At 48.5% G+C, this 256,784-nt stretch overlaps 4 protein-coding genes, 2 non-coding genes and 2 pseudogenes across 34 annotated transcripts in view; 6 read left to right on the top strand and 2 right to left on the bottom strand.

Moving 5' to 3' along the window:
* Nucleotides 1-22,910: 22,910 nt before the first annotated feature.
* Nucleotides 22,911-23,093, top strand: LOC116879886 (annotated as a pseudogene).
* A 4,793-nt stretch (nt 23,094-27,886) lies between these two features.
* MDM4 (MDM4 regulator of p53) lies at nt 27,887-67,918 on the bottom strand. 9 transcript variants are annotated; one of them, XM_032878388.1, is made up of 11 exons: nt 67,779-67,918; nt 49,792-49,904; nt 48,194-48,268; nt 44,622-44,755; nt 43,489-43,544; nt 38,749-38,816; nt 37,915-38,014; nt 35,374-35,534; nt 33,568-33,717; nt 31,647-31,727; nt 27,887-29,678 (listed from the first exon to the last, which is right to left on the bottom strand). In XM_032878388.1, exons 2-11 carry the CDS (start codon nt 49,867-49,869, stop codon nt 29,103-29,105), a joined length of 1,479 nt encoding a protein of 492 aa, XP_032734279.1. In that variant the 5' UTR covers nt 49,870-49,904; nt 67,779-67,918; the 3' UTR covers nt 27,887-29,102. The 9 variants fall into 9 exon arrangements, with proteins under 9 accessions (XP_032734279.1, XP_032734278.1, XP_032734280.1 ...); XM_032878387.1 differs by lacking the exon at nt 67,779-67,918 and adding an exon at nt 65,386-65,887; XM_032878389.1 differs by lacking the exon at nt 67,779-67,918 and adding an exon at nt 60,437-60,625.
* A 5,237-nt stretch (nt 67,919-73,155) lies between these two features.
* On the top strand, nt 73,156-74,099 carry LOC116879700 (annotated as a pseudogene).
* A 2,499-nt stretch (nt 74,100-76,598) lies between these two features.
* Nucleotides 76,599-76,671, top strand: TRNAK-UUU. Its single transcript has one exon. It is a non-coding gene; the product is annotated as a tRNA-Lys (tRNA).
* A 278-nt stretch (nt 76,672-76,949) lies between these two features.
* On the bottom strand, nt 76,950-77,022 carry TRNAK-UUU. Its single transcript has one exon. It is a non-coding gene; the product is annotated as a tRNA-Lys (tRNA).
* A 7,850-nt stretch (nt 77,023-84,872) lies between these two features.
* On the top strand, nt 84,873-148,737 carry PIK3C2B (phosphatidylinositol-4-phosphate 3-kinase catalytic subunit type 2 beta). Of its 9 annotated transcripts, XM_032878380.1 has the most exons (35): nt 84,875-85,323; nt 90,184-90,246; nt 95,109-95,235; nt 107,744-108,773; nt 112,129-112,229; nt 112,842-112,996; nt 113,335-113,455; nt 116,202-116,313; nt 116,485-116,564; nt 116,899-116,962; nt 118,445-118,591; nt 119,226-119,259; nt 120,322-120,517; nt 121,541-121,663; nt 125,069-125,236; nt 125,771-125,882; nt 127,108-127,250; nt 128,578-128,766; nt 129,972-130,065; nt 130,223-130,317; nt 130,783-130,963; nt 132,355-132,462; nt 133,072-133,164; nt 133,980-134,109; nt 135,694-135,830; nt 139,378-139,547; nt 140,044-140,200; nt 140,541-140,650; nt 141,564-141,765; nt 142,188-142,312; nt 143,314-143,431; nt 145,031-145,112; nt 145,509-145,615; nt 147,035-147,163; nt 147,676-148,737. In XM_032878380.1, exons 4-35 carry the CDS (start codon nt 107,832-107,834, stop codon nt 147,862-147,864), a joined length of 4,914 nt encoding a protein of 1,637 aa, XP_032734271.1. In that variant the 5' UTR covers nt 84,875-85,323; nt 90,184-90,246; nt 95,109-95,235; nt 107,744-107,831; the 3' UTR covers nt 147,865-148,737. The 9 variants fall into 9 exon arrangements, 8 of the variants coding, with proteins under 8 accessions (XP_032734276.1, XP_032734271.1, XP_032734274.1 ...); XM_032878383.1 differs by lacking the exon at nt 90,184-90,246; XM_032878382.1 differs by lacking the exon at nt 95,109-95,235.
* Nucleotides 148,738-158,089: 9,352 nt separating this feature from the next.
* PPP1R15B (protein phosphatase 1 regulatory subunit 15B) lies at nt 158,090-164,065 on the top strand. 2 transcript variants are annotated; one of them, XM_032878378.1, is made up of 2 exons: nt 158,090-159,696; nt 163,691-163,803. In XM_032878378.1, exons 1-2 carry the CDS (start codon nt 158,340-158,342, stop codon nt 163,702-163,704), a joined length of 1,371 nt encoding a protein of 456 aa, XP_032734269.1. In that variant the 5' UTR covers nt 158,090-158,339; the 3' UTR covers nt 163,705-163,803. The 2 variants fall into 2 exon arrangements, with proteins under 2 accessions (XP_032734269.1, XP_032734268.1); XM_032878377.1 differs by having other exon boundaries at nt 158,098-160,454; nt 163,691-164,065.
* Nucleotides 164,066-187,147: 23,082 nt separating this feature from the next.
* Nucleotides 187,148-256,784, top strand: part of PLEKHA6 (pleckstrin homology domain containing A6) — a 135,556-nt gene continuing 65,919 nt past the window's right edge. For 5 of the 12 annotated variants that reach the window (XM_032878359.1, XM_032878358.1, XM_032878361.1 and 2 more), the window contains exons 1-3: nt 187,148-187,259; nt 192,703-192,779; nt 198,848-198,905. In XM_032878359.1, coding sequence (XP_032734250.1) covers nt 187,177-187,259; nt 192,703-192,779; nt 198,848-198,905 — 218 coding nt within the window. In that variant the 5' untranslated portion in view covers nt 187,148-187,176. Of the gene's footprint in view, nt 187,260-192,702; nt 192,780-198,847; nt 198,906-206,250; nt 206,412-246,632; nt 246,827-249,004; nt 249,125-256,784 lie in introns of those variants that run through there. The other 7 variants (XM_032878373.1, XM_032878372.1, XM_032878367.1 and 4 more) reach the window with 3 other exon arrangements.

Below are 256,784 nucleotides of genomic sequence, written 5' to 3'. Positions count from 1 at the left end.
GGAAGGGAAGGGAAGGGAAGGGAAGGGAAGGGAAGGGAAGGGAAGGGAAGGGAAGGAAGGGAAGAGAAAGGAATGGAAGGGAAGGGAAGGGAAGGGAAGGGAAGGGAAGGGAAGGGAAGGGAAGGGAAGGGAAAGGGAAAGGGAAAGGGAAGGGAAGGGAAGGGAAGGGAAGGGAAGGAAAGGAAAGGAAAGGAAAGGAAGAAAAAGGAAAGGAAGGGAAGGGAAGGGAAGGGAAGGGAAGGGAAGGGAAGGGAAAGGAAGGAAAGGAAAGGAAAGGAAAGGAAAGGAAAGGAAAGGAAACCAAGGCAGCATCAGTGGAGAGGAAGAGGGAGACAAGTCACATCCGTGAGGATGAACTGAGGTGAAGGGCAGAGGAAGGTTCGGGAGGGATCCCAGGCGGTTGGGTGAGGGACCCCATGGAGGGTGTGCTGGAGGAGAAGCTGGTCTGCCTGTGGGATGGGACTTGGGTCTTAGCCACACTGGCTTTGTGAGACAGTTGGGGTGGGGGTGGGGGCTGCAGTGGGCATCTAGGTTTATGGCTCTGAAGTTCAGAGACAAGGTGTAGTTCTGGAAGGCACCGGCATGTTTCAGCTGCCGGTTTAAGCCAGAAGATGGAGAAAGTGCCCAGGACAACACGGAGAGACAGACAAGTAGGCCCAGTCTCTGCAAGGGTTGTGCGTGGCCCCCCAGCACCCCCTCCTCTTCCCTCTGAACCCCAAAGTTGGGCCTTCTTACAATCCCCATCAAACATCAAAATCAGACAGCTGGGGTTCCCCCGCTTGGGAAAAGGAATGCTGGCCAGAGATTTCAGGGCCCCAATTCAGGTGGGGATGGGTTTGCTAGACTGAGAGGAAGGATGGGGAGCTCTGGACGCAGCTGGTGGGGAGGGGAGGACATGCAGGAGAGGAAAGAGGTGCAGGGGAAAGGGAGAGAAGGGGTAAGATGAGAAGGAAGGAGAGGGAGGCCTGGGGGAGCCAACCCAGCAGGAATACTGCTGACCTTTTTTTTTTCCCTTAAACTTCTGGAAGCTAGCATTTACCCACAGTGGGAAGGTTGCTTCTTACCAGATAGGTGAATACAGGTCAGTGTTTTAGGCTCTAGTTCATTAGGGTTGATTAAAAAAGAAAAGATATTGAAACTTGGAGAGCAGTGACTCATTCAAGGTCACAGCATGACAAGGGCAGGAACAGCGTCCGTGACATGGAAAGGCTTTCAGGATAGGATGGAGCGAGCTCGTCTTGACTATGTGTTTGGGAAGAAGGCCTCCCTCCCACCACTTCCTGGGGGTCCAAGGCGTCTGCAGGTGGAGAGGTGTCTGCGGGATCTGGGGCTCAGGGGCAGGGGCTGCGGCTGCGCATGCACCAACCTGCTCCTGCCTTGGAGGCCAAAGCTGCATTTGTAGCTCAGCGTGCGTGCTGCGGGGATGGCCCAGGGCTCCTCTGCTCAGCGGCTGCACACTCCAAAGCCAGCTTTATGAAGGAGGACCAGCCATTATGTCCCACACAGAACCTCTCTATGGACTTGCAAAAACTAGGCTCCCAAGTTGGCTCGCTCTGTGGGACCTGCTTGAGTAAGCAGGTAAGTCACAGTAAGCATCAGTCACAGAGAAACGGGCCCCTCCGTCCCAAAGATGCCCTGCACCAAAGCCTGTAAGTCCAGGCTGGGCTGGGAGGGGAACACCTGCTGAGACACATGGTCCCTGGCCTCTCGGGCAGTGATGCACATGCACACTTGAGGAACCGCCGCCAGGTACCTGGACACGTAGGAGGCGCCCAGAGGCCCAGCTGCCCCGCAGCCCCTTCCCTAGAAACTGCACATCCGTGTGATCACAGCAGGAGTCCCCGTGCTTTCTGCTGCCGCTACAGCCACGCGGCAGGACCAGCCGTGGAAGACCACCTGAGCTGAGCCAATCGGAGTTCTTCCTTGAGGATTTGGAAGCAAGAGATGCCAGGGAGATCTGGCTTTCTCCTAAACAAGTGAGACGTACACTTCAGAAGTGTTAGTGGTGACCGTTTTCCGCTCTGCAGGTAAAAATACAGAAGCAGCTGGTCTAGACAGCAAGAAAATGAGTCAGACCTGACAAGAGAAGACCCAGTTGCATTTATGCCCTACGATTCCTCTAACGAAGTCCCAACTTTTGCTTAGAGTTGGTTTCTGTTACTTCCAACCAATAAATAGTTAATGGAGTGGAACTCAATCATTCTCGACCCCGGGGTGACATTATTCCCCAGCGGATGTAGTATCTGAAGACATTTTTGGTTCTCCGAACAAGGGGGCGAGAGTGGGTAGAGCTTGTGGGCGCAGGCTCCCCTCTGAGCAAGGAGCCCGATGTGGGACTCGATCCCAGGACCCTGCGAATATTTAGTGGTGAGAAGTCTCTTCTGTTGATAGTGGGAGGAAAGTCAATTAGCGCAACCCCAGTGAAGAATCATTTAACCGTACGAGGGGCCTTAAAATGTTCACTCTTAGATCCAATAATTGACTTTTTAGAATTTATTCTTCGTAGAAAAATCTTAATTCAGAGATAATATACAAAGATTTATGCAGGAGGATGTTCATTGCAGCTTTATTTATAATGATGAAAAACTGAACCAACTTCAATATCCAACCACTGCATATTGGTTCCATAAATTGTGATACATTTATATCACAAAATAGTATATGTAGCACTTAAAACTATGTTTAGAGAGATAATTTAATAACACAGGGAAATGCTCATTTGGTCAACTGAAAAAACAGAATAAAAAAAAATTTGAAATATATATAAGTGCAGAAAAAAAGCCTGCAAGGAAATGTATCAAAACGTCAGCCGTGGCCATCTTGAGGGAGCAGGCTCACGGCCAGCTTTGGTTTCCCAGTCTTTGAAATTATTTTCTAATTCTTCTATAATGAACACGGATTACTTTTATAATCAGGAAAAATTAATATTAAAAAGGAATCCTGGAGTCCAAATTGAAGATAGCACAGATTTATTCATTCACCCAAAAATAAATACAGTAACCCCCCCCACACACCTTATCCATGGGAAATACGTTCCAAGACCCTCAGGGGACACCTGAAACCACAGAGAGTACCAAACCCTATGTATCCTATGTTTTTTCCTACGAATACATACCTTGATGAAGTTTAATTTATAAATTAGGCACAGTAAGAGATTAACAACAGTAATTAGCAACACAATAGAACAATTCTAACGAAGTATTGTAATAAAAGTTATGTGAATGTGGTCTCTCTCAAAATCTCTTATTGTGCTGTATTCACCCTTCTCATGATGATGTGGGACGATAAAATGCCTTCATGATGAGAGAAGTGAGGGGAACGATGTAGACACGGTCACCGAACATTAGGCTACTGTTGACCTTCTGTTGGTAAGTCAGAAGGAGTATCACCTGCTTCCAGACCACAGATGACCACAGGTAGCCAAACCATGGAAAGTGAAACCACAGGTGATGGGGGGACTACTACATGTACATGAAGGTTCTACCAAGTTCCAGACATCGTGGACAGAAGATAACAACCCTGACCTCATGGGGTTTCCAGTTGAGAAGGGAAAGCACTTCGGAATTTCCAACCACTTTCAAATTCATGATCATAGACTCCCTTTGAAAAGCCTTTGCTATGACTAATTGCTACTATTTGTTGAAAGCTTACTGTGCATGTACTAGATGCCTTATAATTTGGATCTCATAATCTCTGCACAACACCTCAAAGAAATATGGTCAAGTCTCGGTCAAGGTCCCACGGCTGTGGGCAGTGGCCAAGATCCAAATCAGATTATCCTAACAACCAATTACCCATTTACTCGGTAGCTAAGGATCTGTGAGCACAAGAAGCAGTTAGACATAGGATTCATTCCAGAACCATGTGAGGTGACAAACGGGGGTCACCAGGGAAGATTTTAGGGTTGGCAGAGCCAGACAGTAGAAAGGGACAAGCAGGGGGCCCAGTAGACCACAGATGGGGCATCTAACTGGAGTTATTTGTAGTTACAAGGAAGGTTGTGGGGTCAGGGGCCAAGGGCACTGTCACAGTGGTGCTCGGAGCAACTTCTCAGAAGGAAGAACAAGAGAAGGAAAAGCAAAAACCATTTTAGAATCCGGGATTTGAAAGAAGAGGGCTGTGATGGAGGCTGGAACAGCGGCAGCTGTGGCCAAGAACATTCCCTCCCCAGAAGTAAGTCCATTAGAGAAGTTTCAGAAGAGGCAGAGGCAAGACAGAGGGACTGTGTTCATACCACAGAGCACAGCCCCGGGAACTTTGGGGATGGAAGGAGATCAGGGGACTTCACAGATCAGGCAGGGCTGCTGAGTTTGTATCTTGCCAGAGGAAACCAAGGGAAAGGCCCCTGCTTCCATGGTGACCAAGAACCCCAGGACAGTTGGGCATGGAGGGGATGGGGAGCCTCGGAAGGGAAACTGAAGACTATTAGGAACTCGGGATCACTGGATTCACTTTGCAAATTGGAATTTGGAATTTGGAATCACTTTGGAATTAAGCAAGCAGATTGGGAGTGGGCAGCATGCACTCAGGAGGGAGGGGATGGCTTCCGTGCTGCACCAGCCGACCGACCCAAAGCCCAGGTCGCTGCTGTGGGCAGTGACTGCCCGCCCCTCCAGTGGCAAAGGCAGAAGCTGACGGCTGGAGAAACACCCGGGCAGCCTGAGCTGATTTCCACCCACAATCTGGCTGTTTGCTCTAGTTCAGTGGGAGTTGAAGAAACTTCCAGGGGAGGGTGCAGGGCTGGGAGTCTAGAGGCCCGAGTTCGGGTCCCAAATCTCCCATACCTCACAACACCAGACACCTGCCCCATAACCTGCCCCTCCAGCTTCCATGTTCTCCAATGCTGAGGGAGCATGACAGTGCCCCCTCCACCCCTACCGGAGAAGTCCCTTCCCCCAGGGCCTCAGGGTCCTCCTCCCCACGCAGGAGGCGATCACAGCACCTGCTCTCATGATGGTGGCAGGAGCAGAAGCGGTTAACACCCGTGGCTGATCTGAGACCATAGACCCCAGAGTGACTGAAAAAATACAAAGAACCTTAGTTTCAAATAAAAGGTGTTATTTCCTTCTTCCATCTTTGAAGACCTGGGTCTTCAAAGCTCCCTTTTCCCGCACCAGGCTGCCATCCCAAACTACTACCTGTGTACAGGCCCCCAAAACAGGCTCCCCCACCACCCAGGCTCCTGGTTGGCTCCGTCCTGCCCTGCTTCCTCCGCCCAACAGGGCTGGGGTGCTCCCTCTGGCCCTCACCAGCATCTGGGCTGGCCCTTAGCTGCACATCCTGCAGTTGTCTGTGTTTCCAGTTCTTGTTTTGTTCTCTTTCTTAGCCTCTTGCCTTTGCGAAGCCCTCCCCACCCACCCCCCACCATGAGCTCCCTGTGCAGACCGGGTGGGTCTCTTATCTGTCTTCGAACCCTGGATTCTAGTGAGGTCTAGGTGCATTAATGGAGGCCCGGGAGGCGCATGTGATTTGAATGAATGGGCAAATAAGATAATGCACCTGAAATCACTTTTGACAGTCTTCAGAGTGACCACGGCTAAGAGTTCATTCCACAAATATTCATTGATCACCTAGAGCTCTTTGCAAGGGCCTCTGCGAGCTGCCCTGCACAATGCATAATGAAGTCCCTGTCCCCAGGGAGTGCGGAGGGTAATGAGGACAAGCCCTGGTATTACTTTCTCTTCTACAAACTACAAGAACACAAACAGAGTAACACAAGGATATGCTGTCAAAGAGGCCCCTGGCGAGGCTGTGCGAGTGCCGTCAGGACCTGCTCCCCTGGGGGCTTCGAGAAGGCTTCCTAGAGGAGGCGCTGGCTTCAGAGCTGCCTTGTCCAGGGGCCTTGGCGAAGCCTGGGGCTGCTCACAGCACCCCCGCCCCCCAGGGAGCCCTGGCTCTGAGGCTTCCGCAGCGCCCCCTCTGGCTAGGGCCGCAAGGCCAGCAGAGGCAGAGGGCACCGAAGCTGCCGGGCACAGGGCTTTGGTTGGAGGCCTGGCGCTGCCACTTCCTGGCCATGTGACCCGCCATGTTTCTTTTTCCAAGTCTCAGTGTCCTGGGAGATAAAATGAGGACAACGGCAGTGACTGACACAGGGGGGACACTTTAATGAAATTACATGCACAGAGAACGAGGAACATAAAGGAAGAAACCTCTCCATGAATGCCAAGTCTCTGTACCTCTGGGACGCATCAGAGAGCAGGGCCTCTCCCACAGGGCGGGTAGGACCCCCAGCCTCCCCACGGCCGCACTCAGCCAGCCCCTCCCTGCGGTCTTCCGGTCCTGCCTGCGTTCCCAGAAAATGCAGGTCTGCCCTTCCTCATTGTGGCATGAAGCCGTTGTCCTTGAGATCTCCAAGACCCCTTCTCCCCGATTCTCAGGGGCTCCCAGGCATTTGGTTAAGGCCAAATCTCAAGCCAGGGCCTCCTTGTCTTTCACGGGACCCAGGCCCCACAGATATCCCACTGATAGCACTGCTCCCTGCCCGGCCTCCTCCCTCTGTCTCCTACTTCCCGAGCAGATCTGCCCCCTGTCCATCTGCCCCTTGGGGTCAGAGTAGCGGCCGGCTGGGGAGAAGGAAGAGGCCGTATTCACAGCAGCTTTGCCCATACCTACCCAGTGTGCTGGCCCAGAGCCTCCCCCCTACCCAACTTGCTCTGACACGTATCCTCTCTAGTCTCCTCTCTCCTCCCTGCACCCATGCCCTAACCTCACAGATGCCAAGGTCAACAGCCAGAGCTACTCGTAGCTGGACTCTTTGCTGGGGGAACGAGAGCCCTCTGACCCAAGCATCTCCGGGGGAGGCGAGCTGGACCTCTGCTCACTGGGTCTCCTCTCCATTCTGTCTGTCCTGTGGCAGCTCCCTGGGTGCAAGGTCAGGAGGGACAGTCACAGAACACCTTGCCTCACACGTTAGAGCTGCAGAAGCCCAGGAAGGTTCAATGGCTTGCTCAAGTTCCCATGCAGGAGCAAGGGGAGAAAGCCACTCACTGTCTGATAGATGCTTGGTCAGGCCACCAGTCCGCCTCATCCCCCGACCCCCATAGCTACATCCAATATGGTGGTGGGACGGATGGAAACGCAGGAGAGGGGCGCTGTCTTCTAAGCCAGTTCACTGTGGAGATTCAGAGGAAACTCGAACTATAAAACTGGCAGGAGTGGAAGCACAAAGGGTAAAAGACCAACCGAAGACCACACCCCTAAAGAAAAGAGGCTTTGATCCACGGACCTGCTTACTTGGCCCTCTGCAGCCCCCAGGGCCTGGCACAGCACCCCTTTTATGAATCTTTGGGGTTTTTTAAAAACATAATCTCTATGTCCAATGTGGGGCTCAGGACCCCAAGATTAAGAGTCTCGAGCTCTAACAACTGAGCCCGCCAGGTACCCCTGAATCTTTTTTTTTTTTTAAAGATTTTATTTATTTATCAGAGAGAGAGAGGGAGAGAGAGCGAGCACAGGCAGACAGAATGGCAGGCAGAGGCAGAGGGAGAAGCAGGCTCCCTGCAGAGCAAGGAGCCCGATGCGGGACTCGATCCCAGGATGCTGGGATCATGACCTGAGCCGAAGGCAGCTGCTTAACCAACTGAGCCACCCAGGCGTCCCGGTACCCCTGAATCTTTAGTTAAAAGAACAGGACGCACATGGGGATAGGTGTCAGCTACATGCTCAGTCTCTCCCCGAAACTGCCCTTCCCGGAGAGCTGAAACAGGTCATAGCTCCCCTCCCTGGAACACTGGCTCTCCAGGGGAGCTGGGAGCAGAACGAGGTCTGGAAAACCATAGGAAATAGGGAAGGAAAGAGGAGAGTCGGGAGTAGGAGAGTGGATGGGGAGCACAGGCCAAGGAGAGCACAGGTTCCAGGCCATGCTTGGTGTCTCTCCTCAGCCCTGGCCTCGGGGACAAGATGACCAGTGTCCTCAGTTCCAGGTCGTGGCAGCAAGGCCATGTGTGCTCCTGATTGAACTGAAGGTCCCAGCTGGGACTTCTCTATCTCCGCTCCCTGTAGCTTACAACCCTCACCGACCACCAGCAGCTGCTCTCTCCGCTGGCCTGTCCTCGGCCGGTGTTTCTGTCACTTGCCTTCAAAGCAGTCTAACAGAAGAGAACGTTCATCTAGGAGGGCAGAGTAGATAGTTGTTAAGTGTATGGGCTCTGGAGACAAACTGCCCTGATTCAAATATATGTCACCATATGCTGTGTGACACCCGGCAAGTCATTTTTCTCTGTGCCTCAGTTTATCCACTTGTCACATTGGGTCACAACAGTGGTCACAGGGTTGTTGTTAATGAGCTAATATCCGTAAATACGTGATTAGAAGAGCACAGTATGCAAGCACAGGCCTTTATCGCTGCCATGACCGCATCCCCCTGGACCAGCGGGCCAGGGCTCCTTTCCAAAGCAAGGGTATGCACTCTCGTTCAGCCAGGCGGCCATGCCCGGTTCCCCAACCTGGGAGCACTCCCTTACGCGTGGTCCTCCAGGCCACATCTGAGAGTGGAGGCATGGGACCCACGATGCAGGGGCGGAGTGGGGGAGGGCAGTTTCCTGGGAGAGGAGTATGGAGGAGCAGGTGGAGAAAGTCAGGGAAGGAGGGAGTAAGCACGTGGGGACTCTCAGATGTCCTTGTCCTCAGTGCAATACCAGGAAAGGGAAGCCTGCAGACTCCACATCAGGCAGGGCTGAGCTCTGGTCCCAGGGCTCCTTGCAGAAAAAGACCTCTCACTCTCTGAATGTGGGCTTCCCACCCTCACCGCCCCTGGCTTCCTGCTGGAAAGTCCTAAGTCAAATATCCTTGCCACCAGAAGCTTAGTTTCTTTCCAAAGCTCCCATTTGGCCTATAGGAGGAATTCACAGATTTTTCTCTCAAGAATTCAGAATCCTGGCCTTATTTTGAAAATAGAGCATTTGTCCCCCATCCTTTACCTGACAAAGCTTCCTGGACTTGAGAAAGAACATTTTTGATCTGTCCTGTCCAGGAAGGGAGGGAGGCAAGAGGGGGAAGGGGCAGGACAGGGTCGAGGACCTACATTCTGCTACAGCGTGGAAGAGTGAACGGCACACAGCGTTCTGAATGTGTGAGCCAGCACAAACTGTCCCTCTCTCCCGGCCAGGACCCAGTCAATATTTGCCGAATGAGGGACTGTTACCAGCCTGGGATTCTGTCTTTCCTGCTCCGGTAAGTTATAAGGACCGTGCATCAGCATTTAACCTAGCTTACCGGCAGTCTTCGTTTTAGGCTCCCAGGCCAAGTGAAAACAGTTTGCCAAGAAGTGAAACTGTCTGTTTGGGACCATTCGCTTTCTCACTTTGGTAGGGGAGGGTCTTCTTGGCCTGGTGCTGGGACTGGAGGGTGGGCTCCCCTTCTTCTCCCTCTCCAGTTCTCTGGTTCCCGGACAAATCGGGGTTAGGCTGCTTTCCTATGCGGAACTGCCCTGGGACCCCATAGGCAGCCCCAATGAATGACCGCTCTGCGGGTCATTCTTTCTTGCTGAGCCCAAAACTGGGCAGGAAAAATGGGGCCATGCCTGCAGGATAGATTCTGGCCTCGGGTGGGCCCTGCTTTACTCGATGCCGATATGCAAGTCTCTCCCTAGTGTGGTGATTGGTCCGTCTGTCCTCGGTCTCAAATTCTGCAGGGGAATCACATGCAGACCTGGTCACCACCTGTACAGCAAGCATCCTGAGAGATTCTAGGGGCGATAATTTCTGAGTAAATTACCTGAGTGCAGAAGGGTCCACCACGGGAGCTGGGGGAGCAGAGAGCAGGGACAGGAGGTGGGAATAAGTGACTTGTGCATTAATCACAAAGCAATCAGTGGATGACAAGGGGCCCTGGAGCCCCTGGGTCGGTCCAGGTGGACTCAGCAGAGGGAAAGGTCGCCCTGGCTGAGGAACTCCCATCCATCACCAAGACACCCACTTACCTGACTTCCGTGTGCCCAAGCCTCCTGTAACCCAGCTTGGCCAAGCTGCTGTACTGGCCTGATTCATTGTCCTTGATCCATGGCACCGAGGGCCATCCCAGCATCCTCATGCCCTGCCACAGCTGGCCGGAGCTGCCCAGTCTCCCTGGCCGGGCACACTGCAAGAGGAGGATCTTCGGCTGCTGACCTTCAGGAAAGCATTTACTGGGTTTGGCCAGCTCCTGAGGGCTGCCTACTTCTCTTCTATGCCCTGTATCTTCCTATGCCCTGTATCTTCCACTATGACTAAGCGCTCGCCGCTCTCCCACCAACCTACTTGTCTGACCCTCCCTGGCTTCTTCCTTCTCCTGTCAAACCTACCCCCCTCCACCGCCCGCTTCCATCCCCACTGAACACAGAGGCCCTCGCCAGTCAGAGCTCCCAGCTCACCAGCCCCTGCCCTTCTCTGGCTGGGCCCTAACCCTTGGATCCATTTGTTTCTGACATTACTTTCCTTGCAAGAGTGCTATGCCTTCCAAGTCATTTCCATTTTAACGGGAGCACTGTCTTGACCCCACGTGTAGCACTTAGCAGTGGATTTCAACGTTGGTGATGGGTTTGGGGCGGGAAAAGCATCTTGACCGGATGGACTTAGCTCTGGATTCAGACCCTAGATTTAAATCCTGTCACGACCTTGGGCAGGTCATTTAACCTCTCCTAGCTCTTCGTCTAGAGCAGGAATAAACACATCCACCTCACAGAGGTGAAGAGAGGATTTAATACATACATATGTTAAGATCCTGGTTACAAGGTTGAAACGACCCTCCTTAGCACCGTAAGGCTGGTGCTTCTAACACGGTAAACAGGATGAGGGGAGGAGAATCAAACTGTCCTCAGCAGCCCAACCCCCACAGGGCAGGTGATTTTAAAGCCACCCACAGCACCTCTGTACCCATCCCTCTCGGTAAAGGATTATTTTCTTGACATTTCTTTGCCATTACAGCCATTCCTTCGGGTAAAGCATGATTTTCTCCCCCACCCAGGTCCTCTTTGGACATGTGAAAATCCTTGGGAAGTCAAGGTTACTAATACTGTCATGTGAAAAGTTTATTTTTTTTAAAAGATTTTATTTATTTATTTGACAAGTTTATTTATTTTTTAAGATTTTATTGATCTATTTGAGAGAGAAAGAGAGCATGCTTGTGAACACGAGCAGTGGGGAGGGGCCGAGGGAGAAGGAGAAGCAGACTCCCTCCTGAGCAAGGATCCCAACATGGGACTGGATCCCAGGGGTCCAGGATCATGAACTGAGCCCACGGCAGATGTCCAGCCAGCTGAGCCCTCCAGGCGCCCTGTAATGTGAATAGTTTAAGCAAAAGATTTTGTTTATTTTGTTTTTTGAAAATGCAGGTGCCCTGGGGCTCGGAAACCGGGAGGAAGCACGGATTGTCCCAGCCCAGGAAGGCAAGGTGTAGGCTTACCCATGACCTCATTGCACCCTTGCAACTGCAGAGCTTAGTGGCAACCCACAACTGTTTTAAAGGTCCAATCAAGCCCCTCGGGCAAATGTGAAAGTAACACATGTCAATGATTTCATCCCGCTGGGCAATTAATGAGGGACCTAGTAAGATGTCACAAGTGCTCAGAGAAGCCAGACAGACGCATACACAAGCCATCAGGAAGGCTGCACTTAATTCACTGAACAGAGGCACACTGCTCCCTGTCCTCGGGCAATCATCAGTTGCATTTCCGCTGGATACAATTTGTATCTCCATGGGCAAAATCATTTGCACTCTTCTCAGTTTTCTACAGTTTTGCTCAACGATGAAGGAAGATAATCCAGAGGGAGACAGGACAGGACAGCCCATAATAATCTTTGCCACCTGTTTCAAAGTCTCTCCCAACTTTCCCTAACATGACGATTATCTTCCTCTCATGACAAAGCAGAAAAGACGGAGATGGGCCCAGCACGCAGTAAGGGGAATTCTCTCCAGGGCCAGTCCCTTGTGAGGGCGGAGGAAGTCCAGACAATGACGTCACATCCAGGATGATGTCAGAAAGATAAGAATGAGGTTAACTCTCCCCACGAAATTCTAGGATGTCCTTCAAAAGACTCCATTATTGGAGATTATATCCTTCGAATATTTATGGCATTCAAACGTCCCTTCCTTTCTGAAAACATGGTGGTCATATGTAGTATTACCACTAGTGGTTGTTGGTTTTTTTTTAAGATTTTATTTATTTGGGGTGCCTGGGTGGCTCAGTGAGTTAAGCCTTTGCCTTAGGCTCGGGTCATGGTCTCAGGGTCCTGGGATGGAGCCCCACATCAGGCTATCTGCTCAGCAGGGAGCCTGCCTCCCCCTCTCTTTCTGCCTGCCTCTCGGCCTACTTGTGATCTCTCTCTGCCAAATAAATAAATAAAATCTTTTTTAAAATAATTTATTTATTTGACAGAGAGAGAGCACAAGCAGGGGGAGCTATAAGCAGAGGGAGAAGCAGGTTCCCCGCTGAGCAAGGAGCCCGATGCGGGACTCCATCCCAGCACCCTAAGATCGTGACCTGAGGCAGAGGCAGACACTCAACTAACAGAGCCACCCAGGCATCCCCACTAGTTGTTTTTAATTTTTTATTATTTTTTAAAAGATTTTATTTATTTATTTGACAGAAAGAGAGAGAGCACAAGCAGGGGAGCATCAGGCAGAGGGAGAGAGAGAAGCAGGCTCCCAGCAGAGCAAGGAGCCCGACGCAGGACTCGACCCCAGGATCCTGGGATCATAACCCGAGCTGAAGGCAGCTGCCTAACCAACTGAGCCACCCAGGCGTCCCCACTAGTTGTTTTTATTTTTATTTTTATTTTTTTTTAAGATTTTATTTATTTATTTGACAGAGATTACAAGTAGGCAGAGAGGCAGGCAGAGAGAGGAGGAAGCAGGCTCCCTGCTGAGCAGAGAGCCTGATGCGGGGCTCGATCCCAGGACCCTGAGATCATGACCAGAGCCGAAGGCAGAGGCTTTAACCCACTGAGCCACCCAGGCGCCCCCCACTAGTTGTTTTTAAAACATACTTGTTGTTTGAGGAGATAAAGTTTAGCAGCCCTATGTTCAGTCCCCATCTTATATAAACGTAGATATAGTTTTTGTTCTTCTGTGTTTTTTTATTTTTTATTTCATTCATCTGTGATAGCCAAAATCTAGAAACACCCATCCTGTTCACACTTCTGAAATCTTGTTCCAGGTAAAGTGGCTGAAGGGTAAGTCGTGTGCACCAGCGCCCACATCCCCTGGCCAGTCCGAGCTCTGCTGGTCCTGGTGGAGGCCGGGCAGCCAGCCTGGACAGGGCTTCCAGATGCTACGCTGAAGCGAGAAGGGAGAAGGAACTGAGACTTACGGACTGAATTCTCGGGAAGCCAGAGGGAGGCTGAGACGGTGGAGCCGGAAAATCACCCTCCCTGGGGCAGGCTCCAAATTCTTTCTGTATAATCTGTGGCTTGTCAACAGCCTTTACCTACACCATCCTCCCTGCCCATAGCACAGAAGATTCTGAGGCCCATTAAAACCTGGTCTAGGGGCGCCTGGGTGGCTCAGTGGGTTAAAGCCTCTGCCTTCGGCTCAGGTCATGATCCCAGGGTCCTGGGATCGAGCCCCGCATCGGGCTCTCTGCTCAGCAGTGGGCCTGCTTCCCCCCCCCCCACCCCCGCATTCCTCTCTGCCTACTTGTGATCTCTGTCAAGTAAATAAATAAAATCTTTAAAAAACAAACCAAAAAAACCCTGGTCTATGCTGGCATGTGGGCCAGACGGATAAGCAACAGGACCTGGGACCATCTCCCTTCCGGAGAGCCTGCCCCAGTCCCCAGATATAGGCGCGTGAGCAAAGCCCAGGAGAGCAGTTACAGACTCGAGACTGAAGAGCTCTGGAGAACTGGAACAGTCGCTTCCTAGCATGTTCAATATTCACATTTGCAGCCTGGCTTTTCAACTCCTCCGTGCCCTGAGGCCTCCCCCACGTCCGACTATCCCACTGCTGCGAAGCCAGAAGGCACAGTGCTGCCCGGGGCCTGACAGCAAGACCCCTCCCCAGACAGCAGGGAGAGCACGGGCGGCGCTGGTATTCCGGTGTTTCATTCCAACGAGATGGACGGCGCATCGTGGCCCTAAAGGGGAAGGGGGATGGGTGCGACGGAGGAGCTCTGGGCACCTTCATTCTGGATGTCAGGGACTGCGATCCTGAGTACCTCCTTCCTGCTGGATTCATGGGAAAGAAAAGGAGCAGAGGGAAGGTGACAGCTCCCGATGGCTTTTCAAGAAGAGCGTGTTTAAACTTATACTCAGTGGAGTAGAACAGCTGGCTTGGAAAATTGGTTGTTTAGCTTTGCCGTTGGTGTCAGGGACCCACTGGGAGAGAGGGATTAAGAGCAGCTGGAATTTGTAAAGGACAGGTACTGGGGACCAAGACAAAGGGTCTCTAGGGAGCAGGGACTCCAGCGACTTCTCTCCCTACCCCATCCCCTCAACCCCGCTCCTACACGTCAGGGGAACGACAGGACCCAGCTAAGAAACCACCGCCAGGGCCTGAGCTGGTCAGGACCTGCCTATAGGCATTGGTCAGGCTCTAGAGTTTTCGTGTTCCCAGCTCTGCCTTCAAGGAGACCACCCACGAATCCCAGAATCGCAGATCCAGAGGGAGCAAAGATTGCACTGGACTCCCCCACTGCAGCTCGCCTGTGCCCCAGGGACTGACTGCTCGCCAGTCCTCCGTCCAGCCTGGCCTGCTGTCTGCGGCTAGAATTGGGAGGGGTGGGGTGCCTCCTGGTGGCCACTGACAGCTGCGTCTCTTCCAGCGCGGTGGGTGCACACCGTGGCACTTTAGATGGGAACGGCCTCTCGGAGGTGACCTGACCCACAGGTCGTGGACTAACCCCAATGAACCTGCAGGAATTTTTTTTCCCCCACTTGGCCTCATTCACGTTAAAAGTACTTTTTAAATCCAATATCTACACTAGGGAAATTTCCTACAGCAATCGGGTGTGGTGGATTCTCTGGAAATATCAGGAAGGCTGGCCACAAGGACCCCACCTGACCGGTCTCTACAGGTGGGAGTTCGTGAGGCCAGACCGAGCCCGCTCCAGGTGTCCGCAGTGATGGTAAATGAAGATGTCCTTGGTCTAGGGCTCATCCCCTTCCTTTATGATCCAGCCTCTTCCCTTACAGAATTACGCTCACCTCCAGGGATTTCCTTCGTCTTGCCCTGTTCTCTTCTCCTAGTGACCTTCATTAATATAAAAATAACCAGAGCAGCAGAGCGATTTTGTCTAATCCTCCTTTTCCTGCAGCCACGCCTTTCAGCGGTGGTTCCAACCAGCGGCAGGACCACCTCTCCCGTACCTTCTGGGGTTTCTGGAAAGTATAATTAGTACCTTAATGACTGGGGCACTTAGTGCTTGGGGGCCAGAGATGCTAAAGACCCTGCTGGGCAAGGGATAGCCCATAAAAGGGAAGATAACAAAATCTGTCTTTGCGAAATGCTTCAAACACTGATTAAAATGGAACACTGGCTAATTTTTTCCCATCTCTCACTCGGCTTCTCTAAGCTTCTGTAAAACGGGGACAGTCTACGTCATTCACAGGACACTTGTCACACAGGATTGTTGTGGAGATTACATAACATAAGGCCAGACACACACCTGACACGTACAACGCATGCAGTAAATGTCAGCGATGACAACTGATTGAGAAAAGGGGACAGTGAGGCAGGAACTAGCGTGTCTGCCCACAGAGCTAAGGGCTAGTCCTTCGAGAACAGCGACTCTTCCAGTAACCAACTAGGTGACCCTGGTCCTGCTGTTTCTCCTCTCCCAACAAGGGGGTAGGGTCGTGCTAGCTTCTCGGGAGTCCTCTCCACCTACCCCAAATTGTTTATGGTTCTGTATGCCGAAAATGGTGCATGACATACCCTTTTGATTTTCTTTCAGGCTTTTCTGGTCTGGGCCAGCATTCCCAGGTCCACAGTGGGACGCTGACCCGAGGCTGTATTGCCTCCCTCACCTAATTAAAGAACAAAGTTGACAGGTAGAGAGTACACCGGATATCACTGCTCCCCCCAAATCCGTGACGTTTTGAGGGAGGCTCCAGTGACTGGTGGCCTCAGCTCTCCCTAGCTGTACCCTTCCTCAGATGGAGAAAGAGCTTTTTTTCCGCAGCACACAGCCTCTGGTGATGGGTACCTGCCCATCACCAGACTCGCACCCCAAAGGGATCCAGGGAAAGAGCTGAGACTCAGCGGTAAGGCAGAGGCTTAGAAATAGATCCCATCCCCCATCCCCCACTGCTGGAAGGAGGCCTGGCCATGATGGGGGGATCCGAGGGGAGGCTGCACATCAAAGGGGAAAACAGCAGTTCGGTTCATTGGAATAAACCAGGCAGCAAGGAACTCCAGTAGCTTGTTACTGAGAGAATCATCTGTAACTAGGTTACACAGTCTGAAGAGACAGCACGGATGGTGGAAATGGACAAGATTTAAAAAAAAAAAAAAACAAACAAAAAAAAACGGAAATATCATTCTCTTGACGGCTGATGCGGAGTAAGAGCTCCATTTACGTTAAACTTCTTACTGCAGATTTCCCTCTTGGATTTTAGAGGAATATTACAAATGATTCCTTCAAGCACCAGGAGGAAGACTATTTAAATAAAGACGTGAACCTGAGGGAGTTATCCTCAGGACGAATCAAGGGTTTTAAGGGCAGAGGACCCGTCCTCTCAGATTTACAGGTTACTGGCGCCCTCTGGTGGACGATATAGGTTACAGCTGCAGGTGAGAGGCTGAGGTGCGATTGGGAGCATGGGATTAGGAAGCCGCTGCCCCAGCTCCCATGCAAGCAAGAGGAAGAGGGGGTATCAGGGGCTGTGCACCTCACATGCGGTAGCCCATGTGTCCATCACGCTGTTTTCCAGATCCGTGTGAGCTGAGGCTTAGAGAAATTAAGTGACTGCCTGAGGTCACCCAGCAAGTAGCCAATGGGCAGCTCTGATTCAGGGCCACGGATTCCAGAACTCCTGATGCTTCCAAGTCTCTCTCTCTCTCTCATACACACACACACACAGAAAGAAGAAAGCATCTTCAGTGACACATTTCCAAAATGCGTCCCTTATTTAGGTAGCAACTTTACCCAGTTTTGAGCCGTTATAAGGCTGGAGTTTTTGAGTTAAAATTTCCCAATTCAGGGCATTAGAAGTTTCACACTTCTTTAACTCGACTCAAATGTGCGGTTGTATTTCCACTAATGACTCTTCTAAAGGTTAACGATGAAGGGGAAAGAGTTCCAGAATGTGAGGAGGCAAGATGGGGTTCCCCACACCACATGCGTTCGTCAGGCTCTGCTTGATGCCAGTTCACTCAGCATGTTAAAGAAAATGATCTCCAAAGACATGTTAACCTAAAAGGAGATTTTTTTGCACACCTGGCCCTAAGCCTGAAATGAGTCCTTGCTCCTTTCTCCCTTCTTTTCCCTACCCGAGAGTCTTTGCGTGGTGGCAGAAACGTTCGAGTACCTGCTTGAGATCCAGAATTCCAGGAGAACAAAAAACCATCCCTCACAATTCCCCACTCTGCCTCTCCCTCCCCAAAATCTCAATCACAGTTTTAGACTATAGCAGTAATTCTCAGAACGTGCTTCCCGAACCAGCAACATCAGCATCCCTTGGGCACCTGACAGAAGTGTGGGTCTACTGAAGGAACCTGTGGCCCAGCAACCTGTGGGCGAACCCTTCCAGGTGGGTCTGTGCTTGCTGAGGTCTGAGAGCTACTGTTCTAGAACACGGTTCTTAACCTAGGGTCTGGAGGAAGTTTTAAGAGGTCTAAAACTTCCTTGGGTTTGCATATAAAATTTTACATATATATCCTTTGTCTGCGGAGGGGGTCTGGAGCAGACACTGCTCGATCCTGAACAAGTTATGAACTACTACTCTAGGAATTGCTACATGGTAGATATCCCCCTGCCTGCACCCACAAACTCTTCACTTTCCTGTTTCTTTACCTTAAGACACCTGGCTTTCCCCCAGAGAATCTTGTGGTCAGGGGCGCCTGGGTGGCTCAGTCGGTTAAGCATCTGCCTTCAGCTCAGGTCATGATCCCGGGGTCCTGGGATCGAATCCCACAATGGGCTCCCTGCTCAGTGGGGAGTCTGCTTCTTCCTCTCCCTCTGCCACTCCCCCTGCTTGTGCACTTGCTCTGTCACATAAATAAAAATAAAATCTTTTGCAAAGAAATCCTGTGGTCATTTTCCCATACTCCATGTATCTTCAGTACAGGAGATGGGCCTCCCTGCACTGTCCGCAGACCATTATCCCTCTGCACAGAAAGAAATCTCTACTCTTTTGAGACTCTGGCCCCTCCTTTTTGTGTCATCTGCTTACCTTCCGATATTTCTCTCATTCACTGTAGACTTTGGGTTCCTACAATCCTGCCATGATCCTGGGTGGGATCAATGTCATATGAATGCCCCCTTCAACACCCCAGCCTCACAGGAACCTCCCACATTGAGCACCTCAACATGAAGAAATTCCCCGTCCTCTACACCTGAACCACCCACTCTGTGCCATGTGGGACTTACCCTCACCGCCTTCACCGTCAGCTCAAACTAAGTCAGTGCAGTAACACACCCCCAAATCTCAGCGGACTCCTATAAAATGTTTGCTTCTCTGCCCACGGCAGGACAGCCACAGCTCTGCTCCCTGTGCTCATCAATCCTGGAGCCAGACTGAAGGAGTGGCCCCCATTCTGGGGTGCGATGGCCCCACGCAAGGGGGAAGGAGCACCCACTGAACCCCACAATGGTCCCTAAACCTCAGAAGTAGTACAGTCTGGGCGTCTGGGTGGCTCAGTTGCTTAAGTGTCTGACTCTTACTTCAGCTCAAGTCATGATCTCAGGGTTGTGAGATGGAGCCCCACGTTGGGCTTCTTCTCTCTCCTTCTCCCTCTGCCCTGCCTCCCCTCTCAAAAAAATAAAAATAGGGGTGCCTGGGTGGCTCAGTGGGTTAAGCCTCTGCCTTCGGCTCAGGTCATGATCCCAGGGTCCTGGGATCGAGCCCCGCATCGGGCTCTCTGCTCAGCAGGGAGCCTGCTTCCTCCTCCTCTCTCTCTTTCTCTCTCTCTCTCTCTGTGATCTCTGTCTGTCAAATAAATTTTAAAAATCTTTAAAAATAAAAAAGTAGTGCACTTCATTCCCACTCACATTTCATTGACAAGCCTGGTGTCACTGGGGCAGGGAGCGTAATCCTCTCCAAAGGGTGGCAGAGAGAAGTGGCACGTTTTGACAATTCAATCTCCCCCAGGCTTTGAAGTCTTTATTAGAGCATCAATCCATCTCAGAACACAGCAGCCTGTCCTTTCTGCTCTCAGTCCCTCCTTACCATACCATTCTTCCCATTCCCTATCAGCCCCTCCCACAAATAACAATGATAGAAAAGCTTTATTGAACACTTCGTAGGTGCTGATTTGACCTCTATCAGCCCAGGACAGATTTGCGCCTTAGAGAAGCTAAATAACCTGTCCTCACTTCCTTCTTCCTGTCCTCTAGGTTAGAACCATCACTTCAACTATCAGGGGAACAACAGGAGAACCAGGTAGAATCGAGAGCCCCGGCTGAGGACGTGAATGCGTGGTAACAGCATCTGAGCGCGGTGTGAGTTACGTCCCGAGACACTTGGCGGCTGGGCCTATCGGGTCTCAACCAGAGGGGAGTCTCTCCTAAGTGCGGAGCTCAATCCCAAGACCCTGGGATCATGACCTGAGCCGAAGGCAGAAGCTGAATGACTGAGCCACTCAGGCGCCCCAAATCCATGCACCTCTTTTGGGCTTTTGTCTCAGACACAATAGTTTTAGTTAGTGACTGAATCTGTGACTCTTAATTCCCTTGGACATGTTATTTAGCTCCTCTAAGCCTTAAATACCCCCATGGGATAATAAATGCCAGGTCAGCACCTACTAAGTGTTTAGTCAATGTTATCTACTATTATTTTTCCAGGCCCACTGCCATCGCCTCAGGAATATCATTGTTTCTAGCCCAGATTGCTGCCACAACCTGTTATCCTTGCTTCTAGTCTGGCCAGCACTCTAGTCTAGTCTAACAACGCATGTGGCCAGAATCTTCCAAAAATGCAAATGAGATCAAGCCCCCCACCTGCTTAAAATCCTCTGATGGCTCTCCAGGGCCTTCAGGATAAGGCTCGAACTCCCTGGCTTGGCACAGCACACCTTCATCCTCCAGCCCCTCGGACAGTCCAGTGCCTTCTCGTCCCTTCTCGGGCCACACCCCTTGCTCCAGTCGCACAGAACAACGGAACCATCACAAACAAGCCCGGCTCTCACAGGTAGTTCTCTCACTGCTGTTTCCTCGGTCCGTGTGGAAACCGCCAGATGTCCCCAAGTCCACTGTTAAGACTATATATAGGCAACTTGAGGGAGCTTCCTAATTCACTGTGCTGGTCCCGGTACCGAGCAGGATCTGGCCCACAAGAACACTAAATAAGTAATAAGCCATACTGAAAGGAACTCCCATACTTTATTTTGAAGAGGAAAGAAAGCAAATGAGTTTCGGGTTGGGAAGGTTATGTCGTGAGATGATCCCCATATCCCGAATTCTGTAATGACCTGAAATCTTCCTAATAGCACTAATTTTTAAATTACGTTTTAGAGAACGGATTTGTGCACATTCTGGCAAACAATCACCAACTAGGCATTTGTTTGCTGATGACAATTTAAATCAGTCGCTACATTCAGCTCGCCTTCCTCTGGCCTCAAGACTACATTCAACAACGGGGCGCCTGGGTGGCTCAGGGGGTTAAAGCCTCCGCCTTCGGCTCAGGTCATGATCCCAGGGTCCTCGGATAAAACCCCGCATCGGGCTCTCTGCTCAGCGGGGAGCCTGCTTCCTCCTCTCCCTCTGCCTGTCTCTCTGCCCACTTGTGATCTCTGTCAAATAAATAAATAAAATCTTAAAAAAAAAAAAAAAGACTACATTCAACAATGATGAAGCTACAGGACCAGGACTCAAGGTGAGTAGGGCACAAAACCCAGAAAACCAAACATGTGATGCGGCTGGAATCATTACAAAGTACCTTAAAGAGGTCACAAAACGTTCAAGGGTTGTGTGGACACAGAAACTGGCTTCACCTTTGGCTCTAATGCTCCTCTTGCTTTGTTTTCATTTTAAAATGCTATCCCTGGTATTTCCATGTCACACACCACCACCCCTGCCGCCCCAGGAGCTCCTCATTCGGGTGTATACAACACACCTCTGGATCAGACAGCCAATGCAGCGTGCCCCCAAAAGTCGCGCAGTGTGGCCCAGTCTGCACCCGCCCTGCAGGGACCGCGAGCTAAATTGTTTCACTCACCTGAATGGTCTTAGCTGTAAGGACTGACCTTTTGAAAATGTGGGCTAGCAAGCTCTTTGTGGCCAAGGTTTCTTCAGTATCCCTCCAAGGAACAGAACCTGAGGGCCACAGACCAGCGGCTGCCATGAGGCTCGTCAGAGCGAATGTACAATGTTGTGCTTTTGTAGATTTGGTAAGCTCATGAGCTTTTCAGGGAGAGCTGTCATCCTCCTCCCAATTTAAGAATAACCACTGCTAGAGGCCTCAGCAGATGTGAGGCAGGTAAATGATTAACATGTACTTTGTGACAAACCCTCAGTACCCCCGGAACTAGACCCAATTTAAAACACAAACTAGAACCCTGCACCTAGCAGCTCTGTGTCAGCTCAAAAGAGGCCAATCTGTCATCTCGCCCTTTGAAATCTGTCCACCAACAAAGGTGAAAAAAATGATAGCCCCATGGGCTCAAAAGAGTTCAGTACAGACTTGTGCCTAGAGAGAAGGCTTGCCTTAAATCACTCTAGACATGCACGTATGATAGTCTCTAATTCTCAAGTGCTCTTGTTGGGGAAATTCCACTTGGCCTACCTAGCTAGCTCATGGTTAAAAAACATGCTGCGAAATCCTGAGGTTCCCTTCAAGGACTGGGAACCTAGAAATGAAATACAATACTCTAACAGGTGACTGGAGGAAATTATCAAAAGTCGCTGCTGATTTTAAGTATGTAACTTCTTTTGCAAAATCTATTCTCTGTCCCCAAACCAGACTACAGATTATACATAAAAACAGAAAGTGAGATTTTGCGATATACAAATTTCCCCAATCATGACACAAGATGGCAAAATGAAAAATATTTAATACACAAGAAAGCACAACAGAATCAAAAGGTATTAATAGCATTACATAGTGCAAAACCCAGAAAGATACAGAGCCATTAATTTATTGGTGCTTAAAAGGACTAGGCAAAAAAACACATGAAAATGTCTCCTTTCCTCCTTTATTGAGCTGGGCCACTATTCAAAAGGTTACCTGACATAGCTTTTTTCTATCCACTTTATGAAACCACATTTGCTACATGCTGATTACGCTTACCTGACCAGATATGTAATTTGGAAAATCGCATGTTTTCTGTGTATTGGCAGGGCATTTTAAGCCACCTACTCAAGTGCAAGTAGAACATTTTTGTCCATCCAGACCACAGAGCAGCTGCATCTACTCTCCAAATCTACACACACTTCTCTCAGAACCTAGAGACAGAACTCTTTCCCAGTCAGGAGCTTTGGACCAAGGAAAGGCTGGATGAGTCAGAGGCGTACATAGGAGGCCACGTAGGCCCTGCTAGGCAGGCACTAAGGGGAGCTTGTGCTCAGCTTCCAGGACATGAGATATTCTGAATATACACCCCAGAGAGTGGTCTAACCATTTCCAACACATCATTCAAGGCAATATATCTAGGTTGAGCTGCTCTAGCATCCTTAATCTCCATAACAAACGATGAGGTAGAAAGGGTAGTATGTATGTTAACAGATGAAAAAAATGAGGCTTAAGAAGGGGACAATTGGGACTGCAGTTGGTGAAGGATCTTACTCCTTATCTCCATCCCAAAAGCACTTCCCAGTGCTTGCCTGTAGACTAAGGACAAGCTTTGCGCAGTGGCAGTATCGTAGCCAATGAGGTTTATCCGAGGCGCGATTATTGCTAATTGTAGACTAAGGACAGAGCCCTACCCAGAGGCTGCTCACAACTGCTACCTTGCCAAGTACTGAGGAGGCCAGAAACATTTCATTCCCCTTTCAAAACGTTTTCTGTTATTTCTTAAAGGAGGAAAGAAAAAAAAAACAAAGGAGACGTTTTGATTATTTTGAAAGGAAGGGAAAAAAACGAGGCAAAGCATAGGGGGAAGGCTGGCCTCCGTTTCTTAGTGCTGAGACAACGGGAGAGCTCATTCCCCTGCTGCCCAATCATGGACACAAAGGAAGTCACAATTGTAGGTCTCGACTACAAGTTTTTTGTTTTGTTTTAGTTTTTTTTTTTTTAAGATTTTATTTTTATTTATTTGACAGAGATCACAAGTAGGCAGAGAGGCAGGCAGAGAGAGAAGGGGGGGGAAGCAGGCTCCCTGTTGAGCAGATAACACGATAAGGGGCTCGATCCTAGGTCCCTGGGATCATGACCTGAGCCGAAGGCAGAAGCTTATTAACCCACTGAACCACCCAGGCGCCCCAACTACAAGTTTTTTATTAGACAGTAGCTCTGATTTCACAGCTTCCCTTCCTTACTGCTAGAATCCACCACCTACCCCTGGCGAAGAAATATTCCCCAGAACTGACGGGAAAAGAGGAACCTTATCTAAATATACAGTCGTTCCAACCATCTGGGGGGTGATACAGAAAGCCTTTGGTATAAAAGCAATATCCCAAAGTAGACCACTTTGAACTCTGAGGAAAAAAGAGCAACAGTAAGGGAAGAAGGAAGGAGAAAGGTATGACATCAAAGTAGTTACTGTTAAAAAAAAAAATGCCTTGAGATAAGATATCAGGTGCTCTAATAAATTGTCAGGATCGTAGTGATAATGTCCATTTTCAAAAGAGCGTGTGCCAAATCATAGCAAGAACTCTGAGAAAAGAATTGCTCTGACAGTACTATTTGACCCTTTTTAAAATTCTTGACCCATTCTCACCCAAGAAATGAGGACTCTCGCTCACTGTCCTATGCTCCCAGAAGACACGAGAAAGGATCCTGGGTAGAGGAAAACCACGTGCAGCAGCAGCAGCGGCAGCCTGGACCTCAGATAAGCAACCACGGATCAGCTACCACTGTCTGCAGATACACAAACCTGCCACATTTTCAGTCATCCGAAAGCCTCTTGACAGAGGGACCGTAAACCCAGCGGTTTTCCTTTGACAATGCTACATCCGCCAATAATGGCGCTACTTGGGATTGCACGCTCCTACGGAAAGATCTCAGGATGCTTGGGGGACACTCTCCCACAGAAGAGAAGAGATCGGTGGCTCCTATAAAGGAAGCATGTAGCCATGGCGACCGAGGAAAGCGCATTCCACGGACAGGATGTCGCAAAGCAATCTGGAAAAACTGTCCCCAGACTGGCTCAGGGAGTCACCTCAACCACTACCTCAGACACTCACTTCCAGTTTAGCTTTAGGTCCTCAGTCTCTCTCCTCAGATGCTAACCTACGACTCCCCTCATCACCCTCTGGGAGACGCTCAGCATAGCCTATGGCAGTGCAAAATTCCAGACATTTGTAAACATTGTACATTTCGCTTTTGGCACAGGGGAGAGCTTATAAGTTCTTTATCTCTGAAGTGAAGATTCGAAACACAGCGAGTTCCTATTCTGTATCCACTTTCAGCAAAGGCATTGGCAGTCTTAATACTCTATGTATATACATAATATACCCATGAATGAAGAGAACCATCAAACTAAATTCTTGAGGACATCCATCAACAATTTAAGTAGATACTTGGCTAAATGGAAAACAATGGCTTCACAGTATCTAAAGGCATACTTTCAGGTCATAGGACTCTGTGTGGGGGGAAAAAACCAAATATCTGGTTAACAAATGTCCTCCTCTCTGAAGAGAACCAAGAGATAACACTCCAATAGCTCTGTAGAACCCAAGATTTAACATTCACTGATTTCTAACATTCTAACCAATTTCTAACACTCTAAGCAATTTCCCATCAAAGACTGTTCAAAGGAGTCAACGACGCACTGAATTGACATTTTTTTAAAAAGGCCAGATTATCCTGACCTTTAAAAATAAAATTTTTACAAACAAATGACCCACAAAGCATTATATACACCTAGATATACATAAATTATTATTAAAACACAATCATGTATTTCAAGTGCTTGGCAGTGATCCCACCTTGTATTAGCAAAGTTCATGACAGTTTGTAGGCTGGCCCAGCGGACGCTGATCCATTGTTCAAGCGTAGGATTGATTGGACTCCGGGGAAAGATCATCTGAAGGCTTGGTCTTAAGATTTTTATAAAGTCTGATTTAAGTATCTGATACAAAAGCATAGCAAATATACTAAGTATGGTGCAAGAATAGTGAGTTAATGAGACAGGAGACATTCTGATCTGTAACCTAGAAATTCACGGTTTCTGAGGATATGTTCATTGTTTTCGCAGTGAACTTTTTGTCCAGGATAACATGATCATAAATATTAAAGGATAATTAAAATAAGAAATTGCGCACTGGGGCACCTGGCTGGCTCAGTCAGTATAGAGTGTATGACTCCTGATCTCAAACCCCTCGTTGATCATTGAGATTACTTTAAAAGAAAGAAAGAAAGAAAGAGAAGTAAAGAATCTAGCACTAATGTGGGATGATCTCCTTAATCCTAAGTCTACAGCATGATACAGCAGAAGCAGTCAACTCTTCGGGTACCTATTTGAACGGAGCCTTTCCTCACAATCAAGATTTCAATTCAAGCAGCTGAGAATGAAAGAGAAAAGGAGACAGATCAGACGGGCCGCTGGAGAAGAGGGGCAAACTAGCACCGTCTCCAGAAACCAGAGCCCTGGTTCACTCTGACTACGACTAAAAGGTAACGGTAGTGTGGAGAAAGCAAGAGTTTATCATGAAGACTTCACATACAAATCACAGGTTACTTTCATGGCAGTGAGTAAAATACATCTGTACCGCAGTGGCCTTGAAAAAGAACAAAATCAAAGAGGAATCAAGATGATGTAAAGTCTCTTGCGGGTTAAGAATTGCTCTGATAGCACTATTTGGCTCTTTGTAGGATCCTCGACCCATTCTACCCCAAGAAATGCAGAATCCTCCTTGCTGTCCTACACTCCCAGGAGACACGAAGAAAGGATTCTGGGTGAAGGAAAACAATGTGCTCCGGCAGCGGCAGCCTGGCCTGGGCCTCAGATAAGCAAAGGACTATCAGCTCTTTCTCTGTAACAGCTGTAGTCACTCGCAGGGCTCTTGCTAGCGGGACAGTAAACCCAAGTATTGGTTTATTCTAAATGCGCAGCTCAAACACGCAGCTTGGGATCTCCTAAGAATTTAGTGGTGACAGGAACAGTAAAAAACTCGGGTGAGCAAGGGGGAGAAGAAGGAAAGCTGAGTAGCAGAAGAGGGTCCTGTGACAGGCGAAGATGTGCCAAAATGAGCATCAAGTATCTACAGAGGCAAATAAAATTTTTAAAATTTTTTCATAAGTTTTCTAAAAAAAAAAGAAAAACCTGCAGCTTTATGTAAGAAGAATCAGAGGGCGCAAGTGCACACCCCCTACTCCCCGTCCCTCTTTTAGGTCATTACCTGCAAAAGCTCCTAACTGGCAAAAATCAGACAAAATTGAGGGCCATCACACTGATCTGAAGAGAGGAGCACTAGGGAGAACATAGGGAAGACAGACATTTAACTTGTTCATTCACTATGGCCTAACAAAACAATGCGGTCCAAGGACCCATTCTGCTTCCAGGGGAAAACCCTTGTCCCTGATACTTAGAGAGAGCAAGAGACCTAGGCTTCCTTCCCTGAAAAGGAACAATACTGGAGAAAGGGGTTCAGGTTCCTCTGCACCTTCATCTGTCCTCTCCCTATGGGAGGAGTAACTTATCTGAATATATAAGAAAGACTGACATTTCCTGGGGCAAATAATACAGTATATGTTAATTTAAAAAAAGAAAGAAAGAAAGGTTGGTATTTAATTGGCCTTTTCTCTTTGGGAAGAAAGTGTTAATAAGGAAGTCTTACTTTGACTGCAAGTCATATTCTGCAAGATTTCAATGATTAGCACCCTGAATCCGAATTCCACAAGCATCACCCTTCAAATATCTTAACAAATAATGAGAAGAAAGTGAGCATGGTTTTGGGACTTAACTACAAGTGACTTGGGTTCTAGTAACAGAGGCATCACTAGCTTGGACTCTCGGCTGTCGTTTAACCTTTTAGCCTCAAGTGCAAAATAAAAGGGGCTGGGTTTAAGAGTGCATTCTAGTTTTAAACTTCTAACAAAACTCCCCCTCAAGAAATCAAGTAAGATGCTAAAAGCGATCTTTGTTGTACTTCTTGTAACTGGGAAAACCCTTTTCTAGGGCAGGGCTTCCCAAAGTGTGGTCTGTGGACCACTTAACCAGCTTCCAGAACACACGCTCTAATGGAAAGAAACCCCTTCGTGGAGGGGAAACGGCGCTACTGTTTGAATTCAGTTTTTTTCTTTTTCTTTTTTTTTTTTTTTTTGACTTGGGTTTTTCTTAACAAGCAACCCAGGTGATTTTTATGATCCATAAATTTGTTAATTCCAGTAGGCTATGGTCTTCAAAATCTCATATGCAAACCCCTGAGCATACATCGAGATTTTTTCAATAGGGAAGGCAGACAGGAATATATATAAGAACATCAGCTTAAAGATCTTCAATTTCCATATGCATTGCCCCAAGATTTATGTGCTTATATAATGCTCCTTCAGACCTAACATTTTTAATTATTTTCATTTTCACAACTGCCATACTCTGTATTTCCAAAAGAAAGGCTGACTCACACCCACTTAGAATCTTACTACTGGGCATTACCTCAGACTGTAAAAAACCTAGAGGCATCAAACAAAAGAACAACAATAAGAAAAAAAAAAAAAAAAAAAGCCAGAGAATTTTTAAGGGACAATGAGGACAGAGTAAAGCAAAGAGAGCTTAGATTAAAAACTCTGTACCTCATCTATCTTAGAACTGTAATTGAGAAGGTTGTGCCAGAAGTGTGTTAATGCTTTTATTTGAATTAAAGTCAAACATTTTCTGACTGAAAATGGAATCTGATTTGGCTGGTGGGTTTTAAAATGAGAGCAGGCTTTGCTACTTTATATAACAGGACTTTTCCTATAAATTCAATCAGCTAAATCTACAACTCCAAGACTTTGAGAAAAATATTTTAAGGCACATATACAATATACTGGATAGGGTATCCTTTGTTAAGTACTTAAATTTATTTTTAAAATTTAGATGTCACATTAAACATGTGCAAAAGGAAAACTACCCTAGAATGAGAGCCATGAAATGGAGGAGAAACTGGTTGGTAAGGGTTACAAGGGACAGAAACCGTCCCCTTGGAGTAGCTTGTTTTAGGTTGGGTACTCAGGTGTCTACAACTCACCAGAGGGGAACACTCTATTTGCTAATCATATCCTAAGGTGTAAAATGTGCAAAAGGTTACATATAGCTTTTCAAAATTCTGTCAGGGATATGTTAGCAAAAATGCTCAGTGTTCTAGGCATACATGGGATAAATCTCTTGCTTTTCAAGACTTTTCTTTGGGCTTATCCAAACTGCGTGGACTGATCGCAACCATAAAGCGATTTACAGCATTTCACAACCGGACCAATCAAATTACTTGTTTGGATTTTTTTTTTTTTTTTCACTGTTAGCTCTAATACTTTTCTAACAGCCACCTTGGATCTGGGTGCCTAAAACCATTCCCTAAGAGAAAAAAAAGGCTAGGGAATAAAATTAACTGAAGGAAGAGTAAATCTTCAAGTAACTCAGTAAGTGAATGAATTAAAGTACTTTTGTTTGTACTGGCAGTTGCTTCTCCCATATCTTCATCTTTAGAGAGAGAATGAAGTGGTTAACGTATCTTTTCATGTTATTGGGAGCCCATCCCCCAAATTGATAATCTAGTTCTAAAGAACTCACTGTCAAATTCGCTCTACGTGTAGAAGCAAAAATGTGACCCAGAGATGTTTACATAAATAAATAAACAGCTACAGAGGGTTATGCTGAGCAGAGATGCTCAATACTGGCATTTTGATACACACCTGGCCCTGTTAATATTTCTCTCCAATTCACTGAGTCAGCTACGCTATGAAAACCTTAATAACCAACTGAATCTCTTTCTTGCATATAGGGCAGGAAGCCCCAGCCTTCTTTAATCTTCTGGCACAGTGAAAACAAGTGACAAGATGCCCTGTCCTCCCATGAATAATGTTCCCGTCTCGTGGTCTCTTCTCACACAGACTACATGGCTTCAAGAGATTCCGGCAATCCTCCATGTTTTCTGTATCTGTTCTCTGTTCAAAAAGGTTATCGGATTGCTCTCCCATGCTTGATATTGTTTCTTGGCTTTCAGAACTGTGGGCCAAATCCAAGAATTCCACCGAGTTGCAAGGATCAAAAAGTCTGGGGTTTTTTTCTTCCTTTGTACATACATCTTTAGGTCTCACAACCGGAGCTGATATGGTTCTCCGGCAATCAGGGACATCAATTCCTTCATTTTCCTTCTTTTCAGGTATGGCAGTGATATCAGACGTGGAGAGAGAATGGGTTAACTTAGAACAATCCGAATACCAATCCTTCCTCAACGCCCAGCAACGAAAACAGTACCTCTTGCTTGGAGAATTAAATTTCTTGCACTCAGTACACTGCCACTCATCCTACAACGACAAGTACAGCCAATTAATACTCACGCAGCAGCAAACATGCAGCTCAGAGAAAGGGAGAGTGGGCCACATCTCATCATCTCACCAAGCCAGGGAGACATTCCACGTGAGCGGTCTAGCCTCACATCTGAACACATTCCACATCCACACGTAAGAAAGTCTACAGAAGTTTTGCGATGATGGTGACGCAATTGGCATTTCAAGTCAGAATTTGATATAGCTATCTTTAAGAAAGCCAATTCATTATTTTGGCATTCTATCTAGTCTGGGTGGAATTTACATTGCTTGGTTTTCCCTGCTGCCTTCTTTTAAGTTCACTTCTCATTGTACAACTTACTCTTTTATTGAGCAAGAGGCTAAGAATGAAGAAAAAATAACACTTGTATTCCTTCCCACCAATTAAGAAATGTTATAAAACCTGGCAAAAGGGAAGCTTAAATTAAAATGAGGTTTGAAAATTACTATATTACTCATGCTCTCTCCCTGGTCTCAGGATTAGAGGTCGTCTACCGTATGCCTGAACCCTACCCTCTGAAAAATGAATGTTCTCATCCTTAAATGCCGGTAACTTTTTTCCTACTTCTCCATATTCAAATTAGAAGATACTAGAGTTCAATGAATTTTAAATGCCTTGCTTAATGCAAAGGTAGCTACTTGGAACAAGTCAAGAGTATTTAATGTGGATAATTGCCTGGCTTTGACAGGATCAATGATTTGACATAGGCAATCCTGATTACTTTCAGAATGAAGGCCGCACGCTTCACTTTTAGAAGGCATAATTCAACTGCCTAAGCCAAGAGGCAGGGACATGACCATTTGTTAAACTGGGTGGTCGGAGGGCGTCAAAACATTCTTGCCAGTTTAAGATCCTCAGATCTCATCTACAATGCTATACAAAATCTCAGAGGGACTTCACAAACACTTAGAATTCATAACTGATGGTGCGTCATAATCTAATTGGTATCACTCTTTCTTTAGTAGTACATAAAATAATAGGGCTTATTAAATTAAATGGTGTCTTTGATTTGATGAAATACAGTCTATTTGCTTAATAGGTTTTCTGGGCCCAAGTAGCCACAGAAGTCTGATTAAGATGGAACATTTATCTCTGCTATTTGTATTATGGTCAAGAACACTTAATGGACCAATATATTCCACTTTATTACTCAGCTACGCACAGATAATTTGCAATGCATTATCATAATGGTCAACAGTGGCAGGCTGGGAGTTGCGGGAACCTCAATACCAGAGACAACCTCCAACTATTCTATCCCCAAGCAGCAAACTATAAAATCCCCTCCCCTCTCCTTCCCCCATCACCCTTCTTCCAAGCAGGTGAGCTGAGTGTAGCACTGGAAGAAAAATGGGGAACTAGCATGAAAAGAGAAAAGCACAACTATGTCTGAGTCTACACCTCGGCTGTCACATTTGGTGACAAATCCACACCTAATACCTAACAGCTTAATACTCTTATCTGCGTTTACTAGCCCTTGTTAATGTAAACCTAGGTGGAAACGGCCATTTCCCATTGGTTTGTTTTTAAGAAAGCAGTGAAAATGCGATCTTTATTCTTGACAAGGAATTTGAGGTAGCTTACAGGTCTAGCTTTAGGATTATGGAGGGCTGTTTAGTGGGTAAAGTAGTGTAGGAGTATTTTAAATAACTCCTGTGTATCCACTGCATCGTATCCAAAGAATTTTATTAGCAGGAAGAAAGGCACACAGACGGGCATTTAAATCACCCCTTTCAAGGTGGGGAGAGGATTAGGTCAACTCATCCTCCTCGTCTCCAAATTGCAGTAAAAACCTCTAACAAGATATAAAGAAGCCAACATGTCTTAACACCAAGGAAAGCAAGACAGAAACGGGGGAAATGGCCTTCTTCAACACAAGGGCACTGCTGAACGTTCACAGTGGAAGCCTCAGGTGGCGGGAAACAGCTTTTTTACTAGCTTACTCATACCTCAGAGGTAACTTCTACATCAGTATCGTCGCTTAGGGACTTAGAGTCCTCAAGGTCATCATTTTTTCCTGCTTCAATCACCTGCGAGGGCAAAGACATCTCATTAGTAAGGTTTACCTAGTTTAGATGAGGTTATAATCTGAGAACAAGAGAGACAGAAGAGCTTAGATTTAAAGCTCACATTCTGCCTCCATCACTACCACTTGAAAAGAAAACGGCTTACTACGACTCTGTGCATGCCCAGCAGGCAGCTCAGTAGAAGAAATTACTGGAAAGTGCCCAGAAGGGCCACCAAATACAAGAGGGCACCCAAATGTATGACCTTAATGAAAATAAATAGGATCAGAGCAGAAAAGCTGCAAATCATTAAACATGGAAATTTTAAGCTTGGAAATTTAGGCAGAGAAAATGAAGTGAAAAGCACTACATAAAATAAGGAACTGAGATGTGAAGAATGAAAAAGTAGTTTATGAAAAGTAAATTTCGTATTCAAAAGTAAAACTAGTTATGTGCACTCTGATTGTCCTATAAAAACATGCCCGTTGGGGCAGCTGCATGGCTCAGTCAGTTAAACCTCTGCCTTTGGCTCAGGTCATGATCCCAGAGTCCTGGGATCGAGCTCTGCATCGGGCTCCCTGCTCCGTGGGGAGCCTGCTTCTCCCTCTGCCCCTCACCCTGCTGTGCTCTCTCTTGCTCTAATTAATAAATAAAAAATCTTAAAAAAAAAAAAAATGCCCACAGACCAGGAAAAAGAAAGTCAAGAAATGCGGGAAGTGTCCTCTAAATTTTCAAATTCAGAACTGAAAATTCTAAAAATTGGGGCACCTGGGTGGCTCAGTCATTAAGTGTCTGCCTTCAGCTCAGGTCATGATCCCAGAGTCCTGGGTTTGAGCTCCGCATCAGGCTCCTTGCTCAACAGGAAGCCTGCTTCTCCCTCTCCCACTCCCCCTGCTTATGTTCCCTTCTCTTGTTGTCTGTCAAATAAATAAAATCTTTTAAAAAATAAAATAAAATTTTGAAAATTAAAACCCTATTTTATGATCTAGTAAATGGAATAAAATCAATTATGATATAATTAGGAACCTCCTTATGGCAACTTTCTCACACAAGTTCAAGTATTTTAAGTTCCATGTCTCTCAATGGAAGTTTCCAAATGTCACCTTTGTCTTCATTCCAGCCACTTACAGTCCCTTCTGATGCTACACATACAACTAGTCTAGCAGGACCCAAGCATCGATCTGCCTATAAACATACCAGGATATCCTTCAGGAATCCAAATTATTATGAAAGTCCCTCAAATTAAAAAGATGACTCTATTTAGATCTGTGTTTTGTTATATTTACTCAATAGATGTTTACTGAGAATCTTGTCAGTGTCAGGCATTGGATCTGCAGTCCAATCTCCTTTGAGACTCGAACACATGCTTTTATGACTCTTGGGGTGCTCACACTGTGTGTACTCAGAGTTCTAACTCTCTCTCTTCCCTCTTATTTAAACTCCAACTATGTAAGAAGAGCCCACCTGCCTACTTCCATTTAGATATGAATGACTGTGGAAGACATTGAGACATCCAAAAAGTAAGAATTTTTTCCCTGCAGGCTTCCATGGCCACTTAGAACTTTGCCTTGTTAGCAAAGCAAGGTCTCCAAAAGCAAAAAATCCACAGTGAGAGATTAGACAAGGAGAAAAGGGCAGCTTCTTGCTTCTAAGGAAGGAGTTTTACCCATGCAGTCCTATCCTATTTTTAAGAGAGTGTTGGTTAATGTAATATGAACCTGAAAACCGGATAGAGGAAAACATTAGAAAATAAAAAGGGGGGATTATGGGACTCATCTGTGGTACCAAGGGACAGGACACCAGATCTGAACATATTATACTATGTGCACATAAATACAACCAACGAGAAATTTTCCAAACATACCCTTTTGTCTCTCACTTTCCCTACTTCTTCACTTGTTTCTTCAGTGTCGGCAGCTTCAACTTTCATTCCCACACCAAACTGCTCTGATACAGACTCATTCAAAAACCACAAGTCATCTGTGGTGTCTGAAACAATGGCAGTACCTATATCCTAGTAGAAAAAAACAAAATGTGAGTTTTTGTAGTCGGAGGCTTATCGGTGACATTGAACCAACAGAAATGAACCCAAAACTCTATCTTCACACACCTCCAAAGAACAGCTAGCCTTTCTTCAGTGGATACCTATTCGTTCAACAGATGTCTACTACCTACTGCATATGAACTAATGAGTGGATATAGGGAGCCTGGCAAGAAATTTTCTATTTTAACAGTAAATCAGGTATAACACCTAAGAAACAGTACCGAAAGCTTAAAAGCTAAAGACTCATAGTTGCTTAACTAAACAGAATCCATTCCCTAAAATTTCCTTTCCAAAGGTGGCACTCTGAGAACCTAGAAAACAATTCTATTAACTATAACATATTACTTCTTTTATGGTCAAATAACGTTTACTGAGGGATACCTGGGTGGCTCAGTCAGTTAAGCATCCAACTCTGGATTTTGGCTCAGCGCATGATCTCAAGATCATGAGACTGAGCCCCACGTCTGGTTCTGCACTCAGAACAGAGTCTGCTTGAGATTGCTCTCTCCCTCTCCCTCCGCTCACTTGCTCTCTCTAAATAAATAAATAAAATCTTTAAAAATAATAATGTTTATTGAAATATAAGAAATACTGATGGTAACTAAAATCTCCTGTCCTGACTCTTTCTGAATTCTTAAATGACTTTAAATATGACTTTCTTTTGCATTCGTCTATGGATATTTTATGACCTGCTTTTCTACACTATTCCTAAGAGAAAACTTACTGTTTTGCCACTATTTTATATCCATTCATTTACTGAGTAAAATACTCCCTGAACTCCTATTACGTGTCAAGATACTGTTCTAGGTACTAGGTAATAGAGTGATGAATAATGAGAAAGCCCCGGACTTACATTTCAGTAGGGGTAAAAAGGCAAGAGACACATAAACAAAATAGAACAACAGGTTTTCAAAGTGAGAAGTGAAAAAGAGACGGTAAGTAAGATAAAGGAACAGAACACTTATGCTTTGAATTAGGGTATCACACCGGAAGTAATAAAAGTCGTTAAAAGTCTGGATATGTTTTGGATAAAGAGCTGAAAACCCGAATGTGGCATATGACAGAAAAAGAAATTGATACCATCCCTTTGGATTTGGCTGGAAGGACTGGATAGAAGAGAGATTCATAGAAAAGGAAAGGCTGTACAGGAATGTTTAGAAAAAATTAAAAATAAAACCCAGAGCTCTGGTCTGAACACGTTCAATGTCCAATCATCTAAGTGGAGGTGGTGAGTAGGCAGCTGAGCACAGAAGCTGAGCATTTAGGGAAGAGGTCAGGGCTGTGGATACAGATTTGAGCAGCAGACGCACACAGATGGCGCTGAATGAGAATTCTTATAGAATGCAATGTGTGGTGAAGAGTAACCAAAAATGTTACTCTTTCAAAAACAAAACGGGGGCACCTGGGTGACTCAGTTGTTGGGCATCTGCCTTCAGCTCGGGTCATGATCCCAGGGTCCTGGGATGGGAGTTCCGCATCAGGCTCCCTGCTCAGCAGGAAGCTTCCTCCTCCCTCTCCCACTCTCCCTAGTTGTGTTCCCTCTCTCTCTCTCTGTCAAATAAATAAATAAAATCTTAAAAAGAAAAAAAAAAACCCAGAAAGTTACTCTTCCAATGTGACATTTACCTGATTTGTCTGTAAATCAGTCGAGCCATTACTTCTAGGTGTATAGTTGCTCCTCAGGTTTCCTAAAAACCACCAAGGCAGCCCAGCTACATCCCACTCCTCAAACCCAAGGTCCAGCTTAGATGTCTCATCTTGGGTTAAGTTTTTTATGAAGTCTTCATCTACAGCAGTCAAACGGAAAGGAGAGTAACTACGTACACAACACTAAGAATCAAAACTCGCTTTGTAACACTTATAATCTCTTTACAAGACAGGTCAAAAGAAATTTCTACAGCCAATATATTGAAAGAAACAGAAATCAAATATTGCAGTCACAGAGCCCGGACCTCCTCTCAAATTCGGGTGTCGTTCATTAATAAGTAATGACACTAGAAGCAGATGATCATTTATCAAGAAATCTAAACTCTGGGGCACCTGGGTGGCTCAGTGGGTTAAGCCTCTGCCTTCGGCTCAGGTCGTGATCTCAGGGTCCTGGAATCGAGTCCCGCATTGGGCTCTCTGCTTGGCAGGGAGCCTGCTTCCTCCTCTATCTCTGCCTCCCTCTCTGCCTACTTGTGATTTCTCTCTGTCAAATCAATAAATAAAATCTTTAAAAAAAAAAAAAAAAGAAATCTCAACTCTGAAAACACCCAAACAATGACACTGTTCTAGGAGGATTTCAAAATGGTTATTTAGCGCCATGTTAAACATTCAGAGAACGGCAATGACCAAAGCGAGATGTGCTCTAGTACATGATGCCTGACGGTGGCTTGATCCATGGACTGCAACAGTGGTAGCAGAGCGGCCGAGCCCGAAGACAGAAGCAAGGCAGTCCAGACCAAATGGGCACTCACAAGGTTGTCAAGGCCGTCTCACTGCTGCATATTTAGGGATGTTTCTCACGAGTTCATGTTCGGATGGCTAACAACCATTATAAAACACTAATGTCCTTTCTGGATCAATGGGCTCTTTTGGGTTTATCTAAGATCTAGAAATATTGCAAAACCCAAACCTAAGAAGGGGCCACATATTCCAAATAAAAGATCTCGTGTTGTACATCCAAGTGACATTCGAGGTGGTTACTAACATAAATTTGTTGCTACCACAACATCCCATCATCCAATCTTTATTTGTTGTGCTCTCCTCTGTTCCTACTTTCTCACTCTCCTCTACCTCTTTCCAGTGCACCAGCCATTTCCATAGCAACCATGGGTGTTAAAATGTGTTGAGGTGCCCGTGCTTGAAAACTTGCAATAAATTGGTCCCTGTCAGAACAAAGGATTACCTTATCTACTTACAAATTATGTTGAACCCTGCCCATTAAGTTCAGGGAGAAACTTAGCTTTTTACTTACTCATTACTAGATAATCAAAACCCAAATTCCTGAGATGATGCCATATTAAAGTTATCTTCGTCTCTTCAAGCTCTCAAACATCCCGTAAGGGCAAGAGAAATATCCTTTCCATATACACAAAGTCTGACCTTTCTACCTACACACTTTTCTGAAAATACTAAGCTCATTATTCTCAAAATTTACAGCACAAACTACACACAGTCTCTTAAATCGGCTATTCTTACATTTCAAATAGCCTTTTGAGTAGCAAATAACCAAAGACCTACATTTAAAGAAAAAAATTACACACTTAATACCATACAGACAGGAATAAGCTCCCAGGTGACTAGGTAGCTCAAAATTCAGTTGTATGATAAATGGATTCAATTTTTAACATTTAAAACAATTAGAGCAGCATCACGTTCTGGGATGTTGCTAGAGGTCTAACCTGCCATTGCTCCAAGTATGAGCCAGTACCTAAACTAGAAACTATCATGTCATAAAAGGCTTGAATAATTTATGATTTTATACACCTGTATAGAAAAAATTTTAGGGGATACTTTATTAAGCAGAGCTTGGGGAAAACTTGCAAAATATCAATTAACTCATTTAACCTGACCATAGCATATCCAGTACAGATGGCAAAGATCTGAGGACTATCATCCAAGGGCAAACGAAGGACCTACTAGGCTCCTGAGGGCTCATTCTTGGCTCTGACAGACTACATATACATCATCTTTGCAAACTTCAAAACTCTACAAAAATTAGCCTTCACCTGAAGCAGATAAATCAAAATAAGAAGCCTAACTGGACTGAATATATACAAGTATGTCAAGATTTAAAAGGCCAAGGCAGCTGACTAGGTGGCAAATTGATTTATCTGTAGTGATCTTCTATTAGTATGTAGTCAAAGGACAGGTCTCACCCCACCAGTCCACCCCAGTAAACACAGGTTGCTAAAAGAGCACTACCATCTTCAAAGTTAACAACGGTCACTAGGGTAAAGAAAAAGTTTTTGGAAAAGAATGAGAAGTAAGGATGACATATGCCCCTCCTACTTCATATACAAAGGAAGTGCATTATTATTTTTTGAGTTGTCTATAGAATGGTCTCAATTACAGCCAATGCTAAATGTTGAATAAATCCCATTTCTAGAAGTCATCAACAAAAGGAAAAAAAAAATAAAAAGAAAGAAAAAGTAAAAAGTATAGCCTTAACCCAAAACTTACCTTCTCTAGAACTTCTGCATTTATGATGTGAGGTAGGCAGTGCAGGAATATTGCCTTCTTCCGTTCTTTTCCTGGAACTGGAACTTTCTTCTGCACTTTGCTGGAAAAAAAAAAAGGGAAAGATGTCTGTCAGTGCCGTAAAAATGACTGAGACCCGGGGATGTAGCAGTTCCGTCCTGGCTCACCAGTCAGCGTGCGGCACAATGGGTTACGCACAAGAAAGAGATCTCTGGAGTTCACAATAGTCATCAAATAAAGGCAACACCTCTCCTTAACTCACTGTGAGCAGGCTAAGAGAATCCCAAACCTAGGGGGATAAAAAATCTCTGCACAAAAGACCAAAATCTACTGTTAAAAACAGGCTATCAATGAAAAGCCTCTAGACTACAAAATTAGGCATAATTCAGAAAACATGAGAAACCCTCAGCATATACCAAGAAGATCATAAAGTTTTCCCAGGTCTGAAGAAGCTTTAAGAATGGCCTGACATGAACTTAACTGCAAAAAGCCTGCTAAAATCTAATAAAAGCAGTTTTCTCAAACACCTATATATGGACACCATCACACACACAGGCATACACAAACCCCAAAGAAAATGCAACTGGAGGAACTGAAGATCAGAAGTGCTACATCCCAAAGAAAAATTCAGAGACTGGAACTCTGTTATGGGCAGAACAGAGAAGTTTCACTCTGTCCCTGGTCTGTGAACTCCCAAGAACCTTTCTTATTAAATTCTTACCACATTCAGAGAAAGGTCTTGGGAGTCCAAGATCCATAGGTACAGAGAAGGGGCCACTCTGTACAACAAAAGAAGTCACCGTGTGGTGATTTTACCTTCAGTTGGTCTTGACTTGGAATATCCATACTGTGATCCTGTGCGAGAGCGAGAGTCTGAGCAGCATCTGGATAGCAAGTAAAACAAAAGGAAAACCTTCCCTGGTAATAACCATTCTTTCCACATAAAAAGGACCTCAGCAAACAACCCTGGAGCCAGGTTTGCTCCCTAAAGATGTACTTCTCCATGTTGGCTGGGCAAAGCTCTCATCCAAAAGGGAAAAATCAAAACTGATAAAAACGGCAAAGACCAAGCCAGGCTTTGTTCAAAATGTATTACCAAAATGTAATCTGGGAGAAATGAAAAATAACTAAAAAATGTTCATGGCAAACTTGCACATTTTTCTATGAAAGTGATTCAACCAAGAAATAATGGAGAGTATTTTTTATTATCTCTTCCCACATCTGCCTAACTTGTAAACAACAGCAAAAAATTTGGTCTTTAATGTTTACTTTCAACTGTTAAAGTTATACAGGGTTATGAAATCTGAAAATCTGGAATTTTCCTCACTTGCTTCATAACACAACAGCACCTCGTGCAAACTTACATTCTAAAGCATCAGTGATGATTTCCTGGTTTAAATTCCCAATACATGAATATGCAGTAGTTTTTTTAATTAACATGTTTTACTTAAAAAAAAAGTTTTATTTTTCCCAGTTACTATAAACATTTCCTAAGAAAGAAGGGAGAGCAGATAAAGTTTTTCTCAAAGCCAGTGAAAAGCAAAGAAAACAATAACCTGAGAGAAATTCTCAGAGAGTCTGAGAGAAATGTATTTTGAGGACTTGGAAATTTTTCAAGCAGAACAGAAGATGAAAACTCAGCTACAGGAAAACGACAAACTGCAGAGAATTTAGTAACCGAGATTGCTCATTATATGAGGTTATACGTAACTGGAATGTTCCCAAATAAATATACCAAGGGTTGGGTTCATTAGCTACTATCAGGTCCAGAGATAAGACATTTATGGAGAACTTCATCGTCACAAAGCTGCCAGGGAAAGAATACGGATGCTCCAAGTGGTCTGATAATTCAGTTAGTTTGCACAAAGCAAATAATTTCAGAACTGTAATCCTAAAGAGCGTGATTTCTACAAGCATTTTTATAGGTCAACGAATACTGAGAAGTTCAAGAGACAGCATTTTCTGACCCCAGTGGTCTTCAAAGATCAAATCATGAAACAATGCAGATAAAGCATTTCTTTACTAAACTTGATATTGTCATTTATAGTTCTAACGCCTTCCTATATCTTCCTCAGGTTAAAACATTTAGAAGCAGGGTGCCTGCGTGGCTCAGTCCGTTGGGCATCTACCTTCGACTAAGGTCATGATGATGATGACAAGGTCCTGGCACTGAGCCCTAAGTCAGGCTCCCTGCTCAGTAGAAAATCGGCTTCTCCCTCTTCTCCTGCCCCTCCCCCCAACTAGTGAGTGAGCTCTCGCTCTCTCTCAAATGCCCTCTTTCAAATAAGTAAGATCTTTAAAAAAAAAATGAAAATTTATAAGCAAAAAGAAATTATCTGGGAAAACTATAACGTACAAAGGAATTTTAAAATAAATAAAGCCCGTCATTTATTTGTCATTTTGTTGGCATACATGTGGAGATTTGGACAAATGCCTCATAAAAGAACCACCTTTACTTTAAACAATGACATTTTCTCAACCATCAAAATAAAAGGTTTAACCCACTTACAAAGGTGTACAACAGGTGATATAAAAAACATTTTTCTCATTTGTCCTTTTAAATAAAACACAAGCAACCCAATTCATTCAGATCAACAGCGATAACCAACCACAAGCACCAAAGCAAGGGCAAGTCAAGAGCAGACAATCAAAAGTACTTTGGGGCAATATTCTGGTTTTGAACATCGTACTATGGTTATACAAGATGTTAGTTCATTTGGGGAATCTGGGTAAAGAATATTTGGAACCCTTTATTATACTTTTATTACTTTTTTCTAACTAAAATCATTTCAAAGTGACAAGCACAAACAAAATCTTTTAAACATTTCATGTTCAGAGAGAAATGTGTTAAGAAAAATTAATTGGGGCAAACTCTGTTATGACATCAATGTGTGGCACAATGAAAAGCCCAAGAACCAGTCAGTCAGAAATATCCGTTCTACCAATTATCAGTGGCACCTAATCTTGGACAAATCATTTATTCTATTAAGAGCAAAAATCAAAGGGGTGCCTGGGTGGCTCAATCGTTAAGCGTCTGCCTTCAGCTCAGGTCATAATTCCAAGGTCCTGGAATCAAGCCTCGCATAGGGCTCCCTGCTCGGCGGAAAGCCTGCTCCTCCCTCTCCCACTTCCCCTGCCTATGTTATCCCCTCTCGCTGTGTCTCTCTCTGTCAAATAAATAAATAAAATTGGGACGCCTGGAAGGCTCAGTTGTTAAGCATCTGCCTTCCGCTCGGTTCATGATCCCAGGGTCCTGGGATTGAGTCCCACATCGGGCTCCTTGCTCAGTGGGAAGCCTGCTTTTCCCTCTCTCACTCCCCCTGCTTGTGTTCTCTCTCTCACTGTGTCTCCTCTTTCCGGCAAATAAATAAAATCTTTAAAAAATAAATAAATAAAATAAAATCTTAAAAAAAAAAAAAATCAAAAACACAAACAAAATAAAAAACCCCTCCATTTCATCATCTCCAGACCTTCCTCACAGGGTTGTTGTTAGGATCAACTGAAATATTACTGAAATGTTCATTTTAATAGATGGCATGTTAAATGCTGTAAGTGCAAGAGAAAGAGAGAGGAAAAGTGAGAATTAGACCCACTCGAGTTATCCAGAGAACAATCAGAAAACAAATTCTACTGAAAGGGTAGATCAGCAAATATAAAATCCTCCGTGCAGTTCAAGCCTGCAGTGAACATCCCAGGAAAGCCCTACTATTTCACAAGTGACTGAATTTCAATAAAGCGCTATATTATTTGCAAGGCCTTCCCTCTCAACAGAAATTTACAGCTGGGTGAAGTGGGCAAATGGCTCAATGAAGACAACAGGCTCCAAAATTCAATGTAAGTTCAAAGACACATTTCACTACAAAAGCAGTCTCTCTGCTCTCACGTTAAATCATAAATCTTTATTAGGAATGGATTCTTTTCAATTATTTGTTTCACTAAACTACTGTAAGATAACTTATCTAAAAGAATCACAAACTTGGCTTTCTTTAAAGATAAGGTTACCTAAAATCTAATTTGAAACTCACAAAAGGGCTTCACAGAGAAATGGCGGGGGGAAGGTTTCATTATTTGGAAAGGAGTAACAGATAGGGTTACATTTCAGTTATATCCAGTCTTCACTGATCTCTAACACACTACACTTCAGACCCCAGAGCAGTCCGCTTCCTGCACATACGGAATAAATTAAACCCAGAGGACAGTATTTAAAAGATATGGAGGGGTTGGGGCACCTGGGTGGCTCAGTGGGCTAAAGCCTCTGCCTTCAGCTTAGGTCCTGATCCCAGGGTGCTGGGATCGAGCCCCACATCGGGCTCTCTGCTCAGCAGGGAGCCTGTTTCCTACTTTCTCTCTGCCTGCCTCTGCCTACTTGTGATCTCTATCTGTCAAATAAATAAATAAAATCTTAAAAAAAAAAAAAAAAAGATATGGAGGGGCACCTGGGTGGCTCAGTGGGTTGGGGCCTCTGACTTCGGCTCAGGTCATGATCCCAGGGTCCTGGGATCAAGCCCCACATCAGGTTCTCTGCAAGGCAGGGAGCCTGCTTCCCTTCCTCTCTTTCTGCCTGTCTCTTTGCCTACTTGTGATTTCTCTGTCAAATAAATAAAGAAAATCTTTAAAAGATATGGAATCAAGCAAAGGGTGTCAGACAAACTGGCATTCATATAACAGAAAGCTAAAACCATTAGGTGAAAGGTTCCTGGGGGACCCTGATAATAGATGGGTCAGAGTAACAGCACATGTGCCCACAGAATCAACATCACTGAAAGAGGGACAAGTCGACCTTTGGTGTGATGCAAAAGATGTACAAAGCACCACCTATGAATTCTCAGCAAAAAATTTAAATTTGAAACTATTCAAGCCTTACTAGTTTAAGGAAAATAAAACAAACAGACAAACACGTTAAAGGACATCACAAGGATACAATCTTGCAACCTCTAGAATGTGGGAAATTCTATAGGACAAATGATCCATTTCTTCAACAAATAAATAACATAAAAATAAAAGGAGGATTGTTTTATAAAGATACTTACAGGCATATTAACCAAACGCAATGTGTGGACTTGGTCTGGATCTTGATTTCAACAAGCCAAATGTAAAAGGCCTTTCTGGGATAACTGGGGGTAAACTATACACATACTGGCTATTGGATAATATTATGGAGTTATTATTTACATTATTAATAATTTTCTTTGGTGTAAGAATGACACTGCAGTTCTGTTTAAAGGAAAATGGTCCTTATCTGTTCGAGATTTTAAAAGTATATCCAGATGGAAAAAATAATAAAAAATTAAGAAAAAAAATGTCCATATGAAGCAAACGTGGCAAAATGTTAACAATTACTAAGTCTAAGAGATGGGCATCACACTAATCTATTTAGTATATTTGAAATTTTCCACAATGAAGTTAACATCCTAGTAACATTCTGTATGACAGGTGTCCCTCCCAATCATGCCAACACAGCATTTCATTTCCATCTTAATCCTCCTTGTTTTCCCATCATTTGCTCCCTTAAGCTCAAAGCTATGACACAGGTTGAAGAAAGAGGATGTGACGTACCTGTAGTAGCAGAGGCTAAAGTGATAAGATTCTTTCTTAGCATATCATAGAGAGGGCTGTCAGAGACAAAAAACAAAACAAAACAAAAAAAAAAAAACACAAAAACAAAAACTTAATAACCTCATGGTTTTCCATTAAAATGTTACATGTCTATTTGGTACATGATCTTTCAACTTTCTCTGTAACACATGGAGAAGCAGAATGTTTTCCCCAGAATAGATTTGTTTGTAATTATTTAAATGTCAAGATACTCATGTCCAAGTGCTTCTGTTACTTTGCCCCCATTAAGACACTAATTAATTTACATTTTATTTAATTAGCTAACAGTAACACAAGATTTCCTTTGGAGACCATTCCTTCCCACGAGGAATTAATTTTTACAATTTTAATTGGGGAAGGGTTGGAAGGGAGTCTAACCACAATAAGACAAAATGAGCGCAGAAGAAACAGTCATCACAAAGCTATAGAAAGAAAACAATGGCTTCTTAATTACTAATCAGCTTTTCACTCTGTAACAACCATATACACCCCCATGAGGCTGGAGAAAGTTGCACAACAGGTCAAAGAAGTTCCACTGTGATTCTTATGAAGCCCATCTTCGACCTCAAACCGGCCAGCGATGCTACATTTCGCTCATCAGCTCAGTCTTCCTCTCTGTAATAGCTGCTTCACAAAATTCTAACCTAGCCACACCAAGCTCCTCCTACCCAGGCCTTTGCACATAATGCTCAATCTGCCAGTTCTCCAACCCTCTCCCAGAGCACTCCCACTTCTCACTCATCCTGCAGCTCTCTGCTCAAACAGCACTTCCTCAAGGAACCATACGTACCCCAACCAGTAAGACCCTAAATCCCACCCCAACGCAGCTTCATGTACCTCTTGTCTCTAACACTCACAGTGTAATTTACTACGTGCGGTGTGATAACCTGATAGAAGACGGGGAAGAGCATCGACTGTCTAACCACTCCTTAAACTCCGCAGAATCTGAGATCGCTGTTCACGAATACGTTCTCAGGGTCTCACAGGAGACCCTAAATATTGATTGACTAAAGGAATACATAACCACTGATATCCTATGGAGACTGAGTTGTTAGAAGCACCCAAAAAGACAAACAAATCTTCAATCTTCTTACCTTGGATCTTTCACGGAGAAGCTCTGACGTCCTAGCAGTTCTCCTAAAAGATCTCCGCCACAATACACCATATGCTGCTCCCGCTGATCATAAAGCTTCTTCACCATTATGTACTGGCCGAGATAATGCATGACCTGCAGGGCAATAAAACCGCAGGAAGAGGTCTGTCCAGCTGCTCCAAACACAAGTTAATTATGAGAAGGGAAGGTACGTTAGTTTGTTAGAAAAAGAGAAACCATGTGTGAGCATGACTGTTGGTGCTTGTGTAAGGAGTCCTATGACAAGACGGTTGTCCCCAACTACTAGGTTCAGCCACTTATTATCATGCTGGATATAAAGAGACTTATTTTTTAAAATAGAAACGCAGCGGTCTGACAGTGAGAAAGAGTGTTGAATTTACCTAGTACCCCCGTAAAAATTTTCCCACAAGTCCAAATAAAGAGGCCTATTCTATGACTAGAATAAACTTTGTATGTGCCTGGGGCATAAAAATATATTCCAAGTCCAGGGACACATAACTATAAGACGCTTTTGATGCATATTCATTTAATTCTTTTTTGGCAAATTAAGTACAATGGTTAACAAGCCATCAGCCCCATAAGTGCATAAAACACAGAATCTAGTGTCTATCAAATAAAAATTTAGTCTATCTGGCTTTTTTCACAGAGTTCACAAAAATGGAAGGAACTCAGACAAGATCATGATTCAAAAGTTTTAAGTGATCTATTTTTTCCTAATGTTTTCTCCATGCAGATTTTTTTAAACTACTTAATAATTAAGTTCAGTTAATGACAGTAAGAACTTTGCTGTCAGAGACCACATGCAAACCAAAGCGGCCATCTGTATCTTCAGGCCCCAACCTCTCAGGAATTATTAGATACCTGTATAGAGGATGTTTCCAACACTGTCCCCATTATACTGGTATAATAATGCTCCTAAGCTCCCTTCTATACCAAGCAACATTTCGCCCCAGATAATCAAATACCTAGAAGGAAGTAAGATGGGGAAGAACAACCACTGAAAGAAAAAGGAGGAAGTTTTATATTTTATCTGTCCAACTTCCGGAAGAAATAAATCCAAAATAAGCTCTTCTAAGACAATATAGATCATCTACCCTATTAATGTGTACATAATTGTCTGCAGCCACTGCCACACCATCACCACCTCTAACTCCCAGAGCTCCAGCTGAAGGAGAAGGGGGAGAAGGTAAGCCCTCCACACTATGGCTTGCACAAAGCAGACCACTCGAATATCAACTGCTGGTAAAGCTCTGAAGAAGTGACTGACTACAAGAGTGTGCCCTCTTCTGGAGGGGTGAAGAAACTTCACTGGCACAGTCCTGGTACTGCTGCACCTGTGAAATCGGACACTATCACAAGTCCACTGAACTGATCTGCAAGCTTCCATTCCAGCATCTGGTGCGAAAAAGTGCTCAGGGGCACCTGGCGGGCTCAGTCAGTAAAGCATGCAACCCCTGATCTCAGGGCTGTGGGCTCAAGCCCCACATTAGGTGTAGAGATCACTTAAAAATAAAATCTTAAAAAATAATAAAATAAATGCATTAAGCTAAAAAACGTAAATAAAACATTAATAATGTATACAAAATTACTAGTCTCATTATACCATACTGCCTCAATGCACGTACTGAGAACCAATATTTAAAAATAAAAAATTAGGGGTGCCTTGGTGGCTCAGTTGATTGAGTCGCTGCCTTCAGCTCAGGTCATGATCCCAGGGTCCTGGGATCGAATCCTGTATCAGGCTCCTTGTCCCGCAGGGAGCCTGCTTTTCTCTCTGCCTCTATCTGCCACTCTGCCTGCTTGTGCTCTCTCTCTCTGACAAATAAATAAAATATTTTTTAAATAATAATAATAAAATCTTTAAAAAAATTTAAAAATAAAATATTAGGAAATTCTTCTTTATGCACCAGATAAGGTCAAAATTCATAATAAAGAGCTTCATATAAACTGACTCTTTGCAATTTCTTCCCCAGTAAAATATTCTTTCTGACCAATATGTACTTAATTTCTTCTTAACCCAGGAAACGTCTACCACATGACTAAAGGAGATAGCATAATTCATTTTAACAACTTTACTGATATAAAATTCCATACATCAGGGCACCTGGGTGGCTCAGTCAGTTAAGTCAGTTAAGCACTGACTTGTGGTTTTTGGCTCAGGTCACAATCTTATGGGGGTCATGAGATCATTGAGCCCCACACCAAGTCCCACACTTAGTACAGAGGCTGCTTGAAAATTCTCTCTGTCCCTCCCCCAATGCATATGCCCCTGCACTCTTTCTCTCAAATAAATTTTTTTTTTTTTTAATTCATACTTTGGGATGCCTGGGTGGCTCAGTCGGTTGGGTGTCTGCCTTTGGCTGAGGTCATGATCCCAGGGTTCCGGGTTTGAGTCCCACATGGGGCTCCTTGCTCTGCGGGGAGCCTGCTTCTCCCTCTGCCTGCTGCTCCCCCTGCTTGTGCTCTCTCTCTCTCTTTCTCTGACAAATAAGTAAATAAATAAAATCTTTAATAAAAAAAGATAAAAAATAAAAATCCATACTTCAATAATAGTTTCAGAATTCTAAAGATACAGTCCAAAATGATGTACTTAATTTAAAATGATAAAGTAAATATGAATATTCTAGAAAATCTAAAATGCTCCCAATTTGTTTCCTTGAGAGATATAATGGCTCGGAAGTGCAGTGTTCCTTAAGTTTTTCAGAAAAGTTAAAAAAAAAAAAAAAAAAAAGCTTGATAATTTTGTTTCTTCCCATTAGAAAAGGTTAGATTTTTATCCTACTAAATGCAACCAGGTCAGAGAGATTAACATTTTAATACTGAGTCTTTTCCACTTAAGGAATTCAATTTGGTTTTGTTAAAAAACAAAACAAAACAAAAAACCTTTAGATGCTAAATAAGTTATTTAAATGCATAAGTGTTTAAAATAACTCACAGTGCTCAGAAGAGTATCTGACACATTTATAATGAAAAACTACTGCATTTAATTCCTGCCTGGCTGTACATCCTATAAATCATTGACAGTGTCATTTTTTAATCTTGTACATGCTTTGCATTTTAACTCGGAGATCAATGAATTCACGGTTAATTTTATGTTTGGCTGACAACATACTTCAAAAGGAAATTTAAAGGAAATATGAAGTTCAGTTTAGCTCAGGAGTCTTTAAAACAAGCAAGAGTTGCCTTTCTAGTACTTCAGGAAGAGAATTTCCTTTCTTGGGCCTGATGTCAGAACTATATATTCATCAGCTACTACTTTTTTTCTTTTCATCAGCATTTACTTCTCAGCTGTTCTTATAACTGAGAATTCTCGGGGCGCCTGGGTGGCTCAGTGGGTTAAAGCCTCTGCCTCCAGCTCAAGTCATGACCCCAGGGTCCTGCGATCAAGCCCTGCATCAGGCTCTCTGCTCAGCGGGGAGCCTGCTTCCTCCTCTCTCTCTCTCTCTCTCTCTCTCTGCCTGCCTCTCTGCCTACTTGTGATCTGTCTGTCAAATAAATAAATAAAATCTTAAAAAAAAAAACAAAAACTGAGAGTTCTCTTTGATGGCTTACCTCTTTAACAGTGAACATTTCTCCTTGTGCACCTGCTGCTTGCAAAATCTTCAAAAGTGGCTGTTTTGGTCGTACCTGATAGAAACATTAAAAAAACCTGTTATTTATATTCCAACTAGCTTGGTTTCTCAAATCCTAGGGAACAAGAAAAGGTCCTTAAATATATATATTTTTTAACAAACCCTGGTAGATACTTACCATCTAATAACATACAATCTTCCAATACCTACAATAATAGCAGATAATCGGACTACTACCTGTTACCTCTCTGAAAAATCCCATTTTCAAAAGACAACACATTCACACCTACTAAGACGGCCAAAATAAAAAGAAAAAAGGAGACAAAAATAAACATTGGCAAGGGTGTGGAGAAACTGGAACCCCTGTGCACTGCTGGTGGGAAGATTTTTATTGGTTCAGCTGGTGTGGAAAATAGTTTGGCAGTTTCTCAGAAAGTTAAACACAAAATTATCATATGACCCAGCAGTTCCCCTCCTAGGTAGTATATACCCCAAAGAAATGAAAGTAGAACTCAAACAAATATTTGTACACCAGTGTTCCCAGGAACATGATTCACAATAGCCAAAAGATGGAACAACCCAAACAGCGCCAACAGGTGGGCAGATAAACCAGATGTGGTGTAAACATACAAGGGATAGTGACTTTGACATCTCTTGACTCTGCCTGTGGAGTCTGTCTTTAACCACACAGTTTTATCTTTAAAATTTTTATGGTCAAATTTGTCTCTCTCTTCCTCTTACAGCCTCTTTGGTTTTGTCTTACTTAAGGCCCCTCTCATCCTGAAGTTTCCCAACCATTTCCTAAATTTTCCTCTAACATTATTTCACTTTTCACATTTAAATCTTCATCTATCTGGAATTTGTTTTTGTACAAAGTTTGAGGCCTTCATTTGTTTTCTTCCAGAGATGGACAATTATATCAAAACCATCTATTATATAAGCCACATTTTCCCCCAACAAATCCAAATTCTACCTTCATCATACACTAAGGTAAACAATACTATATATATTGTGCAATGTTTATGAAGACAAGTGACAAAATTATGTATTTTTATATGTTAGAGGAAAAGACTGAAACAAGACACACCTAATTAATAATAGTGTTGTCTTAGGGGGAGAGGATTTTGGGCAAAGAAGGGAGGAGACAGTCAAGGAGTCTCTAAAGATAAATACTTTATAAGTAAACACATTATAAAACTGAATTTTATAAGAATACATTTGCCATATTTACAATTTAAAATTAATTTTAAAGAAAACAAGTTTGTTAAAATGAAGCAAGAGAGACGGAAAACAAACATGTAACTTGGCCCCAAATTCTCCTCAAGCCACCCATACCCTAAAACATACATTTTCAAAATGTACTGTATTTTAAGCAATGTGTAACCTCCACATCTTTATTTAACCAATAATCAATTCAAATTTTGAGCAGTGAAACTATTTATTAGTTTCCCTAATACGGCATTTAAAAAATAATCCTTTCTGCTCTACATAAAATCCTAGTCAGTAAACTTACTTACATGCTCCAACTCAATTTTTTAAAAGCTTACAGAAAACTAGGAATGCCTAAAAATGATTTACCTGATTAGTCCGTTCTGGAGAGATCCTGCAAGCACTGTCAGAAGTTGAACACTGGGCAGAGGTGGAAAGTGATGTCATTTTGGCAGTGAAGAAATTGCCGTCTGCTGATAAATCTACAAGGAAAAAAAAACCATTATGAAATGTCTTCTAAAGCAGAAAATTTTCACTTTAAGATTTACAAAACAGCAGCCAGCAGAAGGTTAAAAAAAAAAAAAAGACACATGTATCAGAGGACCCGACACAAATGGTTCTCGATACTCTTCTGAGCCCTTTCTAATTCAGATCCTCCAAAAAACTGGAGAGCTTAATTAAGAGTCAGAGCCGTCCATGCTTCCCTCAGGTGAAGTCTGAAACAGAAACAGGTTTAGGCATGCTCCAACCTCCACAGTGATGATAATGAGTAAACTGTTTTAGCCGAAGTAAAATTCACAATCATTACCTCCCCAATGGGCATCAGGGTTTCAGTAACTCCTCCCCTCTTAACAGTGCTCAAGAGCACCCCCTGGAAGACAACAGATCATAGAGCTGGGGAACTTGCCAAGATTAAGTAAGAGATTTATGATTCCAAGGGCACATCAAGAAACATGCAACATGTTGAAACATGTCTTGGCCAAGCAAGGGCAAGAAAGTGAGAGTCAAATTACTCAGTATCAGTTAAGGCAGTTAGTTTTTAATACCTGCCAAACCCAGAGAGTATAGCAACTAAATGCCTATAAAATGGGTTAAGCCAAAGTGGGCACATAACGTGTGCCAAACCTGAAGAGTATAGCGGTAAGCCAAAGTGGACATTTATCATCAAGGAAAGCTGTAACACGAAATGAAATAGAGTAAGGTTCAGTGAAAATTTTTCAACTTCTACCATCTCTCCTTTAAAAAAAATTTTTTTTTTAAAGGAAAGTAAGTTTTTAAATAAACTTGTTAAAGTTTACCATCAGGTTTTTTCTAGTAAAAAGGTGATAAGTGATCAGTGAAATTTAGGACAACAAGCCACATCAGGGAAAAGGTGAAAGGGGCCTGGAAAAACTGACAAATAGTCTGTTAGTCTAAAACTAACAAGATTCCTCAATCTTCTGAGAATACTTACTGACTCTAACACAATTCAAATTCCTCCCTCCCCCATCGGCTTCCCTTGCTACAAAATGGGAAGTCAAATAGGATACAAGCATAATTTACAATTTTAAAGCAGCTAGCTTTTAATTAGCATTTCAAACCTTATACCTAAAACACTAGTACAGATCTCCCCAAACCTGCCAGTCCTGCAAGTCTTTCCCACCTCAGCAATCAACAACTCCATCCTTCCAGCTTCTCAGGTCATCGACCTTGAAGCCATCCCTGATTCCATTTTCTTTCACATTCCACACCCGGTTCATGAATAAACTCGAAAGCTGTTATCTTCAAAATATATCCAAACTCTAGCCATTTCTCACCACTTCCACTATTACTGCATTAATCCAAACCACCTACCTCTCAACTACACTACCCTCCTAAGGTTTTCTTGCTCCCACCCTTGCCCCTCGAGCTCCTAACCTCCTCCTTTTGTCTACTCAAACATCAGTTTACCGAGGAAGCCTTCCATGACTACCCATTTTTAAAACTGCAGCTCCCAACCCCCAGTATTCCCTATCTCCTTCCCCACCTTATTTTTCTCTATCATCCTTATTACCAACCAACATACTATACATTCTAATTCCTTATCACGTAAAACAGAAGCAGCAAGTGGGCAGAGATCTGTATTAATTCATTAATCAGTCCCTGGTGCCGAAACTGACAATTACGTACATGTTACTGTAGAGTAACAGGATGGACACAAGTATCAGTAACAGCGTGGATGCTGGGTGCCTGGCTGGCTTAGTGGGCGGAGCATGCGACTTTTGATCTCAGGACTGTAGCCCCCCCGTTCAGTCTGCACTTAACCAAAAATAAAATCTTAAAAATAAAGAAATAACAGTGTGGATGGTTTCCAAAAATGGTCCTCAATGAACGCATCTCCCAAGTAGCTCTGTGACATTTATCAACAGAATACGGCGGAAGTGGTAATGTGCCAATTCCAAGCCTGGTGGCTTCATTTTTTGGCTATTGGAGACCTATAAAATCTGGACTGCTTTACTAGAGACCACATAAAAGGGCCATGTGGGGAGGATTAGTTGTCCAGCTCATCACAGCCTTGTAGCCACTCCCTCCAAAGCACCACATATAACAGGACATTCCAAAAGTAGCTATTGCTTGACCAGAGCTGCATGACAGACAAGAACCATCCAACTAAGCCCACAAAATCATAAGAATAAATCAAATGGCTGTTGTTTTAACTAAGTTGTTGGGTGGTTTATGACACAGCACTAGATAATCAAAACAAAAGGCGGAGACTCAGTACCAGACACACATATTAACCCATTTAATACTTAAATAATCCTATGATGTAGGTAATAGAATTATTACTATTATTTATAGTCTAATAATTACTTATAGTATAATAATTATTAGTAGAATATAATAAACACTATTCTTTGTTTTACATCTAAGGCAAGAGAAGCATAGAGATGTTATTTGCCCAAGATAATACAATTCAGTGAATTGCTGGAGTCAATTTCAAACTCAAGAGTTCTAAAGACCTCACTTAGTAATCTATTTTTGCCCCTTAGACCTCAATATACAGAATTAATCATAATCCTTTTCTTCAACAGATTCTCATTGTTTATCAGCACGTGGCCCACTTTTCCTTGATTCCTGATGCAATAAACATCCACAAAGCAGTACTCTTGACAACCACCTACATTTAACGATAATATCCTTCCCTAGCCCATTCCCCTGCCTCTCCCCAACAATCATCCTTATCCTGTTTTGATTTTCTTTCCTTCCTTTTTATGCATTTTAGTGCATCAAAATGGAATGCTACAAGTAAGTATTTTTAGGTTAGCTGCTTTTAACTTAAAAGAAGCAGGTATAGTAATTTTTGAGATTTTTGTTTCACTAACAATTCCTACTGTTGTGTAACTTTACTTTTTTTTTTATTAACATATAATGTATTATTGGGGCACCTGGGTGGCTCAGTGGGTTAAAGCCTCTGCCTTCAGCTCACGTCATGGTCCCAGGGTCCTGGGATCGAGCCCCGCATCGGGCTCGCTGCTCAGCAGGGAGCCTGCTTCCTCCTCTCTCTGCCTGCCTCTCTAACTACTTGTGATCTCTGTCAAGTAAATAAATAAAATCTTTTAAAAAATATATAATACCTAGTGTTCATTACATCATGTGCCCTCCTTAATGTCCATCACCTAGCTACCCCACACCCCACCCCTCCAGCAATCTTGTTTCCTGTAATTAAGAGTCCTTAGTTCTTTTTTTAAAAAATTTTATTGTAAACTAAATATAACATAAAATTTACCATTTTTAAGTGTACAATTTAGCAACATTAAGTATGTTCACAATACTGTACACCATCAACACTATCCATTTCCAGAACTTTTTAATCACCCACACTGAAACTCTGCACCCATTAAACAATGAACTCTCCAATGACCTCCTCCCCCCAGGACCTTGTGATCACAGTCCTACTTTCTGTCTCTATGAATATGCCTAGATAACTAGATAACTCATATAAGTAAAATCACAGTATTTGTCCTTTGGTATCTGGCTTATTTCACTTAGCATAATGTTTTCAAGATACATCCACGTCTTAGCATACCTTATTTTTCATTCATTTTGACTGCTGTATAATATTCCACCGTCTGATGACCATTTGGGTTGTTTCTAGGTTTTCACTATTATGAAAAGTGCTACTAGTAGTATTCATGTAGATGTGCAAAAAAGGTATCTCTTGGGCATATCTACAAAAGAAATTGCTCGCTCATAGCATACATGAATACTCAACTTTAGGAACTGATACCAAAGTGTTTTCAAAGTGTTTGCACCAATCCACAATCCCAACAAGAATCTGTAAGATATCCTGTGAATCCATCCCCTCTCCATTATTTGATGTCATAAAACTTTTTAACTTTTGCCAATAGGGTATGGGCTTTTTCTCTGTTCACTAATGATAATGATACTAAATCTCTTCATATGCTTAGCAGCCTTGTTCCTTTTCTATGAAACATTAGCTCATGTCTTCTGGACATTTTCCTGATTTTGTTATACTTAATTTATAATAGTTCTTTATAAATTTTTAATATTAGCCCTATGTCAATTGGGTGTCCTGCAAATAACTTATACCATCTTTTCCATTTCCTAGAAGGTACTTGTATGATTAATTTTAATAAAATCAAATTTATATTTATCAATCTTCTCTTTTTTAGTCAATGGCCCCTCTGATTTAAGCACTCTTTTATTCCCCAAGGTCTCATATTCACCTATACTTTCTACTAAACATTTGCGAGTGTGTGTGGTGAAAGGATGACATTTTATGACCTTTAAATTCTTAATCTGGAATTGATTTCTTTTTAGAGATCAATTTTACTCTTCTTCCCTATAAATAGCCACTTTTCCAGCTTGGTTTATTGAACATGCATTCTTTCCTGCCAGCCACTACTTTTGTATACCGAATTTTCCTTACATACATGGGTGTTTGAGTTCTCTATTCTGTTCCACGGATTGATCAATCTTTCTACATTTACTCAATTTAACACTGACTTAATTCCTATCTTATAATAAGTATTCCTATCCAGTAAATCAAGTCTTTTCCTCCATGTTCTTTTTAGAAGTGACCAGCTATTCTTGGCCCCCCAACTTCTTAAAATTTTTAATTTTTTAAGTTTTCAATTTTAATTCCAATATAGTTAACATTAGTTTCAGGTGTGCAATGTAATGATTCAACAATTCTTTTCTTTCTTTTTTTTTTTTTGGTCAGAGTGAGTGAGCACAGGCAGGCAGAGTGGCAGGCAGAGGCAGGAGAAGCAGGCTCCCCACCAAGCAAGGAGCCCAATGCGGGACTCAATCTCAGGACGCCAGGATGATGACCGGAGCTGAAGGCAGCTGCCCAACCAACTGAGCCACCCAGGCATCCCTGATTCAACAATTCCATACATTTCTCAGTGCTCACTGTAAGTGTACTTTTTAATCTCCATCACCTATTTCACCCAACCCCCACCCACTTTCCCTCTCTTCTGGTAACCATCAGTTTGTTCTCTGTGAGAGTTTGTTTTCTTAGTTTGTCTCCTTTTTTTCCCCTTTGCTCTTCGTATTGTTTCTTAAATACCTCATGAGTGAAATCATATTTGGTTTTCCTCTTATTTCACTTTGCATTACACTCTCTAGCTCATACATGTTGCAAATGACAAGATTTCTCTTCTTATAGCTGGATAATATTCCAACATAATGAGCATATACACCAAGCTTCTTTACCCATTTATCAATAGACACTTTGGCTGCTTCCATAATTTGGCTATTGTACATAATGCCACAATGAACATAAGGATGCATGTATCCCTTTAAGCTAGTGCTTTGTATTTTGAGGGTAAATACTCAGTAGCGCAACTACCGGATCATAGGGTACTTCTATTTATGCTTTTTGAGGAACCTCCATACTATCTCCCACAGTGGCTGCACCAGTTTGCCTTCCCGGTCCTTATCTCTTCCACATAAATGTTAGCATTATCTTTACCAAGTTCCATAAAAATCCCTGTTGGGATTTTGAATGAAATTATACTTTATATACAGATCCAACTGTTTTCTCATCATCAACATCATATATTTCTCTATTTATTAAAGACTTATTTAAGTAAAATTTTCCCTTTGGAGATTTAACACATCTGTTAAAATAATTTCTAAAGTTGATATTCTAATACTACTGTGATGCCTTCTCTTTCATTATGATTTTTAGTTTTTGCATATATACAGAAATACAAATGACTTTCAATAATCTTCTGTCCAGTCACCTAGATGTACGTAACTATTTCTAATAATCTGTGAATGTTTTTTTCTATGTAAATAATTATGCCACCGGCAGATAATAAAATCTTACCACCTTCTTTCCAATTCTTATGCTCCTGATTTCTTTCTTTACTGCTTAGGACTATCAGCACAATGTCAAATACACACGATCCTGGGATCTTTGTTTCTGACTTTAAAGAAAGTGCTTCTAATGTTTCCCTACATTTTTTTTAACTGTTTGTTGTTAACAGTTACTCTATCAGTTTAGAAGGGTTTCTCTTCATCCTCATTAGCTAAAAACATATCATGGAAAGTAGTTTTTATAAAATATTCTTTCTGAATCTATTGAAATGATCATGATTTTTTTCTATTAACCTATTGATGTGGTGTTTCTGAATTTCATTTCTGGATTTTCTAAAATTAAATCCTTACACACCTGAGATAAACCAAACTTGGTTTGGGAGTATCATCCTTTTTTGTACACTGCTGGTTCTGATTCGCTACTTGGTTTAGGTTGTCAAGTCTGTATTAGGGAATGAAATCGGTCTACAATTTTCTACCGTTAAGTTTTTGTCTACTTTGGATGTCAGGGCTAGCAGGCTTAACGAACTCAATTGTTGAATAGTGCCTATTTTTCTATTGCCAGGGGAAAAAAATTCTACAAAATAAAGATGTTCCAGTCCTTGAAAGATTGGTAGAATTAACGTTTGAAACATAAAACTCAGGGTGCCTGGGTGGCTCAGTCGCTGGGTGTTTGCCTTTGGCTCGGTTCATGATCCCAGGGCCCCAGGATCAAGCCCTGCATAGAGTACTCTGCCAGGCCGGGAGGCCTACTTCTCCCTCTCCCACTCCCCCTGCTTGTGTTCCCTTTCTCACTGTGTCTCTGTCAAGTGAATAAATAAAACCTTTAAAAAAAAAAAAAAAAAAGAAAGAAACATAAATCTCGGTGTTTTCTTTCTGGGAAGGTTTTTAATCGCTATTTTAATTAAATAAATATTAGATTATTCAAGCTTTTTATTTCTTCTTCCATTTGTCTAAGTTTTCAAAATTACGGGCATATAGTTGATATATTCTCTTTTAATCTCTGTACAGACGCATCTTCCTTTCCATTCATGGTATTACATTTTTTATTACCTCTTCTACTCTTAAAGAATTTGTTGATCATTTCCCAGTTTCTTAAGTTGGACATTTAGCTTACTCCTTCACTTATAATTTGAATATTTAAGGCTACAAATTCCTTCCCCCTCCCACCCCAGCAATATTTTTTAAGTTAGCCCACAGATTTTGCTATATAGTTTTCATTATCATTCAGCTGTGTTTTTCAATTTCCATAATTTTTTAAATCCCTGAGCTTGATAGCTATGCCTATGCATACTATATTTTCTAAATTTACGTTTTTGTGATTAACTCCTAATTTAACAGCACTGTGGGGAGATATCATCCTCTCTGTAAAACCTATTCTTTGAAATTAAGGCTTTCACCTGGTCTGGTTGGCGATCAATTCTGTAATGTATGCTTGCAAAACTCTGTTACGTTAAGCTTGCTAGCTTTTTATAATCTTACATATCTACTAATTTGTTAGTCTGACCTACAAATAATTAAGAGAGATATAATGAAATCTCCCACTACAAAGGTGGACTTGTCCATTTATCCCAGCGTAGTTCCACCAATTCTATAACATCTATTTTAGGGACTTTTTTTTAATATATTTTATTTATTTATTTGTCAGAGAGAGAGGGAGAGCGAGCGAGCACAGGCAGACAGAATGGCAGGCAGAGGCAGAGGGAGAAGCAGGCTCCCTGCCGAGCAAGGAGCCCGATGTGGGACTCGATCCCAGGATCCTGGGATCATGACCTGAGCTGAAGGCAGCCATTTACCAACTGAGCCACCCAGGCGTCCCTATTTTAATCAGAGGCAAACGTGCTTTAAATTGCTGTATCTTCTTGCTGAATTGACATATTACTATCATTATATGGTCATTATATAGTGATTGTCATTACATAGGGATTCTTTCCATCCCAATTAAGACATTCTGTCCTAAAGCGCATTTTATCTAGTATTAGTGAGGTCATGCCAGCTTTACTAATTCCAGGTATGTATTTTCCCCATCTTTTACTTTCTATTTTTACATGCCCTTAAGCTTCTGGTGTGTCCCTTGTAAAAAAAAAAAAAAAAAATATGTATCTGAACTTTGGATTTTTCAACCCAGTTTGCCAGTTTTTACCTTTAACTAGTAAATTCAGTCCATTCACTTTAATTAGTATGTATGGATGTTTCTACCAACCTGACTTAGCATTCCAGTTTGTTCTACTCTTCCTATGCTTAATGTTACTTTCTTAAAAATTCTATCTCTGGGGCACCTGGGTGGCTCAGTCATTAAGAGACTGCCTTTGGCTCAGGTCACGATCCTAGCATCTTGGGATTGAGCCCTGCATTGGCATCCGGCTGCCTGCTCAGTGGGCAGCCTGCTTCTCCCTCTCCCTCTCCCCCTGCTTGTGTTCCCTCTCTCACAGTCTGTCAAATAAATAAATAAAATTTTTAAAAAATAATAATTCTGGGGGGTGGGGGGTTGAGTGAGCCCGGTGCTGGGTATTAAGGAGGGCACATATTGCATGGAGCACTGAGTGTGGTGCATAAACAATGAATCGTGGATCACTGAAAAAAAAATTGAATTAAAAAAATTCTATCTGTCTCCCTGCTAAAAAGATAAGAACTTTATTTTTTTTTTAAAGATTTTATTTATTTATTTGACAGAGAGAGATCCCAAGTAGGCAGGCAGGCAGGCGGGGGCCGGGGGGGGCGGGGATGGAAGCAGGCTCCTCACGGAACAGATAGCCGGATGTGGGGCTCCAATCCCAGGACCCTGAGATCATGACCTGAGCTGAAGGCAGAAGCTTAATCCACTGAGCCACACAGGTGCCCCAAAGATAAGAACTTTAATATGATATCATCTGGACTTTAAATTCTGACAGACTTTTTTTTGGGGGGGTGGGGGGGGGCTTAGCCTTTACAATTAATATCAATTATAATAATCACCTTTACTTCACAGATCTAACACTTCCTGGATTTGAATCACTTAGTATTTCATCCAGAACTGGGCTCAATATGGGTCTTTGTATGGCAAGGCTTCCAAGACTTCATACACCTGAGAATATTTTTATTTAAATGAATGTGGCTGGGTATAAAATTCTAAGTTTCTCCTCAAAACTCTGCAAACACTCTTCTTTTCCTGCATTTAGTGATGCTGTTCAAGTCTGATGTCAGTTTAATTTTTGTTCCTTGTAGTAATCTGTTCTCTCTCTCTCTGAGGCTTCTTTTGCTTTATTATTCTTAAATTTCACTATAATGTTCCTGGAAGCAAATTTTTCCTGATCACTCATCTTCAGCATTCTAAGAAAACTTTCCCTTTGAGGACATTCTTTTTTTTTTTTTTTAAGATTTATTTTAAGGAAAGCACAAGAGCGTGTGGGGGATGGGCAGAGGGAAGGAGAGAAAATCTCAGACTCCCCATCCAGCCCAGGGCTCAATCTCACAAGCCTGATATCACGACCTGAGCCAAAATCAAGACTCAGATATTTAACCAACCAAGCCACCCAGGCACCCCCCCACCTTTTTTTTTTTTTTAAGATTTTATTTATTTATTTTACAGAGAGAGATCACAAGTAGACAGAGCGGCAGGCAGAGAGTGAGAGGGAAGCAGGCTCCCCGCTGAGCAGAGAGCCCGATGTGGGACTCAATCCCAGGACCCTGAGATCATGACCTGCGCCGAAGGCAGCAGCTTAACCCACTGAGCTACCCAGGCACCCCCCTTTTTTTAATCTAAAAGAGAACTATTTTTCCCATTATTTCAAGCATATCCTTTTTTTTTTTTTCCCCTAAATGCGGGCTCCACGCCCAATAATGGGGCTTGATCTCATGATCAGGAGATGAAGAGTCGCATGTTCCACCAACTGAGCCAGTAAGGCACCCCCACCTTTTCATTTTTATTTAAGATTCCTGGGGCGCCTGGGTGGCTCAGTCTTTAGATGCCTCCCTGAAAGGGTCCTGGGATCTAGCCCCATTTCAGGCTCCCTGCTCGGCGGGAGGCCTGCTCCTCCCTCTCCCACTCCCCCTGCTTGTGTTCCCCCTCTTGCTGTGTCCCTCTCTGTCAAATCAATAAATAAAATCTTTAAAAAATAAAATAAGATTAGTATTATTTATGGGTGCCTGGCTGGCTCGTTGGTAGAGCATGCAATTTCTCATCTCAGGGTTGTGAGTTCAAGCCCCACATAGAATGTAGATTACTTAAAAACAAAATCTTTAAAAAATGAATTAGAAAGATTCCTATTATTTAGACTTGAGTACCTCTACATCTATTATCCTTACCTTTCAGTTTTTCTTTTTAGATTTTCTTTTTATCCTTTTTTTTTTTTTTAGTTCTGGGAGATTTTCTCAATCTGGAGTTCTAATTCATTCAATTGTATCCATTCTGTTATTTCAACCATTGCATTTTTCAACCCTAGTATTTTGGACTGGTTCTCTCAGCCTCTGCTTATTCTTATTTCAAGTTCTTAAGATGTTCCCCATTCCTTTTAAGATAATTACCATTCTAGGGGTGCCTGGGTGACTCAGTGGGTTAAAGCCTCTGCCTTCGGCTCAGGTCATGATCCCAGGGTCCTAGGATCGAGTTCCATATCAGGCTCTCTGCTCAGCAAGGAGCCTGCTTCCCTTCCTTCTCTCTCTGCCTGCCTCTCTGCCTGCTTGTGATCTGTCAAATAAATACAAATCTTTAAAAAAAAAAGATAATTACCATTCTAACTTTAAACTCTATGTCCATCTGTTCTATTATTTCTGTTCCAATGAAACTTATACATTATTCTTCTCCTGAAATACCTGTGCTCTTCAACTGTCTTTGTTATTCTTCCCTAGAGGGCAGGAGATACTCTGAAAGGCAAAGAATATGGGGCAAGACCAGATTCCAGCCCTTATTAGCTGCAGCAAACTGTAGTAAGGTAGAAAATAAGTAGCAGGTTAGTAGGGTTCAGCCAGAAGAGAGTGAGACTCTTGACCTCAGGGTTAAATTCAGGCCCCATAGGAGGTGTGGAAATTAGTCAAAAATTAAAAAATAAAGTTTAAAAAAAAAACAAGAAATACGAAGTACAAAAGTAGAAAGACCCAAGCACCAGAAAACCATACTCACTCTTTACCCCGTTCACTCACTACCCAGATCAAACACTCATCCTTTGTTCCCCAAGGAGAAGCACCACTAGGATAGGATTTGAGGAGACCTAAGGACTTAGAAGGTAAAAGAGAAGTGCTGTCTAAGGTCAGTCTTCACCTATTTTTCATCAGCTGCTCACAAGTATATGCTTCTGTAATGCCCTGATTCACTGAGGAGAGCTGGACTAGGGCTCTGGGTCGCAAGCATAGAAAAAGGTAATTCCAAGGTATTGAGGCAAGGAAGAAACTAGAGCAGTATTCCAACAGTCCCTCCCTCATGGTTTTATTCTCCTGTCCCAGACCAAAGCCACCTCCCCATACACACACACACACACACACACAGTTCAAAACAGCCCACATCACCAGTCTGTTTCTCACAGCATTTTCCTATTACCATTCCTATAGGGATGATTCTGGAAGCCAGCAGTCATGCTAATTCAGCCTCTCAGTAGGAACAGAAATTGACTACTGGGCAGGTCTGAAGAATTTAAACATCAACAAGGTTTTCCTACTTTGCTTTAACACCTGGTAGAAAATTGTGCCATTAAAAAACAAAACAAAACAAAAAAATCCACTGCTTTAAAAGCAATGGAAGTTAAGAGCAGGACAAATTAGATTGCAAAGCAGAGGAGGAATGAGAGGGAATGGAAACAAAATGGAAGGATTTTAAAATGAGAGAATAATGGAAAGAATGGGAGGGGAAGACATGAGCAAAGGCACTGTTCAAGACGTATGTGAGAAATGAAGTCAGCTGACAAGCTCTGAATCCAAAGCAAGATCTTGTCCCTTTCCCACTTGGGAGTCTCTTTTGATTACAGGTTTAAGTATTATTACTTGCTCCTTAAAAGAGGAAACGGAGCCTAAAAGAAGTCAGGTAACTTGCCTGAGTCTAAAGCTATTCTTTCCCACTATGCTACCAGTGAGCAGTTACATTCAGTTGCTCAAACCAGAAAGTAGGGGGCACCTGGGTGGCTCAGTCGGTTAAACATCTCTTAATTTCAGCTCAGGTCATATCTCAGGGTTGGGAGATCGAGCTCCATATCAGGCTCCACACTGGGCAGGGAGCCTGCTTGGGATTCTCTCTCCCTCTACCTCCACGTCACCCCCTCAACCCCATGTGTGTGCTCTCTCTAGACAGATAAATAGGTTTTATTTATTTGTCAGAGAGAGAGAGAGCACGCATGCATGCCTGGGAAGCAGCAGGCAGAGGGAGAAACAGGCTTCCCGCCAAGCAGGGAGCCTAATGTGGGACTTGATCGGCGGATCCTAGGATCATGACCCAAGCCAAAGGCAGACGCTTAACCAACTGGGCCATGCAGGTGTCCCAAAAATAAACAAATTAATAAAACCAGAAAGAGTCCTCTTATCTCTCTCTTCCCATTATCACATCATCGAACCTGATCAATTTTAACTTTTATTTTCTTAAAGATTTTATTTATTTGACAGAGATCACAAGTAGGCAGAGAGGCAGGCTCCCTGCTGAGCAGACAGTCCAATGCGGGGTTCGATCCCAGGACCCTAACTGAGATCATGACCTGAGCCAAAGGCAGACGCTTAACCCACTGAGCCACCCAGGCGCCCCTCAATTTTAACTTCTGAATCTTTCAAAACCACCCCTTCTTTTCATCTCCATGACTATTTCCCCCAACCAAAAGTGTTATTCCCTCTGTGCATCACTGAAATAGACACTTCACTGATCTAACTCCCTCCAAACCAAATTCCACACTACAGCTAGAAGGATTAAAAAAAAAAACAAAATAAAAAAACAAACCCAAAGCTACAGTGCCAGGCCCTGCTTGAAAGCTTGCTACTGCTCTAAAGATAAACACACAATCCAGCCCCAGTCTTGCCAAACTTCCCTCTTGCACCTCATGTTCTCCACGCTCCCTGCACCTCCTCCCCACACTGATCTTTTAGTTTCTCACAGCACTTACTTCCTGCTTCAAGGGCCTTTGCACACATTGTTCCTTCATTTGTAGCACTGCTGAGTTCTACGAAAACTGATTCATCCTAGACCTTCTAGTCTTAGGTTAAATATTACCTCAACAATCACTAACAGCTGATAAACCATTTAAATAAAAAGCTTGGGGAGAGGGAACTTTAAAACACAGGGAGAAGGCCAAGAATACTTGACCACTGACAAACCTCTCTAAAAGACGGTCATTTGCATCATGTACTTCTTGATGGAAGGCAAGAGGAAGCACCCAGAACCTCCTACCTACCTCCTATGAAGTATTCTCGACAAAATACAACTAATCAAGCTTCTACATCTACTAACTACCTGCTAATAGGAACAACGAAGGATAAAGGAATAAATATCAAAAGCAAATAATTAGCCAAACCCAGAATGTAGTAAATGCTACAAGATCTCAGATGGTGGGGCGGGGAGGGTGGGGGGATATGGTTAAGTGGGGAGACCATTATTTAGGCTTAAAAAAACGTAAACTTAATACAGCATGCAGACCTTGTTCATTCAAGTCCTGACTCAAAGAAACTATCTGCAAATGCCACTTTTCCCTAAACAATCATAAAATGTTGAATTATGTACTAGGTAGTAGATATTAAGAAACTGTTAATTGTAGTAAAAAGGCACTGTGGCCATTTTTTTAAAAATCCTGACCTGATAAGAAATACATTCTAACATATTTAAAGGTAAACTGACACTGTGTGATATGCTTTAAAATATTTCACTAAGAAATTGAGAAAAATAGGGGCGCCTGAGTAGCTTAGTGGGTTAAGCCTCTGCCTTCGGCTCAGGTCGTGATCTCGGGGTCCTGCGATCAAGCCCCGCACAGGGCTCTCTGCTCAGCAGGGAGCCTGTTTCCCCCTCTGCCTCTCTGCCTACTTGGGATTTCTCTCTCTGCCAAATAAATAAATAAAATCTTAAAAAAAAAAAAAATCACAAAAACTCCATTATCTATTACATCTTGAAAAACGAGTACTCAGAAAATACTCAGTTACAAAAAAGAATCTACATTATTAACTGGTGCTGCTTTGGCTCTCTGGAAACGTTTCCTTCCAGCTAATAATAAACCTTAGAAATAAGTATAAAAAACTGAAAAGAGGGGCGCCTGGGTGGCAGAGTCCTTGAGAGTCTGCCTTTGGTTTGGGTCATGATCCCAGGGTCCTAAAATCAAGTCCCACATAGAGCAGGGGCCTGCTTCTCCCTCTCCCACTCCCCTTGCTTGTGTTCCCGCCCTTGCTGTGTCTCTGTCAAATAAATAAATAAATACATAGATAGATAGCTAGCTAGCTGAAAAGAAGAACACGTGGGTGGCTCAGTCAGTTAAGCGTAGGCCTGCGGCTCGGGTCACGATCTGCAGGGTCTTGGGATCAAGCCCATCTGGCTCCCTGGAGTCTGCTGCTCCCTCAGCCCCTTCTCCCCACCACCTGTGCTCTCTCTTGCTCTGCTCTCTCTCAAATAAATTTAAAAATCTTTTTAAAAAGCTGGCAAGAGGGGCACCTGGGTGGCTCAGTGGGTTAAAGCCTCTGCCTTCAGCTCAGGTCATGATCCCAGGGTCCTGGGATTGAGCCCCAAATCGGGCTCTCTGCTCAGCAGGGAGCCTGCGTCTCCCTCTCTCTGTGCCTGCCTCTCTGCCTACTTGTGATCTCTGTCAAATAAATAAATAAAATCTTCTAAAAAAAAAAAAGGGTGAAAAGAATTTGCCTACTTTTAAATGAATGAGGGAAGAAAGTTCTTTGTGCAGTTTTCTTGCTTTCAAAAAAAAAAAAACCTCTCCCTGGAACAAACGGATGGTTGCCAGAGAGGAGGTGGTGGAGGGACAGGCAAAAATGGGTGAAGGGGAGTGGGAATACAGGTTATGGAATGAGTAAGTCACAAAGATAAAAAGGTACAATACAGGAAATCTAGTCAGTGGTATTGTACTAGCGCTGTGCAGTGACAGGAGCTGCACTTGTCTAAGCACAGCATAATGGACAGAGCTGTCAAATCACTACAGGTACACCTAAAACGAACGTGACATCATGTGTTAACTGTATTCAACTTAAAAAAATAATAAATAAAATAACCCAAAGGACTCTTCCTCAAGAGAGATGGGTTTATTGACAGGGAAGCCATGGGGCACCTGGGTGGCTCAGTCAGTTAAGCACCTGCCTTCAACTCAGGTCATGATCCCTGGGTTCTGGGATCAAGCCCCACTTCTGGCTCCCTGCTCAGTGCAGAGTCTGCTTCTCCCTCTTCCTCTTCCCTTCCCTCTTGCACACTCTCTCTCAAATAAATAAAATCTTTAAAAAAATCTAAAAAAATCTAAAAAAATCTAAATCTAAATCTAAAAAAATAAAAAAAAATCTAAAAAAAAAAAAAAAGTAAAGAAAGAGAAGCCAATTCCACCACTTCATTCCACAGTACAGCAGAAGTAAGGATATCCCAGGGCAGGCCAAGCTACCCTCTTTTTCAGTGCATTTGAAGAGTGAAGGACTATGACACATGGGCCTGTAGAACTGACTCAGGATGCACGTCCATTTCCAGACTCTCCTCCCCTCACTGGGTATGTGTGCATGAGCTGGTCTCCAACTTACTGTCTCCAATCCTGCGTGGTACTCTTCTGCAAGTTTCCACTTCCACCATTCAATCCCCACCATGACGAATGATGAACTCAGTTTCTTCAACGGGTCAAGTCCTTTTAACACTTACCTCCTAGGTGTTTTTAGTACTGAGTTTTTCAAACTACAAGTTGTACCCAGTGAGTCTTAACTGCTCCCTCCATTAATGAAATAGAAGAGAATAGAAAATAAAAGTAAATAACAAAGGAAGTTTTGTTCTTGTGGAGCCTGTTTCTGTTATTGAAAACAGCCAACACAAAATGGTTAAGCACCTTTGTATGAGGCACTCTTTAAAGCAGTAACTTTTTTTTAATTTTGGCAACAACTCATTCAATCCTTACAGAGATCCTATCAGGTAGATATACTATTGTCCTCATTTTCAAAGGAGAAACTGAGGCAGAGAGGAAGATAACTTGCCAAAAATGGTCTTAGAGTCCAATCACTCTGGCTGCAGAGCCAGAGTTCTTAACCATTCCCCCTCCTATATGTACTGGGTCACAATATAAAACTTATTTTTAAGCTTTGGTTTAAAAAACCAAACCATGGTTTAAAAAAGTTTGAAATCCACTGCCTTTGGATTTCAGATAGCATCAGGCACCTGTCCTTTTTCCACTTCTGTGATATATTTTCTACTGAAATTCTTATTCTTCTACCTAGGTCAAAAGTCACTTCCTCGGCCGAGGCTTTCTGATACTCCAAGGGAAGCTGATGACACCAGAGCCCCTCTATTACCACTTACCACATTTTTTATTTGTATCCTCTACTAGGCTGAAATCAGAGAGCAGTTCACTCATCTCTCAGTGATGCTGGAAGAGTGGTTTTTACCCTACACTTAGTCCAGCAGACTCCACCTCATCTTCAAATCTCTACCTCTGAAGACAACTGTGATTTTAAGACTAATTCAATTAAAAACTTGTCAGAATTTAGCAGGATTAATCATCATAACTCTTTAAAGCCCTAAGGACCTCTACTAAACACTACTGTCTGATTCTCTTTCAGCTACATATTTGAGAGAAATAAAAACTTAAAAAAAAAAAAACTACTGTACTATTCAGATGTTTAGTTCTTACCAAATCTATGACACACCTACGCAGGTAAAGTGTGTAGCAAGAGTATACTCCAGCACAGTTTGCAAAACAATGTGCCAGGAACAACTTAAAACTCATCTGTGGGGAACTGGCTAACGAAACTGTTGCACAACCCTCTAAAACAACACTATGCACATGTTTAAAAGAAAAGTATGACCTCTCTATTTGATGGAAAGCTGTCCCTGGTGTTATCTTAAAAACTTAAGGTGCATAACAATGCATACAAAATGACCCCACTGTTGTTTAAAAATGCGAGTACTGTAGCAAAAAGTCAGGAAGGACGGGATCAAGCAGTTAATAGCTAGCCTGAGGAGAGAACCGGTTAGGGTGAATGAACAGTTAAACTTTACACACTTCTGTATTCTGTGCTTTTGTTTTTTGTTTTTTTTTTTTAAACTTCAGACACACTTATTTTTTTTTTAAATAAACTACAAAAATTTGTGATCCTGACGAGTAGTGTGTGAAACAAAATATTCTGAAATAAATACTTTTAAACTGAATTATCTTTTGGGTGTCAGGAAGGTATGAGGAGGGAGGAGACAAAACTTAAACTGAGATGTAGGAATACTTAACACTTAACAAGGTACCTTTGACAGGTGACCTGTTCGGGGTGGAGGGGCTGCCTAACCAACACAGCGCTTCCCCGATGACAGGGAAAAGCAACAGCATGTTCTGCAGGTGTCGCTTTAAGAGTGGTTTATCGAAATCCGGGGGGGATCCACTGGACCGTCGGCCGTTTATAAAGTACGTATTTTCCCCAGCCCCAACTCCGGATGTTCTGCTTGGGCGGGCCTGGGTGTGGTCCCGAAATGAGCCCTCTTCAAACTGGCACTCGAGCGCCTCGGACACAGATGGTGCGCAGCCCTGAAAGTGACTACCTTCAAATCTTGAGACACATCAATGTCCCTCTTCCCCCCAGCCCCCTGTGGCCACTATTTCCTCCAAAGGGCCTCAGTAGGTTTCCAAAGTTGCGTCCAGTTAAACATCGTCCACCGACCACTTCGAGTCGAGGTTTGTAACTTGGTGGCCGAACGGTCGCAAGCACGTCACCGCACCTCCATTTTTACCTTCCGCGGGGCCTCAGCGCAGAACCCTTCCCCCACCAGCCCTTCTTCCGCCCGGCACGACCGTCCCAACGCCGCCACCCATGCCTCAAGCTCCACCCGCCCGCCGCCCCAGCTCCGAGGTCCGCCGAACTGGCCGCGCCACCGCCCGCTCCCCGCTCTCCACCTCCGGCCCCCAGCCGCTGGGGACCCGGCAGCCGAAACCCAAGAGCCACACCTTAAGCCCGCTCCATGAGTCGCTCCCCCGCCGAGCCCGGGTGGGGGGAGGGGGCGTCAGTCACAGGCCCGAAGGCCTCAGCAGCATTTTGAAACGGCGAGTAGAGAGAGCGCAATTTCCGGCCTCCTGAACCCGTCTCGTACAAGGGCTTCCGGTGAGGCCTCCGGAAACCATAGAGGTTCCCCTGGAGGGCTAGAGAGGTAGAAAGGCTGAGCTCTCCCTGCCATAGAGTAGAGCCCAGTCCAGAGAGAGAGAGTCGCAGGTCTTGGAAGACTGAGTTGTGAGAAAACGTTTCAGGAACTCGCAGAGTCTGACGGTGTTCACAGACGTGTCCTAGGAAATCAAAAATCAAGGAAGGGAGAAACCTAATAGCATAGTCAGAGACAGCCTTTCGCTCTTCCAATAACCACCATTTTCCTTACAGTTGACTTGAATATTCACTCTTAACTCCCCAGAAGTGGTGGCTGAAGAGGGCAAAGAACATGTTAGCGTTGTCGCTAATTGGGGGAGATAGGACTAGAATATACACGACTAACTCAAGACACGTGGTAAATGCTGAAAAAAGTGCAAAAAACCGGGAGGTGGGGCTTCTTTGGATCATACAACCTGATGACTTCTCAGGTTGGCCAACTTCCACCTCTGCCGGTGCCAAATGGTATTATCCCACTCAAATAACTTCATTTATTTAGGGATGATTCTAAATGTTAGAGGATTTTCTGAGCTGAAGTATGCTACTTTGCAATTTCTCTTGGTTTCAGTTATATACTTGGGAGAACAGAGTAAGGAGTCATTCTTCATAAAATGACTACTAATCAGTCATTTGAAGGCAGTTCTCATGTTCCATCCCTAACCCTATCACTTGTTTTTCGGCAAGCTAAAAATCCCCTCACAGCCTTCAGCTATTTCTTACTCGACATGGCTTCAAGCTACCTTGGTCACCATGTTCTGAACAAGTACCTGTTTGTACTGTTAAAATGTGGCTCCCCAAACTGGGTACAGACCCATGTTAGAAAAAATGGGGCAATGTCCTCCCTTATTTGGCACATTGCACCTTGCTCTATTTCTGGCATAAACTTCCGTATTGCTGGGAGATCCAGATTTCTGTAAATGAGCTGAAGAATTAATTCCTTTTTCACGGTTGCTCTGAAAGAGTTTGAAGTCAGCAACCACCTCTCAAAAAATAGGGGAGGGGCTTTTTTAGATGAACCACTCTCAACTGCTTCTCTCTTTTTTCTGCAATTCATTTTAGTATTTTTTTTAAATTCCCAAGCAGTACTTTGTATCTTTTAAATAATATCTGGTTAGTTTAGGTCTCTTCCTTCTGTCTCCTGGACTCTTGGAATTATGATCTTGTCTGGCAATTCATTTTGTTTAAGATCAACAAACATTTGTTGAACACCTACTGTGTGCCAAGCACCAACCTAGAAGATTCCAAAGCAAGTAACTCCTGTGATCTGTCTAGTGGAGGATTCAGACAGTCCAGATAATGTGGTAAGTGCGGTTAACCTTGCCTGGAAGGTCAAGAGAGATTAGCTCTATTACTTTGGCATTTTGCAAAATTTTGATCAACGTATTTAATTCATCTTTATTGAAAGTCTTGATAGATATGTTGAATAGGACATGGTTAAGAATAGAGCTTTTCCCCTCATGGTTGATGTTGATCCATGATTAATCATTCATCTTCAAATGTTGTTCTTAAACCACTAATGATCCTACCTAATGGTCGTCAATATCTGGAAATATTTCGCTATCCTTTCCCAAGAGCTTCATAAAACTTCATCGAATGAATTGCTGTAGTGAAAATAAACTGTAACTAGAGCATTTCTTCTCGTCAAGTGAACTTACCAAAAAAGAAAATGAAATTAGCTTAACACGCTCATAATTGACTCAGTGATCACCACTTCCTTCTCTAAGAACTAGACTCAAAAAACCGTTTATTTAATAACGAGACAGGAAATCTGGGTTTAGTCTAGCTATTTCTAGAAACCAGAAAGTTACGCCGTTGTTCAGGTTCCCAGTCGGTAAATAAAATGGCTAAATCAGATGATTTTTCTAGAGCCCCTAGGAGTTCTAGAGGAACCAGAAGTCAATGTTATTAATCTATAGCCTTTCCTAAAAAATTACAGTGAACTACCTCACACATAGAAAAAGGTATAAAGAAGAATATAATCTCCTTCCCCCCCACTCTTCCTTTGTAAGTAAATATTTCCTATTTACCTATTTCCTTTGTATTTTACCTATTACAAAAAAAGTTTCCCATAGTCCATTCTCCTATGGCATCTCCCTCCTTCAACTCCAAAGAGAACTATTCTGAATTTTAATATTCTATTCTGAATTCTGAGAACTATTCTAAATTCTGAACTATTTACTCCTGCCATCAACCTCTTTAGAGGTATATATTCCTTAAAAATATTTCATGCTTTTAAAATGTTTATAAATGGCATCAAACTGTATGTATTCTAGAGCAACTAACATTTTTGCTGATCATTGTGAAGTTCCACAATGTTAAGTCATGTGTAGTTAATTTTCAATATTGTTTAGTAATGTTGTATAGTAATATATTGAATTGTGTAATTCATTGTTATATAGTAATTGTGATTTTTCTAGGGCTGCCATCACAAAATGCCACAGACTGGGTGACTCAAACAATAGAAATTTGTTTTCTCACAGTTCTGGGTGCTAGAAGTAAAAGATCAAGGTGTTGGCAAATTTGGTTACTTTAGATACTTCTCCTTGGCTTGCACGTGGCTGCCTTCTTGTTTTGTCCTCCCCCCTTGGTCTGTAAGTTGTCTGCATCCTAATGTCTTCTTATAAGGACACCAGCCAATAGGACCCACCCGTATGACTTCATTCTACCTTAATCACCCCTGTAAAAGACCTGTCTCCAAATAGGGTTACACTATGAGGTGCTCAGGGGTTAAGACTTCAACATAGTAATCTGGAGATGGGGGGACGCAATTCAGCGCATAACAGTAATGAATGCACCACATTTTTTTATTCATCTCCTCCTTCAATAGATACTTAGGTTTTTCCAATAGTTTGCTGTTACAGTGCTTCCGTCAACATTCTTGTACTTGTACACTCTAGGGAGTAGAACTCTCGGGTCACAAACACATTATCAGTGCTATCAGATCATAAAACAGTGGTCTCCAAAGTGGTTGTAGCAGTATACGCTCCTGATGGGTGTGTATAAGATTTATTACTCACATTATCAACAATAGTGAGACTATGGAAAGAGCCCACGTGTCAATCGGCTGACGAACAGATAAAGAAGATGCGATACACATACACACACACACACACACACACACACACGGAATATTATTCAGCCACCAAAAAAAAAAAAAAAAGAAAAGAAAAGAAATCTTGCCATTTACAATGAGGTGGATGAAGCTAGAGTATATTATGCCAAGGGAAATCAGTCAGAGAAAGACAAATACCATATGATCTCACTCATATGTGGAATTTAAGAAAGAAAACAGATGAACATATGGGAAGGAGGGAAAGAGAAAAAGGAGAGACGGAAACAAGCCATAAGAGACTCTTCTTTTTAAATTATTTTTTTTATTTTTTTATAAACATATAATGTATTATTAGTCCCAGGGGTACAGGTCTGTGAATCGCCAGTTTACACACTTCACAGCACTCACCATAGCACATACCCTCCCCAGTGTCCATAACTCCACCATCCTCTCCCTATCCCTCACCCCCCCCCCCCCGCCGCCACCCTCAGTTTGTTTTGTGAGATTAAGAGTCTCCTACCGTTTGTCTCCCTCCCAATCCCATCTTGTTTCATTTATTCTTTTCCTACCCCCCCAAACCCCCAACGTTGCATCTCCACTTCCTCATATCAGGGAGATCATATGATAGTTGTCTTTCTCCGATTGACTTATTTCGCTAAGAAGCCATAAGAGACTCTTAACGATAGAGAACAAACTGAGGGTTGTTGGAGGGAGGTGGGTGGGGGGAGGACTAGACGGTGAGGGGTTAAAGAGGGCACTTGTGATGAGTACTGGGTGTCGTATGTAATGATGGACCACTGAATTCTACTCCTGACACCAATATTACAATGTATGTTAACTAACAAAATTTAAATTAAAAAAATAAGCTAGAAGTGCAGCAATTTAAAAAAAGGATTCTGTTGATCCACATCTTTGCCAATCCTTGGTATTGTCAGATTATTAAAAAAAATGTGATAGATGTGAGAATTTCTCATGGTGGTTTGATTTATATGAAAATATGGAAAAAAATGCATTTTTGCATATCTATTGACCATGGTTGCTCGCCTGTGAATTGCCTGTCCATATCTTTTGCCCATTTTTCTATTGGTTTGTCTTTTCCTTACTGATTTGTAGGAGTTCTCTATGCAATCTGGATAGTAATCCTTCTTGATTCTATGTACCACAAATAAATCTTCAAATCTATAACATGTTTTCAACTTTTTAAATGTCTTTTGATGAACAGGAGTTTTTTTGTTTTGTTTTGTTTTTGAAGATTTTATTTATTTATTTATTTGACAGAGAGAGAGAAAGCACAAGCAGGGGGAGCAGCAGAGGGAGAGGAGGAAGCAGGCTCCTGCTGAGCGGGGAGCCCAATGTGGGGCTCGATCCCAGGACCCTGGGATCATGACCTGAGCCAGAGGCAGATGCTTAATCAACTGAGCCACCCAGGCGCCCTTGAACAGGAGTTTTTTTAAATGAAGTCAGATTTATTATTATTTTATGTTTCATTTCCTTTTTTTTTTTAAATTTAAGAGATTCTTCCCTGTTTTGAGGTCATAAAGATACTATTGTATACTCTGTCCTAAAAGTTCTAAAGATTCACTTTTAACATTTAGGCCTTAAACTCATTCACAGTTGATTTTTGTGCATGTTATAATGTGGAGATCCAATTTTTTTTTTCAATTTGAAAAATAAATGTGTGACTCTATTACTGAATCTGTAAACTGCCTGTCTCTAATCCAAGAGCCTCTCTTGGATTACTCTTTCCTTCCTATTTAACACAATCATTGAAGGCTTTGTAAAAGAGGAATCATTTGAGTGGGATCTTAAAAAATGAATAGGATTTCAAGTGGCAGAATCGGGAGAAGTCGTTTGAAGAAACATGGCACAAATAATGAGGAGAGAAAATGGATGATGAATTTAGAAGAGAGCCAGTCTCAAAACTGAAAAGAATCTACTTTGATCGAAGGGCTGGTTACTGAGTAAAAGACTGGCCACGGGATTGAATCCCACTGTCCAATATAATATCCACCAGCCACACAGGGCTTGAAATGTGACTAGTCCAAATTAAAATGTGCTCTAAGTATAAAATACTCATCAGATTTCAAAGACTAACTTAGTAGGACTTCTTTCCAGTTACTGCAGCTGGAGGAACCATGAGCCGCAGAGTCTCCAGAGACACTCTGTACGAGGCGGTGCAGGAAGTCCTGCATGGGAACCAGGGCAAGTGCCCAAGTTTTTGGAGACGGTGGAGCTGTAGATCAGCCTGAGGAACGGTGACCCTTACAAAGACAAATGCTTTCCAGGCACCATCAGACTTAAGACCACTCCCCGACCCAAGTTCTCCATATGTGTTTTTTTTTTTTTAAAGATTTTATTTATTATTTTATTTGACAGACAGAGATCACAAGCAGGCAGAGAGACAGGCAGAGAGAGAGGAGGAAGCAGGCTCCCTGCTTAGCAGAGAGCCCGATGCGGGGCTTGATCCCAGGACCCTGAGATCATGACCTGAGCTGAAGGCAGAGGCTTTAACCCACTGAGCCACCCAGGCGCCCCTCCATATGTCTTTTGAGGAACCAGTAGCCCTGTGATGAGTCCAAGGCTGTGGATATTCCCCACATGGACACTGAGGCACTGAAGAAACTCAACAAGAATAAAAAATTAGTCAAGAAGCTGCCAAGAAGCATGATGCCTTTTTGGCTTCAGACTCTCTGATTGAGCAGATCCCATGAATCCTGGGCCCGGGCCTGAAGAAGCCTGGCAAGTTCCCTTCCTTGCTGACCAACAGTGAGAACATGGCGGCCAAAGTGGATGAAGTGAAATCAATCATCAAATTCCAGATGAAGAATGTGCTGTGTCCGGCAGTGACCGTTGGCCACGGGAAGATGACAGATGATGAGCTCATGTACAACATTCACTTAGCTGTCAATTTCCTGGCATCATTGCTCAAGAATTAGCAGAACATCCAGGCTTTATACATCAAGAGCACCATGGGCGAACCCCAGTGCCTGTACTTAGGCATAGTTTAATAAATCCTAGTGTGCTACCATTAAAAAAAAAGAAAAAAGACTTAGGAAAAAATACTGTAAATTATCCCATTAATAATGCTTTATATTGAAGGGTGCCTGGATGGCTCAGGCATTAAGCATCTGCCTTCAGCTCAGGTCATGATCCCAGGGTGCTGGGATGGAGCCCTGCATCAGGCTCCTTGCTCAGTGGGAAGCCAGCTTCTCCCTCTCCCACTCCCCCTGCTTGTGTTCCCTCTCTCTCTATCAAATAAGTAAAATCTTTTTAAACAAATAATGTTTTATATTGATTACATATCAAAATGATGATATTTTGGATATATTGGGTTGAATCAAATATATAATTAAAATTGATTTCATCTGTTTCTTTTTACTTTTTTTAATGTGGCTACCAGAAAATTTTAAATAACAATTGTGGTTTGCATTATATTTATATTGAGACTGGTGTGGAATGCCAGCAAAGTAAGCTGGGGCCAGATTGTGGAGGATTTTGAATGCTGCTCTAAAAAGTTCCATGTGTTACTCAGTAAAGTAATGGGGAGAATCAAAGAGTTTTGAGCCAAGGAAATGCCATCTAATATTCCTAACTTAATGACTAAGCATTCTGTCTGCACACAGCCAATTTTAGAAACTATTTTACCATTAGCTCTGGGCAGATGGTTAATCGTGGCAATGTGATTCTTCCAGAGAATATTTGATGTGGTAGTCCTTGTCATTTTTATTGTAGCACAAATGAAATCTAATGTGTGCTCCTTTGAGGGGGAAATTGGAACGTAAATGAGCCAAACTTTTAATAATTCCCCTTTACTTAGGGGATAAAGTGATTCTTTTTGTCTGAAATTAACTCAATATAGTCAGCTTTCAAAATTCTCTACAGCTCCCCCTAATCCAGTCAAATATGTTAAAGGGTCACTATAGCTAATAATGCTGTAGTGCATATTTGAAAGTTGCTAAAAGAGGAGATCTTGAAAGTTCTCATCATAAGAAAAGAAAACTCGTTACTGTGTGTGATGACATGTTCATTAGACTTACTGTGGTGATCATTTTGCAATGATTACAAATACAGAATTGTTATGTTGTGCACCTGAAACTAATTCGATAAGAAAATAGTTGTTAAAAATATGTTGGGTTGAAGTGTAGATAGTGGTAGAATGCTAGAAAGAGCAGAATCTGTAGTCTGTTCTTGTTACGTCTTTGCCACGGTCTTTATGTGACTTCATGATTGTTCATTTCTTGTCAGACACCATTCGAAACAATTTATATAAACTATCTTAGGAATTCTCACAGTTATTCTATTGTCCGGAGACACAGAGAAGTAGCTTGCTCAAGAACACATGGTGTAAGTTTTGTTTGTTTGTTGGTTGGTTTGTGGGTTTTTTTGTGTGTGTGTGTTGTTGTGGTTTTTTTTTTTTTTTTTTGGAAGTAAGATTTCAGAAAGGGGCACTTAAATTCAGAACCCAGGCTTTATGTAGAAATATAGTGATCCTTTCAGTTTTTCAATGGACATATATGCATGAATTTTTTGAAATACATGAATTACTTTGAAATACTTCCTAACTTAACAATATTTTGCAACTTTCCCAGGTTGTATTCTCCTATAGCATGACTATTAATAGCTACATAATATTCCATGCATGAAGGCTGTATCACACTTTGTATAGCCATTATGTGATTTGCAATATTTTCCAATTAATATGCCATGACGATCTTTCCTGTAATCAAGTCTTTGTATACAAACCTGATGATTTCTTTAGGAGAGATGCCTACAAGTGAAATTTCTGGGCCAGAACAAACTGGAATTAATCTGGAATTAAACAGATGCAAAGAACAGAAAGCAACATCAGCTAACAGAAACTCTTTTATGTTCCACCCTCAGCCCCATGGCGGGTGACTCTCAAGGCCAGCCCTGTAGCAGAAGGCAGCGCTCAGATTGCCAATGGCCGTGGAAGAGGAGAGCCTCCGTGCTAGGATCCATAAAATCTCTCTGCTTTCCTGTCTCTCTGGCTTGCAGGGCTTCGGCCCCCAGGGTCTCGGCTGGGGACCTCCTCCCGGGTTTGCGTCACTTAAAAAATTACTTGGACGCCTTTAAGGGATTTACAGGACAACCACACTATCCCTCTGCAGGGTCCTTTCTCCCACTCCAAACGCCGCAGTTCAACCCAGCGGCTTCTGAGCCGTGTATTTATATTCTCTCCTAGACTCTCTTATTTACATTTCTCTTGTCAGGTCGGTTTTAGAACTGATATCCACCCTATTATCAATAGTAAAATAGATCTGATGCCACTACAACCCTTCGAAAGTGATACACCTCTCGTTCTCTTAAACCTGGAGAGAGGTTACAAATCAAAGAAGCCTACGTCATAATGGTTATTGAGCGCAGAAACACCTCGCAATTCTGAAGTAGCTGCTAATGCTGGTGAAAAGTGCCTGATTGAGGTCTTCTGTTTCTCTTGTAGGAATCCGGAGCTTTCTTGGGTTTAAAACAGTTTCACAAAACGCAGGTTGAGAAATCAATTACACAAGGTTCTTTATTCTTATGTAAGGCATTGTAGTGGGAGCCATTTCTCGTGAGAGCCCGGATAGCTCAGTCGGTAGAGCATCAGACTTTTAATCTGAGGGTCCAGGGTTCAAGTCCCTGTTCGGGCGCTTGTCTTTAACTTTTGCATTTTTTTTTCCTTCAATTTTTAACAATTTGAGAAACACAAATTCCGTCTCAATGAGAAACCACTGTACAAAAACCTCCATATTCGCTAAAAAATTAAGTAATTTTACATAGTCAGTTTTTTCTTCCCTGAGAACACATTTATCTTGCATATTCTAAAAGCAATGATAAAATGAATTCATTTTGAAGTAGAAGTACGTCTTACCTCAAGAATTTCGTATGGTAATATTCGGTAATGTAAATGAGGGGCAAAAGCCACAAACGCCCGAACAGGGACTTGAACCCTGGACCCTCAGATTAAAAGTCTGATGCTCTACCGACTGAGCTATCCGGGCGCTCTTGGGAAGAATTGTTCTTCTATTTACTTGATATAATTCTAATAAGTTATTTCTCTGGTGAAATACCTTTAAAATAATTCTTTCAGCACAGTAAGGGAAAACATTCACTTTCCTATCTTTTTCTCAATTTACTTAAGACATGTGTTCTTCGAGTTCTCTCATCTTTCATGTTTGCTCAATTGCCGATATCTACAAAACTGAAAGGAAACAGTAGTAACTTAAAAGACAAGGCAACCAACTTTAAATTTTCAGACATAGAGTTGCAACCTTTTTATTACAATTCTTCTGTCTTCCATCTATCACATCGCTGATAGGACCTCTTAATTTTAGTGACCCTACAGAACCAGAATAATGTATCTTTCCCCTTAATGAAAAATACATTTCCATTCACTAGGTGATGTCGCTATTAGATTAGCATTCCTCAGCACAAAAGAAGGAAAGATGCATTTGATTCATGAATAGAGGAGCTGATAGAAGAAAATAAAAGTAACAGTGGGAAGGGAGGGGGGTCCAAATTTAGATTGAGAGAAGAAGAGCTCAGACTCTTCATTTAGGTTTTGATCGGAGTTTTGCCTTCCTGACAAGTTGCAGTTTTCAAGTCAGGCTCACAAGACGAGCCCTCCTAAAACAGTGTTAGTGTGTACCAGCGGTAGCAACATGGAGTATTAAGAACAAATATCTCCAGATCAGCCTAGTCTTTCCCAAAATCAGTTTCATCAACCCTGACGCATAGGGTGTGGAACACAAGATTATGAAATTTTGAAAACCGATAAGGGAATTCATTCTTTATTTCTGGGAACTTGAGATTTCTGAACACAATGAACAACAAAACAGCTCAGTCTCAGCTGGAGGGATTTCTTTCCTACAATTGTCTGATTCTTTTAGAACGAAGACCAACAAATTATGTGACCCTGAGCAGGCCTGGGTTTCCGCATCTATAAAATGAGGGAATTGATTGGTTGACATGTAAGATACCTTCTAAATCGGAAGTTTTACCACGCTATTGCCTTTCCCACTATGAATAAGATTAGAAGGAACAGACTCAAAATGCAACACAAAGGAATGATTAAACTCAACAAATGTCTATTGATCTATTGATGTATGGTACCTACTATTTCTACAGCAGTAAACTAGGCACAGTGGGAAGGAAAACAGTAATCGTGGAAGGAAAGTGGGGAGTGTAAATTGGGTCTGAAGGATGGTGAACAGGCTCGTAGGGCTGGAACGGAAGGAAGTAGAAAGAGGAGGTGCCAGATTGGAGACATCTGACACTGACAGGTTTATTTCAGGCCAAGGAGGAAAAATTTTATCATATAGGCAATGCAAAGTTTGAAAGTTGAATAGAAGGTCTGGCTTGTTAACATTGCAGTGTCCCACCCGAGGTAGCAGGAGCTAAATCGGCTTTTCCCTACGTTGCATTACACACACCGGAAGGAGTGCAATCTTGGACCTAATTTAGCGCTAACCCCGGAGTGTTTCTTCAAGCTTCTCACTTTCCATAGACTGTCTAACTTAATTCTCCCGCTAGAGGGCAGTCTAAACTCACAGATTCTATATTGGGAACCCCGCCCCACATTTCTTAAGCATCATTCCCCCACTAATCTATCCCTTTTAAATTAAGTTTTTGTTTCAATTTAGTATAACATATGGTATAATATTAGCCTCCGATGTTCCCCCACTAATTTGTAAAGGGATACTTTTTGCCCACCCTCTCCCACCCTGCCCTGCCCTGCCCTGGCCCCCGCCCCCCCAATCACCAAACTCATCTGTCTTTGAAAATCACCATTGACTCTGTGTCAGAGCTGGGAAAAGTTGTGGAGCAGGAAAGGTAATGCCCTTCTCCCATCTCCTTCCCCTCTCAGTGACTCACTCCATCTGTTACCTGGACCCAGTCTTCTTAACAGTCAGCAACCATTAGCTTAAGCAGTCACACCTTGAAGTGGAAACTGTTTTCACAGGGACTTGAGGGCACCGACATGCATGGTGAGGTCTTGTCTTCCTCATCCTGAGGGTCCCACAGCATGCATGGCAGAGAAAGCACATGGTAGTTGTGAATTGGATCCAATTGTACTGAGAGCCAGATAGCACATCTCTAATAGTGAAATTCAATCTAGGCCTTGCAGGAGAAGTTTAATTTGGGGAGGCTTTTCCGGGACTTCCCAAACCAATGCCAAGTGTAGCGGCCTACTCAAGGACCCAGTCTTCCATCATCACTGTATAGGTGAGACCATTTGGAGTTGAGACCATTACAAGGCACTGGGGAGATGCCTGGTACAGAGGAGTTTGGAGACATCTCTTCTGGTGATTTGGCCCAATAACTTCAAACTGAGAGCAACCTGAGTTTCTGGTGGGTGCTCCCACCCCTCACCTCTCTGAGAATACGGGGAAGCTAGCAGCCCCACAGACTTGGACAGCAGCAAGAGCTCAAACATTGGGGTAAATATTTCCTGAACCAAGCAGCCCTCAAGCGTCCTGGGTCATTGGAAAGGTGTAAGAGAGAAGCAGGACTGTTGTCAAAGCCAATGGGATTCAGTGAGATTGAAGAAGTCAATCAACCACTAAATATTTCCAGGGCTCACCTACCCCATCTCCAACATCTATTCTCCTTTCAAAAAAATATTTAGATCTTTTTGTGGAGAGTCTACCGAAGGGTTTTTAAAGGAAAAAGGCACAAACATTGCCTTTTGCAATTTCCTTTTTTGCAATTAAATTCCTTTTTCAATTGCCTTTTGCAATTAAAGTTGTTTTGCAGATAAACCCTACCTAGCCCAGGGGCACTTGGGTGGCTCAGTCGGTTAAGCCCCGGGTCAGTTTCCTGTAGGGAGTCTGCTGTTCCCCCTCTGCTGCTCCTCCTCTGCCGCTCTCCCTGCTTGTGTTCTCCCTCTGTCAAATAAATAAAATCTTAACAAAAACAAAAAACCCTAACCCAGAGCAGAGCCCCAAGAGAACACAGCACAGATTTACTCACCTTCTCCTCTCATTCATTTCAACTACCTGCTCCCTAATAACCATGTCCCCATTCATTCACTCATCACCAATATTTACTGAATACCAGCTTTGGATCAGGCAATGAATTAATTTTAGAAATTCAAGGGTAAACCCGACAGAGATTGCCTTGTCCTTAAGGAGCTTATAGTCTAGGGGCACCTGGGTGGCTCAGTGGGTTAAAGCCTCTGCCTTCAGCTCAGGCCCTGATCCCAGGGTCCTGGGATCGAGCCCCATATTGGGATCTCTGCTCAGCGGGGAGCCTGTTTCCTCCTCTCTCTCTGCCTGCCTCTCTGCCTACTTGTGATCTCTGTCTGTCAAATAAATAAATAAAATCTTAAAAAAAAAAAAAAAAGGAGCTTATAGTCTAATCATTCTTCCGTCCCCTCTCCAATTCAGGAAGAAGTCAGACAAGTAATTTCGACAATGTGGGATTAGTGTGACAATCCAGGCATCTCTCGGGTGTATTTCGACATTTTCGGCAGGTGCTCTAGGGAAGCTTCCTGGAAAGCTAATTGTAGGGTGTATTAGTCTGCTATAGCTGCTATAACAAATAACCACACATTTAGTAGATTAAAAGTTTATTATCGTACAGTTCTGTAGATCAGAAGCCTAACATGGGTCCCACTGAGCGGAAATCTAAGTGTCAACAGGGTCGTGTCGTCCTTTCTGAAGGCTCTGGGGGAGAATCGGTTTCCTTGCTTTTCCAGTTTCTAGAAGCTGTTCATGTGGACTTCAACCCTCTGACTTAAGAGCCAGTAGTGTTGTATCTTACCATTCTTCCAGCACCACAGCGCCCTCTGATTTCAGCTGGGGAACAAGCTCCACTTTTGTGGACCAGTGTGATTAGCTTGGGCTCCCGTGGGTAATCCAGGCTAATCTCCCAATCTCACAGTCTTTAACTAAATCTCATCTGCACAATCCTTTTGCCATGTAAGATAACATATTTACACCTTCCAGGAATTGGGGAGCAGACATTTCCTCCTTTGGTGGGGGCATGATTCTGCCTACCATGTAGAAAGACAGCCACATAAAGGGAGGGGCAGCAGAGGTAAGGTTGTTGGGGGGGGGGGCTAGGAGGCCCTTTTCAACCAGTAGGAAGAGCTTGTAGAATGACTCCTAGGCAGGAATCACATGTATTCCAGAAACAATGCGGAGTTTGCATTGGAATGAGGGAGGGAGTTATTCATTCACCGCACATTTCTTAAAGCCCCGTACATGGTAGGTGCTGTTTTGAGGATACAAGGATAAACAGGACAAAGTCTCTGTCCTCTGAAAAGCAAGAGCCAGATTATGAGAAGCCTTGTTGACTTTCTTAAGGAGTTTGGGCTTCATCCAAGAGCTCTATGGAGTCACCCTTTCATCCACTGGACAAATTTTATTGAGCATGTGCTATGTGCCAGGAATGTTCCAGGCTCTGGGAATACAGAAGTCTAAAACTAAAGGGGAAAAAAAAAAAAAAAAACAGACCCAAAGAATCCCTGCCCTCGTGGATCTTCCATGCTAGCTGATGTTAATTAAGCAAGGGAAGCAGATGTCTGCTTTAGAAAGATGGTTCTGGCTGGGGTATTGGGGAAGAGACTGGAGCAGAGCAAGACTAGAGGTAGCCAGGCCCCCTTCCTCAAGATTCACAGCCTTTCTCCAGCTTCGTGTCCCTCCTTGGACCCATCCTCTTTTATCAGGGACCGTCTTCCCCTTTATCCTCCCACTGTACCTATTCTGCAACACCCCACCTGCAGCTCTGGTTCAACATCCTACACCTGGGTTTCCCGGCGCTGCCGAAGAAAATGAGGAAAGTGTTAATATCCCCTCCATTCCATATCAGAATATCTGATTCCAGCCACATCCTTGACCCTGCTGACAATTCCATTTCTCTCTCTGAGAAGCTACCATTCTCGTTCCTTTCGGTGTCTATTTTAATTTTATCCACTTACTTTAAGTCCCCAAGCCCAGCTTGACTTCTCTTTCAGGAGATTGCTTACAGACTGTCAGCTAGCAACCAGTTAGCTCCTAACCTCTAGGCTTACCAGTCTACCCAAGTGTCTGCTCTGCTCCTTGCCCTTTCTCAACGATGTACCAGGCAACCCCATCCCCTTCCCTCTGGTGTGTCCAGATCCCATTTCCTCTGGGACAGTTTTCATTAAGCCTCTCTCTCCTTGGTCTTCCCCCTCAACAACTGCATTGCACTTCCTTCCCATCTGAAAAAGGAAAGCCATAACAAAAACCTTCACCATCTTCAACCCCTATCCACTGACATTGTTCTTTCTGAATTGCCAGGCTTCTAGAAAGAAGCTCCAGTGGATTCCTGCCAATCCAAAGGGCACTTCCCAGGCCTGCCCTCCTGGTTGTCCCTGCCACACTCGTGTTCCGGTCACTTTCCTGACACTTCCTCCCACCCTCCATCCCGATACTCTTTGGTCTCGGTTTTTCCCTACCAACTTGGTTGTTTCTTCTCAACTTCTTTGGCAGGGTTCTTCCTCTGCACGCCCACTTGGGAGATCTCATGCATGCCCACAGTTTCACTGACTATCCATAATCTGAGGAGTCCAAAATTGCCCTCACTTGTCCACACCTCTGCTTTGACTTTAGTTTTTAGACATCCTTACCTAAACATTCCACACCTAACCCAAACCCAACATGCCCAAAATGAAATTCATGTTTGCTCCCCCAATACCTGGGCCCTGTCTTACCATAGTCCCCCAGCTGGTACATGGCATGACCTGCCACTAATTCTTAAGGCATCAAGCGGACAGTGATTCTAGATCCTTCTCCTCACTCCCTACACTCAATATATTATCAATTATTGATTTGACTTTTTTTTTAAGATTTTACTTATTTATTTGACACACACAGAGAGAGAGAGAGAGATCACAAGTAGGTAGAGAGGCAGGCAGAGAGAGGAGAAGAAGAAGGCTCCCCGCTGAGCAGAGCAGAGAGCCTGATGTGATTCGGGGCTCGATCCAAGGACCCTGAGCCTGAGATCATGACCTGAGCTAAAGGCAGAGGCTTAACGCACTGAGCCATCCAGGTGCCCCTTGATTTGACTTTCTAATCATTACCTGTATCTGTCCTTTCCTTTTTATCCTCACTGCCACAGCCCTGGCCCGGTCTTGAGATTCTCTGGTTTTGCACTCTGAATGAAGTCGTGGCCTCCATGAACTCTTGGCCCATACTCCTAACGTGGCAGGAAACAAATGGCACACTCCAGTTTGAAGAGACAATTTACAAAGGGTCAGCAGGGTGAAGGAAAGCCACAGGAATAGTGCGCTGCACACTGGGGCCGGCAGGAAAGCGAATTTCCACTCCCAGATCTGAGAAGCCAATTGAGATAATCTGCATCAAGAAAGCCCGGGGAAGGAGAGGGAACCACCCAGAGGGAATGGTTCACGGACATTCTCTCATTGGCTCTTCACAAGAGCCCTGAGTGGTAAGTGAAACTGATTATTATTACCGATGCTTGGAGCGCGACTACCCAAGGCCACATGGCAGAGAGTAGAGAGAAGAAACACAAGCTTGGGTCTCCCCCGTCATGGGCTTCTCCTCCTATGGTCTCACTCAGCATAGCCTGCAATTAGGGGTCCCTCGCATTCACTCAGATTTCGTCTTATATAAGAACAAAACAAAATCCCAAGAAATCCTTCTGCATCGGGAACTCGCTTTTTACATTGCTTTCTCCCGGTAGGACTTCTTCTGCTTAGTCAAATTCCCTACTTAATAAATATCCTCTTAACGGAGCTTTGGAGTCTCTTCAAGTTCTCTAACTTTATGAATCTAGGAATTGTGTTGGCTTTTTGCAGTTTTGTATTAATGAGGAAATTTTAGAGGTCCCATATCTTATTAAAAAGGCCTTTCCAACTTTTTTTTTTTTTTAACTCTAGTAAACCCTAAACAGGACTGAAATAGTAGCATTTTAACAAATATTTCCTTGAGACCAGGAAAGGGGTAGGTTGGCAGACGTTTCCATGGGAACCCTGGCTGGGGAGTTCCAGGATTCTGAGTGAGGCTGGGAGCCTGGAGACCCCATATCTGAAGGGGAAGGCCGGGGAGGGAGGCTGGGAACCAGGTGTTGATCCTTGCAGACCGGCCAGAGATGAAGGAGAGCCCCGGGAGAGAACAAATTCAAGTTTTGAGGATATTGTACTTTGAGATCGGAAATCTTAGTTACCATGCAAAGTAAATGCAAATGAGGAGCTGGCCAATTTTTGGTTGTTCTTTTTTTTTTTTTTTTTTTTGGGTGGAGTCTTTAGGAAAATTCTTCTAGAGACCACTGCTCAAAAAAAGCACTTCGAGTCAACATTTTAAACATAACCTACTACCTACCACAGCTGGGCTGGAGGACCCTCTATCACCCCTCCCCCTCAGGACTGCTATCCTCTGGGGTTCAGGTCGCACGAGGCACTCGGGCGGACAGAAACACCACCACGGCTGAGTGCTCAGCGCGGAGACAGCTTCCCCCCTACCCCCACCTCCTCCCTCAAGGTAGGGGCTTTTGCAGGCGTCGCCATCCTAATAACGCAGGGGGGGAAAGTCCTCGAACTGCCCGCGGTTCCTTTTCAGCAGAGCGAGCTGGCATTCATCTGACCCTGAGCAAAGGGGTCCCCGCGGGGAAAAGTAAAGACCCAGCTGCAGAGACCTCACCCGAGTGGGACGCGGCAGCGCTGGCTTCGGGCTCCAGAGCACAATCGGACGCCCGCGCGCTGCTCGCCCCCGCGCGCCTCCGCGCCCCCGCGCCCCCGCGCCCCCGCGGGGAGCGAGAGAGGGAGGGAGGGAGGCATCGAGCGGCGGCGGAGGGAGGGAGGGAGGCGGGAGGCGGGCGGGAGAGGTGGAGGGCGGTCAGGGTTCCGGGGACCGCCCCGCCCTCACGCTCGCCGCCGACTCGGCGCTGCGGGCTGGAGCGGGCGGCGGGGCGCCTGCCTGTCCAGGCCGGGGCTGGCCGCGCATCGCGTCGCGGTGCAGTGCGCCGGGTCTCCGGGAGATGGCTTCTCCGCTCCCGCCCGCTGCTCCCGCTATTGTCTCACCCGGGGTGGCTTGACTCTGCGGGCTCGCGCACGCTCGTGGCCCGGAGGGTTTCCCCCGCGCCCCCCCTCCGGAGCCGGTCCCGCGCCCTTTCCTGCCTTCCCCGCCGCCCCGGGGTGGGGGCCCCAGGGCCGGCGCGCGCGGCGCGCAGCGCGGAGAGGGGAGCGGCCCGGGAGCGGGCGGTGCGCGGCCGGCGCGCCCCGGTGCTGGGGACGCCCGGAGCTGCGGAGTCGGCAGCCCTTGTCGCCGAGCACACGCCACGTCGGTTCCTCGCGGGGAAGCCCGCAGCGAGCGCAGGTAGGACGCGCGGCGAGCCGGGAGCGCCGGCCCCGGCTCTGCAGGCGGCCCGCCGAGCGGAGGGAGCGGAGGTCAGGGGGCTCTGGCTCCAACATGGCATCAGCCAAAGGGCAACAATGGAAGGAGCCCCGGGCTCCCGGGGGCCGGCCGAGTCGCGGACGCGGTAGCCGCGAGAGCTCCGGCCCGCGGCGCCCTGCAGGTGGCCGACCCCCGCCGCCACCCGGTCCCTGCAGTTTCGGGGCGTCTCGGGCCCCGGGGCACCGCCTTCCCACTCCTTTCCCTCTCAGCACACTTCCTGGCTCCCAGCTGCAAGGCGATCTGAGCCAGCCAGTGGTTGAGGGGGTTGGTTTGTTTAAGATAAGAAATAAAAAGCAAGACCTGCCCCGGAGTGGGGGTAGCGGGGGGTGGCGCTTTCCCTTGCAGTGGGTGAAAAGTCAGCATCTAGCTTGGGGAATATATACATTTTTTAGCCAGACGGAGGGCGTACTTGGCTTCTGCCTTATAAGGGTACTGCAGCACCGGGAGAAGCTGGAGGGGGAAGAGAGGGACCCTCAGGCCCGAGTTTCCGGGCCCTCCGGGGAGGCGCTGCTCTCCTGGCTGGTACTTGTCTCCGTTTTTGGCTCCCGACAGTGGCGGCTTTGATGTTGGGGAGCAGTCGCAGCAGCAGGAAGCCCAGGGGACGCTGCCAAGCTGGGGTGGGGTGAGGTGGGGAGCCAAGGGCTTTGGCAAGCTCCTGGGTTGTGAGCAGAGATTACCAAATGTATGAGGTTAGTGTACACACCCTGGTTGGCTGAGGGGCGCGCGCGCGCGCGCGTGTATGTGTGTGAGTGTGTGTGTGTGTGTGTGTGTGAGAGAGAGAGAGAGAGAGAGAGAGAAGAATCTTCCATTGCTTCTGCTCCTTCAGACCAACCTTCTCTCCCCGTCCGTCCCCACCCCCTTTCGAGGTCTTTGTGGCTTCCCTGTCCCAATCCCACCAGCCACGCCTGGGATGGAATCTCTATTGTCTCCTGGTGCCCTGATGGCTTCCCCCACTCTCCAATTCTGTTGGGGAATTTTGTACTCTGGGTTGACTGGTCCCAGCATGGCACCAGATTCCTGAGCACACAGCTACCCGGGCTTCCAGAAGTGGGCCAACACTGCCCCTCCTTCTCTCTCTCAACTACCTGGCTGTCTGGGATGTGGCCAAGCAGATGTAAGCAATTTGCACTGAATTCCAACCCTGTATCAGTTGCTGAATGAAAACTTACACCACCACCACGCTAGGCCTTGGGAAGATATTGGGAAAGAAGTGTTCCAGGGGGTGGCAAACCCGATCCCCAAGTATTCCTCCTTCCCCAAGTCCAGCTGTGCATCGTACAGCTGAGAGGTCATGGGGCTTCAGGACTTCATCTCCTCCAGAGCCTGGCAGTCCCATCTGGGGTTGTGTCCATGGAAAAATTAAGCAGAGGCCCATTTCCTAGCACTGCCTGGCATCTAGCGCCTGAGGAGACCTGTGGCTGTGAGCCGGAGCCCTGGGCTGAAGCTGTGGCTGCTTCTCCTTTGGCCTTTGGGTGAGCTCAAGGTTTGATTTCCATGACTCCGAGTTTACTGCTGAGTGTGCATGGGTGTGTGTGTTTCTGAATTGGATCAAGCTCGCAGCCCTGGCCGGGGAGGGAACTTGGTGCATTTTCCTCTAGCTGGAAGCATCCGGGAGGGAGGCCCCATGGATCTGGGGCCTCAGGATTTTCTCTGAGTGGCTCCTTTGGGATTGCCCAGTGACCTGGAATGCTTTTGGTCTTTGCCATGACGCAGTGGCCCTCTAGCAGACACCCCACAGCCCTGTGGGCCTTTGGTCCCCTCTCTGGTTTCCTCACTGCACTTGGCCTAGGTGCTTCACAGGTGCCTCATGGGATTGGTCTTTCAGCTTGGACAGCCCTGCCACAGCCAGCACCGAGGAAAATGAGAGAACTGTGTTCCCTTTGAGGGGTTCATGGCTGGCCGTAAATTTCAGGCTCCTCGTGTTCCTAGGATGTGAACTTAGACTTGATAAAACAGAGTAGTAGAGAATATAGTGGGTGGAATTGGGGTCAGGAGGCTTGGGTTAGAGTCCTGGTGTGAGTATGAGCATGGACAACTTATGAACCCGAGACTTAGTTTGTATAATCTGTAAAATGGGGGAAACATACCCTTGGCTCACAAGATTGCTTTAAAGATGAAATACACTGCTTACCACGAACTGAATAAAATCAAGTGTGCAAAAGCACTCCGGAAACTGCAGAGTACTAGACCAGTGTGGGTTATACACCCTGAGTTTAGCCTTGGTTACAACAAGGGAGGGATAGCTGGTGGGTTTTGCGAAAGGAGCAGGAAAAAGGGATAGAATAGAGAATGTGCTGGAATCTAGGACGAGGGAAGAGTGATGGGCAGATGACAAGGTAGCTATTTCTTGGGTTACTTCTCTTTTTTTGGGGGGGTTACTTCTCTTTAAAAAGTGCTGGCAGGATGGGAGCTAGGAGAGAGGGAAAGGCTGCTTACTAATATCTGTAGGGAAGTAGGGAAACAAAGACCCACCAAAGGTGGGCTACTGTCCATAGACGGGGTAGTGCTGAGCTGGCAAATAATATAATAGCTAACATTTACTGATGTCAGTCAGCTGGTAAATGACAGAGGACGGATTGGAAGCAGGCTGTTTCATTCCAGACCCTGTGCTCATAACCTCAATGCCACTGTGAGGATGATACCAGGTCTCGGGAGGACAGAAAGGGCAATGAAATTCATTCAGACCAGATTCCCTGACTTGAACACCCTTGACATGTCACCAGACTGGGACAGTACCTTAGATAATAAACTTCCCAGGGGCAGGGGCCCAGCACGGCACCTCCTTAATTCCCAGGTGTTTGGGGGTCAAGGGACATGTATGAGAATTCCTTGGGATCCTGCCTTACCTTTTTCTGCTTTCTCATTCATATCCCTACCTCAGTGTAAGGAGAAGACGGGGTAATCAAATCGAGGAATTTTGCTACCTTCTGGGCAACATTAATAAGAGGTTTGGGACTTGGGGTACTCCGGAAATTCAAGGCAAATCTTTTGTTTTAGTATTTCTGTGTCTGCTTTATTTCATGCCTGTTTTACAAAATGAAACATAGGAGGCTGTTACTCTTGCGTATCCTGTGACTGCATACAGCTTTAGAACTGGCAAGGACGGGGCGCCTGGGTGGCTCAGTGGGTTAAAGCCTCTGCCTTCGGCTCAGGTCATGATCCCAGGGTCCTGGGATCGAGCCCCGCATTGGGCTCTCTGCTCAGTGGGGAGCCTTCTTCCCCCCACCCCTCTGCCTACCTCTCTGCCTACTTGTGATCTCTCTCTCTCTGTCAAATAAATAAAATCTTAAAAAAAAAAAAAAAGAACTGGCAAGGACTTTGGAGGTCATTTCTCTGAGAAGAAGTGACTCTTCCAAGGTCACACAGTTACTAGCAGTGTTAGAACTTTACCCTTGCCCCCTGGATCACAATGTGACTGACGACAGGACCTACCTTTCGGCACTTCACAATCGTATGCAGACCTTGTCAGTGATTTCATTGTTGGGGAATTCTCTCAGAGCACTAATGATGGAATTCACTCACCCCAAATTCCTGAGTTGGTTAAAGACATTAAGGACACAGAAGACACCGTTCGTGCTGTGGGGCAGAGGTCCTCAAGGTCAGGAGAAGGAAGAGGATAGAAGTTCTCAGTATTCCTGAAGCAGAACACAGAACCTGGGGCCGGAGGATCTAGCCATTCACTCCTTCCTCTTTTGAAATACTTCCCATAGGAAATCTCACCCTGCAGAGGCTCTGTAGTATATCCAAGAGGAACCAGAGATCATTTGCCTCTTCAGAAAATGTTTTCCTTTCACCAATGCTTTATCATTCCTGCCTCTATTCCTTCCTGAAAACTCTCTTCCATTCCCTTCTTCCTGCAGCTTTCTCTCTCTCCCGCCAGCCAACCCTAGTCATGGTAAGATTAATCTCCTGGGTGGCAGTGCTTTCTTTTCTTCTTGGCAGTTCTTCCTACAACACTTTGTGTGTCCTAAGTCTCTGCTCCTGAGGGTCCTGTCCTGGAGACTCGATTCTACCTTGTCTCCTCTCCCTGCATCCTCCACAAATGGAGGTGGGTGTCAGGAATGAGAGCTGCTCTGCTCAACATGGCTTTGTTGTCCATGCCTGGCTAAGCCCAGGCCCACCAGGAGTAAGCTTGCGTGGAGGCATCCTCTCTAGCTAAGTTCTTCTGTCTATCTTTGTGTAGTTGGTACCCTTGGCAGCAAACCAGGAGACTAGGGTGAGGGGGAAAGAGGAAAGAACCAAGAAGATTCCATTTTGAGGAAATGCTACAGTGTGCCTTGCTAGGGAGAAGAAATAGATAATAGATACGAGCCTTTCTTGTCTTAGGTCTTAGACGAATCCAGAACACAGGAGAGTGTCCTGATGGGGCTTTTCCACTGCTGAAACATCTCTTGAGAGTCGCTCTTTTCCAGAAGCAGAGCGTCTGCCGTGTTCCTCCTGATTCGCCCTGTGGTTAGGTCTTCCTGAGGATAAGTAAAGGAAGTTAAACTGATAAGGAGCACCATTAAAGTGTGTTTAATTCTGACCCAAAAAGGAGAGATTGTTTGCAAATTGGGTATTAGGGGAAGCTGGGAGAAAACGTCTCTATTATTTCCTCCCAAAATATAATGGCCAGGATTTCATGTTTCCACTCTAGACTTCAAGAAGGCAGGGTTTTGTTTTGTTTTTTTTAATTAAGGGAAAAGATAGATTCAAAGTCCCTGACAAGTGACTTTGAAAGATAGAGTGGTTCCAGAGGGTTGGCAAATTCTCTCAAGTGCAATTTTCATGACACTGTTGCAGATGGTTCTGGAACACAAGGGGAGAAGGAGCCACCGGAGCAAAAAAGTTCAAGTACCAAGAAGGGTAAGAGTGTGTGACGAAGAATAGCCAGGAGCTCTGAGTGTCCATCCTCTGGTAGCTTTTTTTTCTTTCTTTTCTTCTTCTTCTCCTTCTTCTTCTTCTTCCAGCTTTTGCTTTTTTTTTTTTTTTCCTAAATTTTAATTTTAATTCCAGTTAGTTAACATTTAGTTTCAGGTGTTGTCCCCTCATAACTTTTCTTTTCTTTTTTTTAAAAGATTTTATTTATTTATTCGACAGACAGAGATCACAAATAGGCAGAGAGGCAAGCAGGAGGTTGGGGACCAGGCTCTCTGCTGAGCAGGGAGCCTGATGTGGGGCTTGATCCCAGGACCCTGAGATCATGACCTGAGCCGAAGGCAGAGGCCTAACCCACTGAGCCATCCAGGCGCCCCCACTTTGTAATTTTTCAGACATTATCTTTACTTTCCCCATCCCCTAACTTCGGAGGAAACCATGATGATGAAAATGTGTCGTTACCCCCCCCCCCCTTAGCAATGGGACAGCTGCAATTCAGATTAGGTTTGCTTCAAAAGAAGATTAAGAAACATGCCAAAGATAATTAGAGAAGAACCACAGTTTGAATCCAGGTCAGGATACCTCCGGCACCTGTGTTTCTTCCTCCCGGACTCCCCTGTAAGGGATCTCTGAGAGAAAAGTGTTGATGAGGCCCAAGTTCTGAATGAGATGGGGTTTCCCCAAGAGTCAGTTAACAACAGAAAGGGTTGTTCTCAAAGTCGTTTGTGGAAGAAGCTATGGCCTCAAAGGCAGAGAAGTCTCTCAGAAGAGAATGGTTAGAAAGAACTCATTCATTCATTCAACGATGTTTTTGAGGGCTTACTAATGACTGTCAGTACTTTCAGTGGTGAGGACAGAGAGCCTTCCAGAACTTACAGTTGAGTGGGGAATACAGACAAGTAAATAGGCTGTGGGGTGAGTGGGTGGGTGGGGGAGAATGGGATGCTTTGGAAACTCATAAGGGGGGCATTTGGGGTAGTCAGACTTCCTGGAAGAAATTCAATGTTAGCCAAGATCAGAACAATGTGTAGAAATTGGGCTGGGGGACAAAGTGAAAGGCAAAGCAGGTGAGGTGAAGGTACTTTAATCTGGCCAAACCCATTGAAGGAGTGTGTATCTTACAGTTTATTCACGATGTACCTGACAGTCTCCTCAGGGCACAGGAGTGAAGAGGACATTCCCTGCCCTTCTGGATTTTGTGTTCTGGGAGAACTCAGCTCACTAAGAATAAATTTCATGAAGCTTCTTTATTTTGCTGACAGGGATTTTATACTGGTAGATCAGGAAATTCCTCATAGACAAGCTCTGTCTGAACTTAGGGAGAGTTTGAGAAAGACTCAGGATAGTCCTATGGGTAATGTAGGGTAGAGACAAAAAGTGGGTTAATTAATGGTTGGTTAATTCTTCTCCGACAAAAACATCTTCAGTGCCTCTGCTCCTTCATTCTTATAGTCACTGATTCATCAACTGAAGGGCACTATAAATTTAGTATATAAGTAAGAGTATGGCTTTAGAGTCAATTCCGTGGGTTCAAAGCCTGGCCCTCCCACATACCAGTTGTTTGATCTTGGGAAAGTTACTTCATTTCTCTGTGCTTCTGTTTCCTCATTGTAAGATGGGGAACATAATAGTACCAAGGGGAAAAAAAGGCTGTGGTAGAAATGAAATGAGTTCATTAGTGAACTAACTATCTAGAACAGTGCCCGATACTTAGGAAGGGCTTAATAAATGGTGGTGGTTACAATTATGTTATTAGGGATACAGACTTAAATTCAGCATGGTCCATGACCTTGAGGTAACCACATTGGACTCCAAAAACTGCAGGTGAATGGATGAACTGCTTTATGGCGGGGTCATTCCTATAAGCTCACTACAAGGCACCTGTCATGCGGCCACTCCGAGAGCTGGTGTAATCTGAGGCAGCATTTCAGAGAAGCGTAGAAGCTAGGACCATGGTGCTTCATATTTGGGGGGCCTCTAAACCCTGTAAGTCTAATAAGTGCTATGGGGTATCAACCTGGAAAAATAAACTGCAGTTTTGCCTTTCTCATTCAGAATCTCTAATCCTACAGCAGGAAGGTGTTAAATGTTCTCGTCTGGGTTGGTCTGATCACCTTCCAAACACAGTATTTAACAGCTCTGTCCCTGGTGTGAAACACTGGGCTGAGCATTGTGGGAAAGGCAAAGGGAAATAAGAGATAAATTTTATTCTTAGATTAATGGGCTTCTGTTACAAAAGTGCTTTGTAACTGTGAATCACGTACACGGATAAAGATGATTCTAATCACTAGTAGGTATAATGCCAAACAGTATAAATGCTGTGTTTAGAGTTGTCCAAAAGAGAACAGAAGTCACTTTCAGGCCTAGGAGATGAGAACAGGCCCAAATATAAGAGCAGGCCCTTGTAGAGGGCAAGGCAGAGAATATTCCAGAAGGCACGAGCGTGACTGAAGAGTTGTGGAAAAACTTGCCCTGAGGAATGGTTAATAACCATCAGCGTTTGGGGGCCATGCATGGACCTGGGCTTGGACTCAGTGTGGGGACTCTTGAAGGTCTGATAATGAAGGGGAGAGACAGAAACTTTTTCCTCAGAAGGATGACAGGAACAGAACCATTGCGGCAAGGTTATCTTGGAAGTGGAGCACAGATGCTTTAGGGTTCAGTGGGGAGACAGACCTCCTTAAAAGGCTGTTTCACTTGTTCAGGTAAAAGAATAGTAAATTTTGGTGCCTGATAGGTGCTTCTAGTAGGTAATTTCAGTTAAGGAAAGTAATCCAAAGCTTGGAAAGGTGTGGACCAGTTTGAGAGAGATTGGAACAGGAAGGCTGGGGGATTTCCTTCCCTGGAGGTAGACTGGTTGTGACTCAATCTGGAAGGAGCACTGAAGTGGGAGTCTGGGACCTCTGGGTTCTAGCCACACTTCTGCCACTGACTATCTATGTGACTTCGGACAAGTCATTTCTCCCCTCTGGTCATTGGTTCTTTGTGTAAAATAGGGATTCAGTTTTTCTCTGTGTTACGCTGTGCTCACCCCAAGGGTAGCTGCCAACTGCCACCCACCACTGTCACCCACCACTGTCACCCACCACGCTACTATAGTACCACTGACTAGATTCTCTGTGCCCTTTACTCCCATGACTTACCATTCCATAACTGAAAGCCTGTATCCTCCTCTCCTCTTCACCCATTTACACAGTTGGTCATTGGTCCCCTTATTTGCAAAACAGTGGGTTGTCTTTTGGTTTTTCCTTGTTTATTATTTGCTTGCTCTTGAGTGGCTTGGGAGGTGAAGAAGTGTTTTGGGGTTTGAGGGGTACTGCAGAGCCATATTGGGATGATCACTAAGGGCAGCTTGCACTTTCGGTAAACAGGGATGTGCCTGGGGCCCATTCTATGAGATGGGAAAAACACGAAGAGTTTTGGCCTCAAACAAGTTTCGACTGAATTCTTGATTCCACCGTCTATGGGTTGTACGACCTTGGGTAAATTTTGCAGTCCTCTTCCTGTTTTCTACTTCCCTCATCCGCTAAGTAAGGATATTAATATCCACATGGGAGGATTGTTGTCAGGATTAGAGAAGACAATACCTGGCACAAACTTGCGGAGGGGAAAAACAGGTCTCCTTCTTTCCTTCTGTTTCGTGCTGCTCATATTTGCTTAGCCTCTCCCCAGCCCTGCCCCGCCTTCTCCTCTCTCCCTTTCACCCAGACAAAGTATGACACCTCCACTCCGTCACGACAGCGGGCCTGTCCCTGGGGGAACTAACTTGACAGACTCTGTAATGCTGTTTACATACTTTGGAGTGGTATTTCCGCAAGGTGCTTCTGGAACGTCGGTCCTGATAGGCCTGCGCACATACGGCCACTCCCTGGTACACTAACCCAGCTGCAAGCAATGTCAGCTAATCCCTCTTGAGAATGGCCTCTGACAGTTGCTACCCTGGTTGACCCCAAGTGAGGGTCCCAGGGGCCTCCCTGGGCTGAAGGTGGGACTGATGGGATGAGGGTGTGCTACCCTGTGCCGGGCGGGCAGCTGGTCTACCCCTCTGCCCTTGTAGACTAGGGCTTTGTCTCATAGATGACACCTCTGTCACCCTTGGGGCCTTCCTGCGCGGAGTGGGGCATAAGAGATAGGAGCAAGACATCAGAGCATATCCAGAGCGACACCAAAAGGAATTGCCATGAGTCCTTGCCTTACTCCCCCATGCCCTAGGTCACTCCCTGCTTAGAAAAAAAACAAGTGGTCTTGAGCCCTCTGCACAGATGAAAGTTGTTTTAATGCCATCTAGGGCAAATGTGCTGTCCTTGTGCCCCAGACACCAGGGCCACTGTTTCAGTCTGTTGTGTCGCACACCACCTCAGCGTGTTAAGGAGAACGAGGAGCAGAAGTAAGGAAAAATTGGAGGAATTGACCAGGGAAGGCGTCTGAGGCTCTTGAGTCAGAGTAGGGAGAAGAGAGACAGAAAGCAGGGAGGAGGAGGGAGCCTCCAGTTGCACCCGGGACTTTGGAGGCCCTGAGAGGCAACTGGGTGGGGAAACAGGGCATGGGGAGTCTTTACTAGGTTCTCAGGGTAGATGGGTCGGGGGTGAGGGCACTGGACCTACCATCAGGACAGAGGTGACCAGACTGATACGGGGAGTCCCGGCTGGGATCTGGTACCATAGGACACTGCCTGCTGCCTCCTCCCTAGGTCCCCATCTGTGCTTCCCTTTCCCTGTGGTCTGGGGATTCCGAACACTGAGAGGCCATCTTGGGGAAGGTCTCAATCTGAGTTCCCTCCTAGGGCCCTGCATTCCGAGTGGGGTTTCTCCTTTGACCTGGCTAAAATGGAATCCTTGGTCTCTCTCTAGGTTCAGTGTCCTCGGCTGACCCTGAGCAGGATATCCTGCCTGTTACCAGGAAAAGTGGAGTGGAACCTCGCAGCTACCGAGGAAGGCCAGTAGCCACCTCGGTCAGTCTCGGCTGACAGTAGCCAAGGTCAGGGATTGGAGGGGGCAGCTGCCTGCTGGGCCTCACTGAGGGGCACAGGTGTTCTGGGCTGGGGTTCAGAGCTGCCTAGGCCTCAGGCGCTGAGAACAGGGAAGCTCTGAAGAGGCACGGACAGCACCAGAGACCCACCCTGTCTACCTTTTAATTAATGGATCATTCCTCCCAAGCCACTAGAAATTTCCCTTACCACTTCCAGAAAGGGTTGGGTTGGGCACTCCTCTCCTCAGACTCTGCTTTTCAAATGCAAATGTCTAGTGTCCCTGGGCGGGACTAACACCTTGGCCTCTAACACCCCTGTGTGAATTAGTATCAGATGTTTGGTGGTGTTTTCTCTCTCTCTCTGTGTGTGTGTGTGTGTGTGTGTGTGTTTTCTGGGCTGTAAGATGGGGGCTACCTGAGAGGGGCACCCCTTTCCTTTCCTACCCTGGTCTGACCCCAGGGCCTCTCCAGTGTGCCTTGACTTAGGAAGTAACCCACCAACACTGAGGCCTGCCAGAAGTGAGGTGGCCTTTGGGCGAAGGCCCTCCTGGGTTCATCTGCCTGGCATCCCCTTCCCTGGCATTCTGGCTCCCTGGTGCCCTGCGGGCCTGCCTCCAGTGTATTGGAATGTGGACAGGGAAGGCCTAGAGCTGCTCTCTGGAGCTGAAAGGTCCTGTTTTCTCTTTTTTTTTCCGGGTTCAACCTTCTGTCTGCTTTTCTCAGACTTCTTTGCCTGTGACAGTAAGATTGTGACTTCATGGTGTCTAACCCAGCTTCCTCTCCTCTCCTTCCTTCTCCTTTCAGGGAGCTGATGAGGGAGTGAGCAAGGTGTGGGGGATGTGTATGTGTGGTGGGGGGAAGGTATGGGGGCTGCGCGGGGGCGCTGTGAATGTGTAGGGTGTGGGGGTTGTGGAAGGTGTGCGGGGCATGGGGTATGCATGGAGAGTGTGGGATGCATGTGGGCATCTGGGGGAAGGTATGGGTGTGTGTAGGGGGGGAGGGAGGGGGTGGAAGAGGTAGTCTCGGTATGTGGAAGGTGCCCAGGGAAGGGAGTGAGTGGTGTGGGGTATGTGGGGGAAGGTGTGGGTGTATGTGCCGTTTGATTACCGAGGCTTTAGGTCCCCGACAATGACTGTTGTCTCTCAGAGATATTCTTGATCTGAGGAATTAGCACTCACTGAAGACACTTTATTATCAGATCACAAGTCTAGGTTGCTGGTTTAGGGACTTTGGTGGCAGACGGACAGTGGGCAGGGCTCATGGAGGGGGAAGAGCCCTCCTCCTAGGAGGAGGCAGGGAGCTTGTCCTGGGCATGGCGTGGGGGGGCCTGGTCTTCGGCTCCCCACGTTCCCGTGGAAGACTAGCTCAGCCTTTTTCTGCTTGACTTGCTTCTGCTCTCCCGGCAGCCAAGCAGGTGGCTCTCAGCTGCTGGCAGCCCACCGCCCACACAGCCTGTCCCTGCCCACTGGCCCTCATGCAGGCCTGGGGGCAGTCGCCCCAGGTTTCCCACAGTCAGCACCACCACCTGGAGGCTGCGGGCCTCACTTTCTGCACTCCTACGTGTTGGATTGTTCTGGGTCCTTGTTACCCTGATCCTGGGGCTCTGGCACGTCTGGGCCAATTGTGTACTTGTTGGGGGACAGCCCAGGGCTGGGCTCAGGATAGTCCCTGAGTCCCAGCACCACGTAGCTTCCCCACATCGAGGCTATGGACCCTTCCCCACTCTGCCGCAGCTCCAGCATGAGGCCCAGGGCAAAGTCCCTGAACTTTACCGGGCCTTGGTCTGCTCATCTCTAGTAGACAGGAGACCCGGTCGTGGAGAAGAGAGAGAGCCTCTCAGGTGTCTAAGAAGTTGCTACCAGAAAACAACCAAAGCATTGTTAGCATTGAATTCATTGCAAATGCTCCCTTAAAAATCCAAGCTCTGATCCCCAGCAAAGATGTCCTTCAGGACAAGGTCCCACTGGCCTTATTCAGTGCACTCTCATTAGTCCATTGCCCCTGCAATTTCCCCAGGATACACCCCCTCTCCTTGCCACGGGCTCGGGCCATAATTTGAGGCGCTGCTTGGTCCTTGTAGACGCTCGTGGGCTGGGCCCGCCCAGCCCGTGGGCACTTGAGGGCCTGAGCTTGGGAGCAGTGAGGTGGTTCCCCACTGCCTCTCATCTCTTCCCTGGTGACCCCTCCAGGCAGAGCAGAAACTTCTTGGTGTGTTCCGTTCTCCCTTTGGTGCCATGGCTGCATGGGAACATCTGTGACCCGCTTTCTAGAACCTGTTTAATGGGCTGGCCGCCTCCAGGGAGTTTCCCCAGCCCACACAGGAATCCCGGAGAACTGGATTCCAGAGGACACAAGCTGGGGAAGTTGGCCTGGAGATTGCACTGGAGGTGACAGGGGACAGTGCAGGCCTTGCGGGAGGCCTCAGTCTTCGAGAAGCAAATGGTGCTGTGGAGCAGAGCTGAGGAGGGGAGGCAAAGGCCTTGAGGCGTAGTGTGTGCCCATCCCCCACGCCACCTGCTTTCTTACACCCTCCTCCCAGAGGGGTTTCCTTTATACTTCCTGGGGTCTCCACTATCCTCCGAGAGGTTATGGTTTCTTAGATGTTGGTCTTTGGAAATGTTGGGGTGGTTTTTCTGACATGGGATGGGCTGGTGTGAATCTTGTCCCTAAAGAGCTTTCCTTAGGCATCCCCTCAGCAGGACACCAGGATTGGCTAGGGAAGGTCCTGCCGGAGAGCTCCTTCCCCCAACCCCCATCCTGTCCCACTGCCTTTCTCTCCTTGCAGGGCACCCAGCGGATCAGGACTAGAAGGGCTGGTTCTATGGGCTGTGATGGCCCAGTGCAGGTGGGGGCAGGGAGGGGGGAGCAGGAAGGGCAGACCAGATGGAGAGGAGATGTGGCTGCTCTGGCTCCCGGGATGGTTCCTGGATTAGAGAGCCACACACTGCCAAGACCTTTCTTCCCTCTTTGCCAGGGGTTCCATTCAGCTGACTGCCAGCTCCCCGTGTCTGATCTCCATCGCCAGCTCTAGGAAGGAAAGTTTGAAAGGGGCCACAAGCCGCCTGAACTCTTCATCCCTGACTTTCTTTACTCGAGTCCTGAATCTGCAGGGTTTGTGGTAGGATCTGTGATTTTTCAGGGCTCCTGTGTGTGTGTGTGTGTGTGTGTGTGTGTGTGTGTGTACACTGAACGAATTGCATACCTGATTTCTGAGCTGGGGTTGAGGACTTTCAGGCTCTGAATGGGAACACAGCTGTATCTAGCCATGTCACACAGGCTCCTAGCGTCTGTCTCTGTGCTCCTAAGACCCAGAGAGCCCTCTGCTAACTCTGGTATCAACTTTGGCTGCAGATGAGTGGAATGTCCAGAGTAGGCCCAGGGAACCCAGGGATGGAGAGTAAAGTTCCAATAGCGAAGACTGAACCATGTAGGGCTGCTTTAATTTGGCCAAGGGGATGCTAGAGAGGGGCTAGGTGAGGGAGAAGAAAGCACAGACAGTTGTTTTCTGTCTTCCCACACTCAGAACTAAGCAATAGCCACAGAGGAGGAACATAGATATGTTGGTTCATGATTCATGATGGGCCTGACATTAGAGAAAGCTGTGCAGAAGCCAGGATCAGGTGGTTGTCTGATTGAGACAGGGAGCTGACCTTTCAGATACACCTTCCTCTTGGATTCATGATGCAGGGCATGCTAACCTTCCCGGCTCCAGCTGAGCCTCTGGCAGTGGGGGCGCGGGGGTGGGTTGGTAGGGCAGTAGGTGTATGGAGCAGAGTGGTGGATGGGACCCTGGCTGCAAAGCCAGTGGGATTTTGAGTATGGGTAAGTGCGGGTGTTGGAGGGTGTAGAGGGGCAGGGATCCTCTGAAGACAAAACTCTGGAAGCCAAAGGGTTTAAGTCCGAATGGCTTCTTACTCCTTGACCTATTTCATTCTGAGAGGCGGTGCTGAAGGTTCCTTCCTCGTTAGTCCTAGAACTGAGTCTTCTTCCCTTACTAAAAACTATAAAAGGCGGGATGCCCGAAGCTGGGGCCTTGAGACCCTTCATATTATTTTTTACCGTCTTGATTCACGGCTCTTCATGTCCCTGCCCCGTGAAGATGGGCCAAGACATGCGGTGCTTCCCTGCCTTGTGCCCCAAAGGGGTGGGAGGATCGAATTCGTTGCAGGTAGGCCGGTCACCTTTGCTGGACGGTAAGCTCCCTGGAACTGTGCTGCGGTCACCTGAATGCTTCAGGGACGAGCATGGCGCCTGCCACATAGCTGGTCCTCGGTGGCCATCGGGATTCAATTCTGTGGGTCTGGGTGGGAGGAGATGACCCAGACCCATCCGGCTGAGCAGATCAGAGTCGTTCCCAAAAGGCGCCCTCCTGCCAGGTAGCGGGAAACCCTCTCCGCCTACCGCTGGGATCACTGCTGGCCCCTAGGACCCAAACCTCTCTGGCACAGGGGCTGAGCAGAGCCCACTGGCTGGCTGGAGTGTCCCCTCCTTTCTCTCTACCCTTTGACTCCAGACCATTGTGTGGCTCTGCCCTGACCCCGTTCCCTCCCCTGCCGTCCCCCAGCCATCCTTTGGCAGCCCTGTGGACTCTTTGGTGCCGTTCAGACCCTGGCACCGAGCTGCTTGCCCATAAGCATGCACTCTTCCTTCACCAGCTGATTGCCCGGGGCTGGGTGGGCTCCCTTTCCCCCACTTGCCTCTTGCCTTTCTGGCACTTCCAAAACTGTGGTCTGTAGAGTCAGACCTGGTGGCGTATCTGAATTCCTGGGGAGGCTTGGCAATGGTCAAAGTCCAGGGACTCACCCTACTAAGTCAGACCCTCCAGAAGAGGGGCCCGGAATCCGTATGTTGGAAAAACTTCCCACATGACAATCGCTGCGAGCATTCAGATGTGGGCTCTGTATTAGATACTATTGTGTCAACAGTGTGCTAATAGCATCGTGTTTATGTAGGAAAATGACCCAGTTCTTTGAGATTCAGGCTGAAGGATTTAGAGGTCAAGTGCTTCCATCTTCCTTGCAAGTGGTTACGCAGAGAAAGAGCGCGTGCCGATGTGGGGAGGTGTAGACAGTGCGTGCTTGCGGGTGGTGAAGGGAACGTGGCTGGAACTGGTCTCCGGGACAATTTGCACCTGCTCTTGGAAAGATGGACCTGAGAAGACAACACACCCTACGCCACCAAGGCATGCAGCCCCAGTGGGCGCCATTCTCATGGTTCTCTTTGTTGTGGTCAGAGGGTGGCACTCATGTAGACCCCAGTGTGTGGCTGCCCCCTGGAGTTGTGCGACACTGTAGTACTCAGCTCTCTCTTCCCGGATGGACTGCAGAGAGCCCGGTCCTTATCACCCCACCTCTTTCCTGGGACCTACATGCATTTTTCCCCAGAATCCATGGGAGCCATTGAGGACTAAGGGGAACAGAGCACTTTCTAATGTGTCAACCCAGCAGAGGCTGGCAGAGAGGGAGCTGAATTGGGGAAGGGGAGGGGGAGGCTGGAAGCATGAGACTCTCTTTCCTAAAATACTTTATGTGTTCCCACCCATCCCAGAAACTGAACTTTGGGGCTTGAGTTCTTCGAGGAAGCCAGCTCGCTCTACCTCCAGGTCGTTGGCCATGTTGCTCCTGACTTCTGTCTTTTCCTCTGCGCCTGGCTGCTGCTCTCTACCTTCCCTCCACCTTCAGGGGTGGCTCTCCTGGTCCTGCGGGGGCTGCTGCTTGTCTGCCTCCTCACCTCGGATCCCTCGCACGCTGACCGTCCGGCGGAGTCCTGGCCAGGCACCAGGGGATGTGGTTAGAGGCCGCTCGGCTTTCCTTATCTGAATTCCAGTTCTGGAAGAACCTCGGGAGCCAGGCCCAGGGAGCACCCATGGGCCTTATCTTCTCTTTCCTCCCAGGGCTGAGGCTGCCCCTTAGCTCCGGGATGTGACTTGGGTGTCCTCTGAGAAATTTGACTCAAGGAAACCACTGGGTTAGCATTCAGAGGCCCAGAGCGGGAAGGCACTTTGTGGGGTGGTCCTGTCTGTCCGCCCATCTGCCTTTACAGATGCCAAACCCAGCCCGGTGAGGTGATACCCAGTCCCGTGTTTGTAGAACCCCAAGGAAGGACACCAGCTGCTCCCTGATCGCTGGTCTTCTGCCTAGAAACTTTTTTTTTTAAATTTTTTTTTTTAAAGATTTTATTTATTTGACAGAGATACAGCGAGAGAGGGAACACAAGCAGGGAGAGTGGGAGAGGGAGAAGCAGGCTTCCTGCCGAGCAGGAATCCTGATGCGGGCTTGATCCCAGGACTCTGGGATCATGACCTGAGCCGAAGGCAGAAGCCTACCGGACTGAGCCACCCAGGTTCCCCCGTCTAGAAACTCTTGTCACTGGAAAGCGCTGACCTTATGTCCCAGTTCAAGTATGTTTCTCAGTGGAAATGAGGTGAATTTGGAACTTAAGGAACTTAATGGTGGTGTGGTGGGGCGACAAGTCTATACCTATTTAATTTTGAATGTACTATTTTAAGACTATATTTGAGGTATGTAAAGGGTGCTCTTGGGATCATAAAGAAGTGGCCCGATGGCTCAGTTGATTAAGCAACTGCATTTGGCTCAGGTCATGATCATGGAGTCCCAGGGTCAAGTCCACATTGAGGGCTCTCTGCTCAGCTGGGAGTCTGCTCTCCTTCTGACCTCTCCCCTCTCATGTTCTCTCTCTCTCTGCTTCTCTCTCTCAAATAAATAAATAAATAAACAAACACATAAAGTGGCCCTTAGTCCAATCCAGGGTTTCAGAGAATGCGATGTCTGAGCAGAGCTTGAGGGGTGAGTTAGAGTCCCACAGGCAGAAAGCAAGAGGGATCTGGGAAGGACTTGCCCATGGGAAGGAAGATGTTGAACAAAATCTGAACAAAATCGGAGAGGTATTGTGTTTTCGCCAATGAATGGAAGCCCGTGAAAGTTAGATGGGGCTGGTGATAAAGGATTTGTAAAGGAAGCAAATAGAGAGCCTTTGAAGGGGTGGAAGCAGAGAGTGGGACGATCCCGTTTATCCTTTAGAAAAAGCCCTCTAGCTGTTCTGGGGAGAATGCCTTAAGGAGGGGCAGCTTAGGAGGTAGAACTGTTAGGAGCCCATGATAATAGCTCAGATGGGAGAAGATAAGGGCCCTTGGGACAGAGGGAGGGACTAGCTTCAGGAATGCTAATGAGGAAAAGTTGCTTCCTTTTTTTTTTTTTTTTTAAGATTTATTTATTTATTTATTTATTTAACAGTGGAGGGGAGAGAGAGAGAGAGAATGAGATCACAAGTAGGCTGAGAGGCAGGCAGAGGGGGAGGGGAAGCAGGCTCCCTGCAGAGCAGAGAGCCAGATGTGGGGCTCAATCCCAGGACCCTGAGATCATGACCTGAGCCGAAGGCAGAGGCTTAACCCACTGAGCCACCCAGGCGCCCCGAAAAGTTGCTTCTTGACGGAGTCTTTGGTGACTGGCTGTGGGGGGCCAGGTGAAGGATGAATCTTAGGTGGCTGTCGGGTGCCCTTTGCCAAGGTGGGGGACCAGGAGGGAGGAGAGGTTGTAGGAAGGGAAAAGACAAGGTGGTAGTTCAGTTTTGGACATATGGGTGGGCATATCAACTTGAAGGGCGAGATGCCCCTTTGGATATGCTCCAACACAAGAATGGAACAAATAGGAGATGAGAGGCAAGGTTGCCCGAGCAGAGGGTGTTAACAGTGGCTGAGTCCTGAGTCAACACCAACATTTCACGGGTGGCCAAAGGAAGAGCAGGCCCAAGAAGGACAGGGAGAACCAGAAAAAAGTGTCATGGAAGCCAAGGGAAGAGTCTGGGGAATGAAATGCAGCAGTCATGTCCGGACATACAGAAATGCCCGTGGAGGGGTACCTGGGTGGCTCAGTCGGTTTTTAAGCAGCTTCCTTCAGCTCTGGTCATGATCCTGGGGTGCTGGGATCGAGTCCCACATCGGGCTCCCTGCTTAGCCGGGAGTCTGCTTCTCCCTGTGCTCCCTTCTTTGTCCCCGCTGCTTGTGCTCGCTCTCTCAAATAAATAAACAAAATCTTCAAAAAAAAAAAAAAAAAAGAAAGAAAGTCAGTCAGTCCTGTGGGACTGGACGGCCTGGACATCATTGCTGCTGGTGGTTTTTGTAGAAGGATGGGGACAGAAGCCAGATCACAGTGAACTGAAGGGTAAAGGGGAATTGGGAAAGTTCATGTGTCTTGTGCTCTCGAGGAGCTTGGCTGGGAAGGAAGAACAGAGAAGGTATTGGCTAGAGGACGAAAAGGCAAGAGAAGGTGCTTAGGGTGTAGGGGTTTTTGTTTTTGTTTTTTATTCTTCCTTTTTAAGGCTAGAAACAGCCTGGACACGTTTATGTGCTAAGAGAGAGACCCCGGTAAGGAGAAGAGGCAAAGGTACAGCAGAGGGGAGGGACTTCCGGGGGCTTCCTCCTGGAGGGGAGGCAGCGGATGGGGCAAGAACCCAAGGAGGCTGTGCCTCAGCAGGAGGCGGGAACCCACTTCCCCTGAGACCCAAAGGAAGAAAGGGAGACTGTGTGCAAGTGTGGATAAACTTGTGCGTGAGAGAGGCAGGAAGTTAGATTATTTCCAATGGCTTCAGTTTTCCTCTTTATTATAATGGTGCCTGGTGAAGGCAAATTTTTCTTTCTTTCTTTTTTTTTTTTTAATGAGAGAGAGAGAGAGAGAAAGGAGGCACTCATGGGAATAGGGGTTGTGGTGGGCAGAGGAAGAGAATCTCAAGCAGGCTCCACACCCAGTGCAGAGCCTGCCATGGGACTCAGTCTCACAACCCTGAGATCATGACCTGAGCCCAAATCAGGAGTTGGCAACTTAACTAAGCCACCCAGACGTCTTTTTTTTTTTTTTTTGTCAGATCTTTGTGTATTGCAGAGAAAATGCACAGAAAAATTTAGGGTTAAAAGCATGGATGGGGGAAAAAATGAAAGAGAAATGCCTTCTATTTGAAGTTGAATAGGGAGGGGAGTCTGTAATCTTGTTTCTAAAATCATTTGATTTATTATTATTACAGTCATGAGTTTTGTACCATAGGTCTGGTCCTGCAGGTAAAAAAATCCTGAGGTGGTGCCCAGTATAATTCAAGAAGAAGCTGCTCCTGTGAACTTCAGAGCCATCTCAGGGATGGAGTTACCAACCCCAGACAGAGCCTCCAGGAAGGAAAGATTTGGGATCAGACAGGACTCAGGGGAGGACACAGCTCTGCTCCCTGTGCCTTGTGTTCAGCATGTTCAGGACAGAGCGATTGTTCCTTCAGGCACCCGTGACTAGAAGAAGGAATTTCTATTACCCAAGGCCGCCGAGACCCAGAAGTTTTCTGTCAGGGGGTCCCACATGTGAGTGGAGAAGAGGTGGTGATAAGAGGGACTCTCCCTGAGGTCACAGGCCCAGTGGCCCTGGGTTAGGACAGAAGACTCACCAGAGGTCCAGCCTCTTTGGAGGTGGGTGACAGCCCAGCCCTGAGAGCACAGGGAGGGTGTGTGTCATGCCCCCATGGGCCTTGAGCTCCAGGGCAGCAGCACTGAGCCTGAGGTCCCAGAATCAATCTACTGATTAGCCTCAGGCACCAGCTGAAGCCCAGAGAGGGTCCCAGGCTGAGCCGCCCATGGGGACAGAGACACCCCCTAGGGTTCCTGAGCATTAGCCTCATCCCAGGACTACAGGTGTTCAGGACACGTCCCAGCTGTGCTGGTGACAGGACCCCAGTCACACTCGATGTCCCTGGTGTTTACTGCTGATGGGGATTCTGCCTCTTGGACATTGTGACACCAAGGACAGCGGGGTGAGCACAAGTTGACCTGACTTCCAGAGGGACAGAGAAGCCCAGAAATGGTGGAGAGTCCAGGAAACTGTATAACCAGAGAGGAGATGGCTGGGTGTGTGTGTGTGTGTGTGTGTGTGTGCGCGCGCGCGCGCAAGTGCGCATGCGTGACACCAAAAATGAGGTCAAGTGTAGACACCCCTAAGTCTTAACACTGTCTGGAATAAAAGTCTTGGTCCAGCTTGGAGCGTTTATCTGGTGTCTCCTGTCTAAATACCAGGACCTTTTCCTGGGACCAGTTTCGCAACTCCCAGCAGCTGTGTTCTGGGTATCTCCGTCTGCTCATCTAATTCCTTTGGATTTCAAATAGTAAGACTCCCTCTTACTCTCTGGGGGTAAAAAGTGATCAATAAGAAGTTGTTGAAGGGTGGACAGGCTTGGCAGAGAGTCACTTCGTTTGTCCCCAGGCTGGGCTTGGGCTGCTCAATCTTTAGGGAGCTACTTACTGAAATTCACCAAATCAGCCACGGCCCTCCAGGCCAGGGTTCTGTGGCTGGGCCTGATGGAGACACCAGGGTCCTGGGCAGGTACCTCAGGTCAAGGGATACCCTTGTCCTAACTCATCTGGGACCTGATGAAATTTGCCACCCAAGTATCTACCTGAACCTTTTTCCTTTTGATGTTTTCAACTTTTGAGTCATAAGGAACAACATGCTTTGTGTTGATTACCTGCTGGGTAAAGGCATACAACAGAATGAATCATTTGTGATAATTGTGTGAAATCGTGAACTTGGCTGCTGGCGCCAAGAGCCAGAAATGGCCACTTCACACCCTCCTCGCCTAATCTGAACCACATACACACAGAAGTCTGTGGTTCTCAGCTTCGGCCGTAGACCAGAATCTCCTGGGGTTTTAAAAAATACCACTGCTCTACCACAGACCAGTGAAATTAGAATCTCATAAGCACACCCAGCCATCAGTACTTTTTAAAAAGTGCCCCCAGTGTTTTTGATGGGTAACCAGGGTTGAGAACCACTGGGCTAGGCGAGCCTTATCCTGACAGCCATTCGTTCAGTGCCTGTCTTCCTGTCATGGGCTCTAAAGAAAAGGATACCAGCACTGGAGTGCATGAAGGGGACTGCTTGTAGCCGGGACCAGCTGGCCTGGGAGCCTTGCCTTCCTGCCTGGCTTCCTGAGGCCCGAGGGGAATCCGTATGGCACACCTGTTATTCCTCAGGTACCCCGGTCTCACCTTCAGCCAGGCTTTGTTTTTTTATGGCTCATGTTGGTCTGTTTGGGAAGGACCTTAGTGCAGGCTGAGTGGACACGAGGTCTGTTTCATTGGACTGTTTCACTTTATAGCTTTTTTTTATTTTTAAAGATTTTATTTATTTAACAGAGAGAGAGAGAGATCACAAGTAGGCAGAGAGGCAGGCAGAGAGAGAGGGGGAAGCAGGCTCCCTGCCGAGCAGAGAGCCCAATGCAGGACTTGATCCCAGGACCCTGAGATCATGACCCGAGCCGAAGGCTGAGGCTTAACCAACTGAGCCACCTAGGCGCCCCAACTTTATATCTTTATTGAGGTATAATGGACATATAATAAACTGTACCTATTTAAAGCATACAATCCCATAAGTTGTGACATATATAAATAGCCATGAAACCCTTGCCACAATCTAATGAACATATTTGTCACCCCCAAAAGTCTCCTTTAAGCTTGTCATCCATCTCTCTTTTCCCCCTTCCCAGATAACCACTGATCTGCCTTCTGTCACTGTTGGTTTTCTTTCCCAGGATTTTATATAAATGGAACCCTACGTATTGGTACTTTTTTGTCTGGCTTCTTTTACTCAGTTATAGTTATTTTGAGATGCATCCATTTAGCGCGTGTGTCCATAATTCATTCCTTTTTGTGGCTGAGTTAGTGTCATTTTGTGGACCTAAGCGCATTTTTTAATCCGTTCCCCTGTTGGTGGACAGACCTGGGTTTCTTGTTTGGGGCTGTGGCAGATAAGGCGGCATGAATATGTGTATATGAGTCTGTGCAGATGCGTGCTTTTGTTTGTCTTGGGTAAGTGACTGGGAGTGGGATAGTTGAGTCATGTGCTAGGTAGATGTTGGCCTTTTCAAGAGGCTGCCCGTTTCCCGAAGTGGTTGCCCTATTTTGCGTTGCCCACCAGCAGAGTATGAGAATGGTCCTCTTTTTTTTTTTTTTAACTTTTTTAGATATTTTATTTATTCATTTGAGAGAGAGAGAGAGAGACAGCACAAGCAGAGGGAGAGGCAGAGGGAGAAGCAGACTCTTTGCTGAGCAGGGAGCCTGATGCAGGACTCAATCCCAGGACCCTGGTATGGCCTGAGCGGAAGGCAGATGCTTAACCGTCTGAGCTACCCAGCCGTCCTGTGAATGGTCCTCTTTAAATGGATCGAAGAGCCCCTATTGCCATCTCCTTTTGGATGCAGAGTGCCTCCTTCTTTCCTCGGGGTGCACAGGAGAGAGAGGAGGATGGGAGTGTGGGACTAGACATCGATAGATGAATGGAAAGGTGGGTGGATGGATTCGGTAATAGAGCTGTCTTGGTATCTCTCTTTGTCTCCATCCTTTTGTTTCTTTCCATCTGTCGTAGGCACTTAAGAAGCAGGCAGTGGCTCCAGGTTATGTCACCCAAATCACATCACTCATTCAAGTCTTTTCGTGGTTGAATGACTGATGTTTTTTACCTCATGCCTGCAGGTGCCCAGACACCATGCCAGAATCCTGTACACTTGACACTGGGAGGAAGTAGAAGACTTCCTTGTCTCCTCCACCGCCCATCCTCACCATGTCTTCGACTCAGGGCAATGGGGAGCACTGGAAGTCCTTGGAATCGGTGGGCATCAGCCGCAAAGAGCTGGCCATGGCCGAAGCCCTGCAGATGGAGTATGATGCGCTGTCCCGGCTCCGGCACGACAAGGAGGAGAGCAGAGCCAAGCAGAACACGGACCCCTCGCTCATCAGCTGGGACGAGCCCGTCCTAGACTTCTACAGCAAGCCGGCAGGAAGGCAGAAGGACCTCAGGCTCTTACGCGGTCTTTCTGGCTCCGATCCTACCCTCAATTACAACTCACTCTCCCCGCAGGAAGGGTTATCCAACCACTCTACCTCCCAGGGCTCCCAGCCTGGCCCGGATCCCTGGCCCAAAGGCTCTCTGGCTCGAGACTATCTCTACATCTTTGATGGTTCAGATGAGGGGCTCTCTTTGTCCCCTGGGGACCTAGGACCGGGGGACATAGATGGCTCTTCCAAGAAACTGTCCCCACCTCCTCTGCCTCCCCGTGCCTCTATCTGGGACACTCCTCCGCTGCCTCCCAGAAAGGGGTCTCCCTCCTCCTCCAAGATCTCCCAGCCCAATGACGTCAACACATTCTCTCCGGTGGAGCAACCTGCAGGAAAACTGCTAGGGCGCCGCATCCTAGAGGAAGAGGGGCTGGGGAGTGGGGGTCCGGGGCGCCTCTTGGGGCCTGTGGACTATGACGGTATCAACGACGCGATCACACGGCTCAACCTAAAATCCACCTACGATGAGGAGATGTTGCGTGACACCACGAAGGGTTGGAAGGAGGGCCGCGGGCCCCTGGACTTCGGTGGCAAGGACACTCCTGGGAAGCCGGTGGCCCGGAGCAAGACCATGCCCCCTCAGGTGCCGCCGCGCACCTATGCCTCCCGCTACGCCAATGGGAAAAATACGACCCCGGGCAAGAACCGCCGGATTTCCGCCGCTCCGGTGAGGACCTCCTTATGTTCCTTCTGCCTTTCCAAGCGCCATTTGGAAACAAAAGGGTAGTCCTCTCTTCTCTGTGGTTCCAAATCCAGATCTGCTCCCCACTCACCCCTCTGCCCCTGTCTTCTGCTCCCTGGGCCCTGGCTGGGGAGAGGAGGAGGGACACCAATGGAGACATGGCTCCTTCTCAGGGCTGAGTTTTGTACCCAAACAGTCCTTGCGGGGGGCAGGTGTCTCGGTTCTTAGCGTGTGCTCGCTTCATGAGGTGAGGATGGGCTGAGGGGACTCATGGTGGCTCGTGGCCGAGTGGCCTTGTGGACTGGAGCGGGTTGCTTCTGTTGCTTTCTGACCTGCTTTGCCCAAAGCGCTGTGTGAGGAGGAGGCTTAGTCACGGTGTTTAGTGCTCAGTGGTCACCAGACCCCGGTCCAGACCCCTCAGCAACCCTCCTGACAGTCCAAGGCACACAGCTCTGATCTTTCTTGTTCTGGAGCTTGCTGGTTTCTGCTTTCTCTTTCCCTCTGTTTCTTGTCTTTCTGTCTCTCCATCTCTCCCCTCCTCTGTCTCTGCCTTTCTCTCTCTCTCTGCTTCTTCTTCTTTTTTTTTTTTTTTTAAGATTTTACTTATTTATTAGACGCACAGAGAGAGATCACAAGTAGGCAGAGAAGCAGGCAGAGGGGGGGTGGGGAAGCAGGCCCCTTGCTGAGCAGAGAGCCTGATGCGGGGCTCGATCCCAGGACCCTGAGATCATGACCTGAGCCGAAGGCAGAGGCTCAACCCACCGAGCCACCCAGGCGCCCCTCTGTCCTTCTGCTTCTATTTCTGTCTCTCCCTCTGTGTCTCTGCCTGTCTCTCTCTCCTCTCTCTGTTACGCGGGTAACTGTACAGAACAAGACTTACCGTCTCGGCCAATCTGACGTGTACAGTTCGGTGACTTTAGCGACATTCACGTTGTGCTGCCATCCCCACAGGCCACATGCTTTCACAGTGAAAATATTTAGAAAACATATTTGTACACAGTACAAAATAGCAAAGTGTCCACCCAGAAGGATGGGGGAGGTCCCAGGATAGCTTTGATCTTTTTTTTTCTGGTTTAAAAGAGTGTTCGCAGCATCTCCATGGTGGGGGGACCTGAGGCCCCTTGGAGTTTCACCGTTGGGTCTGGAAGCCCCGACCCCAGAGGGAGTCAAGAGGTACTCTCACGGCCGGTGCCTTCCGTAGGAACAGCATTCCACTTCATTCCATCCCTGTTTCCTCCTTATCCATTGTCTAAGGGACACGGGGACTTTCCCGCCCTGTGTCCCAGCAATTGGGATCCTTCACAAATCTGGGAAGGCCACGTGGTCCTTCCTTCCTGTGCTTCTGCTAAGAGAGTCCCCCAGAGCAGAGTCAGCTTCTGGGAGAAGTCACGACTCTGGAGCTCAGGGCTTTTTAAAGGCCCTGTTCGGAGAGGTGGGGCTGCTCCCGCTATTTATAGGGACAGGGAGATTCCTGTTCCCAGCTCCCAGTTCCTCACCCGGAGCCGGGCCTGCTCGGAGTCAGGCCACCCGGGTAGGTGGTCACGTCTGTTGCTCCCTATCTCTCTCGCCTCCTTCCACCACCTCACCCTTCCCCCTACCCCTGTGTGTCACCAGGGTTCTGAGAGGGAGCGTGGTCCAGAGTGTCCTGGGCAGAGCAAAAAGCTCCTGCCAGTTCTTAGGGGGGCAATGCGGCCTTGGTCGTCCCCCGCTCAGCTCGGGGCAGGGGCTCATCCTACCAGGCGGGGGGACCTCTTGGGCTCTCGGCCCATCCCGCCACCCCGCCTCCACCGGGCTTCCAGCCAGAGGGACCCTCCTTATCCCAGGCCTGCGGAGCCAGCTCTGGAAACAGTTGGCTCCGAATGCCAGCCTGGTACCCCCGCTGCCAGCCTCCGCCCGGCAGACGCCCCCAGCCAGCATCGGGCGATGGCACCAGGGCCTGCCAGCAGGGCAAACGTAAGTGGCTTTTGTTTTCTTATGGAGCCAGGGAGTGGTACTGAAGGGCATGAAAATGGCCTTCAGTAGCTACTCTGTTCTCTATCCCCCTCGCCTTCCCCTCCTCTCTGTCTCTCTGTCTCTGTCTCTGTCAGTCTCTCACCCTCACTTCTGTGGGTTAATTGCTGACAGTGGTACTATTGTGAGAGGGACACAGGCTGGAACTTGGCAGAGCAAGGGCCTCACATGCCAACCGCCCCCGCTGCCGCCCTCCCCTCTGCACCCCTCCACACTTACCCTGGGAGCAAGGCTAATGAGAGGGGTCACTCTGAGGAAACAATTTGGATATTCAAATGAGGAGCTCAGTTGTTGCCATCTGCCCCTAGGGGCGGGGAGGACATGAGAACACGAGAAGAGCCGTGGGAGGGCGAGAGGTGAGACATTGCTCTGTGCACAGGCCTGAGCTCCCCGGAAGCAGCTGCTGGCAGAGGCCGCCTCGCCCGGATGCAGGCTGGGGCTCCTCTGAGCTGCGGCTTCATTCCCATGGGGCAGCCTGTTGGGCAGAGACCTGCCAGGCCCCAGCTCCCCCCACCACTTCCTCCTCCTGGAGGGCTGCTTCGCGGTGACTGTAAGCAGCTCTGTGTGGGGAGCCAGGTCGCCGTGAGAATCTGCACCACCTCAACACAGGTTCTCGGCAAGGAAGTGGGGCCCAGGCAGTCTCCCCGACATTCCAGCCCATCAGACCTGAAAGGCTCTTGGGAGCCAGGAGGAGCTAAGCCTCCTCCAGGTTCTCTCCTGCCCAGAAAGTCACTCTGATACTTTCTTCCTCAAATAGCATTGACCGAGAACACGCACGTGTGTCTGAGTCACTGCCTCCGTCTGGGGCTCTCAGTCTCTCTCTGCTTTGGGTCCCTGGGGCCTGCTGTGGATGCTGAGGCCTTCGCCCCGGGGCCAGCCTCCCTGGGCACTGGCCCTGGCCTTCCACACTGGGATGGGGATGCCTGCAGAGCTCTCCGCCATGGCCCTGGGAGCACCCCGAGGGAGCCAGCCCCAGGGACCAGCAAAGCTATGTGCTGCCTAACCTGGGTTGAGCTTAGGAGTTGCTGCCCCCCCACCCCCGCACTCTGCGCCATCCTGGAAGACGAGGTTTGGCCACTTTCTCATCCATCCCACCCAGACTTCGAACCTCAGCCAAGGCTTCAAGTTCTCTCTTTCCACTTGGCTCCCAGGCTCCTAGGACCGCAGATCAAGATATTCCTGGATTTCCCACATTTTTCCTGCACCCCTGAATATTCAATGCGTAAAAAGCCTTTACACCCAGATTTTCAGGGTTTAGATCTGGGAGCAACCTGTGGGAACGGGGTGCCGTGAGAGAAAACGAGCTGAGTCAGTGGCTCTTTTCTTAAAGGTGGACTCGAGGCGCCATGCTGTTGCCAATGGCCATGAATTGTTCGAGGTCTCAGAGGAAAGAGATGAGGAGGTTGCTGCATTTTGCCACATGCTGGATGTGTAAGAGTTAAAGAATGGGGTGTCGGGGAGGGCTCTGGGGGCCAGGGAGGAGGGCCAGCCCACTCAGAACTTTCTCTAGGAAGGAGGAAGAGCCATACTGAGTCCATCTCCACTCATGGCTGTGGGGTGCTTCCCACAACAGGTGTTTGTGGGCTTTTTGAAATCTTAGAAGTTCCACATTTTGGGCAAAGTTCACGAACCCTCGATTGAACAGACAAATGATCCCAGTGGCTTCAGGCTCCGTTGCCCCCAGGAGCAAATGCGCCTTGGATGGAGCAAAGCGAATATTACATGGAGCTAAAAGAGAAAGGAAATGGAGCTAGGAGAATTTCCCATTGGATTTAGCCCAGAAAGCTTTGTCCCGGTGGAGCTGGCCCTACCATGCGGTGGGGCTTGGGAACCATTTTGTAACTGTAGCAAATGTGTCAAGTACATGGTTTCCCAGAGCAGCTTCCCCCACTGCTCCCATCCTGGACTGCTGACCTGGAGGGCCGGGCTGCGCAGGGAGAGAAGGGCCCTTGGCCTCAGGGTGGGAGGGTCCCAGCAGGCGTCTTCTCGACCGCTCTCTTCCGAAGGCACAGCGAGGGTCCTTCTCCCTCTCTTCCTGCACAGCCTTCGCTCTGGCTCCGACATCCAAGACTACTCCCTCACCGGATATGTCTGGAGCGCGGTCACCCCGAGCCCAGAGCACCTCGGGGATGAGGTCAACCTGAAGGTGACCGTGCTGTGTGACAGCCTACAGGAGCCGCTCACTTTTACCTGCAACTGTAAGTGGGGAGAGTGGAGGAGCATCCCGTGAGGCGGGGCAGGGATGCCCGTGGTCTGGACTCTAGGATCCTTTGACCTCCGGTCCCACTCAGCCTGTGGCCCTGATGAGGGGCAGTGGGGACACTCCTCTAGGGGACTGGCGCTGGGGCCAGCTTTGGGGGCCCACGGTCATTTTCCCCAAGCCGAAACTGTGTGTCTGCCTGCTTTATCTGGATAGCCGTGGCGCTGGAGAATGCTTAGTCAGGAATAGGGTAGTTAGCGTGGGGACGCTGAGCCCCACCTGCCCCGGCTCCCCCAGCGCCCCCATCACTGCTCCCCTGCCCCACCCCCCTTGCAGGTTCTTCCACTGTAGACTTGCTCATCCACCAGACTCTGTGCTACACCCACGATGAACTGAGGGATGTGGACGTGGGGAACTTTGTGCTGAAGCCCTGTGGGCTGGAGGAGTTCCTGCAGAAGTGAGTGAACAGTGGGGAGAGCGGGTAGGAAGTGGCACCTGCCTGCTGGGTGGTAGGGTTGTCAGGGGGCCTCCTTGCGGTGGTGCTGCTGGTGCTGCGCTCGCGGCCTGGGGCTGGCAGCCCCTCCCTGATCCCAAGGCTGCTTTCTGGGCACACGCACAGCCACGTCGCACTTTCCCCAGGCACTCTGTCTTCCAGCAGGGCTGGCCGGCTTCTGAGCCAAGTCTGCTGTGGAAAGAGCTTGGAGCTGGGACCAGGCAAAGACGAAGTCCTATCTGCTTGCAGACGTCTGCGTGTGGAGAGATGCGGGCGTGGGGCTGAGGGGGAGAGGGGACTATCAGAGCTCTGCTTCTCAGATTGTGTCTTTACGGCCAGGGGCAGATGGAGGACTGGGCAGAAGTACCCTTGGGGAACTTAGGGGAGAACTTACAATTGCTCCCTCTTCACTGTTTCCCTGCCGGTAAGCCTTTCCTGGGGCAGCATGTGCAGCTGGTTGTCTCCCAACGGCTTGCCTGCGGCTTCTCTCCATCCATGCCCTGGGCAGCAAGGCCGCCTCCTGGAAAGTCTGATGTGCATCAGCTACAGCTATGCCCTTTTCACTGCCCTGAGGCTCTGGGTGCTGCGGCAAGAGGAGGAGGGGGTACACCCCTCAGGGGGTGGGGCTGTGGGCAGGCTCTAGAATCAGCCAGAAGACAGCAGATAAGGAAAAAAAGAGATGTGCTCTCCTCCCCAAGCCTCTGACTTGCCTACTGCCCACTTCCCCACTTCGAGGGTGCTTTGCCAACGGCCTGATTGGTTCCTGACTGGTTTCTTCCACCCTGGGGAGAGGAAGGGCAGGGCCCTGCAGGGCGCAGCCCCAGGAGCCCTGTTAGGTGTGTTCAGTCTGTATTCGCCTTCCCTAGAAGAATAAGAAGAGGTCCTAGACTCAGGGTCACCTGGGAGAGAGCACCCCAGGCACTGTTGGGAGGGGCATCATGGGTCACACTGATATGGCCGGTTTGGGTGGTGGCTTGCCACCTACTAGATGTAAAGCCCTGGTCCTCAGTTTCTTCCCTCGGATGGAGTTAGGATTGAACATGAGAATGACCCAGTGAGCAGGGAAGGGCCAGCCCAAAGGGAGGAGAGCATGGGGATCCACATCAGCTGGATACTCTCATAGTCCTTGAGGCTGCGGGGCCAATGATGGTGGACAAGCTGTCAGGTTCTGACTTCCTGCCAAGACCTAGCTGGAGTGCTCATGGTCAGGTGCAGCCGGTCAGTGGTCCCAGAGTCATGCCCCTCCCACTCTGAGCTGAATGCACACAGACGAAGGCCTTCCACAGAGAAGGTCAGTTAAGTCCCCAGGGGACCCCAGTGTCCACGACTCTTGGTCCCAAAGCCCCCCTCTTCCTCCGAGGTTCTTTTCTTCCCTCCCACCCAGCAGGAAAGCCTGGACACCTGAGCACCAGACAGCTGCCTTGGGTGGGCATGGACAGACCCTCAGGGTATTCCAGAAAGCTGCTGGCTACCAAGGAAGCCCTGTGGTTTCCTACCCTGGCCCAGGAGGGCCCATGGCTGAGGGGGTGTGGTGGGTCCAGGATGCAGGCTGCTCTCAGATAAGAACCTTGAGACGGCCCCAGGGGAGGGCTGGGTTTCCTGCTGCCTCCCCCACCCCCACCACACTCTTCCTTCCTCCTGGGGCACTCCCACCAGACCCCCCAGCCCAGCCTCTCCACCCCCAGGGTTTAGCTCTGGCTCAGCCTTGACAGGTTGGGGCCTAGATCTGAGCTTGGCCCCTCGGGATGTGGAGAAGCCCTTGAATCCCAGCTGGACCCAGACTGGTCTGAGGCCACCACCTCCTGGGCTTCTGCACAGACTCCTCCCCTTTGCTCCTCTCCTCTCCCCTCCATTTCTGGCCTAGATTCCCAGCTCTGCTGAGGAAGGAAGTCCCTTTCCGGCTTCTGTTCCCCAGCTGCTGGGACCCGGCCCAGGCCCGCAGTGCTGGTCTGCAGGACAGACTCCCTCTGCCCCTTCTGAGTTTCCTTTCTGACTCGCATGTGATTTGGGAGGGAGGAAAAGCCTGGGTCATGGAGGGACCCCCCAAGGCCTCCACTGAGACTCAGGTCGACATGGTCTCACGTGTTGTCGCTCAAGCAGTGAGTGGTCTGCAGGTGGGTGTTGGTCAGGAAGTCTGTAGAGATGTGGGTCGTTATTCACAGTCGTGGAGGAAGGGGAGAGGCAGAATTCTTTGGGCTTGGGAATAATACACCTAGAATCTTGGTGGGTCTTTTTGGTTAGCCTCAGCACCCCAGTCGCTGATGGTAGGAGGGTGGGAGACTGAGGACTGCAGGGTGGGGAGAGTGTCGCTCAGTGAGCTCCGTGCCCCAGCCGGAGCACAGGTAACTTCCAAAGTGTCCTGTCTACCAAAGCCAAGACAATGGGGTTTAATCACTGCCCCCCCCGAGAAGTCTCTGTACCCCCATTCCAGAAGGCCTACCCCTGGAGCGATCGGGGATGATGATACAGGTAATAAATGCCTAGGAAGGTCAACGTTAGTACAGACCAAGGTTATGTGTATCAGGTGGCTTTTCTTTAGACAGACCTCCATTTCTTTCCCTGAGCTCTATAATAACATTTTCCAGGAGCCCAGGTAGTACCCACTCACTGCCTGCTTCCTCCTATTTCTCTCTCCCCGAGGTTAACGTATACATCTCCCTTCCCACTGAGTTCCCACGGGGCTAATGGTCTTGCCCCCCTGTTCCACCAGCAAGCATGCCCTGGGCAGCCACGAGTACATTCAGTATTGCCGCAAGTTCGACATCGACATTCGGCTACAGCTGATGGAACAGAAAGCCGTACGCAGTGACCTGGCCCGGACGGTTCGTGTGGGGCAGGGGCTGGGGGAGGGGGTGGGTAGCAGATGGCTACACGGGAATGGGGAGATAGAATGGGTCTAAGGTGATATGGAACACATTCTGTGGGAGTAGGGTAGGAGCTCTGGGTTGGGATAAAGGTACCACTCCTCTCTGAGTAGGATAATTCTTACACAGGTGAATGATGACCAGAGCCCCTCCACCTTGAACTACCTCGTCCATCTGCAAGAGAGGCCAGTAAAACAGACCATCAGCAGGTGAGTGTGCGTGTTCTCTTGGATGTGGGCCAAACAGGAGCTGTGAAGGGACCTTGCTTGCCTTTCTGCCAGGCCAGGGGTTCTTAAGGTGTCTGGGGTGAGACCCAAGATTATTCTAGAAGATCCCCACTCTAGGGGATGCTACATCTCTTCCCTCTAGCACTTTGCCATCATTCTCCAGGTGAGGGGTGGTAAACCTATAGAAAGAGTGGGAGCCCCTTTAAACTAGAGCCTGAATCCTGAGCTGTGGGGAAGGAGGGACCTAATGGGTATCCCAGTACCGTGGGTCTGTCCTGACCTCTCCTACGACTTTTCCCTGTCCCCAACTCCCCAGGCAGGCCCTGGATCTTCTGTTTGACACATACCACAATGAAGTGGACGCTTTCCTGCTGGCCGATGTGAGTATCCATCGTGGGGCTGGCCCAGCTGCCCGGAGCTCCTCCCCAGGTTTCCCAAAGTCATTCTTGGACCAGCCAGCCCTAAAGGGATCTGGAGAAGACACTGACAGTCTGTCCACAGAGCACTCCTCCATTCCCCTAGCCCTTGGGCTACCCCTTGGGCAAACAAGACCACTGGCTGTTGGGCAGTTGACAAAAGCGGTTCTGCTCCCCTGTGGAAGTAGGTCAGGAACCACGCCCTGATTCCTGTCTCTGGAGCAGGACATCTCCAAAGCTAAGGGACATAGAGGTGTCCCCCCCCACTTGTGTACTTGCATGTGCCCCAGAGTGGGCATCCTATGAGCGATTCCCAGGAAGCTCTGGTTTGAGATGCTCCGATATCCTGGAGATGCTCCGATATCGTCAGGAGGAGGAAGGTCCCAGGGGTAGGGAAGCACTGGGACTCTCCTCACTTGGATTCTCATGGAGTTTGAAGCCTCAAAACCATGAGGATAAACATTTGCCCCAAATGTCATGAAGCTAAAAAAAAAAAGAGCAGTGATCTTCAAAACGAATCTCTGTATCGCGGAGCTAGTTCATCGTGCTCATGGATTCTTCCCTTTGGGGGAGCTGAGCATTATGTCTCGCTCAGTCCTCTACCCACCCCCAGAATGGTACCCCACGCCCGCTGTCCAGCAGCCTCTGCTCCACGCCCATTCAGCGGGATGAGGGGGAAGGTGTCTGAGCACCTTTTGGGTACTAGCCTGGCTCTGCGTTCGTTGCTGCTGTGGGTAGAGAAGCGTAAGGATTGTCTTGGCTTTCAGGGAGCCTGGGTTCCTGCTAGAACGATGGGAAAGTAACACAAGGCTATTAGTAGACAGAACAGGGTGGGTAGGAGTTCATCACGGGCTCCCAGAGAGTGATAGGAAGACTAGCCGGGGTGGGGTAGGGGTTCTGAGAATGAGGCTGGATTTTTGCTGGTCCGTGATTTGAACTTCCATAAGTGATCAGGACAGGACAGGTCAAGTGATTCCAGGGGAGCAAACTGCAGGAGCCCGAGCACAGAGGAGAACGTAGGGGTGTGGCCTGCCTGTGGTCCTGAGAGGAGATCCTCCTGGAAGGTCTGGGTGACAGTACTGAGTTGTAAGGTGGCCTAAGGCAACGGACCTGAATATGGTCTCTGGCTTCCTTGCTATTCCCTACAGATTGGTTTTATTAAAACTGCATGTCTTGGGGGATGTGTGTGTTTGTGCAGTAGCTGCCAGAGCGAGTCTGGGAATCAGAGGAGGTTCAGGGAAAAGACCTGGGAGCCTGGGCCTGGCTCATCTAATTCCAGAGGAGTGGTGGTTTGCTAACGCCGGATGTTTGAAGATCAAACACGGGAGTCCAGTCTGCCTCCTGAGGGTCATGAACCCCAGCTCCTCCCAACCCCTTCCCTCAACAGTGTGGGTGCTGGAGGCTGAGAGGGCTCACCTGCCAGCCTCGCTGTGCCGCCTCCCACAGGGGGACTTCCCACTGAAGGCCGACAGGGTGGTCCAGTCCGTCAAAGCCATCTGCAATGCCCTGGCCGCCGTGGAGACCCCTGAGATCACCAGCGCCCTCAACCAGCTGCCTCCCTGCCCCTCCCGCATGCAGCCAAAAATTCAGAAGGTAACGAATTCAGAGCGCTCGTGTAGGGGACAAGGAGAACAGCAGTCGCAAGTAACTGGGTGACGAGGTGTCCATTTCCTCGAAAGGTCCTCTCTCCACCTGCATCTTGCAGGTTTGGAGTTTAACTGCAAGAGTTCTTGTGTCCCCTATTCCTGAGGATGGGGGCAGGCGAGGGTCTGCCCTGGGCCTGATTGCCAGGAGCCCTGGCTGGGGCTGGCAAAGGCTTTATTCATCATCACCGAGGCACTGCCTGGTGCTTTGCATATCCAGCAGGGTGCAAAACCAAACCCTCCCTTGAGCCAGGGCTCTGTGACTCCACAGTGAGGGGGAGGCGGCCATGTGCAGCACACACAGGGCCAGCAAGATAGCCACCATGACCTGGGCTGGAGTGGCCCCAGGGTGGGAGGGTCTCATTTGGGTGGACACGACTTTAACCTTGGTCTAGCTCACTCTGTCCATCATCACATATGGCTCTGGTGCAAACCATGACGCTGTCTTCCCTGGGGAGTCTCTCCTTCTCACATTTCAGACCAGTCTGGTCCAGATGAGCACAGCTGCGGAAAGCCCTTTTTCCAGCTGTGTCGGAAATGGCCACAGCCCTGAAGCTCCCCTTCCTCTCCTTTTCCCCCAATAGGATCCCACTGTTTTGGCTGTGAGGGAAAACCGAGGTAAGGGAACGACTCTCTTGTCTTTATTCAGCAGGGGCAACGGAAAATAGGTCTCTGCCCAGATTCGTTTTTCTCCCTGGCCCCTTGATTTATGGGTCCAGGTCTGCTCTGTGTGTGTGTGTGTGTGTGTGTTTCCAGCTGGAGAGCACATTTCTTTCCATAAAATGTTTTCTCATTATTTTTGCTAGTTCTTCCTGTGGTGTCCCTGGGAGATGGTGATGAGGTGGTGTACATGGGAGGCTGGGGGTAGTGAGGCAAAATTAGCCCTGGGCTCCAGATGAGAAAACTTACTAGGGTAGGGGTGTCATTATTCTCCAGGAGGCTCATGACGCCTGTGTTTCCAACTCAGAATGGGCCTGGGGAGAAGGTGATAAAGGATTTTGCATAAGGAGTGAATCTTTCAAGCAGAACTTTGCTTTCTGGGGTTCTTGGTCAGTGATTCCCAATCTTTTGGATTCCATGAATTAATAATCTGCCCCACAACACATGATTTTATTTTATTTTACTTTAGAGATTATTTACTTATTTGAGAGAGAGAGAGCACAAGCAGGGGGAACAACTGGCAGAGGGACAAGGAGAAGCAGACTCCTGGCTGAGTAGGGAGCCTGCCACGGGTCTCGATCCCATGACCTTGGTATCATGACCTGCGCCGAAGGCAGATGCTTAGCTGACTGAGCCACCCAGGCGCCCTGAACAAAGCATTATTTTAGGGACCAGCATAGAAATCGTGTGCTTTTGCCAAGCATGGCTTTTAACGTTACTGACAACAATCGTTCCCACTATTTCCCAAAAGAAAGGACATTTAACACAAAATAAGTAGCCCTATGTAAAGATAAGGAGAATGTTTATAATTGAGTATCACTTTGTGAGAAGCTTGTGATGCAATCCTGCTTTTTTTCCCTCATTTCATCATGGCTGGGTGAACCTCGTCATGGCTGTTGGAAACCGACTGGCATTGGGGGACTCCTGCCCTGGGGTACACCATCCCCGCCAGTGCCATGGCAACAGGACAGGGCTCGTTGAGGCCTTGTGACCTTTCCTTCTGACCCCTTCCTTTCACAGAGAAGGTTGTGGAAGCTCTGACGGCCGCCATCTTGGACCTGGTGGAGCTGTACTGCAGTACATTTGACGCGGACTTCCAGACGGCCGTGCACGGGAGCCGCAAGCACGATCTGGTCCAAGAGGCCTGCCATTTCACCGGGCCCCTGGCCTTCACTGTCTATGCCACCCACCGCATCCCCATCACCTGGGCTACCAGGTGAGCCCAGGGCTGAATGTCCTCTAGGCAGAGGGAGCGGAGTTTGACTTTCCAATGGCTTCTCCCTGTCTGCACGCAACCCCACCGTCCAGAGCCGATGGTCTGTGGCATTGTGGTGCACCTTGATCTGAGGAGCCAAGCGCCTGAGGGGTATTGTGGACCAGGACATCCCAAGGAGAGGCAGGAGGTCTGCCAGCATCAGATCCTGCCAGGCCTTCTCAGTGCTGGTTGCATCGGCATCCCTGTCCCCCACCCATCCCAGGCCAGCTGATGGAGACACTGCGACAGATGGCAGCTTCCCAGACCCAGTGCATGCCCCAAGGCCAATGACTGCACTCCCCTGTAGAGGCACAATGGGAGGGGCGGGGAGGTGGGAGATGACCCTTTGTTGGGAGTCCCTAGGCCTGCAGGGGTGGGTGGAGGGGGACCTTCGTTTGGTAATCCCCTGCTCCTCTGCCTAGTCCCTGGCATCCAGGGCCTGGGGAAAAAGGCATTTGGCTCCACCTCCCTCCTTTCCGGATCCCCCCCTTTGCCCTTCCCCCTCATTCTTTGTTCCTCACTTAATGTATTCCTCTGGGCGATTGGCGGAGAACAAAGGAGGCAGCCTGGGAAACCAGGGCCTTCTCTGACCTCTTCTGTCAGGCACCTGTCACGAACTGCAGGGACCCCCATGTGTTGGCATTCACATCGGCATATGTCGATTTCATCTCCCCCCACCCCTTGTCGCTTGCGCATGCGCACACAGACACCCACCTACTGTAAGGAGGTGGCTGTAGGCTGGTCCCCAATAAAGAAGGGAGGAAAACCCTGGGCCCAGTGTGGGGCCTGAAAGTGGGCGGGGCGGGGGGGATCCAGATCCAGCTGCTTTTCCTGATGCTTTCACAGATCCCCTTAGGCTCCCGTGCTCTAGCCCCCAGGGGACCAGGGAGGTCTGTCTTTACAGGAGAAATGGAGCTGGGTCTAGGCTGGGTGACTGTGATGGGGTTCGGGAGCTGACCGCCCTTCCCCTCTTTCTGTTGGCAGCTATGAAGATTTCTACCTCTCCTGCTCCCTCAGTCATGGCGGGAAGGAACTCTGCAGCCCCCTGTACACCCGAAGGGCTCACTTTTCCAAGTACCTTTTCCACCTCATCATCTGGGACCAGCAGTAAGCCCTCCCCCCACGCCCCAGTGCTACCCCTGCAGACCCCGCAGAGGTGCCCACACCTGCAATAAACCAGGCTCCACCATGAACCTACCCATGCAAGCCCTCAGCCTCTTGAGTCTCCCTTCCCTAACCCTTAGATGGGGACAAGTTCTGTTTCTAATGCACAGAGGCTCTGTCTGTAAACAGTAAAGGATCATATAAAAGTTAGTGGTTAGCTTTCATAATAGTTCGTCATCTTGATGTTATCGCCCTTAAAAGGTTTAACTAGTCTGGGGATTCTCATCCTCTCCCTTCTTCCCAAAGTATCCATTGAGTAAGGAGAGGGGACTACACTTTCTTCCTTCTAGATGGGAAAGGGCAGGTTGTCTAGAGGAAAGAAAAGTGGGCTGGGAGCCACAGGAATAAGCCTCTATTTTCAGCTCTATCTTTAGTCCTGTGTTCTCTTTGGTCTCTCTGTGCCCCAAACTGTAAAGTGGGGCCATTTGTTTAATTCAGAGGCCATTGTGGCATCGCAGTGAGATAGACTATAAACACACTAAGTATGAAACATACTAAGTATCAATCAGCATTTATCAACCAGTGTTTGCTGTTGGGAAGATAGGCGTCCGCCAGGCAGAGCTGGAGGGAAATGGAGGCATGCACACGTAGAGGAGAGGGGGAGGCACTGTAGGTGGGTGCCCGCCCCGTGCCCTCTCTGTGCTGGGCCCTGCCCTCTCTGCAACCTGCCAGAAAGCCCCTTGTTTGCTGCCCCCAGCTTCACTGCCCCCGACCAGCTGTGTCTGAGTCATTATTTGCAGAGCAGAACTGGAACTCCAATGTTTGGAGTGCAGATTAGAGGCCGAGCGGCGTCCTTGGGGAGGCCAAGGTTGCCAAACTAGGCCGAGGCAGAGTCTGCACAAACACTGCGAGAGGTGGGGTATTTAACAGATGGACAGCTGGGGAGGCAGGCCCTTTCTCCTGTCTTCACACTTGTGTAAGTTACAGAGCAATAAAGCTGTACAGATAGCTTCATCAGACAACTGCTGGGGCAGGAGAGACTCCTTGAAGGCAGGGGATGGCTGCCTCCAATGGCTTTGGAGTTCACTCACCTTTCTGAGTTTCACCTTCACCTTCTGCTCCTGTGGCCTCGTTAACTGCCACTACCAAGGGGGTCGTGCTGTCCAGAACGTTGGCCCTGAGCCCCTCTTCCCATAGACTGTCCATGGCACCAAGGCAGCCTGGCCTGCCCTTCCTCAGCCTGCCTGTTCTGTGGGTCTCCTTCCACTCCCTGTCTTAGATGCATCCCCAAATCTCAAAGGGCTGGTCCCTGCCTAGAGCCCCGTGGAGATTTCCTCTCCGTGGTCCCCCAATCCCTGTGCCCCACAGAGACGCTTGGCACCTTCATGGTCAGGATCAAGGCATCTGGGAGAAGACACTACAGTGTAGGGTTCAAAGCACAGGCTTGGGCATGCTTAGGGTTTCTAACTGTAGGTGGAACCTTGGGGAGTAATAGGGCCTGACATGTAGGGCTGTTTCAGGACTTTTGGGACATTGCAAGTGAAGTGTGTGGCTCAGTACCCAGCATGTGATAAACGCTTTCTTCTCCATCCTTGTTGCCATCTTTTTAGCTGGGGCAGCCTTCTCTGTTCCTGTTTCCCTATTCCAAGTGACTGACGTGGTAACAGGTACAGGGAGATATTTGTACGTGCAAATCCTATTTGGCCTTCTCAGTGCTGGTTCTGCCTAGGTCAGAAGGTGCCGCCTCAGAAGCCTCAGCGTCACATAGCAAAAAGCACACAGTGGGTACACACATCACACAAGTGAAGAAGCTGTGTTCCACTCTCCATGGAGGAGGAACCCGGTGCAGAGGTGTGCGTAGTTCTGAGGTTGCGAATAGCAAAACCAGGACTGGAACCGGCACATCCCAGGAGTCCTTCCTGGAGGAGGTGACCCTTGTGATGTGATGTTGAGAAATGGCTGCAGAGGGAAGGAGAGCAGTTTCACAGGCAAGGAGGAGGTTCAGTCTGTAGTCAATGTGCTGGTTATCCTGACAGACCCAGGGAGATGGTCGGTGGCAGAGGTTTTGGAATGCTGGAAGGACTCGAGAACTGAGGAGAAGGGGATTCTGGCTGGTTCTAGGGGTTGTGGCCTCCTATTCTCTTCACCTCCAGATGCCCAGCGGGAAGCCTCTTCTGGGCTGACAGAGAGGGGTCAGCACCAGCCCCCTTTACACTCTGCTGTGGGGTCAGCTGACTGTCCTGTTGCCGCAGTACCGGGATCAGCTAATTCTCAAAATAGGCCCAGCAGCTAGGCTCTGCCATCCCCTAGCCAAGCCCTGGCCTGGCATGTCTGCTGGCTGGTGGAGGGGCCCTAATTATAGCCATGGGCCCCCAGGGTACAGGCAGCTGGGACAGCAGGGCTCTGCCAGTCTCTGGCGGGTGGGAGGGAGTGCCTTACTTAGGTGGAGATGTTCCTGCAGGAGTGAGGGGCGGCTGTGGAGGAAGCCTGCTTGATCAGAACTCCTGCGAACCTTGGGGGTGGCCTCCCTGCCTCTGTGCCCTCTGGCATAGAAACTGCCCTGGGCTGGCCAGGAGGGTGTGACAGTGTGGACCTTGCCCCAGGGACAACTTCCCCAACAGGTAATGTGGGTCCTCCCTCAGGCTTTCCAGGGCTCCCCTCCTCTCTCCTCCTCACTCCACCCCAGCTCCTGATGCTGAACTTGGAGGGAGTGGCTGGGAGTGATTCTGGCAGAGGAGGCCCTGGAGAACACATCTGGACTTGGGTAGTGGCAAGGTTTACCTGTCTCAATTCTGCCAGTTTGCTTGCTCTCCCCCCAGGGACTTTGGGAAGGCCCTTCTCTTTGTCCCTTTGGCTTTGAAAATGTTTTGGGGCCAGAACAAACCGTGTTGTGCCCTGGGGGGTTGGGCAAAGTAGGGGACAGGAGAGGACAGGCAGGTGGGAGGACTATTGGGGGAGGGTGGCCCCGAAGGCAAGGAACACTGTGCTGTTTCTTCCTCCTCGTGTTTTTAGCCTGGGGATGGGGGAAGGGATAAGGATTGTCAAGAGGAGCAGCTTCTTAGGGACCCTCTGCAGAAATCCTGAAACCGCGTGTGTGGCTTAACTATGGGACCTGAGGTCACCTGAACTCTGAGATGGCTCTGGCTGCCCAGGTTCTGTCTGGTCACCACGGGGTGGCCTCCAAATCAGGAGGCGCACTCTACAGAAAGTCTGCACAAACAGCACAGTGTACTTCTGGAAGTGTCCAGCGGAGGTTGTGACCTGTCCTGGTTCCGGGCTTCCCTGGGGAGCACATCTGATATCCCGAGAGGCAGGTCAAGTTCTCAGGCTCCGCTCAGCTTCCCGGGCCACCTGTCTCTTGCCTCCACAAGGGCGGCACCTCCTGATTTGGTTTCCTGTCCTTCCCAGGATCTGCTTCCCAATACAGGTGAACCGGCTGCCTCGGGAGACCCTGCTGTGCGCCACACTCTACGCTCTGCCCATCCCCCTGCCTGGGAGCTCCTCGGAGGCCAATAAGCAGCGGCGTTTGCCAGAAGCCCTTGGCTGGGTCACTACCCCACTGTTCAACTTCAGGCAGTACGTGGCTCCCACGCCAGCGGCTTCTTGGCCTCGGAAGGGAAGGAGGGGGATAGAAAGAGGGGCCTGGGTGCTGCACTGGCCAGTGCCCCTTGGGCGGGTTGGCCGCGTGGGGCTCATCACCCACAGAGTCCAGAGGGCCCTAGCAGGGGGACCAAGGCACAGAAGTAGAGATCAGAACAACTGATGTGACCAAGAGCTTCTGGGCAGAGGAGGGCAAGGAGAGGGGCGGGGTGTGTGAAAACGGAGTGCTCGGGTAACGCGCCACCTGACCCTGTCATTGGAAGGGCCTTAGAGGTCATCTAGTCCACCTCTCTGCCTCGTGGGGCATCCCCACCACCAGGTCATCCAGAAGCTTCCTGGAGGGGGTGTGCTTTTATAGGACCTAGAAGAAGGAAGAGCCCGTGGTCTAAGAGAATGACAGAGTTGGATGCTGGCTTCAAAGGCCGATTTTTGGATGGGGGAGCACGAGGAAAACCATCTCCTTAGCCATTGTGTTTGTTGGCTCATTCCTCTCCCCTCCATTCTCCTTAGAGTCCTGACCTGTGGTCGGAAGCTTCTGGGTTTATGGCCAGCAACACAGGAAAGCCCCAGTGCCCGTTGGAGCGCACCTAATTTCCACCAGCCGGATAGCGTCATCCTGCAGGTGAGACCGCGGCCCCAGGACCATCCCTCCTGCCCGCTGCACAGGGCTATCCAAGAGGCAGCTCTGAGTTTTCCGCCTGGAGGTTTGGGCTAGGAGGTAAGAGAAAGTGCTGGCATGTTGGGCACAGTGCACTGATGTGATAGAAGCAACCAGAGTGATTTGGTTAGACCTGGAGTGGGAGGGTGAGTCTGTGGAATGTGTGTCATCTCCTGGAGGTTACTTTCCATCTCAAGGAGGCCAAAGGCAGGGCCTGAGCACCTGCACCCCTGTCTGGGGGCCCAGCAACTTGGAGTCCTTTGTATTGAGCCCGCACGTGACTGAGTCGGATAAAGGCTGAGCTGTCCCCTTTTGGGGCCTGAGGGGAAGCCCCCCCCCCACCCCGGGCAGCCACTCAGTACTCTCTCAGAGTGGACTCCCTGCCTGGGGCGAGGAGGAGGAGTTGGTCAAGCCCAAGGTCTAGTTACTGGTTTCTGGCTCCCCTTTCGTATAGATCATGGCATGCTCTGGTATGGAATCTGGAATATGAAAGTGGCTAGAGCATGAAATAAAATAACACAGAACAAAGGCTCCAGAGGCAGGCGTTTTTGTCTCCCTTAATTAACCAGACTTAAAGCCCGGGACCTGGAACATTGCTTGGCAACTTTCCACTAAACGTTTGTTGATTGCGGGAATGTAGGACCCACTCCACTCTGATACCCAGTTTAGGAGGATGAACATGGGGTGGCCTAGAGCTAGGGGAGCCGGGGGCACAGGGTTGAGAATCGGTAGGGCCCTCCCCTGGCATGTGGTCCCACTTCCCATCAGTCAGCAGCACCTTCCAGGGCTGCCCTGAAGGCTCCCTGGCCTCAGCTTGGAGGCTCTCAGGGGTTCAGCCTGCTGACACTTCTGTTCCAAGTTCTGGCCTGGGGCCGCGCCCCCTTCCCCACATGGCTACATCTCTGCCCAGCCTCTTTCTCACTTCCCTGTTCCTCTCTCCCTCTGTTTCCTTCTCATTTTTTGCTGGAAGTGACAACTGGAAGAGGCTTTCCCCAAAGTCCCAAGTCCACACCAAGTCCAGCGGGGTTATTTTACAAGCAACCTGCAGGGGAGGGAGGGAGGAGGAAAAAAGGGAGGAAGGAAAGGAGGGAGAACACCTGAGACAGAGGCCCTGGAGAGCCAGGAAGATGGCGGCTCACCTTCTCACTCGCCTGTCTTCTCTCCCCTCTTCTCTGACACCATCCCCCAGATCGACTTCCCCACCTCAGCCTTTGACATCAAGTTCACCAGCCCCCCTGGAGACAAGTTCAGTCCCCGCTATGTGTTTGGCAGCCTCCGGGAAGAAGACCAACGTGTGCTTAAGAACATCATGCGGAAGGAGTCCTTGTACTGGTGAGGCCCGGGGCCTTCCCCGAGTGTGGCTCTGGCCCCGTTCTGTCTGACCTCTCCCCTGCCAGCTCCAGGTCCTGCCCACCTGCTTTGGGAGTGGAGGTGGGATGGGGTGGGCACTGGCGCTGAAGCAGGACGCAGTGGAGAGAGGGCTCCGCTGCGGGCATCCTGACGCTAGGAAAGTGGAGAGTCCGGGGCTAGGAGACTGGATCTCGGAATGCCCATCCGCACAATGGGGACCTGGTCCAGATTCAGCTTGCCAGAGGACCAGAGCTTTGCCCTGTCCGTCCCCCAAGATATGTTGTCTCCTCCTTGCTATCCATGGGGGCAGCTGGCTCCTTTCCTCACCACCCTGCCCCCACCACTCCCACAGCCTCTTGCGTTTCTCTGGCCCCATCACTTTCCAAAAAGGATCAGGTGTCGGGGCAGGCTGGCAGCTCTCAAGGGGAAGCGAGTCCAAGCTGATGTCATCCTTGGGGCTGCTTCTCTCACCAGGATTGGAGGGGGAGGGGTGAGGAGCGGGGAGCAGGGAGCTCCAGGAGCGGGTGGGATGGGGGTGATGGGGGCTCCTGCCCCGCCTGCTCTCCCTGTATACCTGTCTGGCTCCTGCACTGCGTGGCCCTATGCTGCAAGCGCGTGCCCATGCGTGTGCATGCGTGTGTGTATGGGGGACGGGGGCAGGGGAGATGGGGCTCATCTCTCCCTCATATCCCACCCAAGGAGTCAAAGTAGCTGAGTGAGGACAGATCCCCCCGCCCCCACTCCTCTGCTGACCCCTTGCTTCATTAGCCCCTCAGCTCCCTTCTCCCATTAGACACCTGATCTCAGGCAAGGCTTAATTAGCTGTGGCTTCTATAGACCCTCCAGCTGGCCCCGGGAAGCCCCAGAGGCTTCTCAGCCCTCCAGACCCGTACATGGGGGGGAGCACTGCCCTCTGGTGGCTCCCCTTGGGAGTGGAGCTCTAAGGGCATCCGCAGGAGGGGCGGCCGATGGCGGGGTGCCGGTGACCTGTGCATTCGGCCGCAGTCGGAGAGGCCCTGAGATGTCAGGACCAAAGATGAGACTTAGGCCCTGGTGCCCCCAAAACCTCGCTTCACACGCTTCGCCTGGGGATCTTTCGAAAATACCCATGCCTGGTTTCCGCAGACGTTCTGACTCCGCAGGTGTCGGCGTGGCCCAGGCACGGGGACTTTATCAACCTCCCCAGGTGATTGCAGTGTGCAGCAAAGCCGGGGAACCACCGAGCTGGAGAATGTGTGGCCTTCTCGTGGAGAGTCAGTACCCTTCCCCGTGGCTGACCGTGCTGTCTCTGGCCTCCCCGCACCCGCAGGCTCACGGACGCTGACAAGAAGCGCCTGTGGGAGAAGCGATACTATTGCCATTTGGAGGTGAGCTCCCTGCCCCTGGTGCTCGCCAGCGCCCCCAGCTGGGAGTGGGCTTGCCTGCCCGACATCTATGCTCTCCTGAAGCAGTGGACCCACATGAACCACCAGGATGCCCTGGGGCTCCTGCATGCCACGTAAGTTGTTAACACCCGCCTTTCCTTGACCGCGAGTCCTTCGCCGGGGCCAGGGCTTGGCACTGCCCGCCGCTAGCCTGAGCCAGTCCTGGGGAAGTGGTAAAGTGGGCTAGGAAATTTAGGGTGTCTTCACTCCTTTTTTGCTTTTTCTTTGTCTCCTTTCCCTGCTGTGTGACATTGGGAACATTTTCTAAGCGTACTGCAGAGCCAAAAACTTTACAGGGAGCACCATGGACCCACTACCTAGATCCCAACCATTTTCACTATTTGCTGTATTTACTTTCTTGTGTGTACATCCCTCCAGCCAACCATCAGTCCGTCTTACTTTTTTTTAGTACATTTCAGTGTAAGTTGCAGACATCACACCTCCCTCTAAATACTTTGATGTATGTATATCATTGACTAGAACTTGACGTGTGTTGGTTCGTTCTTTAGAGGCAAAATTTCCAAAATCAGAAAGGCCTAAGCCTTACCTGGATGTCGGCGGAGTCTTGACACGTGCATAGCCCTGGGTGACCCAAACTTTACCACTTCGTTCGACTTTCACAGTTCTCTCTTCCCTCTTTCCCTCAGAAGTGTTCTCCGGGGACATGCTCCTCCTGGTTTCAGACCCTCAGGCTGCCTTTTCCAGATGGTACCCAGTATTCCTGGCTTCTTTTTTGCTGCTCTTGGTTATTAAACTGTACCCGATCCATGTGTCTTGCCTTCAGGACTTTTTGAGACCATGTTTTTGCTCATCTCTGCTCAGTAACCTCTGCCATGGGGTACTGGTTTATGTAAAACTCCGTGGTTTTCTGTTCTTAATCTGGCTGGCTTTGCGCTAAAGGATGGTACCATCGTGCTTTAATCCATGTAAGGGTTCTTCAGTGACAGGAATTTCTAGCACAGTGGGAGTTGAGGAAAAGATTTTCAGGAATGGGGTTGAAGACTCCATCCAGTTTCCTTTAAATCCTACAAGGAATGAAAGTGGCCACCGTCCTGTTCCTCTGTGGCCCCATGCCTGCTCTGACCAGGGGACAGGGCCATTCTCAAGGCTTGCTATCCAGACAAGGCGCTCAGGATTCTTCTAGTGGCTTCGGCAGATTCCGAGGGACGTTGCCTTTTCTCCACGCGTGTGTCTGAAGCCCAGCCGTGCGGGTGCCAGCTCGCTCCTGGGCCACAGAGCCTGCAGCCGGGCCGTCAGGGGGCGGGGCTCTGTTTTACAGTTTCCCGGACCAGGAGGTGCGACGGATGGCCGTCCAGTGGATCGGCTCGCTGTCGGACGCCGAGCTCCTCGACTACTTGCCTCAGCTCGTGCAGGTGGGCAGACCGGCCTTCCCTCAGGTTCTGATGGCCCCTCCCCTGGCCCCAAGCCCGTGTGCGTCCTCCTTGGGGAACCCGGGGGCCCCGGCGGGATAGTGGCAGGTGTAGATGGCGGGCAGGCCATACAGCCTCCTGATCCTTTTCCCCTAAACAGGCCCTGAAGTACGAGTGTTACCTGGACAGCCCCTTGGTGCGCTTCCTCCTGAAACGAGCCGTCTCAGACTTGAGAGTGACGCACTACTTCTTCTGGTGAGCTGTGTGTGGAGAGGCGGGAGACAGACATGCGTCCCGGGGGCAGGAGTGTTTTACTTTGCGGTGTGTGAGGGTGGGGAGCTTAGCCGTCGGGGTGCCGGGACGTTGCTGCCTTACCATGTGGCTGTGGGCCAGCACTGGTTCTCCCCGGAGGCCTGGGTCCCCAGGGGACAGTGTGGATCATCGCTGGCCCTCCTCTCCATCCATCCATGGCAGAAATAGAAAGGAGCTGCAGAGGGGCTTTGAGCTTTAATTAAAGGCAGAGTGGGCACAGACGGGTGGTCCAGTTGAACAGCTCTGTATGAGCTACGCGTACAGAGTCTTATCTTTTCCTCTCAGGCTCGGGGTGGGTTTCCCAGGGAGCTGGAGCAGTGTCTGACCCCTCCCCGCCATTGCGCACATCCTTGCGGGTGATCCCAAGTTTCTGGACCCCCTCCCACCCCCCCACCCTTTGCCTTGCAGGCTCCTGAAGGATGGTCTCAAAGATTCTCAGTTCAGCATCCGCTACCAGTACCTGCTGGCAGCCTTGCTGTGCTGCTGTGGCAAGGGGCTGAGAGAGGAGTTTAACCGCCAGTGCTGGCTTGTCAGTACCCTGGCCAAGCTGGCCCAGCAGGTCCGAGAAGCTGCCCCTTCTGCACGCCAGGTGAGGAGGGCAAGGTCATCTCTACCCATTTCGGGCCCGGGCTTTTTTTTTTTTTTAAGACTTTATTTATTCATTTGACAGACATAGCGAGAGCAGGAACACAAGCAGGGGGAGAGGGAGAAGCACGCCTCCCGCCAAGTGGGGAGCCCAATGTGGGCCTCCATCCCAGGACCCCGGAATCATGACCCGAGCTGAAGGCAGGGGTCCTGGGATAGAGCCGAAGCCTTAATGACTGAGCTACCCAGGTGCCCAGTCCCGGGCTTTTGTAACCAGCTGTTAATACCTTCCACGTTCTCACCAGCAGGATGGCACTTGGCCATCTCTGATTTAAGGACTGGAAGGAGGGGACTCTGTCTCTAACCTATAGGCCACAGAGTGACAGTCTGCAAGCTGGATACAGCCCATGGATGTGTTTTGGTTGGCCTGCACTGTGTTACAGTTTTTATTTAACTGTTCCCTTTAAAGGTTAAGTGTATTTGTATGAGTTGTTTCGCTGCCGAAGAACAGCCAGCCAGAGAGGGCATGTGTGGGCTGAAATTCAGTCCTACTTTGTTCACTGTGCTGGGAGCCGTAGCTCGGGCTGCTGTTACCCAGAGCGGGGACCTTTATCTGTTTGTGCCACCAGGCCGTATTAGGCCAACAGTGTTCCTGGTTACTAACATTTAAACATCGCAAGAATTTCAGGGCACCTGGGGTGCTCAGTCGGTGAGGTGTCTGCCTTCGGCTCAGGTTATGGTCCCGAGGTCCTGGGATCGAGTCCCGTGTTGGGCTCCCTGCTCTGAGAGCCTGCTTCTCCTTCTGCCCCTCTCCCACACACCCCCACTGCTCATGCCCTGTGTCTCAAATAAATAAATTAAAATCTTAAAAAAAAATTGGGAGACAGTGCCTGGGTGGCTCAGACCTTTATGCATCTGCCTTTAGCTCAGGTCATGATCCCAGGATCCTGGGATTGAGTCCCGCATCGGGTTCCCTGCTCAGTGAGGAACCTGCTTCTTCCTCTCCCTCTGCCTGCCCCTGCTTGTGCTCACTCTCATTCTGTCAAAAAAAAAATTGGGAGAATTTGAAGTCCAGACTGTTGGCTTTTCTTGGCAATGGCCTGAGCAGCACTGCCCCCCCCCCCGAGATGCCCCTGCTCTCCCAGTTCACTGGGGTGTTCCCTGCCTCACTTCTCTAAGCTGCCCGGGCTTGCTGCCCATGCCCTGTCCCAGGCACGACACCCCAGGCTGGGGTACTTTTCCTTCCTCTTGGTCTCCTGGGGGTTGCCCACACTTCTCTGATGGCGGTTTTCATCCCAGCCATTCCTGGGCTCCCAGCTCTGGGAGAGGCCTGGTTCTCAGTAAAGCTTAGGGGCACCCTCCACACCCCTACTCCCCCTCTCCCCTCCCTCTCAGGGGATCCTCCGCACGGGCCTGGAGGAGGTGAGGCAGTTCTTTGCCCTGATTGGCTCCTGCCGCCTGCCACTCAGCCCCAGTCTCCTGGTTAAGGGCATCGTGCCCAGGGTGAGTGATTGGTGGGTTTGGGGTTCTCGGGGCAGGGAGGGCTCAGTGGAGGTGAGGTCCTCTCACCCTGATTATTGAGAGGAGGAAGAGAGACCTATTCGGGGTCTCTTTGCAGACCTAGTGTGTACTGACTTTTGCCTGACAGCTGCACAAGGTAGAGGAATTGGGTGGGGGGCTGGGTAAGTGTCGTCCCTGATAAGGCAGGACCCAGGCTGGTGATAAGGACCGCAGCTGTCCTCTGTCCCTGCCGAGCACTGCCTCTGTGCTGCGGTCTTCTGAGTGCTTTATGCCAGTGATTGCATCTTTACGCTCACAACTCTTACAAGCTTGGTCCTGTTGGGAGCCCCATTTTACAGAGGAGTAGACAGGTGTAGATGGGAGTCACGTCCTACTAGGTTGTATGCCAAACGCAGTGAAGGCACGAGAGAGCGCTTGCTGGGGCCGAGGCTGTAACACACTGGCGTGAGGGAAGGAAGCAGTGCGGGGTCCCGAGGAATCTGGCAGAAACTGCGAGCAGGAGGACCAGCCGCAGCAGCAGCTTGACCCACGGTGCGGAGGCCCTTTTCCTTCCTGACCCTCATCACTACCCTACCCTCTCTCCCGTGGCAGGACTGTTCCTACTTCAACTCCAACGCCGTTCCCCTAAAGCTATCCTTCCAAAATGTGGACCCACTGGGCGAGAACATCCGTGTCATCTTCAAGGTGAGGACACTTCGCAAGCCTGGTGGGATGATGAAGGTATAGAGGGGAGGGAAGGAGGGGAGGGGAGGAGGGGGCGAAGGGTGGCAGGAGCAGCCCCAGGGCAGGTCTCTTGCTATTAGCCCCTGCTCCCGTTTTTACGTGTGAAGGATTATCAGGGGACCAAGACAAGATCCTAATTCTGGGTGGCCCCAGCGGGCTAGGAAGAGCGAGGCAGCTAGCAGCGGGGTATACAGAGGGCTTCCTAGAAGAGCGGCTATCCCAAGGATGGATGGATACAGTGGCGATCTGCTCGTGCCTGAGGGTATTTAAGCAGAGGCTGCGTGGCTGCCTGGCAACAATGTTGAAGAGGAAATTAAGAGAACAGGTGCAGGTTGGACGAGGTGATCCCTATGGTCCGTCCGTCCTAACAGTTGGACCCAGACAGTCGTGATCCTGAGAAGTAAACCGTAGTCTGAGACCATGTAATCTAGCGGGGGACGGGAGACACATGTATGCTACCATGTAATGTGTGTACTGGCTGTGTGTCGGTTCGGGATCCAAGGTATAAACACTCATGTTTGAAAAAGTCTCAACTATCCGGAATCTCAGTTCAGTTCAGATGGCGATGTGGGGGTTGAAGAAAGAGCCGGGACGCTGCAGGGGCGGACATGATGGCTGGTCCACCTCTGGTCATTTGACCCGGTGTGAGCCGAGAGGGGAGGTGGGAAAACTGGGCAGTAGTCTCCTGTCGTCGTGTGGGCCCGGGTGGCTCTCTTGGGGCATCTGGGAGCCAGGTGAGGCGATGAACTCGAGCTCTGGTCACTTTCTTCATCCAGTGTGGGGACGACCTTCGCCAGGACATGCTGACCCTGCAGATGATTCGCATCATGAGCAAGATCTGGGTCCAGGAGGGACTGGACATGCGCATGGTCATCTTTCGGTGCTTCTCCACGGGCCGGGGCAGAGGTCAGCTGGGAGTGGGGGTGCTGCGCGCGGGCAGCTGGCGTGGAGGGCTCCCCTTGCCTTAATACTGCCCTCCTCCCCTTCCCCATCTGCTTCTCCAGAAAAACAAAACTGGCAAGGTTGTTGCCGTAGAAGCTATGGGAGGGCATTAAAAAAAGGGAAGATAGAGCAGAGAGAGGGGACCTGGAATAAAGTAGAACAGACTTGGTGATGTAACCACCAGACGTGCCGTGTAGACTTCGGGTCCTTATTCAAACCAACCAGCTGTGAAAAGGTATTATTTTGAGACCATAGGGGGAAATGTAAGTATAGACTGGGTTAAAGAATGATCGTTAATTTTTGGGATGTGCTAATGGCCTTGGTGGTTATGTCCTTGTTAGTTGTACTTGAAATATTTATGAGTGAAATGACGTGTCTGGGATTTATAAGGGGGCTCCTGGCTGGCTTAGTCGGTAGAGCTTGTGACTCAGGGTTGTGAGTTCAAGCCCCACACTGGGCTCAAAGTTTACTTTAAAAAAAAAAAAAAGAGGGGCGCCTGGGTGGCTCAGTGGGTTAAAGCCTCTGCCTTCGGCTCAGGTCATGATCCCAGGGTCCTGGGATCGAGCCCCACATCGGGCTCTCCGCTCGGCAGGGAGCCTGCTTCCTCCTCTCTCTCTGCCTGCCTCTCTGACTACTTTGTAATCTGTCTATCAAATAAATAAATAAAATCTTAAAAAAAAAAAAAACATACTCCAGTAAGAAGGGAAAAAACAGGGTTGGCTGAGTGAAATAGGTAAAAGAAGATCCATAAAAACAATTTTTGAAATGGGGTGATATACAGACGTTGTAAAAGATTAAAAACAAAAACAAGTAAATGAGAAAATTCAGGAGAAAGGAACAAGAAGATGAAGCCTGGAGTAGACCAATACAGACGTCGTAAAAGAGATTAAAAACAAAACAAGTAAATGAAAGGGGTGATGGTTAGGTGTGAATTCATGATCCCATTCTCTTTATTCGTATATGCGTGTGTGTGTGTGTACATACGTATAAAATGTTTATACAGGCTGCCTGGGTGGCTGGGTTGAGCATCTGCCATTGGCTCCGGTCATGATCCCAGGGTCCTGGGATCCAGCCCCGAGTCAGGATCCCTGCTCAGCAGGAAGCCTGCTCCTCCCTCTCCCTCTCCCTCTCCCTGCCTCTCCTGCTGCTTGTGCTCGTTTCTCTCTGTCAAATAAATCAATAAAATCTTTTTTTAAATGTTCATACATATATATGAATAATTATTCATAAACATTGTTCATACACACACACACACACACGCACGCACATATATGTGTCTGAAAATTCCAACAGTAAAAGTTAGAAACAAAAGAGAAACAGCAGCAATGAACTAGGGAGACCAAAGGGCCCCGCAGTGTCCCAGCGTGGAATATAAGGCTTGGGAATGGTATTCCTCCTCCTGCTGTCCTTTTCCCCTGATTATCAGACTTTGTCCAAATATCCTCGGGCTTCATTTATAGGGAAGCATCCCGCAAGGCTCCTGTAGTTGCCTCCCCGTAGTCCCCTTGCCTCTGCTCAGGAGCGCCCCACCGATGCCCCCTCTCACAGGGATGGTGGAGATGATCCCCAATGCCGAGACGCTGCGGAAAATCCAGGTGGAGCACGGGGTGACCGGCTCCTTCAAGGACCGACCCCTGGCAGACTGGCTGCAGAAGCACAACCCCGGAGAGGACGAGTACGAGAAGGTAGGATTGGGGGTTGGGGGGCACAGCTGGGGGCGGGGTGCGGCTGACTCGGGCACATGGCTGTGAGAACACAAGGCCTGCACAGGCACAGAGGAGACAGCTCAGCTGTGTCGGGAAGAAAGAAACCTGCTTGGCTGACAGGTGCCTCCGCATAGCTAGGGTTTGGGTCAAATGACCATGGTAAGTGGACTGAGAAAATCTGCTGGTGTCCAGCTGGGAAACCTCTGTTCGGTTCCCCTGGCAGATGGAGTTTTGGGAGCAGGTGGGGTGGGGGGCAGCATTTGAGAAACTGCCTGGGTCTCTCCCAGTCATGGCTTCTGTTCAGTTCCTCCTGGGCCCTCGGAGGGTTTCAGTGGCACTTTTCACCATGTGAATTAAGATTCACTCAGGTGTACGGAGCTGGTTTGGGGCAAGGTTATAAGTAAGCGGGAGCCAGGATGAAGGCTGGATAGGAGACAGAGGTCATAGAAAGGGAGGCTGGCCTGTTCCTTAGGTGGAACCTTCCTAGGTGGTAGGGCCTTGGTGGCCTTCTGTGGTCCGTGGCTGGTCCACAGTTTCATGGTGAGGGAACCAGTCATAATCCCCAACTTATAAGAGACGGACTGTAAGCCAGGATGTCCATTTATATAATCGAACTTCCAAGGGACCTCGACACTAATAGATATTGATGAGTGCATTTTATCCCGGAGGGGAAACCGATATGGACGGCCAAATCATAATCAGAATGTTTGTTCAGTGAACATCTAATTCGGTGATCCTAGATGGCCTTAAATGTTTGCAATCACCAGGATTTAATTCCTGGCCTGCTGTGCTCTCTTTGTATTCTCGTGTGGCTCCTCAGCTCTTAATACTTTAAGTACCACCCGTTTGCTGACGTCTTCCAAAGCCATTCCCTCCTCTCTCCCTCGAGCTCTGTGCTCTAAGCCACCTGCATGCTGGAGGTCCCTCCTCAAACTTCACCCATACCTCAAACTCAGTAGAGACAAACCCGAGCTTTCTGTCTCCTCTTTTCTCGAAGCCCGCCTTTTGTGTGTTTCCTGCCAGTAAATGGTGTGAGCCCCTGTGTCGTCACCCAAGACAGAGCCATGAGTCTTCTTGACGGTTCCTTCTGGCTCGCCTCTGCTGTACCAAGCCCTGTTGACTCTTCTCTCCCAGCATCTCTCACATCTGTCCTCTTCTTTCCATTCCTTTCAGCTATCTGCTGTCCTTGAACCACTGGAATGCTTCTCCTTCTGTTGCCATCCTCTGCTTGAAGTCAGAGGTGGCTTTTTCAATAAAGTATAAACAGCTCCTGTCACTCCTTTGCTCTAGGTTCTTCAAAGGCTCCCTGTGTCCTAAAAGATAGGTCCAGCGTCCATAGCGTGGCACAACATAGCGTTGTAATCCAGCCTGGCCCACCCCTGCAGTCCCGTCCACAGCACCTCCCCTCTTAATGATAACTTACTCCCCAGCCTAGGAGAGTCCTATTTTCCTGATACCTTTAAGATGGTAGTGTTCCTTCTGCCTGGAAAGCCAGGTGTTCCCTTCCCCATCCCTCAAAACCCACCCTCTCTACATTGCCAATCTCGAGACTCTCTACCCTTGGAGAGGAGTCCTATGGATTCTTTCCTCCCGCCCCTCTACCCAACTACGGTGTATTCTTTAGGTCTGACATGGCCACCACACAGAGGCACTATGCTTGCTGCTGGACTTATGTCATAATAAACATGGTAGAAGGATGCATGACAAGAACGCATAGAGACATTGGTCTGTGTCTTTGTGTTTAATGTCAGCCTTCCAAAGGCAGCCTCCTTGTCTCGGCTTTCTGCTAGAGTAGCGCTGGTGGTTTCTTCCGCCGACTTCCAGTAGGAAAGATCTAGAACCATCCATCTCCTGGCCACTTCCTGAGCAAAGAGAGTTGTCCACATCCCTCAAGTAAAAACCCCTTAAATCAGGAGAGCTCCCTTGGTCTGGCGAGACTTGCGGCCGCTGACATTCCACCTAACTTAGGTGATGAGACCCGAGTCATTTACCCACAGTCACGGAGCTCCAGTGAGTCAAGACAGCCTGCATTCCCTGTAGGGCCACCTGGCTGGGTCAGTCCATAGAGCATGCATGCAACTCTTGATCCTTGGGGTTGTGGGTTTGAGCCCCACATTGGGTGTAGAGATTACTTCAGAATAAAATCTTAGAATAAAAGAAAAGAAAAAGGTTACCTTCCAGCTGGAAAGAATGTCTGTGGCAGGAAGATAAGTTGGTGGAGATGAAGGTCACGACCAGGAAGTGATGGGTTGTACTCCTGACTGAGTGGCTTGTTTTCATTCATCTATTTCCCTGTCCTGGAAATAGTCCTTTCCTTCTAGAAGGTGCATTCTGTGATCTCTTTGCAGACTTTCTGTTCTTAGCATTCTGTGGACTCCCCAGCTGATTTAATTAGACAAGGGACTGGGCAGGGGATTCCGTGCGGCTAGTTTTGACACAGGCCTTGTGGATGCCCAAGAAGCTGCTGGGAGCTAAGACCCCTGGACCCCGGGGAGAGAAAAGAGTGAGCGCTGGCTTAAATGGGGGTGGCAAGTGGCACTGTCAGGGGCTCAGAGGGGGAGGAGTCTTCGGGAGCTGGGAGGGCCTAGGAATCCCCGCCCTGAAGGATGGGAAGAAATTTGTAGAGAGAGACAAGGAGGGCACGCATTCTCTATCTGGGAAGCTTTCTCTCATTCTCAAGTCTGTACATTCCTTGTTGGCTATGCCATTTTTCCCCTTCGCTGATGAGTCGTGCGTGAATTCTTAGAAATTCTATAAATCTCGCAAAGAGGATTCAGAGGGTGAAAGGTAGCCATTTGCTGATTCCATTTTATGTATTTCTTAGATAAGGGGACAGATGTTGACCAGATGAAATTAGGTGGCTCTAACCCCTTAGCCCCTCCCCACCTCCTGCTTTGTACTTAAAAATATCCCTCACACAGTTTACCAACTAGAGATGTCTGATTCTCAAGTGTAAACCCGCCCCCACCCCACCCTGCAGGAGTGTGAAACTGCCTCAGCTCTTCTTCGGGGTGAAGTGACTTTAATTAGATTAGCACTTAGCCGCTACCAAGAATCCTGGGGATGGGAGATGTCTACGGGGCGGGGAGAAGCCTGGAGAATTCTGAGCGGGGTCAAGAAGGGACCCGGAAGTTGGCTGTCTCGGGGCCGTGCTTGAGTTGAGACGGTCACAAGCGTTTGGGAACGTGGTAAACATCCGTCTTCCTGTCCATTAGGGTCTCGTCAGTCGGGGCTGCTCAAGTCAGGGCTCCCAGGCAAGTTCACTGTCTTTGTAGCCAGTTTCCCTAGAAGAAGGGGAAGAATGGCAGATAGAGTGGTGGAGAGAGACACACCAGCCTTCTGCCTCCTCACAGCCCATAAGACAGGAGAGGTGTCTGTGTGTGTGTGTGGGGGGTGCACATCCATCCCCGATGAAGGCTGACCTGGCTGGTGGGAGGTGCTGCTGGGGCTCGTGGCCCCTGGAGTCCCTCCGAGCCCGCCTTCCGTCCTCTCCTCCCATCCGCCTGCCGTCCCCCCCCACCCCCAGGCTGTGGAGAACTTCATCTACTCCTGCGCCGGCTGCTGCGTGGCCACCTACGTCTTGGGCATCTGCGACCGGCACAATGACAATATCATGCTGAAGACCACCGGCCACATGTTCCACATAGACTTCGGTCGCTTCCTGGGCCACGCGCAGATGTTCGGCAACATCAAGCGGTAAGGGGTCTGCGGCAGCCAGGCCAGGCCGCGTGTGGAGGCCGGGAAGGTCCGTGGAAGTGGTTCTGAGCGGAACACGGGCCTGTCACAGAAGGGGGCTGCACTCGAGCCCCTGGGCTGCACGGCTTCGGAGGAGAGAAGCCTGAGAAAGAGGTCAAGTCCCTGCAGGGCCTTCCAGAAGAAGGTGGGGACCAGCTCTTCTCCCTCCCCGCTGAGGCCCGAGCAAAGGAGAATGAGCCCTGAGCACAGCCAAAGGGAATATGGTTAGCTCTCCAGGAAAGAAATTACTGATAATACACAGACAAGGAATCCGTGAAGGATGTCTCTGCGGGTTTTTTGAGATAAAGGTAGAAAAAGCAAAAGGGAAGAGTTGGGGAGAGTACCATCTCTCCAGGTTCCCACAGGTGATGAGGGGAACCATTCCCTGATGCACCCCACAAGGTGGGGGCTTCCTCCTTCAAGCTGACCTTCTACCTGTATGTTCCCCTTGGCCCAGGGACCGTGCCCCCTTTGTCTTCACCTCGGATATGGCGTATGTCATCAACGGGGGTGACAAGCCTTCCAGCCGCTTCCATGATTTTGTTGACCTTTGCTGCCAAGCCTACAACCTCATTCGCAAGCACACCCACCTCTTCCTCAACCTCCTGGGCCTGGTGAGGAGCTCCGTCCCTTTCTGAACCCCTCCTTCTTATCATCTGGCACCACCTTTAATACTCCCCTGTCTTGCTTCAAAGGATTTCTAGAAATCTACTTCGCTGAGGTCTAGATAAAGGCAGGGCCCAGACTACGGGGAACAGTGGTGTCTGCGGTGCCTGACGTCCTGCCCCAGCCCCCCCATTCCTGTGGCCTTCCAGCTACAGCCCACAGCATCCCTCTGCCACTCTCTAGAGGGTTAGAGAGCCTAGTTGTCGAGAAATCTTGCCTTATGGGGGGGAAGGAGCAAGAATTTCTGGTTTTACAGATGCCCGCTTTCCATCTTTGCTTTCCTTCTAGATGTTGTCTTGTGGGATCCCCGAGCTCTCGGACCTGGAGGACCTCAAATACGTGTATGATGCTCTGAGACCTCAGGACACAGAAGCCAACGCTACCACCTATTTCACCAGGTAACACCCCCTGCTCCAGGCCGGCCTCCCCTCCCCCCACTGCCACCCCGGACTCATTCATTTCCAGGTTGCCTGATGGGCAGGAGTAGGGCTAGGGAAACGGGAAAGGCGTAGCTCAGGTGGCCACCAACTAGAGTTGACTACGTGTGTTTGTTGTCCTAATTTTGCCTCTGACTTTCTAGGGATATCCTTTGACTTCTCTGACTCTGTTTCGGGTCTGCATATGGTGCTCACCTTTGTGTACAGAGCTATTGTTAAGTCTTACTTATTCTCTCCAGTCTCAGTCAGAGACTTTGTTTATGGGATGAACATGGATTTTTCTTAGTCCTCAGCTCTCTGGGTCAGAACCCTTGCACTTACCCAAACATGGAACTCCATGGTTCCATTTTCCCACACTTGGCAATGTTTTTAGGCACACGGTATGAAAGCAAGGAAGTGTCTCTATACTCAACGTCTACAGTTCCGTCCCCTCCATTTATCGTGCACTCTTTTTGACACTTGGTGAACTAGATTTTCTGTGTTGGTCTCACATAGAACCTCTCCCTTTGATCTGAAATCTCTAGAGCGAATGGTGCTCGCTTACTTTCCACGGTGCTGGAGGTCTACTGTACATAGACGTTTTCATGCTGACCCTGTGGTGGAATCCCTAACTCCTACGTTGGTTTAACTGTCTTTGGCTCAGTTGAGCAGCAAGGGGAGATAAAACCCCAGGATTCACACGAATAATGGTGCATGTCCATAATCGCATGCCGGCCATGCGCTCTGTAAGAATGTCACGCAGGGAACAGGATTCTGTCTGAGCTGGGTGTCAGGCTCCGGAGTTGGCGGGTACTCACTGAGATCGCCATGTCCAGGCAGCGGGCACCTGGGTCCATGGTTACATCCTTTTCTTCCCATCCTCCTGCGCCAACAGGTTGATTGAATGCAGCCTGGGTAGTGTAGCCACAAAGCTCAATTTTTTCATCCATAACCTGGCTCAGATGAAGTTCACGGGCTCAGATGACCGGCTGACCCTTTCCTTCGCCCCCCGAACACACACACTCAAGAGCTCTGGCCGCATCAGTGATGTTTTTCTCTGCCGCCATGAGAAGATTTTCCACCCCAACAAGGGCTACGTAAGTGCTTTTTCCAGTCTGACCCTGTCTTGCTCCCCACCTCCTCCAGCATATTGGGGTTCTGTCTCTTCACATCTGGGCAGTGACCACTGGAGTTGTGAGTGGTTGCAGACTGAGCCTCTCCCCTGTCCCAGTGGGCTGCTGGACTCAGGGAGCTGAGTTGCATGGTGGTTGCCTCTGGGCCAAGGGTCCTACGAAACTATGCGGGACATCTTTGCTTTTGGATTCCTCCAAGTGTACTGTCTATCATCTTCTGCTTTGGAGACGTGTTTGCCCTTTTCCTTCAGGAATGTGGGCTTCCCTAACACATACACACACACGCCTGTGCACACACTCCCGTTCCCTCTTCTGTTCCCTTACCCACTCCCTTCATTGGGTGCACAGGGTTTGGCACATATTCTCTAAGATTTGGACCTTCGCAGGTTTATGTGGTAAAGGTGATGCGAGAGAACGCCCACGAGGCCACTTATATCCAACGGACGTTTGAGGAGTTCCAGGAATTACACAATAAGCTACGGCTGCTCTTCCCTTCTTCCCAGCTGCCCAGGTAGCTGCCCCCTTTCCTCTCAGCACAGGCGGAATCCTAGGGAGGGAGAAGGGATAGGCGGTGGCAGGATGGTGGGGTCCAAGATGGGCTTGGTTTTCTTGGCCTGGTAATGAGCGTGGTAACACTGCGCCCCCTGCTGGCTGAGGTCCCCTGACCCGCTCAGTCCAGCCTTGAAACTTGAGCTTGGGCCCACCTGCCTGGAGAGAAAACAGGGGCTAAAGGCAGAGGACTAACTATGGATCTTTAGATGTTTCAAACTTTCTTGTCTTTTAGAGAGTAAAAGATAAATAGATAAAATTTGGCACATATATGTGACGGAATATTACTAAGTCTTAAAAAGAAGGAACTTTTTGACACCTGCTACAACAGGGATGAACCTCGAGGACATTATGCTCCGTGAAATAAGCTAGTTACAAAGAGACAAATACGTGTAATATTCCCCTTATATGAGTCTCTAGAGTAGGCAGATTCCTAGAGACCAAAAGCAGATTGGTGGTCACCAGGGCTTGGAGGGAGGCAGGGGAGGGAGGACTAGGGAGCCGTTTAATGGGTGCAGAGTTCTAGTTGTACGAGCTGAAGGAGTTCTGGAGATGGATGGTGGTGACGGTTGCACAGCCATGTGTGTTTCTAATGCCACTGAACGTAAGGGTTGCAATGGTAAATTTTATGTCTGTGTATGCCCACACACATTTTTTAAAAGGAATTTTCAGATGAATTTTTTACCCTGATGGGGAAAACTGCAGGCTCCTCCAGAGCCCCAAGGCACCCCTGCGGGAGCCCTAGGACTCTGGCCCGCAGCTTGGTTTTCTCGTCTGGGGTTCCTGGAACTGCCGCCTGAGATGCTGCCCTGGGGAGCCGTGGGAGGAATAGGGCCGGCTGCTGAGAAATGTGGGTCAGCTCGCTGACAACGCAAATGAAATGTGACAAAAGCCTGCCGCCTCTTCGTCTTCTTTTCCTTTTCTTGCCTCTCCTGCGTTCCCACGGCCCACCTGCCTCGCCAGCTTCCCTAGTCGCTTCGTGATTGGCCGCTCGCGGGGAGAGGCCGTGGCCGAGCGGCGGAGGGAGGAGTTAAACCGCTACATCAGGCACTTGACCCATGAAGCCCCGGAGGTGGCCGAGGTGGGTGGGCTCTCGTCTGCTCTGGGCTGTTGGAGGTGCTGGGGCCGGGTGGGATGGGATGGGATGGGATGGAGTGCCCGCTGGCGGTCAAGGACGGGACTTGGCTCTTAGGATGTGTCTCACTCTGCAGAGGAGAAGGCCTGTAAGAGAGGAAAGGCAGGAGAAAGGGGGGGAAGGAAAGAAGAGGGGACGGAGGGTCTTGGCTCCCGCCTTTTGGGCCGTTCCCTTAAATGCAATGAAAGCATGCCACTGGGCACACGGAGAGACATTTATGAGACAGGTATCAGAAGCGATCCTAGCCTGCTGGGAGTGATCAGAATCTTGGGCAGGAAGGGCTTTTTTTTTTTTTTCTTTTTTCTTTCTCTTCTTGAGGAAAGAAGTTTTTTGAGCACGTTGAGTGTGTGTATTTGCCCAGATTTTTTTTTTAAGCAAATGGTATTACAGTTTGTAATTATAATGGGCGTAAAAACAAAGTCATCAGGAGTTCCAACCCCTGACAGACCATCCTATCCTCTTTCCATGTTTCCTTCCTGTCTGTCTGTATGCACATGTTTCATACTGGTCATGGCTTCAGGATCACTCTATAATGGATTTTCCACTTAGCATTTATAGTAAGCATAACTTTAAGTACCTGTACCAAATGAATACTTTGACTGGCAATATCCAAATCTCCTTAACCATTTGCTTCTTTTTTTTTTTTAAGATTTTATTTGTTTATTTGACAGAGATATCACAAATAGGCAGAGAGGCAGGCAGAGAGAGAGAGGGAAGCAGGCTCCCTGCTGAGCAGAGAGCCCAAGGCTGGACTCGAGCCCAGGATCTGAGATTATGACCTGAGCCGAAGGCAGAGGCTTAACCCACTGAGCCACCCAGGCTCCCCAACCATTTGCTTCTCGAGAGATAGTTAGAGTTTGTCCATTTTTTCCCCCACTGTTAATGCTAGGTAGGTATTTTCACACATTTAGTTTTTGTTTTCCCTAACACAGTTAGGAAACAGTCCCAAGAATGGTCATAGTCTCTGTCCAGGGCTGGCTCAGATATTTCTCTGCTTGAAAGGTGTCCATGGGGGAGGGTGCAGCAGAGAAGAACAGACTGCTTTCCACCCAATGTAACCTAGGTTTTTTGTTTGTTTGTTTGTTTGTTTGTTTCCTTTTTAAAAAACTTTTTATGAGGAGAGCTTTCAAACAGAAAAGCAGAGAAACAGTACAATGTATGCCTAAATGGCCATCATCAAAACAGTTAACATTTTGCCATAGTTGCTTATTTTTGCATGGAAGTGTTTTAAATTCAGTCAGAGACATCATGACATTCTATCCCTAAGTAGTCACTATGCAACTCTGAAAAATAAAGATGTATTCATATAGAACTACAGTAGATACAGCATATCATCCTGTATGTAGTCCGTATTCAAAGTTTCCCTGCCATCCCCAAAATTGTTTTTACAGTTGGTTGGTTTGAGCCATGATCCAAACAAGAAGGGCATACTACCTTTGGTTGTTCCATTTCATAGGGCTCTTGTAATCTGGAATTGTCCCCCCCCTTTTTTTAATGGGGCCATTGTCTTATTGAAGAATGACTCTGTCTCCAATTTCATTTCAGTGTGATTTGGTGTACACCTTCTTTCACCCCCTGCCCCGAGATGAGAAGGCTGCGGGCACTAGCCCAGCGCCCAAGTCCTCAGGTACGCTGCCTTCTCCTGCCAGCCTCTCTGAGCTATTCCCAGGGGTAGTTTCTCCTGCCCCCACCCCTTCCCAGTTCTCTTCCCTTGACTTGTCTCTTTGCTTACTGGCTAGAAGATCTGGTTTCCCACTGAGGCTGTGGGGCTCACAGCTCCTCACACAGGTGTCCCGGGGTCATGATATTCAGCTGATTACACACACACATTGCATAAACCATCTCAACCCAGTTCTAAGTCATGTTCACAGATATCACTTGGCAGTTCCCCCATGGGTATCAGGAACCCACCATGAAGATATGGGGGTGGTGGGTGGAGAGAAGAAAACAGAAACATCTGCCTGGCACCAGATGGGGACAAAACTGGCCTCATGACCTTTCTTGCATTTCTTTGTCCCTATAGACGGCTCATGGGCCCGGCCTGTCGGGAAGGTGGGCGGGGAGGTGAAGCTGTCCATCTCCTACAAAAACAATAAACTCTTCATTATGGTGATGCATATTCGGGGCTTGGTAAGTAGATGCACAGTCTTTGTTTGGTTCTTGATCTTTCTTGTGGTACTTTTCCAACTTTGGTACATAGCCTAATTACGCTGAGCCTTTTTTCTTTTCTTTTCTTTTTTTCTTTTTTTTTTTTTTTTAAAGAATTTTATTTATGGGGCACCTGGGTGGCTCAGTGGGTTAAGCCTCTGCCTACGGCTCAGGTCATGATCTCAGGAACTTGGGATCGAGGCCTGCATTGGGCTCTCTGCACAGCAGGAAGCTTGCTTCCCTCTCTCTCTCTGCCTGCCTCTCTGCCTACTTGTGATCTCTGTCTGTTGAATAAATAAATAAAATATTTTTTTAAAAAAGAATGTTATTTATTTGAGAAAGAGAGAACACAAGCATTTGGGGGTGTGGGAGAGGGGTAAAGGAGAAGCAGCCCGACATGGGACTCGATTCCCGAACCCCGGGATCATGATCTGAGCCAATGGCAGACACTTAACCGACAGAGCCACCCAGGCGCCCCTACTCTGAGCCTTACTGAAATGAAGATAATGTTGGTATAGTTAGGGGGGGTTAAATGGAAGAGTGCATACAGATTGTGGTAAATGCTCCGGCAAGCAGTGCAACAGAGGACAGATACTGGGCTGGAGCAAAGTCGTGGCACGTTTATAAAGAGGGGTCAAGGAAGCCCTCCTTGACAAGGAGGTATTCAAGCACAGAAGGAAGGAGGTGAGGATTGTTCCAGGCAGAGGGAGCAGTTAAATCCAAAAGCCCTGAGTCAGGAGCCTGCCTGGGGTGTGTTGGGAAGTGCTCGGGGCTGTTGTGGCTGGAGACTGTGGAGCAGAGGGAAGAAGAGTGGCCGATGGGGTTGGAGAGAGCCGGGCAGTCCAGAGCCGGGGTCCCACAGTCGGGACCGTGGCTCTTACCCTGAGTGAGACAGGAACCATGGGAAGGTTTTTGAGCAGAGGCAGGACAAGATCTAGTTTTAAGTTTTAAGAGGATCAGGCTGCCTGAAGCCCTAATTGGCTGGCCTTCAGCAAGCAGCTTAATCTCTGGCTCCTCCTCCACTTCTTGGAGTTTACCTGGATCCAGTGACAAAGACATTGGGCCAGGCAGGAAGATATATAGGGACGTGATGGCTTAGCCAAAACAGACCAAGGGACGGCATGCCTGGAGCATTTGAGTGAAAAGTATAGACTGGGTATTATAGGCAATCAGGTTGATGTTTTGATAGGACGCCTCCTGTTGTCATGGGAGAGATTTCTCTCAGAGTGGAATGAGCTGGGTAGCCCATTCCTATGCCTCACAAGAAGCCAGGCTTTGGGGATAAGAGTCTGGATCTGGGGTGATCACAGGAATGGCGATAAAGACACACACAGACCTAGGAATCATCTTCTCCTTTTTTTTTTTTTTTTTTAAATTTTTAAAATTTCATTCCCTTTGTAGCAACTGCTGCAGGACGGGAATGACCCGGACCCCTATGTGAAGATTTACCTCCTCCCTGACCCTCAGAAAACCACTAAGAAGAAAACCAAAGTGGCCCGGAAAACTTGCAACCCCACCTACAATGAGATGGTGGGTGGGGCACGAGCCGGGCTAGGGCGGGGCTTAGCTGACTACACCTGTTTGTGGAAATCAAGTCCAACTGGAATGTGGCCCCACCCGTCCATTTCAGTGTCTTCTGTGGCTGAAGTTACAGTTAACAGCGGCATGATTGCATCCTCGTGACAGAGACCAGATCGTAGGGCCTCAAAAGCCTAAACTATTTCCTATCAGGCCCTTTCTGTAAACAAGTTTGCTGGCCCTGAGGATCGGGATTCCACAGCTGGAGCGTGGCCTTGGCCCTGTCCCTCGGGGTGGCGGGGAGGAGTCCCTGGCCGATAAGCAGTGGCCCCGGTACAAAGCCCTTACCTGCCTGACCTCTGCAAAGTTTTTTAAAGCTCTTCTCAGGTTCCGAATATCTTCTCTGTCCCCTTCGATTGTGGTTGGACAGCTCAGTGGTCTCAGCCTCAGCCGGATCAAACCCCCACAGCCCTAAGTGTGTCTCCCTTTTTTGTTCCCTCTCTTCCCAATCTGGGCGCTTGCAGCTGGTGTACGATGGGATCCCCAAGGGAGACCTGCAGCAGCGGGAGCTACAGCTGAGTGTGCTGAGTGAGCAAGGATTCTGGGAGAACGTTCTCCTCGGGGAGGTGCACATCCGTCTGCGAGAGCTGGACCTGGCCCAGGAGAAGACTGGCTGGTTTGCACTGGGGTCTCGAAGTCACGAGACCTTGTGAGCCCAGCAGAGCCCTCCCTCCTCCCCTCCCAGGACCCTAGGCTGCTCGGGGAGCTAAGGGAGAGGACTCTTCCCCGGCTTCAGGTGTCCTTTCCTTGCCAAGGGGCAGCGCCCTTGGCGGGCCTCCTCTCTGTCCAGGCTGATCGGGCCTCGGTGACAGAAGGGAGGGAGAGTAAGATGCTCTCTGCTGTCCCCTCCTCCGCCAAGTGAACTTGGGTCGGTTGTGATGAGCAGCCCCTTGGAGGCTGTGAGGTGGAGCAAAGTTTTAAGTTTACCTTGTGTCAAGGGAGCAATGCCTGGTTTGGGGTGAGTGGGGGGGCGGGTGGTGTATGAAGTAGCATTTGGGGGGAGGGGGGAACGGATTATCTTTATTTTTATTTTTAAAAAATGAAATAGTAATGTTGTCCTGACTGGACAGGAAGCCTCGTGAGAAGGGACTTCACATATGCCTCAGAAGGCAAGAGTGGCAGACTCTTTGGACTTTTTGTATGATTAAGGTTCTTATTGGACTTTTTCTTAGGTTTCTGTTTCATTCGCTTGTCTGTTCTTCGTTTTTGTTTTTCTGTCTGTAGGACTTACTTGGGGAGGGGCCCAGTGGGTCCTTGGTGAGAGCCCTCCCTCTCGGAGGGCCGGTCAGGGAGGAGCAGGGAGGGCAGGTGTGCTGGACTGAGGCCTGCGAGGGGCCTTTCTGATTTTGCCTCCAAAGGAGAGCGCTGTGATACCTATGTGTGTAAGGAAGGGCCTTCCGAATGGGCCTCTGCAGAGGGCCTGTATTCAGGGACCTGGGCTCTCTCGGGGAGTTTTTCCTCTCATCTTCCCCTACTTTGCTAGGACCACCCTGAATACTGTCTTCTACCCCTCCATTCTCACACCGCCCCCCGGGGGACCGTCTTGTCCCTGTGCATACGCTGGTTGCGGGGGCTCCTCCACAGGCCTCTCTCCCTCCTTTTTTCTCCAGTGGGATAAAATGCTGCCTCTGCTCTCAGATTTGCTTCCACCCAAGGGTGTCCTGGCCCTGGGCAGGGGCCTCTCGAGGCAGATGTGGGCCAGGTCGGAGCCGGTGGGGGGGCGGAATCCATCATCTGCCACACCTCTGTTTTTTGAGTGCTGCTTTCCCCAAACTCCATTTCTGTCATATTTTTTTTTTTTAAATAAGAATTTCCCTCATTCTGTGGGGCCATAAACCTATTTAGTCTGGAGCCCAAGGGATGCCTAAGTAGAGGAGAGGAGCCTGGGGTGGGGGATTCCAGTGATGTTCTTTGGTTTCGAGGAGGCTGGAGTGAGGGTGTGGTTGATCCCCTGGAGCTGGTCTGGGAGGGAGAGACAAGGCTGTTAAACTCTTCGTCCTCTCCCAGATGGATCCGAGTCACTCCTGCTCTTTACTGCAGACATTGTACTCCTTGGAAAAAGAGGGAGAGACTTCGAATTTGATAGGAACTTTTTAAACCAGACTTGGCTGCATGTACCCCATGATGGGGGCATGGAGGTAATTGGCGTACCCTCAACTGTCCTTCCCCAGCTTCCTTGTCAGCTCCAAGGATCAGAAATTCCCCCGTTGCTGACTCATTCCATAGCTGGAGAAAGAAGCTCCATTCACAGAAGCCACGGGGTAGCAAGGAAATCTAAACTTTTCTTTTTAAGTTCAAAATGTCAAGGATCAGGTTGCCATTGTCGGAAAGGGGATGGGGGAAGTCGGGACAGGAGTGGAACTTCTCTAGATGAACGGACCATAGTTGTGTTACTGGCTCTTTGCCCGTAGCTCATTTTATTTTGACCTTCTGTGCCCCTGACTTACAGAGATCTGTGTACTGTACCCACTTCCCAGACGTCCTTGTATCTGCTACTTTCTCTGGAATTGTATTTTCTAATAAATGAAATTTGAGAAAAACAAAACTAGCGTTTTTTAGATCGGTCCATGTTTTTTTTTTTTTTAAGATTTCATTTATTTATTTGACAGACAGAGATCACAAGTAGGCAGAGAGGCAGGCAGAGAGAGAGAGAGGGGGAAGCAGACTCCCCGCTGAGCAGAGAGCCCAATGCGGGACTCGATCCCTGGACCCTGGGATCATGACCTGAGCCAAAGGCAGAGGCTTTAACCCACTGAGCCACCCAGGCGCCCCGAGATTGGTCCATGTTTTTTATGAAAACAGCTGGTATACAAGATGAGATACGAATGGTTGGTGGTCTTATAAAGGGTGCCTTTCAGATGCACTGGTACCCTGCATGAAGCATTTCACATTCGTTAGCCAGATCTACCCTCAAAGCAGCTCAGTCAGGTGAATGGTATCCCCATTTCACTGATGAAGAAATAGACGCTTGGAGAGATTCAGGGATTTGCCTTAGAACACAGCCGTTCCGCCTTGGGTCTGGAATTTGAACCTAGGAATGGCCCCAAACCTGGGGCAACCTTATAGGTAATCTTTAATACGGTCCCTTACGTTGGCGTAGTATTTGTCAGTTTTCAGAGTGTTCTGTATTTTAAGTGATGTCATTTTTCATTACAGCTGCTGTGGAAAGTCAGTATGGTTCATTCATGCATTCTGTCCACAAATGTTTACTGTGTTTACCAGTGCTACCTGGTGGCAGGCCCCCGTTCACAAAGAATACAGCTCCCGGAGTTGTGCACTGGGCCCCGGACAACGTACCAGGTTGAGGGTCCCAAAGATAAATCAGGACAATCTCTGCATTTAAGAAGTCTACTGCAAGGGTGCATGGGTGGCTCAGTGGGTTAAGCCTCTGCCTTTGGCTCAGGTCATGATCTCAGGGTCCTGGGATCGAGCCCCACATCAGGCTCTCTGCTCCGCAGGGAGCCTGCTTCCCCCTCTCTCTCTGCCTGCCTCTCTGCCTCCTTGTGATCTCTCTCTCTGTCAAATAAATAAATAAAATCTTTAAGAAAAGAAGTCTACTGCCTAGTGATATTTAGCCAACCACGTTTTATAAAAGAGGAAACTGAACTTCGGAGATGCGTTATGACTATGAAGTCATGAGAGCAGAACCGTGGCCCAGAACGGAACTCACCAAGTGGAAGGAGGCCATGTGACCCTTGTTAAGCATTTCACCCAGAAGTTGTCAAAACTCTCCAGTGGGGTATCCTGTTTCACCCTGGGAAGTTCTGTGGGGGCTTCCAAGGGACTTCCAGGAGTAAACAGTAGTTAAGAAGTTACCTATCTTGCCAGGTTTCTGAGTGGTTTTGAGATGTCACTGCGGTTCTGGACAAATCCCAAGGGGCCTTTTAAAAGTTAGAACTTGAATCTGGCAAGTCTTAGTTGAGGAAATTTCTTGGCCAAATGGGACAGAAATCTGAACTCCCCGCCCCCCCTTGAGGGGGTGGGGATGGGAGGTGAGAGTAGAGGCAGAAGGGTTGCTCAGGGAAAAGAAACAAAAGAACCCCGGGAGGTTGGGTCTTCTGAGTGCAAAGAGAGGCGCCAAGAATGAAATAACCTGACTGGCTGGGATTTGGAAGCAAAGATTAGATTGGACTTGAAAGGTCAAAAATGAGGCAGCATTCTTAAGTCGGGAGGCGATTCTGGTGGCTAGACTGTGTCTGAGGGGTCTGTTTGGCCCACCACACTGAGGACCTTCTCTGGCTTAGGCTGGGTGACCAGGCAGTGTCGCCATGAAAATGACAAAGATGAGGATCCTGTCCTCAAGGAACTCACTGTCCAGCTAGGGAGGCAGACTCGGGAACAAAGAATTACAGCCTGGTGTCTCAGGACGAGGTGGGGGGAAGGGGGGTCCGGGCAGGCTGAGGGGGCTTCACAAGGAGACACTTGAGCTGAGCTTTGAAGTCAGTCAGAAGTCCAGATTTTCTTAGTGTGATGGGACTACCCTAGGAAGGTTTTGAGGAACAGACTGGGGTGCTCCAATTTATGTTTCAAACGGTCATTCTAATTGCCGTCAAAAGACCACACTTTAAAAATGGCGCCCTGGGGTGCCTGGGTGGCTCAGTGGGTTAAGTGGTTAAACGGTTAAGCCTCTAACTCTTGGTCTCAGCTCAGGTCAGGGTTGTGGAATCGAGCCCCGCCTCAGACGTTGCACTCAGTTGGGAGTCACTTCTCCCTCTCTCTTCCCCTTTCCCCCTCACTCCCACCCCTGCGCACGCACTCTCAAAAAAATTAAAAAAATATTTTTTTTCAAAGATTTTATTTATTTATTTGACAGACAGAGATCACAAGTAGACAGAGAGGCAGGCAGAGAGAGAGGAGGAAGCAGGCTCCCTGCTGAGCAGAGATCCTGATGTGGGGCTCGATCCCAGGACCCTGAGATCATGACCTGAGCCGAAGGCAGATGCTTAACCCACTGAGCCACCCAGGCGCCCCCCCAAAATAAAATCTTTTATTAAAAAAAATAAATAAAAGTTCATTCTGGCTGTTTGAAGCAAGAATGGAAGCATCGGAGAAGTCTCTTCCAGAAGTCTAGGAGGGAAATGCCATGGTGGGGTGGGGGGGGATGGTGAGCAGTAGAGAATTCTGGAGAGAATTAGTGGATTCCAAGGTGGAGCCGATGGATTCGATGTGGAGTTGAGGGCAAGAGGAACTGAGGGTGACTCCTAAATTTAGGGCCTTGGCAATAGGTGAGGACTGGGGGTAGCCATTGAGGAGTCTGGGGAAGATGGGCTTGGTGGAGCTGAATGGAGAGTTTTGTTTCGGGCACCTGGCTGGCGCAGTCCGTAGAGTCTGTGACTCTCAATCTCGGGGTCGTGAGTTTAACCCCCATGGAGCCTACCTAATAAGTAAATAAAATTATTTTTTAAAAGAGTTTTGTTTTGATCATGGCCAGTTTGAGATGTGTTGACATCCATGTGGAGAAGCTGGACAATGGAATCCGAAGTTCCCGGGAGAGGTCAGTCTGGAGTTCAGACATGGACGTCATGCGCAGGAGGTCAAGATCACCTAGATTAGGCTGGAAAAAAAGACACAGGTGGACTGAGCTCAGATATAGGCCAACGTTCAGAGGAGGAAGAGGAGGAGGGAAAGCAAGGGAGCACCGTCATGGGAGCTTAAAGAAAAGTCCAGTCGGTATCCTAGGGCTGCTGTAGCAAAACACCATTGACGGGGTGGGGGATGGGGGGTGGATGCGTAAACAACATAATTTGCTCCCAGGTCTAGAGGCTAGAAGGCCACAATCAAGGAGTTGACAGAGTTGGTGCCTTTTGAGGGTTGAGAGGGAGAATCTGTTCCATGCCTCTTCCTTCTGGTAGTTTGCTGGAAATGGTTCACATTTCTTGACCTGCCAGGTGCATCACCTCAATCTCTGCCTTCATGTTACATGGTGTCCTCCTTGTGTGTTCATGTGTCATCATTCATGTGTGTCTGTGTCCACACTTACCTTTGTATAAGGACACAATCATCCCGGGTTGGACCCATCCTAATGACTTCATCTTAACTTTGGAAGACCCTGTTTCCAAATAAGGTCACGTTTGCAAGTACTGAGGGATTAGGACTAAAACATCTTTTAGGAGGACATAGTTTGACCCACCACAGTCAAAGGATTGGACTTGGTAAACTCTTGGGGATCTTGATAAGGGTTGTTTGTTGTTGTTGTTGTTTTCTTCAATAGGGGATCTTGATAAGGGTTGTTTGTTGTTGTTGTTGTTGTTTTCTTCAATAGGCCCACGCCCATGGTGGCGTTTGAACTCACGACCCTGAGATCAAGAGTCTGATGCTCTATCCACTGGGCCAGCCAGGTGCCCGGATAAGGGTTGTTTTGAATGACTAGTGGGGACAAAGGTACACTGAAGGCCACTGAAGAGAGAAGAGGTGCTGAGAAAGTAGAGACCATAACCATAGGTGACTGTTGGAGAAACTTTGCAGCAGTGGTACAGAAAATTGGAGAGGCACGAATCTGGGAGAGTATTTAAATTTTCTTAAATTTTAATTATTTAAAGAATTATTTATTTTATTTTATTTTAAAAATATTTTATTTAGGGGCACCTGGGTGGCTCAGTGGGTTAAAGCCTCTGCCTTCGGCTCAGGTCATGATCCCAGGGTCCTGGGATAGAGCCCTGCATTGGGCTCTCTGCTCAGCAGGGAGCCTGCTTCCCCCCTCTCTCTCTGCCTGCCTCTCTGCATGCTTGTCATCTCTGGTCTGTCAAATAAATACATAAAATCTTTAAAAAATATTTTATTTATTTATTTGAGAGAGAAAGAGAGAGAGCATGAGAGGAGAGAGGTCAGCGGGAGAAGCAGACTCCTTGCAGAGCAGGGAGCCTAATGCAGGAATCGGTCCCGGGACTCCATGATCATGACCTGAGCTGAAGGCAGTCGCTTAACCAACTGAGCCACCCAGGGGCCCAAGAATTATTTTAGAGAGAGAGAGAGAGAGAGAGAGAGCGGGGGGAGGGGCAAAGGGAGAGGGAGGGAGAGAGAGAGAGAGAGAGAGAGAGAGTTTCAAGCAGATTCCCTACTAAGCATGGAACCCAATACCGGGCTTGATCTAAAGACCCTGAGATCACCACCTGAGCCAAAATCAAGAGTCCAGCACTTAACTGACTGTGCCACCCAGGTGCCCCAAGATTTTTTAATTTTTAAAATAGGTGATACTAACTCTGCATGTGAGTGCTCTAGAAGCTTGAGAGAGAAAATTATATGTTACAGGAAAGGGGCTAAGGGAGGCCAGAAGTCCTTTGGTAGACATGAAGGGGTAGGATCCAGGAGGCTGCTCTTCTTGTCATGGGATTGAAGGCAGAGTAGTGGGCCCAAAGGTAGGTAGATTGGTGGGGTTAGTGGTGGAAAGATGAGGTTGTTTATGTCCAATTGTATCTGGTTTCCCAGTGAAGTGTGAGGTGTGATCTGAAGCTGAGAATGTGTTCATGGGAATGCTGGCAATTAGAAGAACGAGCATTGTGAAGCTGTCTTGGAGTGTAGGAGAAACAAAGCTACGTCAACCGCTGCAAGAGTGGCTGGCACTGATGAGATTTGCCATCACAAACACAAAGCAAGTCAGTGGACACGGTTGAGTTAATCCACAATGATTAACTGTAAGTGTGTAGACTCAGAATAAGTGGGTAATTGGGTTTAACCAGGGTTGGAGTTTTGCCAGAGTAAAGCAAGAGTGTGAACGGTCTTTGCAAGGGGACCGCAGAATGCACGCTGGGTGAGGAGGGAAGTGGAGGAGGGTTTCTGGGGGTTAAGTTGCCAATAGGGATCCCAGCGCAGTGGGTTGCAAAGATGGGAGGTGGTAGCCACCCAAAGTGTGGAACACCTAGAAATAAGATTTTGGAGGTGGTACTGACAAAAAAATGATGTCAAAAGCAATATACCCTTTATATCAGGCACGCAAAATCTTTAAAAATAAACATAATTAACTGAGGTTTAAATCTTCTCTTTTGCCAAAGTCCCAGTCAGCTTGGCAGTCCAAGGACTTCTTGTTTTCACCCTCAGGCCTGCAGTCATGGCAACACCTTGTTATCTCCATGTCCAGAACTACCCTCTGTTTGCCTTCTACTTGACAGCAGGCTTGAGGAGGCTGGTTTACACTTTTCCTGTTGGGACTGATAATGCAAAGTCACGTATTCCTATAGTTTTTGATACTTTATGATTGTGGGGTTTTTTTCCCCCTTTAGAACAACTTCCAAGGTGAGTAAAATAAAATTATATATTCAATGACTAGATGGGGAAAGGGAGGCTCATTCAAGAAAGATTTAAGAAATGTTTTTCAGGGGCATGTGGTGTTAATGACAAAGTTGAGAGTGGAAAGCAAAAGGCTTTAGCCATGAGGAAGATGATAGTTGTTATAAATTATGAATACTCTTCCATTCATTCAACAAACTATTGGTCACCTGTTGTGTGCAAGTCAACATGTTATGTCAGGGGTTCCTAAACTTTTTGGTCTCAGGATCCTTTTTATACTCTTAAAAATTATTGACGACCGCAAGGAACTTTTGTTTCTGAGTATTGTATCTATCAAGAGTGTTACTGTTTAAGAACTCAAAGCTGAGGAATTTTAAGTATTTATTAAAAATAATAAAACAGGGCACCTGGGGCTTAGTGGGTTAAGCCTCTGTCTTCAGCTCAGGTCATGGTCTCAGGGTCCTGGGATTGAGCCCTGCAGCGGGGCGGTGGAGGGGGGTGTCTCTGCTCAGCAGGGAGCCTGCTTCCCCCTCTCCCTCTCCCTGCCTCTTTGCCTAACTTGTGATCTCTCTGTCAAATAAATAAAATCTTAAAAAAAATAAACCCACTACATGTTAACATACTTTTAATGAAAAATTATTTTTCAAAATATAAACTTATAGCAAAAGAGTGACCTTTAATATCTTTAATGTCTGGCTTTTAATAGAAAACAACTCCAATCTTCTATCTGTTTTTGATTTCCACCTGTTGTTGCCAGATCACTTATCATGTGTCCTCTAGAAGATACGTGTCCACTGCACACTCATGAGAAAATGAGACTTAAAAAGGAAAATAACAGCTCTGTATTATTCTGAACATTTTTTTGGCCTTTTAGGGCCCTCTGAAAGGGCCTTCAAATGGGATCCCTGGGGGTGCTCAGATCATATTTTGGGACCCACTGGGCTAGGTGTTGGGATACAGCCCTCAAGGAGCTGAGACCAGCAGGTAAGGACATAACAGGTATATATAGCGTAGCGTGTTAAGTCCTCACATAGAATTCTGACTGGGAAGGTGGACAAAGGCTTCAAGAAGGAGTTGACATTTGAGATGCACCTTGAAGCATGAGTAGTTGCATAACAAGGAAGAAGTGGGCTTTTTCAGCTGAGAAACAGCGGGAGTAAAGGCAGGAAACAAGTCCAGTGTTCTAGAGGATGAGCGTGCATGAAGGGAAGTTACAATGAGAAGGCTGGTAAGGTATAGTGGGTGGACAGGGTGTACGGAGCCTTTATTGTGTAGCAATAGGAAATAACTGTTAGCCCATAAATAATAGAGACTAACTGATGTTTATGCTCCTACCCTATCCAGGTATTAGATAGAATTAGTGCTCTCTCCAGCATGTTGAAAGAGGAATTATTAGTCTCACTTGACAACCAAGAAACAGGCTTTACGTATTTAATTGGCATGCTTGGATTTCTTTTCTGTTATTAAGCTGACTCCTTTTAATATGTTTTCCTGAAGTTCTTAGGATTGAAAATTAGATATTTCCAGAGATATGAATAAGATAATAAGGGGTAAACCATAGAGACTGAGGACCTTTCAGATTCCTAGAAGGAAGTAGCTGTTCTTTGAACAGACCCACTGAAGCAGGAAGAGCCACTAGCTTCCTCCTGGCTCCCAAAAGATCTTTCTTCTGTCCCTAAGTACTCAAAACTGCCATACTTCCTCTGCGATAGATATTTGACTTCAGAGGTGTTGATGAAAAACTTTTAGTAGAAATAAAGAAATGAGTTAAGACCAACTCACAACAGAGAATCAAATATAGCAATTAAAATAATCAGACAAAATTTTTTCAGAGGATAATGGTAGGTGCGTCCCTCTTCGCCGGTTGTATCCTGCGGTTCTGTGGGGCTCAGGATACAAATAGGGCTTGAAATGTGTTGCCTGCTGGGAAGCATTTGAGAGTCAACTGTTCCGAGGGCTATGTTTCTTTCCTCCTCTGCAACTTCGGTTTGCCTCTCTGAAAGGGGACAGTCTGATAGGGGCACTACCTGAGAAACAAGCGTTCACATCTTCGTGGGGGATGTTTGTGGGTTAGATACTGAGTGCTACGTCCTAGGCAAAGCTAAATAGTGATTCAAAAACCCCAAACCCGAAGGGGCAGGAATGCATACGAATGACTCATTTTTCACTTTGGGTTTTGCACTCTTATTATTATTCACTCCAAATTATTAGTGTCAACGCCAGACAGGTACTTACACAGTATTGCCAATTTCTATTATACTAAGATCTCCTGCGGATGATCTACTTAGCACTCAACATTACAGGAACCCCGATATATGCAAGTGAAAAGCAAGTGTATACACTAGGGTGTGTATTAGGCCCTTGAAAGGGCTTCTGGGAATTTTTTTGTTATCTCGGAACGTCCCCTTTCGCCCAGAAGGCAGAGCCGGGCGGGGGACGCCGAGGCGGAGCGGTCTCCTAGGAGACCACCAGGGAACGAGTGCGCACGCGTAGAGCCTCGGCCCGGCTGATGCAACCTCCGGCGCGTGGTCGGGTCCGCCGAGAGTAAGGAAGCCGACAGGGAGCCGCGCGAGACCAATCAGAGGCCGCTCGCTGGAGTCCGGAAAGACCCGCCCGCCGGGGCTCTGCGAGTGGCGTTGGGCGACGCGGGGCTGGTGGCGTAGCCAGGCGCCATCCTTCCTGTCGTCCTCTTGCCTGTAGGTGTCCTGCTCCGCGCTGGCCCCGCGGCCATTTTGGACTTCGCTGCCACCCGCGCCCGCCTGCCCAGCCCTTCCGGGGTCGCGCTGCCAAGGGGCTTTTTAACGGCCCGTCCCCTCTGGCCAGTCGCCGCAGTCGCCGCGGGAGGGCTCTGTCTACGGTGGAGGGGCCTCGAGCGGACTAGGACGCCTTCGTCCCGCCAGGATGAATGTCGTCTCGTCTGCGTCCTGCGCCTGCTGTTCCGGCCTGTGGTCCGCCGCCCGCGGCCGAAGCCGCTTCCCCTTGTGGCTCTTCTCCTGGCCCGGGGATCGGCCTGGGGCCCCGACTCCGCCGCGCGGCAAGGCCAAGACTGCTTAGGCGTCTCCGAATAACGCCCGACCTGCAGCCCTCAGAGACTGCCCAGAACAAGGACATGGAGCCGGCAGCAGACGGATCGCGACCGCGGCCGGGCTCGCGGTTCTGGCTGCTCTCCTTCTTTCCCCGGCGCTCGCAACCCAGCCCTTCCAAGTTGCCCGCACCTTCTGCCCCGGAACACTCTGGGGACTCCAGACTGGCTGCTGACCCCCAGCCCCAGGCTCGGACCGGCTACTGGATGAAGCTGCTTTCCCAGCTCTTCGCGCCACTCCCCAGCTTGCTTCAGAAGCTGCTGATCTGGAGCCAGCTTTTCGGCGGGATGATTCCAACCAGATGGCTAGATTTTGCTGGAGGCTACAGCGCGCTCCGAGCCCTGAAGGCTCGGGAGGACCCGGGCGCCCCCCCGGCGCAGACATCTTTAAGGTCGCAGCGGCTCGACCCCTCGGACGACTCTGCTGCCAGTCCCCTCGATTGGCTGGAGGAGGGCATCCACTGGCAGTGCTCGTCCTCAGATCTAGAATTGGGACTCAAAGCCCAGGCTGGAGTTCTGCACCCTGGCGCGCACGCTTTTCTGTTAGAGCCGCAGCTGTGGGGGGGAGTGGAGCTGTTGCCGAGTGGCTTCCAAGGCCATCTGTGCTCTAACCGGGAACTTGGCTCTCCGCCCGCAGGCCCTCTAAACCGGCGTTTAAGCAATTTCAGCGCCTTCTCCTATTTGTTGAACCCCGCCTATCTGGGCTGCCTGCCCCGGGTGGGGCTCGGCTATCAGAACGGCGTGGGAAGTGGCGAGCCTGTTGATTTCCAGACCCTCAGCGCAGAGGGCAGCTGTCTCACTGAAGACCGTGATCCTCCCTACCCGCCAAAGGCGGAGATCGCTTGCCCCTCCCGGCAGGGACGTCCGCCTCTTTCTAAAGAGGGCCTGCCAGAAATCCACCATCTTCGCTCGAAACGGCTGGAGTTCCTTCAGCAGGCCACCAAGGGGCAAGCGTTACCCACCCCAGACCAAGATCATGGCTACCACAGCCTGGAGGAGGAACACAACTTGCACCGGATGGATCTGAAATCCGGCGGAGATAGTCCCACGCAGTGTGTTCCCTCTGTTGGATCCCTTCCCGGAACCGCCCAAGAACCCACCGAGGGAAGAATCGCATCGTTGACTACAGAGGTTCCACTCGCTTTGGAAAAACCGGGCCCCTTGGAAGGAAGGCTGTCTGGTGAGATACCAGTGGAGAAGGAGCCTGGAGAGGACCAAAGAAGTGTTGGGGACTCCTCAGACCTAGAAAATGACCTTCCCATTTCCACCAGGCCAGCTTGTAGTAACAGACTGATAGATTACATTTTGGGGGGAGTATCCAGTGACCTAGAAGTGAGTTCTGACTCCGGAGGTGAGGATTGGGATGAGGAAGCGGAGGATGATGGTTTCGATAGTGACAGCTCACTCTCAGAATCAGACCTTGAACAGGACTCTGAAGGGCTTCACCTTTGGAACTCTTTCTATAGTGTAGATCCTTATAACCCCCAGAACTTTAGGGCAACAATTCAGACTGCTACCAGATTTGTTCCCGGAGACCCTTCTGACTCCGAGAAGGATTCGTCTGACAAGTCTGATGTGGAGAATTCTCCCCAGACTGGAAGCCTTCCCGAGTCTCCTGACCATAATTCTGGGGAGGAAGAGGACTGGGAATCTAGTGCAGATGAAGCAGAGAGTCTCAGGCTGTGGAACTCTTTCTGTCATTCCGATGACCCCTACAACCTTCTAAATTTTAAGGCTCCTTTTCAAACATCAGGGAACACTTGGGAAGGCTGTCGTGACTCAGAGAGGCCGTCTGAGCCTACTGTGGCCACTTCTGGTTGTCCCACCGTATTATCTTGTGAGGTGCAGCTGTTAGGCAGCCGAGAGAGGGAAGGTCCAGACTTGGTACCGGGTGGGGTTCTTTCTGGAGAAAGACACACGCGTATCAAGCGAAAAAAGGTTTGTTTCTTTTCTTCTTCTTTTTTTATTGTGCCTGACGACTTGTACTGTTTGGTTATGGTTAAATACGCTAACATGGCTCTCCAGGAGACCGAGTAGTGCATGTTTTTGAGGAAGGACTCTAACCTTGTGTACTTGGATTAAGAAGTGACACCGCCACCGCACCCCCACCTGACATGCCCGCACTGCCTTCTTCCCTCCTGTGGAATGTCATTCCTCTCCAAATCGAAGTGGCTGGGTTATGGATGCTAGCGGGAAAGTGCCCTTTCCATTTGGGTTTGTAGCTCTGGGTTTTATTCACAGGATTAACCGTGTCTTCATTCCTGTTAAGAGCCCAGTGGGATGATAGACCCAAGTAGCAAGTTTGCCATGAAAGAAGATGCTAATTTCAATATAAAAACTTTTGACATGAACATGATTTTGCTTGACGGTAAAAGAAAAATACAGAAAATAGTACTGCCGTTTCCTGAGAATGCAGTGCTAGTTATTATTGGCTACTTACAGGTTAATAATCATCTGTAACAATGGTGGTTACCTATTTGGTTTATCTTGAGGACCTGCTTCCTGTACCTAATCTAGTCTTAAAACTTCATGGAACATTTTACTCTTTCAACACCTTATCAAGTTCATCTTATTTGGGGAGGTCCTTAGAATTGCTTTATTTTTTTCCCTCTACTATTTATTCAGCGAAAGTTTTTTTTTTTAATTAAAAAAAATTTTTTTAAGATTTTATTTATTTGACAGAGGGAGAGGGAGAGGCAGGCTTCCCGCTGAGCAGGGCTCCATTCCAGGACCCCAGGATCAGGACCTGAGCCGAAGGCAGACGCTTAACAAGACTGAGCCACCCAGGTGCCCTTCAGCGAAAGTTATTAATTGGAGAGAAATTTCCCCCAAAACACAGGGTATCTTTTATTGTAGAGGGAGTTTTTTTAGTTTCGTGTACACTTATTTGGAAAGAGAAAGGAGGGTAAATTGTTCTTGACCTCAGATTCTGCCGTGTCAGAAGGTTTCAGGTGGATAGTGCCGTAATCTGTTGGCTCCAGATGGCCGGCTTAATGCTGTGAGATTTCTTCCTGGGTAGAAAATATCTCTACAGGTGATAACCTGTAGAATTGGTCATGTTAAAAATTTAGTTCACCCTTCTGTAAGTACTGTCATGAAAGATCTTTTTATTTTTAAGGGGACCCTCACAAAATGACCTGTTTGGTGAATAGGTTAAAAAAAACCTATTAGTGAATAGGTTGAAACCTATTAGTGAACCTGTAGGTAACCCTGTTAGTGAATAGGTTAACCTGTGGCCTGATGTAACATGGAGTGACGGAATGAGCGTGGGGTGTCTGGAGGCCTGTGTTCCCTCCTGCTGAGTGGGTAGGGCCAAGAAATTTGGGAAAACAGCCAGACCTGCAAAGTAACTTGACTTCTCATGGCCTCAATTCACTTGTTTATCTGATGGGAATAATAATTGTAAATGTGTGAATTACTGCATGATTTAAATGAGATGAGTGTGCAAAACTCCTAATTCATCACCTTGCCTTTAATTGGTAGCTGTTCAGGGACCTCAGGCCAGTCTCATGTTTCATTTTAGCTTGCTCATTGAGCAAAAATGAGATGAGTCAAGTAGATATGAGACTATTGATTGTGAACAAGAAGCAACATTTATAAAAGATTATGTCTAAAATATGGTAGAATTATTTGGCAACCTTTGACAACAGGTGCCGTTCTTGAGGTATGTGGGAATCATGGGTAGCGCTTGATTCTTAGAATGAGGATTAAACCGCCTGTATCAGTGACATACTGCAGATTGTGGAGCCACACTTAGGGTTTGAATCCTGATCATGACACCAGAGGGAAGTGGTGTGGTTGGAAACAAGTTAGTTAACCTTACTTTCTTTATCTGTCTGACGGAGGTGGTAATAGTACAGACCCAATAGGGTTGATGTGAGGATTAAATGATATAAAAATTGTGAAGTCCTCTGAAATGAGCCTGGCCTGTGGTAAACATAGATAAATGCTGCTGTTGTTACTTACTTTAGTCACACAATGAGTAACTCTAGAATGCAATATCTAGTAAGATGTTACGTACCTGCTAATTGTCCTCGAGGGCATTCCGTGGCCTGATGTAAAGGGAATGAAAGGAGTAGGCCACGGTGGGATTAGCTGATGTAACTGTTGAACATATTTTAAAGCAAGTATTTACTTCTGGAGTTTGCTGTGTTCTCAAGAAATTTATTTATTTGTTTATTTGAGAGAAAGGCAGACTCCCCACTGAGCAGGGAGCCTGATGTGGGACTCAATCCCAGGACCCTGAGATCATACCTGAGCCGAAGGTAGATGCTTAAGCAGCTGAGCCACCCAGGTGCCCCTTGAAAAAAAATTCTATATTAGAAATTAAGTAGGGATTAAAAGGGACTTTCACTCATTACATGAAATCCTATATTTAGTATTTACACTATAGTAAATACAATATAGTATTTACAATTGCATGTGTATACAGTGGTAGCAGATTGAGGAGGAATACAAAGAGGGTTTTCATCTCAACTATAAAGTCTCTTCTATTAACATAACCTTAAAGATAGGTTAATTTGGCTGTATTTTGTTTACTAGGTAACTTTTTCTATAGTCTGATTACAAAACTAATGAAAGAGTAACACTGTGTTTATGGTGCAAAAATTGGAAAGTACTGAAAAGTGAAATTGTATTTAAAAGGAAAAAGGAAGACTGGAAATTGGCAAAGATCTTGTTAAAACTTTTGTGCTGTTATAAAAGCATTGACTAACATTGACTAACAACTATTGTGAATATTTCTGAAAAAAATTTGGGTAACATTTGTCATTTTGGAAGAAAAGTATCACAAAACTGTATTTCCCTAAGGATTTAAAAAAATAATAATAAGCACTGATAACATCAGGAAATTTTCAGTTCCTCATCTGGATTCATTTTATTAACACCAAAAGCCAAGAGGAAGGAGGAGGGATGACAAAATGGCAAGAGGGAGTCGGGAATATGTGTGTGTATGTGTGAAGAAAATCAAGATGGAGTTTGTTCACTTTTTTTTTTTTTTGACTGAAATGCCATCTAGTCAGAACTTCTTTTTTTCTTGTTACAGTTGAAACCACATATTCCTGTAAGATATTTGGATATTTGATATTCTGAAAGAATTAGCATGAAGGGTTAATTACTTCAGTGATGATTTTAAGATTGTAGGGCATGATTAAAATTAGTTTTTGTCTTTATAGGTAACCTTCCTTGAAGAAGTTACTGAGTATTATATAAGTGGTGATGAGGACCGCAAAGGACCATGGGAAGAATTTGCCCGGGACGGATGCAGGTTCCAGAAACGAATTCAAGAAACGGAAAATGCTATTGGATATTGCTTGACGTTTGAGCACAGAGAAAGAATGTTTAATAGACTCCAGGAAAGATGCTTCAAAGGACTTAATGCTTTCAAGCAATGTTAAGATGATTTGGTGGCCTCTAACGCGGGCATACACTACCTCTTACTTGAGAGGTTTCTTTTAAAAATGAAAAATTGGCAGCTGTCCTTTTTTGTAGAGGATATGCAACTTGGATATAGTGACCTAGTTTAATGGTTTTTTTTTTTTTTTTTTTTTTTTTTTGTAACTGATCCCACTCAAATGGGCCACGTTTGAAGGCAAGCCCTGGTAATGATGAGATGGTGTGATTCCTGATCCTCCCTTTTTTGATTCAGTTGGATGTATTTTTGAATGTCATGTGCTTGCTGAGGTGTAAAAGACCTCTTAAGGTGAAATTTTACATTTTCAAAACCTTCCTTGGGAAACAATATTTATAGGGTTCAAAGCCCATTTTCCATTCTAATGTAAATTGTGTGTACCTGTCTGAAAACTTTGGGCTCTTCCCACCCAACATTCTAAAGTTAATGGGCGTTTATGTTTTCTCTCTATATATTTTTTTATTTCAGTGATGTGGTCCTTCTAGCTTTAACGCTAAGAAAATAATCTTGTATATGCTATCGACTTAAATTATCTTGTGTCAACTTTGTCCCTTCTAAAAATGACTTTGGGTGAACATGTGTGGTGGGTTTTTATTTCTAGGTTAAATTCTACCTGAGATCTGAGGACTGCCACAAAACTTAGGTGTGCAGTGCTCTTTGCTACCTTGGGAAAGCTGCATCTTTTTCTGCCAAATTTTAATGTCTCACACGTTTAGCTTCTGTGCAGATTGTTTCTTGGAGAGGGCTCTGTGTATGTTACTGTCATTCCAGTTCAATGGCTCTTTGTATATTTCAACAGGCAGAATTTATAAATTTGTAATTATTTGTAAATATTACTCCAGAGAGTAATATTTGCATCATAGACATTTACTTTTTATATTTAAAGGCCGAGAATTTTCCTAGGAAGAAAGTAGGAGACTTCTTAGAGCGATTTGGTTTTGTTGTATATGCTGTCAACAGAAAACCAGTGTTATTAATCTCATGCTTCAGCACTGTCACTTTTAAAACCTGTCAGGGTGACACTATAAACTTGGAAAAGGGCACTTCTGAATTTTCCAGTTTGCAATGTAAAATACAGACTTCATTAATCTCCAAGTTTATTGTGTTCTACTGGTAGAGAAGTAATGACAAGGCCTAGACTTTCGGAAAGGATGGTACTATAGACTTACGGTACTTAGAGACTTAACAAGAAAAAGTCCATTTTTAGCCCAGAGTTTTCTTTTGAATTGAAGTTTTTGCAGTGGCTGGTTGTCCTTGGTTTATTTAGTTAGCTTGACTTGGTGTGCTTCTGCTAGGCTGAGGTGTAATGCTTATCAGCTCCTTCCTGGTCTCTTTTTACCCCACGTGCTTCTTGTTGCAGGTAATGGAAAGCATGAGTAGAACAGGTGACCTAAGTTTGAACTTGTTTCATCGTGGGAACAAATTTTTTGTTAGAAGTGCTTGCAGAGTTACTACCTCAGTTAACAATCTACCTGGTCATTTTATTCCTATCTGGTTTGCTCTAAGAACCGCCTCCAATAATAATACATATATTCGTACCTAAACGCGCCAGGAGTACAACAGCTTGAAAGCTGGTCAGATTGTGGCAGAGCTGGTATACGGTGTGTGTGGTGCATCTCCAACTTTCGGGAATCCTAGGGAATGCTTTGGCAGAGTTCTGCTATAACACTGGGAAAACAGGCTGGTTTTAAGCACCAACTGTGTCCGTTGGAAAGAAGGGATCATTTGCCTTGAAGAAAGCTTTCTGAAAATGGTACGGGCATTCTTTTGAAACCAGACTGAAGTACAGTGTTCTAGTTCATGGCTGTCTGAAATCTAGCACCTCTGCATATTTGAAAATGGGATAGCTTGACATGTACTGGATTTTGGAAACTTGTTCCCTTGGGATCCACCCTCACTACCAAAGGAGTAAAAGCTTGGTGAAGAATTCTCCTATTTACTACCCTCCTTTAAAGGAAGTGATCAGACAGTGACCGAAAGGACAGAAGGGGCTGTTTTTAAGTTGGACTGAAGGAGAAAAAATTCTTGTCATTTCATCCCAATCCTAGTTGTTAGAACAAAGTTAAACTTGGAAGTTGTAATTGAACATTGTATACATTTAAAGTCTTAAACAATGGTGCTTTAAGTATCAGTGTAGCATGTGAAAGGCTTTGTACAGACAGGTAAAATTTCCTTTTCTGAGTGTTGCAATGTGATAACAGCACCTCTCCATCTTCAACTTGAAATCAAACTATCAGATTTTATTTTTGTATAATTTAAGGAAGGTGAATTTAGGGGACTAGAAGACTAAATTGGCTTCTACACATCCAGTGACTTAAATGTAACCAGTTTGTTGGGATTTTATAGCTAAAATTATATTTGTGTATATAACTTTAACTAATCTGTAAATTGTAATAAATATATTTGCAATTATTAAATGTTACCTGATATTTTGGTTCAAGTTTATATCGTGTGTTTCCTAATATTTTACGTTAGTTTTGGGCTTACTGAGCAGAATGTTCAGGGTTAAATCAGGTTTTCTTGTAGAAGCACTCTAAACATAGAGGTGCCCAAGAAATTGCTGTGGTTTAAAAAGGTTATGTGACATGTAAATTGCATCCCAGCTTGTTGAAGGGGAGGAGTTCTAAGGGAATAAATAGGATTGCAAACCACATTTTTTTTTTAAGGTTTTATTTATTTATTTGAGATAGCACAGTCCAGAGGAGGATCAGAGAGAGAGGGAGATGCCGACTCCAGTCTGAGCAAGGAGCCCAACTTGGGGTGCGATCCCAGGACCCTGAGATCATGATCTGAACCGAAGGCAGACGCTTAACTGACCAAGCCACCCAGACACCCCTGAAAACAACATTTAAAAAAAAAAGATTTTATTTATTTGACAGAGACAGTGACAGAGGGAACACACGTTGGGGGAGAGAGGGAGAAGCAGGCTTCCCACTGAGCAGGGAGCCCCACGTGGGGCTGGACACAAGGATCCTGGGATCATGACCTGAGCTGAAGGCAGCTGCTGAAAACCACATTTTATTAGAAAGGAGATTGGGTTCTTAGAGTATGAAATACCCTTAGAGACTGGGGATTTGATTCCAGAATTGGCCCCAGGCGTCCACTTCTGCAGAGAACAGAGTAGAACAGAGTATTCACAGAGCAGTAAAATAAATTCATATGCTGGGCTTAGCATAGTATTCCCCCCCAACCTTTTTAAAAAGATTTTACTTATTTGAGACAGCGTATGAGTGGGGATGGAGGGGGAGCGGGAGAAGCAGACTGCCTGCTGGGCAGGGAGACTGACACACCATCCCAGGACCCTGGGATCATGACTGAGCCACCCAGATGCCTCTAGCATTTCTCTTAAGGAGCAGGGAAACAAACTTTTCTCTAGTTGGTGCATTATTATTAAAGATAACCATGTATTGTAAATTGTGGTGTAATCCCATTTACGATGTTGCATAAATCTGACGGTAGCATCAGAAAATTCAAATTTTGTACCCTGAAAAAAGACAAACATTTGGGTTATGACAAGCCTATTAATGGATTAAGGCATAATAGCATTCTTCATTTAGGTACTTGGATCTTTCTAGCTAATGAAGAAAATTTTGGTAAAGATCTATTTCTGCACTGGAAGGAAAGAAACATAATTGCAAGTAATAACCATTTAGTACAAATTGAATTGACAGCCCCAGGCTACACTTTTGTTACCATCTTGGGGTTAATTTAAGCTTATTTGGCTCTCTCTCTCTCCAGGAAGGTTTATGAATATAGCCATATTCACATCAAGCCAGATTTATTGCTAAGACTCTTGATATATAGAAATTGTGCTTTTTTTTTTTTTTCTACTTCAAGAGAAAATTTAAAGCAAATACTAATTGTTGACTTCAAATTCTGACAGTTATAGATTTAGGAATGGTGGTCTCATTTGGAGACTTCTTTTGGATCCTCTCTACCTTTTAAAAATAAAAGTGGAAAATATTCAGTTTTTTTCCTCACAAAAAATGTTATAAAAGTACTATAGAAATCTATAAAAGCATTCTTACATTGTTAAAAAAAAGAAGTGTGCTGCCCAGGGTGCCTTTTTTTTTTTTTTTTCCTTTTAAGATTTTTATTTATTTGACAGAAAGATCACAAGTAGGCAGAGCAGCAGGCAGAGGGGAGGGGAAGCAGGCTCCCTTCGGGGCTCGATCCCAGGACCCTGAGATCATGACCTGAGCCGAAGGCAGAGGCTTAACCCATTGAGCCCCCCAGGTGCCCCGTAGGGTACCTTTTTTTTTTTTTTTTAAGATTTTATTTATTTATTTGACAGATCACAAGTAGGCAGAGAGGCAGACAGAGAGAGAGAGATGGAAGCAGGCTTCCCACTGAGCAGAGAGCCCAATGCGGGGCTCGATCCCTGGACCCCAGGATCATGACCTAGCCGAAGACAGAGGCTCAACCCACTGAGCCACCCAGGCGCCCCCAGGGTACCTTTTTGAGGTGAGAGACTTAATTTCTTTTTATACATCTAGAGAGGTTTTGATATTTTTCATTTTAAGGATTTTAACACAAAGTTTAGTTGTTTGGAATCCTTCTGTATTGGTAATTAGGATCTTTTCCTTATGGACTCAGTTGAATGCTTTGTGATGAATACAAAACATCAGTCTTTTTCTGTCTGAATTTGCTCTGGGGAGGCTAAGTTTGTGTGGGTCACTTGTGACTTTAAAATACTAAGTAGCATCTGGGGCGCCTGGGTGGCTCAGTGCGTTAAAGCCTCTGTCTTTGGCTCAGGTCATGATCCCGGGGTCCTGGGATCGAGCCCTGCATCGGGCTCTCTGCTCAACCAGAGGCCTGCTTCCTCCTCTCTCTCTGCCTATTTGTGATCTCTGTCTGTCAAATAAACAAATAAAATCTTAAAAAAAAAATACAAAGTAGCATGATACCAAAATCTATAGCAATAGGGAGAAAAGTCGGATAAACAGATCCTTTCTAACTCTGTTCACTTTGAGGGTTCATCAAGCAAGACTTACATTGTTTTCAATCAATATATTTTAGTGACAAGTTTGCTATCAGGGAATTTAAAGAGGAAACTATTGTACACATGTGGTGGAGAATAGGGGGGCAGAAGTGGAGGCGTGTGTCACTGTAATAAATTGAGTTGCATCACTGTTTTACCCTGAGCAGACTCAATCTTACCAGGAAAGATAGGGGAAACCAGGTGTATGGGAAGCGGGGTGTTTGAACCATGGGAAAGATCCCTCTGGGTCTGATGAGGACAAGGTTTAGAAAGCCAAGCTACAAGGGGCAAACTTGGGAGTGATGTATCAGGTTGGGTGTTTTTTTGCTTTTTTTAAAATTTCTTTTTTTTATTTTTAAGATTTTATTTATTTGTCAGAATGAGTGAGCACAAGCAGGGGGAGCAGCAGGCAGAGGGAGAAGCAGGCTCCCCGGTGAGCAGGGAACCTGATGCGGAACTCGATTCCAGGACACGGGGATCAGGATCCGAGCCCAAGACAGTTACCCAGTCGGTTGACTGAGCCACTCGGCCATTCCCAGGTTTTGTTCTTTTATTATTTTATTTTATTATTACTATTTTTTTTAGATCCTCTCACCCCCAGGGGCTCCTCAACCTGGGGCAGTTTTGTTCTTTCAATCGTTTACTCTTTCCTTTGTCTTAGTACTCTCCTTTTCTCTCTCTCTTCCCGCCTTTGCTGATTATATATATATATATATATATATTTTTTTTTTTTTTACTGTTCTTTTGTAGATCCTTCTCTAGAAGATGATATGGACTTCCACAGCAAAAGAATGCAAAAGCACAATTTCCCGAGGTACGCATTCATTAGAGTACTACTATCCTCCAAGAGGAAGAAAGGACCTCACAGAGTTCTTAACTCTCTCCAGAGCTTGCTGTATACTTTCCCACCAGAACCTTAGGTTGCCATGTATGTGGCTTGGGACTGGATTCATTTTCAGAAATATCCCAAAGATGTTCAGGCTCAAGGAAAAAGGTGATGGTAAAGCCACAGGTAGTGTGCTGCTTTGAGTTAAACCTGCTTTGCTTTCTGTTTTTTTGTTTTTTTTTTTTAAGATTTTATTTATTTATTTGACAGATCACAAGCAGGCAGGCAGAGAGGGGGTGGGGAAGCAGGATCCCCGCTCAGCCGAGAGCCCGATGCGGGGCTCGATCCCAGGACCCTGAGACCATGACATGAGCTAAAGGCAGAGGCTTACTTAAAACACTGAGCCACCCAGGTGCCCCTGTTTTTTTTTTAAGATTTTTTTTTTTTTAAGATTTATCAGTAAAAATCAGTAAAATCAGTAAAAAAAAAATCAGTAATCAGTAAACGCTGTGAGGGCAGGGATCTTGTGTGTTGCGTGTCTTGTTTACAGGCCTAGAGCCTAGAACTGTAGATATACAACAAAGATTTGAATGGGTTAATCACTTTTTTTAAAGTTTATTTTTTTTAGGGGGCACCTGGTGGCTCAGTGGGTTAAGCCTCTGCTCGGGTTGTGGTCTCAGGGTCCTGGGATTGAGCCCTGCATCCGGGAGCCTGCTTCCCTGCCACCCTCTGCCTCCTTTCTGCCCACTTGTTCTCTCTTTCTCTCTCTCTCTGTCAAATAAATAAATCTTAAAAAAAATAAAGTTTATTTTTTTTAGTAATCTCTACACCCAAAGTGGGGTTCAAACTCACAGCCCCAAGATCAAGAGTCACATGCTCTCAGACAGTCATTAATTCAGTCTTTAGGACAGTCATTAATTCAGAGCCAGCCAGGTGCTCTGAATTAATGACTGTCCTAAAGTCACCTCTCACAGTCTTTACTAAGATTACACCAAGCCAGCCATGTCTGATTAGAAACAAATGGGCCACGATCATAGCTGGTACCGAATCACGGAACCAAAAGGTCTTTACAGAGAACTTGCAGTAAGCTCTACATCTGCAGAATGTAATTACAAATTTCAACCCGGCTAGGGATACCACATCAATTAATTCGAGTCTCATTAATCAGGTGCATGTTAACTTACGAATTTCATATGTGAGCAAATCAGCTGAGACGTTTCTTTTCCAGAATTAGTATTCTGTATTAATACCAAAGTATCCTTCCCACAGCACCGGCAGTTTCGGTTCTATTCATTGGTGGCCAAAGATCAGCGGCGGGTTTCTCGAGATGCTCCGTTGCGTCCACTAGATGGCGCCACCATCTCGGCCTCGCGGACGGATCCCCGTGATTAGTAAGGTGACGGCTCTTGCTCCCTTGGAGGTCATTCCCTGGGTGTGTAAACAAGCTGGAGAAATGCCCAGCCCACGCCAGGCCTGCCTGTGGTGACTCCACCTTTTTGTGGTAACCGTCCTTTCTGTGAATACTGTTCCTTAAGGGAGAACCACGATTTGTAGCTGAACACAAACAAGTACATTGTTCCTACTCTCCATGGAGGGAGGATAATTAGATTGGGGGTGAAATGGAAGAGGCAGAGGTACAGATGTTTGCTGGGTTTTCTGGGTCGGGGGTTTTTCCAGTGAGGGCTTCATCTCCCTCAATTATCTGCTCAGCATTCCGCTTTCTCTTGCATTCCTGTGAACCAGGGCAGTCATACTCAGGGCGCGGAGAGAGAAGGTGCCACATTGCCTAAGGCATGGCGAGTCACTCTGTCTGATCACGGAGTCCTCGTACATGGGACTGGCTTGGAAGGAGAGAAAGATCCTAAAGAACTGCTGAGCTGGGGTCTCCTGCTGTTCTCTGTTTCCATCTTGGAGCTGGTAAGCCAAGGTCAGGTGCATATCCCAGACTGTTCTTTGGTAAGCTGGTACTGGCCCCAGGGGCTGCCCCCAGGGCACTTCCGCTGTGCAGGATGGAAGGCCCTTGTGTGTGTGCATACAGTTTTCCTCTACCTGCCGTGGCCGCCCCACCTTTCAACGCTATTGTAGTGGTGCTCTTTCTGCCTTTTGTTTCTGCTTGATTTGACTGAGTAGGAAGCATAGGAGGTGTTTTGGTTTTTGGGGGTTTTGGGGGTGGGTTTTTTTTGGTACTTTCAGGAATTTACAGAGGGGTTTTTTTCTTTTGTTGATTTCCGATTGCCCCATTTTTTTAGACACCTGCCTCTGAATAGCTATGACCTTCCCCAAGACAACCTGCTGTGAGTCACAGCATGATCGGTCTGGGGGGTGTGGCCCAGTAATGCCTGAGAGATGGCAGTTTTTTTTAGAAGAATATTGGCTTACAGAAGACAGGGCCTGCTGGGAAGTCAAAGGGCTGAAGCAGGTGCGTGTACTTTCAGTTAATTTCCCAGGTCATTTCAGGTGGGATGACAAGTTCCACCGGTGTCCCTTCTTATGCCTCCCATTTGGCGTAGACCCCTTCAGGGTCCATCGGGAATATTTACCTTCCTTGATCAGGTTTCATCCTCCCCCTAAAGGCTTCCCTGATGATGACTCCATCTGTGTATCCTCACGGAGTTCATTACATTGTTTTCAGTGTCACAGCCCCCTGTCCCCTTTCCTCTCACTGTTCATGTCACACTGAGTTGTAACTGTTTGCATTTCCATTTCTTCCTGCAGACCGTCCCCTCTTTGCTGGAAGGGTCCTTAGCATCCTAACCAGAATGTCTTAGGTGCACAATATACTTTGCTTTAACTCAAGTCACAATTTCCATAGCCGCCTTCTCCCAGCGGACAGTCTCCCCGCCAACATACACAATTAAGTAATGTGTTGATTCGGGTGTTTCAAAAAAGTAATTAAATGTGTGGAAAGCTCTATCTTCAGTGCATACATCACGCTTATTGATAGTACTTTGAGATGTTTTTGAGAATCTAGTACTACTAGTAGTGACTTTAAACCTATGGTTTTAAATCAGTTGATGTCATGTCTTCATTACTAACCTTTCAAGCAACAGCATGAGGTTCATTGGAACTCGATCAGTCATGAAATGCACTTCCTTATTGGGTAAAATAGAGCATTTCCATTATGCAAAAAATGTTCCCTCATGCTTTTTTTTTGTTTGTTTGTTCGTTTTCCCCCAGTAAGATCTACATGCAACGTGGGGCTTGAACTCAAGACTCCAAAATCAACAGCTTCATGCGCTATGGATGGGACCGACAGCCAGGTGCCCCTCCCTCATACTCTCCTATTCAAACAGCCCACAGCTTTTGGCAGCCAATGATCTGCTTTTGGTCACTATTTTACCTTTTCTAGAGTTTCACAAAAATGGCAGTTTACATACAGTTATGTACCCTTCTATGTCTGGCTTGTTTAATCTGGTGTCCTACTTTTGAAATCCCTTTCTGGTATTGGGTTTATCAGTCATCCACCCTCTAAGCTGCTGGCCAGCATCCCAGTGTATGAGCATACCACAATTCATTCATTCATTCACTAGGAGGTGGACAGTTGGTTTGTTTACAGTTTGTGGCTATCATGACTAAAGCTGCTGTGAGCATTGCCATACAAGTGTTTCTGTGGACACACATTTTCATCCCTTTTGGATGAATGTAGGAGTGAGATGGCCGGATCATATGGTAAATATATGTTTGACCTTATAAGGAAAGCACTTCCAGTTTCCCATAGTGGCTGTACCACTTGGCAGCGATGGACCCACGAGCTTCCTACTCCTTGATATTGTCAAGTCTTTTGAAGTTTAGCTATTCTGGTGGATGAAGAGTGGTAATCTTACTCTGGTATAAATTTGCATTTCCTTGATACTTAATGTTATAGAGCATCTTTTCATATGTTTGTTGTTTTTAATTTTTTTTAAGATTTTTATTTATTTATTTGACAGAGAGAGATCACAAGTAGGCAGAGAGGCAGGCAGAGAGAACGAGAGGAGGAAGCAGGAGGAGCAGAGAGCCCGATGCGGGGCTTGATCCCAGGACCCCGAGATCATGACCTGAGCTGAAGGCAGAGGCTCAACCCACAGAGCCACTCAGGCGCCCCTCATGTTTATTTGTAATAGCAAATATACACCTTGGTGATGTATGTGTTCAGATCTTTGATTTATTAGCCAAGATTGTGTGTGTGTGTGTTAGGTAGAAAGACCTTACCATGTATATGTTTTGCAAATATTTTCTCCCAGTCTCCCTTTACATTTTCCTAATAATGTCATTTAAGAGCAAAATTTAAAAATTTTGTAGGAGTCCAGTTTATTGGTTCTTTTTTCCATGGTCCCTGCTTTTGGTGCCATTTCTCAAAACTCTTTTCCTAATGCAAGGTTACAAATATTTTTGCTAACCTTTTCTTCTAGAAATTTTATAGATTTAACTCTGATATTTAAGTCTATGATCCATTTTTAAAAAATAGATTTATTTAGTTTTAGAGAGGGTGAGAGAGAGCGTAAGTATGGGGAAAGGCAGAGGGAGAGGGAGAGAGAGAATCTCAAGCAGACTGTGCTGAGCTTGGAGCCTGACGAGGGGCTCCATCCCATGACCCTGAGATCATGACCTGAGCTGAAACCCAGAGTTGGACGCTTAACTGACTGAGCCACCCAGGCGCCCCTGCAATCCATTTTGAGTTAACTTTTGTATATGGTATGAAGTAACAGTTGAAATTCATGTTTCTGCATACAGATACTCAACTGCTGAAAAGACTATCCTTTCTCCATTGAATAATCTGGCATATTTTTAAAAAATTAGTTGACTATATATTTGGGTTTATGTCTAGACCCTCTTTTTTACTGATTTGTATCTCTGTCCTTACATGAACACCACACTATCTTGATTACTATAACTTTGTGGTAAATCTTGGAATCACTTTTTCCTTTTCTGAAATTGTTTCAGCTCTCCTTTGCATTTGTATTCAAATTTTAGAGCCAGTTTATGAATATTAATTCTACCAAAAAAAAAAAAAGTCTGCTGAGTTATTGAATGGGATTACACGGACTTTAGAGATTAATTTAAGTAGAATTGACCACTTAATAATACTGACTCTTCTGATTCATACTCCATTTATTTGGATCTTTGAAAGTTTTCTCAGCAGTGTTGTATACTTTTCAAAATACTGATCTTATACATATTTTGGTACCTTTGTCCCTAAATATTTCTCTTTTTGATAATATTGTATAGTATACTTTTAAAAAATTCAATGTCTAGGTCTTTACTACAATTAATATATGGAGATATAATTTTTGTATATTGATCTTGTATCCTGTGACCTTAAGATTTTATTTGTTGATAATTAGATCTTAGAGTAAATAAAAAGTCTGTGTCTCTTTCCAATCTGTATGCCTTTTATTTCTTTTTTCTTGCATTACTGTACTGGCTAGGATATTTAGTACATTGTTGAATAGAAATGGTGAGAGCATAGTCTTGCCAGTAGGATTAGTGTTTCCTTTTCTTTCATTCCTAGTGTTTGTAATTTATGTCTTTTCTCCTTCTCTTTTTTTTTTTTTCTCATCAGTTTGGCTAGAGGTTTATCAATTTTATTGATCTTTATAAAGAACCAGCTTTTGGTTTCATTGATTTTTCTCTCTTATTTTGCTGTGTTTTGTGTTCCAGTCCACTAACTTCTGATTTGTAGTCCATTTCCTTCTTTCTGCCATGAATTATGTGATCTATTTTATATATCTCGATTTACAGATGAAGAACCTACCCAAGGTTACACAGCTCGGAAGAATGACCGAGAATGGGCAGTTATACCCAGCTTGGCTCCAGCAGTCCCTGCTGCTCTCCTTTCCTGAAATCTTCATAGATGAGATGGAACTAGGGTTAGAGTTCGAATAAATGAATACTCTTAATTGGGTAAATGTTGGGGAAAGGAACCAATTAAAGGGTAGGGAGCCAAAGGACATTTTGAGTAGGAAAAACAGCTTTAGAGAAAATGTAAAAATGGAAGAATATAGAAAGCATGTTGGGGGAATGGCTAAGAGGCGAGTCAAGCAGGGTATGGGTTGTACAGGATGGAGACATGTAGTGGAGGGTAAAGTTGTTACTGTAAATGATACAGTACTTTGAAGGTCATGCTAATATTTGATCTGTTTCATTCTACATGAGACAAGCCAGCAGGGTAGTGACATGGTCAAACTTGTTCTTTTGGATTACCTCTTGGGTCATTGGGTGGATGGATTGAGCTGAGGAGAAACTAGAATGGATCAAGTGGAACGTTCTTCTACAAGTATTGATATGAAGTAATGAGCTCAACCAGAGGTATGGTTAGACCAGAAGGGAGGAGTCATAGAGGTATTAGAGTTGGCAGGACTCAGAGGCTGATTAGATAAAGGGAAAGGAGAAATTATAGATGTGTCATCTTTCCTAACTTTGGTAACAAAGAGGAGGGTGATGTTATTAATTGAGCTAGGGAATTCTGAAAGAGGAGTAGGTTGGTGGAGGGAGATGTAGGAACTCTGCTTTACATGGATAACTGATCATTTTTAGCATCTTCTCCATCTGCAGGAAGCAGCCAGGTGAGCCATCTAAGGGAGATTCTGTAGGGCAGTTCCGGTGGAGAAGGGAAAGAAAGGAATGGCTTGGGTAAAGAGAGATGGAATTCACAGACCAAAAGCAGGTTTGGAATGATTTCCCTGAGCAGAAAATAGCATGGGGGTTTGGAGAGGTCTTAGGAGTAGCTTGGATCAGCACTTGGTTCCCACACAACCCCTATCAACTACCCTATCCAAAATTTCCCCCAGGTCTAAGCTTGGTCAAGAATCAGCTGACCTTTCAAGGAACTGTGAAGGCTTGAGCCAGGAGCATTATGGGAGGTGGCCAGAGTGGACAGAAGATTAAAGGGTCCCTCCTAGATCTTTCAGACTCCTGGGAGCTCCTTATGACTCTAGAGGCTGGGTGAGTGGCTCAGTAGTGATTGAGATCAAATCTCCTGCCACCCTCGTGGGATGAGGACCCAGAGCAGATCACATTTTATTTAAAATAATAAAAGATTATGGGGTGTCTGTTTGGCTCAGTCAGGTGAGCATGCAACTCTTGATCTCAGGATCATGAGTTCAAGCCCCACATTGGGTATAAAACTTAGTTTAAAAAATGAGAGGAAAAGAAAACATTATGATATTTCTTACTCCCCAGCATACTCATAACTGTTAGGACTACTCAGTTTAAAAGTTTGGTTTATGTATCTGTCTCTCAGTAAACCATAAACTCCTAAAGAATCATAGTTTACTTATGAAAGTGGGCCCAATGCCTAGCCAGAGCTTTGCTGACTCTCATTAATTTGTTCATTCAGTGTCTTTTATGAACACAGTGAGAGAGACCCTGTACTATGGTTGAGTATTCTTTTATTCAGCAAAGATTTATTGAGTACTTACTGTGTGCCGAGCCAAGAGCAGAGAACACAGATGTGAACAAGACTGGCAAGGTCTTTACTCTCAAGCTTATGTCTTAGATGGGGGAGTTGATATACACAAACAAAAAAATGGAACAAGATAGCATCAGGTGGTGATGTAAGCCTTGAAGATAATGGAAGAGAAAAATCTGATAGGGAGAAACTTGGGGAATGACTCTGGACATAGTCATGAGGGTAACTTTGACCTCATACCTGAATGGTAGGAGGGAGTGAATCATGAGGTGATGGGGGGAAGGGAGGGTTGAGAAGAAGGGGGAGTGAACTAGGAGATGATAGTGGATGGGAGCCAAGGACCAGATCATGTAGAGCTTACAGAAAAAGGAAATTTGGGTTTATTCTGAGTGTAATTGGAGTGTTTGATCTGGTAGGTATATGGTGCTATAATCATATTTTCTCTTTGTGAAGTTCCTCTGGCTGTTGTATGAAGAATGAGTGGGCCAAATGAGGAAGGAAGGAGACCAGATGAACAGGGTATTGGGAGGGTCTAGGTGGGACATGATGGAGGCTTGGACCAGGTGATGGTGGAGGTGGAAAGAGGGTATATCTGGATGGAGATCCAGCTGATTGGACGTAGAATGTGAGATAATGGAGGAAATCTTGGGTGACTCCTGGCTGAGATGATCAACCATCTTGGTTTGCCTGAGACTGAGGAGTTTCCTGGAACAGAGTTTTCAGGGTTAAAACAAGGACAAGTCCCAGGGAAACCAGGACAGGTGGTCACACTACTCCTAGGTTTTGGAGCCAAGCAATAGAGTGATTATTGATTGTGCCGTATACTGAAATAAAGAGCACTCCAGGAGAGCAGATTTGGAGCCATACATCAAGAATTCTAACATCCATGTGGAGGAGAGGACAACTGGATATATGCATCTGAAGCCCAAGGTAGAAATCTGGGAGCCAGCAGCATGTAGATGGAATTTAACACAGTGGGGGAGATCACCTAGGGAGAGAGTATACGTAGAGTACGGAATCCGGTTGAGGGTGAAATTTGGATTCTCTCAACATTTTGAGGTTAAGCAGAAGGGAAGCAGTTACGCAAGAGATTAAGAAGGAATAGCCAGTGAAGCGGGAGGTAAACCAGGAGAAAGTGGTGTCATGAAGCCCTGGAGGGAAAAAAAGAGTTTCCTGAAGGTCAGAATGGTCATATATCTCCCAGTACAATGAAGACAAAAAGTGGACTTAATAGACAGTCCCTGAAAGAGAGAGAGAGAGAGAGAGAGAAACCAAGAAACAGACTCTTAACTACAGAGAACAAACTGGTGGTTAGCAGAGGGGAGGGGGCAGGGGGTGGGTCAAATAGTGATGTGTCCTGATGAGCGCAGGTGATTAAAATAAAAATAGGAAAGGAAGGGAGGGAGACAGTCCGTGCTCCCAAGGAGTTCTAATCTTGTGGGGCCACTGAAAGTCCATTGCCATACAGGGATGACCAGCACAGGATGCTGGGCAAGGACAGGGGACTCCTCTCTGGGCTGCGCCTTGCAGGAGAATGGAAAACAAGAGCAAACAGAGGCGGGTTCTGCAGGCGGAGGACCCCCGTTGCACAAAGGTATGGGCAACCGTAGGGGTTTCAGGGATGGTTGGGGGAACAGACAGGGGGTGCCCAGGGCAGGGGCGGGGGTCCAGCCGCCAAACGCATCACCCAAGATGAGATCCCTAAAGCGTCTGTTGGACTTCGTGACCTGGAAATAAGTGCTTATCTTTATAAGCACTTATCAGCCTAGTTTTACCCATGTTCAAGGAGCTGTGGGGTCCAGAAGCCAGACTGTGAGTAACTGGGAGGCACAGAATTGGGCACTGGGAGAAGTGGAAGGAAGGAGAGTAGGGGATACCGTAGCTGGGGGCGGGGGTGGGAGCGGGGCTTACTGAGCAGGCATGTGCATGTGTGCGTGTGTGTGTGCACACACGCTTGAGAGGGAACGTGTGACAATACAGGGGAGAGGAGACAATTGACGGAGGAAGCTGTCTGAGGAGCCTGTGAGGGACGGGCGCTTACGAGATGCGAACACGGTGGAGAAGGGGGAGTTTGGATTCAGGCGGAAGGAGAGCAAGAGGGGTGGAAACACAGGGGAGCTCACACCTGTGGGCCTAGGGAGACCGAACTACGTGGTCTAGTCAAGGCTGTGTCTTCTGACTTCCCTTGTTCCCCCTTGGCTTGCCGATGGGGTCTGTTACAGTGACGTGGGCCTGAAGACTGGTCACATACCCAGCAAGAGGCAGGCGGCAGGTGGAGAGTGAATGACAGGGGCAGCAACCGGTTTCCTCCCTCCAGGGACATGGGGTGATGCTCTCCTGGGCCTGAGAGCAGCGAAGGGGGACAGATGAATCGGGAGGGTAGTTTTGCAGCACGCATATGCTGGAGGACAAGCGGATATGCTGGAGGACAAGTGGCGGGATGCTGTGGCTGAGTTTGGGCTGATCAGCACAGTAAGTGAAACAAGGTTTTCGTTGATCGATTAGGAGGCAGTCTGAGAAGCCAGAGATACTGTAGGAAAGCAAGGAACAGGTGGGAAGGGAAGAGAGGAAGAAGGGTGTTAGAAGGAGCCAAGCTATATCAGAAAGTGGGATATTCGAGTTCATGTTTTCCACGTTGGAGTAAATCTGGGTGGTCGGACGGTTTAAGGCATGGCCTTGGGTGTGAGGAACTTACTGGAGTGGGGGTGACTGGCCCTGGAGACGAGGACAGTAAGGCATGGTGGGGTTAGGACACTGGATAGTTCATTTACATTTGCACTGAAATCACCCTGAATTGAGAGGGAGACGAGGCGTGGAGAGGAGGAAGACGCTGAACCAGGAGCCAAGGTCTCTGACGAGTGTGTGGCAGTGACCAGCAGGTGGGTGGTGGCAGAGACAAGAGGGAAAGAAACCCGTTGGCTGAAGGCCGGAGCCATTTCTACATGAAGATAGAAGCATAATGGTGCCTTATGCACTTACTGAACTAAACTGAGCCAAAGTGCTGTGTTAGTTCCAGGAAATGCCCAAGTCAGCACCAGCTGCCATTTTCTAGGCAAACCTGAGGTCAGACGTTAAAGTCAGCACAAGAACGTTGCTTGAGCTATGGATTCAAGAAAGGACTCTGAGAAGAAGTAACAGGCGGACTCTGGGCCCATCTTGCTGGGTCCACCTGGCCCATCTCTTGCAAAGGACGGACCCTCTTTAGTCCTCCCCTCCCCCTCTGGGGAGCTGCCAGGGCCAGTGCTCTGCTCCACGACGCAGTCCTGGCAGGAGAAATCAGCCAGCCATCTTGGGCTGGCGTCCTTCCCAGGAGAAGCCAGAGCAGAGCCTTTGAGATGGAGCTGAAGGGGGCACATTTCAGGCTCACTTCTTACCCGTGAGCAAGGGCTCATTAGCCAAGCAATCATCTTCCCAGGCCCGTTGTCAGACTGACTTAAAAATAACCTGAGCTGTCTCCCCACCCCTCTGCATGGGAGTGCAAGTCGCTTCCTGCTCAGACAGAACCCACCCAAACCTCAGCCCTTCTAGAACACTCGCACCATCCGCACATTCCTCCTTGGGAGGGATGTGAACACACTCCAGGCTCACTACTCCCTCTTGTCCTCCGAACTCACTAGCCTCGCGTTGCTCACTTTCCTTCGCAGATCCCTTCTCGTTACCTTGACCTTTGAGAGTTGGAGTGCCTCCGTTTTCAGGCCTTGATCTCCGCCTCCTCCCTACCTGTACTCACTTCCTTTGTGACCTCAGCCAGCCTTGTGGCTTTACTACCGTCCAATCCCGAAAAATGCCGAAAGTGCTTCCCTACTCCCGAGACACTCTCATCGTAGATATCCAGTCACCTCCTTGGCATCCCAACTTGGGTATCTCAGAGGCATCTCCAGCTTAACATGCTTGGAACTGAACTTGAGTTTCCCCACTCTTTCTCCTGCCACACCCGCTCCTCCCGCGGCCTCCTCCCGCTCAATCAATGGCAAATCCTTCCTCCAGTGGCTCAGGCCAAACACCTCAGAGTCATCCTGACTCCTCCCTTCCCCTCCCAGCCCTTTTACAGTCTCATCTACCAGCCAGTCCGTCTGCTCTGCCTTCAACAGATACCGAGGATCTCCCCCTTCCACGCTGCATCTACCCCCGAAAAACACGAACTAAGCTACCCCCGTGTCTTGCTTGGATTATTGCAATAGCCTCCTACCTGAAATCTGCTTCAACCCCGTTCCAAACAGCAGCAAGAACGATCCTCTAAAAAATGCTAAACCATGAAGATCATGGCGCCCCTCAGGCAACCCTCCAATGGTTCTCCACCTCATGGACTGTAACAGCAAAGTTCCTTACAAAGTTCCTTGAATGATGCAGCCTCCCTCACCTCCTATTCCTCATTCTCTCTCTGCTTCAGCTACACGGGCCTCTTTGTGTTTCAAACATTGCAAGAATGTTTCTGCCTCAGGGCCTTTGCACTGAATTCCTCTGCCTAGAACACATTCTCCCCAAAGCCACATGGTTGGTTCTCTCAATTCTTCCAAGTTTTTCTTCAAATGTCATTCTTCTCAGTGAGGTCTTTCTGTGTACCCTACATATGGAACATATGGGATGTCAGAGGGCAGCATCTACTGGACTCCTGCCTCCTTTACTCTCCGTTGTCCTTAGGAAATTCATCATTGCCTGAGAATCTATATATCCATTAAGCATAAATTCTATGGGACTTTGTTTTAAAATTCCTGAATCCTCTGTAGCTAGAACAGTACCTGGCCCACAGAAGGTCCCAAATATCTGTGGGGTAATTGTGGCTGAATTTAGTCGGCTGTAGGGAAACCTCAGCATCCTAAAGTCTTCTGGGTACCACCACTAGTACAGCAGTTTTCATCATAAAAACGCCCTCTCTCGGGGCGCCTGGGTGGCTCAGTGGGTTAAAGCCACTGCCTTCGGCTTGGGTCATGATCTCAGGGTCCTGGGATAGAGCCCCATATTGGGCTCTCTGCTCAGCAGGGAGCCTGCTTCCCCCTCTCTCTCTCTGCCTGCCTCTCTGCCTACTTGTGATCTCTCTCTGTCAAATAAATAAATAAAATCTTAAAAAAAAAAAAAAAAGAAAGTCAACAGGGGCAGATGACCTAGTCTGCAGGTGAACATTAACCATGACCATTAACACCAGGACGCACTAAAAACGACTCTTATTGTTATTCTTTATAGAGCAGAGGAATCTGGTGTAATCTTGTAACTAGGTAAGCCTCTCAGCCGAATATGTTGACGTGGTGAAGTCAGCGTCTTGAAACCTAGCTTTCTGTTGATCAGGTTTTCAGGAGTCCAGAGTTGTGGTCCCAGTGTTACTGTGGAATTGTCCCAACTCTGGGTTCTTCCCGGGTTTTCCAGGGTCCTCCAGGGGGAAGATGCAGGCTTTGGACGAAGTGATCAGTAAGATCTTTTCTTGATCTAAAATTGTGGTTTTCTTGGAAGAGAAGCATTCTTGTTCTTGCATCACTAAAAATGCAGCTGGTTATCTCGTTGGTTTTCCCAAAGAAACATTGTTTACACCAAAGGAACAAAAGCACAAGACACTGTGACCTTTGTGTTGGTCCGGGGCAGAAACCCAATTCAGACTGGCCAAAGCCACGAAGGGCACCTACAGGCTGAAATCCCAGGGGTGCAGATTTCAGTGAGCCGGGTCCGGGGGCTCATGGGATGGAAGGGGGTCCCGGGCTCTCTTCACCTCACGCTCTACTTTCTCTTATACTGGTTTCCCTTTCAGCCTTCTACTCGAGGATCCCAGGAGCACCAGAGTGACAGCTGCCAGCTTCAAAGCCAAGAGAAAAAGGGCTTCTACCCAAGAACTCTGGGGTCTCCTTAAAACATACATCTTCTTGATGTGGTCGGAGTCGTGTGTCCTCTCCTGAGCCAATCACTACGGCCAGGGGAACAGAAAGTCAGACTAGCGCGTCTGGGTCACAGCCCCACCCCCCTGACCCCCAACAGACCTGGGGTTGGGGTGAGGCCAGCCCATCCAACCATGTGGGCAGAGAGTAGCAGGAGGGAGGATGTCAGAAGGAAACTCAGGGAGCTATGAACAGAAGAAAGGGGATTAGATATTGGACAAGTAAAAATGGTAGACATCTATTTCAGGTCTCATTAAGTGCTGATTTTCTTATAGGTACTGTATTAATTTCCCCTAGCTGCTGTAACAAATCATAATCAGGGCAGCTTAAAACAACCCAGATCTCTTCTCTCAGAGTTCCGGAGGCCAGAAGTCCAAAATCAAGGTGTTGCCTGGCCCACACTCCCTCTGGAGGCTCTGGGGGAAAATTCCTTCTTTGCCTCTTCCAGCTTCTGGTGGCTGTGGCTATTTTTGACTTGGGGCTATATCAATTCAATCTCTCTCTCTGTGGTCACATTGCCCCCCACCCCATCTGTTTCAAAGCTCCCCAAGCCTGTCCCTTATTGAGGACACTTGTCATGGAATTTAAGCACCCACCCAAGTAATCAGGATAATCTCCCCATCTCAGGATCTTTAATTTAATTACATCTATAAAGACCTTGTTTCCAAATAAGGTCACATTCATAGATTCCAGGGGTTTGACATGGACAGCTTTTGGGGGGTTGTTTCTCAACGCACCCCCATACTAAGCCAGAAGCATAAGGATATGTAAGTGACTAAGGCCTCAAAATGGACGAGAGAATCAGAATCATTTCTAAATATGACTGATGTATTTTATCCAGGTGCTTTGTTGCCTTTTAAAGAAGTAAAATGAAAACTGCTGCAGGGAAAAACAAACAACTAAATTTTTAACCAGCCCACAAAGCATGCACGGTTTTTATCTCAACGTACTAACGCGCCTGCCCTCTTCAACACATTAACTGTCGAAACAATGGTTGTTTTTATTTGCTCTTTCTACTCCTTTTCTGCCTTATTTTTAGCTCCTTTGATAAAATATCTTTGTTTTCTTTATTTGAGAGAGAGAGCAGGAGCAGGGGGAGCAGCAGAGGGAGAGGGTGAAGCCAACCTTCCACTGAGCTGGGAGCCCAATGCGGGGCTCGATCCCAGGACTCAGAGATCATGAGCTGAGCTAAAGTCAGATGCTTAACCAGACTAAGCCACCCGGGCACCTTTAAAATGTCTTTCTTAGCAGTATTAAAACTGATCATAACTAAAAAACAAGATCTTGAATTGAAAAAGTCACTGGTGAGAATACAGCACAATTGGGAAAGTATTTTCAAAATGGATTTCTTATTTCAAATGAATGAAAAAGAAACCTTCAAAATCTCAACTGTCAGCCTTTTCTTGTCTAGGTAAAGGTTCCAAGGAACCCCAGGCTGGGTTAGAGATACATAATGCAAAAATCTCGTGAAGAAATCAACAGGAACCCCTACACCTCAAGGAAGACAGTGACAGAATACATGTTTTCAAATATATGTCATTTCACCCCTGTTTCCACCCACATTCGGCCCAAGCAGCTGCCTTTACTGGTTGCTCAGGTTGGACTGGAAGCGCACAGATTGCTGGTATTTTCCCTGGGGGCATCTTGGCAGTCATTCTGGTGGTTCAGATCCTTCCATATCACAGGGGCTGGGAGGTGGCTCTGTGCTGCATTGGCAGGACGAGTCTTACAGGTGTTTCATGAGACAGGGGAATGGAGTTGGAGGGGCGGGGCGTCTGATCCCTGATCTTTTCAGGCGCCGCAGCTCCGGAACTCAGGGGCACAGATCCTTACCTACGCGTCTTAGGCCCAGCTCTGCTTTGCTGTCCAGTGAAGCTTTCTCAGCTAGAAGCCCACTGGCCCTGAGAAGGGAGGAAAAAACTGGGTGTTAGAGGCTTCTGGTGCCCTTCCGCATCTGTAGAATGGGCTCAGCTTTCACCTGGCACCCAGGAAATCAACTTGCATATGTCGGCAGAGTGAATTCCCAGAGTTGGAGGCACGATGACATAATGGCAAGAGTTCTGGCCCGGACATTGGTGGGCAGAAACTTCTCTGCCCCCACTTGCTCAGTGACCTTAATCAGCCTCTTCTCATCGTAGCTTCTGTTTCCCATCTTTAACACAAGGATTGGACTAGATGTTCCCTGAGGCATCTTCCAGCTTCATTATCTAGGAGCTGTGTACACATTATGTCTAGTTTGAGCACTGGGATACCTGGGAAGGCTCACTGTTTCTTTTTTCCAGAAAACACTCCCTACACACACCCCGATGTGGGTGATGGCTCTATTCAGCAGACCCCCCAAATGAGGCCCAAAAGTACAGGAATATGGTTAGAGTTAAGAGTCGTTCCCAGTGAGGGGCCCCTGGGTGGCTCTGTCGGTTTAGGGACCAGACTCTCGGTTTTGACTCAGGTTGTGATCTCAGGATCGGGAGCCTGTGACTGGCTCTGCGCTCAGGGAGGGAGTGTGCTTCGGATTCTATCCCCCTCCCATCTCTCTCCTCCTCTGCTCCTCCTCCTCCTCGATTTCTCTTGAAAAATAAATAAATACATAAAATAAAATCCTTTGAAAAATTAATTAAAAAAAGAGTTGTTGCCAGCTCTGACAGCATCAGTCATTCACCAAACATAAATTAAGTGTCCCAGGTCCGTGCCAGGGCTATAAAGACAGCATAAGATGAGCTCCTGCCTTGAGCAGCACACAGCCCAAGGAAGCAAACAGATGAGTAAATCAAGGATTGCATTTCAGTGTGTTAAGTTCCACCATAGGGTTATTAATAAGGCATCATGACACATAGAGGATGGATATACAAATGTATCTGGGATACAGTCAAGCAAGCATGGCTTCCCGGAGGAGGTGACACAAGAGCAGACACAGGTGGAACAGGGATCGAATCCTGTAGAGTGCTCCCAGGAAGGAGGCTCACTCAACAGACACTTGACAGCTGCCATGCAACACATGGCTTCCTCTAAAGGCAGGTGTCTCTCTCATTTGTCTAATGGTTCCCTTGGGTCTAACACACAGATCAGAACGGTGTGCCTCTAATGGGAGCCCCACGGGCAGGTTCCTGGTAAGCTAGGGAAGCTCACTGAACCCCAGCTTTGATACGGACAGACAGCAGAACTCTGGGTCCAGCAATATCATTTTTGATATGCCAGTTTTGAATGCTTACAACCTGTATTCTATGCACAGAACAAATTCCCTCCTTTTCTACCCCCCCCCCCCCCCCCCCCCCCCTTTTCCTTTTCTGGTGCAAGTTAGGGGGAAGGGACATAAAAGCTGTTGGTTTCTGAGTGTGTTCTAAGGTTTCACTCCGATTCCCCTTAGTCATGGCAGGCTTCTTGGAGGAAGTGCTCAGAAACAAAACTAAGAACTAGCTTGACTAATGAGGCTGACATCCAGGGCCCCTCGCTGCCCACACCCGTGCGTACCACCCTTCCCGGCATCTGACCTTTGTTCCTCTGCTAACCTCCCGCCAAGTAGAACCAGCTTTGACCACTCGCCCTTTTCCGTTCGGCGGCTGGACATGTCCCCTCGGTCCGTGATTCAAAGCTCTTTCGGCCAAACTGGTTCTCCGCGCCCCGCGCCTGGGGTTGGGGACCTGCGGGGCTGCCCCGGATCCTCCCGCCGGCTGTGAATTACCTTCGGCGGCGGCGGCGGCGGCGGCGCGGCCCCGCCTCCCCTCGGCGGGCCGGCGGTTCAAGTGCAGGTTCGCAGCTGGGAGCGAGAGGCGACACCCCTCGCTCGCGCAGAGCAACCTGCTCCTTGGGCGGCTGCGGGCGGGAGAGACAGCGCTCGGCGAGGGAGCGTCGGAACCCCCCCGGCGCGCCGATTGCCAGGCGTTAAGTTGAGGAGGCGTCCGAAGCGGGCTCCCGGCGGGGAGGCGGCGGCTGGAGCGGGAGCTCGGCCCGGCCCGGCCCGGCCGGGGTTAAGTCTTGCCGCTCCCCGCTGCCCGGCTGGCGGCCCGCCGCCTTCAGTGAGAGGCCGGCGCCCGGCGGGGACCCCTCTTCTGCCTCCCCTGCCTCCTCCGCCCCCCGCCCCGCCCCGCCTGCGGGAGGGCGGACAGTGGGGGTCGCTGGGCAGGAAGCCCCCCACCCCGCGCGCGCGCGCGCGCCCGGGAGGGGCCCGGAGCAAGAGGGGCTTCTGGACGCCGAGATGGCCGATGAGATTGACTGGCTGGACTTGCCCGGCCGGTGGACCTACGGAGTTGACCGCGGTGGGAGAGTCTTCTTCATCAAGTACGTTGGGCTCTCTCGTTTTGCCATTTTATTTTTTTTTCTTTCGAGTTGTCCAACTTGGAAGGTGGCAGGGCTGGGGGCCGGCTGAGCGGTAGGGGGAAGCGGTGGCTGGAACAGCGGGCATGACTAATAAGTTTATCACCATGCCTGTTTGAATGCGTCTCCCGCCTTTTCCTCAATGGGTCAAAGTCCAGCCTCGGCTGGGGCCTGCCCTCCTCTGGAAAGGCAGGGTGCGGCGGGGCAGGTGCGGGCCTTTCCGGCTCCGCCCCCCGTCCCCCCCCCACAAGTCACAGGGGGCCACTGACCGCCCAGAAGAGGATGCATGGACCCAGTGCCCAGCGGGCCCATCCTTCCTTTCTGCCCCGTCCACTGAAAGGGCCAGGGGGCCGTTCTTTCTCTTGCCCCCTCCCCCGATTTTCCAGGGAGAACACTTGGCTGAGCGAGTGACATCACATGGGGAAACCCTGCCTCTGCCGGAACTTGGTGTTCCCAGGCCGGCAGCCCCTCTCCCTTCCTGCTTCTTTTTGGGGCTGTGGTCAAGGGGAAGGAGAAGATACCCACAGAGCATTTGGCGTTCTTTAAAGAGAGGAAGTCTTTGCTGTTCTCCGTAATATATTAGGACCGTTATATTAATTTCATAAACCAAAATGGCTCTGGCATAATCTCATTATAACAGAGTGGCCCCGCTGGTGCTATTTTGGCCTGCTCCTGCTATAGTCGTTCTTTGCCAGGATAGAAATCTCCCGATAATACAGCAAGTATAGAAGCACAGCAGTCTCAACTGTTAGCCACACCTGATGGGTTTTTTCCCTTCCTCAAGATAGCCACTCACGGAACATGAGCGCTGAAAGGAACCTTGGCTGCAACCCCCTCATTTCTCAGATGGGGAAGAGAGGTCTACGGAGATGCAGAGTCCTTGTCTGAGATCAAATCACTTGCTAATCAGAGCTCAGACTAAGCTCCGGACCCTCGGACTTTAGTGCCCTGCCTTCTCCTCCTACCCCTGACCCGCCTTTGCAGCTTCCACACCTGCTTTAGGTCCTTCTGTAATTAGCATCACCATGATCATAATTGATGCTGTAATTAGATTATCTTAGAAGTGAACTCCACGAAAGTTCTTGACCCTGGGTCAGAACTTCCCTGGTATTAAAACTGTAGTCCCTTTGGTCTGTGGTTTGAGACTTTGGAGTCCATAAAAATCACCTGAGGAATTTATGAGAAAAGGCCCATTCCCGAGCCCCACCTCTGGAGACGGCGAGTCCCACCGGGGTGGAGTGTTTCCATGAGCTCCCCGGCCCACGTGGTTAATTTGCCTCTTCTTGTCTTCCTTCCCAAACTCTCGCCGGCCTTCCAGCTTCTCTTTCTCTCCGTGAACGTTTGAGTGGTCCCTCTGTGTGTGGCACACCACTTGGCATTAGAGAGAAAACCCAGTGAGAGACGGGTTTTCCCCTGAAGGTGGTAGGGAGAAAATGCAGATAAATACTTAGGAAATAAGAAGATATCTTCTAGAGGTATTTGCATGATGGTCTAGGAACACAAGGAAGAGAGAACTAGCCTTCTCCTTTCTCCAGGGAGTGGAGGGAGGGCCTTCTGGAGGAGACCTTTGAGCTTATTCTGGAGCAGAGGACCTGGGTGAAGGGGGCCCCAAAGCAGAGGCCTGTGGGAAGGCGGGTGTCAGCGGGTGCCAGGGCACAAATTGTCTAGAACACTCTGAGGGGGTCAGTGGACATGGAGCAGGGGCTACTAGGGTGCTGCAGAAGAGGGGGCAGGGTGCATGGGAAGGGGCAGCTTTGGAGAGGCCTTGTGCATTTGGCTAAGGGCTTTGAATGTGGTCCTGCAGGTGGTGGGAATCCAGAGGGGATTTTTCAAAGAGGCTAGTTATACTTAGACCTGGAAGGGTCCCTCTGGCAGCCGGGGGCGGGGGGCAGGTGACAGTTTGAACGCAGAACACAGAGGTGGGGGGAGAAACTTGGCGTAGGGAGGCAGTCAGAGGCAACGGCCAAAGTCCATGAGAGAGCTGACGGGTTGGATTTCAGCAGTGAGGATAGACAGAGGGGATACAGAAGTCTGTAGGAGTAGAAGCGAGGGTGTTCATTTACTGCCTGAGTGTGGGAGAAGTGAGGGAAAAGGAAAAATCAAAAACGAATCTCAGAGATTTTAACTAGAGTTTGACGGAGATCAAGAATATGAGGAACAGGGGCGCCTGGGTGGCTCGGTGGATTAAGTCACTGCCTTCGGCTCAGGTCGTGATCTCAGGGTCCTGGGGTGGAGCCCCGCATAGGGCTCTCTGTTCAGCAGGGAGCCTGCTTCCTCCTCTCTCTCTCTGCCTGACTCTCTGCCTACTTGTGATCTCTCTTTCTCTGTCAAATAAATAAATAAAATCTTAAAAAAAAAAAGAATATGAGGAACAGGTTTTAGGGGGGAGTACACGTTCAGGGGAAGTATTGAACTTGAGGTCCTCGTGGGACCAGCAGGAAGTGATGTCTGACAGGCAACCTGAGGTACAGGATGTTCAAGAGAGCGGCCTGGGCTGGAGAGGGGTCACTCACTGCATAGGGATGGAACCATCCAGAAGTGTGTGACCAAGAAAACAGGGGTGCCCAGTCAGCATCAGCGTTAAAGGAAGGAATAGAGGAGGAGGGACCAGGGATCTCAGGATGGACAGCACCAGGGTCAAGGCAAGGCGTTGCCCTAGAAGGCTGAGGTTGCGGGGGGTGGGGGGGCGGGAGGGGGAGGTGAGGTTGGGAAGCCGTGTTAGGAGGAAGGAATGGCCAATACGGAAAGTCCAAATGAGCTGAAGACTGGAGAGCATCTGTTGGATTTAGGAACTGGGGAGCTCTTTAATGACCTTTAGGAAATGCGGTTTCAGGGAAGGGCTGAGGACAGAAACCAGATTGCAGAGGATGGGTGAGAAGGAGAGCAGGAAGTGGAGAAAGCTTGAAGGGATTAGTTTCCAAGAAGGATGCTGGGCCAGTAAGAAGGGGAGCCTGAGACAGGAAGGTGGAAGGGGAGGTGGCATTGAGAGGGAAGCGGGGGTTCAGACTGGAAGACACAGACCAGAGTGGGGCTAAAGGGGTGATTACCTGAGAGAGAAGTTGCAGATATGATCCTATGATGCTCAATAGGATGAGGCTCTAGAAAAGACAGGCCCTGATGCGGACTATAACCCAGGCAAAGGCCCCTTTCTCCCTTGTGCAGAAGCAAGTATTAAGGTGGGGATATGGGTACCTTTGGGGGGTTGCTGGTTGGGCATATTGAGGAAGCTCTTGCCTCATGGTTTCTATTTTTTCTTGAAGTAAGCAATATGGATTGTCCATTGAGAATGGGGGCGGGGGAGAGAAGGAGAAGCAGGGGCAGGCCTTGAGGCTGGTGGGGAAGCTTTAGAACACTCTGCAAATGGCAGCTGTCAGGGCCCCTGAAGAAGATTCCAGGAGGCCCGTAGTGCCCAGCGAAGCATGGGGACTGTGGGTTTGCAGTGACATCAGTCCTCCCAGTTTTATAGTTTCCTGTCAGCCCAAAGCTGGGGTGGAGACAGCCCAGGATTGCATCGTTCTGGGCCAGGTGCTGACAAGGGGAGAGCAGCAGCAGAACATGGGGAGGAAGGGGAAGGTGTGGTGGGGTTGTGTCCACCTCTGCAACCCTGGGATGGTCCATGATATCCAGGAGGGGTGGGGGTAGTCGTGTGGTCTGAGGGAGCAACTGGGAGAGGAGAAGAGGAATTGGGGCCCACAGGTCTCGGGATGGCTGAGACCTGTGGGCCCCACATACTTACAGTTTAGCACGGGTGGCCTTTCCCCACCCTGGGCTTCCTCTCCCACAGCCTCCCAGGGCCAAAGCCCACATCACAGGGCATCGCCGAGGGCTCTGGGGACACTAAAGCAGGACTCTGTTTCTTCTCTCCTCCTCAGAGGCCTGAGTCAGCTGGGGAATCCCCCCTTGTATGTAGCAGATGTCCAGACTTAGTGGAACAGTACTGAAATTCAGTGAAAAGAAAGCCCGTGTCCACACGAAGACCTAGACACAGAGATTCATAATTCATAGCAGCTTTATATGTAATGGTCCAAACTGAAAACCACCCGAATGTCCATGACCATGGTATAACCTATGATGGAATATTGCTCAGTAATGAAGCAGAATTAACTATGAACACATGTGGCCTCAGGAAAGGAGGAGAAAGAGGAAAGAAAGGGAGGAGAGGAAAGAAGGAGGAAGAAAAGAAAGAAAGAAGTCAGACAAAGGAATCTAGCTTGCATGATTCCATTTATATAAAGGTCTAAAACTTGAGAACACACAGACTAGTCTATAGTGACAGGAAGCAGATCAGTTGTTGCTTAGGGGAGGAATTGCAAGGGGGCACAAAGAAAAATTGGGGGAGTCACATCTTGATTTTGGTGATAGTTTCACAGGACATATGTCAAAACTTTGAATTGTACACTTTAAGTATGTGCAGTATTGTATATCTTACTTGAATAGAAATTTAGTGGAACCCTTCTTAGTGGGGTTTACTATATTAATTAAAGCATTAATGATACTTTGAAACCAGTGAGTGGAATCCTGTCCTGGGCCCAATGGCCCCACCCTAAAGCCTGGATGATACAGGTGATCTGAGAGTCCTCTCCTCCGTGACCTTGGATTGTCTGAGAAAGTCAGATGCTTCCTGCCGGGTCCCATCTGGCTCTGCAAAACTGAGTCTCACTTGGCTGGGGACATGGTGAGAAATGCTGATGGGTTCATCTGCCTTCCGACCCAGACCCAGAGGATCTGCAGTGGTGGGGAGCCCACTTTGCTGGAAGTAAGATATTAGAATCGGGGCTTCTTTACTTACTGATTGTATGATTTGAGGCAAGTTCTTTAACCTCTCTGAACCTCAGATTCATCGTCTGTAAAATTCCCAGTATGAGGGACTGTTGTGAATGAAACTGTTTGGCACTGCCGATGCTCAGGGACCTAACCTCCTCCTTTCGTATCCATTGAGAAGCTGCCCATTAAGGACCTTCCCTGTTCTCCCCAGAGACTTCACCAGTCACTTCAAATGTCCCCTCTCTAGTGAAGTCTTCATGCTGTTTCCCTTCCTTAATTTCATCCTGATTAGCGCTCCTTCCTCTGTGGTGGGATAATGCTCTCTACGCAGAGCTGTAGTAGGGATGCCATATACTTCCTGTTCCATCATTTTGCAACTATTTTTTCTGTGTCTGTTGCCCCCCACGGGTTATACATTCTTCGAGGTCAGGGTCAGAGGTTACTCATTTCCGAATCCTCAGTGTCTGCCCAGGCAATGCTTTATGAATGAATGAATGAATGAATGAATGAATGGTGGTATGGATTCTCTCATCTCAGGTGTCTGGGATTGGACAGTCAGTGTTGATGTGACTTTGGAGAGGGGTGTGCTAATCAGGAAGGCCTTCTTGTATCTGACACGTTCTTATTGGTTTTCCTTCTGCAGTGACGAGGAAAAGTCAACCAGCTGGGTGCACCCTGGCACGGAATCCCCCATCCAGAGTGGACACTCCTCCAGCCCAGGTAAGGAGCTCAGCTGTCCCTGCCTTTGCAGTCGAGGAGGAAGCCGTGGCTTGAAGCAGTGTCTCACATCCCCTGCCCTGACTTTGCTTCTGACTTTTACTTTTTCCCATGGATGGATTCAGCTTAGCATTTGGACCTCCATCTGGGGGAGGGTGTAGGAGGGTTGGTACTCAGCTTGGGGTCTTTCCAGGTTTCCAGCTCTACAATTAGTATTGTAAAGCACCTTGAGAGGTGCAGATTTGACTCTCTCGCATCCCCCTGCCCAATCAGAAAATCCCGTCCATCTTCAGAGCTCCTGACCGAGGCAGAACCCCAGCTCGTGGTGCTGTACCGTGGGACCATATGCTGTGATGGAACCGTTCTCTCTCTGTGCTGCCCAGTGGAGTCGCCATTAACCCCGTGTAGCTGCTAAGCGATTGACATGTGATTAGCGTCAGATGGAGGAACTGAGTTTTACTGAGTTTTACATTTTAATTACATTTTACATTTTAATGAGTTTAAACTTAATAGTTGCACCTGGCTAGTAGGAATTCCCTCACACTGGGGATAACATGAAAGAAGAGGAGTCAGGGCCCACATTGGTGGCTTACTATGGAGAGGACCCCACTGCTAGCCCCAGAGAACCTCACAGACCAGTGACAAAGTGGGGACATGTACAGGCAAGATTTCTGTCTAAACTGGGGAGGGAGAGACACCCAGAAGGAGAAGGGCTGGGGTGCTTCAAGTGGACAAGCAGTCATCTTCAGAATGCCACCACTCACTGCTCTCACTGGCCTTCGAGCCCTTTGCCTGACCGCACACCAGACATGTGGTTCTAGGAGTCGTGGTCATTTGTGGGGTGCTGCTGGTGCTGCTGGACACATTGGGTTAAGGTGTTGGCCTGCCCAGAGCCTCCTTTGTTTGATATTCTGGGTTGGAGTTGTTGTGTTGTTAGAGCTGGAAGGGACTTCAGGGACCCTGGAGCCCAACTCCTTTTAAAGGTAGGAAAATTGAAGAGCAGAGAGGAAGTGTCTGGCTCAAGGCCACTGAGCTAGTAAGTGAAGCCGTGTTGGGGTTAAATGCCTATGCGCTGGAGGCGGAGGGACCTGAGCTCAAATCTCGGCCCTACTTTCTATGAGTGTGGTCTTGAGCAAGGGGTTGAAATCTTCTGGGGCTTGGCTTCCTCATTCGTAAGCCAGGGATAGGATTATGAACCTCCGAAGATGATTGCGAAGGCTACCGAGAGAATCACCGCCCGTGGAGGGGACTGCTGCTGTTGCTGTCATTATTCTTATTTTTGACATGAAGCAGGGCCTCTGGACCCCAAGGCCAGGCTGCGTTCTTCTTCTGGGTTGGTGTTTTTGCTGCTGTCAGTGTTTAAAATCTAATTCCATCTATCTCACTATGACTCCAGGGAGGATCGGAAGATGAATAAGAGCCTTCAAGCCAATTATGTCATTTGCGGCTGCAGCCAACTGGTTGTCCGAGGCTGGGAAGGGGTTAAGATGCCCCTGAAGCTTGTCGGGAGGGCAGCTGCCTCCGCGGGCACTCCGCCTGGACAGGAATATAAGCTCTCTTGGTGTTGCCCAGGCAGAGAGGGCAGTGTGGAGGGAAGTTGCTGGAAAAGGCAGGGGGCATAATCCACACTGGCCTCTTTCCCAGGCACATCACAGTGGCAGGATTATTTATGATTCTCACCCAATGGGGATCCCTCTACTTGGGGAGACTGCCAACCCACGCCCTTCTGAATGGGAACGTCCTCCCACAGGGACGGAGGGGAAGAAGTAGCATTTATGGAGCAGCACAGAGGAAAGAATGTCAGCTTTGGAAGCAGGAGACCAGACTCACAGCCAGGCCCAGACACTTCCTGTGTGACCTTAAGCAAGGTGATTAACCTCTCTGGGCCTCAGTTTCCTCATCAATAAAAACGTTCAAGCTGATGCCTATTATATACCGTGCAAATTAAATGTGCTAACGGCGGTAAGATGTGTAGCTTAGAGGAAGGAAGCCCTAAGGGGTAGATGGTCTTATAGTTTCTATGGACCAGGTCCTGAGAGGGGAGGTGGGCTCCTTGGCTTTCCTACCGCATTGAAGCAACAGCATCACCAGCAACAGCAAAAAGGAAATACAGACCCTCTAAAGAGGGGTGAGTAAAATGACTGCTAGAAACTGGGCCTGCCACGCTATAGAATAGCTTTGTTTTATAAAAGCTCATACACAAGGCACATATTTGGCTGGACCAGAAAGGTAGCCGTGACTGTCAAGAGAATCCCTCCCCGCCGTTTTGCAATATATTAGCCACAGGGCTCTTGCACGCCCAAAAGGATGGATCTCCCCCAGCGCCCTGCCTGTCCCCAACTCTGACAGTGGTTTCCCTTGAGTTTCTCAGAAGACTGCCCCTCTGCTTCTGGGTGGAGGTATCCTGTTGGCCAGGGAGGCAGGATTTTTTGGGGGTGAGGATGGGTAGGACAAAAGGGTACCTAACAGAGCACTCTTTGGAGACCAGGGGCTGCTGGCACCTGTAGGGATTGCCTGGGCCCCTCCGAGCTGGGGTCAACGTCCTCAGCTGTTCGGTTCTCGCTCCCCCTGTAAGTCTGCAGTTCTCCGCTCTGAGCATTTCCATGGATCATTTTTTTCAGAGCTGCTAGTAAAAAAAGGTTTTTATAGATCAATCAGACAGAAAATCAGTACGGAAACATTGGCCTTAAATGACACATTAGACCAAAAAGGAACTTGATGGATATATTCACAACAGTCCACCTCAGACCAGCAGGACACGTGCTCTTCTGACGTGCACACGGAATGCTCTCCAGACTAGATCATATGTCAAGACACAAAACAAGTCTCAGTACATTTAAAAAGATGGAAATAATATCAACGTCTTTTCTGACCACGATGGTATGAAAGTACAGATCAATTACAAGAAGAACACCAGAAAAATCACAAATATATGGAGACTAAATAATGGATTACTGACCAACCAATGGGTCAACCAAGAAATCAAAGGAGAAATGAAAAAACACCTTGAGACAAATGAAAACAGAAATACGGCATTCCAGGGGCGCCTGGGTGGCTCAGTGGGTTAAGCCTCTGCCTTTGGCTCAGGTCATGATCTCAGGGGCCTGGAATCAAGTTCCACATCAGGCCCTCTGCTCTGCGGGGAACCTGCTTCCTCCTCTCTCTCTCTCTGTCTGCCTCTCTGCCTACTTGTGATCTGTCTGTCAAATAAATAAATAAAATCTTAAAAAAAAATGTCATTCCAAAATCCCTGGGGTGTAGCAAAAACAGCTCCAAGAGGAAAGTTTGTAGCAATATGGACGTACCTCAGGAAACAAGAAAATCTCAGATAACCAATCCAACTTTACACCTAAAGGAAATGAAAAAAGAATAACAAACGAAGCCCAAAGTTAGTAGAAGGAAGGAAGTCACAAAGCTCAGAGTGGAAACATTGAAATGGAAACTGGAAAGACAATAGAAAAGATGAACAAAATTGATAAAACTTTAGCTGGACCCACCAAGAAAAAGAAAGGGCTCCAATGAGTAAAATCAGAAATGAAAGAGAAGTTACGACTGACACCCCAGAATTACAAAGGATCATAAGATACTACAATGAATGATAATATGCTAACAAATTACACAACCTAGAAGGGAGGAATAAATTCCTAGAAACGTGCCATCTTCTAACACCAAATCACAAAGAAATAGTAAATGTGAATGCAGTGATTCCAGTAAGAAGATTAAATCAGTAATCAAAAACCTCCCAACAAAAACTGAGCACCAGATGGCTTCACTAGTAAGTTCTACCAAACATTCAATGATTTAATACCGATCTTCTCAAACTCTTCCAAGAAACTGAAGAGGAGGGATTGCTTCCAAATTCATTTTATAAGGCTAGCATTACCCTGATAACAAATCCAGACAAAGACACCATGAAAAAAGAAAACGACAGGCCAATATTCCTGATGAACATAGATGCAAAAATTCTCAACTGAATATTAGCAAACTGAATTCAACAATACATCAGTAGGATCATTTACCATGTTCAAATGATGTTTATTTTAGGGACTCCCAGAAATAAACCTAAGCATATACAGTCAATTAACTTATAACAAATGAGGCAAGAATATGCAATAGAGAAAAGATAGTCTCTTTAAATGGTGTTGGGAAAACTGGTCAGCTACATCCAGGAGAATGGAACTAGACCTCTTTTTTGTCATACACAAAAATTAACTCAAAATGGATTAAAGATTTGAATGTAAGACCTGACCCCATAAAACTCCTAGCAGAAAATACAGGCAGTAAACTCCTTGACACTGGTCTCAGTGATGATTTTTTGGAGCTGACTCTAAAGGCAACGGCAACAAAAGCAAAAATAAACAAATAGGACTTCATCAAACTAAAAAGTTTCTGCACAGCCAAAGAAACCATCAACAGAATGAAAAGGCAACCTACGGAATGGGAGAAAATGTTTGCAAATCATATATCTGACAAGGGGTTCATATCCAAAATATATAAAGAAATCCTATAGCTCAGCAACAAAAACAAAACAAAACAAAAAACCACCAAGAAAACAAACAAGAAACCCAAAACAAAAAACTATCTGATCAAAAAGCAGGCAGAAGACCCGAATAGACATCTTTCCAAAGAAGACATATAGATAGCTAATAGGCATATAAAAAAGATGCTTAGCATCACTGATCATCAGGAAAATGGAGTCAAAACCACGATGATGTATTACAGCACAGCTGTTAGAATGGCTCTTCTCAAAAAGACTAGAAATCATAAGCTTTGGTGAGGATGTGGAGAAAGGGGAACCCTTTTGTACTGTTGGTGGGAACGTACACTGGTGCAGTCACTCTGGAGAACAGCGTGGAGGTTCCTCAGAAAATAAAACAGAACTGCCTATGTTCCTGCAATTCCCCTGCTAGGTATTTATTCTAAGAAAACAAAAACACTAATTCAAAGAGATATATGCACTCCTATGCTCATTGCAGCATTATTGACAATAGTCATGATATGGAAACAACCTGGGTGTCCACTGATGGGTGAGGGGGTGAAGACACGGTAGATACATCCGACAGAATACTACTCGGCCATGAAAAAGAACAAAATCTTGTGATGGCGAGGATCGACCTTGAGAAAATTGTGCAAAGTGAAATGAGAAAGACAAATACCATATGATTTCACGTTTATGTGGAATCCAAACAGCAAAACAAATGAACAAACCCAACCAAAGTCATCAGTAATGGACCAGAATGGTGGTCTAGAGGAGAGGGGAGATAATGGGGAGCCAAATGGGTAGAGGAGGTCAAGAGGTACAAACTTCCAATTATATAATAAATATATAATGTACGACGTGGTGATTGTAGTCAATGATATTGGAGTTGACATACACTTGAAAGTTGCCAAAAGAGTAAATCCCAAAAATTCCCATCACAAGGAAAAAAACTGCCACTATGTATGGTGATGGATGGTAACTAGCCTTGTGATCATTTCTCAATGTATCCAAATAACAAATCATTACCCTGTACACTTGTGACTAATATAATGTGTGTCAATTACATGTTGATTAGAAAAATTTTTTTTTAAGTCTCTCCATTTTCCTGGGACTGATTTCCTAAATCCTCAACTTCCTGTCTGGAGGTGATGGGCTGGGGTTTGCAGGCTTGAGTCCTGGTCTGATCCTAGGAGGCCTGGGGCTTATGCTTCTGTAATGCCAGGCGAGGGGGCTGTGGGACGACCCTGAGCGTCTTTGCATTCACTGCTCTATCTCGGGCCAGCACAGGGCCTGGCCCAAAGGAGATGCTCAAGAAAAGCTTGTCGAATGAATGAGCAAACTGTGCGAGGCCGTGATCCATTTGGTGACTTCGCTGCTCACAGGGGGTGTCCCATTCACGCTATGGCTCTTATTATTTGCTGGAATCACACGGATAGGAATAGTGGACCAAAAAGAGGTGACATGGTTGGTTTGAGCATTGTTGGCTTGTCCCTGAATTTTCCTAGATTCCCCTGCCCCATCCCTCCTGCATGCAAATTGGGTTTGTGGGGCTGAGAAGAGAGAGTCATGTTGTGGTTTTTCTTTCTTGCAGGATTGCCCAAGGGCTGGGAGATGGATTCTACCCAGGAAGGAGCTGTGTATTTCATTAAGTAAGTAAGATGGGGTTTCTTTCTGGTCTGGCTGTTGGGCCTACTGTTGTCGTCATCACTGATGGTTACTTGGGAGGGAAGGTGCTTAAAAGGTGTGCTGGGGCCCTGAAGACCTTGGGCGGGGGGGTGTTCTGTGAATGGTCAGGAGGCCTCTAGGCTTCTGAGCTACTGAGGCAGAGAAAGCTGGGTGTGTGTTCCTGTGTGTACAGAAGAGCTAGTGTCGGTCATGGGAAGTTTTCTGGCTTGGAGTGGGTGAGGGGAGTGTTGGGCTGGGCTGAAAGCGGGGAGAAGACAGCTCAGCAAAGTAAAGAGGCTGATTTAGACACACGAGGACAAAGGCTCGGAGGAAGGAGCCCCAGCCCTGGGATGCCCAAAGGGGCAGAAGTGGAACCAGGTGGAGGGAAGGTGTGAGCGAGGGCGCACAGACAGGCAGGCTGGGAGGTGGCAAGGCCCAGCCCATCTCTCTTGCTCTCCTGGCTGGGGACCGTGTCATCCTGGAGGTGGCAGGAGTGTGTACAGTGCTCTGTGTTTCTCTGGGGGTTGGTCACACCCCTGTGTGGGCTGGGGTAGCTGGTGCTCTCGGAAGCTGACCGCACACCTGGGGAAGGTGTCTCAGAGGTGACTTTGGCAGCAGAAGGTAACTCTTTGGGCTGGGGTGGTCCACATCCACCCAACTGGACTCGTTTCCCTTGGCCTCAGCCTGGGTCTCTCCATCTCCCAGTCAGGCTGGGTTCTGGCTTCATTCCCACGGGCGAGGCTCAGCGTGCACGGGCCTGTGCCTGGTCTGGCCTCAGAGTCTATGGGACTGGGAGAGCGTGGCTGTGCAGACAGCTGGGGCGTGGGCACTGCCAGAGGAATCCCTGGCCCAGCCGGGGGAAGGAGAGGCCTCCTCATCTCTTTCCGCTCCTGCTCTCCTTCCAAATCTTTATTCATCCATCAGGAGAGCTCATCCTTCCATCCCCTGCCTTGAGACCAGCCGGCACTTACATCAGCTTGGCTTTTAACCATATTCTTTTTTTTTTAAAAATATTTTATTTATTTATTTGACAGACAGAGATCACAAGTAGGCAGAGAGGCAGGCAGAGAGAGAGGAGGAAGCAGGCTTCCTGCAGAGCAGAGAGGCTGATGTGGGGCTCAATTCCAGGAACCTGGGATCATGACCTGAGCCGAAGGCAGAGGCTTGAACCCACTGAGCCACCCAGGCACCCCCTGTTAACCCCGTTCTTGAAACAAAACCCAGAATGGACAGACTCTCTGCTTTGGCAATTCTTCAGATAGGGCATGGCTGCTATGGCCCGAGTATTCCCTGAAATTGAACAGAAATCCTTGCTTCAGTTAAGATTTATTTCTTCTTTTCTCTTTGGTGATACCATCTGCATATTCCTTATATACATCTGGTGCTTGAGACCATCGACTAGGTGCTTTCATCCATATTCTCTCCTCTCCTCTGACCCTCAACATGTACCACCTGCTGTGGCCTGGCCCTGACCCTCTCTGGCCTCCTCTTCCATAACCGGCCAGCTATGGCGATTTTCATCTTTCTTTCCCTCCATTGTGCCAAATTCAGTCTTACCTCAGGACCTTTGCATGTGCTATTCCCTCTGCCTGAGAGCACTTTCCTCTTGTTTTTGTGTACCTGGCACCTACATATCATTTCGCTCAAGTATTATCTTGTCAGAGTGACCTTTCCTGACTACCCCATCCCTTGCCCCACTGTGCTCCTCCCCAGACCTTCCCCCCTTTTTTATTTAAAGTAAACTGTATGCCCAATGTGGGGCTCAAACTTACAACCCTGAGATCAAGAGTCTCAGGCTCCACCAAGCCAGGCTGGCGCCCCAAGACCCTCTTCATACCACCTGCCAGGTAGCCGGAAGTTTGCTGTTTCTGTATTTGCTTACTTATTGCTGGTGCCCCCCACTGCCCTGTCAGTTCTGAGAGCAGATCCTGGCTATTTCGTGTTCCACCATGTCTTAGAACCTTGCCGGCGCATGATAGGAATCTGAGATATTTGCTGGAATGAATGAACGGGAGATGCTGGGGCATAGCTAATGCCTGCTCCAGCTGCCGGCCCAGAGCATCGTGAGCCTCCTGGGTTCAGTGTGCTCAGTCCTGAACTCGTCAGCTTTTCCTCGCCAACACCGATCCCATCTTTCTCAGAAGCGCCACCGGAGCTGAACCCTCAGAGACAGGCTCACGCCCCACTGCCTGTCGGTTCTCTTCCCAAATATCTCACCCCGTGGCCAGAGCCTGCATTCCTGCCCCCACGGGCTCTCACCTGGAACATTCTAGCAGCTTCCCGGACTGATCTCCCTGCCTTCAGGCCAAACGGCTGCAAGAATGCTTGTTCTCTACAATGCACATCTGTATTTGCACGAATTTGTATTGCCACATCATTCTGCATTAAAACTCTTTTGTGCTTCCCATCAGTTACAGGAAAAAATCTGAATTCCTTACTCAGGCACTTGAAAGGACTTCATAAGCTGGCTTCTTGCCTTCTTCCTCTGGCTTCACCTCCCCTACTCCGCAGTTTGGCAGACCAGATCATTTGTGGTTCCCTCAACACACACCTCCCTTCCGTGCCCCCAGCCTTTGCAAGTGCTAATCTCTCCTCTCACAGGGCTTGTGTCCACCTGTGAACACTTGCTTTTCCTTTAAAACCCTGCCCATGACATCACTCCTTCAGGGAAGCCCACCTGTATTGTAATTGTTTACGTGTGTGTTATTTTCCCTAGATTGGTGGTTCATGGACCTGAGGGTGCACTGAAATCACCCGGAGGGCTTGTTAAAACAGATCCTTTGGCCCTTCCCCTGGAGTTTCTGGTTCAGAAGGTCTGAGAATGTGCGTTTCTAACTGGTCCCTGGGGGACGCTGCTGCTGCACCTGTCCAGGCACCCCAGTCGGAGAACAGGGGTCTAGGTTGAAAACTCATTGAGAGCAGGGGAGACATAGGGCAGTCATAAAGTCTGGAAACATAGGCAATGTCATTTCATGATGTACTGCCATGAAGTGTCACCAAGCTATTACGCTTTCACGTCTGTTCCTGCACTTGGTGGCCTCCCCGTGCATCGGGAGTGGCAGTGGCCTGCCTCCCCGAGAGCTGAGCTTTACTACGTGGTCTCATTCTGTCCCCACAACAGCTTTATGAGGGAGGTACTATCATCCCCGACTGTTTTAACAAGGAAGGAGAAAACTGAGACTTAAAACTGAGATTTTAAACTGGGTAAAAAAAATGTGTTCAGTGTCATGAAGCTTGGAGGAAGCGAAGCTGGGATTCAGCCCCATGTCTGCCTGATTTCGCAGGCTGGGCGCCTAGCTTCACGCCACAGCTGCCTCTGGCTGCCTTGGTGCCTCGCTCAGAATGGTGGTGGGTGGCGGAGATTGTTCAAGAAACCCTGACTGCACTGAGTGAGTGAGCGAGGGAGGGAAGGAAAGAAGGAAGGATGGGATGGACAGCCACTGGCCCACTCGTTTTCACGGTTCCCTGCGTGATCCATTCCCTAAAGGTTTGTGACGTTGGGTTGGTGGGTGAAGACCCCGGACATGGATCCCGAGAGGTAGCAATAAAAGTCAGATACACAGACAACTTGAGAAGCTATTTATTTTTCCTTCTTGTGTGGAGGAGTCAAATTGCAATGAGCAAACCCTGACACTTGGCGGGATCAGACAAACATGATCATTGTCTATCAGTGACCCTTCCCCGCTCGGTGTTTGGGAGGTGACTCTCATGGTACCCACAATGTCAGAGCTCTAGCCTGCCTGCGGTCTTGAGGGTGTGGCTTACAGGTAGGTGGTGCAGAGAGAAGAGAAAAAGCTTTGGGTTAAAATGTGAGGGAAACCCCTGGTGGGTTTGTGTGCGTGTACCACATCCGACCAGAAGAGGGCGCCAAAGCACACAGGATCGGCCCCAGGAAGGCCTCGAAGCCTTTGCTCTGGGGGGACCCACAGTCCCACCAGGACCATCTCCAGCATCCTTCGCCACATCTCAACCACTGTGGGTCTGGTAGATCTTTCAGACACTTAGAGATCTGGCTGCTTTACACCCATTCCTGATTTCTCTGGCCCCCGGCTCCTCCCCCGCTTCCTGCTAAGGCGGCTAGCTGCCCCATTTGCCAATTCTGTCTCCACCAGCGCCTCTGTCTTTCTCCAAAGTTGGCAGGAGGGAGACATGGCAGCGATGCTTTCTGCAGAGCCCAGATAACCCTTGTTCCCGCTCTGGGCCCCTGACTGCCCCCCTTCCTCACACTGGTGCCCCCACGGTTCATGGCCAGACTGGCCTCGCACCTCCCGCCTCCCCGGGAGCCCCATGCAGCTACTCTCACTTCTTCCTCCGTCTTCCGAGAAGAGGCCAAAACACGGAGTCATCGCACCTGTGCCTCCCACGCCCCCCACGGGCTGCTCAGTGCTGCTCGCGGGGCCTGCGGGAGGCGGGGATGCCGAACCCCGGGGATCTGCCCTCAGCTTCACATGGCGGTCGCCTCAGAAACTCAAGCCGGTGGGACCCCAGGGGCGGTGGCTACCTGAGAGGTTCCCCTCTGCTGTCTCCAGAGGTCAGGCAGGACAAAGGAGAGAAGTCACAGGGGAACAAATCTGATCCTTAGCGACTGGACCAGCTCTGCCCTCAGAGGGGGCCCATGACCTCGAAGAGCAGTCGAGAATGAGACAGAGGACAACAGGTCCTGCATGGTATGCGGCTCAGGGAAGGGAAACCCCATTTTGCAGATGCAGTAAACTGAGACCCAACAGCCAATAATTTGTTCCGAGTTGCTGGATGATTGGTAAGGGGAGGAACTGGGGTCGGAACTCCGCGGGTCCTCAAGGATAGCTCACCACAGGGAGCTCCCTTTTCTCTCCCCAGCTGGTTCACTCTGGCAGAGGTGGGAGGGCCCTGTGTGGACTTTGACGGGGGAGGGGGGCAACAAGTCCATTCGTTCCACGGCCGCCTGGACTGTGATCTTCAAGAGGCAGGGAGCCCCGAGTGTTTAGGGACTGGTAGTGACCCGGAATTTTGGACTTTCCCCTTTGAGCCACGGGGGCATGGATTCTAAGGGGTGCTCTCTTCAGGATCCTTCCTCCCTCCCTCCTCCTCCTCACGCCTTCCACACCTGCGTGTGGCAGAAGTCTTGCTTCTCCACTGCTGGGCTCCCAAGAGAGAGAATGTAGATTTGGTGAAGAGACTTTCTTTTCCCTGTTCCTCTTCACTCACCCTTGCTGGAACTCTGGGACCTTCCTGCTGCAATGTCTCCCTCACTGTGCTCCCCAAAACAAAGGCACCAGCCCAGCAGCAGTCCTCCCTTGGGTCTCTCACGCCCCCAGGGCTGCCCAGATCGCCCAGAGGCTTTCGCAGGGCCCGCTCAGAGGATCTGTCTGCAGCCCTTGCCCTCTGTCTGCCAGAGAGGAAACCCTCCCAGCAGGCCCTTCTGTCTGTCTCCTGCCTTTTTCAGCTCTCCCCCTGCCTGCAGTGGGCAGGCTTGCCAAGTCCTGGAGAGCCAGGGCAGGTGGGTTGGGCTTAATCAGTCCTGCCTGGCACTAGGCCTGCACCCAGGATTTCTCTGCCCCTTTGGCTGAGTGCCTTTCTCACAGCCGAGGAACATAGCATCTCAGCGGGGCTGGGGGAGCAGTGTAGGGGGGGTGACTTAGGGACCCCCCCTTCCCCCCAGACCTGCAGGCAGATGCACACTGCCCTAACCTGAGATTCTCAACTCTGGCCTGGCCTGCTCTGGGGTTGGAAGGACAGTCCTTGCAGGAGCTTTCTCTGGGGCGTGTGGGAGTGGGGTGTGGGTCAGATCCCAGGAATGACCCTCCCATCTCGCTAACAGGCTTCTTTCTGGACCCTGGCAATGGAAGCCTGTGCTCCTGCTTCTCCCATAGCAGGTTCTTTTTAAAGGAAAGGACTTCCGGGGGCACCTGGGTGGCTCAGTGGGTTAAAGCCTCTGCCTTCGGCTCAGGTCATGATCTCAGGGTACTAAGATCAAGCCCCGCATTGCATCATCGCATCATCGGGCTCTCTGCTCAGCAGGGAGCCTGCTTCCCCCTCTCTCTCTCTGCCTGCCTCTCTGCCTACTTGTGATCTCTGTCTGTCAAATAAATAAAATCTTAAAAAAAAAATAAAGGAAAGGACTTCCATTGGTTAAATGAGGCTTATACTCAGATCCCATTAATAGAGACCCACAGAGAAAGATAAATGTGTGTGTAAGTGAAGAGAAGCTTCATTTTTTGAAATCAAGTTGTTGTGATAATAAATATTCAGAAAAGAGAGAATAGTCAGGTCGGCGAGTCCCCACAGATGCCTTTCGTCTGGCTCCTGCTTCTTGAACTATTTCTGTCCTCAGAAGGGACCCCCTGGAGCTCCTCTGGTTTCCCCTACAACTTCTGGGTCTCAGGAACAGGGAGATCCGAGACCCCATGAGCCTGCGTAGAAGTTCAGGTGAGACTATCCCATCTTCTTTCCATCTTTCTGAAGCTGGTTATGAAACTCAGCCTTCCGCTTGCACTCACCCGTTGTCACAGAGGATCTGTTACTGTTCCAGCATCCACAGAAATGTGAAGAGAAGGAAATTGAGCTGGAGAAAGAGAGATAGAGGTTGCGAGAGAGCTCTCTTAAGGGCATGGGCTTGCCTGCAGCAGAAGTGGGGCTGCAATCCTTTTGTCCGGAGCCTCCCTTCTGCCTCTGAACAAACTCAGGTACCCCCCTGCTCTGTGGGCATCCTTGCCTAAGGTCACCGGACACCAGCTTGGGCTGGAGACCTAAGAGGTCCTGGCACCTTGTCGTGGGCTTCAACCAGCGGACCATGTTCTTTCTTGCAATTCCTTTGTGCTGGGGAGGGGATGCGAAGGTGCCAGGGCCCCTACCAAGCCCTTCTGACATCTAGAGATGTGCCTGTCCCTTGGGTGGAGAGCCCCAGAGACCAAAGGTGCCCCCAGGCAGGTGTGCTGAGCCCCCATGATGCCAGCCCCTCCACCCCCGTGCCTTCCGGTTCCCTGCACTCTAGTGGGAGAACAACAAACTGCAGCTTAGGCAGAGGAAGGTGGCCCCATCCCCTTTGGGGGGTGCAGCTCTTCCTGGTGATGGAAGGCCAGGAGGCTGTGCCCAAGTACTCTGCCGTGGGCGGGAAGCATGGGTGCCTAGCAGCTTGCTGCCGGTGTGGATGGAGTTAAACCTTTCCAGGGACTATTTACTCCTGATCCTAAGTGACAGCTTGGGGAGGGAGAGTCACGTGGCCCTGAAATCCCCACGGGAGCCCATGGAGCATGCCCAGCTGCTTCTGCCTGGGAAAGATGCTGGATCCCGCAGTCACCGCAACAGCATCCTCGCCCCGCGCCAGGGACCTGCCAGCCAGAGAGATGACTGATTAGACCAGATTGGAGCCAGAGCCCCGCTCTTCAGAAGGGGGCCCTGAGGGGCGGGGGAGGAGGACCCCGGCTGGCCAGAGCTGGGGGAGGGGTGCCTCGGGGGAGTGCGGAGAGTTCTAGCTTTTCAACGCGGGGCTCATGCCGCCTCTGGAGCCGGTGAGTCTGTTGGAGCCGGTGAGTCTGTTCTGATGCATCGTAGGGATGAGGCGGGAGGAGGAAGGCTGAGCCCTGGTCAGGCTGCCAGCCGTCTGCCCTCTGAGTCCCGGCTGCTGGCACTGCGGGGCCACTGCCTTCCCCATCCCTCATTCTTGGCAGCCTTACTTGGGGATCATGGATGCTGAGAATGCTAATTATAACCCGCTCTGTGCCCCCACCCCTCCTCCAGAGTCCCCGGTAAGGGCTGATGTTGTTGGAATTTATTACATTCGAATCGCATCTCTTGGGTGAGGCCGGCTTCGGGGCTTTGGGGCTGCCTGCCTCCTGGGGTCTAGCTGGGCCCCCCCAGCCTGGCGAGAGTGAAGAGGCCAGCCCCACCCTGCCTCTAATCTTGCCAGAAGTGAGTTGAAGGCCAGCAGGAAGGGGAGATGGACGGGGGTCCCAGGGTCAGGCTCAGGTCAGCCCCAGAGACTCAGTTCCCTCTGTGTGGCCGAGGGGTCAAGCCATGTCCATTTTGCGGGTCTGAGGTTGGGGCCCAGGGCCACTGAGCTCTTGAATTCCTAGGGGCAGCTGATCTCTGGGATCTCAGGTTTAGTGGGGGGCACCTGAGGAGCTGAGGCCTGGTCCATGGGCCCGAGGGGATGGGTTTATAATGGTGGGGTCAGGCTGCGGCTAGTGGGGGCCTTATTGTGTGAGGTGCTGGGGAAGGCAGCAAGGTGGGGAGAAGCTGGCCGAGAGGGGTGGTGAGAGATCAGATGGGGAGGGGGGTGGTTTGCTAGGAAGGCAGAGGGGGAAGAGAGAAGAGCCTGGAGAGATGCTCTTTGTGACTGCAGGCCAGCCAGAGGAGGGAAGAGAGGGGGCCGGAGCCCGGGAAGGCCAGAGATGGGGAGAGGCAGGACAGAGGGAGCGGGCCCTAGGGTGCAGGGGTAGGGGAGGGCTGCAGAAAGGAGGAGGTGGGGGGGTGGAGTCAGAGTCCGAGCCAGAGAGGGAGGAGGTCTTCTGAGCTTGCAGTCCTTCCCTATTCCTATAGACCCGTAGCCCTCAATCTGGTGGTTTCCGTGGTTTACTCCCCGGGGGGGGGGGGGCTGGGTTCTCCTGAATGCCGGGGGTGGGAGCCCTGTGAGCAGATCTCAGCCTGAGCTGCCTGTCCAGATGGTCTCGGCCAGATCATAGGCACCCGCCCTACAAATCCCCCAAATCCTGGCTTCTAGGCCCCTCTGGGGGCGCACGGAGCTGGGGAGGACTTCTGGGGCCTTCTACCTCAGAGCAGCTGCATTTCAGCTAGGGCAGGAGATGAGCAGACCCTGGTGGTGGAGAGGAGGTGGGAGGGAGGTCCCACGGAGACACAGCGCCTCCCTCCCCACAGCGGGCCCACAGCTGCCTCTGCCTCCTGGAAGGACTGGGGTAGTGGCCCAAGGCTGGGAGCCATCTCCAGGTGGGGGCGGCAGGAGGGACCGGGCAGGCCTCCAGGCCTGCTGCTGGGCTCCCTTGCAGAAAACAGGCGGCTCTCTCTGTCTCCTCACAAGGGCGCAGAGTGCTGGCCTGCAGGTATGAATTATTAAAAGTCCTCGGTTTTCCAATCAGTGGCGGGTGATGACTGGTAGCGCTGGTGTGTAATTAATCCTGGCGGGCGGCTGCAGAGGCTCGAGACAATGGGGGCTTTTTTTTTTTTTTTTTTTTTTTTGCCAGGTTCAGCTTTCTTTCCTGTCTTCACAGGAAGGTGACGGTGCAGGACGCATTGCACAGATAATTACTTTTAGTGTGTCTGCCTAGATTATTGAGTCGGAATCTTCCTGCTCCGTGTAAATGAAGTAATTACCGAGAAAGTCAGTGAGCTCGGGGCAGCCAGCCCTGGCTCCCAGGCTGACATCACGGCCTGTCCAGGCCCAGCCTGTGGCCCTGGGGCACAGAAGAGGGAGCTCGTGGGGCCTGGAGCAGTGGGCAGGGGAAGGTGAACTGAGAAGAGGGGGCTTAGGCCAGTGTGAAGAAGCTCGGTCCTGGGCATCAGTGCTCCCCTTGCTGGCCTGGAGCGAGGTTCCCTGAAGCCATTGGCGCGGAGCTTGGCACCTGGCAGGGACCTGATCCACGTGGGTCCCCCAGGGGAGAGTCAGGAGGAGGAGGCCTGCCGCTGGGCATCAGGGAGAGCTTCTGAGTTCTGGCTGTCAGAGGCCGTGGATTGAGCTCTGGGCTGAGATGGTCTGGGAGCCCAGTGCATTATTGTGAGGTGACTTTAGCAGGCCAGTCTCCAACCACTTAAAAAAACATCTAGATAGGAAAGAATGGTTTGGTTGGGAAACATTTAGAAATAAATGTGGGGGCACCTTGGTGGCTCAGTTGTTAAGCATTTATCTTCGGCTCGGGTCATGATCCCAGGGTCCTGGGATGGAGCCCTGTGTCCTCGGGCTCCCTGCTCAGCAGGAAACCTGGTTCTCCCTCTCCTATTCCCCCTGCTTGTGCTCCCTCTCTTGCTCTCTCTCTGTAAAATAAATAAAAGTCTTAAAAATAAAAAAATAAATGTGGAACAGAGACGGAGAGGCCTTGAGGCAGGCTGCATAGGGTCCTTTCCTTGGTGGTCGATCAGTCCAGGTGGGCTCCTGCTCAGCACCCACACGTCCCGATGCCCCCCAGAGACCATCTGGTCCAGCCTCCCTCCAAGCCCAGACGAGCCCTCTGTTCCTTCCCTGCTGGGAGCACTGGCCTCCAGCGACGGGGAGCTCATTACCTCGCCAGGCAGCCTGCTCCACGGTTAGAACATTCTTCTATATAGAATCAAAATCCGCCCACTTCTGAGGTCTGCCTTTTGGTTCTGATTCTTTGGCGCAGCACAAAGCAAGTCAGCTCTCTTTCCCGTGGTGATAAAGATTTTTTTTTCATATTAAAATAGCATATAATAATGTGTGGATGTAACATATTTTATGTAACCGATTTTGTATTGGGACATTTAGGTTGTTACCCTTATTTTCCTTTCACAATAACACATGAACATTTGTGTGCATAAGGCCTTTTCTGCATTTGGATTATTTCCTTAGGATAAATCCCAAGACATAGAATTAATGCAATAGAGTATATACATTAAAGAAATTATGGTTCTGAGTCAAAAAGTAATACATATTCATTAAAAAAATTGAAAAACATATAGAGAAGAGATGAAAATAGCCCATAATTGTCTCAGAGGTTTGGTACATAATTTTGCCATTTTGATACATGTATTTTTTATGAATCCATGCATAGACATGTAACTATATTATCACCATACACGTATGGACTATTAAAATTTTGGACCAAGGATATATTTTTGTCACTTACATAAGTGGCTTTCTAGTGTTTCATGATCTATCTATTCTGTTTTTTTAATTGATCCCCTTGTTAAACTAGGTGTTTCCAGTTTTTTGCCTTTAAAAGCAATGCTGCAATGAATATATGAGTATCTGAATCTTTGCACATATCCATGATTTTTTTCCCTTCATTCACATTTCTAGAGATGGAACTGCTGTGTTTTATTTTTTTTAAAGTTTTTATTTTAATCTGGTGCTCTCCTTAATTCCCATCACCTGTTTCACCCATCCCCCACCCACCTCCCCTCCGGTAGCCATTCGCTTCTTCTCTATAGTTTAGAATCTGTTTTTGGTTTGTCTCTCTCTTTCTCTCTCTCTCTCTCTCTTATTTCCCCCTTTGCTCGTTTGTTTTGTTTCTTAAATTCCACATATGAGTGAGATCACATGGTATCTTTCTTTCTCTGACTGGCTTAGTTCATTAGCATTATACCCTCTGGTTCTATCCATGTCCTTGCAAATGGCAAGACTTCATTCGTTCTTGTGGCTGAATAACGTTCCATTATATATATACCCAACCTCTTCTTCATCCATTTATCTATGGATGGACACTTGGGCTGCTTCCATATCTTGGCCATTGTAAGTACGCTGCTATGAACATAGGGGTGCATGTATCCTTTTGAATTAGTATTTTTGTATTCTTTAGGTAAATACCCAGTAGTGCGATTACTGATTGGTTGGGTAATTCTATTTATAACTTTTTGAGGAACCTCCATACTGTTTTCCAGAGTGGCTGCCCCAGTTTGCATTCCCACCAACAGGGAATTGCTGTGTTTTAAAATATTTTGACATATTTTGCCAAATTCTTTGTTGGAAATTACTAATTTACGTTCCCAGCAGTTGTGTTTGAGAACACGTTTTGTTATACGAGCATCAGCGTGGAACATGGTAACATTTTCATTGCTTTAATCTGTCACTGCTTCATTGTTTTAATGCATTTGTTTGATTAGGAGTGAGATTTAAGAGGTTTTTAAAGTATGAATAACCCATCTATTGTCATTTGTTTGAGTCTTTGGCTTTTCCTAAAAGACAGTTTATGCAATCATCAGGATGGTAGTACGAGGGTCAGGGGGCGTCGGGGGTAGGGGGGTGGAATTCGGGTTGAACCTGGGCTCTCTCACTTACCCGCGACACGACCTTGACAGTGACTTAAATCTCTCTGTGCCTCAGTTTCTCCAACTGTAAGACGAAGATAAGCAAGTTACCTATTTCATGCACTTCTTGCGAAGAGAGGTGCATGTCTGTCCCATCTACAGAGCAGGTAGAAGCATGCCGATCAGAGCCACACATGTGTTTGCTCCTATTATCTTACTGTGGTTAGTGTGTGTGAGAAACACAGAGATCTGAAGACAGTGTCGGGATCTCCCTCCCTCCAAGCCCCCCAGGTGTCTTTGTCCTGGGCTAAATGCCCCTAGTCCTCCAATGGCCCCACTTCCTTTCTCAGGCTTTCCTGGAGCCTCTGGTGCAGTGCGGTCCTGCCAGCACAGAACATGGTGAGACAGCCACTCCTTGTTCCCAGGACAATCCCCCAGAATGTCACACTTCTGGGGACTTCTGGCAGGTGCCCGGATGGAGGGGATTTGGCTCCTCTAATGTCTTCTGGGCACAGGACTCTGTCCTGGAGCCTCCTTACCGCTCTGTGTGTCCTTACTGACCCTCCTTGTCACATCCATCCAGAGTGTGCCCCATTGCTGGAGTCCTCTTTGCGCTTCCCAAAGTAGCGTATGATAAATGAATTCTGGGGAGTGTGTTAATAATAATGAGAGAGAGTGGGTATGCTGCCTGCTCGTGGTGGGAAGAAGGCCCATCTAGAACTTGAAGACATAAATTCAAATCCTGGTCCAAATTAGCAGCTGTGTGATTTGTAGCAAACCACTTAATCTCTCCAAGCTTTTGTTTCCTGTTCTAAAAAATGGGATTAGTATCACTAGCCACTTAACTAGCTGATCACTAGGTGAGTAATATATATATATATATATATATATATATATATACACACACACACACACACATATATGGAAGTGTTTTGTAAATTGCAGATAATTATCCAAATGTCAGTTATCGTTAGATGTGTATATACGAACAATGTGTAACAGAAGGCAGAGCTTTAACTCAAACCGGAACCAAGGTAGGTTGGTAAGAAATGTGTTTAGGGCTGATGGTATGGTATTTATGCTGACCTCCAATCCTCCTCCCGCATTTATTTAGCCTCTCTCAAGAGTTGGTCCCGACTGTGTGATTCAGGAAATAAGGCGGGGCCCCTCCATGCTGATCTGTAAACATTCCTGGATGCTCAGGCTTTATCACTGCATGGCCAAGGATCCCCCTCCACGGAGGAGGTGAGGTCCCTCCCTAGCTGACGTCACCACGTCTACCCCGTCCGGCTCATCATTACCTGGAAACCTGAGTCTATAATTGCAGGGGCCAATTTGCTTTTAATTAGCCTAATGCTTGCAATTAGCCTGTTCAGTGCACCTCTGCCTCTGGTGGCGAGGTCATTTTTCTGATTTTGCTTGGTTCCTGGGTCCTCATTAGCATCCCTCGGCCATCCAGAGACATCCAAGCCTGCTTGCCTCCACCCAAAACTGTGGCTGCAGGGCTGAAGCATTGAAGAGGTTGTCGTGGGGAAGGAAAACTTCCTTTTGGCGAGGTGGGATAGGAGGGTGGGAGTGTGCCGACAGAGAGGTAAATTTATTGGCAACATAGGTGAGGCCTAGAGCCTGGCTTCCTCCTTCTAGTCCAGTGCTGCCCCGTTTTTAAAAAGATTTTATTTATTTATTTATTTATTTATTTATTTATTTATTTATTTGAGAGACAGAGAGTGAGGGATCATGAGACGCAGGGAGGGGTAGAGGGAGAAGCAGGCTCCCCGCTGAGCAGGGAGCCCAATTTGGGGCTCGATCCCAGGACCCGGGGATCATAACCTGAGCTGAAAGCAGGCGCTTAACCAACTGAGGCACTTAGACATCCTGCTGTTCCCCTTCTGAGCTTTATTTCCTCATCTTGAAAATGGCAGTAACAACTCCTGCCCTGCCTGCAACACCGAGGCTCGCATGAGCTAAGGCAGGAAGTGGGCATGCGTGCGAGGCTGGGTCCCATGAGACTTCTTTATCACATCAGAGGTGAGAGAGGCCTGTGGAGTCCCACAAACAGTCTAGTGTCCCTGGACCCCTGCCTGGGAATTCCTGGTCTGCTCACCTTGCCCTCCCTCTACAAACCATGGCCGATTCGAGCACATTGGCATGTAGCAGGTGCTCAATAAATATTGGTTGGTTCTACGGGGCTTTGGGTAGGAGGGAGTTTGGGTCAAGGAAACAGTCATGAGAAGGCCTCGGATGGTATGTACGGGGGGCATTTACCTCCTGTGCTCCTCGGCCTCCCTCCTCATTCCCCTAGACGGCATTGCTGCAAGACCAGAGATGGTAGTGTTTGTCTTTGTCTTTGTGGTATGTCCCACGAGCGAGGCACACGGCAGTTGCTCGGTAACTGCTTTTTAATGAATGAATGAATGAATGAATGAGTGAGTGCCTGAGTGAAACAGGGTCATGCAGTAGATCACGGCGTTGTCAGACGAACAGGGCTTGGAATCCTGGCCCCGTCACTGTCTTCTGGCAAATATTTACCGTATGTTCGTTATGTACCCAGCAGGTCTGAGGTTGCAAAATGAATTTTTAAATTCACAGTCTGGTAAGGGAGCAGACGTGTGAGCAAGTAATTGTCCCGTGTGTGATGGAGACATATGCTACCTACGTCGGTGGCCAAGAAAGAAAGTGGTAGAGTCTCCCTGGAGAGACGGGATTCCTGAGGAAGGGGCCTGAAGGTCAACCTCATGGGTTTCTCACCAGAACCAGAGCCTCCTTCCCAGGGGTGAGGACCGAATGAAATCAAATAGTGTGAATGAAACTGACACTGAATAATCTTTTAATGAAGATTAAAAATTAAAATGTTTAAAATGTTTAAAAATGTTTCCTGGTCAGGGAGGGGCAGGAACAGGTTGTATGGGAGGGGCTCAGGGACTTTCAAAAGATACCTTCCTAAGCTCTGCCAGTGCAGACCTGTGCCACTGTGGTCAGTTCCCTCACAGCTCCAAGTCTCCGCCAGTGTGTCCGCCAAGTGGGGACAGTACATCTGTTGTACGGGTCAGTGGAGAGACTTCTCACCAGGCCCCTAGCTAGAGCAGGGTTGGCACACAGTAAGTACTAGAAAATATCAGCTCTTAATTATTACAATGTATTTCACGGACAGACCACATCTGCATGCACACACACATGTTGCATGCATGTTGACTCCCAGATATGCTCAGAAAGGACGGTGGGGGAGGGGAGGCCCGGGGTTAGGCTGAGCCCAGTCTGAGAACCGCTCCAGAACTCTGTAGGGGGTGGGGAAAGGTCAGACTGTGGCTGCTGCCCTGCGCTGGGACAACCTGCCTCAGGGAGACTAAGACGTGGTCCCCTGACGGCAGGAACTTAATTCCCTCAGGCACGTAGGCCCCTGGCCCAGGCCAGTCCTTACCAGCAACATCCCAGGGCTCTGTCGCCTGACTGGTCCCCTGACCTTCCTCAGCAAGGCAGCCTGGCGGCCATGCTGGGTTGCCATGGTAACTGGCAGCCTCCCAGCTGGGTTGCCCGGGTAACCAGTTAGCTGGTATTGGGGGAGGGGGTGGGGAACTGGGAGGTGGGGGGAATCAGCCTCAAAGAGGCAGAGAAGGACAAGGGCGGGACCAAGACGAAGACAAATCCCAGATGCCCCCAGCACAGCCCTCTGCTCTCTCCCTCATGGGATTGGGAAAGCCCGAGAAAGGCAGGTAGGAAAGGATGTGGTGTTGTTTCCCGCCATGTGTGTGTGTGTGTGTGTGTTTTGTAGGGTGAATTGTCTTGGGCAGTGCAGGATGTGTGGGAGATTTGACAAGGCTTGGCGGGATCTCCCGGGCAGTGCTAAAGGCAGTAGAAGTCCAGAGGGGAGGGGAGGCCATGGACCATCCAAACTCAGATCTCAGTCCTCGCCTCCCCGCACCCCCTGGGCAACTTCACCTCTTTGAGCTCTAGTTTCCTCATCGGGAGAATGGAGGTGCTAACACCGACCTCCAGGGACATTGTCTGGGACCGTGGCTGCCACTGTCAACAGCGGTTTCCTGCTCTCCTTCTGTGCGGCTTTTCTATTCTGGGGATGCTTTCCAGCTGCCAAGGGCTTGTATCTGGGGCCCACCCTGGTCTCTGTGGCAGGGGATGGCGGGGTGGGAGGGGTGGAATTCTTGGGAGTTTACCGTCCCAATCTGCTGGGGGCAGGAAGCAAGTTTTTACAAGTGGGAACATCCACAAGGAAGTTTTCAAAGTAAGACCTAATTGAAATGTTTCCCTGCAACCAGTAGAAATACCTTTTCCGTCAGAACCCAGCAAACACATGTGTGTTACCCTTACTGTGTGTGGTGCACACTGGCTTCCTGCAATATCTTAGTTTAGTCTGACCGTTTTGTTTAAAAAAAAAAAAAAAAAGCCTCGACTCTTGAACTTGATTTCATGCCCACCGATGGGTCACTGCCTTCAGCGTGAGAAACGCTGAGAGAGAGTAGAAACCAAAGCTCCCTCGGGTGTGCGTAGACCTCAGGCTTCTCTCATCTTCCATGTGTAATGTCATCTGGTTGGGTCCTTGCGACTCTAGTCTGGGAGGTAACTCAGGCTCAGAGGTCACACGATTGCCCAGGGTCCCAGATCGGAGGGCATGCCCGCGATTTGCCCAGAGTCGTAGACTGGGCGAAGCTTGGACCCGGGTCTCTGTGGCTCGGGTTCACGGGGCACCCATGTATGTGCTGAATCTGATGCTCTGAGAGGAACTGAAGGAGTCTTCTTAGAGGGAGGAGACTGGGATCCAAAGACCCAAAAGGATTTGTTCCAGCCAGCTCAAAATCGAGGGCCTAGAGCTGAGACCAGAACTCGGTGCCTCTTGTCTGTTGTTGCGAGGAGAGGAGAAGTTGGTGCTGAGGAGAGCTGTGGAAAGATGCGGCGGAGTCTGAAGCAACCTGTGTGTTCCCCTCAGGGTCTGTGAGGGAGTGTCTCTGGCAGGGAGGGGGTGAGTCTGGCCGCACTGAAGCTCACCCCTACCCCTGTGAGCTGCTGAGCCAGGCTGGAGAGGGCTGTGAGGAAAGATTCCTGTGTCAGGGTCCTGGGGCCAATGCCTAAAGGCCTCAGGCTTCTGGAAGATTTTCTGACAGGAAAGACGTAAGCCAGTCCCCTGAGAAGCAGAGCTTTTAATTGTCTGTCTCCTGTACCACAGCAGAAATGACAGTCGGCAGGGGATTTTGTAGGGTGCGGACTTGACCACAGAGTAGGTTCGGAGGGAGAAGAGCTTAGTACCAGGTGGGAGGTTGGGAGTGGCTGGAGAGGGGAGGGCATGAGCCGCTCTGAACTACCCAGGCAGACTGCTAACCCTATAAATATTTACTGGGATAAATTCAGGATAAGGCCCGGAATCCGTACTGCTGGGTTCTGTTCTCAGCCCTGCTTTGAGAGTTGAGCCTGTCCCTCAACCTCTCAGGACTTGGTTTTCCCATTTGTAGGGGCTCCGTAGAGGGTGCAGTCCTGTCCCTTCCCTCTGCAGGCTTTGCCCTTTGCAAAGGGAAGACCGGGCAGGGCGTTCACAGCGGAGACACATTTCCTTTCCGTTTGGGCGTATGTTCCCTTGGCGGCTCCTACGTGTTGCCCACGACACGAAAAGCTGCCCAACCTGCCAAGTGCCCGACACGGGGGCCGAGGACTAGCGTGGTGGGGCTTGCGGAGCAGGGGCTGTGGCTCTGGGAAGCTGTGGGGTAGCGAGCGCTTCTAGCTTGGCTGTGTTCTCGTCTCTCTGGGCTTAATGTAATTTATTCAGCACCCACTGATTGGAACATTCCAGCAGTAAAATGAGAGCAGTCAGAAGTGTCTTGTCCAGGCTCCTGATCTCAGGCTCTTGGTGCCTTTGTCATGGGACAGGCCAGGGTGATGGCTGGGTGTGTGACCAGGAATTCTGTTGGAACTCGACCGGGATGGAAGTTTCTGTCCGAGGCTGGGGAGATGGGTTCCCAGTAAGAAGAATCAGGGGCTTAGGGTCATACAAGGAGACCGTGCCTTTGCTTGACGGTAGACTGACTGACACCGTGAAGTTGGAGGAGCGCCTAATAGGGACCCCTTATTTCTGTACCCGTATACGTGGTGTGTACCCAACATACCCTATGCCGTATTCCTTCCAGCCTGTCCAGGGTGAGGCAACTCTGTGAAGAACCTGGATGTCTTAAGACGATGGGCCGTTTACTGCAGACCACACTGAACGGTAGGGGAAGAGTCAGAATTAGGATTTGTTGATGTGTCCGTATTTCCTGCCCCAATTCTCTCCTGAGCCCCTGTGGGACCCAAGCTTCAATGCAAGCCTGTCCCATTGCGCTGAGATCATGGACATGGACGTGGGGGGAGGGGGAATGCGGGACTCTTCATTTAGCTCCACATCATTGTGACACCCCCAACATTCATGGCTCATTTGTGGCGGCTCAGGGGCGCCCGGGTGGCCCCCTCTCCCCAGATGCTGGGATCCTGTGTCCCGGGAGAGGCCGGGGGTAGCCGCTGCCACCTGGAGCACTGGAAGCATGTGCGTGTGTTACTCGCATGTGTGCGTGTGTGTGTGGGGTGGGCATCGTTGCTCTTGGTCTGACTAGGGGCCCCTTCAGACGATGCAGAAAGAAAGTCCTCAAGGTGCGGAGGCAGAGGCCTGGAGACAGAGGTGGAGGGATCCTCGGAGGGAGAATCAAAGAGCCCATTCGGGGCTGGTCCTTACCCCTCCCTCCATGCACAACTGAGGGAGGGGCTTAGGGACCCAGCAAGCTCCTTTCCAGAAACCCAAGTCCTCATGTCCTCATTTAAACCCAACTTAATCCTGCAGTGTGGGCTGACTTAGTCCCTTCTTTTCCCCAGTCCACTATTCCCAAATGTTTCTGCCCCACCCTGAGAGCCTTTGTCATTGGGGTCACTTCCTGTGACCAGGTGTTGGGGGTGCAAGGCAGGGCACCCAGAGGTGCAGAGGCTGGACATGGCAGACATGCCTCCTAGCGGCAGCCCCCGCATGTGGAGAAAATAGGAAAGCGAGGGAGAAACCAAGGCCTCTGGAAGAGCAGACGGATAGTGTGTCCTTTGGAGGGGCTACCTCTGGCCAGCTGTCCTGGGGGCAGAGTGGCAGAGCCCCGGCGGCAGAGAGAGCGGCCAGACGACAGACGGCAGGAGAGACTTTGTGGAATCTGAACAGAAAGCCTCCTGGTTGGGCCCGGCCTCTTCCAGATCTGGTGTTGTCGAAACCAAGTCAGTCACACTTCTACTTACTAAGTTATATTTTTAAAAGTGTCCTTTCATTGGTTGAAACAGCCAGTTGGAAATAGAAGTTCTGAAATATTTTCATTCACATATGTCCTTCTCTCTGATAAACTCATGTCTTTTCTCAGTGACTAGCGAAATGCCTGGAAATAGCTGGTGTTTGACCACACCTTCCCCCACCTTCCCTGGGCTTCCTGCTTGGGGATGGGGCGGCGCACAAGGGAAATGATATGAATAAGGAAGCTGCTCTCAGCCCAGATCTTTCTGTGGGCTGAGATGTCTGATTCTTCAACTTTCTGGCTCAGAGCCGAAATCGCTGTCTCCCAGTCAGTGGCTGGGGGATTGACAAGGTAGAGTTGAAGGATATCTTCTCCCCATTCCCTGCTTTTCTCCTTAGAGACATGGCTTTGTCCCTCACGTGGGGGTACTGAGATAATAAAGATAAGGCTCTGGCCCCGCAGTAGAGGCTGGGTTAGGAAACACCAAACCTCTTTCATTCTTTTTATGATAATTGTATATTTTTAATATTTCTTTGAGAAGGAGCAAGCTATTTTCAGCCAGCTTAGCAGAGTTTATTACTCCCACGAGAACCTTATAACAGGGCGCCTGGGTGGCTCAGTGGGTTAAAGCCTCTGCCTTTGGCTCCTGTCATGATCCCAGGGTCCTGGGATTGAGCCCTGCATTGGGCTCTCTGCTCAGCAGGGAGCCTGCTTCCCGTCTCTCTCTCTCTCTCTCTGCCTGCCTCTCTGCCTATCTGTGATCTCTATCTGTCAAATAAATAAGTAAAATCTTAAAAAAAAAGAACCTTATAACAGGGCAGGGGAAGGAGAGGTCAAGAGAAGCTCATTTGCATATTTCCCACAATCCTTCCTCGGGCTCAATTTCTTAGCCATCCTGGATAGGCCGTTGTCTGGGCATTGCTGTCACTTTCTCTCCATCACACACACCAGAATCTGTGGGCAAGTTCAGGCTAAATGTAGCTCATTTTAACACTGTGCTCAGGTGTCAGGGTCTTTTTTTTAAGAGCACAAGCAGGGGGAGCGGCAGGCAGAGAGAGAAGCAGACTCCCTGCTGAGCAAGGAGCCTGACTCAGGACTTGATTCCACAACCCTGGGATCATGACCTGAGCTGAGGGCAGACGCTTAACCAGCTGAGCCATCCAGGTGCCCCTTAAACTGGTCTTCTACCCTTTGGTAAACTTGTTTTGATTCTGGTCTCAAGAGTCAGACAAGTGTCGAGAGACAATCTGACACAGTAGGAAAAATATAGGCTCTGGGGCCATCTGGCTCGGCTAGCACTTGACTTCACACTTGCCAGCTGTGTGACCCTGGTTATAAACCTTAACCTCTCTGAGCCTCAATTTATACATCTGTAAAATGTAAGTAGTGATTGTACTTACCTCACTGGGTTGTTGAGAGGACGAAGCCAGTGAACATATGTAAAAAGCTTAGAATGGCCGGGGTAGGGCGCCTGGGTGGCTCAGTCGGTTAAGCATCTGATTCTTGATTTCGGCTCAGGTAGTGACCTCAGGGTTGTGAGATCAAATCCCGCATTGGCTCTGTGCTCAGTGGACAGCTTGCTTGAGATTCTGTCTCTCCCTCTCCCCCTCCTTTATCCCTGCACGCTCTCTTTTTCTCCCTAAAATAAATATAAATCTTAAAAAAATGCTTATGGGGCCCCCGGGTGGCTCAGTTGGTTAGGTGTCTGCCTTCAGCTCAGGTCATGATCCCAGGGTGCTGGGATTGGGGCCCTGCTTTGGGCTCCCTGCTCAGGGAGGAGCCTGCTTCCCTTCTCCCTCTGCCTGCCGCTCCCCCTGCTTGTGCTCTTTCTCTCTCTGTCAAACGAATAAAAATCTTAAGCAACAGCAGCATCAAAAAACCTCAGATCAGGACCTAGCACTATAAGTCACTTGGCACATGTTAGCTGTCCTTCTCTTAGACTGTCTAGAATTGAACCCAGTACTCCCAAAGTGGTCTATTCAACGGGACTCTCATGCTCGCTGCTTGACCGTCTGTTTCTGCTGTCTCAGACTGAGTTTGCAGATCACTGGGGTTTCAGTTGAGCTCCCTGTACTGAAATCCTCAGGTTATTTTCCCATGGACAGCCGTTTAGACCTCCTCCGTCCTACATAAAAGATGTGATGTCAGTTAGCGGGAAGGTCATCGTCGCGGGGAGCGCAGAGCATCCCCTCACATGGGTTCCAAGTGCGCAGGAACCCTCATTGATGCAGCCGCCTCCTTTTCATAATGCCGTCCTGCAGCGGGTGGTCTATTTGGGAAATCTCTTGACCCACACTGGCCCGAAATGAAATTCCCCTCCCCACGGGTCTTTTCTCTTTCAGTGGGTCTCTTTCATTCTTCTCTGTTCAGCCAAGGCGCTTGCTTATCAAGTGAGCTGAGCGTGTGTGGGCGGGTCTATCCTTCCCTCCAAATCCAGCTCCTCTATTGCCCAGGCTTACATACCCAGAAGGCCAGGTTTTAAGGTAAAACCTCCGAGACCCTCTAAACCCTTCCTCTTGGGGGACTAGCGGTGTCTACATCACCTGAGAGGTTGTTAGAAATGTAGAATCTCGGGCCTTACTCCCAACCTGCCAAATCACTCTGTGTTTGCAAGATCTCTCAGGTGGCTCACAGGTACGTTAAAATTTGAGGGGTGCCTGCGTGGTTCAGTTGGTGAAACCACTGATTCTTGATTTTGGGTTAGGTCACAATCTCAGGGTTGTGAGATGGGAGCCCTGCATCGGACTCTGTGCTCAGCACAGGGTCTGCCTGTCCCTCGTCCTCCCCCAGCTGGTGTGCTCCTGCACTCTCTCTCTCTCTCTCTCTCTCTCTCTCAAATAAATAAATAAATAAATAAATAAATAAAATCTTTAAAAAAATAAAATAAAACTTGAAGAGTACTGCCCTATATTGTCACTCAGCTTGGGGTAGGAATGAGGACCAGGGAGAGAAGAATCCTATTTTGTAAGACCTTGAAATTTGTTCTACTGACCAGGCTCCTGGGGACGGACATAAAACTATTTCTAGGATATTCGATCACAGACTGGCCACATCCGCCGTCTGCCTCTTGGAATGCCAGCGATACGGTTTTTCTAGAACACTCATGCCCTTTAAGAAAATATCGACTGTATAAATAAAATACAGTTGTGTTTCCAAAAAAAAAAAAAAAAAGGAAATATAGACTATGTGTTTTCTGCATTTTATTAATAACATGCTCTTGAGGGCGCCTGGGTGGCTCAGTGGGTTAAGCCGCTGCCTTCGGCTCAGGTCATGATCTCAGGGTCCTGGGATCGAGTCCCGCATCGGGCTCTCTGCTCAGCGGGGAGCCTGCTTCCCTCTCTCTCTCTCTCTGCCTGCCTCTCTGCCTACTTGTGATCTCTGTCTGTCAAATAAATAAATAAAATCTTTAAAAAAAAAAATAACATGCTCTTGAGCATACTTCAAAACCTTTGGATTATACGTACAGTTGGAATCATTTACATGCTCTGCGTCGGGTGTTACGTTTATGAGCTATTTCGTTTTGTTGATGTCAGGCATGTGGAATCCTGATTCTGCTGGAAGCGTGTTAGCCATCCAGCCAGGCTTTGTCACTAGAAAATCGGGTAGCTTGCCTTCTGAGTCTTTATGCAAATCATGGATGAAACCTTGGAACCCAGCAGGCTCCCAGCAGACCCCGAGGCGCCCTGTCAGACTCATGCCTCTGTTCAGCCAGCGTTATTGAGAGCAATGGCTTCATCCCTGCAATCGTATGAGCTGGTTTCGGTTCCGGCTCAGCTCTCTGCTGCCTTTGGCAACGTTGGCAAGGTGTGACCGCCCTAGATGTCCGTTTCCTCTTCTGCAATTGAGGAAATTGGGGTAGTCATCAGCCTCCCCTGGAATGCATTAAAGAAATCCATGTGCCTGAGCCTCCCCTCTCCCCCTGAGATCCCCATCCAGTCGGTCTGTGGGTGTGCCCAGGCATTAGTATTTTAAAAGCTCCCTGGGGGGGGGGGGGGGAGGGAAAAAAAAAAAAAAAAAAAAAAAGCTCTCTGGGTCATTCCAGTGTGAAGCCAGGACCAAGACCCCTGGGCCAGATCATCTCTGATTGCACTCTCTGGCCCTCTTCTCTCAGAGGCTCCCGGGTGCCTGGCAGGCATCTTCAGGGGTTCTGGTCCCACAGTCTGAGCTCTCCTGGCTGTGGTCCCTGCAGAGAGGGCCTGGCTGGCTGGTGGAGTGCCGTGGTCAGGCACTGGGCATGCCCCGTGGGACTGCAAGGCAACCTTGTCTTCCCCAAATCCCTTGGAGAAGACTTGGGACGGCTGCCATCAGCCACATGCTTTCTTGCCCTTCTCTGGACAAAAGGATCATCTCTGACTTCTCTGATTTCTGTGTTTCTGAGTTTGCTGCTTAAGAAAAATAGCCAAAGGCCTGTGTAAGTCAGTTTCAGTGTCTGTCGGTCAAGATGGCTCCCTGCCTCCTTCCTCTCTTTGCCCTGTGTTTCTCTTTCCCTCTGTAACTTGGGAGGTGACAGCCCCTCTGAGGCTTCTCTTGTGTCTCTTTCCCTTCACAGACCCCCGCAGGCCGAGGGCTGTCCCATGCAGGAGCTGCAGCAGCCCCCCGGGAACCTTGCCGACCGACCCATGAATGCATACCCCCGCCCCGACCCTGACTTCGCGCTGGGTGTGTGTGTGGGGGGGGGTCTGAGCACCTGCTTGCCCAGCGTGGCTCTTTTCGGGAGCAAGACTGACTTTTCTCTGGGGCTCAGGATGTCACTGTAAGCATCCCTTCCCTGCTCCTGGGTTAGGAGTGCATCTAAGATCCATGCTATCTTGTCCTGTCCCCTTCCTCCCCACGGTTGTCGCCAGGGGACCCGAGTGTCTCTGTAGTGGGCTTGTTAATTGGTGCTTCCGTTGGTTGATTGATTCTAATGCGGTGAACGTGTATTTACCCCGGCAGCCGCCTCTCAGACAGCCCTTAATTGCAGGCACGAGAGAGACAATAATTATGGGATAATGTGTGGCTTTTGTGTGAGTCCTTCTCCTTGCATGGTGTCAGCAAACATGAGGGTTTGTTTTCTAACATTCAGCTACCCTGCCGAGGGGATGCCACAGCCCTGCTTACGCTTGTCCCTGCTCACTCCATCCCTGTCATCCAGCCGCCCCCCCCCCCAAGCTGCCCTTTTGTCCCTGGATGACAGAGAGAGAGAGATTCCTGTCTTCCAGAATGGCGGCTCCTAGTTCTCATGCCATCATGATCCCATTTTTAGGATTTGTGAGGTTGACTTGGTGCCTTTTTGGAAAGGAGTATGCTTTTTTTTGAAAAGGCTGTGAGTGAATGCTAAACCAAATGCCTTATTCCATGGGCCCTTCTCATCTTTGTTAATCTTTCTATGGTTGTAGTCTACGTGTAGTCGCTGTCCTGGGTCATGCATTTCTTTTCCTTTTTTACACAACTACTTCCAGGTATGCCAACGGTCCATAAATGTGTCATTTTAAATGGAGTTCTAAATAATCCTGTCATGTTACTTCATTACCGTATTGCTCCTCTCTTATTACTGGGAATTTGGGTTGTTTCCAATTTGTTGCTATTATGAATAGCTCTACTATAAACATCTCTCTGTTACGGAGTTTCTCCCCAGTTATTTCCTAGGGGGGTAAAGTGAGTTATGAGTTTTATTGATCTGAGCTCTATTGATCTGGCGCCATGCTGGGAAGGGCTGAGGGGAGGCGGAAGCTGGAGGCTACTGGGGTGGGGGGACATCCAGCAGGTTCCCTCCCCTCCCCGTCCCAATGCACAGCTCCTTCTCACCTCTTCCCCTTCTGTTGCTAGTGTGCCCCTGGCTCCAGCTTCCCTAGTAACAACCCAGGGTAGTGAAAGAGACACCCAGTCCTCTGGCTATCCACTGACCACCTCGAAAGATAGTGGCTAGAACAGTAATGCATTGTTACCTCTCAAGATTCTCCGGGTTCTCTCGGTTCAGCTGGGGTTTTGCTGGGGGTGTCTCTTGCCGCTGTAGTCATCTGAAGGCTGGACTGGGCCAGACAGGCAAGGTGGCTCCTCACATAGCTGTCTCTGGTGCCAGGGGAATTCAGTAGAAAGAGAGGTCACTTCTGGCTGAGACCATCAGGCCAGACCCCATGGTAGGTGTGCATGCATGTGTGTGCGTGTGCGTGTGTGAATCTGGGGCTGTTAATGTGAGCATGGACATGTAGCCATGTGGCCTGGACTTCCCTCGGGGGCGTGGCAATTGTTTCCTAGAGAGAGTGTCCGGAGAGAGTTTTTTTTTTTTTTTTTTTAAGATTTTATTTATTTATCCGACAGAGAGAGATCACAACTATACAGAGAGACAGGCAGAGATGGGGGAAAGCAGGCAGAGAGAGAGGGGGAAGCAGGCCCCCAGCGGAGCAGAGAACCCAATGCGAGACTTGATCCCAGGACCCTGGGATCATGACCTGAGCTGAAGGCAGAGGTTTTAACCCACTGAGCCACCCAGGTGCCCCTGTGTCCAGAGAGAGTATTCCAAGAGATCCAAGCGGAAGCTTGAGGATTTTTTTGGGAACTTTTTTTTTAAAGCAGTCTCTGCCTCCCAACGTGGGGCTCGAACTCACAACCCCGAAGGCAAGAGTCTCATGCTCCACCCACTGAGCCAGCCAGGTGCCCCTTAAGGCTTCTTATGCCCAAGTCTGAGTCACACAGCGTCTCTTCTGTTATATCCTCTTAGTCCAACCAAGTCACAGGCCTGCCCTGATGCCCTGGGGGGAATAGATCCACCTTTCAGGACACGAGCAAAGAATTTGCTGTCACCTTTGTTCCTCTGCCTGGAAACTGGAAACTGGAAACACACATCGGTTAGTATCCCATGAATCCCCTCAGGAGAGGCCATAAGAAACCCCACCCCTTCATGCTGGATTCCAAATCCGGCCTTTCACAGGGCTCCAAAGTCATGTGACCTCTTCTCGGACCCTTCCCGTGTCCCCGGGGCATCATCTCTCTCTTCCAGGCAGCCTGCCTCTATCCCTTTTCTAAGCTCTAGAGGCTCTGGGTCTTCTGCTGCCCTGTCTTAACAAGTTCTTATCACGCATCCTGGCATTCAGGAACTCAGGGGCTTTTGGGCTTGGCTTGCTAGGTTGTAAACTCCTGCTTGAAGGCAGGCACTCTGTCCTGTTCTTGTCAACCTCCATGCCCTACCCTAAGGACCTAGTGAAGTTCCTGAGTGCAAAGGCCTCCCATAAATTCTATTTCCTTCCTCCTTTTTATACGCTGGACACTCCACTGACTGTTGAATGAATGACTAAATTATCTTACTGGAAGGCGGGGCAGGGAAGAGAACGAAAGTTTACTGAATAGCTAGTGTGGGCATTTACGAGCACTGGCTAGGAGCTTTATACATAGAAATGATCTTATTTTACAGCAGGTTGGGAAGTACATAGAAATATCCCTGTTTTACAGATGATGACGCCGCAGTTCCTAGATGTTAAATGATGTGTCCGAGGGGACACTGTTGGGTCACGTAGTTAGGAAGTTGTAGGGCTGTGATTCAAACTTAGATCTCTGGGAACTTAGGGCAAGTCTTTGCTCCTGGACCCTTAACCTCTTTGAACCTCAGTTTTGTTGTCTGTAAAATGGGGAGGGTAATAATTATCTGTTATTGGATGAAAGGAAGTTAGACCTGCAAAATATCCCGTGCTTAGTCCAGAGTAGCCATCCCCTCTGTGTGGTCCTACCATGACAAGACTTCCTGTTCTCCAGGGTTTGGCAAACACTGTCCATTTGGGCTAGTTTGATGGCTCGTGGTGGTTGCTGGAGCTGCCCTGCTAATGCCTTTGGGTGTGTGCGTTGTTCACCAATGCATATGTCATTATTCAGGCACCTGCTTCCCAATCATTCCTTCCCTCCCTCTGCAGCACACGAAGACTCATTTCCCCTGGATTCCCCTCCAGGGAGCAACCTCCCACCTTCTTTCTAATCACAGTGCAGACAGCCATGTCCCAACGACCCAGGCAGCTTCCCTGACAGCAGCTGGGCCCGGGGACCCCACCCTCCCACAATAATTGCTTTTGTTTGCTCCCTGAAAATTAATTCCGACAAGAGCTCATTAATTCTCTTCCTTTTTCCTCACCCTTCTGCTCATGTGCTCCCCTCACCTCTCTGTTCTGATTCCATTTTTGGGTCTCTCCCAGTCTCAGCCCATACGAGGACCCTGTTCAGGGTGAGTGTACTGTGGGGGCGTTCTATAGGGTGAGTTACGGTATGGACGAGGAGACCGCAGCCCTGGGAAGGGGATTTCATGGTAGTGCTAGAGACAGTGATAATTTATGTCTTCCCTTCCCTGATGCCCTTCCCTCTTACTTCTTTGGCTCTGGCCTCGTCATTCTCTGGCTCGAGATGCTGCCTGGGATGGGAGAGCTGGCTGGTCTCGGCGTCCACTAGTCTGGTCTGGTCTTCCAAGCTCATTTCTCTCTCCCACTCCTCTGCCTGGCCACTGATATATAGCATGGAGTTGCCGGAATCACAGAAGGCAGAGGAGGTTGGATTTTTTTTTTTCCCCTTAACTCTTCTCACACCCTTCCCTCCAAAGATCCAAACTGAAAAGTCTGGGAGTCCAGAAAGTTTCTTAGAATTCTTTCCTCCCAGTGCTCATCGTTTGGTGGAGCAGCATGCCCAGGGGAGGTGAAATGGAACCCGTCCTAGCAAACTGCCTGCCAGGACCCACGGAGGAGACCTCTCAGACCCCACTCGCTTTATCCCTCCGGTCCTGCGCTAGCAGCGGGCTTCTCATGGGCCGTTGTTAGCTTTTGTGCTTCTGTTCCAGTCTGATTCTATTCCTGGATGCCTGGAGTTTCACAAATCCTCAAGTGCGGAAAAGCATTTCCCACATCCATGAGGCTTTGCAAATGTATGTCCTTTGCAAATGTATGCTTATGAGCCCGTCATGGGGTGATGTAGGGAGGAGGAGAGCGAGCAGAACCACAGGAAAGCTGGTCCATTGATGATGCTGCATAACACCTTCCAACACACACACACACACACACACACACACACACACACACACACGGCCCTTCCATGGAGTCTGGCCTGATCACCGTGGCCAGAAATGACCTCTCTTTCCACTGAATTCCTCTGGCACCAATGACTCGTAGCATGTACAGGAAATCTACGCTTTTACTCTTAGAATGGTAGTAGAAGATCATCTTGGATAAATAAATTGGAGCTGGATTATAAAAGGCCTTATATATCCAGCTAAGAAGTTTAGCCTCTATCCTGTAAGCATAGAGATACACTGAAGGCGTATGAGCCAGAGCGTGGCAGAATTGTCATCCGGAGAGAGCAGGGGGACAAATTCAGAGGCGCACTTTCATCTCCGGGACAAGGGGAGTGGGGGTGACATGATTCAGACAGTCTGCTGGGGTGTGTTTCATTTATACTCTAAAGACTTCATGATGGATGGGGGAGATTGGTTAGGAATGGGGGTTTCTGATTCAGACACACTCAGAACTACATCTGGGGCTCAGGAGGCGAGGCCGGGACTCCAAGACTTAGGGTCAGCCCTCAGGGATAGAGCTGAGATCGTGGCTGGAGGCAGGAAGGTTACGGTGACGCCAGACAGGGGGGATTAGGTTACAAGACCCTTTGGAAAGCCCTTATGGACACTAGAGAGGTTTACATCAGGTCCCCCCCATGTGGAGGGGCTTTTGCCCTTGGAACACCGTAAAGGTACCTCTGAAAGGTGACCCAACAAGAATTACTTCCTGGCCATCAAGGTAGTTGAGGCGAGGTGACGGAGGACTGTGGGAGAACAGTGGCCATGTTTCTGGGAGTGGGGGAGTTGAAAGGAGGTACAGAGACGTCCATGTCATGTACGCCCCATCATCCCCGCTGCTTGGCTCAGAATAGCTGGTCTTTTTGGCTCCCCTCACCCCTGCCTTGGGGTGGGGGTGCTCAGCCCTTACTGCCCAGACAGAAGAGGGGGAGGAGGGAATGACATGGTTCCTTGTCTGTCAGCTTTCTCCCAAGGTCACTTTTGTCTTTGCTTGTCGAACCAGGCACCATCTTCCTGGCACCGCTGTCCCCGGAGCCGCCATCGCCGGCAGCTCTGGCAGACAGCGGAGAGGGGGTAGTTATCTACTGAAGCTTCAAAAGATGCATTTGAGAGACGGGCTCTTCCTTCAGACTGCTCTCTAATCCTGGAAAATAGCCTTCCCCCTACCTCCCTTGCCAAGAGGGCCTTCTCTAGAGCCTTTCTCTGGTTGGGGAGGAAGGGAAGGACTTGGTTCAAGGGGCCCAGCCTGGGTGTCTATACATCGAGGGGAGTTGTCTGCAAGCTGGGGCGAGGCCAAGCTAAACACCCCCCACCTCACCAGCTGCCCCAGCCATCCTGTTTTCCTGGCCTGGCTGAGAATGGGGCTTGAGGGTTGGCTGTCGGTTAACCCTTGAGTGGCCAAAGGGAAGGAAGGAGTCCCGGGGAGGGGGGAAGTGTCTCCATCTGGTGGTCTCATCAGGACCACCTCCAGGGGGGATATTAGGAGTGCAAATGTGTTTCAGGGATACTTAGAGAAGTTGTTGGGGTGGTCTCTGAGTCACCCCTCCTGTCAGCACAGAGATGGAGAATTTCCCTGAGCAGGATGAACGGAATTTTGCTCCCACCCCACCTCGTTGCCTGCCCCACCTGGCCCGTCCCTCTGAGATGGGGGGTTGTGTTAGCCATACTGTTCATCTTGTTCCTCTGCCCAGGAGCAGAGGAGCAGATTGCTTGGGGGAACCTTTCCAGGCCTCTGGGCTGCCGTATGTCTAGTCCATACCGCGGGCTTCACCCCAGCCCAGGCCTGCTTCCAAGGAAGTTTCTGGAGACAGGAATCTTTTCCTTCCCCCACTCCTGCTAGTCAGCGTCCTATCACTTTTGGCCTTTTGTGTCTCAGACCTGGAGAGAAATGGCTCAAGCCTGGACCTCATCAGAACTCACAACCTCAGAGGGACCTTCCAGTTTTAACAGGGCTGACGAAGGAGCCGTGGTCAATCAAGAGCAAGACGTGGGGACATTGCTTAAGTTTTTAAGAGAGTTCGTTGCTGGTGAAACCCTGGGCTTGCCATACAACAGTCTACCTTTAACCCCTGAGGCCCCCCAAATGTGCCCAGCCCGGAGGTAGGTGACTAACTCTTGGTCCCCAAGTGGCAGGAGAACAGGGCCAAGCCGTCCTAGCAGGGCCAAGCCCTGGGCTGCCCAGTGGGAGAGAGTCTAGGTCTCAGAGCCTCAGAGTGGGGGCTGGCCCTTCTGGAAGACGTGTGACTTCAGGTGGTGCACTGTCCCCTCTGAGCACCCACTGCTCGATGAGCCTAAGTCAGGGGGTGATAATATACGCCCTTCTTCCTTTGGGTTCTGTGAAGCTGCAGGAAAACCAGTCACCGTGTATGGAAAGCGCTGTCCAGGTCAGAGATTGTGATTCCGGTTATGATTTATAGGAGAGGCAGAGACCTCTTGGAGTCCTGGGTTTGCGAGCTCACTCCTCGTGGAAGCTCCTTGAGCCCACAGCTTCCTCCCTCTGGGGTGGGTGTGAAGGAGGAGCCCTGTGGCGGGAGTTGCCCCTCCTCTGAGCCACCCCCCAACTTTGGGCCAAGCTCTGGATGGGTAGAGAAACCTCAGTCATCCCACAAATACGAATCATAGGGCCAGATCATGCCTCCCGGCCCAGTCCCGCCTTCCCTCTTCTTCCTCACTCCTCCTTGCCAGCATGTTCCATTCGCCTCTGGTGGGGGTGGGGCGGGGCGCCTCTGGCTCTCCTGGGCTGGGTGCCTGTGGCCCCGGCCCTGGGGCCTCTGTGTTCTCTGGCTTGGTTTGTCGTTGGCCTTACCCTTCCTGGGGCTGGCTTGCGATGCCGGACAGACACCGGCCCCTCCTTCCTAGATGTGGCAAGAGCTCTCCTTTACGGGAATGATACCTTGCATTTAAGGGGCAGCCTTTCCTCTGGGAGCCCAGAGTGCTTTTCCTTCTGCATGCTCCCCTCGCCCTGGAGGTGCAGGCTGAGCCGTGACTGAGGCTCCGAGGCGGTTGGTGACTGCCCCGGGTGGCACAGGATTTGAGTTTCCAAGTCAGGACTGCCCTGGGGTGAGTGGGAGGTCCCTAGAGCCACAGCAAGGGTCCTGCCACAAGGATCCTGTTGGCATGCCTCCTGCCTCCTCGGTGCCGGAGGGGTCCGTGTTCACCACCCGTGGGATGCCTGCTTGCCCTGACTCCAGCGTAGCCTCGGGCTCTGTGGTCCCTGAAAGTCAGGGAGTGTGAGGAGGTGGTAGGCGGTCCTCTTGTGACCGCCCAGCGTAGGCATGAATATGGAACAGGCACCTTAGATGACTACTCAGTGAACCCTGTGTCCCCCCAAAAGGGCAGCTCTGGGCGGGCTCCTCTGACTCCCTTGATTGGGCCCCGGGTCAGGTCTGAGGTGGAGCCTTGCTCCTGGCACTCTGCCCTCGGGAGGGAGGTTGGTCAGTCCCCTTGTCTCTCTTCCGGAGCAGGCTGCTAGGAGGTAGGAAAGGGACCTTCTGGCCATGTGGTGTGTCTGTGGCTGGCTCCCGCGCCCCGCTCCTGGGCTGGGAAGGGCTGGGAACTCCCCCTGAGAACATGGTTGGGGGGTGGGGAAAGGCCCCTGGGGCCACCGGAGGCATAGGGCTCTGGGAGCAGGGGTGGGCGTTGGGTGACCGGTTCCTGGGGGCCTCCAGAGCCCTCCCCTTGCCCTCAGTCCCTACAGCTGCCTTCTCCCCCACCCCCTTTTCTCTTCTCTTTCTTTCACTCAATTATTTCCTCCGCAGATTTGAGCTCTGGAATGTGCCAGGTGTGGTGCTCCTCCCCTTGTATTTCTTTCTTCTCAAGGTCTTCTCTAGGTGCCTTGTACCGCTTCTCCCTCTTCTTCCTGAGGTCTCCCTCCCTTTCTCCCTCCATCTTCTCTCCTGTCCCATGAGCCCTGTGAGCAGCAGCACCAGGAAGTAGAAGGGCAATACCAGCGAGGGAGGTGCTAGGTGTTTGCCCAAGGTGGGGCTGGCTGTAGCTGGGCCCCTCTGCTGGGCTGGGCTTGAACATGGGCTTGGGCACCTGGCTCTTCTGGGGCCTGTCCTTCCTGTACCTTCTTCCTTCTCCCCTCTGCCCCTTCCCCACTCTGGCACCTAAAGCAAGCAGAAAGGCAAGAAGGCATTGGCCCGAGCCAGCATAGACACTGCTTTGTGGACATGCTAGTTCTTTTCGAGACCCCAGGTTAGTGAGAGGCCAAATTCAGTATTGGGCTGGAAGAACCCTTAGTTTCTGGCTCTGAGCCAAGGTGGTCTGGGGAGAAGGGGGACTGTTGAATTTTGCATCCGAAGATTGAGTGTGGCTCCTTCACTAGCTTGTGGCGGAGCCCTGAGAGGGTTGCTTTCTCTTCCGCAGTAATGGTCCTACCTCTGTCCCAGCACCTGGCTATAATGTGTTCACTGCTACAGCGGGAAAGGGAGGAGGAGTGAGGGGCCCCTCCCATCATGTTCTCAAGCGGGGAGCCCCAGAGGCCAGAGCCAGGGTCCTGGCCAGCTCACAGGATTTTATTGCACTGTGCTTATGTTACCACGGTGGTAATTACAAAGGGTTGGATTTTTATTAAAAGCAAATAACCAGGGGCACCTGGGTGACTCAGTCGGTTAAGCATTCGACTCAATTTCAGCTCAGGTCATGATTTCAGGGTTGTGAAATCAAGCCCTGCGTCGGGCTCCACGCACAGAGTGGAGCCTGCTTAAGATTCTCTCTCTCCCTCTGCCCCTCCCTCCTTGCCTCCCACACCCTGCTTGTGGAAAAGCGCTCTCTTGCTCTCTTAAAAAAAAAAACAAACAAACAACCAAAAAACCCCTTTGTGTCATTGAAAATTGCAAACATATACAGAAGTAGAGAGAATAGTACCCAAACTTCAGTAATTCTGAAGTTGGTTCATGGCCCATCTCGTATTAAACATACTTCCAGTTCTTCCTACCTTCTGATTATTTTGAAGCAAATCCTAGGTGGCTTATCATTTCAACTATGGAGACAGGGACTCTTAAAAATAAGTCTAATTCTCACATCTAAAGAGATTTAAGAACTTCTTAATGTAGTAAAATATACACTTAGTATTCATATTTCTCTGATTATTATATATATATTTTTCCAATTTTCTCTTTAATTTGGATCCAAATAAGTCCACATGTTGTGATTGGTTATTATAGATTTTTAAGCATTCTTAACCTATATTCTTTTTTCTTCCCTTCCCTCTTGCAGTGTTTTTTTTTTTTTAAAGATTTTATTTATTTATTTATTTTTAAAAAAGATTTTATTTGTTTATTTATTTATTTAAAAAAGATTTTATTTATTTATTTATCCCTCCCGAGCAGAGAGCCTGATGCAGGGCCCAATGTGGGGCTCGATCCCAGGACCCTGGGATAATGACCTGAGCCGAAGGCAGAGGCTTAACCCACTGAGCCACCCAGGCACCCCCCCCTCCCTTGCAGTGTTTTGCTGAAGAAACTGGGAGGTTTATCTTGTAGAATGTTTCACATTCTGACTCTGGCTGATTGCATTGTCACCATGCCTTGTAATGTGTTCCACTGTCCCTATATATCCTGTATGCGTAACATTTAGGGCTGAATCAAATGCAGTTTCCTTTAACTGACTTCTTGGGGGGAGTGTGCAAAAACCCCTTGGTTGTGGGCGTACAACTCTCCAGAGACAAACAAAGTCTGGGTGTCTCTCCTTTTATGATGCTACCAGCCTTCATGATCATTGCCTAGATCCATTCATTCATTACAGGCTAATTCCCTATTAAAGACTCTCTCTAATTAGATGTTGCTCTGTCCTCCCAAAATATGTGATCCCTTACTCTGGGAAGAGGCCTCCTTCTCTGAGAGGTGTTGCTGCAGAAGCTGAGACCACATGGCAACATGGTGGCTCGCTTTCCCCCATTCTGGCCTCTTTGAGGATCACCAAGACCAGCGTCCCATAAATACCAGGTTGGGAGCCCTGGAAAGAGTCCTTTGCTCTATTCAGTCAAATTTCAGTTGAATTTCAGGTCTTTGTGCTGACGGAGAGAGAAAAAGACAGCTCCAATTAGCTCTGAATGACATGTCAGCCATATTTAATCAGATTAATGGTCAGGCACAAATCTTCCCTGACTATCCCCTCTACCCACCTCTGGCTCATACTACTACCAGGGATCTAATAATAACTCTTTGTAGTTGTGTACTAGTTTATAGTATGTGTGTGTGTGTTTTTTAAGATTTTATTTATTTGAGAGAGAGAGAGAAAGAGCGCATGCGTACGAGTGGGGGCTGGGGAGGTGCAGAGGGAGAAGCAGACTCACAGGGTTTGATCCTAGGACCCTGGGACTAGGACCCTGGGATCATGAGCTGAGCCGAAGGCAGACAATTAACCAACTGAGCCATCCAGGGGCCCCTAGTTTATAGTTTGTAAAGCATACACACACACACACACACACACACACACACACACACGAGAGGGTAAGAGGGAAACTTTGGGGTCAGATTCCTGGAGTGTGGATCTGTAGCTGCTTGGCCTTGGGCACGTTAGCTAACTTTTTTCTCATCCATGTCTCCACCTACTTTACAGGGTTCTTAGGTGTATTAAGTGAACTCGTGCAAACAAAGAGCTTCGCACAGGGCTGACACACAGTAGGTACTCAGGAATTGTTAGCTGTTGTTATCTAGAAGCACCTATTCACAGCGGTCCTGTCTGGAACCGTGAGGCTCTGCAGACACTCCGCAGGACAGAGCAGCGGCCGAGGAAACTCGACCGCGTATAATAGATGTGGGAGCGTGCGCGGCTTGCTTCAGGATCTATTGAGGAAGCTTTCTTGTTCACCCCCGACCGTCATCTCCAGGTAGCCAGGGCTCCAGCCTGAATTTTAACAATGATGAGGTTGGATCCGGAGAAGTCAGGGAACTTGCAGTCAGAAACAGAGTCAGAAGACGGTGCCTATATTGGGCAAGGAGAGCCGGCCAGCCACCCTGCTGTCTGATACCTGCTCTGTCCTTTCCCCAGCAATGGGAGCCGGCACGAGGGAGTGGGAGGACATGGGGCTTGGCTTACACTTGCTTTTGTATTTTTCCCTTTTGGAGGCCTGGGCTGTGTCTTGCCCTTGAGGAGGGCCCCTGAGGCCTCAGGTCTAGAGAGCCAGGTGGACGGGCCTGCTCTCCGGGAGCTGGAGGTCCCCTGGGGCCTGGTACAGCTGCTCACCCATCTGCCCATGCAGCTCAGAGATGGAAATCTGCAGTTAGACTATTAGAGCCAACAACCCGCCTGGGCAGAGGAGGAAGCCCACTTACCGGGTGCCAGTCAACCACGGGGGCTCCTGGCGCTGAATTGATCTCCATGGGCCAGAGACTCCAGGCCAGGAAGGGCTCCAGAGGTGGGGCTCCAAGAGGGGAGGAGGGAGGAAGGGAGGCAGGGAAGGAAATGGGGAGGGAGACTGGGAGGCACCAAGCAGCTCATTTGCTCTCCATTAGCTCCTTATCACTGGCTTGTTCCTGTAACTCTCCACGTGCTGGGCAACATAGACAGCAAGGCACCATTTGTGGGCTTTGGAGAAATGCAGAAAGGAATACTGGGGAGGATAAATGGGGAGCAAGGCTTCAATCCCAGGAAGGCACGGGAGGAGGGCTGGGCAAACGGTAAGCATTGGCACTAATTTCTCAGGCATCAAAAAAACAGAAGACAGGGGCATAATGAACAAGATGAAATGCTGTATTTTTGTGTCACTGGCCTCCTGCTTGTTATATCCTTGAACTACTTCTTTTGCAGGGCGCTCAGCCTTGTGACTCAAGCATGTGAGCCCAGAGTGGCAGAGTTTCCATCCCAGGCAGAGGAGAAGAGGAGGGGAGAAACAGGGGAGGGGCAGAGCCCAAGGGGCTGCTTTGCCCATAATTTCACTCAACAGAGGTGGCTTTACGGAGCTTGGATGGCTCCGGCCTAAGCACAGGGTCCCGGGGTTTGGGCAGTGAGTAGAGTTCAGGGGTGCAAGGTCTTGACCCATTTAGATCATACAGCCAGAATGGGGACGACGGGGGCAGGGGACACCGAGTGAGGTCAGATTGAGCTTGCCCCCTGAGTCTTAGGGCCAAGCTCTGGGCCAGCATACAGAGGCCACTCGTGAATTGTGAATGAACGAATGAATGAATGACCCAGTCAAGGGAAAGGAAAAGCGGTTTGATTACATTTCTCCTTAGACCCTTTAAATTCTCTAGCTCAGTCCTTAGAGGTTGGACTTAGGGCTCGGACAGCAGAAGCTGTTTGTGAGAGATGTGTTGTAAGTTGAAGCAAAGCTTGATTGTCTATCCCACAGAGCACTGCTTTGTGAATTAACCAAGGATTTTGGCTTCTCGTCTTTTCCTTTCATCTGCACATCTCTGCGTGTGCTCGCTGAGGGGGGCGGGTGCGTGGGGACACGGAGCGGGGCAGCCACACACGTAGGCCCAGAGTGTGAGCTGGGGCCTGTCTGTGATCTCTGCTCCCTGTGCCCTCCCGTCTATCCCTCGTTGGGTTCTGAGTCTGGGTCTCAGCCACCTCGGCCTCCTCCCCGGTGCTGCGCACATTTGCTGAACTAGGGACTGAGTTGGCGGAGGCAGGAGGGAGACACTTTGTCCATCCTGACTTCTTGAGTCCTGTCTCTTCTCCCTGGCCCCTGAATGGGTCAGACTGCCTTGAATGGACAGAGGAGCTGAGTGTCCACGCCTGCCCCTGGTCTCTACGAACTCAGGGCCCTGGTGTGAGCCTGGGCTCTGTTTCAGCTGGCAGAAGGGTCATGGATTTGGAGCCTGCCCTCGGCCGTGGAGAAAGTCGGCTACAGGGGGACTGGACACGTCGCGTGTCCAGCAGCCGGCCCCACAAAGCAGCTTAGGAGAAAATAAAGTGGATTCAAGCCAGGGGAAGTTCAGCTCCGTGCTGGGTTGGTGAGGGAGGGGGCTGGGCAGGGCGAGGAATGGGGGTACTGCCCCTTTTTCTGCTCAGTCCTTTCTATAAGTTAATTGCAGCTCAGCTGTGTTTGGCACTGGAAATGGCCCTTGTTGGTTCTCCTCATGCCCATCATTTGACCCTTCGTTCCCCACAGCCGCTGAGATTTTTGTAGGACTAAGTGACCTTTGGGGACAGCCAGGAAGCAGAATTTTGCCCTATGGCCTCCTCCTGGGTTTGCTCACAGGCTCCTCCAAGAAATCACCAAGAAGGACCTTTCTCAGCATTCCAGGTCCCAAGCAGCTTTAGTCCATCTCTAGCAGTATTTTGTCCTCTAGCCAGGAAGGCAAACGTGTCCAGATCTTCTGGAGGAAGCAAGGCCCAGCAAGTATGCCTACAGTAGCATACATGCCAAGGGCTCACCAGGGTGGGCATCTGGGCCCTCAGCCCCCCAGCCAACCCTGAGACCTGAGCTCTCAATATTTCTGAGCGTGAGAATTTCATGCAGGGCCCATGGCTTAGTTCCCGTGTGAGTGCTTTTATAAGGGATCGATGTGTCTCCATTTTAATTCTGAAAGTCCTGTCTTTGAGACCCTCCCCTCAGTGCTGGGCAAACCGGGACAGTCAGCCACCCTCTGCTAGGGGATCCTCTCTCCACCAGCCCTCTAAAACCGGTTCCCACTTCTCTGTTGTGAGTTAAATCACGGGGAACATCTCTTCCCACCGTTTGGCTTCTGTGCGCTGACCCCGGAGGTGGGGCTGACCATTGAGCAGAGATAGGACCTCCCCAACATGCACAAGGCATGACTTCCTTATCTCTCAGCAGCCCCGAGACAATCCAGATAGTTGTCCTCCCCTCCCCCGCCTCCAGTTGGGGGCAGCTGAAACCCAGCCAGCCCTGCGGGTCAGACCCTGCCTTTCCACATCTCCTGTCTTCTAGGTAAGTCTGAGCAATATCTAGTCTCTGGTCTCCTTTACCCTCCCACATGCCCTGTGCCAGAGGACAAGGACATGTGCAGGTGACACAATGCCCTTTTTTTAATAAATGAAGAGGCTGGAGTCGAGTATGGGAAGTCTAGTAAGCTGTTGGGCCAAGGTCATACAGAAGCACCAAGGCCAGAGCCAGCCTCCAGGTCGGCACCTTCCAGACAAAGCTTCTGGCTTCTGTGACTTTGGGGAGAGTCTCTCCTGCTCAAAACTGCTTCTTCGGTGTCTTGTCCCTCCCAGTTCAGACTTTTGTCAGAGATACCTGGCCTCAGAGGTGATCATTCTCTTTCTTTGGCCCTTGGCCCCTGGTCTAGGCGGTGGTGACCTTTCCTGTCTAAGTGTCAGACCCCAAAATTCGCCCAAGCTGGAGCAGCCCAGCCCCGTCCTTCCCATCCCATCTCATAAAGGCATTATTCAGGGAGGCCCCTCTCTTTATTCTATTTATAAATCTTTTCAGCATGTTTTTGTGCCAGTGACAAACATCAGTCTACCCTCCTTAACCCTGCCCTCTCCTTCTGCTTCGGTTGAGATGCTAGAAGTTTCCTTCCATCCTTGGCCCTTCACAATCCATGGCCCTGGGGCCTACCAGGCCCATCTGGCCATCAGGTCAGAGAGGGGAGCTGCTCTTTGGGGGATAGGCCAGCGGGTAGTGGCAGGACTCTGGTGTGCAGGACATGGGACAGGACGCGTGAGGTCCCGCTCCCCTCTTGACAGCGGGGGTGACTCATGTGGACTCATGCAGAACCTCGGGGCCCAGGGCAGGAGTGTGACTGCAGTCATCACTCAGCACCCGTTGGAACACTCACTCGGTATGTGGGTAATGAGAAGGGAGTGGTTGCCGGGGATGGCGGGAGCCCTTGGCCGCCACAGTGGAGAGCACGGCCCCACAGTCCAGGGCCCAGGCTCCTTCCCAGTGCCGCCACTGCTGGGTATTTAACCTCATGTTGGTTCCTCCGTGAAAGGGAGAGGATGACAGCCATCTCCGAAGGTGATGCTAGCAAGATATGGCAGGCAACACTCTGGTGCTCTGGCGCTCTGCTGTATAAGCCCACTGGCTTCCCCAGGCACGGCCCTGGCTCACTAGCGTTCTGGGAACCTGCTGTTGCAACAGAGAGGGAAGGAAATAGAGAACTTCCAAAAGGCAGCCTAGGCCGTGAGGACTAAAGTCACACAGTTTAGGGCCTTGAAGCTGATAAATCATCATTTCCTCCTTTTAAAAAAGAAGTCTAGGCACACACAGGTGCTCAGGTGTTAGTGCATTTCAATTGGGCAGCGTGGGATGGAGGGGGAGGGGCATCCCACGGACCTGAGGTCCCGCCTGAACTCTGTCACCTGCTCTGGGACCTTGATCAAGTTTCTCAGCCTTTCTGGGCATCACTTTTCTCGTCTCCCAAGGCCTTTGTCAGAGAGTTAATTTGAGGGTTAAGGAAAATCCTGTGTCGGAAGCACTGGCAATGGCTTCTATGACGTGTTCGGGATGCGGTCGTGGTTTCTGCTTTTGCTCTCTCTTTCCCAATATCCCTTCGTCCTCTGCTGTGGGAAAGGAGGCGGAGCGTGCCCTGAAGGGCCCCAGGGGCAGCTCCTGACACCTGCTTTCCCCGACTCAACAGGCTGGGCCGTGAGCGCCTGCACTGTCCTGAGCTCGGAGGACACCAGGCTGTGGATGGGCTTCCTCTCCTCTGTATCCTGCCTCCTAACAGTGCCCAGCACAGAACAATTTACTGGATGCTTGTTGGGTGAATGATGGTTTTGACATGGTCTTTTTTTTGAGAGAGAGAGAAAAAGCATGAGTGGGGAGATTGCAGAGGCAAAGGGAGAGAGTCCTAAGCAGGCCCCATGCCAGGTGAGGAGCCCAACATGGGGTTCCCTCCCACTACCCCGAGATCAGGACCAGAGCCAAACCAAGGGTCACACGCTCAGCTTACTGAGCCATCCGGACTCCCCTGACAGCTCCTTTAGAATTCAGTCTGGTGGGGGAGGTAGGCTTGTGCACAAAGAATTAAGAAAAAGCAGCTCTGATGCACAGCGAGCTTTGCATCAGATGAAGGAAGCTTCTGGGAGGAAGGGGGCAGTTTTGGGCCAAAGCTTGAGGTCAGCATGAGGGGGTGAAAGGGGTGCAGCTCCAGCAGAAGGAACAGCCCGCCCAGACCCTGAGATGCATGGGACAGCACTGAAAAGGGAAACACAGCAGCATGGAGAGGGATGGGAGCCTAGAGAGCACTCCCAGAGTCTCAGGGCAAGGCCAGAAGGGAGGCTGGCCTGCGAAGGGCCTTGACGGCTTGACCAGGGAGCACGGATTTCACCGTTCAAGGGTGCAGGCAGGGAGGGGGCACAGTTGCTTTCCTCTCTTCTCCTGCCTCCATCCTTACAGCCCTGTGCAGATGTTACCTGAGGCTCAGAGAGGCTTGTGGCCTGCCTGAGGGTGCACAGCGGATTTGCTGTAGGGTCAGAAAGGGAGCTCAGGGCCCTTGGCTCCCACTAAGTGGCGCTTTATGTGACGGACTGTCTTGTTGGTGTTGCTTGACTCCTGCTGTCCTTGAGGACACTCCCAAGGGTGACCTCTGGCTCACACTGTCCCCGAGTCTAGCTTTCAACAGCAGCCTTTTCCATTCAGAGAGCCCAGTGTGATTGAACTCGGACCCCCCACCCGCCCCCACCCATATCTTTGGCACAAAGGAGAAGCCACAAGATCCCTTGGAATAGCTTTCCTGCTACATTTCCAGGTGCCTGGCTGCCCGGCATGGGGCAGGCTTGGCTCACAGACTTGTTTTTCAAAAGAGGTGGGGCAGCATTTGCGGACTGTAATGGCATTATTCTGGATGGTTTGGAGAAGGCCAAGAACCACCTCCTCTCTCCTGATCCTCCCTTCACCTCTTCCAGAGATCCAGTTCCAAGGGTTTACTGCCAGGGCCAGCGTGCCTTGCACGTAGTAGGTCACCACAAGCACGCATCGGGGGTGTGACGGATGTATGAGCAATGGACCACGTGGGAAGAGGTAGGGAACCCGGCACTTTCTAGAAAAGGAGATGCAGTGGGGGCCTCACAGGGATTCAGTCTGCACAGAAAGTCCCCCTGTCTCCTCACTCCAGTGAAATTCCGAAGAGAAGCCGACCTGTTAAGTTACGGTTTCCAGTGGTTTCTCTGCATCATGTAGAGACCAAGGCTGCTGCTCAGAAGCCCCTTCTCCTAGAAGCCACTCTTCCCTCCGGCTTCCCAGCCCCTTTGCGAGACAGAGCTTGTGTTTGTGCTGAATCCCAGTGGAGAAACATGGCTCCTTCCTCAGCCTCCCACTGACACGAGCTCCTATGTGTTTGGGGCTTCCCAAAACACCTCTAGTGTTGGGGGTCCAGTAGGGAGTTCTCCCCAGGTCATGTCCCCCATTCTCCTAAATCCATCTCATCATCAGGACAGGAAGGAACCTCCATTTAACAGGTGTGAACAGCAAGGCAGTTGGGGGCAGTGGTGTGTGGCAGAAGAGAAGAAGGAAACCGGGAAGTGGTTCTCACTTTTTGGAGGTGGGCAAAGAGGGAAAGAAGTAGTGATGGACAGTCATGTCTGGAGTCTGGGGAAACCGTCTGGCCTCCTTGGCAGCTGAAAGGCTGCCCTTTGGGGTGCCCGGGTGGCTCAGTGGGTTAAGCCTCTGCCTTCGGCTCAGGTCATGATCTCAGGGTCCTGGGATCGAGCCCCGCATTGGGCTCTCTGCTCAGCGGGGAGCCTGCTTCCTCCTCTTGCTCTCTCTCTGCCTACTTATGATCTCTCTCTATCAAATAAATAAGAATCTTTAAAAAAAAAAAAAAAATTGGGGGAAAAAAAAAAAAAAACGAAAGGCTGCCCTTTACAGGTGCTCCTTACCTGGGTCCTGGGCAGGATCGGGGACAGTGTGTTTCCAGCATCCCAGTTAGACCAGCAGAGGCCCATGTGCCGTGGTCCACTTACACCAGCTTGACGTGCCCGTGATCTCCTGGTACTTGCTCACCCTCCTCCCTCGCGCCTGCCCGCCTTCCTGCTCCTTCCTCTGCTCCCTGGCCTCCCTCCCTCCCCTTCCATTTCTACTCCTCTGCCTCTCCCTCTCTATCTATCCCAGTTGCCCTCCCTCACTCCCGCCCAGTCTTCCCCAAACATTTATTGAGGAATCACTGTATGCCAGATACCAGGAACGCAAAGATGAATAAGACACGGTCACCGCCCCTAAAGAACTCTCTGGGGGAGACGGACGTCTCAGCCACTCAGTGGTGTGGAGGCTGGGCTTGGCAATACCTGTGGGGGAGTTGAGGGAAGGCCCCGGGGAAGGGGGAGCGTCAGGGTGGGGGAGGGAGGATATATGGGAGAGTGGAGGTTTCCCTGGCTCTGGAAGGATCCCCGCTTCCCTGGGACCTACCCTCACTTGAATTCACAAAGTCTATGACCAGGAGTAAGCCCCCCAGCCTCTCTGGGCCTCAGTTTATCCATGTTTGCTGGTTGTGTTTCATCATCAGGGTTTGAGGTTCTCCACAGAGCGAAAAGATACAAACTGAAGTCCTGGATGTTGCCTGGGATGAGGGGGTGTTTGCCAGCTCTCCTTGAAGAGGACAGTAGACAGGGATGCTGGGATTTCAAAGGGAATGGTCTGGAGAGCTGATGGGGTAGAGGAACCTGCTCTTTCTTATGCTCAAGCTCTGGGTTTTCCAGAGCCAGGTGAAGGCCAGTGGGCAGCCCCGCAGGAAAGGGGCTCAGTCCCCAATCACAGCCCGTGTTGTCTTCTTTCTCTTCCTTCTCCCTGTCGGAAGGAGCAGCTGGGTTTGATGAAACCCAGAGGTGGTTCCAGAGGTAAACGGAGTGCCTTGTGCAGGGGAGGCGGGGGAGGGAAGCTCATTTGCATCCATCCCAGCAAAATAGCAGCCCACTGGGAGAATCAGGGCCACTAGGCCCTTTGAGACAGAGGTGACCTAACTTCCCTGCTCTCCAGCTCTGGAAACCTTCCCAGTCTTCATGGGGTACGCACTCACATGGTGAGCACTGGTAAGGCTGGGCTTCTCAGAGCTGGAAGACAGGACAGTGGTGCCCCTCCTGATGTCCCAGGGCGGTGTGGAGAAGGTAAAATGAGATGTAATCAGAAAGACCCTGGAGCTTCTAGAATAAAAGGTGCGGGAGAGCCTACTGTCTCTAGGCAAGTTCACCACTGTTGAGATTACTCAAGTACGTAGCCCATCATATGGCCTTGTGGACCCCATTATACTTCCAGCTCTCATGGTAGAACTCTCTGGACTCTATGGTGGGAGCCGGGAAGTGCTATAGCCTCGATTCAAGCCCCTGGAAAATTAAACAGCTCACTTTTGAGGCGACAGCCACCCCTCTCGTAGCAGCAGCATCTTCTCAGAAACTTCTAAGCTCGGCTTTTCTCTCCTTGGCAAGAAGGTGGCATCAAAGTGAGGCAGACAGGGTAGTATAATGGTTAGAAATACAGGTTTGGGAGGCGCAGCTCAAATCCTGGCTCTAGGCTTCCTAGCTGTGTGGCAACCTAACCTCTCTGTGCTTCTGTTCCCTGTCTTGTAAACAGGAATCATTCTACTCTACGTAGGGCTGTGTGTGGATGAACTGATGGGAAGCACTTAGCACCATGCTCTCAGTACCCTCGTGCCGCCTTTGCCTCTCTCCCTAAAGCGAGGTGTGCAAACACCCGTGAAGGCTCTTGACACTCAGGAATTTGCCTCTAAGCGAATACTGTCCTAGGACAGACACTTCTTAGCTCTTCCCAGAGCAGTGGCTTTCGGGTTTTTTTTTTTCTCCACACTATAGAAAGATGTTTACCGTGTAAACAAGGAAACACACACGCGCATGCACGCACACACCCCTTTAGACGTGTGTATAAATAAATATATGAAATTACACTGTTCTATACAGCACTTGTGCCAAGTGCTTTTCCAAGTGTTTTATATATGTTAACATAATGCACACAATAGCCTTATGAGTGGGCACTGCTACTGTACCCATTTTAAAGATGAAGAAACTGAAGTGTAGAAAGACGTAGTGGCTGAGTCAAGAGTCTAACACTGTGTGTGTGTGTGTGTGTGTGTGTGTGTGTGTGTGTGTGTGTGTTGTGGCTTTTGATATTTTTACAGAGTGCCGTGTGTTCTGGTATTTTCTATTCTGTTCCACTAAAATTTCAAAATGCCAGTCTTGATTACTAAATTGTAATTCAAAAGTTACGATGTGGGGGCACCTGGGGGGCCCAGTTGGTTGAGCGTCCGACTCTTGGTTTTCAGCTCAGGCCGTGATCCCAGGGTCGTGAGATCGAGCCCTGGCAGCATCTGGGCTCTGTACTAAGTGCGGAGTCTGCTTGAGATTCTCTCCCTCTGTCCCTCCCCCACCCTGTGCGTGTACTTGCTCGCTCTCTCTCTCTCTCTCTCACTCTCAAAAAAAAAAAAAAAAAAAATTCCAGTGTGAAAGTCACTATCTTTTGGAATGTACTCCAAAAGCAAGGAGGGTAATGAGGGGGACACTCCTGACTGACTTGGGGTGGCCTCTTTCCAGAAACAGATGCGGCTCTAGCTGGGACGGTGGGACAGCTCCTCGTGGTTCCCAGATGGGGACTCTGAAGACGGTGTGCTCAGACCCCGGGAGATGCTGCCGCTGGGGTCAGGTGTTCACTCCTGGGGCCCTGGCTGTGGGGATTTTGCTCCAACTCAAACCCACCTAAACCTTGGAGCCCAGAGCGTGGGGCTCATTGCTGAGCGCCTGAAACACCTGGGAGGCTCTTAAGGAGCCATTTGGTGTTCTATCGACATCCGCTATGTTTCGCCTTTACGTTTGACTTTTGAGATAGTTTTATATGTACTGAGTGATTTTACCCTCACAAGGGCTTAATTAGGTAAACTGAGGTTCCGTTCTGTCCCACGAGTGAAGGAAGAGAGGCACGGATACTCAGGGATTCGGCCAAGAGCAGACTAGAGCCCAGGTCCTCTGGCCTCCACAGTTCTGGTGATTTCAGCTGCAGAAGACACCGTCCCTGTCAACTGCGGAGATGCTTAAGGAAGTGAGCGCAAAGAGGCTCTTCACCTACTGGCTCCATCATTTGGTTCCTCCTTCTTCAGCTCCAGCTCCAGGGGTGGGGGGTGGCCGGTAGAGTCATTCCTTCCCCCCCAACCCCCCAACGCCCCGTCCTGTCCTATCCGGATGCAGCAGCCAGAGGGGTGAGGAATGCACTCTGGCTTATGCCTGTCCTGCCCCCTGGTCTTTTATTGGAGCAAATCTAACATCTGTATTGACTTCCCTAGGGGAGATGGATTTAAATTCCAGCCAACCAGATACAGGTTAACCCAAACACTGGAGGCTGGAAAAGGTGGAAACCAGGGGGAAACTTGTGACCTTTTGGAAGGGACCCCCGTCTCTGCAGAATGGGTCCGCTAAGGTGTTGCCCCTGGGAAGCAGGAGAAGGGGTAAGGTCAGTTCAGGAGGCCCTGCCTGCTCGGAGGTATACTGAGGGAGGCTTGCTTGCACATGTTTGGCACTGGCACTGGGGACAGGGGACCTCTGGGGAGGTCGGGTACCCCTAGGCTGGCCCATCGAGATCATTTCCCCTGGGTCCCTATTCTGAGCAACCCACAGCTGTCCTTCGGACAGTTGTCTCCCCAAGCCTTACCGGGGTGTCTTGTGGGCCAGGGAGGCTCTAACACCCACTCTCACATCCTGCGGCAGGAAAGCCAGGCTCTCACCCGGCCGGGGCCTCTCCTCCGCATATCAGCGCTGGTGGTGCTTTTAATAGTCTCAAACATTAGGAAAATGTGTTTCAGAGCCATAGCTGCTCCCAAGGGATCCTGCCTTCTTCCCACTGGGAGTGAGCCTTCAGATCATTTTATCTATTGATCGGTGAGAAAATATGAACCGAGCAGGAGCCCCTGTGTGCGTGGTGGGACTCCACAGACTGGGCCCTAGTACGCTTCCAGCTTCAGTTTGCGATGAGGGACGAAGGAGGCCCTAAATAGAAAGCAGGTCCAATAGTGTCTGTGGTAATAGATGGGTGTCTATTCCCTTCCTATTCCTGGGGTGTTTAACGGGGCTTTCTGGAAGAGGTGGCCTTTGAGCTCAGCCTTACGGCTGTGTCCACCTGCCTTTCCCAGGAGGTTTACATTCCACGGGCGTCTAGGATGGAATGGGGGACTGGGTTTTGTAGGGGAGTTCCTTGGATTGTCAGATAATCAGTTTGGCTGAGCTTAACCTTAAAGGTTGGCTCGCTGTGGTGGTTGGAGAGAGGTAGGACCTCCTGGTGAGAGAGAGGCGGTGGCTCCGCTGCACACCGAGGTGCCTAAAGCCTTTGGGGAAATATCGAGAAGCTGTGGCCTGATTAGAAAATTGACCTATGGGGCAGTGGAATGTGCCATGTAAAAGATGAAAGGGCATGTGCTCTAGGGGCCGTTGGGTGCCAAGGAGTTAGGCCTTCCTGTGGCCAGGAGGGGAGGGGACAGCCCCTGGGAGTTTCTGAGCAGGAACACAGTGTGATGGAGATGGGCATGAAGCCTTATTCTGCAGAGGGCTGCATTTCTTTCTTTCTTTTATTTTTTAAAGATTTTATTTATTTATTTGACAGAGAGAGATCACAAGTAGACAGAGAGGCAGGCAGAGAGAGAGAGAGAGGGAAGCAGGCTCCCCGCTGAGCAGAGAGCCCGAGATCATGATCCCAGGACCCTGAGATCATGACCTGAGCCGAAGGCAGCGGCTTAACCCACTGAGCCACCCAGGCGCCCCAGAGGGCTGCATTTCTAAAGGGCTGCATTTCTAAAGCACAAGGCAGAGTCCTAAAGTTTCTCTTCTTACTGCTTGTTCCAAGTGCTTCTTGGTGGCTAACCTGAATCTTTCCTGCTGTAATCAAAGCCCAAGTTGTCTTATCGGAGTTGGAAAAAAGCTGAACAGGGCCCAGCAACTGGAAAGAAAAACTATTTTCCCATTTTGGGCAGAGAGAACCCACCTATTTTCGTGGAACAGGAGTATGCACCTGGGTTTTGGGCCAAGCTGGCCGAGCCCTGGGCACGGGAGCCACTGAGCCCTGCATTGATACAGGGGTGTGGGTCGGGGGGAATTGGAGCCCCCAGGGGACTAGAAGCCCTGGATCTGTCCTGAGGTGCTGTCCCCCCCTCACGCCCCCTGGCACTGGCACACACACCGTCCCTTTGAAAAGCTTGTGGGCAACAGTACTACGTGTTCAGCCTCCTCGTCTGCGTTGTGAGGGTAAACAAGATGGGGCTGATAAAGGTCTCTGGGCTGGGTGACAAGGGCCTCGGAGAAGAGAGACGAGATATGATTCAGGGAGGTCACAGGAGAAGAGATTGGGGGGCCCCACTGTTTCTGGCTCCAGCTTGCCCGTCTGACCCCTGAGAGGGGGATCTGCCAGGATCAAGGCAGGCAGCAGGTGTCTGTTCCCCTCCAGTCCCCTGCTTTGACTGTACCCCAGCTTGGGGGAGCGGGCATGAGTTCGAGTCTATCTTGTCCTCCCAGGATCCTCCTCTGCTGTTGCCCTCGTCCCGTTTCCTGCACCTGCCATCCGCAGCAGTCTCAGAGGGAATCCCGGAGATTCCAGTCTCTAAAGAAGAAAGCTCTTCTTGCACACAGAAGCTCTCCCTCCCCCGGGCTCCCAGGGCAAGTGGAACATTCCATTTAAAGGGTGAAACAGGAACAGGTGAGCAGACAGTGCAGGAAAGAGAGAGGACTCAGAGACACGGGGTTGGGGGGAGGAGTGCAGAGCCACCCATGCTGCCCACCTCCACCCCTGCCACCTTCCTACCAACCTGCTCAAGGGCTCCTTGCTTCCTGTGCCCTGACCCCAAAATGCCAGCACGGCAGCACATAGCTCTGCGACACCTTAAAGCGCCAGGTAGGCAGACATCCTCTCAGAACTCCCTGTCCCCTCCCATCTGGGGACCCTCACTTTCCCAACTACCTGGGGCTACTGTGTCCCACGATTCTGGGGGCACCGTGGACACCGTGCTCTTTGTGAATGGTCCCCTCCACCCCTGGGGGTATGCTGAGTCTGGGCCGTAGGTGCCAGCAGATAAGTAGGAGGGCAGAATCAGACACTTTTCTGTGTTCCAGGCAAACAATAGGGACCTTTCCAGGAAGCTCGGGGGAGGGAGTTGACTGTAAGAGGATCCCTGGGTGGATGCTCTGTGGGGTGGCTCCAACAGGTTTCTGTATTTGCTGCTGATTGCTTAATTAGACACCTACATAGTGCTCTCTGCTAATGACCACGTCGCCCAGGGAGATGGTAGATAAAAGGGTGGGTAGCCTGAGAGTGCCGGGTGCAGGCCTCAAGGACAGCTACCTGAGAATGGGGGCAGGAGAGGCAGTGCATCATGGAGTTTCCTTGGGCCAGTCCAGACTAAAGACTAATCAAAAAGAGTGAGTGTCTTCTCTGCCGGGACGGAGAAAAGAAGCAGCGGGCTTGGAGCCCGTTTCTGTCTCCAACATGCACATCCTGTGTGAGCTTTCAACGCTTGGCTGTGGTTTTGGCCTCTTGAGAAACGGTGAGGGTCATCTCCTGTGTCTAGGTAGTCACCGAGGCCAGATGAGCCCAGGCTTGTGTGCATCTCCGGAGGTAGGCTCTGGGAGGTGGAGAGCGACCAAGTGTGTTTCCAGGCCCCTGCAGGGTAGGTTGGAAAGAGGACCAGGTAGGGTGCAGAAGGGCATCACTGAGCCCTGGGAACTCCAGCCAGACAATCAGGAGCCCCTCGGGGCTTTGAAGCAGAGCTTCGATAATGGGCTGACAGCCTGGCTGCAAACATTTTGGAGCTGCTCAGAGGGTGTGGGAGACGCAAAGCACGCAGGTGATTCTCTGCTGAGGTCTGGAGGAGTGGCTGGATCCAAGTGTTCATGGTTCCTCGGTGCCTGGCCCCAGCACTCCGCAGCCCATCCTCCCAGAACCAGGGCTGTTGGGCTGGGGGTCCTAGTGGCTACTGGGCGAGCCAGACAAATATTTGCCAAAAGCAGGCTGCGTGTGGAAGGTTCCAGGACCCAGGTCAATGTTGTGTTTGTGCCGCCCAAACAATGCCATGCTTCATGGGCTCCCGAATGTCACAGCCCTGTTGGGAGGCCTGGAACCGCGCCCCTGTGAGGCCTGGCTGTTGGGAAGCACAGGGCTGTGCACCGTGGGGGAGCCGGGAGGATGGCACTCTGCTCCTGGGGGGCCTGGGGGGGTAGCGGGCATCCTGACTTTCGGCTGACTTTGGCCTCATTCCTGCCATCCCAGGAAGGCCTAAATGCCTCTTGAGGATGGATCCAGAAGGGGCTGAAGGACTGTTGTATGAGGGGATGATCTCCCCTGTGCTTTTGATGGAAATACTCATTTCTGCCCATTTCAGAGGCAGCGTGGGGTTGGCAAAGATGACCAACTCTCATGGGAACTTTGGACCTTAGGGGAAAGATTGTGACTTTTGAAGTTGGACAGGCCTAGATTTGAAGTCTGCCTTTAGAACCTACTAGCTGGGGGCGCCTGGGTGGCTCAGTGGGTTAAAGCCTCTGCCTTCAGCTCGGGTCATGATCCCGGGATCGAGCCCCACATCGGGCTCTCTGCTCAGCAGGGAGCCTGCTTCCTCCTCTCTCTCTGTCTGCCTCTCTGCCTACTTTGTGATCTCTGTCTGTCAAATAAATAAATAAAATCTTAAAAAACAAAAACAAAAAACAAGCCTACTAGCTGTGTGACTTTGGGCAAGCTAGCTAACCTCTCTACTGCTCCTTCCCAGGAGCGCAAAATGGGACATTAGGGCCCTCATTGCCATGGGTGATTGTGAAGTTTCCTCCTGGAAGAAAATAAAACCAGTCCTTTTGCTGCATAACCTGAATGCTTTTATGTTGAAATGCAGGAAAAGGAACTATATTCAGTTTCACTCAATAAACATTTTTGAGCAAAGGTATTTTTCAATTTCAGAGTCAGTGATTTTGTGTCTTTAAGAACCCTTTGGACATCTTGGAAGGAAGAAGTATTTGAAAACTCTATTATATTTGGCCGTTATCATTAGTTTTCGGTTACCCCCTCAGAAAGTCTTTATCTGTTTAGTTCCAGACCTGGAAACAATGGGCGGAGGCAGAAAGTGTGCTTGACCACACTCTGCAGCAGAGGAAAAGGCGGCCCTCAGAAGCAGTGAGCGTCTCATCCCTGTGCAAGTTCAAGTGGCAGGTTCGTCTTTCCTAGGTGCTGGAGAGAGCTCTTCCTGCTTTGGATGGAAGGGCAGATTGCTTAGTACTGAGGTCCCCCCTAAACATGGGAGCCTCTGATTCTGAGATCACCCGAATTCCCCAGCTGAGGATCCAGGTTTCCCTCCTGTATTAGGTGAAAGCATGAGTGATTGGGATTAGGGGAAAAGCCCCCACACGGGGCTTCTTGACTTCCTTCTCCAGAGCAGAGCCCCTTTTATTTGGACGAGATTGACTCTAACAGCTCTCCTGGCCCCTAACTGTTCTTGACTATGATCAAAGGCTTTGCGCCTGGGTGCCCTCTTGCCCCGCAATGTGTCTGAGAACCAGCTTCTATTCTGGGTGGATCTTTCCCCTTTGTACCATACCATCTCTAGGAGGATGGGGGATGAACCGTCGAGCAACTAGTCATGGCATTCCCGCTAGGTGCAAGGCACTGGTGTGAGAGTGGAGAGGGAAGGCAAGTAATGAATAGTCCTAGTCCTGCAAAGGCTTCAGTCTCTCTTCTGGAAACAAGTTTGACCCAAGCTGAAAGTCAGTTGAGGGTCGAAGGCTGTAGGACAGGACAGTGGAGTGCTAGAGGGCAATAGTAGGCATGCTTGGGAGAGGAATAGAAAGCTGGTTGTGGGCTGAGGCACTGGGATAAACTGGGCTTCGTGGATTTTGGGCACCGATTACTATCAGGTGGTGGACTTGGGTGGGAGAGAGAAAAAGTCGACGTGGAGGTTACAAGCCTGTTTGACTGAGAAGGTTCATGCTGACATTGATAGAAGTAAGAGAACTTGGATGGTGAGCCCATTAATAATGGACCATGTTTGACCTGTGTAGGTTGCAATAGTCAAATGTTACCAAATAGTTTCTGATGAAAGGTTTCCCTCCTGCTCTGTCGTGGATCTGCTCCCAGCTCCCTCCTCAGAGGTGACCACTGTTATCCTCAGAGATGACCACTGTTATCTGCTTCCTGAGATGCTCTAAGCCGGTTTAAGCTCAGATCCACAGACCAAGTCCCACCCACCACCTCATTTGTTATGACCCAAGAGCCAAAAGTGGGGTTTATATTTGAAATGGTTGGAAAAAAATAAGATTTTTGATTCATTAAACTGATATGAAGTTCAAGTTGTAGTATCCACAAGTGGAGTCTTGTTTACGGCCACACTCATTCATTTGTGCTTATTTGTTTAGGCTAATTCATTGATACTCATTTGTTTATGCTAATTGATTCATGTTCATTTGTTGTCTGTGGCCGCTTTTGTACAAGAAAGGCAGAATTAAGTATTTGCAACGGAAACTTTATGGCCCATGAAATATTTACCGGCCCTGAAAATATTTACTTTCTAACCCTTTACATAAAAAGTTTGCTGACCCCAGCTCTGTAGAAACATACAGATGGTTACAGATTATTTCTTAACCCAAATGGTAGCATATTAGGTTAATCACTCTGCCCCTCGCTATCCTCATTAACTGTATCTTGGTGGCTGTTCCACATCAATCCTATAATATGATTATTCTATGCCCTGACTAGGGCATGGGAAATCTTAATTTGATTTTAGACATGCTGAGTTTAAGGCAAAGACTCATTACTCTCAAGGAAAATGCTCAGCAGGTGGTTGGGCTCCAGAGGACTGAGGCTTGGAGCATGGAGGTGGAGATGGGAGAAGCACCTGAGGGGAGGTCTTCCGTGCAAATCTGTGACATCAGCCTCTAGCTCAAAGATTTCCCTTTACAGAAGCGAAGCGTTGCATTCTGAGCACGGTACCGTCAGCTCTGGATGTTAACAGATGAACATAAAGACCACGAGAAGCATTAAACCAGCACCTGAAGGAACAGTAAATTCTACAGGCAATTTAGGGTTACCTTCTTGAGGGAGAGGGAAGCTGGTGACAGGTGGTGTGTGGCAGTGAGCGGAGTGGGAGGGCAGTGGGTCTTTCTTGGGGCCTCCCCCCAGTCCACCCTGTTGTACCTGTCACTTTATTTATTTATTTATTTATTTTTAAAGATTTTTATTTATTTATTTGACAGACAGAGATCACAAGTAGGCAGAGAAGCAGGCAGAGAGAGAGGAGGAAGCAGGCTCCCTGCTGAGCAGAGAGCCCCATGCGGGGCTTGATCCCAGGACCCTGGGATCATGACCCGAGCGGAAGGCAGAGGCCTTAACCCACTGAGCCACCCAGGCGCCCCCTGTCACCTTATTTAAATTGTTACTCTCTCAGGTGGCGTATTTTGTCTCATTTCACAACCCAGGAAATTGAGACCCAGAGACGGTAAATGATTTTTCTCTCAATCAATGCTTCAAGTGAATATCTATTTGTATTAAAATGGGATTCCATCTAATTTTTTTTTTTTCCATCTGACTTTTAAGTCACCCAAGAAGCCAAATCAGGCGGGAGTCACTCCCCAGCTTTGACAAGCCATTTCTTCTTCCGGGCCTCAGCTCCTTCATCTGCAAAATGGGGCTGTTGTCCCCATGCTTTCCCTTCTCACTCTCACATGGCTTAATCCTCTTGTGGGTGAATCGTAAGGTAAAGGGCTGGTTTTGGTAAGAGCCAGATGCGGAAAGTCAGAAGAGGAGTAGAGAGGAAGGTGAGTTTAGCAATCAGTATATGCCGGATTGGTTATCTGGAATCTGATGTTAGGAAAGTATTCCTTGATGTGGAGGAGTCTAGAAATCTCTGCTCCTAAACTGAGAACTTGCCCATTGCCCCTCTGTCTCGGCCCTGAGGGCCACTTGGGGCGGGGAGAGAGGTGGACAGCGCCTGACAGGGCCCTTCCTGTGTCTGCCAGGCTCTGCTTGGCTCCGCTCAGGGTTTCTGGAGGAGCCGCAGCTAGAGGGCTGTCTGATGTTACCAAGTTGCCGGCAGGGTGGGGAAGGAGGGGAGGGAGGGCGGGTGAGCCATCAGACCCCAGGAACTGGGGGTGTGAGTGTGTTTATATAGGACTCAGCCAACCTGCAGTTTCAGATTTCAGACCCCCGCTTTATCAGGAGACTTTCCCCCTGTTTTCAGTCCATGCTGGAGCCAGGAGAGAGCTGACACCAGAGCCTTCCTGGAAGGCTAGGGAAATTCTGGATTCTCCGGCTCTCTCCCTGACTCCTTCCTTCTCATGGGAGCTGTATCGGTCACGCTTGGCAATTTTCTCCGATCTGGAGTGTTGTTTCCTTCCTTCCCAATCAGCTGTCTGCGTCTTCCAGTTGGTTCCTGACTTCTAGCATGGAAGGTAAAATCTGGGATCCGGGGGTCCTAGGCTAGGAGGAACCGGGGCTACCCAGGCTTCCAGTGCAGAGGACGGCTGGGAGGGGGGCAGGACGCACATGTTGGGCAAAGAAGAGTGGTTTGCAATGAGTGAGACAGAGAGAAGGAAGGAGGGAGGCAGGAGGGAAGGGGGGAGAGAGAAAGAATGTGTGTGTGTGGTGTGTGTATTGGAGGGCACTTCTGTTATATTTGGAAAGCAAATTTTCTTTTCCTTCTTCTTTCATTTAGTTCTTTTCTCTACTAACAAATAAGAATGTCCCATGAATGTCCATCTTCCTTGGGAGTCTCCCATCAAAACGTTAGGAAAAACCTTCTAACTTCCAGAATGTGACTATTTCCTCACTCGGAGGTAGGGGGTCACAGAGGATGCTTAGGGACATGGGTCTGTCCGGGAGATAGGCATCTAGAGGGCTAATGCCCCCAGAGCCCGCCTTGGTTTTTGCAGGCTCTTGGAAGCGAACTGTAAGCGCCGTAGCTGTCTGTGTGGTGGGAAGGTGTCACCAGTGGGAGGAATTAGCCTGAACCAGGCTAAAGAGCTCAAAGCTGTCAGAGACAAGTGCCAGGAGCCTTTTCTTCTCAGGGTCTCAGAATTGGGCAGGATGCAAGCCAATGCCTGGGGCAGGGCGGGTGGGTGAGAGGGCACAGACGGGGGTGGGGGTGGCATTCCTCCCAGAAGTGGACATTTGGGTGGAGGGGGATTGGTGGGAGGTGGGTAAGGCTGGCTGCATGGGTCTGCCTCCCCAGGATTTGCATGGTGTATCTCAGTGGCCAGGAGCAGAAAGCAGAGGCCTACCTCCCACGGGGGCCTGGGGAGTGGGCGGCCTGCCCTGGCTGCTGAGACCTCTTTGTACAGTCATGTCCATGGACAGCACACGCTGTGAGGGAGGATCTGGCAGGGATGGCGGGCGGGCCAGACCCATGAGCCTGGCGAGAGCCCGGAGGTAGCTTTTGAAAAGCAGATTTAGGGTGATGAGATAAGCATTGGAAGTGGAGTGTGGCAGAGTGAGCTGGAGGCAGAACATGGAGCAGGTGGGAAGGAATAAAGGGAGGGGACTGGGGAGTCCTAAGCTCTGGTACCTTCCAGAGCTGTAGGCAACCGAGGAACCTCAGCCCTCAATACAGATATGACCTCCGGCGGGTGAGAGAACCAGGGTTTGTCTACTGACTTCTGAATGAGACAGACGGAGCAGAAGTGATGTGGGCAGGACAAAGGACTGTAAAGACACATTCTCAGCAAGGAAATGGCCTAGTGCAGTTGAATCTGGGATGCAATCACACAGCTGTTTATTAGGCAATATAATGAATGGGTTGTACAGTATGATTATTTTTGAAACTATGAGCATTTAAAAATTATTTTTATTTACATCACCATGTACTTCCAAAGAGAATTCCAGTGTCTTTGTATATTTGACAGATGGTGTGATGTGTAATATTGGCCAACAGATAGCAATAACCCTTCCTTTTATTTAGCTGTGCAGAGCTCCCCGGCGCAGAGCATGCTTTCGCAGACACTCTCCCTCTCTGGTTCTGAGTTCAGAAGATGTTTACCAATCGCTTTCCTCTTCCGGGCATGGTGTTAGATACTGAGGTCCAGATGTGGACAAGATCTGGTTCTGGGGGCACCTGGGTGGCCCAGCTGGTTAAGCGCCCAACTTTGATCTTTGGCTCAGTTCAAAATCTCATGGGTGGTGAGAATGAGCCCTGCATCAGGCTCTACACTCGCCTGGAGTTTGTTTGAAGACTCTCTCTCACTGCCCCCCGCACTTGTGCAAGAACGCGCACTCTCTCTCTCTCTCTCTTTTTAAAGATTTTATTTATTTATTTGACAGACAGAGATCACAAGTAGGCAGAGAGGCAGGCAGAGAGAGAGGGGGAAGCAGGCTCCCTGCTGAGCAGAAAGCCCGATGCAGGGCTCGATCCCAGGACTCTTTGAGACCATGATCTGAGCCGAAGGCAGAGGCTTTAACCCACTGAGCCACCTAGATGCCCCCACACTCTCTCTCTTAAAAAAAAAAAAAAAAAAAAAAGACCTGGTTCTGTCTTCAAGGGTCTCACAGTCTAACTGCAGTCCCATAAGGAAGATGGAATATCATTCCTACCATATATGCCCCTCAACCACTCACTCACCAGAGGCTGCCTTTATCTCTTGGGTAATTCTTGACTCCCTGGGGCAGATTGCCTTCTTCCCTCTTCTGCCTGGCTTATCTCGACAGGCGAGGGGACTGAACAGTCCAGAGCCTCCCCAAAACTTGGGACGCTCCACATGGAGGTCGATGCTCCCTGAACACTGGGTTTAGGAACATGGCAACTAACGTCTGTTCAGGTCTTTGTAGCTGAGAGTGTGTTCCCAGAGCTGGGATTCCCCCCATCTCTCTCCCACATTTGCCCAGCTCAGGTCTCCTGGGAAGGTGCGATCTCTCAACCTTAGGGTCTTCCTCTTAATTTCCAGGCTTCAGCTAAAAGGGGCATAGAGAGGTCATCTGGCCCAATGATGATCAGTTTTGGGTCAGTGACAAGAGTTTTCACCAGTCTGAGGTGAAATGAGAGAAATAGAGAAAACATACTGATTTCCACCCCCCCACCCCCCGCCCAGAAAGTAAAATTGTATTCAGTTCAAAGGTTTTCTTTCAGGGACAGAAGATGTGCTTCAATATTTATCCTGGGGTTATGGCTTTTTTATTCTTTTCATGAGCTGGTGGTGAGAGTAGATGGTAGTTGGGTTTTTAAAATGTCCTTATTTGGCAAAATAAAAAAGTTGGCAGCCTCATAGTGGTTCCTTAAATTTCGTTTTTTGAAATTTAACTCATGCACGAAATCCAAAAATCTTGCCTCCAGGCAGGACCTTCTCCAAACAGATGAGAATCTCCCTGATAACAGCTCTTTGGGGTGGATTCCTGAAAACCTGGACTCGGACCTTGTCACCACTGTTCTTTCCCTGTGGGTCCTTGGGTCATGATAAACTCATAATGAGTCTTGGTTTTCTCATTTTCAAAAGTTGTGGGAGGGTCTTACCTCCCAGACAAGGCCACGCTCTGCCAAAGGAATATGCTCTTACTTCCTCTTCCTCTTTATCCAAGAGTCAGAGACTCCCTTTTTTGAGGGGCTCCAAGATCAGGCTTTGCCAATTCTTATTCCTGTAGTTATCTTTTGGAAATGATGGAAGTCATTTTCTATCCTTGGAGGAGAGCGGGAATTTGTGGCTTGGATTTTGGGAGCAGCAAGAGGTTTATTTCACATTTGGTCTCCAGTGTTAGTCATTCGGAAATACCCCTTTCGATGGTCAAGAGTTAAGGGCATTTAAACATCTTGCTATGAGTTTTTGAAATGGTGGCTCTTCCTGAACTCACAAGAATATCCCTGGAACTTTTCTAAATCTACAGGCTCCTGGAGCCATGAGAATGTCTGAGTCTTCCACCTTCTGAGGAGTCAGGCCCGGAATAGCAACAAATATGTGGGAATCCCCAGGCAGCCCCAGCTGCCAGCCTGAGTCATGCGGTTGGATGTGCACATGCGTGCAGACCTGTAGGGAAGAATGCGTGAAAGGGAAAATCGGTTTGAAATCACCCTAGACATTGAGCTAGATGCTCATTTTGAGATTTCTTCTAGGACCCTTTTTCTGAAAGCAGATGCCAAGGAGAGAATTTTCTGATTGTCCCCATTTTCATGTTCTGAAACAAGAGCCTTCCTAGCCTAGGAAAGCAGTTGAGGTTTAACTCAGCCTGTTAAATTTGGGGGAGTAAGTAGCACGGCCTCACTTCAAGCTTGCCTGGGGCAGAGGGAGACACAGAACAAGCTGGTGAAAAACACTGGAGCCTCAGGTTCTGACCTGGAAGACCAAGGCCAGGTGCGTGAAATTCTCCTCTCCAAGAGATTGCTGGGTAGTGATGGGTCAGTAGGACAGTACCGCCCTCCAGAACAGTGCTGGAGAAAAACTCACAGCTGTGACTGATGACAGACACCACAGACCTATTCAAAGTAGCCATAGGGAGGGAGACAAAGTGATAAAGGACCCAGGAAGTGTCAATTAAAGATCTCTGCCCCCTGAGCAGTTTCTGTAAGGTAGAGACCTCCACAGTGTCTGTCTGATGGCTCTTACCTGGGTGTGGGGCAGGCAGGTGATGGGGACACAACGGTGGTTCTCTTAGCACATCTCTGGTCACTGGTGATGGTGGCTTTCCTTAGGGAGGCCTTCATGAGGATTTTGTCTTAAACTTTGGATAAATTTGGGACACAGAATCAGGGCGTACAGTCAAACTCCTGGAGATTAGGATCTCTTCTGATGTTCAAGCCCAAAGGGCAGAAGGTGTTAACCACTCAGCATGGCTTTTTCTGACTATAAAGGTCAACGGGAACATGACTGGGACCTTCAAGATGTCCCTGTCCTTATCATGGTGA

The sequence above is a fragment of the Lontra canadensis genome, unplaced genomic scaffold (assembly GCF_010015895.1).
Source record: "Lontra canadensis isolate GAN:19392208 unplaced genomic scaffold, GSC_riverotter_1.0 scaffold63, whole genome shotgun sequence".
Classification (NCBI taxonomy): domain Eukaryota; kingdom Metazoa; phylum Chordata; class Mammalia; order Carnivora; family Mustelidae; genus Lontra; species Lontra canadensis.
The sequence above is the reverse complement of the archived record's forward strand: the minus strand, read 5'-3'. Positions and strand labels throughout refer to the sequence as shown.

Coding starts and splice junctions, on each gene's coding strand:
- PIK3C2B (XM_032878379.1), top strand. CDS start 107,832: ATGTCTTCGACTCAGGGCAATGGGGAGCACTGGAAGTCCTTGGAATCG. Junction 108,774..112,128: donor GCCGGATTTCCGCCGCTCCG/GTGAGGACCTCC, acceptor CTTTTCTTAAAG/GTGGACTCGAGGCGCCATGC. Junction 145,616..147,034: donor TGATGCATATTCGGGGCTTG/GTAAGTAGATGC, acceptor TTCCCTTTGTAG/CAACTGCTGCAGGACGGGAA.
- MDM4 (XM_032878387.1), bottom strand. CDS start 65,434: ATGGTGGAAGTGGAAACTTGCAGAAGAGTACCACGCAGGATTGGAGAC. Junction 49,905..65,385: donor ACCACGCAGGATTGGAGACA/GTAAGTTGGAGA, acceptor TTTTCCTTGTAG/ATTTATCAGCAGACGGCAAT. Junction 48,269..49,791: donor CTCCAGAACGGACTAATCAG/GTAAATCATTTT, acceptor TGTTTCTATCAG/GTACGACCAAAACAGCCACT.
- PPP1R15B (XM_032878377.1), top strand. CDS start 158,340: ATGTCGTCTCGTCTGCGTCCTGCGCCTGCTGTTCCGGCCTGTGGTCCG. Junction 160,455..163,690: donor CGCGTATCAAGCGAAAAAAG/GTTTGTTTCTTT, acceptor TTGTCTTTATAG/GTAACCTTCCTTGAAGAAGT.